Raw genomic sequence first — 275,074 nt, forward strand, 5'->3', positions numbered from 1 at the left:
TCCTGACCCGGCCTGCCTGACCACTCCACCTCTCCAGCCCTGACTGCACCTGTACCTATTCGTTTAAGGTTTGTTTTGTTTTGCACTGTGTTTGTTTATTTTGTGCAGCTCATAATAAATATTATTATTATTTAATCATTTCTGAAGCCTGCTGTTTCCCTGTGTCAGTCCACACATCTCTGGTCATACCCGGATCCCTGACAGTAACTCTCTGCAACAACTGAAAAAACAACAAAAAAAAAAGTGTCCTAGAGTGCACTCTGTATATATATACCACTGGATGTAGTTATATGTGTATTTTCATGAGTGGGGAACCCCTGGAAGGTAGTTGTAAAGTACCTGTCACATAAATCACAACTTACGTAACGTTGGGGCCTGATCTGTTTGGCGGTGCATTTGTTACCGTCTTTTTTGCAGTTGATTCCACTAACCAATCCTGGCACACAGTTAATCGTGTCTTGAATGCTTGGTAGTCTGCTGCCCACATGAAGTCAATCCAGTCCGCAAAGGCTCAGTTTCTCAGCTTTCTTCCCCTCTGTGGCTTGTTTCTGGTCTCTACACAGGCTCCACAATGGCACCCTGGTCTCTGCAGAGGCTCAGTCTCCTTCATGCTAGACATAGACACCACAGGCAACAGATGAGCCCTCCCTGGTTCTGCTGCACAAAAAAATTTTAATTTTCCTTCCCTGTACCTTGGAAAATTTCTCTGCTATTTTGCAGGGTTTTGCTGGCTCCTGTAGTTTGTAGTTGTATTCCCCTCCACAGTGTGGCGTTCTCCCTGACCTACTATTTTGATCCATTGTGGCCACATCACAGTTCTCCTTGCTACTCACAGGCTTTGGGTGGGGGAGGGGGAGAAGGTGGAGCCAAGGTGGAGATTTTTCACGTACGATTCTACTAGATTATCAAATATTACTATTGTTTGTATTGTTATTACAATGCTGATGTCATAAAATGAAAGTGTATCCTTTTACCATAGAACTGCTTTAATGATTGTAGCACCTACATTGTTTTTTATATAATTAGAATAATTGGTATTCAGAAAAAATACACAATTTGAGATCCTCCTTTTTCATGATGAGTGTTTTGAATGCAATGCTCAGTTTCTATGGTTTTCAGAAAGTGTGTACTACAAGTTTGTGTGTTGAGTCACAGAGGTTGGTTAGTCATTGTACAGGAAGAGCCCTGGTTTCCTTTTATCTCAATGTGTAGAGAGGTTGCCAAGAGCCATCAAAGTTTTTGTACATTAACATTTTTTTTTAAAGTGTCTACATCATAAGTAATTGTGTAATCGCATAAGAGTTTGGATTACAGTGCATCTAAAAGAAAACTTTTTTTATGTTTTTGGTAGAGTAGGGAATTGTTATAACCCATCAGGTTTTGTGTTTAGTCTCTTCTAGGATGGCTTTCCTTTCACTTCTTGTATTGGAAACACAAAACTGCAGCAAGTCAGAAAAAGCCCCCCTCTTTTCCTGGCAGGAAGACATCCAACATTGCATAACGCCTCCCAAAAACCAGCTAACCCACTGCTTGCATCTGGGCAGAGGGATCTGGAGAGAAGTACTGAGGCAGGGTGATATAATATTTTCAGGAAGCTATGCATATCAACCTGCTGGACCCTCCTACCAGCCACGACATGCCTGTACTGTGTAGAGAAAAACAGAGACCCGGTGATGATGTCACTGGGTCCAAAGTAAGGTTTTACTAAAAAATTTCATTAGCATGTTGATTGTTGAGAGGAGAGAGAGGAATCAGGGGAGGCAACATATAAGCAGAATAAACTTCACTTTTAAATAACTGGTACCAGAACAGGTATCCTGATTGGAAAATTTCTCCTCCATTCCTGTTCTGGTGATGGCTGTAAAATATTGGATCCATTCTTTTTTGTCCTTTGTTATAATGGTCACTAGTACCAACAGAGAAGGTAAATCTCTCAGTGGGGACACAGACAGTATTACAAAACCTATATACAAATTAATTGTCAACACGCCAGGTTCCAGTACAAGGATTTTAACAGAGATCCAAAAACATCACAGACTAGTGTCATTTTTGTAGACGCAAAGGTCTCCTCTCAGATGTATTTCACCTTGAGAAACATTACCTTTGTGTCCCCAAAACTTTACGTTTGTGTGTAATGGTGATGGTGAAGTTTTTATTTTTTTCCTTTACTTTCACCAGGTGACCTGTAACACATTTCCTATCTTAGGGTGTCTCCTTTATCTATGGAGGAGTCACCCTTGGACCGCAGCACTGTCTGCAGAGGGTAGTGTTAGATGGACTAGTACATTTAGATGGACTTTACATAAGTGACAAAGAAAGTTTAAGGGTTTTACATAAATTAATAAGTGCTGATTATTTAAGCACCTTCAACGGTATTAAATGGTTTGTCTATATCCTCTAACTGCCGATTTTGCTGGACAGCTTGGTCTGTTAAAGGAAGATGACAAATATCAGCAGGAGCAATAGATTACGAAGAACTAAAGTACAGGGAGGTCTCAGAAAATTAAAGGCTGCTTTGTTAAAGTGGTTGCATACCTCAGACATGTAATCTGAACAAAGTATATCCCTCTATAGTCTGTACTTGTCTCTGTCCAGAACACTAAGGGGTTTATTTACTAAAGCTGGAGAGTCCAAAATCAGACTCCCTTCTGCATAGAAACCAATCAGCTTCTAACCTCAGCTTGTTCAATGAAGCTTTGGCAATGAAACGTGGAAGCTGATTGGTTTCTATGCAGAAGGGAGTCTGATTTTGGACTCTCCAGCTTTAGTAAATAAACCCCTAAGTGTCATTTCAGTCCACTGCCTTGTTCCTCTGCTATAAGCATGAGTCTCTTCTGACAAGTTTTCCTGACAGCAATAGAAAAAAGATGACAGGGGAGGGCACAGCCTGTGATTGACAGCTTCAGCTCTGTTCATGTATTCTGTGTGAAGAGGAGGGTGTCCTCCAATCAGCTCTCAGAGCTCTCCTCACTGATGTAACTTCAGCTCGCCAGCCCCTGCTTTTCAGAACTGAGAGACCCTGTGTAAATTCTGCACTCTGAAAGGATGTAGTAGACAGACAGCTTTAGATAAACAGGTACAACTTACAGTTATGGGCAAAACTATTGGCACCCCTGCATTTCTGTCAGATAATGCACCACTTTGGCCAGAAAATTGTTGCAATTTAATATTTGGTAGCACACCCCTTGGAAACAAATAACTGAAATCAATCACTTCCTGTAACCATCAATGAGCTTCTTACATCTCTCTACTGGAATTTTGGATCACTCTTCTTTCACCAACTGCTCTGAGATTGGAATGATTCCTTTCCCCAACTGCTGTTTTGAGATCTCTCCACAGTTGCTCTATGGAATTGAGATCTGGACTCATTCCAGTTCAGTACCCTCCAGCACTTTGTCTGAACCCATTTCTGGATGCTTTTTGACGTGTGCTTTGGGTCATTGTCCTGCTGCAAGACCCATGACCTCTGACAGAGACCCAACTTTCTGACACTGAGCCCTACATTGCACCCCAGAATTCTGGGTCTCCTACTATAGCATTCCTTTTCATTCAGATGGTGTAGTGCGAGCCGACACAGTTGTACTCTGTGCCTGAAGGTCAGCTTGAATTTGTCTGGAAGTTGATCGAGGTTCTTTATCCACCATTCGAACAATCCTTCGTTGCAATCTCTGATTAAGGTTTTTCTTTCGTCCACATCCAGGGAGATTAGCTACAGTGCCATGGGCTGTAAACTTCTTTACAATGTTGCACACAGTGGACACAGGAACATTAAGATCTGTTAATTGACACAGGTGAGTTTAAATAAAAATTACAAGAGCATCACAAACTTGGAATGCAATTAATTCTTACAATTTTGTGAAGGTGCCAACCATTTTGTCTAGTCCAGTTTTGGGGTTTTGCGTGGAACGTGTCAGATTTGGCTTTTTGTTTCTCCTCTTTTTTCTGTCATTCCAATACAAACAAAAGAAATAAACATGAGAATGCCTAAACATTTGTAATTGCGACAATTTTCTGGGCATGGCGGTGCATTATCTGACAGAAATGCAGGGGTGCCCATATTTTTGATCATGACTGTATGTAGGAGGATTTGTTTTATCTCTGTGTATCACCTAAGGCTAGTCACTTCACTGGGTATATGTGAGGGTTTACAACTACTTTAAAGTGATAATAAAGCTTTTTTTATTAAATTAAAAAGAGAGTTATACTTTTCTGCTCTGTGCAACAATTTTGCACAGAGCGGTCTCTTACCTCATATTTAGTGGTCCACCACCAGCACTGTCTGCATCTTCTCCATGTGAGTGCCCCCATAATAAGCTGCGTGCTATGGGGAAAATAGTACGGCCGAGCTCCTGAGCCAGGCTTTGTGTGTGTCCATAGGAAGATACACAGCACACACAGAGGAGAGGGGCATAAGATCTGCAGCCCTGGGATTCCTCTGCTCTGTTCTGTACACTAAAAAAGACACAGAGGAAAGACGCAAATCCCAGAATACCCTGACCTACTCTGCAGGGGGTCTAGAATCTTAGCAAACCTTGGTAGCCTCTGCAAGATACCGTCAAGGGAACCTCATGTATTGGCATTCCCTAGGAACTACCCTGCCTATATGATACAGGATGTCCCAGATTCAATACGAGACGCATTTTGTCTTGTAGTTTCAGAAGGTCAACAGCTGAAGTTCCTGGTGGCCTCCATTGTTCATAAACAAGAACGTGCTGGGGCACACACTGACAGCCAGGTTGTACGGAATCATTGGTGTCCAGGACACTGGCGGCTGGACTGCTTAGCATCACTGTATGCTAGGCTGCACCATAACAACCAATGACTGTGCCCCCCCAGGGGCTAAACATACACAGGGCATTATCAATAGTCTCCAGTGAGTGCGGTGCTTTTCGGTTTGGTGGAGAGGAAGAGCATGGTTGTGGTGTCACAGATTCATCACTTTCTCTGTAGATTGTGTTTGCACTGAGCACTACGTTTGGACTCAGTTCTGCATAATATGAACAATTTATTTATGTATTTATAATTTTTCACAGATTTTTACACATTTTAAAACATAATTATTTCTGGAAAAGTTTATGAAAGTGTAGTCAAACCTTGAGGTTTTGTTGTTTCTTGAATACCCAAAGAATGCACTAAGTGAATGGAGTATGCAGTTTGGCCACACCCACCATTCAAGGTGGTGCACTACATGCACAGTAATTACCCACTTCCTTGCTCCGCCCCCTTCTCTGCTCCAACCCCCTTCCTCTTCCTGCCCCACACACACACACACACACTCACACATACATCATGTCCCAATTTGCCAAAACAAAGGTGGCAACCCTAACAGCACATATGTGTGTTCGTACAAGAGTGGCACCTTAGTCTGAAGCACAAAAAAAACCGTAGATATTATATAGAGACCAAAGGTCATAAGAGTGCAGCTTAGTACCCAAAGCAAAGTCTACAGCGTGTTCATCTGCACTTTAAAATCTTATAGAAAAGTGTCATATTGTTTTAAAAACAGGGTGCTGCCCAAATGAGCTGCCCCTACAGTACTTTCTTTTTTCCACTAGAGGTCGCCATTCCCCATTTTCTTGTTTGATGCCCAGCATCACCCAGCCCGGTAGACCGAGCTGTCATAAGCCCACCCCAAGAGACCGCATCACCACAGGGCATTGCATCCACTGTGTAATAGTGCAGTCTTTTGTATCGGGGACTGGCCAAAATTACAGCATAAAATACCACTTGGGGACCATTGGTGGAAGAGGGGGAGCACTAGGTAGGAAAACCTTGATCTCGTAGTTAGGCTTTAATGTGTGTATTTCTCTAACTAAACAAGATTCAGTTGAGTTTTGACAGTCAAGATGGAGTTGCCTTTTAAATAAAACAAATTACACCAAGCTCTGCTTCCACCACACAAGCCCTGCAGTGAAATTACAGCTGAACATTTATTCCTTGACAATCCCAGAGCACTGTGGGTTTGTAGTTGGCTGACTCCGGGATACAACAGAATCATCCAAAAAAGTAGAGTAAAGTTACTGATTTGACTCAACTGATTCAATTGTGTGTGTAAATTGCAGCTTCAGCTACTGGGCTCTGTGAACATCAGGATTTATGAAGCAGTTGGCAAAGAAGACAGAGGGAAACATGAAAAGGACATAAGGGTGTCCCCTGCTGGATAAATAGGATACTACATAATATCCATATGCAATATTTAATTTTTTTGAAAGTGTGTACATAATGGCTCTGTATTTCCTTTAATGTGTTTGTATATCCAAAACTTTCTGAAAAAGAAAAAAAACATTTTGGATTTAGCAGGAAAGGTTAGCACCCTTGTTATGTTTTTTTTTTTCTTTTTGCTGTCTGTAGGAGACTCACCCTCTCTATTTGTCATGGTGACTATTGTCACTGAGAAAGGACATGATTAAAAAGCTAAAGTATTACAGATGTCACAAGAATAGGAGGTGAAGGACATTTCTCACTTTTGTTTTTGCTTGTGTGCACTAAAATTAACTTTAGTGTATTTTTACTGAATTAAATGGGTTTGAAAAACAGTTGCACTGATATTGTGTAAAATGGCAACTACCAACATATTATTCTCCAGGGCCTCAGCTTTCAGAAAATATATAATGTTTGGGGATTTTAACTAGTCTCCAGACCTAAAAATATGCATTTAATGTGTGAAAACAAAAGCAAAAATAGCTCTGGCAGCAAAGGAGTGGGCAGCAGAACCTCCAGTACAGCTGTGGGCAAGTAAGAACTCTGTCATATAAGATCCACCATGTCATATTAGATCTTCATATTTTATTACAGGACAGCTTTGGCTATTTACAAAAGAAAAATAGTCAACATATAAAAAATACTTTTCTGTGTATGCGATAGTTGAAAAGACCCTAACCAAAAAAACCCAATGGGGCTTTAAAGGTACCATACCATAACATTAGAAACATAGTAAACACGCATAGACAATAGATAGAATTGAACAGCTATTATTAGGTTAAAAAACCACCTATAGGTGGAAAAAGTTGATAGTCATATACATGGGAAAAATTACAATCAACAAAAAAGAAAAGTCGCAGTAAGCCGTGGCTGACGTCCTAGACGCTAGGGCATCACGGGTGTCAGCCGCAACGAATAGCAGCCACTACATAGGAACAGAAAAACTATTGAAAAAAATAAATAATAATTCATTTTTTTCAGTAGTTTTTGTGTTCCTATGTAGTGGCTGCTATTCTTTGAGGCTGACACCCGTGACGCCCTAGCGTCTAGGACGTCAGCCACGGCTTACTGAGGCCTTTCTTTTTTGTTGACTGTAATTTTTCCCATGTATATGACTATCAACTTTTTCCACCTATAGGTGGTTTTTTAACCTAATAAAAGCTGTTCAATTCTATCTATTGTCTATATGTGTTTACTGTATTTCTGATGCTATCATGTGGTATCTTTAAAGCCCCATTAGCTTTTTCAGTTAGGGTTTTTTCAACTATTTTCCTAGGGGTGTGGTACCAGTAAAACCAATATACAAGGCTAGGTAGAGTTATTTTCTCTCCAACTCCCACCTTCTCCGTATTCACTGTGTATGAGATACTCTGTTTCCATTTGTTTTTATGGAACATTGATCTATACCATGTCTTAGAATAAATTATTTATGGATAAAATAAACAGTGACGCGTCTCTTGGTAGCACAGAAGTCCCTTCCGCACTGATAACATTGCAGAGATCATTCTGCACTCAGTTTCCTCTCTGGATTGCAGGTTTGGCAGAATTCAGAACAGGAATGACTCATGTAGAAAACATGAATGGAACCCAGATGTGTTTCGGTAGTCACTTCCTAATGTCTCACCCACCTTAAAGAGAATCTGTCTTCTCATTTAATAAAGACAAGCATGATTGTTTAATGGTATAGCATTTGGTCAATCTTATCTTTTATTGGAAATTCTGACATCTATAAACATGTTTTTAATTGTTTTGTCCTTATTTGTTTAAAATATTCACTTTACTAATAAATATTTAGTGCTCATTCATTGTGGTATGATGCACTTTTCACCACAGTTTACCACAATGTACTTTACAGCATGCAACTAAGTGTGGTCCATTGTTTTAACATTTATTTTGAATGGCATCCAATGCATTAAGGCTGTGCTAAGATAAATAAAATTAGTGCAGGTCATTAAAACATACACTATATAACATATACAATATATATATATATATACACACTATATTACCAAACGTATTGGGCCAGCCCTCCAAATCATTGGATTCAGGTGTTCCAATCACCTCCATGACCACAGGTATATAAAATCAAGCACTTATGCAGGCCATACATGGGTCAAATTCCGAAAGATTTTTCATCCGAAAATCGAAAACGTTGTTCATTCAGTAATGCGATGGTGCCATCAATGATTTAAAAAATCAGCCGACCAAGTCATGAAGTTCATCCTATATAACAGGTGAAATGTCTGTTCCTTCCAGGTCACGGCTCATGTGCATATTCTTTTCAGAAAAAAGGTTGTACGATTTGACCATCAATGTGTCGAAAATCATCCGTTTATCATGAATTTTCCAACCGAAAAGGGGAGGAACCACGAAAATCGGCCGGTGCATTGACCCACTAACAGAGCGAAAATCAGCCGATTATTCTTAAGTCTGATTTTCGGACGAAAAATCAGTCGCATTTCGACCCATGTATGGCCGGCACTAGTCATGCAGACTGCTTCTACAAACATTTTTGAAAGAAAGGGTCGCTCTTAGGAACTCAGTGAATTCAACTGGAGACTGTGAGCCAGGCCTTCTCGTCCGACATCAGTGCCTGACCTCACCAATGCGCTTCTGGAAGAATGGTCAAACATTCCCATAGACACACTCCTAAACCTTGTGGACGGCCTTCCCAAATGAGTTGAAGCTGTTATAGCAGCAAAGGGCGGGGCCAACTCAATATTGAACCCTACAGACTAAGACTGGGATGCCATTAAAGTTCATGTGCGTGTAAAGGCCGGCCGACCAATACTTTTGGCAATATAGTGTACACTAACCTTATCCAGCCTGAACCTGATGGCCCTTTAAGTAGGTCTTAACACCAGGAGGCAGGACAGACACCCTAATCATGTGATCATTATGATTAGCCGTAACAGTGGTCACATGATTGAGAGCTCGTTCCGATACCTACCACAGAAAGTGCCCTCTCAGCACTGAATCCTTGGACACCATGAGTGCATAGGTGCAGCGTGTTGGCATACATACTGTATGCGTCAATGAGCCACACTCCCTGCCATCACACATATTAAAGAAATTAACAGGCTGCCTTAAAGTATATCTAAACCCAAAAACAAAAATGTACTATATTGCAGATTACCAGTGTTTAGATATTGTGGCTGAATTTGTTTTAATTTGTCCGGCTTTTCTCTCTTTATTTTTATCCAGTGGTACTGCGAATACCACACTTCCTGCCCCTTGGTGTCTATACTAATTTTTGCATCGTATCTATGGGGGCAGCCAGGGTTGTCACAGAGACTGGACTTAAAGTGGTTGTAAACCCTTACCTATTCCCAATGAAGTGACTAACATCAGGTGCAGGGGCGGACTGACCATTTGAAAACTCGGGCACCACCCGAGGGACGGGGTCAGTAGGGGGCCCCATGAGATGTCCCTGGTACCTTTTTCATAGGCGTTTTTGAGTTTGGGCAAGGACACAGGGCCCCATGATCCCCTATTGCCCGGGGGCCCCATGAGTTGTCAGTCTGCCCCTGCTCAGGTGATACACAGAGATGAATAAAATCCTCCTACACAAGTTGTACCAGTTTATTTGATGCCATTTTTCCTGTATATCCTTGTAAAGCTCAGATATAAAAAGGGTTTTTCACAGAATCACAAAGCAGGGGGCGGAAAGCTGAAGTTACACACTGTATAAGAGCTCTGAGAGCTGATTGGAGGGAAGGCACACCCCCCCCCCATCCTTCACACAGCACACAGGAGCAGAGCTGATGCTGTCAAATTCAATCACAGGCTGTGTGCTGGAGCTCCCTCCCCTGTCACCTTTTTAGCTCTTGGTGTCAGGAAAACTTGTCATAAGTGTCTCATGCTGATAGCGGAGGAACTAGACAGCAGAGAGAAATTACACTTATTGCTTTGGTGAGAGGCAAATAAACACTATATATATATATATATATATATGGGCTTTGTTCAAATTTCATGTCTGGGGTTTAAAACCACTTCAACTCTAGAGAATAAGTTTTATTTGCTATGGATAAAGGAGGAAAGAGGTAAAACTGAATTTTGGGTATGGCATATTTTACACAGTTATATAGGTCCACCTTGGACCAACATAAGTATGTATGTTCCATACCTGTGGGATCCCTGTGGAAGCTGGAAATCCCTGTAGTAGGCACTGTTACCTCAGCGATTGCTACTAGTCTCCATGTCCCGTCCCAATGGATGCCCTCCTCCATTGTGCACACAGGGTTTCTCTTGCTCAGTATGGGCACCATTCAGGGAATATTTAGCATTTTCTAAGTAAATGCAAAGCCTTTTCTGATTGGCCGAGGTGGAGAGGTGGGATGGTGATATCATGATCTCCACCTCGTCCAATCAGAGAACTCTTCATATTCATTGAAAAAATGCAAAGTGTTCTCTAAATGGTGCCTATGCTGGTTGAGCGACCTCCTGTGTTCAGTGAGCAGCAGTGCAGCAAACCATGGTGTCTTCTACAGTGGCTTCTGGCTTCTAATCGACAGGGATCCCACAGGTATGGGACATACAGTCAGGTCCATAAATATTGGGACATCGACACAATTCTAACATTTTTGGCTCTATACACCACCACAATGGATTTGAAATGAAACAAACAAGATGTGCTTTAACTGCAGACTGTCAGCTTTAATTTGAGGATATTTACATCCAAATCAGGTGAACGGTGTAGGAATTACAACAGTTTGCATATGTGCCTCCCACTTGTTAAAGGACCAAAAGTAATGGGACAGAATAATAATCATAAATCAAACTTTCACTTTTTAATACTTGGTTGCAAATCCTTTGCAGTCAATTACAGCCTGAAGTCTGGAACGCATAGACATCACCAGACGCTGGGTTTCATCCCTGTTGATGCTCTGCCAGGCCTCTACTGCAACTGTCTTCAGTTCCTGCTTGTTCTTGGGGCATTTTCCCTTCAGTTTTGTCTTCAGCAAGTGAAATGCATGCTCAATCGGATTCAGGTCAGGTGATTGACTTGGCCATTGCATAACATTCCACTTCTTTCCCTTAAAAAACTCTTTGGTTGCTTTTGCAGTATGCTTTTGGTCATTGTCCATCTGCACTGTGAAGCGGCGTCCAATGAGTTCTGAAGCATTTGGCTGAATATGAGCAGATAATATTGCCCGAAACACTTCAGAATTCATCCTGCTGCTTTTGTCAGCAGTCACATCATCAATAAATACAAGAGAAGCAGTTCCATTGGCAGCCATACATGCCCACGCCATGACACTACCACCACCATGCTTCACTGATGAGGTGGTATGCTTAGGATCATGAGCAGTTCCTTTCCTTCTCCATACTCTTCTCTTCCCATCACTCTGGTACAAGTTGATCTTGGTCTCATCTGCCCATAGGATGTTGTTCCAGAACGGTGAAGGCTTTTTTAGATGTCGTTGGCAAACTCTAATCTGGCCTTCCTGTTTTTGAGGCTCACCAATGGTTTCCATCTTGTGGTGAACCCTCTGTATTCACTCTGGTGAAGTCTTCTCTTGATTGTTGACTTTGACACATATACACCTACCTCCTGGAGAGTGTTCTTGATCTGGCCAACTGTTGTGAAGGGTGTTTTCTTCACCAGGGAAAGAATTCTTTGGTCATCCACCACAGTTGTTTTCCGTGGTCTTCCGAGTCTTTTGGTGTTGCTGAGCTCACCGGTGCGTTCCGTCTTTTTAAGAATGTTCCAAACAGTTGTTTTGACCACGCCTAATATTTTTGCAATCTCTCTGATGGGTTTGTTTTGTTTTTTAGCCTAATGATGGCTTGCTTCACTGATAAAGACAGCTCTTTGGATCTCATCTTGAGGGTTGACAGCAACAGATTCCAAATGCAAATAGCACACTTGAAATGAACTCTGGACCTTTTATCTGCTCATTGTAATTGGGATAATGAGGGAATAACACACACCTGGCCATGGAACAGCTGAGAAGCCAATTGTCCCATTACTTTTGGTCCCTTACCAAGTGGGAGGCACATATGCAAACCATTGTAATTCCTACACCGTTCACCTGATTTGAATGTAAATACCCTCAAATTAAAGCTGACAGTCTGCAGTTAAAGCACATCTTGTTCTTTTCATTTCAAATCCATTGTGGTGGTGTATAGAGCCAAAAATGTTAGAATTGTGTCGATGTCCCAATATTTATGGACCTAACTGTACATACTTACATTGGTCCAAGCTGGAACCATTGCCATACCTGGATTTCAGCTTTGACATTTTCCTCAAGTTTTTATTCCTGTTTGTTACCCAATGGGGAGCTTTTCCCTGATGTTGTCCCTGTGTCACCAGCAGGAGAAATTGGGGATCAGTTGTAAAAAACCCCTTGTGGTTGCGTCTGTGTCCCAGTTGGAGAAATTCCCCATCTCTTCCTGTCCTGACAGCGAGGACATGAACACAGTCTTGTGAGTAATGATGGTAATATATGTATGGACTGAGAGCATTGTATGCTGGGAGATATCATTTACCATCCTGCCTGGATACATGACAGGGATCATATTTTCTTCCTTATCTGACATGGAACTTTAACCCCTTCACACCTAAGGGTAAAACAAATCTAAATGCCTAAGCACAATTCTGCAACGTTGACGTGTTAGTAAAACCGTACATATCATCACAACTACTTTGTACATCCAGGTGGATTATACCTGTTTGTTTCAGGACAAATTGGGCTTTCATTTGGTGGTAAATGGTAATGGATATCTCCTGATTTTGTTTTATTATCAAAGGAAAGCTGGCCCAAATTGTTAAAAAAAAAAATCATTTTTTTAAATTTAGCTGTGTGTTTCTTGTTACTACTATAATCTACCATCAAAGAACAACCCAAAATAAATTCTCCAGCTCTTGACGATTGCAGCGATACCATATATGTGTATGTTATTTGTTGTTTGTACCCGTAGTACAGCCCAGAAACAATAGTGCACATTTTGTTTTTTTGTTTTTTTTACCTAAAGCACACTGACACTGACACTAACTGACACGGATACTAATTTAGTTTAAATCCTGACCTTTGACCCTGACTTTCTGTCCTTGACCTTTGACCATGACCTTGACCCAAACACTTACCCTGGCACTGAACTAGATCAAACCTTGATCTAGGTATTTTTTCTGTCTTTTTTTTTTTAATGGTTTTTTTATCTTCTTTTTTTTTTTTACAAACATTTTTTTCCCTCTATGCCAGGAGTTATAGAGATACAATGTATCTCTCTCCTCCATTCAAAGAGAGAAAAAAAAACAAGGGGGCCGGGCTGTACAGTGACTGATCACTGTGATAGCCAATCAGAGGCAATCACAGCGATCATGTGACCCGGAATCGGCCTCTTCCCACCTGCTGAGTGCCATCATAGCAAGTTGGTTGTTATGGGGGCACTTGTACAGGCTCGCTCCCGAGCCCTGCTCTGTGTGTTCATAGACACAGAAGGCTGGGCTTGGTCCCGCCCCCCACTCCCTCCTCACTGGCTGTGATTGACAGCAGTGGGAGCCAATGACTTCCACTACTGGGGATGATTTAATAAAAGGTAAATATACTGTGCACTGCAAATGCAGTTGCCTTAGATCCCATGGGAAGTTTTAAAATTGTTTCTTTCATCCAATCATGTGGAAGCAAAAATGCTGTTTTTTTATTTTTTTTGCATGTTCCCCTCAGATCTAGAGCAACTGCACTTTCAATGCACAGCCTATTTGCCTTTAGTAACTCAACCCCACTGTGTCTGAGCCAATGAGGAGGGAGAGAGCAGATAGAGCAGCTGCTCTCATGCACATCTCTGGATCAAGTTGGGGCTCAGGCAGGGCCAGTGCTTCCGCTAGGCAAGCTGCCTACGGGCGCATTGCCACCTAGGGGCACCTGGGCGCAGCACAGGCTGGCTCTCTTTCTGTGTGGCCTATGGATCTCTTGTATGAATTCTTAATTTCTCTGCAGAGTCCCCCTATCCTCATACACAGGGAATGATGAGGGAATGATGGAATCTTTATTCTACACAATTATCTCACAGCCTGTCTACACAAATGACCATTTAGTACACATATACGCACATGACAGTATTCCATGTAGCAGTGAAGTGTCGGCTTCCCCTGAGATGGGAAGTGATGACATTAGCCCAGGTCCCCGGGTGGTCAGCAGACTCTGATCAGAGGATCGGTACATTCTTCTCCAGTACACACACTGGCACAGACGATCCTCCCGCTGTAACAGGGAGTCAGCTAGTGACCGAATGGGGCATGTCCAGTGCTGGTTCCGCCTTTTTTATACACAGCTGGAGCCCATCAATAGGCAGAGGTGTGCTCTGGTTTCAGGGTTAACCCTGTGTGAGTAGGATGACTGGGGCCCCTATGTATATGAGAGGGAAGCGGTGTAGTGCTGGGAGGCTGCCTGTCCTCTCTGAGAGCTGCAGTCTGGACTCCACACCCCAGCAGGAGCCATCAGAGGTGAGCCGAGCCTAGAAGGATGACAGGTCATGGAGGTAACAGGAGGAGGAGGGGGCAGACAATGGTCTGGACAATCGGAGGGGAGCCGATTCTGAATGATCATGTGGGACGCTGCCATGTCATGAATGATCCTTCAGCTGAGGGGAGGGATGGCAGAAGGGGAGGAAGACTAGACAGAGGAAGGTGTCTGGGGCCAATGTAGCAGCTGAGCTTCCAGTGTTCCTCTCAGACGCAGTCCCTTACTGCAAGCCAGGCTGGCAGCTGCTGATCACTGTGGAGTTTTGCTTCTCTGTCCGATTGGTTAATACAGTTAATTTATATTTGGTTAATATATATTTTGTCTTTAATATTGGTGCTGGTGGCATCTTATGACACTTATTTTTGCAAAGTAAAAGAAATTTAGCAGTTTTATATTTTGTGTATTGGGAGGGAAGGGGGCGCAAGTATTTGGTCTTGCCAAGGGTGCAAAATAGTCTAGCAATGGCCCTGGGCTCAGGTAAGTATTGGGGAAGCTGGGAGGAGCTGCACACAGAAGGTTTTTTTCCCTTCATACAGAGAATGCAAGAAAGTAAAAACCTTCAACCTTTCTAATCACTTTAAAGAGTATCTATAATCAAATGTAAAATCATGTTTATTTCTACACTGTATTTCAGTTATTTCTAGCCTACACCTAATAACCTATTAATCTTGAAGTTTGTAAACTTAGTTTGTGAAGATCCCCAAACAGTTATTATCTATTATTATAATTTCACAGAGCATGCCTTATCTACAGAGAGGTCAGGAGTCAGTACGGGAATCACTGCTTGCAGGCAGCAAGGTACCATGGGATATGTAGTCCTTAGCAATGGAAAGTAAATGGCAGAGGAGAAGCAGCAAAGCATACTGGGAACCCAGGAAGTTGTGCAAAGAGATGACAGCAGACAGGCAGAACTCACAACATGAAAGGAGATATTTCAAATAACCTTATATTGGATTGTCAAATAGAACCATTGTATATATTGGTATTGCAATGCTGATGTTATTAAATGAAAGTGTACGCTGTGACCGTAGATCTCCTTTAACTTGTTGGGCAGCACAGTGGCTGAATGATTAGCACTTCCACCTAGCAGTACTAGCGTCAGTAATTCGAATCTCAACCACGGCACCACCTGCCTGGAGCTTGCATGTTCTCCCTGTGCCTGTATAGGTTTTCTCCGGGTACTCCGGTTTCCTCCCACGCTCCAAAGACATGCTGGTAGGTTAAGTAGATCCTATCTAAATTGGCCCCAGTATGTGTGTGTATGAATGTAAGTTAGGAACCTTAGATTGTACGGCCCTTGAGGGTTAGGGACTGACATGAATGTACAATATATATGTAAAGCACTGCGTAAATTGACAGCGTTATATAAGTACCTGAAATAAATAAATAAACTTGTTCAGAGATGGTTGCAATCAGCCATGACACCTTGCCTTATGAAAACCATCTAAAAAGTTAGAAATATTTGTATAGGAATGCTGTGTGCATGGGATCACATGGGGGGGGGTTCTCACATTACCTGCAAAAGAAGGAAATACACTTTAATATATAGTACAGTCACACAGGCTGAGTGGAGAGGGCTGGGTGGTGGTTGTTCATTGATAATCAATAGCCCAGTGTAAATATTAAACTATATAAAGATAGAAATACGTTGAACTTTAACCATGGTGTAAAATTGCAAACAATGGGACATTAACACTGACAGCTGGACTGGATCAATATTCTCTAATCTTTTAAGTGTATGTCACAAGCCAAAACGTTTTTCTTGGTTTTGAATATAGTGAGGGATGATTGGAGCCCCTGTCAGATTTTTATTGATATCTAAGGCTCTAATAGAGAGATTTCAACTCACTTCCTCCTTGGTTGACAACTGTTAATCAGACAAGAAGTGAGAAAAAATCTCCAAAAGTTACACAGACTTAAATAAAATGCTTTATTAGCATACCCCATATGTCTCCAAGTCATTAAAGTTGCCACTGTAGATAGCCCCTCCCCCAATTTATCCTAAGAACAAATGACTAAGGACACAACCTGGAGAAATTCTTTTGGCCAGCTTGGCCATTTATTAACAAATAGCCAAATATAACATTCCTTAAAACGGAAACAATTCACATATTCCAGTAACCATAACATAGAGGTTGCCGGTCTTGGGAGGCACCTAAGAACCAACATCAGGTTGAGTATCTGCGTTGGTGCTTAACAATCCCCAGCTGCAAAACACCGGCTTTGGGACAAACCCAATACCTACTTGTTACCACTTCCCAGATAATACCCCATTAACTGGGATCCAACAGAGGACCCCATACCTTAGATGGGTCACTACTATGAACGTTTCTGAAAATGTTAACGCCTCTAAAGACCAAAGGCCCTAAGGCCAAACAAACTGAATAAATGCAGGGCGGGAAGATTCCTTCACGCCCATTGCTCCGAGGGATTTGCCGCTCTTTGGATCTCCTCCCCGTATATTATAGAGAATGTAACAAGAAAACATGCAAAATCCCCAACCGTGTCTGGAATTATGGCACAAAGATGCCACTTTTGTAGGTCCAAAACAAATTAAAGAGGTTATTCAGTCTTAAAAAATAAAAAAATAAAAGCAGCTACAAAAACTGTAGCTGCTGACTTTTGAAACAAGGACATTTATCTGTCCAGGGATCCAGCACTGTCCTCCTCCGGGCGACTCCTTCACCAGTCTTCGGGTCACCGGTGTCAGCATGTTTACTATCAGAAGCTGGCTGTGACTCCTTGTGGTTTCACATTCAGCTTCCCACTGCGCATGCGTGATGTGACCCAGAAGGCTGTAGGCAAAGAGTGGGGGCGTACTTCCGGTTCGATTGCCTAGGTAAGCAGGTCATAAGTGGGAGGGGGTACCTGCTAAAACTAGGTAACTGCTCCCCAAAAAACAAACCTCCAATAGAGGGAGAGGAGGGGAGAAAGAGGTGTTAAAGCAGAGCTTGCCTTTTGGTTTGGCTTTAAGAAAGTCAGGAGCTGATTTAGCACCCCTCAACTGTTCTCTGTCCATAACCAGAATATTACTTTTGGGTGAACTTGCATATTAAAATATGTTATTGAAAATATATTACCTTTCACAGAGATCACAGCACTTTCCCTGGACAATGCCTTTATCTGACTTTTTCTCCAGAAGGGCAGTGCCATATTTGCTCAGGAATTATCCAGGTCACCATTAACTTCCTTAATTCCGGCTCAGAGATGACACAATCATGTAAATCCTGATGCCTGTGCCATTCTTGGCTGTGTTCACATATATCTCACACAGATCAGCCTCTGTTGCGGCTTCTTACCTTGATACGAAGTTACCTTCTGATTACTGGGGGAGAGGAGACTGAAGAAATGCTTCCTCCTGCCTGCAGCAGACTGATGACATCTATTTAGGCTGGCCATACATTATTCAATTTTCTTGAGATTTTTGGTTTAGATTTACCAAAAACCTTATAATATGAGGTCAAACCTAACAACACTTTCAACTGTATCCAATTAGGCAGGCCCTTGCACTACATAGTTTAAGGTAAATCTAAAGGAAATTGGGCAGAAATTGGACAGAAAATTGTATAGTGTATGGCCAAGTATAGTGTCTAGGCAAAGTCTCTAGTGGAATAGGGATCAAGAACTGATTGTTAATGATAAAACGTATTTTGCATATGTCAGTCCAAAAGATAGATAGCCAAACACTTTGCACAGAGAAAATGATTGCCCCCAGTAAAATAATGTCCAGTTCAGCTGCACTGATATGTACAATATTTAGCTGCGTATAATGAATTATTATTATGATTAATAAGAATTTATATGGAATTAATAGTTTGCACAGCACTTCACTAAATAAAGGGACAGTATAGTTTAAAACAAGGAGGTTAGCAGGGCCCAGCTTATGGGAACTGTTGAGAAATTGCAGATTTCTTGCACACAGCAGCCCAGGTGCATTGCACTGTAGAAAGGAGTAGCAAGAGACTGATGGCTGCCTGTTCAGACAAGGCACACCCTGACACTGTCATCTGACAGGCTGGGCTGCCTCTTCCTGCAGCTGTAATGGGAAACCTCCTTGATGACGTTACTGAGCTGCATCTATTCCATCCAGCACCGTGTAGCCTGTACAGTCCCTTCTCCTCTGCACACACCAAGGGATGCCTGCCTCTTTCCTCCCTCTGCTTTAATATATATAACATCTGCCTGCATCTGTCTCTCCAGTGGTCTCAATACAAGGACTGCTCTGCAGTGATTTCTCTGTGCATGCCTCTGCAGCCTCCTGCCACCCGTACTTGGCCACCTCTGTGCCTTCTCACCAGCTACCTTCCTGTGATCACAGTCCAGGGACCATGATCGGTTCAGCAGCCAGGTTGGCTCATGACCGGGCTGTGGCCAATGGCTATGGTACCAATGAGAAAGCCCTGAAATACCTCCACCAGGACTATGAGACCCTCAGGAATGAATGCCTCCAGTCTGGAACTTTGTTTAAGGACACCTCTTTTCCAGCCATCCACTCCTCGCTTGGGTTCAATGAACTGGGAGCCAACTCCTCCAAAGTGCAGGGGGTGGTGTGGAAGAGACCCACGGTAAGTCACCAGCCTCAGGAGAGTGCATGCTGCATGACAGTTGTAGAGTCTGGGACTACCAGCTGAGAACTACAAATCCCAGCATGGGCTGATAAACTGCTTGATTTCTGTTAATAGGTTGTTGCTGTGAAACTGGAATTCTTAAGGTAAGTGGGTCGGTTTTAAATATGGGAGCTGCTAGTGTGTTTTTGTAGGTGCATGCCCCTGGCCTTTCATCCTCAACCTCATTTTATTACTTCATTAATCACACATGTGGAACAAGTATGCAGGTTGGGAGGTCTGACTTGACTGGATTCATAGTGCTTCCAAGTGACATGTCGCCAGGATGATAGCCTTGGAACTTGTACCTTTACAAATAAGTCAGTATTGAGAGGTCCCATCTTTCTGTACTTATCGGTTCCGTATAGGAAGGTTGGGGGGGATCCCGACATCCAACATCCCAGTGTATTTGTAGACACTGTCTGAGCCAGAATGTTTATTTCCCAGGTGACTGCTGATTCCAGCATGTCCGAACAGTACGCAACTGCCATTAAGTATTAATGTTGGTCATACATATGGCAGTTATTAGCATTTTAACCGTTCCCATCCAGGAACAATTACTATAGCTAAGTGGCAGGAATAGTGCGTGCATTGATCTGTTCAATTTGTTTTGCAAAAATGTCATGAAACTATTCATTTGTATCTTGTGTTTATAAGATAAATTTATGCAGAAAGTTTGGAGATTACGTGACCCCCTAAGGCCCCTTTCAGATGGGGCGGATTCCATTCAGCTCACAGTTCCCCAGCTGATCGGAGCAGAATGGGCGGATGACAGGTCTGTGCGTCTGCTCAGTTTCTGCAGAGAGGACATGGACAGAGCCCACTCTGCTCTATGGGCAGACAGGAGTAAACACACTCCGCTGTCTCTTTACACCCAACTACCCTCCGATCTGATACACCCAAATGGAAGAGGACCATCCCCTTGTTTATTTTGTCGGTTTTTAGCAGACCCAGAGGTAGGCAGGTGTAAAGGCAAGTCAGTTTACACCTGCCTGTCTATAGAAATGCATGAACCTTCCGATCAGGTCAGCCTGAAAAACTGACAGATGGACCAGATCGGATTGCCCATGTGAAAGGGGCCTTATTGGCTTATTGGCTAACTTGAGATAGCCAAAGACTGGCACCAGTAAGAAGTTGGGGAGAAGATGTCAGTGCCGGCAAAGGACCTCATGGGCATCAGAGCTTTGGAACAAAGGTAAGTATTCTTTACTTTATTTCCTCTTTAAGCTGGATATACACTGCTCACATTTCAGCCAATTCTTACTGGCTCGGCCAAAAGTCAAGCAGTGTATGGCCCTGTTCACACCACTCCATTCAACAAATGTCAATTGTTCAACTAACTTTTGTTGAAGGAGCCTGTCAGACAATTGTTCGCCTAACGTTGCCTGCATCCAATCAGATGCAGTCACTGTTCTGATCTGATCATTTGCAGCACTGGTTGTCAAAATATAATAGCCTAGCAGAAGGGATTTGTCTATCCACATTGTTGGCATGGATAGAGGAATCTGTTAGATTTTTTTCATTTAGCCTGCAGAAATCTATACATGTATGGTCAGTCTTAGATCCCTTCGTCGGGTTTTATAAAATTGTTATTATCTTATCGTTGTCAAAATTTCTGTAATAAAGTGGTTCAAAAGGTAGAAAGCGTTTTACCTTAATAGCCATGGTTCACACTTCTGCTGAGCAAAACATCGCATGTGATTCGCACAGGAACCACAGCGCACATGTGATTTCTGTGCATACATTTTGTATGCCTCAAATCGCAAATCACCAAAATAGTGCAGGACCCTTTTTTTTTGTCCGTACCAGAATCGGATCACATAGGTATTCACACCTATGTGATCCGATTCTGCACATCGCACCGCGTTTTGTGAACCGATTTCAGGGAGTTGTTAACTTAACATACACGCCTGCAGGTTGGCATGAATGGGGTGCGATTATGATGGGGTGCAGAAATCGCACAGAAAACGCTGCGAATTCTGGCCTGCATCAGTGTGAACCCAGGCTTAAAGGGAAAGAAATAAAACACAAGGAAAGACATAAATACTGTGTATTACAATTGCACATTTAAACAAATGCAACGCATGTACGAGCACAAGAGGAAAACACACTGAAACATGCAGATTAACACCCCAGTCACATGCCATGCGACTTGTAAATCGTATGTCAAGTCGCACCCTATAGAGCGGTCATATAGTGTGAAACAGGGCCAAAGGTAAAAAATCTGAATGCAGCTCCCCCCAGCCCCTCCCCCTTATACTTATCTGAGCCCAATCTCAATTCAGCGATGTGCATGAGAGCAGAGGCTCTCTTGTCTCTCTGCCTCCTCATTGGCTCAGACACAGAGGCGGGAGCCATTGATCCCAACTGCTATCAATCACAGCCAGTGAGGAGGAAGTAGGGGACAGGGTCGAATCCTGCTTTGTGTGTTATGGACACACAGTGACGGCTCGGGAGCTAGCCCGCAGGAGTGCCCCCATAGCATGTGGCTTGTTATGGTGGGCACTCTGCAGGAGTGGTGGCGGGGGGACCTCAGAAGAGGAGGATCAGGGCTGCACACAGCAGGTAAGTATAACATTATTATCATTATACAGGATTTATATAGCACCAACAGTTTGCGCAGCTCTTTACAAAATGAAGGCAGACAATTACAAGGCATGCAGTTACAATACAATTTGGTACAAGAGGAAACCGAGGGCCCTGCTAGTTAGAGCTTACAATCTAGGAGATAACATGTTTGTTATATTAAAAATAAATTTCTACTATGACTAAGAACAATTGATTATTTTGTTGCCAAAGATACTGCAATGCAAACAAATCTGCTCTTCCTCCTGAATGGATCATTGTACACAGCAAGACTATTTGTGTAAAATTCTCTTTTCCTTCCGTTTTACTGTCATTTTTAACTTCCTTCTGCACCATTGCTGTGCCTCTTTTTTATGGACTAAGAAAAGTTATACTTCCACTGGGAAATCCAACTACACATCTGAGAGGCTGCAATGTTTGGGCCGCCAGGCTTATAATCGACCTTTATGAATACTCAGTGAGTCAACAGAAATTTGTTTTCAAAATACATTGATGGTGTGAATTTGTAGAGGATGACTGTCACAGGCTGGCATCAGGCGGCTGGAGTACTTATGGTTTCATGCTGTATAGCAGTGGTTCTTAACCTTTTTGGAGGTACTGAACCCCACCAGTTTCATATGCGCATTCACCGAACCCTTCTTAATTGGAAAAATAAAATATGATTTTTAAAATTCAAAACATAGGTATATATTTATACATAGGTGCACAAAATGAACAAAACCATTAAGAACAAAGAACAAAACCATTAAAACATGATTTTCACACAAAAACAAAATAATGAATATTTACCGCAAATCAGTGTGACTTCTGCTGCTGTCTTTCAGAGGCCAGTTCAGAAATGCGCGGCATTACCTTGGCAAGTGCCACTCTCATGTCATTTTCGCAACAAAGTCTGTTCCTTTTCTTCGTCTTTATGTCCAGCATCCTCGAAAAGGATTGCTCGCAAAGATATGTTGTAACAAACGGTATGAAAATTCATCCCCCGTAGTAATTCATCCCCCATATAGTAATTCATCCCCCATATAGTAATTCATCCCTCATATAGTAATTCATCCCCCATAGTAATTCATCCCTCATAGTAATTCATCCCCCATATAGTAATTCATCCCCCATAGTAATTCATCCCCCCATATAGTAATTCATCCCCCATATAGTAATTCATCCCCCCTATAGTAATTCCTTCCCCATATAGTAATTCCTCCCCCATATAGTAATTCATCCCCCATAGTAATTCATCCCCCATATAGTAATTCATCCCCCATAGTAATACATCCCCCATATAGTAATTCATCCCCCATATAGTAATTCATCCCCCATATAGTAATACATCCCCCATATAGTAATACATCCCCCATATAATAATTCATCCCCCATATAGTAATTCATCCCCCATAGTAATACATCCCCCATATAGTAATTCATCCCCCATATAGTAATACATCCCCCATATAGTAATACATCCCCCATATAGTAATTCATCCCCCATATAATAATTCATCCCCCATATAGTAATTCATCCCCCCTATAGTAATTCATTCCCCATATTAATTCATCCCCCATATTAAGTCCCCAAGTCCCCCCTGTGTCAATTCACTTACCTTTGCTCCGCGTGTTCCTCTCGCTGTATTCCCGCGCCGTTCCGGTCTTCAGGGCGGACTGTGAGAGGAGCCTAGCTCCTCTCACATTTGTCACGCTGCCCCGCCTACACACATCCTGACAGCCAATCACTGGCTATCAGGATGTGAGTGGCAGCAAGACTGGCCAATCATTGCATTTGAGTCCCTGCCGCCCGAGAGGAGGGAGGGGAGCGGGCGCCCGGCACACAAGAGCCGCGGCTTGCCGACCACTGGGCATGTCATCACAAATCATATGAGTCGGGTGTGGGTCACCTCCGCCGAACCCCCGAGACTGACTCACCGAACCCCTGGGGTTCGATCAAACCCAGGTTAAGAACCACTGCTGTATAGTCATGACTACTGCACCATAGATAGGCTTGTCCACTCCTACTTCCACCATTGCCTATCCATACCACTCCAAACCCCCCCTTTAACCAAATAAACTTTACAAAAATATGACACCATTTTGGAGTAAATGGCCAACATGGCCTTTTATTAACAACTTCACATTTTACATACATCAACCATTCCTTAACGGAAACCAAAGAATTGTTGTTGGTCTTCAAAGGCACCCACAAACGATCCAAAATGCACCTGCGGACAACCCTATACACTAGGCCTCCAGCCGCAACCAACCAGCTCGGAGACAACCATACCGTCCGCAGTGCAGCACCACCACCTTCCAGTTAAACCTTGGTTAACTGGGAATATCCACCGGGCCCCCCATACCACGGATGGGGTCCCACACCATTGTTTTCCTTCCAAGATGAGAACCGCCTCCAAAGACCAACAACCGCCACAGCACGCTGGGTAAGCCCTTACCCATGTGTGCCACGCCACAAACTATGCCGTCCTGCAGCTCCAGGGACCACAAATCCGTGCCCACCGCATTCAAATGCACTCCATCACTGCGAAGGTACCGCCAAGTATCCACCTCCAACTCCACATGCCGAACCACCAATCCTCCATTACGAGTAAAAAAGCGCCCCACCTCCCGGTTGACCTTAATCCTGGCCTTGTTGAGCCGCTCCACCGACCGCGCCAAGCGCCAAGAAGTGCGGGCGACCATGTCAGACCACACCACCACCATCCCCGGAAACTCACGCCGCAACTGAAGAAAATCCAGCTTGACATCTCTAACCAGCTCCCGCATGGACCTACCCCCCAAATCGTTGCCACCCGCGTGAATCACCAACACATCCGGTGGCCTATCCAGCCGCGCAAAACGCCGCACCTCTGGCACAACACGACTCCACAACATGCCCGGCACACCTAACCAGCGGACACAAACCTCCCGTCTATCCAACCCCAGCTGCCTGCCATTGGGCCGAACATCAGCCCGCCTGGCCCCCCAAAACACATACGAGTGACCCAGGATCCACACCAGGCACACCGCTCCACCTGAAAGAAAAGAAACAATACCGCCAGAACAATACAGCACAGGGACAGAACCGCAACAACCTCCCACAACCCAAACAAACAAAACACAGGACCGCCCACTAAGCCCGCAACAAATGCGGCCGAACGTACAGGCGAAATCTCTGGGAATCCCACCTACCAATGCGCTTCACTACATCCTACGACAGCCCCCACCTGGCCGCCTCCGTAGCAGCCCCTATCCGAAACGAGTGCAAAGCATACAAAGACGCATCCAAACCAGCAGCCGTCAAACACCGGCGAAAAACCGCCGCAAATTGAAACCGCGTCAAAGGGGATCCATCAACATGCCTGAAAAAGGACCCCCGCCCCCCAGGGCGACGGGACAAAAATTCCCAAACCGCCTGAACAGGGCACACCAGTGAACCCGGAAGAGCGAAAAAACGCACCTTCGCACCCCTGCCCAATTGATCCGTCTTAGACCGACGGACCAGAACCTCCACCCAATCACCGGAGCACACAACCTCCTCCATCAACAACCCCCCAAGAACCGACTTGGACGGACTAACGAGCTCCCCAATTCGCAAAGCCCCAAAAAAAGCCACCGCAAAGGCAGCCCGAAATAAAACCACCTCAAAATCCGAAGAACACACAGGCCGCAAATGCTCAAACAAAGACCCCAACAACGCGAACGACACCGGACGACGAGAATCCCTACAACGATGAGCCCTCCGATAACCCCGCAGAGCCTGTCGAACCCAAAAATCCTTAGTAAAATCCCGACACCCTTGCAACTGAAAGAAAAACGCCAATGCCGCTAGACGGCGATCCACTGCGGACGCCGACACCCCCCGCTCCAAACTCCGCGCCAAGAAGTACAACACCACCACACGCACCTCCGGCCCCCAGGGATCAATAGCTACCAGTCGCAACAGCTCCAGCCATTCCCGCCAGACCGTAGAGTAAGCAGACCAAGTCGCCTCACTCACCGACCGCCGGATCCAACCCGTAACGACTCCAAGGCAATCTCCCACAGCCAGTCGGGACAAGGAACCCCGTGTTGCTCCGCCGCCGGCGCCAACTCCCGGAATTTGTCCCACTGAAAACGAGATAAAGCGTCAGCTAAGGTGTTGTCAACCCCAGGGAGATGTACCGCATGGAGAAAAACATTCAGCTGCAAGCAACGCAACACTAAGTGGCGAAGAAGGGCCACCACCGGTCGGGAAGAAGCCGAGACCCTATTGATGACCGGAACCACCCCCAAATTGTCGCAGTGAAAACGCACCTTTTGATTCCGAAAATTTTCCCCCCAAACCTCAACCGCCAATACCACTGGAAACAGTTCCAACAGCGCTAGGTTACTAAGAAAACCTGCCTCCCGCCAGGAAGCCGGCCACGAGGCCGCACTCCACCGACCCCGGAAATAGGCCCCGTATCCCGCAGAAGCCGCCGCGTCCGTGAACAGCTCCAAGTCAAAATTACTAACCGGGCCCGACATCCAAAGCGCCCGGCCGTTGAAAGAATCCAAAAAGGTGTGCCACAACTGCAAGTCCTCCCGATGCTCCCGAGTCAGCCGAATGAAATGAAAAGGGGAGGCAACACCCGCCGTCGCCGCCGCCAACCGGCGGCAGAACACCCGACCCATCGGCAGGATCCGACAAGCGAAATTAAGTTTTCCCAACAATGACTGCAAGGGCCGCAGCTGAATTTTACGCTTCCCCTGAACCGCACGAATTTCACCCTGAAGGGCCAACAGCTTCTCTTCCGGCAGCCGGCACTCCATTGCGCCAGAATCCAAAACGATGCCCAAGAAAGTCATCACCGAAGCCGGACCCTCCGTCTTGTCAGCCGCCAAAGGAATCCCGAAACGGTCAGCAACGTGCTGCAACGTAGCCAGCAAAACCGAGCACACCCCGGAAGCCGGCGAACCCACGTAAAGAAAATCATCCAAATAATGGATGACCGAATTCACCCCCGAAACATCCCGAACCACCCACTCCACGAACGAACTGAACTTTTCAAACAACGCACAAGAGATAGAACACCCCATGGGCAAACACCTATCAACGTAAAACGCGCCCTGCCAACGGCAACCCAAAAAACGAAAACTGTCCGGATAAACCGGCAACAGCCGGAACGCCGACTCAATGTCGGACTTCGCCATGAGGGCACCGCGCCCATACCGACGAACCCAGAACACTGCCGCATCAAAGGACGTGTAAGACACCGAACACGACTCCGGACCTATAGCGTCATTCACCGACCCCCCCTTAGGGAAGGACAGGTGGTGAATTAACCGAAACGCATGCGGCTCCTTCTTAGGCACAACCCACAAGGGAGAAACCACCAGATCCGCAAACGGAGCACAAGGAAACGGACCACCCATACGACCCAACCCCACTTCCTTCCGCAACTTAGCCGAAACCACCTCAGCATGCTGCAAGGCCGACCGTAAATTCCGAGCTAAGGGGGGGACCAAAGTCAAAGTACAGGGGATGCGAAAACCCTCCGAAAAACCTGCCGCCAGCAGCACCGCCGCAGCCCGATCAGGATATCTATTTAAGAAAGGCTCCATCCTTTCCACCCACACCGGCGTCGTCCCTCTTACCCGCAGGCTCTCCGGGAGGGCCTCTACCCCGCCTGAAACAGCGCGAGAAAGGATGGGATCCACCGCACCCAGAACACTCGTGCCTAAACCTACAGGACCCTCCAAAACGACAAGTGCCCTCCTGGAACTGCCAGCAGAAACCCCTACGCTTGGCGGCCGATTGTCCCGGGGAAAACGAACCACCGGCCCCGCCCTGAAAAAACGGACCAGGAGCCCTCGGCGGCGCCATGAGCCGCATCCAGAGGCCAATGTCCTTGTGGTCCCAACGCAAAGACGGGCGAACAGCCCTCCGCTGCCTAAACTGCTCATCGTACCGAAGCCACGCAGACCCGCCGTAAACCCTGTGAGCCTCACTAATGGCGTCCAGGTAACAGAACAACGCCGAGCAATGCTCCGGAGCTTTCTCCCCAATGACACTGGCCACGATTGTGAAAGCCTGCAACCAATTCGCAAAAGTACGGGGGATAAGCCGAAAATGCCGCCGCTCCGCATCCTCCCGTCTACCGTCATCAACCCGGGACCCATCAAACGGAAAACGCTCCAAAGGCAAGAGCGTGAATATGTCCACATACTCCCCGTTCCAAATTTGTTCCCGCACGGCCGACTGCAAATGCGCACCCAAGGGGCCCTCAAAACACACATACACTTCCCCTTCGCAGAGTCCGCCACGCCGACAGGTCCGGACACCCCCGAACCCTCCCCCAAAACCGCGGAAGGAACCGCAGAACCCATAATCCCAGACTCCGCGGAAACCACCCCAGGCCCAGAACTAAGCGGAGAAGAGACCCCCAGGCCCCGCACTACCCCGCTGTCCTGTCCCGGAACCGCGAGCCCGTCCCCACCTGCCGGCGGGAGCCACGCAGAAACAGGCCCAGGGGTCCCAACACCGCCCCGCTCCAGCCGCCGCACCAAGTCCCGCAAACCGGAAAGTACCTCCCCGAGACCCCCACCAAAACCAGACAGGGGAACGCCGCCAACGAACGCCACCGAGGCCGCACCCACCGGGGCGGCCTGACAGCCCCCCAGCAGATCCCTCAACGCAGAAGAAAAGGAGACAGACACAGGAACAGGTAACTCACCAGGCTGCCCAGGAGATGCCCCATCAGCCGCGCGCTCCCGCTCCAGCGATGAAGAGCGACGAGCCGTCGCCCCCGCATCGGGTTCCGACAGCTCGCCCTCCGACCTCTCGTCCACCACTTGACGTCCGGATGGCCTCCCGGTCCCAGGAGCCACGGGTCCCGCAGGGTTGTGCCGCTCCCGACTCCGCCTCTGGGCACCAGCCATGCCTGTCGCCGGCCCTGGGCTCCGTCCAGCAGCACTCCCAGCTGCACTCCGCCCAGCGCTGCACGTCTTCTTCCGTCTTCTGGGAGCCCCGGCTCCCGACTGTCCAGGGGGCCCACCAGCCGCATCAGGGGACAGCCCAGCAGCCGCAGCTGACCGCCTCCCGTGCCGAGCTCCCTCCCTGACAGGTACTATGTCAGCGGAGGAGCCGGTAAATGCACTCCCTCTCCTGCCTCCACGCCGCGCGGGCGGGGGGGAGGGACTACCCCGCGAAACCCCGCCCGCCAAGCTCACTTCACGTCCTCCTCTCCGTGCGGGCGGGGGGGAGGGGCCACTCAACGAAACCCCGCCCACCGAACTCACTCCATGGCCTCCTCTCCGTGCTGGCGGGGTGGAGGGGCCACTTGGCGAAACCCCGCCCGCCGAGCGCACTCCACGGCCTCCTCTCCGTGCTGGCGGGGTGGAGGGGCCACTCGGCGAAACCTCGCCCGCCGAGCACACTCCACGTCCTCCTCTCCGTGCGGGCGGGGGGGAGGGGCCACTCGACGAAACCATCGCCGGGGATTCCTCCCGGCACCGCCGCTAGCAGAGGCCAGTGAGCGCCCTGCCAGCGGGGCCGGAGGGTCCCGAGGGGGGCTCCCAATGCGGCGCTGAGCTCCAGGGGGTGGGGCCGGACTGAAGCGCTCCGGAGGCCTAGACCTCCGAGCACGTGGGCGCACCCGCCCCCCCGCTGCTGGTGACAAGCCCGGGTCTCCCAACAGATCAGAGACCCGGCCCTGCAACCAGCCCATACCTCGCTCTTCTGCTGCCTCCCGAAGCTGTGCCACAAGGGCCTCCATGCCGCTGGTCAGATAGGAGGGGGAATTTTCAGGACCAAGCTCACATGAAGCTCTGGTCCTTGCACCCATCCAGCTGCACTGACGCCCCTTCCGCAGCAACCCCCACCCTACGGTGCCACAGACACCTCCTACACTCCACATCTGCCAATCCCGTAATTCCCAATCCATTCCCCACCCCTTGGAGCTAAATGTTTAACCCTTTCCGTTCCCTACCACTCTGGGCCTAGTCATGTATGCCCTGCGCTATTTCCATTCTTCCCTATTCGCTACGGGCATTTCTTATCTGTAAAGATTAAAGTTTATCTAAATCTCAAACAAAATTTTAATTTATTGCAGCTTACGAGTCCTTTGATGTGGTAGCTGCATTCGGTTTTTTTTTCAGCCTTTTTTTTTTCTTTTAATTTCATCAGGTGATCCTGCTAATAACACACTTCCTGTCCCTTTGTTTCTATGCTTTTTCTTTACAGTACAGTATGTATAAAAAGAGCCATGGTTGTCACCCACATTGGACTTCACACTTTTCTGCCTTTGTTCATCTTCATTTCAAGGTGGACTGATGGGACTAGTAGTTTCACAAGAAAGATCAGGTTCTTTGTGCTTTTTTTTAAAGGTAGTGACAAGGATACTGCATTTCTGGGATGGTCAACAGGTATTTTCTTTACTTTTTGAAAATGTTATTGTCTTCAATTAACCTCCCTGGCGGTATTCCTGAGTGTAGCTCGGGGTAAAGTTTCAGTACCACAAGCGGTAACCCCGAGCTACACTCGGGAATACCATGCAGCGTTGCACAGGGAGTCCCTGCAGCGCTTATCTTGTCCTTCGCTCTCGCGATGCGTCCCCTGCAGCGTCCCCGGCCATCTCCTCCGGCCGATGCAGGCATCCGGCTTCCGTGTTCCGGTCCCTGTGACGTCGGGACTTACGGGAGCCGGGACCGGCGGCAAATTTGAAAATTTTAAAAAATGACATTTTTTTTAAAATGATTATTACATAGTAAAACATTGCTGTTTCAAAGCATTTCACATACATTTTGTCCCGAGTGCTTTGTCCTGTGCCCTGCCTGCTTTTGTACTGTTCTTTCTGCATGGAAACTTAGAAAAGTCCATGGCGTCCAAAAAGCGTCCCTTTATGTCAAAATCGGTTTTAGACCGGCTAGAGAGCGATAGTAAATCAGGACCACTTGCAGAATTGAGTGATAATGATTTGTGGGGAAATTCATCATCAGACACTGAAAACGATTCTGCGACTTTGCTCAGCGATGTGCGAACTTGGTGCTATATTTCAAATTTCCGTGTTTTTGGTTTGATTATATTATTGAATTAAATTTATTATTATATTATAAATTTTTATGATTATTTATTCAATTATAATTTATGATTTTGTGTTTCAAGTTTTATCATATCCAGAATGTTTACTAGACTCTTGTTCGGACAGATTTCAGTGAGTTCTTCCTAAATTACAGGCCTACAATAAAAAAACTACATATTTCCATGCAAAAAAATGTACCGCTTTCAGCACCAAAAAACTGAAATAATCATACTGCTAGGGAGGTTAAGAAAACTCATGCAACCACCACATCTAAGTAAACATATAATATTTTTGGTTTGGGGTTTAGATATGCTTTAGGCCTCTTTCACATGGACGGTCTGGTCAGCCTGCCTGTCCATTTTTCAGATGGATCCAACTGGACCCTCCATTCTCCTCTATGGGTAACTGGCTGTAAACAAACTTGTGTCCGTTTATACCCAGCTACCTTCCATACAATCTGGTCTGGAAAAAAAAAACAGAAGGGGGATCCGTTCCCCACCGTCTGGCCAGATCAGATCAGATGGCAGTCGGGTGGAAATGGACAGCCAGTATGTTTACATCTGAGTGCTCATAGAGGAGAGAGTGGGCTGTGTCACTGTCCGCTCTGCATAAGGGGAGTGGACAAGGACTTATCATCCGTCTGCTCAGCCGGGGGGGGGGGTCAGCGGACAGATTCCCTGCTGAGCAAACAGATCGCAGGCAGAGTCTGCTTGTGTGAATGGAGCCTCGGAGAAAATGAAAAAGTATCGGTTGACTACGGCAAAAACTCAGAATCTTTGTATTGTCTGAAACCTAATTTGTCTTTAGGCAACTGCTCCAATTTTTAAAGGCAAATTTGTCTTTATTATATTTTGCATCAAAATTTAACAGCACAAAACATAAGAAATAATAATAATATATATAAGTAAATGAACATAAAAATAGCACAGATGTAGCGATGAGCCATGGGGATAAGTGAAAATGTTTCCATACAACAGCAAAATAGAAGGATCAATAACACAGTACAGAGTTATGAAAGAGCGTAATTTCCAGGGGGCATCCCTGGGCAAGATGTATGAAACCAAATGAGATAACTCCGAACAACCACATATATAAATCCGAGCTGAGAAGGAAGAGAAAAAAAAAAAGAAAAAGGAATTTAAGAATAAAGAGGAGAGAAAAAAGAAAAAACAGTTGTAGAAATAGTGAAAGATAAGAAGAGAGAGGGTCTGGAGACGGTAACGGCAAAAAGTAGAACCAAGGCGGCTCTCCCCCGCCACCCGCTCCCAAGCGCGGTCCGCAGGGCCAAGCCGGTGTGCATTCCAAAATGAAAATGAATTGGGGGAGCAAGGTTCAACTCCCCTAGGGCACAGCAGAGGAACACATATCTTGGAGAATCAAAGAAGAGGAGAAATGGAGCTAGACCGTCCACAGTAACTTATATTTATCATAGGTATCATTGGCAAATGCCAGCATTTCCTCCATAAACATGATATCATTAAGCACAGAAACCCACATCAGAAGAGGCAGGGAAGTGGCCGTTTTCCAAAAGAGGGGTATCAATTGGAGGGCTGTAGATAGAAAGAAACGTAACAGACTCTTCTTCTGCGCTGCCAGTGAGCCCAGTAATATAGAGAGGGGAGCAATCTCCGGCGAAGGGGCCAAGGACTGCTTCAATTTTTAACGTTTTCTTGAAAATGCTCCTGAAATGTAGCTCCAATGTAGGAAATATGCAGAACAATTTAAAGTAAACACGTAATTTGCCTATTATGACCAGCAGTGGAGAGCGTGGATCCAAACTGGATGTTACAGGATGTTTGGATTTGCATGCATTTTCATCATCATATATCACTGCATTGTTAGATTGTTTTTACAGATCAAAAATTGGAGAAAAGAATCCCCCTGGGACTTTAAAGGCAGACTAGAATATACAAAATCAAGCTATCTTTAAAGCAGTATCAATCTTTATTGGTAGATATATATTGATAAGATCAAAAGAACCACATAGGTCCATAAAACCACATACACAGTGTGGGTTAGTAGGTAGTATTGCATACAATCAAAAAGATGATACAGAGTATATACCCTATATATATTTAGTATATATATACCCTGTATCTTCTTTTTGATTGTATGGAATACTACCTACTAACCCACACTGTGTATGTGGTTTTATGGACCTATGTGGTTCTTTTGATCTTATCAATATATATCTACCAATAAAGATTGATATTGCTTGTACGATAGCTTGATTTTGTATATACTAGTCTGCCTTTAAAGTCCCAGGGGGATTCTTTTCGCCAATTTTTGGTCTGTTTTGCAGTCTTCTTGGGGATGTTGGCAGAGCTTTACATGCATACTATTTATGTTACCTGATCACTTGATTTAGTATTGTTATATTTCTTGATTGTTTTAACATGGCGTTTTCACATCTAGCCACGTTTGAAATTCACAGCCTACGCACAGCTCGGAATCCTCAATGTCAGCTCAAGTCAATTGATCAAAGTGGGCATGGTGGAAATTTCGTAAATGATACACTTTTTAGTTTCATGCTAATATGGAGCAAATAAGCCTAGAAAATAACATAACCATTTGGAACTAGCATGTGTGGTAGTTCAAAAAAATTTAAATAGCTGCAAATATTTGCTCCCCTGAAAATCTACTAAAAACATAAACTAAAAATCCATGTGTTTGGTCAACTTAAATCTGCGTTCCAGTCAGATTATAAAAATATTATATACTCTGTAAAGTAGAGCTGGCTATAGATGAATCAAAGTTCGTCCGGTTTAGCGCGGACCAGACAAATTTTGATCCATGGGTGGCCGTATGTGTTCTAACAATTGACTTCTGTTGAATGAAAATGTTGGAAAACATTTGTTGATCGGTGGCTGCATCCACTGATCAGTGTATTGTGGAGAGTCCCACCATCAGAATACAATGTCCCAATGGGGGAGAGTCCTTCATCGACCTTATTTGTGTGGATGGAGGAATCTGTTTTTTTTTCAACAGAAAAAAAAATCATCTCTGTGGCCAGTTTAAGAATATACTGCTCATTTGGTCTGTGGGATATAAAAGAGGAATTTTTACTTTAATCCTTGCTTCCCAGCAGCTGGAGCTCTACTCCACTCTTACTTCACCTCTGGAATGTGGGGTCCTCATGAGTGGTACCACAACACACCATTGTAGATAGGTGTCAGTAAGCCTAAGTGGTTCCTTCATTGCTCCCTCTCCCCCATTTAATATATTTTAAATATATATTTATTTATATAATACTGTTTAGCATACTATGTTGGGTTTCAGTACACACAGTATTTTGGGTGTATGGTAATCTTTGAAACAATGTGCATTTTTACTTTGTGTTGTTTCTAAACTTTGTTTACTGGAGACTCTGGACAGTCACCCTGGTGCACACTAGCCCACATGCTGCAGGCTGGCTGTGGGTGCCAGGGCTGTCTTTAAGGAGGGGCAGAAGGGGCAGCTGCCCTGAGCCCAGTCATTATTGTGGGACCCAAAGCAGCTGTCCCATACTCGCCAGCTGTATTGGTTTACATTCATTTGTCCCTGGAAGTCTTTGTCCCAGGCTGTGTCAGATATCTCAGTGTGAAGTGCTGTCACTTATGCTGCCCAGCTCTGCCCTATTGCCATGTACAGATGACTCAGGTGTGCAGACAGTGTCAGCATTCACATGTAAATAACGGCAACATTCATCTGTAAATGTGGCATTCATTTGTAAATAGCTGCTGCAGTGTGGCATTCATATGTAAATAGTGATGACAATGTGGCATTCATATGCATATTTTGCCCCCCCCCCCCCCCCCAAGGTTCCAGCCACCAGCACCTCTGCTGGTGGTCAGTGTAAATTCCCCCTTACACTGGTGGCTAGTGTAGAACTTTATTGGTTGTTGGTGTAAAATCCCCCATTGCATTGGATGTCAGTGTAAATTCTTCATTACATTGGTGGTCAGTGTAAATTTCCCTTTACATTGGTGGTATGTGTAGAATTGTCCTTACACTGGTGATCAGAGTAAATCTCCCTTACATTGGTCATCAGTTTTAATCCCCCCTAAAATTGATGGTCGGTGTAGAAATGTCACCTCCCATCCAGCACTGCCATTGATCCCATCCACCCCAGCACTGCCATTGATCCCATCCCCTCCAAGAACTGCCACTGATCCCATCCCCCCATCAGCACTGTCACTCATCCCATCCTCCCCACCACTGCCACTTATCCCATCCTCCCCACCACTGCCACTGACCCCATCAACCCTCCCGCCCAGAATTGCCATTGATCCCAGTCCTAGGAGTTTTCTTTCTATTGGTTGGTTCCCTAACCTTCTCAGTTCATCGTGTGCAGGCAGTGAGATGATGTGCTGTAACCTTCAGCAACCAATCAGTGAGTGGTAAGGATGTGCAGTAACCTCTAGCAACCAATGTGTGAGCTGTATTAATGTACAGTAGCCTCTAGAAACCAACCAGTGACCAGTAATGATGTGCAGTAACCTCTAGCAGCCAATCAGTCAGCGGTAAGGATGTGCAGAAACCTGTAGTAACCAATTAGTGAGTAGTAATGATGTGCTGTAACCTCCGGCAATCAATTGCATTTGCTGCCTGATCTGCTGTAATCTGATTTTGAGTTTAGCTATTTATTGCATGTCTCAGAGGAGGTAGAGAGCAAAATGTCATGGGGGGGCCCAAGATAGCCCTGGGGGTGCGGGAATTGATGCAATTCCCACACCTACAACCACATTGCGTTTCTCTTGCAAGACGTGCAAGGGGCCATTCATTCTGAATGCCCCCCCACATCTCATTCTGATGTGGGAACTGCACAGAATCCACATGGTCAAAAAGACCATGCAGTTTCTGTGTGGATGCGTTTTGGAAAAGGTGCATGCACCTTTTCCTTGCGTGAAACACAGGCACAGCAACCCATTCAAATGAATAGGCTGCCGTGCCCTCGCAATTGCCGGCCTGACGGCTCACACTAGTGTCTAGGGGCCTTACTGTTGGGTTTTGTAAGTCCATTTTTTTCAAGTTCCATGTCAATACATTGTAACAATACTATTTGGTTTTGGTTACGTGTAGATCAAAGGATTTTCACACAGTTCTGTGCCTTTCAGCCACTGATTAGGTATGCTGTATGTCAAACTGGTGTAGATGGAACATTTTCTCACGTGACCTATAAAGAGGACTTATGAGGATAACTGTTACAAGGCACAAGGCTTCCATCCAGCTCTGGTGGCCATCATTGCTTGATCATTGTGGTAGTGGTTTTAGTTCTGGGGTTGAGGTCACCAGCACTGCATCATGCCTGACCAGGACCTGGCAACTCCAGAATTCTGGCCACCATGAATGTGCAGCCACCTTTATCTTCAATAACCCTGCAAAGCTTCTAGGTTTTGGCATTACTGACATTAATAGCCATTACAGTTAGCTCTTTGTTTTGATTAAATGTGGGAAGTACAATCTGACTTCTGTCTGCCTCTCAGAAAATGAAGAGTCAGCAGCACCCATTATGGAGGATTCCATTAACTAAAGGAATAAGGTAAAGAGCAGCTTGACGCACATCCATGGACATGGCAGGAAGTCTGTGGACCACTTTTCTTTATTTGTATATATTTTTAGATTGTTTATGTTGGACTAAAGATGAGCACCCTGTCATTATCTGCATGTGGGGGATGGGGGTGGATCTAAAACAATGCAGGCAGCCGTGGACAATCCTTGGTGGATGGAAATTGTTATACTTTTCAACTTTAAAATTACCCTTTCACTAGACTATTCATTGCAACAAAAATCTTCCCATAGGATTATACGGTATGTGCATTTAACATATTTTTGACATGTTATTTACCTGTGAAAGCCTCTGTAGACGTCCAAAACTCTGAGACTGCTGGCGGCCACCGCCATCTTGTAAGTGATGTCACCAGCCCCAGTAGGCACACTGAAGTGACACTCTATAGTTTATCCCCTCTCTTCATCCCAGCAGTGACATGCATGTTATGTATAGAGGTGAAAGGAAGAAGACCTTTCATCAAAACCCGTTTAACTGCACTAATGCACTATACTTTGTTAATAGTATCTCCTGTTTGCTTTCTAGGAGTTGTGTTCCAGCCCTCAGTTCATCTCAGGAGGAGCAACCCGGACAGACATTTGTCAAGGAGCTCTAGGTAAGATGTGGACTATCTAGCTACTTATAGCAATGGAAAGTTCCTGGCCCAGCCTACTGCCACGGTCATTACCAAATGCTGGAACCTTTCCTGTGTATTATAAAGATTACCAAACCAATCAAAAAGTCTACGATTCCCGGTGCATTATATGTAATGAAAAGTTAAAGGATAGGTTCACCTTTAGAAACATGTTACATGTTAAACCCATATTTAGGGTGTAATATGTAACAAGCTCCTATTCACCTGCCCCCAACACCACCAGAGCATCCCTCCCTGTGACAACACGCAGGGGGTTCTGCTCCTCACATCTGCTATCACATTTTGAAAATGTTTCCGTCCCCACACAGCCGCATCATTCATTCACATCAATCTGTGAATGAAAGAACTACAAGCCCTGTCTGCCACCGCAGCAAATCAGCATGCTCATAGTTTTTTCACACTGCCTTCAACTCTGTAACTGAAAGCACATACAGAGACATGCTGTAGACAGTGTTTGCACTAGTCTGGCATTGCACCCGTGATCCACTGACTGCGGATGCAATGCTCTGAAAGCTCCTGTGGAAAAAGTAATAAATCCACATTTTTGTCCCTGCAAAAATATGTGCATTTATTATTTTTTCACAAAGGTGAACTTAGCCTTTAAAGCTAAAGTTTAAACCTCTTATAGTTTGCCTTCTCTGGTTCCTTCCTTCCATCATCACTATGTTTCTGTATGCAATGCAGACAGATCATGGCTGGTGGGAGGGGCTGGCAGGGTGCTGTACATAGCTTTCTGACAACAGGAAGCTGTGGTTACACCGACGTGATTCTGAGCCTTTGTGATTAAGAGAACTGAAATCCAATGAATGAAAGGGATGGGCTAGGGACAGTCAGACTGGGAAGCAAAGGCGATGGATGGTGCTGGATGTCCCCAATCGAGATGAGATCCAGATTCACCGGATGATTTGATTGTAGCAAATTTGCCCTATTGGAGTTTGCCTCAAACTAGCAAATGTTGCCTGAATCCTCCTGGACTTGTCTCTGTTCTCATCACAGTCACCAGACATAGCACAATCTGATAATGCAGTCTTTGTGCCATCAATTTCAGGCTCACCAAATCAGTAGTTATCTGATCAGGCAAGCCTTGGCACTACCTAGTTGAGCCTAAGGGAGATTTATCTTAACTTCCTTTCCTATCAAGAAAAAACAAGTATTATCTTCTATAGGGACACACAGGCTCTAAACCTTCCATTCTCCATCATAAACTAACATAAAAGTTTTCAATGGAGTTGGACTTTAATATTTTAAGCCACTTTCATTATTTCAAACCACTTTCATCTACTCAAAGCTTCAGTTTTGGTTGATGTAACCTTTAATCCATAGACTGAACGGTGCGTATTCTTCTGTTGACAGGTTAAGTATTTTAGGAGATCACAGGAAACTGATAGTGTGACAGGAAGAATATTAACAATATGTGTTTTCCTGTTACAGGTTGCCAAGCACAAACACAATTTCAATGACTTTACCTTATGATGTTTGGTTATCAGGCACGTTGTCTCTAAGCATGCATTTATAATCAGTATCATATACAGAATGCGATATGGTGGATGATAGCTGTCATGGTAGATGCGTTTGTACAGAGATCCACGGCAGACAAGAACTATAGTCATGGGCCTGTAGTCCAGTTTTATTAAAAAGAAGAAAAAAAAAGAAAGTCTTTATAACAAAGGGTTTCCCACGCACGGGCTTTCAGCTTCACACAAAACAATAATGCCAAGCCACCTGGATCTTAGGCTCACTTTCATTGCAGTACCTTGCTGCACGGGCCCATTTCTGGTCTCCAGATATGGTTCTCCAACCCCAATGTAGAGGTTCTTCTGATATTCCAGGCGTTCTTTCTCCTCCAAGACTCACAGGTTCTACTGGCCCCCTGGACTTTCTCCCAGTTGCCTCAGCTCTAGTCTCTCAGAGGTGACTGCATCAGGGACCCTGATGAAGTCACGTGACAGTGATGTAACGCATAGGTCAGAGAGTGGAATGGGGTGGCGTCATTTCCGACACGAACGGCCACAGCCATATTGGTACACCCAGCACATGTGATTGATGCCTTGTTTGATCTGTTCACATTGCTGTGAGCTGGCTGTTTTTTCTGATCCAATGAACCCCTGGCAGGAGTTCTGTACGCTGGCTGATTTCCGTATCCAAAGGTGAAAGATATATTACCACCGCTGAACAGTATGGTCCACCAGTGAGAGGGATATCAGCCCTACATCGCCGTTTGGGATTCCACTTAAAGGGCCCCTACAGTGAGTGTCCTGAAAGCCTTTTGGCCCGGGGGTCTAGGCGTGGAGGTGAGGAGGCATTTTAGCCGGTGTGGGATTCACTAATCATTTACCTATCCACGTTTTTTTTTTTTTTGGATGCATTTTTGTTGGACGTTTTTGCACATGGACTTTATGTCACATTTATGATATTTTTTTAGTCACATGCTATTTATTTATTCATTGTGTTATTGTGTTTTACGGTGCACAGTAATACATTTATTTGGTTTCACTGTGCGTTTATATCACCATTTTCTGTTTTATACTAGTTGCACTCTATATATGTTTGCCACATTTATTTATGGTATTTTTATGGTCACTTATTAGTCGTTTTATGTCACAGGGCCTTTTGATGCACATTGTGTTATGACCCTTTAGTCGCATGGTCACTTTTTTTGGCCTCACTGTGCATTGTTATTGTCATTCATCTGTGATAAGTGGTTTGTCCACTTTTAATATTTAAGCACTTCATTTTGTATTTTACACATTTTGCTCCACTTTCTCATCAGTTGTATTCACGTTATTTCATTTATGTTATGACGGACTCATAAGTCCCACTATTACTGTGATTTAGTTAATATTTTATTTTTCCCTGATCATTTTCATGCGTTTTGCCCACGGTCACGGTTTATTGTCTGTTACACCTTTTGATCCTCATTTTGGACCTTTATTATTTCACCTTTCCCTTCACAACCATATTCCTTCCATTTACTGATTATGTTATGGTGTATTATCTATTGTCTTTTCATCTCATTATTTGTTTTGGAATGTCTGTGGCATTATTGTGATTAGTGCAACATCAATTTCCTGTTTGACGTTTTTTTTCCCCGCTTTTTTAAACACAAAAGCAGAAGAAAAACGGATCAGTGTGAAAGCAGCCTAACTCCCGTGAAGCTTATATTTCCCTTGCACAACTGTGAACTTACAGGCTGCCGGCAATTGGCAAAGCCTGGACACCGGAATAAAGGTGCTATCCCACCTAATATTCTTTGGAACCTTCAAACTCCCGGCCTTGATCCAGAACTACCAAATCTGGAGAAAGCTTCGAACACAACCTTCTCTCTGTTCACAATCAACCTGTCAGAGTCTGTCAAACTGTAGCTTGGAGAATTCTGTGCCACTTTTATGCCCATTTACATAGTGGCAGAGTTTCACACTGTCACAAGAAATATAGACTAATATTAATGCAGTCCTGTAATCAATAGTGCATTAATTATTGTATTTTTACAGTGCAAGAACCTGAATTTGACCTAGTATCAGTTTCTTGCAGTCTCCTGTACAGCAGGACTGGAGTGTGAGAGGAAGAAGCCGCACAAGGAGCCAATAAGTTCATGTGCTGAGAAGTATACTGATAGAAGGAGAGATCAGAGTGACAGGAAGATGAGTTCATCACTGTACTACTTCTCCTTTCACTGTCTAGTTCCAGGCTTGGATAGGTCCATGCCAACCTGGGAACAGAGGAAGGGGGTTAAAAGACGCTGGTCATCAGACTGAGGACACCTAGAGGCGGAAAAAAGTACTTTGGGGGATGGGGGGTCTCTGGATTGAAGGCAGATATTGAATCAAAAGCTGGTTTTGCTAATTTATCTTTCAATTGGCTATTTATTTTTATATTTTTATTTTTTGACTGGAGTTCTGCAAAAAGTTTGTATTGGTGATGAACACTTCAAATAGTTTGTAAAATAGTAGCACATTGAACTGATGGTAGGCGGTCTGCAGTCTTCTAACCATAGAAGGACTACAAGTATCAACATGTCTAAGCAGCATGGCAAAATTGATTTGTAGATACAATTTTGGACATAATGGGGTTGATTTACTAAAACTGGAGAGTGCAAAATCTAGTGCAGCTCTGTATAGAGACCAATCAGCTTCCAGGTTTTATTGTCAAATTTTGAAGTATAAAGCTTAATGATTGTGGACACCTTTGTTTAATGGTGAGCCTTATGAATTTTCCTTCGGATTTACCAAAACCATATACTATGACAGGCCTAAACACTTTCAATTTTGTATGCCATCAGGCAGGCCCTTGCACTACATAATTGAAGGTAAATCTAAAGGAAATTGAACAAGAAAATTCTACAATCCATGGCCAGCTTTGCTGAACAAGCTGAACTTAGAAGCTGATTGGCTACACTGCACAGCTGCCCCAGATTTGCACCCGTTTTAGCAAATCTCCCCCATTTTAATTATACTGCATGAAGTGGGATTGCAGCTAAACAGCTTTGAAACATACAGTATATAGGTCAATTATTTTACCTACCAACTTATCTTGTGGCTCTGTTAAGCCGGTCTTGTGCTTAACACATCTCTGAATCCCAGTATAGCAAGGGTGGGTGACACCAGAATTGTAGTTCTATAGCTTTTTGTGTCACTTTCCAATATCCAGCCTATTAATTGGGCAAAGAATGAATTTTACTCCAATGCTGAGTTCACTTTTTTTACCTCCCCTCCTGTAAATTCCCTAAGTAAATCAGCTGTCACCCCTCCACCCCCTTACTTAAACACATTAGAATAAAAATGCTGTGGGGTACAATAAAGTCTATTTTCAGCATTCTTATTATTTTACTGGATTGATATAGTGCCAACAGCTTGTGCAGAGTTTTACAATTGAAAGGGAGACTTTGCAGTTACAATACAAATCAAGACAAGAGGGTTAGGAGGGCCCTGCTCATGAGAGCTTACAATCTAAAAAGGAATGGCAAGTGATACAAAAAGATAATAAGGTAATAGCTGTGTGGGGACGAGCTGATGCAGAAAGTAAAAGTTTAAATCTTGGGTAGAGGTGGGATAGGGATTCGATTTCAGGGATTGTCTATAGGCGTACAGGGTAGGAGATAGCCAGATTGGGGTAGATAGTTCCAGAGGATGGAGAAGTCCTGGAGGTAAGCATGGGAATAGGTGATGAAAGAGCTAGAGAGCAGGAGGTCTCCTAAAGGTTGATGAGGATGGTTTGGGTGATATTTTGAGACAACATTGATGATGTAGCATGGGGCAGAGTTGTTGATGGCTTTGTATGCCCTTGAAAATATTCTGAATTTTGTTAGTTGGGCAAATGGAAGCCATTGGAGTCCTTTACAGAGAAGGCTGGTGGAAACTGAGCATAAGGTAAGGCAGCATCATTTATGATAGACTAAAGTATGGATAGGCTGTGTAGAGGTTGGCCTATGAGGAAGGAGTTGCAAGAGTCGAAGATAACAATGGAGTGAATTAGCTGCTTGGTGGTGTCATTGGTTAAGTTGTATATTGTGGAAATATTATGAAAGTAAAGACCACAAGATTTGGACAGTGATTGATGTGGTCTGAAAAGGGCAAGTCGGGGTCCAGGATTACATCTAGCACCAAGGGATTAGAGGAGGGAAGGATAGTTGTGATACTAATCTCAATAGAAAAACTGGAGGAGGGGGACAGGTGGAGGAAAGATTGGGTTTAGGAAGTAGCATGAAAACCACAGTATGCCAGTTAGTAAATTAGTGATGCATGATGAGCCTGAAGGAGTAGAAAGATTTGGGTGTTGTCAGCATAAAGATGGTATTGGTAGACATGGGAGGTTATCAGCTGACTCAGGGAGGGTAAAGATTGAGAATAGAAGGGGTCAGAGGACAGAGTCTTGGGAGACCCCTGCAGAAGGAGAAGGGGACTACATAGAGTTGTAGGTGACACTGAAGGACAATTTAGGTAGGAGGAGAACCCAGAGAGAGCATTGTCTTGAAGGCCAAGGGAGAGGAGTATATTATAAACTAACAATTCCCATATGTACTGGCCAGATGGCAGCCATATCTTGTACTACTGCTTATTAAAGTTGGAGATCACTCACCCCCTGCTTTCTACCTCCTCTCACCAGTGTGTAGCCAATACGATTAAAGTAAAATTAAAAGCAACTTTTTTATTTTTTTTTTAGTTTTGGATAGAGTGGAGAGGGATTAGAATGCTTGTCAGTTTTTATTTCTGTCTTTGTCCCCTTTAACCGTTTCAATACCGTGCAATTTTACACCTTCCTGCCCAGGCCAGTTTTCAGGTTTCAGCGCTCTCACACTTTGAATGACAATTGCGCGGTCAAACAACATTGTACCCAAACTAAAATTTGATCATTTTCTTCACACAACTAGAGCTTTCTTTTGGTGGTATTTAATCACCGCTGGGGTTTTTATTTTTTGCTAAATTAACAAAAAAAGACCAAAAATTTTGAAAAAAAAAACACATTTTTCTTTGTTTCTGTTATAAAAGTTTACAAATAAATAATTGTTCTTCATAAATTTAGGCCGAGATGTATTCTGCTACATGTCTTTGGTGAAAATAACCCAAATTAGGATGTATTTTTTAGTTTGTAGGAAAGTTATAGAGTTCACAAACTATGGTATAGATCTGAATATTGATCAATCCTGAAGTACTGACAGCCAATCTAATATCTTGAGGTCCAAGAATGTCAGAACAGTACAGATATCCCCCAAATGACCCCTTTTTGCAGAGTAGACAGTCCGACGTACTTCATAAGAGGCATGGCGAGTTTTTTGAAGTTGTATTTTTTTGTCATAATTTTTCGGAAAATGAAAAAATTAAAAAAATTATTTTCACTATTTATTTTTTTTACATACTGTCACCAGTGCAGTACAGCATCATCATATAACTGGCATGGCGGTGAACAGCGACACTGACTGGTGACAGTATGAAAAAAAAATATATATTTTTTTTTAAAAAATTTTTTTTTTTTTTTATTATATTTAATTTTTTATTACATTTTTTTTTATTTTTTTTAAGATTTTTTTTCATATTTTACTATGACCAAAATAGTACAATGTTACCATAGTAACACTGTACTACTTTGGGGAAGTGATCAGTATTTTTTTTTTTTTTTTTACACAATTTGCTTATAGCAAAGAATTACTTTGCTATAAGCAAGCATTTACCTGAATGAAATCGATTCATTCAGCTTTTTTTTTTTTTTTTTGTGCTTAGCTGTGATTGGGTCACAGCTAATCACATGGCATGTGCATGTGATTAGCTGTGACCATTCACAGCTAAGCACTAGTATACAATGGATGGCATCATGAATGAAGCCATCCATTGTATACAACTGTCATGTGACCTGCTGTGATTGGTCACAGCAGGTCACATGGTACCGGCAATGGGAGCCGGTACTCGGATCTGTCATCGGCCGTGTCCGAGGTGCACGGGCGGTGACAGATCGCACTGCTGCGTCGCTCTGCAACCGCGCAAACCACGCATGTGCGGGAGCACGCCAAATGGCGTGCACCCGGAAAGCTGCAGCGCTTTTCAAGCCGCCAAACAGCCATTGGCCGGGCGGCTAATGGTTAAGGGGATTCACCCTCTCTATTTGTCCTGTTTACGGTTATCATTGAAAGAGAACGTAATGAAAATCCTGAATTTTGAGTTGTCCCCAGAAAAGTAATAAAGGGGACATCTTCCAATGGGGACACTAGTTCTGGTGACCTGGGGGTCCCCAAGAAATTCCCTTAATTTGCAGGGATTTCCTCTCACTTGCCTTTGCTATGGGACAGGAAGTGAAGGGAAAACTCTGTAATGAGACACAGATGTTGAAAAAAAATTGAAAGGGGTTATAACCCTCCCTTCCTCTATCCAAAATGAAAAAAAAAGTTTTGCCTATATGTAGCACTACCCCCTTAAGGATTGCTGATGAATTTCGGTCCCCCTATAGTCCTGCACAGCCAGTCAGTTAGCATTTTTCTACACAAACTTTCATCCGTAGACAGAAATAAGGCCTTGAGCATTGTTTTTTTTGTTATTTTTATGAGGGGATTAGAACTTGGATAGGGTAAGGGGTGTGTAGGATGTCCAAGGGAACCGAAGGTCAACTTCCAGAACTATTCACAGCTTCTCTTCTCTGACACTCTCTGTTGGCCCCCAAGAGTGTAGCCAGCCACTCCTCAGATCCACCCACTGCCTCCAAGGCCCTCCTCTGAAAGCCTCAGAGCAGGAGGAAATTCCAGAGTTTCTCAGTCCTGACCAGAATTTGACCCCTCTGGCTATATCACCTAAGCTGCTATCCAGCTCCTTACTAACCTTTAGGGTCTAGCTCCCCTTAGCTAAATTAGGCGGGCGCTACATATAGTTCTCCTTTAAAATCATATATGATAAAATGGATTGACATTAACGTTCATGTATGTCCTACAGGCTTATGTTTTGGTTCCATCTGAGTTTTACATTACCAAGGAACATTACATAAGGAAAGGCTTTTAGTCAAGAGAGCCCAAGAAAGCACTTTACATCAGTGCAATCAATAATACTGATTTGCTGCAGTACCCGGTATGCAGAAGTCATTGCAGTAGCAGCATACATTATACAGCAGTCATGTATGTCCTACAGGCTTATGTTTTGGCTCTGTCTGAGTTTTACATTGCTAAGGCACATTACATAAGGAAAGGCTTTAAGTCAAGAAAGCCCAAGAAAGAACTTTACATCACTGCAATCAATAATAGTGATTTGCTGCGGTACCCGTTATGCAGAAATCATTGCAGTAGCAGCATTCCATTATACCCCTTAGTCTAACCTACTGCAGCAAGACACACAAGGGCGTATTTACCACAAGGCATTTGCCTAGGGTGGCATTTTCAGGGGGGCAGCACTGCCCCCTGGAAGACGGGACATATGCATCATGGGGACTGGGTGGGATCTGAGAGAGGCTGCGGGCTGCATTTACCATATCCATGACATATGCAGAGCCCGATTGTCGTTCCCGGGGATGTCCAGAGCTGTAGGTGAGTGTCCTTCTGTTGCGGGGGGGGGGGGGGGGAGGTTGAGTGCTGGTCACTGTCAGGCTCTCTCCGCAGGGGGGGGGTCTGGTGTTAGTCCTGTCAGGCTCTCTGTGCCAGGGAGGAGGGGAGTTCAATTTTTGTGTTGCCTAGTGCAGCACAAAACCTAAATACGCCACTGAAGACACAGTTCAAGAAAAAAAAATGAAGGGAACCTCTTCTCTTTTCAATGTATTTTCAAAGTGATCATCTTGCTTTGAGTATTAGTGCTTGTTAATGTCTTAGAAACCATGTTTTACAACCTACACAATGGTTGAGTTTTACTGCTCCTCTCTCGTGCAGGTCTATGAGTTGGCCAACCCAGTAAAATCAATGCACTCCCTGTGTGGCTATCATTGGGCTAATTTACTAGATACGTTGAGATTATTTACTCCACAAATTGTGTGAATATTAAGATCAATTACCCAGTGCTGTAAAAAACATCAGCACATGGCTGAGTATTCAAAGTGAATAAGTATTTTGCTTTTCACATGATTGGATAATCGAGGTGAATATTCAATAATGCCAGGAGTTGATCATCTGTACTCAAAATGACTCACTGTACTGTACCTATGGAGGAACAATGTCATCTTGCTATGATAGGAAGCATATTCGGACTACAGAACACCTTTCTCTCTGCTCTTCTCTAGGGAGGGTTTCTGTAGTCCACAGAAATAACCTGGACAAGGCTAATAAGGCTGCAGAGTGCTCAGGGCACAGGACAGCATAGGACTTCTGGCAGGATCAGCAAAGTATTTTGCACATATTGGACAGATGTTACAAAATGATTTCAGTGATATATTTACTATACCAAAGGGAGAAAATAGGAGAAGTTCAATGCTACGGTTTACATGTGGTAAACTCTACAATTTTAACTCAGCTCAACCTACTTTCCCTTTATCAATACACTCCCAGCAAATATAGAGTGGTTGGCTGAAAAGTCTAAAGAAACACCATCTATTCAGACTGTTTCACATAAAGGGCCAAACCTGTTTTTCTAGTTTTTGATAAAGTGGGGAAGTTTTTTTTTACTTCTTTTTTTAATCAGTCTTATTGGGGAGATTTTCGCTCACTTCCTCTCACAGGGACAAGGTGTCTTTGAGACAGGATCTGAGGCGAAATCTATCTTACTGGAACGCAGTCCCCAAAAATGACCTGCCAGAGGTTCTAACCCTTCCACATTCTATCCAAAACTAAAAAGAAAAAAGGTTGTGCTGGAGAAGGACTTTGTCTTCCAGTGCAGCCTGGGAAAATAGAGAAGGGAATCTTACTGGATTTCTGCTGCTGGGTGTGGTGGTGGACTATCAAATCCTCACCTCTGCTAATCCAGAAAAACAGATGTGGCAATTTTTACTGTTAATACATTTTATGAGAAGTTATAATGAAATGTCATTTTGATACATTATAACAAGAAATGGCAAACAGATCTCAAAATCCTGGGTAGAAATCCAGCCACACCAGCAAGGGTTAATCATAGTAAGAGGCTCCCATGCAGTTTATTGTGATGTACCTAGGCACGGGAGAGCCAAGAAAGGAGGGAGAGTATAAAATAGCACTCTGCTGATACTGCTGTCATGTACTGCGCTGTCTTCCAGCTCCGGGGTTTACACAGCCACTTGACTGCTTAGCCTAACAAATTAGACTCTATTTTATGAGGCTGCACCATCCTGCACTAAGAAAAGGAGAGCAAAATGCTGGGAACGGCCCAAGCAAGAACACATTCCTTTAAAATACTAATGCTCCATGCACACTGGGCTTTAAAAAATGGCAGTTCCCTTGGCAGAAAAAAATGCTCATACAGAGTGTGTTTGTACACCATTTAGCCTGGGTTCACACTGATGTGGTCCGGAATTCGCAGCGTTCTCTGTGCGAATTCTGCACCGCTTCAGAATTGCACCCCATTCATGCGAACTGATGCGGGTGTGTATGATAAGTTAACACCCTGAAAGCGGTCCACAAAACGTGGTGCGATGTGCAGAATCGGAACACATAGGTGTGAATACCCATGCGATCTGATTCTAGTGCTGACCAAAAAAAGGGTCCTGCAACTTTTTGGTGCGGTGCGATTTGAGCAATACATAATGTATGGTTCCAATCGCACCGCACACAAATCACATTTGATTTGCACAGGAATGCGGTGCGGTTCCTGTGCAAATCACATGCGATGTACCGCAGCTCATTAGTGTGAACCTAGCCTTAGGCGCGCTTAGGAGTGCTTAGCGTTTTTTTTTGCCAGAAAACTCCAATCAAGAATGCAAACCAGAAGGGTTTTTTCCTGCCTCCAAATGCTTTTTTTCCTGCCTCCAAATGCTGATCTTAAAATGTGCCTCTAAACGTCCTAATGTGCATGTATACATAGGATAACACTGAGCTGCTTCTACAGGTAAAACACAATATTTTTAACCTCTTCGCGCCAGCCGCACGCAAATGTGCAGCCTCCCGTCGTCTGGGCCTTGACGCCCAGCAGCCACACATTTGTGTGCAATTAAGAAAAATCTATGTGCTGAGAGTGCACGCCCTGCGCACTCCCAGCACACATGTCCGGTACTCACAGAAAGGTCCCAATCGAAAGAGGAGATCGGGACCTTTCCCGATCAAGTGACCGCCTTGACAGTGAATCACGGCGGTCACATGACCTTAAAACCCCGCCCTGCCTCCCGGCTTCTGAAACCCTTAAAGGGCTGGGAGGCGCCGGCGCCAAGGGGTTAAGATAGTGTGCATGGAATGTTAAGGTGTATCTATAGACCACATATTTTTTTTTTAGTTTTGATTTGGGGAGGAGGTTAAAACTAAGGATGAGCACTTAGTCACTCCCGCCAAAGCAGCACTCAATCTGTTGCAGCCAGGTCATTCCCTGCCCCACAGCTACATGTAACAAAAGGGGCGGGGATGCTCATGACATCAATGGCCTACTATGGCCGCAAGGCTTTATTTAGTCAGTTATGTTGTTCATGTGGTCATATTTGGTCATTGATCTCACAAGCGTCTAATTGGTTGCTAATTTTAGCGGGAGTGACAGTTTGCCTCCGCATTTGATTTGAACCAAAATTCAGACCAAACCTACGCTCATCTCTTGTTAGAACCTGTGTCATGTTTGATTGGTGTCTGTGAATGGAATTCACTCTCTTTTATTGTCCTGGTAGAAATTATTTGCCGCTGAGAATTATAGGTCCCATCTGGAAATTGCACTGTGGAAACGAGCATTCCCACTTGCAATTCTGGAAACTCAATTTACATGCATTTCCATGTGTCATGCATAGCACAGCCCATTCACTTTAGTGAGCTGCTTTATGCACATTTGTCACCCAAAAGAAGTTCCTGCAAGCTTAGAGTGATTTTTTGCCGCTTGACAATCGCAGCAGAATTGCATCTCACCCGTGTCACACTTTTTGCCGTGATTTGGAATTGCGGACAGAATCGTGATAATTCTGTCTGTGATTCCAAATCACCTAATGTGAACGGGGCCTTAAAGATGTCACCAGAACAGAAACTGAGAGGAAACCTTCCAATGGGGACATCTGTTCCAGTGACAGCTAAAAGAGGATTATAGTATTAATGATGATATATGATTATTAATATTAATAATAAAAACTAGTCATATTGGATCTCGTGATGACAGTAGAAGTGAAGGCACACAGAATTAATAACTTGATAGGTGTTCTGATCTCTCTAATCCCTCTCTGCGCTAATATTAAAAAAAAAAAAACTTCCTTCAGTTATACTTTAAGAATATACATAGTTATATAGTTAGTCTGGCTGAAAAAAAGACAAAAGTCCATGCAGTTCAACCATTAAAAGAAAAAAAAAGTTATAATCCTATACCCACAGTTGATCCAGAGGAAGGCAAAAAAAACCCAGAAAAGCATGATCCAATTTGCTCCTGCTGGGAAAATAATTCCTTCCTGATCCCCTGAAAGGCAATCGGATATTCCCTGGTTCACCTTTACCTATAAATACATTAACCTCTTCCCGCCAATGTAACGCATGTATGCGAGGCAGGGCAGATGGGCCTTAAAGTGATTCTAAAGGCTTATTTTTCCTTAAAAAAACAATAACAAACATGTCTGTACTTACCTGCTGTGCGCGGTGGTTTTGCCCAGAGCTGCCCGGATCCTTCTCTTCTTGGATCCCCCACAGGCTCTCCTGTCCCCTCCCTCCTGTCAGGTGCCCCTACATCAAGCAGCTTGCTATGGGGGCACCTGCTACTCCATGTGTCCATTCACACAAGGAGGCACGGCTTGGCCTCTCCCCCTCTCTCTTCTGATTGGCTCACTGGCTATTATTGACAGCAGTGAGAGCCGATGGCTCCCGCTTCTGTCTCAGCCAATGAGAAGAGGGAGTCCCGTTAAAACCGAGACTCCGGTGTACATCACTGGATCGAGAGGGGGCTTAGGTGAGTATTGGGGGGGAGGCTGGGGGGGGGGATGCTGCACACAGAAGGTTTTCTACCATCACGCATAGACTGCATGAAGGTAAAAAACCTTGAGCCCTTAGAACCACTTTAACATCCAGCTGTCGACATATGGGCAGCACAGTGGCTAAATGGTTAGCACTTCCACCTGGCAGTACTAGGGTCGTTGGTTCGAATCCCAACCACGGCACCACCTGCCTGGAGTTTGCATGTTCTCCCTGTGCCTGCGTGGGTTTCCTCCGGGTACTCTGGTTTCCTCCCACACTCCAAAGACATGCTGGTTGGTGAATTGGATCCTGTCTAAAAATTGGCCCTAGTATGTGTATGTATGAGTGTAAGTTAGGGACCTTAGATTGTACACTCCTTGAGGGTTAGGGACTGATGTGAATGTACAATATATATGTGTAAAGCGCTGCATAAATTGACAGCGCTATATAAGTACCTGAAATAAATATATAAATAATATGTCAGTGGGGCTCTGAGGTTCTGTATGAGGGCACACTCACAGCACCCTGACTGAGCTGTCACCGATAGGTCCCCGTCACTGTTTGTGATCAGGAGCCAGCAGGATGGGCTCCCAATCATGTGATCTCTGAAATAGCCACTCATAGTAATTGCTTAATCAGGAATCCACCTCCACCTTAACGGCCACTGGGAGACGAAAAGGTTAAAATCTGTAAAAGACAAGTCGGTGTGTGACTGAGCACAATGTAATCTGGATGGCTTTGTATTCTGTGTCATGCACCAATATGATCTGCTATTCACTGATCATTCAAAAGAGGCCTGGAGCAGGTGGTGGATGCGATGTCTCTCCTTACTGTCGTCACTAAATACATAAATGCTTTGTGACAATCGCACCTGAAAATCGATGCCTCTGAGGCATTCACAGAGAAGCTGTAATCTTTGTAATATTTGTTTGATGCACCTATGAAATAAAGCTTTAGCCCAGGTTCACACTGATGTGGTGCGGAATTTGCAGCGTTTTCAGTGCGAATTACGCACTGCATCACAGTTGCACCCCGTTCATACAAACTGATGCGGGTGTGTATGTTAAGTTAACAACACCCCGACCTCGGTCCGCAAAACGCAGTGCGATGTGCAGAATCAGATCGCATAGGTGTGAATACCATGCGACCCGATTCTAGTGCAGACCAAAAAAAAGGGTCCTGCACGTTTTTGGTGCGGGTGCAGTGCGAATAGAGCCATACAAAATGTATGGCTCCAATCGCATCACATACAAATCGCATGTGATTTGTCCAGGAATGCGGTGCAGTTCCTGTGTGAATCACATGGGATATACCGCACCACTGTAGTGTGACCCTAGGAATAAAGTGAACCTGTATATTTCACTGGACAGCAAGTGACAGTTGGTCACAGCCTCAGAAAACTAGGTCCCATGTATCAAGCTAATGTAGTTATGTGGCTATGTAAACCCCGGAGCTGGAAGACAGTGCTGAAGTGAAACTGAAGGTAACTAATAAAAAACTACGAGCAGGCAGATCTTTATTGCAGAAGAGACATGCTATGCAAAAACACTTACCTGCCTGCTCACAGTCTTCTACTGAATGCACACTCCAGCTGTGCCGAAATCACGGACTCCTGTGCACATACATGGGGTGATGTCATTTTGCCACTGGCCAATCAAGAAGTTGAAAACTTGCCAATATCCAGGGAGAAGATGACAGCAGCTGATGAAGGATTTAACTGTCACATCGTTGAAAAGAAGAGGTGAGTATTTATTTCAATAAAAGATAAGAGGCTATGGTGAGTGAGGAGAAGTGTGACTCAGCCCCCAATACTATAGTAATAAAAAGAAGAAAAATGCCCGAGGGACTTTGCCAGGCACACTTAATTAGTTAAAAAATCACATTCTTTATTATTGTTGTTAGAAAAGAGATAAAAAATGTTCCTAAAAGTCAATAAACATCAAGACAGCACAGTGGCTAAATGGTTAGCACTTCCGCCTGGCATTACTAGGGTCGCTGGTTTGAATCCCAACCACGGCACCACCTGTCTGGAGTTTGCATGTTCTCCCTGTGACTGTGTGGGTTTCCTCCAGGTACTCCGGTTTCCTCCCACACTCCAAAGACATGCTGGTAGGTAAATTGGCCCTAGTATGTGTATGTATGAATGTAAGTTAGGGACTTTAGTTTATATACTCCTTGAGGTTTAGAGACTGATGTGAATGTACAATATATGTATGTAGTGCGCTGCGTAAATTGACAGCGCTATATAAGTACCTGAAATAAATTCCAAATTTGTATAAAGTGGAAACAGGTAAAGAAGCTAAATCTACATGATCCATGAATTACATAACACAAGCTCTCTGTGCAACATCTCAACACATTTCATAAAGCACATTCACTTCTTCAGGCGAACACTAAACATGAAGGAATGGTATCACCAGTTCAATCCTTATCCCATGCCTTTAAAAAGAATATGCAAGGGCTGATGAACCGCCCAAAACAGCAGAGAGTGACCGAGTGCACCCCATCGGCATTTGTCCATCTTGGCCAGGAACTGTGAAGGGACACTGACAGGCCCACTTAGGAGGGTGTAACAGGGGGGGCACTAGTAGGAACCATCAGTAGAATGACAATTACAATGTGACCACCTCCAATGCTCAGGGGCGTATTTACAACAAGGCAAACAAGGCATTTTCCTAGGGCGGCATTTTTTAGAGGGCAGCACTGCCCCCTGGAAGAAAGGACATATGCAGTATGGAAACCAGGTGGGATCTGAGAGAGATCCCTTCAGAAGAAGTCTAGAAGTGACGAAACGCGTCAGGGACTTGAAGTCTGACGTAAGACGCAAACTGGAAGTGGCGGAGCGGCCATCTTTACTATTGGAAAAAAGCAGTCGAACGTTCCAAGAAGCTGCTCAGGCTTTGCCATGGGAATATGCTGCTGTCAGATGAGATCCCTATATGTAAGTAATACTAATCAAATGTTATATACTTTTGATACCACACTACATGGGCTTCCTTTTCTGTTTATGAGGATGATGGAGATATAAGATAACTGAGAGTCCAGGGAGTGACTACAACACTGAAGAGAGAGTCTAGGGCAGGGGTGGGCAAACGTTTTGACTTGAGGGCCGCAATGGGCTCATATATTGGACCCGGGGACCAGACCAAGAGTAGATGAATGATGTGTATGTGTCATCCATAGTAAGTATAGTAATATTCCCCCATAGTAAGCATAGTAATTAATCCCCCATATAGTAATTCATCCCCCATATAGTAATTCATCCCCCCTATAGTAATTCATCCCCCATAGTAATTCATCCCCCATATAGTAATTCATCCCCCATAGTAATTCATCCCCCATATAGTAATTCATCCCCCATAGTAATTCATCCCCCATAGTAATTCATCCCCCATAGTAATTCATCCCCCATATAGTAATTCATCCCCCATATAGTAATTCATCCCCCATATAGTAATTCATCCCCCATAGTAATTCATCCCCCATAGTAATTCATCCCCCATATAGTAATTCATCCCCCATATAGTAATTCATCCCCCATAGTAATTCATCCCCCATATAGTAATTCATCCCCCATAGTAATTCATCCCCCATATAGTAATTCATCCCCCATATAGTAATTCATCCCCCATAGTAATTCATCCCCCATATAGTAAGTCATCCCCCATATAGTAATTCATCCCCCATAGTAATTCCTCCCCCATAGTAATTCATCCCCCATATAGTAATTCACCCCCCCTATAGTATTTCATCCCCCATATAGTAATTCATCCCCCATATAGTATTTCATCCCCCCTATAGTAATTCATCCCCCCTATAGTAATTCATTCCCCATATAGTAATTCATCCCCCATAGTAATTCATCCCCCATATAGTAATTCATCCCCCCTATAGTAATTCATCCCCCCTATAGTAATTCATTCCCCATATTAAGTCCCCAAGTCCCCCCTGTGTCAATTCACTTACCTTTGCTCTGCGCGTTCCTCTCGCCGTGTTCCCGCGCCGTTCCGGTGTAGCATGAAAATCTGTCTCCTATGAGGATCTGTCCCCCTCGACGTATCTGCGCATGTGCCAGTTTCAGGCATTAGCAGCCGATCGGCGATCTCCGGCACATGCGCAGATACGTCGAGGGGGACAGATCCTCATAGGAGACAGATTTTCATGCTACACTGGTCTTCAGGGCGGACTGTGAGAGGAGCCTAGCTCCCCTTACGTTCGTCACGCTGCCCCGCCTACACACATCCTGACAGCCATCTTGACAGTATCACGCTCCGCGGGCCGGATTAAAAGGTCCGCCGGGCCGTAGTTTGCCCATTGCTGGTCTAGGGTGTACTCTGCAAAGGCTTGTTATTACTCTAATGAGAGTAATTGTACACACCGTATCTGGATTTATGGGGAGGTTCAAGTTGGACACGGAGGATTAATTTATTTGGACTTTAATTTTGATTTTCAAACATTGACTGGCACAAAAAAGGTTTTATAATATAATTCACTTTCAAGGGTGAAAGTGTGACTTTTTTGAACTCTTTTGGATTTTACACAGAGTGTTTTTTTTTGCAATATTTATTTTTGGATACCAAATTTATTTATTTATTGGGATCTGAGAGAGGCTGCGGGCTGCTTGATGGTGTATGCAGAGTCCGAATGTCGTTCCCGGGGATGTCCAGAGCTGTAGATGAGTGTCTTTCTGTCGCTGGGGGAGTGTTGGGCACTGTCAGGCTCTCTTCGCGCGGGGGGGGGTCTGGTGTTGGTCGGTGTCAGGCTCTCTATATCGGGGAGGAGGGGCGTTTGATTTTTGTGTTGCCTACGGCTCCAAAAAACCTAAATACGCCTCTGCCAATGCTACCCAACGTGTGCCGCAGTTCAGCACAAATCGACCCAAAAAAGAGTTGGGCTAAAAAGTGATAGCTGGAGTTTAGCTTTCATTTGTTAGTCATTTATTATTATACAGTATTTATATAGCACCAAAATGTTTGCTCAGCACTGTACATTATAGTGGGGGACAGAACATGAGACAATACACGAGGGGTTCGAGGGCCCTGCTCTTAGGAGCTTACAATCTAGGAGATTTATGTAAAGTCAATCTAATTCTACTGGTCTAACACTACCCCTCCCATGAAATGCTCCTTCCAAGGGTGTCTCCATTGCTCCTCCATAGATAGAGGAGCTACCTTACAACACGAAGTATGTTATTGGCCAGATCACCGGGTGAAAATAAATGTAAAAGAAAAACAGAAAATGAATGTAGGACTGGGAAGGTGTTATACTGTACTTGTATAACACCATTTTTGGGTTTAGATGCAGTTTATTGTCCTTCGAAGACAGAGACCAGTTTGCAGTTTCTTGTTCCTACATTACATTTCATGATATGTCCTCTGTCTGCACAAAACGCACCATTAACCCTGAGACTGCAACATCTGATTATGTGGTTTAGCAGAGGTGAGGGTTTTCCACCGCACCCAAAGTGGGAAATCCGGAGTGTGACTCACCTGTACAATGTACCCTGGATAGGTTTGTATTCTGTGTCATCAACAGAACCTGCTATTCACAGCTCATTCACAAGAGGCCTGGAGCACGCGGCACTCCCCCTTCTTTCTACTGTCACTAAAAGCAGAAGGGACAGATCACACCCTTTGTGACAATCACACCTGAATCCTGAAGCCCAGCAGGCATTTTGAGCAAAGCTATATTAAAAAACATTTTTTGTAGATGCATGTGGGAAATAAAGCTTCAGGGGGAATCTGTATTTTTTGCCTAACTGCAGACATCATCATTTATTCCTCCCTCCCTTGCCGCCGCTGCTCACAGTTGGCACCCAGTGTCCCATTTATGTCTTTAATAAATCGATGAAATATACATAAGGGAGCTGTGTTACCTGCCAAATGATTTGTGTTTTCTGTTTATCCTGTTCTCAGATTTATACACGTCTACCAAACAGCACAGACCTGTCTGTCTTTTCTCTACTGCATGTAAAGTGTTACTAAACCCACAACAGTAAAATCAGTCTGTATATGTAGTAAAGCATGATTGTTATACTGCCATGGAACCTAAGGGGTTAATCCTCTGCATTGTGTAAAAATGCTGTTTGATCCTGACTTCTCTGATCCTCCCCTCCTTTCAGTACCCCCCTCTTATCTCCTGATAAGACATATCATATGGAGACACTCTGCACATGCTCAATTTAGTGTGTATTGCTAGATATATATATGTTTTCCTCTTGGGAGAGTGCATGTGATCAGCACAGGGCCAATCAGCACTGTCCAGACAGAGGGTCAGGGGTTCTGCATCTTCCGAAAGCCGAAAGAAAACTCCTCATACAAGCTTTAAGCAGTGCTCTGCTGGACACTGATAGAAGTCACTGATAGAAGTAACTGCTGATGAGAAAAGGTATTTAGCAGTTTATATTTACTAAAATAATTTAATTTCCATGTTCTGTGTACTGAGGTAGAACAGATATAGTGAATGCAGAGTCCTGGGTTTAGCGACACTTACAGGTCTTGTGCCCCCCCAGTCTGATATTGTACAGTGAAATGGGAAGCTGCAGACTCATTAGCTCCTCTCTCTGCTCTCTCCTATTATTAGCATGCTTAATGTTAGCACATAAGTACTGCAGCACAGCTGAGTGGTTGCTTTCACTGCTTCTACCTCTTCCAGTGTGAGCTCTGCTGTACAGAGACTATAAAATGCTGATAACAAGTCAAATTCAGTTACTCACACTGCTTACTGGTGCTGTGTTGTCTATGGATGCACACAGCCCATCTCAGGAGCATGCAAGTATGGATACTCCTTAGCATCTAGATTGCAAAGGAGACACCTAAAGGAAGGGGAAGTTGACAGAGCTGGCAGAGGAATGCCAGAAAAGGAGGCAAAGGATCATTCTGTGCAATATTGTTGCCAAGAGTAGGTAGGTATGAAATCAAAAAGCAATGTGAAAACAACAGGAGTATAACCACTTCAATACCGAACACCTTTACCTCCTTCCTGCCCAGGCTAATTTTCAGTTTTCAGATTTCATTTGGTGGTATTTAATCAATACTGGGGTTTTTTATTCTATGGAAAAAAGAAAAAAACGACCGAAAATTTTGAAAAAAAAATGTTTTTATTTGTTTCTGTTGTAAGAGTTTGCAAATAAATAATCTCTCTTCATAAATTTAGGCCAGAATGATTACTGCTAAATTTCTTTGGTGAAAATAGCCCAAATCAGTGTTTATTATTTAGTCTGTAGGAAAGTTATAGAGTCCAAAAACTATGGGATATATCTGAAAATTGATCATCCCTCATGAACTGATGGCCAATCTCATATCCCAAAAACTCCAAGACAGTACAAATACGTCCAAATGACCGATTTTGGAAAGTAGACGGTCTGAGGTATTTAGTAAGAGACATGGTGAATTTTTTTGAAGTTGTAATTTTAAATTTTTTTGAAAAATGAAGAAATAAAAAATATATTTTTTTCTCAATTTTTACTATCACCAGTGTAGTATAGTGTCATCATATAATTAAGGTGATCAGGAACACTGACTGGTGACTGTAGATACATTTTGTTTTCTTTTTTATTACTTTTTTTTTTACTTTTTTTCCAATTTTTTTTTAATACACAGTGTAACACTATACTACTCTGGGGAAGTGGTCAGGATTTGTTTTTCTTTTTTAGACTACGATTGCTTATAACAGTCAAAATCATTGTTACAAGCGACGAACCATTTTTTTCTGAATGAAATTGATTAATTCAGTTTGTACAATTGTAATTAGCTGTGATGGGCCCTCTCTGTACCATGTGTTCACTGTGACCAATCACAGAAAACAATACAATAGTACACAATGAATGGCATGAATGGAAGACATCCATTGTGTACAATTGTCATGACTGGTCACAGCGATCATATGGTAGAGGCAACAGGCCAGTACACTGATCTTTCATCCAGTAGAAACAGCTGTTCTGGGGAGAATATCATATGAGCTCTCACCCGGCTGTCATTTAACGATAGGCTGGGAAGCAATTTAATATCTCACTTAGGCAGACCAAGCAACTTTTATAAACATACACAGTTATACAATTATCAGAATCTTTTATTGACATAATATTAAAATGGAGAGGTAATAGAAAATACCTTGGTTGTATAAAAACATGCAGAGAATGAAGTTAACAGTGCCAACGTGTTTCGAGGGAACTGCTTCCTCAGGACAGAGGCATCAATCTTCAATATGTTGTGATACAACTCTAAAGAAACAGTATTCAAAATCTTCAGCACATACTGTACATACCCAAGACATGGGTAGAGTCAAATGCTTTTTAAAGAACAAATCCATGTATTAATGTGAGAGCTGTGAAAATGTGGAATAGACTCCCTCAAGAGTTGGTTCTGGCCAGCTCAGTGGATTGCTTTAAAAAAGACCTGGATTCTTTCTTGGATACACAGAATATAACTGGATACTAACATTTATAGGTAAAGTTGATCCAGGGAATATATGATTGCCTCTCGGGGGGTCAGGAAGGAATTTTTTCCCCTGCCGGAGCAAATTGGATCATGCTTTGCTGGGTTTTTTTTGCCTTCCTCTGGATCAACAGTGGGTATAGGATTATAACTTTTTTTTTTTTTAATGTTTGAACTGGATAGACTTTTGCCTTTTTTCAGCCAGACTAACTATGTAACTATGTAATGCATGTAGAGATGACAAAATGCAGTATTTGAAAAAGCAAAACTGTCTATATTGCTCAAAAAGGAAAAAAAAACACACACACCTGCTCAACAAGAATGTCAGTCTCTTCCCCCTGAGGGGAGGGTGTGAGGATACAGACACATAACCTCTGCAATAAATATCAAAAATCATTCTACAACACTGAAGACTAAAACTGCTTATGATGTTTCTCAAAATAAGGAATAGCAAAGAATCCTTCCACCACATATGCCCTATCAGGCCAGACCATGGGACAGCTCCTTTCGCCGCAAACATCATGGCCCAGGAGGAGGGAATGCCTCTCACCAGGAGGTGCAGCCAGATGGAACTGAATACATGAAGCAAAATGATTAATGAATTAAAAAAATTTTATTTAAGAAAATAATTTTTACATAGGACATTCTTTAACCACTTCAAGTCCGGACACTTTCACCCCCTTCCTGTCCAGGCCAATTTTCAACTTTCAGCGCTATCACACTTTGAATGCCAATTGCGCGGTCATGCAACACTGTACCCATATGAATTTTTTAGCATTTTTTTGAGACAGATAATCCTTTATTTTGGTGGTATTTATTCACCACTGGGATTTTTATTTTTTTGCTATATAGATTAAAAAGTCCCAAAAAATTTTTAAAAAGTGTTTTTCTTATAAAATTTTGCAAATAAATAATATTTCTTTATAAATATTTGCCAAAAGTTATTCAGATATCTTTTTAGTAAAAACAAAAATAACCCAAATTAGTTTATAACCAAAAATTATACTTTTTCTAATTTTTATCTCATTTTTTTTATATTATTATTTATTATTATTATTATTATTATTACTACGAGTTTATATAGCGCCAAAGGGTTTGCTCAGCGCTGTACAATAGATATTTATGTTTGTTTATGTTTATATTTATGTAATATTATGTAATATTATGTAATATTATGTAATATTTATGTTTGTTTGTTTTTTACATACTGTCATCCTAGCAGTACAGTGTCACCATAGTAACACTGTACTACTTGTGGGGGGTTATGAAGATTTTTTTTTTTACACTGATTGCTTTTACACCCATAAAGGCTGTAAAAGCAATAATTTCTCCTTCTCTCTGGCTGCATTCTTGCAGCCATTGAGAAATGCTGTGTGAGCTGTGATTGGTCATAGCTTGTCACATGGTGCAAGGCTGTTGTGAATAGCCTTGTACCATCTGACCGCTGTGATCATTCACAGATTTCACACGTAGTAAGCAATGATGTCAGAAGTGACATCTTGCTTACTACTCTTCATGTGATCACTGATTGGCCAATCAGTGATCACATGATCGGGACCTCACACAGAGGTCCCGTACAACGATCGGTGTTCCACTGTGTCCAGAGAACATAGCGGGCTCCGGATCGTGGTGCTGCGTGCTCCCAGGGAGTGCGCACATGCAGGGGGCGGGAAGGCCATTTATAAATAGCCACCCGACCCTGCACTGCTCCTGTCCGGCCGTTTATATACATGGGCTGGACGGGAAGTGGTTAAAGGATAAATTCACTTTTGGAACATGTTAAATGTTCCACCCGTTTTTAGGGTAGAACATGTAACATGTTCCCATAGCTGCAGTCACGCCCACCAATCCCCTCCGTCTGACAGATAGTATGGGGAGAAGTTTCCCTGTACTATCTGTCAAATTTGAAAACAGCACAGCCATGGGGGGCTCCGCCCACACGGCTGCGTCATTCATTCACAGACTTCCAGGAATGAATGAACTGCACGTCCCGGCAGCTTTAGTGGCATGTCGTTTTCAGTGAACTACCACAACGCTGCGGAGCACCATGATAGTTTCAAAGCTTCCTGTCAGAATATCTGCTTGACCGTACATCCCCTACAGCTACAGATACTCTGACAGATCTGCAGGAGACCTGAATGCCATCAGCGATCTACTGATCACTGGTGCAATGCTTTCCAGGATCCTTTGGACAAAAATATTAAATGCGTATTTTTTATCTGCAAAAAAATATGCATTTGTTATTTTTGTCTAAAAGGTGAACTTATCCTTTAAAACTCTATAAAAACAAGCTGGTTTACTGTGATTGTAGTTGGGGTTTCATATCTTATTCACGTTCCACAAAATTATGGTCTGGGGCCAAAATAAAGCGCATCACACATCTCAACACGTTTCGTGGATATTGATTCACTTCATCAGGAGTAGGTGCTACTGACAGGGTACACAGAACTTTAAATTGTTCTAGAGCAGGGGTCTCCAAACTTTCTGAACAAAGGGCCAGTTTTCTGGTCTTCTGACTTTAGGGGGGCCGGACTGTAAAAAGGTTGAAGTGGAAAATGCAGCAAAAAGTGTGTCCAATCATTGGTGTCAGTAGAAGGAATAGTGCCCCAACATTGGTGTCAGGGAAGGACTGGTGCCCCAACATTGGTGTCAGAGGAAGGAATGGTTCCCCAACACTGGTATCAATGAAAGAAAATTTGCCCCAGTACTGGTGTCAGTGGAAGGACCGGTGCCCCAACATTGGTGTCAGTGGAAGAACCGGTGCCCCAACATTGGTGTCAGGGAAGGGCCGTTGCCCCAACATTGGTGTCAGGGAAGGACTGGTGCTCCAGCATTGGTGTCAGGGAGAGACTGGTGCTCCAGCATTGGTGTCAGTGGCAGGAGTAGTGCACCATCGATAGTATCAGTGGGAGGAAAAGTGCCCCATCTTTAGTGTTAGCGGGAGTAATAGTGCTCTATATTTTATATCAGTTGATGGAATTATGCCCCCTTTTTGATGTCAGTCGCAGGATCAGTACCCCAATGATGGTACCAGTGGGAGGAAAAGTACATAATCTTTAGTGTTAGTGGAAGTAATAGTGTTCTGTAGTTTATATCAGTGGGAGGAATTATGTCCCAATGTTGGGGTTTGTGGAAAGAATGGTGCCTCATATCAGTGGGAGGAATAGTGCCCCAAGGGCCAGATAAAGGCAATCAAAGGGCCACAGTTTGGAGGCTACTGTTTTAGAGGCTTCTGTGTATTCTTTCTGGTATTACAGCAGCCAGTTCCACGTCCCTTTTATAATGAAATTTGGAGAATGAAAGGAAATATTTGGTATCTGTGTGCAAACCCACCTTTTCTCTACCATCAACTGTAAGGATTTGGGGATGGTTCACATCAGATGCAGTCCAGTGTGTTTTTAATCTGCACCAAAAATGCATGAACAGTGTTTTCAATGTATTCCAATGGTCCTAGTTCACACCAGTGCAGTGCGTTCCAGTGCAGTCAACAAAAGTAGAACATATTGCATTGTTTTTGTCTGGAACACATCTGGAATGCAGCAGAATGCATGGAAAACTCACCAGAACGCATGGAAATGCACCAGAAACACACCAGAATGCACATGTCCTGGATTGAGATAAAAGAAAAAAAAGTTTTAAAAACGCACCAGAACGCATCAAAAACACATTAAACACATGCAAAAACACATGATTTGTGAACTGGTCCTGAGAACATATATAAAATTCATGTTCCTGGCATCCACTCTGATGCTTGCTCCATTCTTAATTCTGTGCTAGAACAATAAAAAAAAGAATTTTATTATATGTTAAAAAACACAGATAACCGACAAGCCTCCATTCCATAGCTGGATTTTCCTCCTCTCTGTGACTGCAGACGGTTGGGGATTTTCCATCAGGCCAGCATGTATTTGAATATTCAGGAAGAGCCACAGAGCTCCCTTTCATACAATCATTTCACCACAAATCACACGACTTTGCTGCCTGAGAATACAGATATTTATAATGTTTACTGCAGACCTAAGCTTGCTGCTGGTTTGAATGTGCGGGTGATAAAAGAGTCCTTTCAGCAGTTTTCAATAAAATCAAATAAAAGCTTAACTTTATTCTGCTTGTATTTGCCTGACCTGGTTCCTCTTTAGCACTGCCCCTCCCCCCACCAAAATGTGCATCATATATTTAAACCCTTTCTATTTTCATTATACACCTTATTTATTGACCCAGTGACATCATCACTGGGTCTCTGCGCACCTCTATGCAATTCAGGCAAATCATGACTGGTGGGAGGGACAAGCTGGGCGCCATTTCTGAAAACATCACAGCATCCTGCCTAAGTATCCTTAAAGCAAAATGTAAAAATAAAGGGGAAAAAAGCCTTAACAAAAAGAAAACTGACGCAGTCACCACATCTATTGATTGGTAAGCTGCAATGTATTGCAATTTTGTTTTTGGGTTTAGGCCCTGGTTCACACTTGTGCAGGCCTTGCAGCCCATGATTGCTCAGGCATGGCAGCCCATTCATTTGAATGGGCTGCAGTGCCTGTGTTTTCCACAACCGCGTTCGCAGGGAAATCACATGGTCCTTTTGGGCTGAGATGCAAATGAATGTCAGCCACGCACATCTCGTAAGAGCAGCGCAATTTGTAAGAGCAGCAGGTGGCTGTGGGTGGTTGCGGGAATAGATGCGGTTCCTGCACCCACAACCGGCCCGTACAGTGTGAACCAGGGCGAATACCGCCTGTGCAGTAGACAGGATCTTGAGAGGAGTTATGAAAATATTGAAATGCCTCGATGGGTGGCTGTCAGTCTGGAAGAGTGGGCATTCCTAGGCAGAGGTGTCCCTGGGGTTGGTGTCACCAGGTGCGGTAACATGCGGTGTCACCTCTCCAGAGAGGAAGGAGCGGTGCCAGTATAGCGGTAAAATGAGTATCCCGACCCGTGAAGATATGTATCCCCTGAAGCAACTGCGCATGTGCCGGTTTCAGGCTGAAGAAGACGATCTCCGACTTTAGCACAGAGCTAAAGTATTCGAAAGCTGATCCCGCGGATCACTATTGGTTGCAAGATCAGATAACCCCTTATAGGTTGAACCTATACGGGGTTAACTGATCTTGCAACCCATGGTGATCCGCTGGATCAGCTTCAGCGGTTTGCAGCCTGCAAGGGATTAACTGTGGCAGCTCTGTGCTAAAGTCAGAGATGGGCTTCTTCAGCCTGAAACCAGCACATGCGCAGTTGCTTCAGGGGATACATATCTGCACGGGTCGGGATACTCATTTTACCGCTACACCGGGGGCAGCTGTCACTGTGCCGGGAATCCGGGATCACACCAATAACTGGCCAGGACCTTCACAGAGCCCAGAAACTTTGCTGGCATTCTGCTCCTGCACCCCCTGTGATGGTGTCACCTGGTGCGGCCCGCACCCCCCTAGGGATGCCACTGTTCCTAGGCATACCATGATTGAAATAACTGAAATTCAATGAATGAAAGGGGTGGGCCAGGGACAGTCTGGTGGGGAGGAAAGAACTAGATGATGTTGGACATCTTCCAGCCAGGATATGAGGCAGAGCTTTATGTGGCTTGATGCAGCATCTAATGCACATTGTGAGAAGCTCACAATGTGCAGTGAAATCAGAGTAAGCAATTACATGAGAGGAGCCTGTACAACTGTGCAAAACTGAAGGGAAGGCCGGAGTTCGTATTTCTGTAAAGTATGTCAGAGTCGCAGTTACATTGACGGTATACAGAGTTCCTTTGACCAAGCTGCATAGGAGAGGGGAAGCCGAAGTCTTTTAAATTGTTTTAAAGCTGAATTCCAGGAAAACAGATTAATACACATAAGAGAACTGTTTTACCCACGTGTGTATTTCTGTCCATCCAGTCCTGAAATTTACACAGCTCTGCCACACAGCAGAGTCCTGTCTGGTGGAGGGTAGGCCTGGTCTTTCTCTGCTGCAGTTTCACTTTCCCTTATGTGTCCCCACTTCCACCCTTTGACTGGACGTGGAAGTAGTAGCAGCAGATTGGTGTGTTCATCTCTCACTCTTCTCTCTCCTCTTGTCAGTATGCTCCTTGCACTGCAGCACACCCGGATAGGTCATTGTGCTGCTTTTCCCTCCCGCTTTGTAAGCTCTGCTGTACAGGGACTTTAACAGGCTGATACCAGGGCAAATTTAGGTACTTACACTGCTTGTATTTAGAGATGTGGTGACACCCTGTCAGGGGGCAGATGAAAGGTGCCTTGCGCTCACAGGAAGGCCTCTCCTAGGTCTTCTGGGTTGAATGATGCTTGCTGATAAAATGGGATTATTGGGGGAGACAAAGCCAGAGAGGAGGGGAATATTGCAGCCAGAACTTTTTTATTGTTTAACACCTCCTGGGGGCGCTATAAACGAAGTTGGGGCGTCGGGCTTTAGGAATTAGCGCTTACAATTCACAACTTTATTGAATAATGTTGGTGGAGTTTTCTAATTCAAGATCTCTTTTGTGTTCTTTCCAGGTGATTGCTGGCTGCTGGCTGCCATTGCCTCCCTCACTCTCAATGAGCAGGTCCTCTCCAGGGTGGTCCCAAAAGATCAGAGCTTCCAGGAGAACTATGCGGGGATCTTCCACTTCCAGGTAATCCAGGGAAGAAAATCTGGAGATGTCAGAGCCCTCGTGATTTGTACTAGTAGACTCTTATGAGACTAAGGCTCCATGTACACTGCAGCTGATAAACTCACATTAGGAGCTTTTCTGCATTTTTTCCGCAGCCCCTGAACTCACCCTAATGCTTTCCTATGTGTCCATGTACACTATGCCGTCTACAGGCAGTTGAGTTTACAGTTTTTTTTAACGCACCAACCTTGCATTTAGGAGTAGATTTTATCAGCGTTTCAAATGCCAAACACGCAAACGCATGTAAACGCAGCTAACTGCGTTTATAAGCGTTTGCGTTTATAAGCGTTGTTTAACTGTCCCATATCCAGATGCTGTCCAGAGCCTTTTTTCATCATCAGAAATGCATGCAAAGCGTTTTCCATGTGTTCAAATGGACCCGGTACACCAGCGCAGTCAGTTCCAGGTTTTGAGTGAAGGAAAAAATGGTAGAACGTGCCGCATTATGCTCATGATGGGATCCATAGTGAATACAACCAGAAAGGACAGGTCATCTCCATCTCCACAAATACTGCTCTCTCTGCTTCTGCTCTCTCTATTTCTCTCCCAATGTCTGAAATAGTTAATTTTTTACTGTTTTTCAGTGCATTCTGGGCATTTTGGAAGGTCTCCAGAAGTTATCTTTAAAAAACACTTCTAAACGCACATAAACGCGGTATGCAAACGCGGCTAAATAGACGTTTTTTAACCTACATTTTCCAGCAGTCACTTTCCATCGTTCAGAAGTGTTTTCCAAACGTCCCGTGTACATGGAGCCTAATGCATGATGTGTGCTAACATGAAAATATCTTGTCCTGGGGCAGACTGACCATTTGGCACAGCCCAAGGGCCCGGGGTCAGTAGGGGGCCCCATGAGATGCCCCGGTACCTTTTTCATAGGCTTTTTTGAGTTTCGGCAAGGACACAGGGGCCCCATGATCCCCTATTGCCCGGGGGCCCCATGAGTTGTCAGTCCGCCCCTGATCTTGTCTGTAGTGACCAATCGACTTCCAGCTATCATTTCTGCAGTGTGGAGTTGGAAATAAAGGAAAGCATTCTGATATGTTGAAATGGGCAGCAGGAAATGTTAAAATAAAAATGAAAATCTCTGCAGTCTTCAATATATCACAATTCTTCCTAACAACCCCCAAAACATGTCTCCCAATTCACTAAGCGTTGCTGCAAAGCACTAACACGTGTTCTCACAAATAATTTATAGAGAGCTGCGCTGCATTCAATCATTGATGCCACAATAATAAACAAAATTGTGTTACATGGAATGAACATAATAGAAATATCCTGTCATAATATATGTGTAAGGGAAAGGGTTCCACCACCACCGTGATACTGCAAATCAAATGCACAGTTCATGAATTCCAAACAGTGTCCTGATCAAAAATACAAGTTGTTCCATGATCACCAATGGGATCCCTCATCAGTACCACCCACCACCAGTCACTCTCCACACTTACCTTGACATTCGAACCTTATAAAGATCACCATGACATTCCCCACTACCCACCCCGAAGTTTCCAGATCCTTCCTCCAAATTTTTTTCCAGGGATCCCAATATGTATGAAATAAGCCAAGCAAACTCTTCACCATCAATGCCACTCAAAAGGAATGACATAGCATTTTACCACTTAAAAAACCATTAAACATTTATTAAAATACACTCCCAATGTTAGTGCACTAAGCCACCTTAAAAACAAATAATTACATATGTAGGTACATGTTTCTTTAAGGGAAAGATCACAGCATTACCAAACTCCAGTATCCAGATCGCTCCATCCTGGTGGCATGATGACGTCATTAAGCTCGTTTTATCACTTCCTCTGAATTCATAAACTATGCTCTTGATTTGCAGTATCATAGGGGTGGTGGAACCCTTTCACTTACATATGGGATTTTTGATTGGAAAAATTTCCTTTGCATATTGGACACATATCATTGAGTTTTATTATGATAGGAGTTTGCTATTATGTTCACTACATGTAACACAAGTTTGTTTATTATTGTGGCATCAATGATTTAATGTAATGCAGCAATAAGCCCAGGTTCACATATATGCAGTGCGGTAAATCACATGTGATTCACACAGGAACCGCACCGCATTCCTGTGCAAATTACATGCGATTTGTGTGCGGTGCGATTGGAGCCATACATTTTGTATGGCTCTAATCACACCGCACCCGCACCAAAAACATGCAGGGCCCTTTTTTTTGGTCCGCACTAGAATTGGATCGCATAGGTATTCAAACCTATGCGTTCTGATTCTGCACATCGCACCGTGTTTTGCGGACCAATTTCGGGGTGTTCTTAACTTTAACTTAACATACACACCCGCAGCGGTTCGCATGAATGTGGTGCGATTCTGATGCGGTGCGCAATTTGCACTGAAAACGCTGCAAATTCCGCACCGCATCAGTGTGAACTTAGTGTGAGCACTCTTTTCGGACCTGCAAGCTCTGTGCATGCCTTAAAATGCATGGTACTTGGAATCCTATTGTTTTTAATAGATCTGGTTCAAATATATGAGTGTTCGGGATCCGTGTGCATTCGAAGCTGCCGACCCTTTCCTGCACGGCTCTAAAATTATGACATGCGACTCTGTCTGTGCAGCTGCTGCATCTGCATTCACTTCCACAGACTGCCTGTATACAGCTTGGGGTGGATGCAGGTCCAAAAACAAATGCCTTATTCCTACAATACAGGAGCCACCATGCATGTGAATGAAGCCATAACCTGCAGAATGTTTGGCAACAGGGGCGGACTGACCATTTGGAAACTCGGGCACTGCCCCAGGGCCCGGGGTCAGTAGGGGGCCCCCTGAGATGCCCCTGGTACCTTTTTCATAGGCTTTTTTGAGTTTGAGCAAGGACACAGGGGCCCCATGATCCCTTATTGCCCAGGGGCCCCATGAGTTGTCAGTCCGCCCCTGTTTGACAACACAAACAAAGACAAAGAGATCACAATGTCATTTATAAAGCCCGAGCAGATTAAATATTCAGCATTTTCTTCAATGAACTGTTCAAAATATGCAAATGTGCTAATTTATTCACCACGTAGAATAGTGAAAAATATGCAGTTGTTTAGTATTTCAAATATTGACGCTTTGGAAAGAGAAAATTGTAAACTACAAAACTGGTTTATAAGAAAACACGTATATAGCATCTGAAACAAGAACTGTCTCTCTTTCACCAGAAAAAAAACACTTTCTTCATCCTTTCTCTGTCTACAGTACTTACACAAGAACTATTATTTGAAGCCTGCCATACACTTAGAGGTCTATTTATAAAAATGTGTCTTGCGAATTCCTCAGCATTCACACAACCATTGAGAACAATTCCCGCAATGTTTCTATTATGTGTATTTCTTTAAAACACCAGCTCCATCTATTGACCATAATGTGGTATTTTCCTGATTGTAATATTTAAGGAAAGTACCGCATTATGGCCACTAAGTGGACTTGATGGTCATAGGCAATACACACATTAGACACATTATGGGGATTACTTCTTATGGCTGTGCAAATGCTGAGGCATTCACACTGCAGATTTTTTATAAAAAGACCCTTTAGCATTTTGACAACTGACATTTGATTTGCTTGTCTCAGAAGATGAGTGTGAGGGATGTTAATTCTTTTAGTAACCTAAGGAGCTATATTTTCCAGCCTTGGTCTTAGTGTTGGCAGTTCGCATGTTTTTAGTTCTGTAACAACTCAAATTTCTAGTCTCTGATTAGAATGATTTAAAGATGACTGATTTAAATATTAAACACAATAAACATGTATTTATTTCTTCAGGCAATTCAAGCTAATTTTCAAACAGGGATTTTACTTACTTTATTTCTTTTGAGAGTATATTTGGATTATCAAGAGTAGCAGCATTCTAATGCCCTTCTATTCCGGATAAATTTGCAGATAGCCCCATGGTTTTCTATATGCAGAGTTAAGGGAATGAACACATCCCTGGCATGCATGGATCAGCAGGCACATATACATGTAACGCAGGGGTGTCAAACTGGGCGGCCCTCCAGCTGCTGAGATACTACAAGTCCAGGGGCGGACTGACCATTTGGAAACTCGGGCACTGCCCGAGGGCCCGGGGTCAGTAGGGGGCCCCATGAGATGCTCCTGGTACCTTTTTCATAGGCTTTTTTGAGTTGGGGCAAGGACACAGGGGCCCCATGATCCCCTATTGCCCGGGGGCCCCATGAGTTGTCAGTCCGCAGCTGTACAAGTCCCATCATGCCTCTACCTTTGAGAGTAATGCTTGTAACTGTCAATTTTGCAGTGCCTCATGGGACTTGTAGTTTGGCAACAGCTGGAGGGCCGCCAGTTTGACACCCGTGATCTAAAGGGATGCTAGAAAACCTTTCAATTAACACCAGAAAATATGACAGCCTCTCACCTCCTCTTCCTCTTCCCCTTCCCGTTTTCTTTCTGTCCATGCTTTCAAATTATTTATTGAAGGCATGTGCTATATAGAAACAAAATCCTGGTATTATATCAACACAATATGGAGAGCAACCTTCATAGATCATTTTAGTTTTAGCATGAAGTAGAAAAAAGTTGAATGCTGCCACCTTTAGTATATAACATTTTTTAAAATGTGTCCTATTTTTTTCTCGTCTAGTTCTGGCAGTTTGGAGAATGGGTGGATGTGGTTATTGATGACAGACTTCCAACCAAGAAAGGGGAGCTCGTCTTTGTTCACTCAGCCGAAGGGACTGAATTTTGGAGTGCCCTGCTGGAGAAAGCCTATGCAAAGTAAGTGATGGGCAACGCATACCCTATGGGCTCATTCACACAAGCCTGTTGCCCAATGTAGTCCTAATGTGTGGACAAGGCTATTTGTCTTATGTCCTACCAATGCACTGTGTTGGTGTATGCTGAATCACATGTTCCAGATTTCTGCAACACATTCCAACGCGATATACCACACTGTAAAGTTCTTCCATGCATAGAGTTAAATAGAAGTAAAAGTGTTACTAAACCCACAACAGTAAAATCAGTCTGTATATGCAGTAAAGCATGCTTGTTATACTCACTGTAGAACCTAAGGGGTTAATCCTCCACATTGTGTACAAAGAATGTTTGATCCTCTCTTCTCTGATCCTCCCCTTCTTCCAGTGTCTTCCAAATATCTCCTGATAGAACAGAGGCAAGGGACAAGCTGCGCATGCTCAGTTTTGTGTTACAGTTCTGAATGCATCTCATGTTTCTGTACCTGTGTGAATGGCTCCATTGAAAACAATGCAGATCCGTAAACGAAGAGCACATATATATATATATATATATATATATATATATATATATATATATATAGCTTTTTTTATATGTCCGTATGAAGCAAGATTTTTTTACTTTGTTGTTGCAAGTAGACATGTACCGGACATTTCAGGGGCCAATTCTAGCGGAAGATAGACAAGTCAAGTCAGATTAGAGGCCATACTATGAAATCCAGATGCATTTTAGAACTTGTTGTCCTCAAACACAGGCTGAATGGGTCCTATGAAGCTCTCTCTGGCGGGGCCACCACAGAGGGTTTTGAAGACTTCACCGGAGGTCTTGCCGAGTGGTACGATCTGAAAAAAGCTCCGAATGACCTATACAAGATCATACAGAAGGCTCTGAAGACAGGTTCTCTCCTGGGCTGCTCTATAGATGTAAGTGAGGTTCTTCAAACCACTACTAAAAAACGCTAACAAAAGCTCTAATGATGAATTTCTATTTGCTGCTTTTGTGCTGTTAAATATACTATTGAAAGCGTTTTGTTATATCTGTATAATAAGTGGAAAAATACGTTCTAATAATTCTAAAAAGATGATATCTCACCATACTGACTGTTACATTGTTCCCAGCTCGATCTGTGGACTACAGAGGAGAGTGTTTGTAGTCCAGTCCTGGGGTGACTAAGATGTACCTCCATAGATACAGTACAGTGAGCGTTGTCACCCTAGGACAAGAAGGATGTTATTATCAGAATCACCAGTTGAAAGGGAACAAAAGCTTGAAAAAAGTAATGCAGCAATCTCATCTAAAAGGCGGCAAACTATGGTTACATTTTTGCTCTCTGGTTTAAAAAGAGGATTTTCAATTCAGCCAGTTAAATAACTTCTGATGGCTGTTGTCACTGGAGTTGAAAGTGATGCCAAATCCAAATTTTGAGTTATTAGCAGAACAGGAATAGAGGATAATTTTCCAATAAGGACACTTGTTGGGTTACAACTACAGAGAAAGACAATTGCTTTTTGTGTGGAAGCAGTGGTCCCTCTACAGAAGTCCAACGCACCCCCCACTTATTCATAGGTAGATTTCTCCATTCAAGTGAAGCCCTATTTGTACACACTCTGCAGGCTATTGGTGTGTTGTGAGAGTGTTATCACATACCTGGAGAAGACTGGAAAGAAATGCTCGCAACGATAAAAGAAGAAAAGAATTAGCGCAGGGCAGGCATGACTAGGCCCAGAGTGGACTAGGCCCAGAGGCCCAGAGAAGGAAGACGTGTAAGGGGTTAATGATAGTATTAGGGTTGGTAAAGGATAGCTGGGGGATCTGGTTGGTAGAGGAGAGTGTAGGTGGGGTCTTCTGCACTTTAGGGTGGGGTGTCCTGGGGAGGGGCGTCAGTTGGGAGCTGGACGTGGGAGAAAGAGCTTCCCTCCCGCCCTCCCTGTTTGGTGAGTGTTGTGTTCCTCCTGGGGGGGGGTTATTTCAGTTCCTGGGCGGTGGTTGGTCTTTGGAGGCGGTTCTTATCTTGGAGGTACAAAATGGTGTGGGACCCATCGTTGGTATGGTGTGCCCGGGAACATTCCAGTTAACCAAGGTTTAACTGGAAGGTGGTGGTGCTGCACTGCGGACGGTATGGTTGTCTCCGAGCTGGTTGGTTGTGGCTGGAGGCCTAGTGGAATATGGTTGTCCGCAGGTGCATTTCAGATCGTTTTGGGGGTGCCTTCAAAGACCAACGACAACTCTTTATGTTTTCTGTTATAAGGAATGGTGTTGGCCATTTTACTCCAAAATTGGTGTTGTGTTTTCTGTAAGTATAGTAAGTAAAGGGGATTGGTATGGAAGGGTAGTGGTGGTGTAGTGGGGTCTGGATGAACCTATCTCGGGTGCACTAGTCATGTTAAGGAGCATCCTCTTTCACCTCCTGCCCAACACTCCCGAAGGTGGAGACAGAGAGTGTAAGGGCAAGAAGTGGCACGAGTGCCGGAGTAGCTGGCAGGTGAGGTCCCCTCTGTAAGTGGGAGGTGGTAGTCGCAGTCCTCGGAACAGGATGCAGGAGCAGCTTGGCACCAGAGCAGAAGATCAAAGGAGGACCAGGAGACAGGCAGTGGTCAGCAACAACGGGCAGAGAGGGACCAAATCGTCAGGAAGAACAGGTCCAGGAGGCAGGCCAAGGTCAGTAACAGCCAGGCAAAGCTACAAAATCAGCAGGCAAAGACAAGTACAGTAAACAGGCCGGGGTCAGAGTAATCAAGTGAATAGAGTTGTCCAAGGGCAAGCCAGGTCATACACAGATAAGCAGGTACAACAAATCAGGTCTCAGGAACATGGGAACAAGCTGAAGACCATTCAGCAAATTCTCATAGTGACAAACCAGTTTAAATAGGCCACTGGACACCAAATGTACATGCTAATTGGTATGAGCATGTGCACTTGTATGCACGCTTGTGCACAAACATGAGCATGGCGAACAGGAACAGTATGTTTAACATGACTTCTTTGCTCAGAAATATGAGCATGTGTGCATCAGAATAGGTCTGCACTGGTTTTCTGGTACTGGGAATCTGGTTTACAGTAATTATATCTAATGAGAATGGTCTCTTGCGCTGGTTGCTGCTGTCCTGATGGTCCTCTGCCCCCCTAAACCCTCCCCAGCGGTATTACAAGCTATTGCACCTATCAGAGGCATTTGTCAAGAGTGTGACTATGCCTACACTTTCCTCCCCCTCCTCTATTCATAGAAGCTGTACTATAACTTTCATCAGTGAAAAGCACTTTAGGAATCTAAGAATGGAGGAAGGACCGATGAATGAAAGGTCTGTTTCATTGATGGAAGCTATAGAATAGCTTCTATGAATAAAGGAGGGGGGGGCGGAAAGGGTGGGCATAGTTGGCAGTAAGCGATTATGACAGGCTCACCTTAAGCCCACAGCACCAGGAGATTACCGCTGTGGGGTTATGGTGGGGGGTTCAGAGGATGGAAGACCTCCACAAAGAGACCACTGCTTCCACAGAACAAGGGTCCTTCTCTACAGCTCGCTGGCCTTTCAACACGACTGTAAGACATTTCTCTTTTTTTTTTTCAATGCACCTGGAATGTATTTAGCTGATTGAAACCAAAAGTTCAGTTGGGCTTTAGGATTTTTCTGCACTCAGTCCTCGAATAAAAGAAATTGACTTTTTGTTTGAGTTTAGCAAAAAAGAAATCTTTATTAGTTTTTCTTTGCAACTTCAAAAGATGAAAGCAACTATGTTGAGTGTAGGTTCCATGACCCTACATAGGGAGATATAAAAAGTAAAGAGCAAACATTCTTATTGTTCTTTTCTTTGTTTAATATTCCATGAGAGCTTTGTCTCTGTGCAGCCATGTGGAAGAACCTTTGTTACCTTTTCTTTCACAGATCACAAGTGCCGCTGAAACCGAGGCGATCACCTTTCAGAAACTGGTGAAGGGTCATGCCTACTCCGTCACTGCCGCAGAAGAGGTGGGTACTATCAGAGAAATATGTAAAGCCCCTTTTATCAAAGGGTTCAAAATCTTTTGGTCTTATGGATTGATGTGCCTGTGAGAATTATCTGTATCATCCTTTGTTCCTGTAACTCTCATGTACTGGAAACAAGGGGATGAACAAGGGAGCAAACAGGTAGATGAGGCTCCCTCACTGCCATTTCAAAGCATCCAGTCAAAATTTCAAGTGGAAGTTGGAAACCTGTTGACCACTATCAGGCAATACAAACATTTTATATGATTTGAAATCTAGAGTTTTTACAATATTTTCTTTTCCAGGGCATTTCCAGAAATGGCATATAAAGACCCAAAATGACAAAACATTTCACCAATGTAGTTAATATGCTATAAAAATTTGTCTTTTTTTAATAAATATTTAAATTCCCCATTCCTTCCCTGCCTGGTCTGTTGACTAGTGTCTATGCCCAAGGCTCTTGGGAGAATAATGTCTGCTGGACGTTTGTTGGGTAGGTGCAGTGTGGTGTGGCTGGCACAAAGCACACAGAGTCCCGATTTGAATAGTAGTTCAACAGTACAAGCAGGCCCGGCAGGGAGGCTTACCTAACCAGGATCACGTACAACAGTGCAGTGTAGAGACAACAGTGTGTAGACTCAGAGTTGCAGACAATGTCTGCCAGGAGTGTGGCCTGACCAGTCCAGCCCAAAGGGGAAGTTTCCTGAGGTGGTAGACGTAGACCCTGCTCTCTCTCTACTCCACTGGAACTTTTCCCTAGTACTGTTCCTGACAAATCGGGAATCTGTCCCTACACTATATACTCGCATAAAGCATGCCAAAACCTGGGGTCAGTATTAAACAGACATAAATAGACGCTGCCTGACCCAAGGAGGCTGCCAGAATCACATGGGACAAGAGTGTCCAATTGGATCACTGTCCCTGCTAACCGAGGAAGTCATAGAGAAACTCAGTTTCCCTCCTCTTCCGCTCCCCTCTGTCCAGCGCCACTTTTAGTGGAGAATACAGATTGCATCTGCCTACACATTGGTCAATGGAGGTGCCAGATTTGGGATATTATAGAAGGTGATATTTCTCGTCTTTATAAAACATTTATGTCAATTGAAGAGTGTGTTAGTTTGGGCTTTTATTATTAACACTGATTCAGGTTAGCTTTTACATAACATTCTTCCTTGGTTTAGGGTAGCCATAACTGGACCAATAATTACAAGCAATGTTCCAGGTTTAAGCATCACTTGAACACTATAGTATTTGCTTCCCCCCTAAGGGAGTATACTAGCCCCAGCAACTTGCTTCAAGTCAGGCAAATACACCCCTCTGCCCATTATTCTCTTGGAGATACCCACCTTTCCGTAGGTAGGCTTCTTGCTTTATGAGTTTTTTAAGCCCTTTCAATTTAACAGGTGGATTACAGAGGACGTATGGAAAAACTCATCAGAATCCGCAATCCATGGGGAGAAGTGGAGTGGACGGGTGCTTGGAGTGACAAGTGAGCAGAAACATATGGACACTATTACTAAAGTGGGCCATTGCTAAGAGAATAACAGAGGCCACCTTAACCTAATGCACATTGAAGATACAGCACCTGACTTTACATCTAAATAATGTCACCAACCTATACCTTCTCTGCACTCATCCATATCCATTGAGCCCTGCAGACAGAAATATGCAGTACTTTTGAGTATGGGGGACATATGACGTTATCTCTTTCAAAGAGCGCTTGGTGCCTAAGCAGCCAGTCAGTGCTATCACATGCTGTCACGTGTTATCATGGATACAGTCTTATTAACCTTTACTATGATCCATTGCTAAGGGAAACATGGGTTTTATAGTTTGATGTAGTTTTCAAGTACACCTGTCACATAAATTAAAACTCAAGCCTAACCCTCAACACATGCTAGGCATGCACTTCACCAATCCTCACTGCATTCTCTGACAATACCATTAATTACTAAGTATCATTGCTAATTTCTATCTCTAAAGTACGGTACATCCTTTCCCACCATTTAAAGATAATGGAGCCTAATGGTTGCATGATCAGACGTTGAGCAGTGCGTTATGGGGAAGCAGGGGGCAAGGACCATGCTTTACGATACTTGGAAGTGGTAGGATTTTGATAGAGTGGTTGTGGGCAGAGAAACATTACAGGTACATTTAGCCTGGTCATGTATAGACAGAGAATAAAATGTCTACCCACCATAGCAGCATTGTTTGTTCAACATACCTGAAGCATACAGGGTACCCATGGTTCGTGGCCCCATTCTTGCCTGAACAACAAATTGGGATGTTAGGGGGTGGGAGCAGGGGTGGACTGACAACTCATGGGGCCCCCGGGCAATAGTGGATCACAGGACCCCTGTGTCCTTGCCCAAACTCAAAAAAGGCTATGAAAAAGGTACCAGGGGCATCTCATGGGGCCCCCTACTGACCTCGGGCCCTCGGGCAGTGCCCGTGTTTCCAAATGGTCAGTCCGCCCCTGGGTGGGAGCCATTTATGGCCATCATAGCTCTGATTCTTTGAAGGTCAGAAGCTATCTCTGCTCGGGTGACCAAGGTCTTGCGCTCAGTTGAATACTTTAATCCTATTAAAGTGACTATTACTAAATGCTGATTTTGCTTCCTTTCCTCCAGCTCCAGTGAATGGAATTCTGTGGATCCTAGTAAGAAGGACAGGCTGATTAAGCGATGTGATGATGGAGAATTCTGGTAAGTGAATGCAACTTCATCTAAAGCCCCGATCTACATTACATATGGTTAGTGTGCATGTGAGAATATATAGTATATGATTAGTGTATCTCCTTAAAGCTTAAAAAAGAATTATGGGGTTAATAAAGAAACAAACATAGATACTCACCTCCATGCTGCAGCATCTGTATGACACTGGAAGCTGTTGCACGGCAGCAAGATGACGAAAAGCTGACAGTTCACATGAGGATCAGTCCAGTCATTGAAATGCATGGTGTTCACACGATCTGCTGCAGGTGTCAATGTTAAAATAATGACACCCTGAAACAGCTTGCAAAATGTAGTGCGATTGCCAGAATTGGATCGCATGGGTGTTCACACCGATTCAGTTGTAGCAAAAAAGGGTCTTGCACCATTCTGGTGCGGATGCAGTGCAATGTGAGCCATACAAAATGAATGTCTCAAGTCACACTGTACAGACATTGCGTTTGATTTGCGGTACGATTCCTGTGCGAATCACATGCGGCGTCCCGCACCACACAAGTGTGAACCCAGGCTTAATGTTTTTGAAATGATTACATATTTGCATGCACACAGCTGCCACTACCACACACACAGTCAGCTCAGAGAAACAGAGCCTTAGGGTCGGTTCACACTATAGAAACACAGTGCAGATGCGTTCCAGGTGCATTTTTGCATGCGCAATTTTGACGCATTCCGGTGCGGTTTTGATGGGTTTTTGATGTGTTCCAGAGCGTTTTTAATGCATTCCAGTTCTTTTTTTACCCTTTCTTTTTCTTCAATTTAAATAGGGACATGTGCATTCCAGTGTGGTTTTTATGCGTTTTACCACATTCCAGTACAATTCTGTGCAGCCTGTTCTACTTTTTTTCTGCAACTGGAACGCACTGGAACTGCAAGCACTGATGTGAACTATGACATAGACAACAATATAACCTATTTTCTGTGCATTTTGGATGCAGAAAAAAGCAACTGAAGCGCATGTAGTGTGAACTGGGCCTTAGGGTCACTGAGCAGTTTCTTGGGGACCTACTGAGTCTGTTGGCAGGAGCAGTGGTTGGCAATGCTGTGCTCAGTGACACTGAACCTTGACTTTTAAAGGTTCCATGCCCCTGTGTGAAAGTTGCAGTGGCCCGGTACGGAGCACAGTAATGCCAAGTTGTGGTTTTACCAAGCCCAGTGTTACTGAGTTGCACCGCAAGTGTTAAATGCTTGAATTGTCTAAGCTGCTATACTTACCTTATTCCTCACTCCCATGGCAGCCATTATTATTATACAGGATTTATATAGTGCCAACAGTTTGCTCAGCGCTTTACAATATAACGGGAGACAATACAGCAACAATACAGTTCAATACAAGAGGGATAGGAGGGCCCTGATCCTTGGAGCTTACAATCTAGGAGATCCGTCATGTTATATATCTCTGACATATACCGAGGTGCTGTACAGAGATCACTGAGCCAGTCACGTCTGTACCAGAGGAGCTTACGCCATCACTCTCCTCCACTGTGGACAGGTCCTCAATGTCATCATGTACCATGCAGGTACCACTGCTGCTCCTGCATTGTCTGTGATTGACATCAGAATGCCTACAGGAGTGAGGAATAAGGAAAGCATATTTCACTACCCCTAGACAGAACAAGCTCTGCACCCTTGTGATGTGGAGGGGGGCCCACTGCAAGGGTCATTTTGCACTTAACAGCTTTAAGGTTCTAGGTCAGCAGCCTTCCAGACTTAATTTTTTGTTTGTTATTGGTTATCTGTGCCCCTATTGTGCCCTGGCCATATTGAGGGATTCCATTTACACCATTGCACATGTTCCCTTTGCATTAACTTATAAATCAGGCCGTCTGATGTTTTGTGCCTCTTTCTTATTTAAGTAGAAGTAAAATGATGAAATTAAAGGTTCTATTTATGATGCTAGTAATCTGGACTTGTTTGACACTGCAGTTTACCAGGTCCCAGGTGTGTAGATCAGGTTCTTGTGTACACTGTCCTGTGTGATCTGCTGATTAGTCATGAGCAGGGGTGTATTTACCACAAGGCAAACAAGGCATTTGCCTAGGGCAGCATTTTTCAGGGGGGGCAGCACTGCCCCTTGGAAGAAGGGACACACGCGGCATGGGGACCTGGTGGGTTCTGAGACACAGGGGCATCCCTAGGGTTGGTATCACCCAGTGCAGTAACACTTGGTGACACCTCCTCCGACGATCCCCGCAGGATGGATCGGATCTGCGGATTGAGCATAATGGATCGGAGTCCGATCCATTATCCTCCCCAATCCGCAGATCTGATCCATCTGACTGTGGCTGAGGCTATCTGTGATTGTTTGTACAGCCAGCGAATGAATACCTGCAGTTGGGGACAGATGATTGTGACTGGATGCAGATAGATGGTCTCCAGCCACGATTATCTGTCTGTAACTGCAGGTAATTGCTGTCTGTGCGCACAGCCTCTCGTTGCATTGTATAGGCTGAGCCCACACTTGTCATTCCAGCTGCTGGAATCTGCAGATTTCTTGCTGCTGGAATTTGCATTGTGTGCTAATCACCCGTGTGAATGCACCCTTATTCTTTATTTTCAGGTACTGTAAACCTGAAAGATGAATTTTGATTGATTAACAAGGATAGAGGAGAGTTTATTGTTAGGAATTTTTATACAATACAAAGAACTTATTTGTTATAGATAAATACAGTAAGCCCTTGCAGTCAGTATAAACATGTAGCTTGTGTACATGGGTATTTTTCCCCTTAAAAGTCAATGGCAATACAAGAACAGCTTAAGGAGGACAGAAAAAACTATGGAGCATCCAAAATGCAAGATGGATGCATCTGAGAGCATTCACTCTAAAGTAAAATCTGATTGCCATGTATTTTGTGCTTGCTATTCTATACTGAGTAAGCCTTGAGCCTTCTTTTCCATGAATATAACAGAAGAGACATCCATGAGTCACTCCACTTCCCAGGGACAGGAGGAAATAGATCCCCTATTATTTCTGGCAGGATAGTGGGTGGAAAACTGCGCTCTCTGCTGGTCAATATTGGTAACTACTTTCCAATTTTTCCAAGAAAGCCAAAAATACAACAAAAAACCACCAACTGATTACAGGGTATATGAGGCAGGGACAGATTTCAGACTCTGCACAATACTCTTATATACTTCTACAGGACAACAGAAAAATGTAACATTGCCCTCTGTTTCCTCTTGTACCAAATTTTATTGTAACTGTAATGTCTACCTTCATTTTGTAAAGAGCTGCGCAAACTGTTGACGCTATATAAATCCTGTATAATAGTAATAATAATATTGAGGATACTTTAACCCAGACATATATATATATATATATAGTGTATATACTGTAGGTATGTATATATATATATGTGTGTATGTGTGTATATATATATATATAGTTTTTTTTATACATTTCCTACGGCTTGCCATTTTTTGCTATATATCTATGGTTTTTTTGTACGTTTCCTATGGTTTGGCATTTTTTTGCTGGGATGATGACCACTTGCAGGATTAATTCCCAATAAAGTGTCTATAGCAACAGTTCAGAATTTAGAGTTTACATGTTTGTGTTGGTAGGATGTGGGGTGTTGCCCATGGTCAATCATTATAGCAGTGGAGAGTCTGGTTGCTATAGGCAACATGGGCCATTGTTTGCCCTCACTTTGATAAGTGACAGTTGTCACCTTGATGTCTTGAGTTGATTGCTAAAGAATATCACAAATGGCCTTTCCATCTGATACTTTGATACCTGGTGCTTAGTTGGACGTCCCTTGAGGGTTAGGAACTGATGTGAATGTACAATATATATGTAAAGTGCTGCGTAAATTGACGGCACTACATAAGTACCTGAAATAAATAAATAAATAGTGGGATTTGTGGAATAGTACAGGAAGGTATTGCCTGTGTAAAAAAAACAAATATGACTGTTCTTCAGGAGCTCAGGAAGGAAACTATGTCTGCATTACTCATATGACCTGATCTAATGCAGCGTCCTCTTCTAGAAAGTAGCACAGATGAGTCAGCTGGAATGTGAAGAATTCATAGAATCATTCAATATACAGTTGGGTGTAGCAGTCTCTCCATCTGAGGTCCTGCATTCATTTCTCACCGGGACTTTTTGTGCATGGAGTCTCTCCTTTAGTGTGGGTTTCCTCCTGCCATTACACTCTCAACCCAAGTGTATGTATTTTTTTTATCTGATGAGAGCTCAGTTTTAAAGGACAACTTGTTTTTAAAGGCTATATATTAAAACGTTCACTGTGCAGATAAGTCAATCAATTGCACAGACTCCATGAATCTTCACTGTAATTTTCCTAATAGGCCTATTTCCTAGGAATGTCATTGCCATCTACAGGCAATAATGTGGTATTTTCCAGATTGATGTATTTCAGGAAACAATACTTCTTAATTGCCACCAGATTGCACTGACAATTCTAGCAAATAAACCTATTAGGAAAATGACAGTGAAGATTCATGGAACCCATGCAAATGATTGACATATTGGTACAGCAAAGTGTTTTATACATAGACCCCATAATGACGTTGTCCTTTCAATAGTGCAGCCATGGCATACAACCTTTAAATAAAAAAACACCCCAGTTGGGTCCACAGCCCCATTCATTCCTGAGGATGGTCTGTACTCTGCTGGGTGGCTGGAGGTTGCCATGGATACAGACCATTTATACACCTTCACCTAAAGAATATGTCAGGGAAAAATAATAAAAAAAAAAAACATTCAGTACATCTCTGTATTACATTTCCCCATGTTTATTCCTTTAAAAACCCTGAAAGTACAGAAAAATACCTGTTGATCTGCCAGAAATCCAGTGGGTTTCTAGCACTGAGCACACAACACAATGTCTCTGCTGCAATGAAATCCCAACAGTTGTCAGTCCTGCCAGCTGGACTACAACACCCAACTTTTCCCCCTTTTCCCTTTCCAACTTTATACATTCATACATTGGTTTATTTTCCAGCATAACGTGGCTACCTTGGTTCCCAATAGTCTGCCAACATGCTGTTTGCAGGAGAAGGGCTCTTGGGGGGATGTAGTTCTGGGGACATTCCTACATCAATAGGAACTGGCCTTTCAGAAACTGCCCTTGGAAGACTTTTACACACCTGATGATGATGTCACAGGGAGTAATAAATGCTCTTTCAACCTATAGGAACTAATTAAGCAAAATAAATAATTCTGGATCATGCTCTGATAGGGGAAAGTAGAGAGATGGGAGTAAATCTGAACAATGCCTGGGCTGACTCTTAAACAAACTGACCTTAATATATAAAATATCTGGTATAATTATGACAGGAAGTTAGATTGTAAGCTCCTCTGGGGCAGGGATAATAGAATGTATCTACAGTATGTTCTCTGTAAAGATTTCTGAATATGTCAGTGCATATGATATATTTTCTGCCCTCCCCCTAGGATGTCATACAATGATTTCCTGAGACACTACTCCAGGCTGGAGATCTGTAACCTCACCCCTGACACCCTGAGCTCAGACAAATACAAGAAGTGGAGTCTGGTGAAGATGGATGGGACGTGGAGGCGAGGATCCACTGCTGGGGGGTGCCGGAATTACCCAGGTGGGTCACAGGGAGAAAAGAAGTCATAGCTTCTTCAATACTCTGGCTGCCGATTAGTGAATGTTACAGTTGCAATATTTCCTCCACACATATGAGTTGTTGGGCAGGGATTGTGCGCTCACGTATTGTACCAATTCCATATCCAGCTCTGCCAGTGCTCACTATATTCTCTTTAGTATTTACAAAGATCCAATACATCCATGAAGCAATGCCACTTTAATTAAAATGAAGCAGCTGAGTCACTGTTGGGAGGGGGAACTGACCTGCTCAGTTATTACTGTGAGCAGAATTACTGAGAGAATAACTTGCAACAGCTTCAGTGTTTCTGATGTGAACATTGATAATGAACTGTCCCACAGTGCCTGCAGCTACAGAGGTTAGTGAGGGCTGGCTTAAAGCTCATTTACTACTTGTTATGCATATATAAATATTTAATTGTTGATGGCCCGATCACAGACTCAATTTAAATATACTCTGTAGCATTATCGCAGTAGCACAGTACATAGCAAAGTGATGTTCCTTTCTACAGACACTTTCTGGATGAACCCGCAGTATTTGCTAAAGCTGAATGAGGAGGATGATGATCCAGGTGATGGAGAAGAAGGCTGCACGTTTATTGTGGGTCTGATACAGAAGAACCGCAGGAAAGCTCGGAAGATAGGGGAGGACATGCACACTATTGGCTTCGCCATCTATGAGGTGGGATGCTCTTATTTATTTTTACACCAGTACCTCTTAAAGGACAAGTTCACCTTTATACAAAAACGGCCATGGCAATTTGACGGCTAGAGAGTGGGGAGGAGATCCCCCGATTGCTGTCACAGCACGGAGCGGGGAGGAACGGTGGCCGGTCTGATCATAACATGTTACACCCTGAATATGGGTGTAACATGTTATGAAAGGTGAACTTATCCTTTAAAGGGTCAGTACATCAAAGATATTCACTTTTATTTAGACACTGGTGGGTTCAGCCAATATATGTCCAGGATTACCTTTAGAAAATGTATCCTTGTCACTTTATGTAGTTTAACTCACGAGTGAGCCTGACAAAGTGAAGGGTCAGGAAAAAAGTTCTGCAAACCTTTGAACATATCAAAATACAAAATGTTATGGAATGGGACTTTTGAGGCACAACATTGTACATTAACACACATTTTTTTAATTATAATAAATTCTATTTAAAATATTACAAAGAGCATCACCATTGCATATAAAATTTTACAACACCCAAATACAGATCTGTAGTGTATTTGATTGTTGTAATATTTTATATGTAATGGCCATGCTCTTTGTAATATTTTAAATAGAATTTAATATAATTAAAAAAATGTGTGTTAATGTAAAATGCTGTGCCTCACAAGTCCCATTCTGTAATATTTTTGTATATTAAAGTGATAGGTGATAGGTCAGCTAAGAGCTGAACGTATGTGAATTGCTCAACTGCATGACCTCATGCTGATAACTTGTGCTTTCTTGCCTTGGCTTGTTGTCTCCCAGCCCCTGAATGTTCATATCAGCGTCAAATGGCAGAAAATTGTTGTTGAAAAATGTATGCGTCCGTTGTGCTTGGTTATTTATTGTTATGCACTCTTAGGAACATTGAGGCAGCGTGTTCTAAAAGCATAAGGTCACGCATGTTCTGGAGTTGGGAGATTGCAAGTGCTACTAGCATCCCTGCTTCACATTTTACCTGTTGAGCAGTTTAATACATAAATCCTACAGCCAGATCCACGTTTGTTTTAGGCTGACACAACATTGCAGTCTGGATAAGTGAAAATAGGACAGAATCTGAAGGAACATACTAGTCTTATGGTTAACTCAGAATTCCATGCAGATTTTAAAGACACTAATTAATGCAGCCCTGTATTCATTAATATATACATACGCATAAAGAGCATGATAGTTGTACTGCAGTGCTCATGTGCTAATAAGGAGCATGCTGTTAGAAGGAGAGAGCAGAGCGACAGAGAGATGGGCTCATGAGTGTCCTGCTTCTCCTTTCACTGCCTAGTCACAGACAAGACCTGTATGGCACAGCTGTGCAAAGCTCTGGACTGGATGGACAGAAATGGCAATTTCAGTAGCTCACTCCTTTGTAATTAATTTGGCCATACACTATACAATTTTCTTACAGATTTCTGCCCAGTTTCCTTTAGATTTACCTTTCACTGTGTAGTGCAAGGGCCTGCCTAATTAGATACAATTGAAAGTGTTATTTAGGTTTGACCTCATATTATATGGTTTTTGGTAAATCCAAAGCAAAAATCTCAGGAAAATTGTATAGTGTATGGCCAACCTTAGTTGTTTGAGTTCAGCTTTTAAGTGATGTAAGATTACTCTGCCATACATTATTATATAGATTTTGTGTTTATACATTGTTCCTGAAATATATTAATTCCCACTTTATCATTTCTGATTTCAGGTCCCACCCCAGGTATGCTGATATTTTATCATTTTCTGCCTAGATCAATGTCACATTTATTATTTTAGAAGGTGAGTGTAAATGTATGACAGCTTGCAGCCATGAAGTACTGCATACATTACTTCCTCTATTTAGTCCTGGTGGTAAGTGGTAAGTTGTCAATTTCTAGTAGCCCAGAATCTGGACTGAATGAAAAAAAAAAAACTAACCGATTCCTCCATACACACAAAGGAGGTGGATGGAAGAAACCCTCCAGCCAAGACATTGTACTCTGACAGCAGCTGCAGTGGGGATGGCCACAAATTGATCGAAATTTGCCCAGTCCCTGCAAAACCAATAAGGCAGCAGAAAAACACTAAAAGCGTGTCAACGTGGTACATAGTGTTTAGCCGCGCTTAGACGCGTTTAGCTGCTTTTAGCTGGGTTTACACACGCTTTTGTCATGTTTTTTGGCCAAAACATTCCTCTCCTGAATGCGATTCTTCAACGTCCAGGAGAGGAACGTTTAACTGCCCCTAAACTCTGCTACTGCTAAACTCTGGTAAAAGTCTGAGTGTACAGTTGTGCTCAAAAGTTTGTGAAATTTTGGCATTGAAATTGATTGACATTGATATATGACTGATCATGCTAAAAAATGCTCTTTATTTAAAGGATGATGATCATATGAAGCCATTTATTATCAAATAGTTGTTTGGCTCCTTTTTAAATCATATTGATAACAGAAATCACCCAAATGGCCAGGATTAAAAGTTTACATACCCTGGAATGTTTGGCCTTGGTACAGACACACAAGGTGGCACACACGGGATATAATGTCAATTAAAGGTTAATGTCCCACATCTGTGGCTTTTTAATTTGCAATTAGTGTCAGTGTATAAACAGTCAATGAGTTTGTTAGCTCTTACATGCAAGCACTGACTAGGTTAGATACTGAACCATGGGAATCAGAAAAGAACTGTCAAATGTCCTGCGTAACAAGGTAATGGAACTTTATAAAGATGGAAAAGGACATAAAAAGATGTCCAAAGCCTTGAATATGTCAATCAGTACTGTTAAATCACCTATTAAGAAGTGGAAAGTTCGGGGATCTATTGATACCAAGCCAAGGTCAGGTAGCCCAAGAAAGATTGCAGCCACAACTGACAGAAGAATTGTCCAGGATTCAAAGAAAAACCCACAGGCAACCTCAAAAGAAATACAGGCTGCTCTGGAAAAATGTGGTGTGTTTGTTTTTAAGGAGTACAATACGTGATATTTGAACATAAATGAGCTGTTTGGTCCAGGTGCCAGACAGAAGCTTTTACTGCAATTACCTTCAATTACCAATTACAATTACCAATTGCAATTACCTTTAATAAAGGAGCATTTTTTGGTATGATCAGTCATATTTTCCATATCAATGCTAAAATTTCACAATTTCTGATTGCTTTTACAGCCTTTATGGGTGTAAAAGCAATCAGTGTAAAAAGAAAAAAAAAAAAATCTTCAACACTCCCCACAAATAGCTAGGGTGACAGTATGTTAAAAAAAAATATGAATAATAATCTAAAATAAAAAAAATAAAATAAAAATGTAAAAAACATTTTTGAAAAATTATAATTTTTGGTTATAAACTTATTTGGGTTATTTTTTTTTTACTAAAAAGATAAACCCGAATACATTTTGGCCAAGATTTATGAAGAAAGAATATTTATTTGGAAAATTTTATAAGAAAAACACTTCTTTTCAAAATGTTTTGGCTTTGTCATTTATATAGCAAAAATAATAAAAATCCCTGTGGTGAATAAATACCACCAAAATAAAGTTTTATCTGTCTCATAAAAATGCTAAAAAATTCATATGGGTACAGTGGTGCATGACCGCGCAATTGTCATTCGAAGTGTGATAGCACTGAAAGCTGAAAATTGGCCTGGACAGGAAAGGGGGAAAGTGTCCGGACTGGAAGTGGTTTAAAAAAAAAAAAAAGAAAAGTTTTGGCTTTAGATGCACTTTAAACTATAAACTGAGCTACATTTTTTGGTGGATGCTCTGCTTTTGTTGCAGATGCGAGGACAGACCAATGTTCACCTGAGTAGAGATTTCTTCCTGCGGAACAAAGCCAAAGACCGCTCTGACACCTTCATAAATCTTCGAGAGGTTCTGAACAGATTCCGGCTGCCAGCTGGGGAATATGTTATTGTACCATCGACCTTCGAGCCCAATAAAGTGGGAGACTTCTGTGTGCGGGTTTTCTCAGAGAAGAGTACAGAGTCACAGTAAGTATCCCAGGATAGTGACCTGGCTTTTGGTCAAGGTTTGACCAGGGGCAGACTGGCAACTCATGGGGCCCCCAGGCAATAGGGGATCATGGGACCCCTGTGTCCTCGCCCACACTCAAACCACAGCCAAAAAAGCCTATGAAAGGTACCAGGGGCATATCATGGGACCCCCTATTGACCCCGGCCCAATGGTCAGTCCGCCCCTGGGTTCGACTGCCTTGCAGAAGAACCAAATTCAGACATTAATCAAAAGAGCTGAGGACCTGTCACTATACAGGGCCATAGCATCTATTTTGATTGTCACATCCTATTAGATGAGAAGAGAAACCGATCACATAAAAGACGTTCTGCCTGTTTTAGATGATTTAATTGTACACTTGCTGGCATTCCGCATGTTTCTACATTTTGTAAGCACTGGTATTGAAGAGGATGGGGCTGTAGATCAGGTGTGTGTGGAGGAACGGGTGAGGGGAATACAATGATTTTCAGCTTTGGATCTGTTCAGGTTTTAAAAAGTATGTCTGCACAAATCTGGTTTGGTCAGCTGTATTGGTCAGCTCACAAAATTTCTGGCAGAATCAACCGGTATTTTTTGGCACTTATAACACATATAATATACGCATTCAATGTCATGTTTAGCAGACCAAAATTAACCGAATAAGAAAGGTTGATTATTAGAGTTTCCAGTGATCTCCCTTCCCCCCATCCCCAGTTTGCACCATGGAGCTTTTTCTTAGGCTTTATCTCCTTTTTTCCTACTAGATAATCCAAGGCCAAGAATAAGATTTCTGTATAATGGATGTAGCTGCAGCGGCAGTCCCTAGCTGGGCGCTGTAGTTCCACCTGCCAGCAGTTAAATTGCCATAGGGACCCAATAGTATCAGATTCTAAAAATGTTTTGAGCAGTGTAGCTTTTAGTAGAGTGAAGACCAGAGCCACCAGTTGTAGTAAGAAGCACTACAGGTGTGAGATGGGGAAACAGCTCTCATTGTTTGAACACTGATTGAAGTAATTTAAAAACGTTCTGACTGACATTCTACAGTTTAGCCACAAGATGTCACTGTTTTTTGTAACACAGCCTCAGACTGCATAGAGATTTCTATATTCATGAAGAGGTGGGGTTTTACACTTGGAGAGTGAACAGAAAAAGGAGAGGAGAGCAGCCATGCTTGAGAGAGAGAAGGGGGGCTGTGTGATCTGAGAATCCGATGCCATCCAGATGTGAGGACAGCTCTCCGTAATCAGAAATTCAGTTGAGTGAAGCTGATGGTGTTCAAGATGCTAACCCTGTTCAAAGAAAGGAAGATTGCTTCCAGGAAGCTGATGGGAAGCTGAGGAACTAAGCAATCTATATACTGTGATATTGCATGCTTAGTGGAGAGACAGGTGTTCTGTTCAGAGTCACCAGCGTATGCAAAGCAGACCCGGGTCGGTAAGATCGTGCACGCACCTCATTTCAGTGTTGGCACCTATAGGACTGAGACAGGCCTATAGTTAGTTAGTTAGGGTCTCTGTTTGTGTCAGGCCACAAGTGTTGTTACTGATTATTGGAAGGACTCCACAACTTAAAGTGACATTTCACATTGGAGAGCTGATAAAATTCTACAAACTCAAGCCAGACTGGCGTTTTGCTCAGAAGGAATACTCAGGCATGTGCTACAGGCCAGTTATGGGAGAGGGAATACTGCAGATTTGTGTAAGATTGTAAGCTGCACATGTGCTGCACCGCAGGCTAGCCCATACCATACACCCATACACTGATTCTTGTTCTTTTAGGGTAATAACAGGTAAGGTGTGGCAGCTTAGTTGTGCCCGCCAGTAGGTAAATTACTTCACTTTCTACCTTCATCGTCAGAAGGCGCCGTGCTGTTCAGCACAAGGGTCTCAGCCTTTAGGCTGGGTGTATGTAAATTTATTGTATATTCCAGCATTTGTGGTTTTGTTTATTTGCCACATCTAAGTAAAAGTCTGCTGTGACAAAAGCTGGTGTTGGGGTTGCTTTCCTCGTTTGTGACTTCACTGTATCCTGGGGAGCCCACCCCGGTACACGGCTTATACAGGCTTCTCTCTCTCTCTTTCTCCTCTCTCCCTAACTATCTCCTCTATCTCCCTTCCTCTTTCCCTAACTATCTCCCCTCTCTCTCCCCCCTCTCCCTCTCTCTCCCTATCTCCCCTCTCTCTCCCTATCTCCCCCCCCCCTCTCTCTCTGTGTCTCTCCCCCCCTAACTATCTCCTCTCCCTCCCTCTCCCCCTCTCTCTCTCCCTATCTCCCCTCGCTCTCCCTATTTCCCTCTCTATCTCCCTCTCTCTCTTCTCTCTCTCCCCTTCTCTCCCTAACTATCTCCTCTCCCTATCTCCCCCCCCTCTCTCTCTCTAACTATCTCCTCTCTATATCCCCCTCTCTCCCCCCTCTCTCATCTCTCTCCTCTCTCTCCCTACCTCCTCTCTCTCTCTTCTCTCCCCCCCTCTCTCCATAACTATCTCCTCTCTCTCCCCACCCCCCTATTCCCCCCCTCTCTCCTATCTCACCCCCCCTCTCTCTCTCTCTTTCCCCTCTCTCTCCCTATTTCCCCTCTCCTCCCCCAACTATCTCCTCTCTCTCCCCCTCTCTCTCGCTCTACCTATCTCCTCTCTCCCTATCTCCTCTCTCTACCCCCCCTCCTCTCTCTCCCTAACTATCTCCCCCCCCCTCTTTCTCTCTCTCCCCCTCTCTCCCATCCCCCCTCCCCCCCTCTCTCTCTGTCTCCCCCCCCCCCCCCTCTCTCTGTCTCCCCTCCCCCCTCTCTCTGTCTCCCCCCCTCTCTCTCTGTCTCCCCTCTCTCTCCCTCCACCTCTCTCTCTCCCCTCCCCCTCTCTCTCTCCTACATTAGCTTTCCTTTTTTCAGCATAGTTTTTATTTTTCACCGTCTGATCATGTAATACACTTACTGTCCTAGGGTGGCTAGGTTCGTTCAAATACTGTACTATTTCTATGGCGTCAGCCATGGTTGTCACTTAGGCTAAACTTCAAAGCATGCCTTCCTCTCCTCTTCCCTGCAACACAGAGGTGGGGGAATTACTATTTTGTAGAAGGAAAATTGCATTAATTGAGCTTTCAGTTCAGCTGACAAAGACACTTCATTCTGGCAAGGTCAGCAGGTATTTTCTGTACTTGCTGAATATATTTTTTTAGCCTGGAAAATAAAAACTAATGCAATCACCTCATATAAGGACTCATAAGCTACAATACAATACATTTGTTTTCTTATGTTCAGTTATGCTTTAAAACCTTTTACTATGTAGATAGAAAATGTATTACTTTTGGGTGATGAAATGTTTGAAAACAGAGGAAAAATTTAGAATCCCAGCATTATTTGTAAAATTTTGGATAGAAAGGGGATAGAATAGCATCTCTTGCAGATGTGTATTGCCTTCTGGGACGATTCCACTTCCTATACTGACTGCTGCCTGCCACACGTTACCACACATGGGACAGGAGAAAAGTGGATGCCTCCCTATGGACAGCACACACAGCAATACATATTTTACAGAGGTTACTTAAAAACATGTTTGTCTTGCTGTCTGTCTCATTCCCTCACTTCCTGTCTGTCTCATTCCCTCACTTCCTGTCCTGGTGATAGGGTTTTAATGGGTAATTATTTTGAATGATTGTAAGGCAAAGCATTTTCTATAGAAATTTTGAATAAAGAGTGTGAAATCTTCAGTGTGGTCACCAGCAAGCCTTTGACACCCAAGAAATCAATCTCCTTTATGCTCATAGTTTTACTCATTGTTTAATTAACCTCTCCTGACTGATCAATTTTAATGCTTTTAGGGTTGTTGATGATGAGATCGAGGCCAACATTGAAGAAGTAAGATTTACTTTTACATCTTTTAAAAATATATTATTCCCATGAAAGTAGTATTAAACTCTCCGGTCTTTTGCTTAACACATTGAACACAATAAAATAAATATTTCCCAGTAAATTATTGTTTTTAAATCCTTACTCCAACACTTATAGTTTACAAGTATCAGTGCTGCTGTTTCCTGCTCTCTCAGTGATGCTTCCCTGAACTTCAGGTCCTTCACAGGAATTAGTTAACAGTGGACAGTACAGTCTGTTAGCTTGGAGAGTGGAGGAGCGGGTTAGTGCCTTGCCATCCTACTCTTCAGGCTGTGTTTTTCTATTGGTTCAAACAGTGTAGGGAGACGCAATTCTATTACCTGCATGAAAGGGTGACTCTATAGGATGCTGCAGTAAAAAGGAGACACCCTAAACCAGAACACCTGTGCCTGCAGTCATGGCACCAGCTTAAACTGCACCATTGTTACTTTATATCCTTTTTATATTTAATATTTATACAAATAAATGTTTTATATTGGTTGCATTTGTGCCACAGAGTACTTATGAGAGCATGTCAGGAGCTGTTTACTTTCAGACTTTCTTTTTTTTTCTTCTCTGATTGAAACTCCATGCATCCCCACACAGGAATGGACGTTGTGGTTTCCCTAGTCTGACTTTTTCAGTTCATTTATCTGGTAGCCATTTAAAGGGCTGCTAACTAAAAATTATGTAGTTTTAATACACTTTTTTGTGTACGTTTTTAGTAGCAAGGGTGTAAATAGCAGGATGGGTATAGAGGGCAGTTTTTGACTCCTCTAGAGGGTAATCATTGAAACCCCAATCAGACAGAAGTGTTGCAGCTTTTTAAAAAACATTTAGGCAGTGGAGACAATTCTTCACTTTTAATGGGATAAAAATAACATTTGTACAGCAATGTTTTTGTCCTCCAATAGTATGTTTAAGAATGAGTAGTTAATCCCATGACCACAGTTCTTGGAGACACATATCCGTATATATGACAGTCTACAGTCTGTGCTTCTCTCCAGTATCTTTCATGTGACCAAATACCAGAGCACAGGTCACATGATCTCTGCAGAAGGGACCTCTGCCTTTTTTGCTCTTCAGCAGGGATCACATGGCCATTTCCTAGGCATTGGGTCATATGACCAATGCCAGAGGGAGCCCAGAGCATAAGATCTCTGCAAAAAAGGAAAGCACATCAGAGTCCATTTTAGCATGTAAAGCGGAGTTACACTCAACCTATCAAAAAATAAAAGTCAGCAGCTACAAAAACTGTAGCTGCTGACTTTTAAAAAACAGCCACTTACATGTCCCTCGGTCCCGTGGTGTGTCCCCCGTAGCTAGTTTTACCGTCCATCCTGTATTCCAGGAGGCCGGCGTCTTCAGTGTGGGCACCCGGCTGTGATAGCTTGCGGCTTCACAGCCGGGTACCCATTGCGCATGCGCGAGTAGTGCTGCACTTCGTGAATGGTCCTGTAGTGTTCTGGGACCTGTCACGTGTCCCAAAAGACTACAAGGAGGGAGGACACCTTCCGCTTCTGATCGCCTAGGCGATCAGGACCAGAAGTGGGAGCGGGTACCTGTCAAATTCGGGTACCCGCTCCCCAAAGCTGCCAATCCTTAATGGGGAGCGGGGGAGCAGTACTTAAAGCGGAACTTCTCCTTTTGGGTGGAGCTCCGCTTTAAGTATTTATAGGGGCAGTATAGTCACAATGGTGGTGTTTACATTACGATTCTATTTTAATGCTTTCCTGGGTATAATTTGGACTGTATTCTCAGCTTTGTTTTTTATTTTTAGCCGGATCTCAGTGAAGATCATATTGATCCAAACTTTAGGAGGTTGTTTAAGCAGCTGGCAGGCGCGGTGAGTTCTATACACATTTTATACATTAAATGCTCCTTATAAGAATTTTGGATGTTACGGGGGAATTGTCTGTGACTTTTTTTTTAAATGTCATATATGTGGGTAGGTTAGATTATTACTATACACAGACAGGATGGAAAAGTAGATTAGGTATTTTTAGACGCAGCTACTAATCACACCTAAAGACACAGATACAGTATATGATGTGATTATCTATACCATGTATTTCTTATAAGTACATCTATGTAACAAAGCTGATATTCTTTTTGTAAAAATGTCTCCTTGGGCATATGTGTAATGTCTCAGTTGCTGCAATAAAGTCCCATTGGGGGGTGTCCCTGCATATGATGTGATTATTATCTATTCCTTCAACAAATATACATATAAATGGGAGCAGGTTCCTTTGCCCCTGAAAGACACAGGTGGTGATTCTTGGTTTGTAGTGCTGTGCACTGACTGTTATATACTGTTCCTTAAGCCTCATACACACGATGAGAATATTGGACAAATGATGATCCTTTTTTTTTCATACTAATTTCATATCGAAAACAAATAGATTTCTAAGGTTACAAAAATTCTTGGAAAACGGAATCTAACTTCAAAACTGATGTAAAGAATTGTATTGTATTGTAAGGTATTCTTTCATTTCCAAGCATGCATGGTCTTGGTCACTCAATTTTTTTCCCCATACAAATACTATACTAATTACATTAAAATCGTTTGTTCTGTTATCTTACGAGAATCATTTTTGTGCTGGTCCCTTTCAGTATTTTCGCATGAACTGTCGTGATCAGCTCTCAAAAGCTGTGTATTAATGAATAGATTATTGGATGATCGCTCCAAATGGGGTTTTTTTGTCCAATTATCTCATTGTGTGTACCAGGCATTACTGTTGGTGCAAGTTATCTTACGTCAGCAGGGTCCCTGATCTAAAGGTAACCATTAGGATTCTATACAACAAGCAGGTAAAAATGTGGGAGTCATGTACAATATTGCCTTTGGGTAAATTTTGCAATGATGGTTTTAAAGTCAAACTCCAGGCAGATATAAGAATACACTAAAAAATAGTTATGTTTTTAAATATCATCACCTTTATTTTTAATGCAGGGAGTGTAAATAACTGAACCTCAATTGGTATCAACTTCTTGTATTCCCCATGAACAACAGCCATGAGATTGGGAGAGAGAAAGGTGGGAATGGGAGCAAATCAAGTGTGCTGTATGCATATATTCTATCTGGGAAGAAGCTGATTAGAAGGGAGAGCAGAGGGATGCCACTTTGGTAGATTTCTTCTCCTTTGCTATCCAGGTTAGGGGAGGAGAGGTGACCAAGCTGCATTGCTTAACTGCATCAGAGAAAAGTTAGGTCATCAGCCTGGCTCTGGCAGGGCTGTGTAAATCTAAGGACTGGATGATGAGAAAGTATAGATCATTTGACAGGTAAAACAAGTTCCGGATATGTATTTCAGTAGTGTGTTTAGCTGTTTGCCTGGAGTCCAGCTTTAAACATGTATAAACTAACAATACACTGTGTTTTTCTCTTATGCAGAAGAGACATTTGTGAGAGAACTGTAGGCTATTAACCTACAGTTCTCTTACCGCTTTTCAGCTATGCTATTTGTTAGGCTGACTACTGGCCTAATTATGAAGCTTTATCCATCATTTTCTAACTAACACTGTGTTCTGGTTTGATTTTTTTTCATTGGGATAGATCTCACCAGAGGTATGGTTGCTTCTAACACTGTGTGCTCTTTCTTGCTACTGTCCTGTGTACTCTGTCCTCTCCTCCAATATACTGTATCTGCTATACAGAGTGGCTCATTGTTTAGCAATCTAGAATCTGTACCCCATACATGAAAAGGAGGGGAAGCTGCTAGGACCCTGCTCCCCAGCCAAGTCACATGTTAATCAAAACTGTGACAGTAGTTAGAAGGTCCTCCATAGAAAATCTCTACTATGTGGCCAAAAGTATGTGGGCACATCTATATGAGCTAATTGGACATTCCAATCCAAAACTTTGGGTATCAATATGGAATTTGCCCCCTTTATGACCATAACAGCCTCCACTCTTCTGGAAGGCTTTCCAAAAGATTTTTGTAATGTATCTGTGAGAATTCGTGCTTCTTTAGCCGAAACAGCATATGTAAGGTCAGGTTCTGATGTTTGAAATGGTTCACAGTCAGTGTTCCAATTCATCTCACAGGGGATCAGTAAGTTTGAAATCAGGGTTTAGTTCCTCCACTCCACAGCCATAAAACCATGTTTTTATAGAGCTGGCTTTGTGCACAGGGACATACCGATGCTGGAACAAAAGGGAGTCTCCCCCAACTGTTGCCCTAAGGTTAGAAGTGCTCAATTGTCTAAAGTCCCTTTTGTATGCTGTAACATTAACAGTGCCCTTTACTAGAGTCACTTGAACTCAATACATTAGAGAGAAGTCCATGTGCTTTTAACCCTAAAGTGGTTTATTTGCTTTTACTGGTCCATATAAAACCATTATAAATATATGATGATATATAAGTATCACCAGTAGGCTACAGATGCCACATTTTCATGGCTGCTAGAGCTGTATTATAATTTCCTGACTTTACTAATGGAACACTGTAGTCATATGACTTACCCTAATGATGACCACTTTACAGTTTTCCCCATGAATGATGCCCTTATAAACAGTATGTGTAAGTTACTTGGTATTATATCACTTTCTCATGGTTTCTCTAGATTTAGTTTATTTGGAAGATATAGGATTTGTTCTAGAAGTTATTTCTCTTATTCCTTTCTGCTCGCTTGGCTTATCACAGCTGCCAACTGCTGGCTTCATCCTGCATGTGCCATGAAATTGCCATGTGTCATTCTCATCCAGACATGGCACAGGACCTCTTGTGTTGGTTAACCCAGAGCTTTGATTGAAATCTGTTATTTACCTATCCAACCCAGGATCTTCTTACTTCAGTCCTCAAACCATTCTTATCTCTTTCTTTGTTGTTTCCTCCCTTTTGTCTCTCTCTTCCTTTTTCCTTTCTGTCTTCTTTTCTCCTGGTTTTCTGTCTTTCAGCAGTTGGGTCAGTATGATCATTCTTTCCATGAAAGATCTTACATATGCACATTGGCATTGGGTGGGCCTGTATGTTTGTGCCTTTGATAGAGGGAGGACTCAGTCTTCCCTCAAGCAAGTTCCGCTGGGGAAGGACTGCTATAGTCATGTAAACATATAAGCGTTCTCCAGTCTGAGTGTACATGGCCAGACTCTGCAAATGTTTGCTAATACTTTTAAAGACCTTTATTATCTTTTTCCATTTCTACCCCCCCCCCCAATTATCTTCTTTTTTTTTTCTTTCATTCTCTCATCTTCTAACTTTTACAGTCTCCCTCTTATTTCCTCTCCCATATTCTTCTCTCTCTTTCCTTCTAGTGTGAATTCTTAGTTTGCTGTTTGTAGCTGATGGGTTAAACGTAAGGAACTTGGGAGAGTGTTCAGTACAGATTCTGACTAGTTTTGTAACCTATGAGATTAGCTAAACAGCTCAGAATCTGAGTCTTCTGTAACTAAAAGATATCCAATGTGCCTTACATAATGGAGTTGATTTACTAAAGGCAATGATACTGTTCACTTTATAAACCTAAATAAAGTGCAGTGCAATATTAGATACCACTACAATCAATATATTACCGTGTTAACTGCGTATAAAAATAACTCTAGTGCATACCATGCAAAAAACCTCCAAATAATAAACCATAAATTGAACCATAAACCATAAGTCCTTATTAAAAATCACTTATGATGTCCTTTTTTTTGTGTGGTGATCCTCTTATTCAACAATAAAAATTTGTGCAGATCTTGTATATCACTCCGTGCTCATAATCACCCGTGTGTGCAAATTCTCCACCGACTTACATATATTCTCTCACCTCCTGTATATGAACTATATACTTTGGGTCAAATAGCGATTTTTCCGTTTAACCAGGGTAGGTATAGCCTCCTGCACTTCCAGCCATCAATCCCCGATGTAACTCAATCTATATCAGTCCTCTTAATCCATAGACTATATAGCCTTTCCAGTAACCTATTTGTCAGGACGTTGCCTTCTTGCTGGAGCAAGGAGGCAGCTCCTTGACAAAAAAAGTCTCAGATTGCCGTTTTCCTCTTTACTTTATTGGTATCATGTGATGGATATTCTCTGATAAATGTGGCCCGATCAATGGCCTCGGCTGACTTGTCTGGGATCACAATCAGTATGGTCAATATTTCTCTCATGGGCTGATATGTGAGTATTTGGAACAGAAACAACACCTCATGCATTCAGGGACCCAGATCAAGGGTGGGTAGATGGATAGACCACTAAGGAAGTTTGCCCACCAATGGATCAAAGGTTGTGCAGCTCTTAACAAGGCTGGGGAAGCCCGACCAGTAGTGCAAAGTGAAAACAAAAAGAAAGCACACCAACCTTGCGCATTTCTCAATAAAAAAATGTGATTTTATTAAAATGAGATGTATATTTACAAACAAAGCAGTATAACAAGCGTATAAAATCCTGAAAGGAACATTGAAGTGCAAGACCAGTGTGAGTCACATCAAGAGGGGAGATTCTCAGAGTTCCTGTGATGCGTTTTGAAGGGGGATCCCTTCTTCCTCAGAGCTCTGTGGAAGAAGGAGCCCCCCATTCGAAATGCATCAGTGAACTCTGAGAGTCTCCCCTCTTGATGTGACTCGCACTGGTCTTGCACTTCAATGTTCCTTTCAGGAATTTATACGCTTGTTATACTGCTTTGTTCGTGAGTATATCTCATTTGAAAAAAATCACAGTTTTTTTATTGAGGTAATGAGCAAGGTTGATGCGCTTTCTTTTTGTTTTCACTTTGCATGTGAGTATTGGGTTCTGGGTCTCTTAGATCTCTTCTGCTTTTTTCTGAAAGTCTGATCTTCTCTCACCAGGATGCAGAGATCTCAGCATTCGAGTTGTATGGAATTCTACAGAAGGTAATTTCCAAACGTGAGTATCAATTCTTTGTGTCACTTGTATTGCATGCAATGGAAGATTGAACACACACCTAAAAAATGAAGCACCACAAAATAATCAGTATTGTAAATAATATTTATTTGCGGTCTTTGTATTAGAAAATCATAACTAAAAAAGAAAAATCATAACTACCTGCAGGATGGAATGGAAAGAGGATTTTAGTAACATTAAACTACAAAAATGTTTGTGTACTTATATGTGTTACAAACTTAACTGGAGCCTTATCTTTTCGAACGCAATAAGAAATGGGCATCTGTAAAACCTGAAGCTTGGTATAATTGTGCAAACGTTTTTTTATTTACTCGTATTCTCTCCCTATCAGTTTGTAAGCCTGCTGTACCTCCTACAGTTGTGTTCAAAATAATAGCAGTCAGACATCTCTAACCTGATCAATCACTGTTTTTGGTAGAAATGATATTTCTACATGGCAAATAATTTACTAGCAGGTGTAGTAGAGTAATAGAAATCCAACAGACCCGACAGTCATGACATGCATGCTGCTGATTCTGTGTAAAGGAATCACTAATTGAAAGGGGCATGTTCAAAATAATAGTGTGAAGTTCTATTAGTGAGGTCATTCATTCTTTCAAAAACAGGTGGCAATTATTGCCCTTATTTAAGGAAGGAAGGCAGCAAATGTTGTACATGCTGGTTACAGTGTATTTCTCTCTGAAATTCTGAGGAAAATGCGTTGTTCCAGACATTGTTCAGAAGAACAGTGTATCTTGATTAAAAAAGTTGATTGGAGAGGGGAAAACATATAAAGAAGTGCAGAAAATGATAGGCTGCTCAGCTAAAATGATCGCAAATGCTTTAAAATAGCAACCAAAACCTGAAAGACGTGGAAGAAAGCGAAAAACTACCATTCGAATGGATAGAAGAATAGCCAAAATGGCAAGGACTCAGCCAACAATCAGCTCCAGGAAGATCAAAGAAGGTCTAAAGTTACCTGTGAGTACTGTTACAATTAGAACACGCCTATGTGAAGCCAAGCTATCTGCAAGAAGCCCCCCGCAAAGTCCCACTGTTGGAAAAAAGATGTGCTGAAGAGGTTACAATTTGCCAAAGAGCACATTGACTGGCCTAAAGAGAAATGGCCCAACATTTTGTGGACTGATGAAAGTAAGATTGTTCTTTTTGGGTCTAGTTGCTGGAGACAGTTTGTCAGACGACCCCCAAACACTGAATTCAAGCCACAGTACACTGTGAAGACAGTGAAGCATGGTTGCGCAAGCATCATGATATGGGGATGTTTCTCATACTACGGTGTTGGGCCTATTTATCGCATACCAGGGATCATGGATCAGTTTGAATACATCAGAATACTTGAAGAGGTCATGCTGCCTTATGCTGAAGAGGAAATGCCCTTGAAATGGGTGTTCCAACAAGACAATGACCCCAAACACACCAGTAAACATGCAACATCTTGGTTCCAGACCAACAAGATTGACGTTATGGAGTGGCCAGCCCAATCCCCGGATCTTAATCCAATAGAAAACTTGTGGGGTGACATCAAAAATGCAGTTTCTGAGGCAAAACCAAGAAATAGAGAAGAACTGTGGAATGTAGTCCAATCATCCTGGGCTGGAATACCTGGTCACAGGTGCCAGAAGTTGGGTGACTCCATGCAACACAGATGTACAGCAGTTCTCAGAAACAGTGCTTATACAACGAAATATTCATTAAGTGATTCAAAGGAAAGCAAAATCTTCAAACATTTTTCAGTTTATATAGTGAATGTTTGAGTTTGTAAAGAAGAATACAAACACTGCTATTTTTTTGAACAGTCTAATATTCACTTTTCTTCAATTTTTTTAGAGAAACAACACAAATTTGATATATTTTTCTTCATGTTTTGATTTGGAATAGAATGTGTAGTGTTCCCAATGCATTTGTATGTATGGAAATAAAAGCTATTAGAAGGATTTTCAGCTTTAGTCACTTTTTTCAACACACTGCTATTATTTTGAACACAACTGTACCTGATCACAGAATTGGTGATGTCTGTATTACACTAAAGGCTTTTCAACAGTCAGATTACAGCATGTCAGTTCTGAGCTGAGGCAGGAGTGAATTCAACATCAATGGGGGCCCTATAGCATTACACACCTAAGCAAGGCCATGGATAAGGGGGTACCACCTGTCCTCCTGTACAGGGCCCAGGTCAGCAGGGGAGCCCAGGCAGCAGAATGAATTGGATGTGGGCAGGGAGGGTGAGCATTATGGCGGGGGAGGCAGTCACTGGAACCGATCACCTTTATGGCTCTCTCTGCAGCAGCTGAAAGCTGGTTGTTCTCTCCCTCCCGCAGGCTTTTAGCTGCTGTAGAGAGAGCCATAAAAGGTATCTGTTCCAGTAATCCCCTCCCCCGCTGCACCAATTACCCTCCTTGTGCACTATACATTCCCCCTGCTGCCCAGGGCCCCCTGTGTACCCCCTAACCCCGCAGTGCTGTCGACTGGCCACTGGCAGCTGCAAGCATACAATAGGATTGTTCAGGATGGAGAATGGGGGAAGGGTCGAGTAAATATGTCACATTCACCAGCCTCTTTCTTTCCTGAATGAACACAATGAGTGATCGGTAACAAATACTGTGTTCATTTATAACTGACTGACGCATAGTAAACTGTGTTTTTTGGGGGGCCCATTGAGGATGGCTGTATAGGGCCCCATGGTTTCTAACAGCAGCCCTGCACCTGAGGCTGACATGTTTGCTCTAGCATGGAGAGAATACAAAAAATAAAAGCCCATTTAGTTATCTCAGAACAGAAGGCTGCGCTCTAATAACCACCTAACTGTGGAGACTTACAGAAGATTCTTACAAATACCCATTCCTGACTGATTGTCCTTATGAATTAGGACTATTAGGAGCCAATATTCAGCCCAGAGTTACTGTGCTACTTCCCAGAGTTACTGTACCAAAATGGCTTCAATAACCCCTTCCCGCCGGTGCCTCTCGGCCCTTTAAGAGTTTCAGACACAGGGAGGATCACGACAGTCACATGATAGGGACCTCTCTGTGAGTACCGCACATGTGTGCTGGGAGCGCGCTCTCAGCACATATGTTTCTTGTTACATGAACACAAATGTGCGGCCGCTCGGCGTCTAGGCCCAGACGCCGGGAGGCCGCACATTTGTGTGCGGCCAGCGTGAAGGGGTTAAAGGAAGTTTGGAACATACAATGTATAAATGTTACATGTAATTTGAAGCAAATGGATGAGTGTTGGAGAAAATAACCCACGCAGGGGTATGGAAATAATTGGAATGTACAACATAGTGAAAAAAATTACTGGAGAATAGCAAAAATCACATATACAGTGGATATAAAAAGTCTACACACCCCTGTTAAAATGTCAGGTTTCTGTGATGTAAAAAAATGAGACAAAGATAAATCATTTCAGAACTATTTCCATCTTCAATGTGACCTATAAACTGTAGGTGGAGGGAAGTAAAAAATAAAATGTCTCGATAAGTGTGCACACCTTTAAACTAATACTTTGTTGAAGCACCTTTTTATTTGATTCCAGCGCTCAGTCTTTTTGGGTATGAGTCTATCAGCATGGCACATCTTCACTTCGAAATATTTGCCCACTCTTCCTTGAAAAAACACGCAAAATCTGTCAGATTGCCAGGGCATCTCCTGTGCACAGCCCTCTTCAGATCACCCCACAGATTTTTGATTGGATTCAGGTCTGGGCTCTGGCTGAGCTATTCCAAAAATCTTTTTCTGGTGCAGCCATTCCTTTGTTGATTTGGATGTATGCTTTGGGTCGTTGTCATGTTCAGCTTTCTAGCAGAAGTCTGAAGGTTTTGTGTCAACATTGACTGGTATTTGTAATTGTTCATAATTCCCTCTACCTTGACTAAGGCCCCAGTTCCAGCTGAAGAAAAACAGCCCAAAACATGATGCTGCCACCACCATGCTTCACTGTGGGTATGGTGTTCTTTTGGTGATGTGCAGTGTTGTTTTTGCACCAAACATATCTTGTGGAATTATGGCCAAACAGTTCAACCTTGGTTTCATCAGACCAGAACACATTTTCCCGCATGCTTTTGGGAGACTTAAGATGTGTTTTTGCAAACTTTATCCGGGCTTAAATGTTTTTCTTCAAAAGAAAAGGCTTCCGTCTTGCCACTCTACCCCATAGCCTAGACATTTGAAAAATACGGGAGATTGTTGTCGTATATAACACACAGCCAGTGCTTGCCAGATATTCCTGCAGCTCCTTTAATGTTGCTGTAGGCCTCTCGGCAGCCTCCCAGACCAGTTTCATCAATTGTGTAGAGATGTCCAGTTCTTGGTAATGTCTCTGTTGCGCCGTATTTTCTCCACTTGATGATGACTGTCGTCACTGTGTTCCATGGTATATCTAATGCCTTGGAAATTCTTTTGTAGCCTTCTCCTGACTGATACCTTTTAACAATGAGATCCCTCTGATGCTTTGGAAGCTCTCTGCGGACCATGGCTTTTGCTGTAGGATGCGACTAAGAAAATGTCAGGAAAGACCTACTAGATCAGCTGAACTTTATTTGGGGTTAATCAGAGGCACTTTAAATGATGGCAAGTGTGTACTGACTCCTATTTAACAAGACTCTGAATGTGATTGCTTAATTCTAAACACAGCTACATCTCTGGTTATAAGAGGGTGTGCACACTTATGCAACCACATTTTTTTAGTTTTTTATGTTTACTTCCCCCCAAAAGATTTCAGTTTGTTTTTCAATTGAATTTTACAGTTTATAGGTCACGTTAAAGGTGGATAAAGTTCTGAAATGATTTATCCTCGTCTAATTTTTTTACATCACAGAAACCTGACATTTTTAACAGGGGTGTGTAGACTTTTTATGTCCACTGTAAGTCTGAGATGGAAAACAGCAAATAAGTTGTGCAACCTAACCCCTAGCATTGCAACTGTGTGTATGCTCAGGTGGATGGTGGGGCGGCAGAAGACTCACACGAGTCCCACTACTGTGCTACTTCTAAGATAGCTCTTGTAATTCAGATCCATGTTTATTAAAGCCTATCTAAACTCTAGAAGAAAAATGTAAGTAATGCAGCTTACCAGTCCTTAAGTGTGATGGCTACATTAGTCTTCTTTTTGTCAGACCAAGTACATCTTTTTTCAAGCACAGAAAGCTTCTTTCCCTGCAACTTCTTGTGTACTGAAAACAAATCTCAATGTTATTAGTTATCAGCTATCTTTTGTCATCTACAGAGCACCTCCCAGCTATGTCATGAGGGCAGAATGGTTTTCAGCCCAAATCAAAAAGAGGGTGACAAGGTTGCTTCCTTATAGGTACAGTACAGTCAGTGAGTGTTGTCACCTTTGGACAGGAAGTATGTTACTGGCAGGATCACTAGTGGAGGAAAAACACCACATCTAGACACTGTAAGCTGCAGTATATTCCTTTTTTGTTTTGGGGGTTTATACTGTATATTCTTTAAAAAGTCCATATGGTTCAATTAAAAGATAAACCATTGGGTCAGCTATTTATAGAGAACAGACTCTCTGTAATACATTCTGCACAACAAAAGGATTCACAATATATAAATCAATTTGTGAATGGCAAAGTTTTGGTTCGCATGTATATGTATCCAGGGGTGTATTTACCACAAGGCAAACAAGGCACTTGCCTAGACCGGCATTTTTAAGGGGGGCAGCAGCTCCCCCCAGAAGAGGAGATGGAAGAAGGGACATAAATGCCATGGGAGCCAGGTGGGATCCAAGAGAGGCTTTAGGCTGCTTGATGGTGTATGTAGAGCCTGACTCTCGTTCCCAGGGATGTCTGGAGTTGTGAAGATGAGCGTCTTTCTTTCTATATATTGGGGGGCAGGGGTGTTGTTGGTCAATGTCAGGCTCTCTCCGCAGGAGGGGGAAGGGGGGGTGTTGGTCGGTGTTCATGGGGGCGGACAGTGTTTGTGTTGTGTGTTGCCTAGGACAGCACAAAACCTAAATACATCACTGTATGTATCTTCAGATTATCTTGTCTGTGCAGATCATTCAATACATTAATTGCCTGCCCTGTTAAGGCAACTCCATGTTAAAGATTAAAGGTCTTCTTGGTACAGCGCCCTTAAAATATGTCCAAAAAAGCAGGAAGCATATTCCATAATGGTCCCCATTTTATATACCTAAATATTTGAAAAGTCTGACAGGTCCCCTTTAAATGATATCAGTAACCAGAAGATGCTTGTCATTGCCTTTCTTAGTCAGTATACCCTCCTATGTGTGCCTCAATGCAGTTAGTTGAAGCCATGCCCATTGCCATTCTCTTGTCCAGTTAGAGTGCCTTTAGCAATCATTGGACAGGAAGATGGAAGTTGGTGGGACTTAGCCTTAGTCCTGAATTCGGGCAAGCCATACCCCTTCAGAGATACTCAAGAGGGAAGCTTTACTGGCCAACAGTGGCCATCTTGTGGTGCCTGCTATTGGGAACATCAATACTTACGACAAGTATTGTATTACAAGGCTGACAGGTGATCTTGTTTTGCAGTTGCTGCACCTTGGTGATTATCTCTTCAAAAAGTTCCCAAGATATAAATAAATAAGAATAGTGGAATGTGATGTGCAATAACAGGGCTTTGATATTGATCAGTACTACTAAATTACGGCTATTTCCTAGGACAAGACTTCAAAACTAGACTATAGGCTCGATTCACAAAGTTATAACACACGGCTAAGTATCGTTATTTTAACTAGGTGACTTGTTTTCAAATTTCATTAGATTCAGCTGAAAAGAACTGTCACTTTTTTAAAAATAACTATGCTTATCCTGGTGTGTAAATTGGAGACTCCTGTCTCCAGAATTAGGGATGGATGGCAGTTGTGGTTGGGAAATTGATACAGATTGAAAGTGCCCAGACTTGGCACAATAAAATATTTACATATTCTAAGCAAACAGTACAAGGCTCCATGTACACTGCAGCTGATAAACTCACGTTTAGGAGCTTTTCTGCATTTTTTTCAGCAGCCCCTGAACTCTCCCTAATGTTTTCCTATGTGTCCATGTACACAGTCGTTTACAGGCAGTTGAGTTTACAGTCATTTTTTTGAATGCACCAAACTTGCGTTCAGGAGTAGATTTTATCAGCGTTTCAAACGCTTGTAAATGCGGCTAACCACGTTAATTATTATTATTATACAGTATTTATATAGCAGTAAAAGGTTTGCTCAGCGCTGTACATTATAGTAGGGGACAGAACATGAGACAATACAGTAACAAAACAATACACGAGGGATTCAAGAGCCCTGCTTTTTCGAGCTTACAATCTTTTTTTAATTCTTCCATTTCCATATGCTGTCCGGAGCCTTTTTTCATCATGAAAAATGCATGCAAAGCGTTTTCTCAGTACTCAATTAGACCCGGTACACCATACTTTGAGGTTTTGATCATTTCTGCACAGAAATAAGCTAGAACATATCCAAACACCACAAAAAAAAAAAAGACAAATAATCTCAACAAATACTGCTCTCTCTGCTTCTGCTCTATTTCTCTCAAAATGTCTGAAATAGTTAATTTTTTACCATTTTCAGTGCATTCTGGGCATTTGGGAAGGTCTCCTGAGGTTATCTTTAAAAAACGCTTTTAAATGCAAATGCTCAAAAAAGAGCATAAATGCGGTATGCAAACGCAGCTAAACAGACGTTTTTTAACCTACGTTTTCCAGCAGTCAGGTTCCATCGTTCAGAAGTGTCCTGTGTACATGGAACCTTAGAGCTTTTAAACAAGTTCTCATTCACCTTTGTAGAGAAGTCAAGAAAGTAATCTTCAAATATCACAACAAAGGCACTGATTTGCAGCTCTTCTGTCGTGTATTTTCTATGGAAGCAGAGACTTCACAGCCTGCCAGCCCTCTAATGTAAGAACAAACCAGTTATTTCCAAGCTGTCTGAAACCTGACTTTGGAGTCTCTGTTTTGATCTTGGAGAATGAGTAACTTCACACTACAAGTAGCCACAGAGATTAATGAAGGCTTGTTTTAAAGCTCTTTATCAGCTTGTTAAAAGTATGTAAAACATTTATTGTACATAACCTGGGCACAGATGCACTTCAAAACTGGACAGATAAGCTGTAGAAGTCTGTGGACAGGGAGGATTGGTCCTTTATGTTCTGCCAGACCAGGTTTTGACAAGCATAGGTTATGATTAAAACATGTAAACCAAAGTAACTACAAATGTCACTTGTGACTTCAATAAAATGAGGTGATAAGTAATTGCAATAATTCTTTTCAGAGACGGATATCAAGTCTGATGGATTCAGCATAGAGACATGTAAGTCCATCGTGGATCTGCTGGACGTATCCTTTCTGCATGTTTCCTGCCGATTTCTTACAAGATAAATATATATTTATCAAGTTTTTTATTACTCAGTGCAGACTGTTGTCTATTCTAAGCCAGGATTCCTATATCTATCTTTATAAATATAAGGCACTTCTGATTTATTGGGTCAGTCTACCCAAAACTGGAAAACAGCTTTGATAGAATTAGTCATTATTCTTACCATTGGACCATTGGTGAGCTTCATTAACAGATCACCTCCATCCCTGTCTTTTGAAGATTCCAGGAGGAGCGTGACCATTCTGAACTGAAAGATGAATTACTATAGTATTGGGTTTAGGGAACAGACCTACCCTTTGAGGTGTCTAACAGTTTCAGCAAATTGGTGAATGAATAAACATGCCTATTGGCACCCAAACTGGTACACCAAATTGAATTACATTTGCCCTTAAGACTGATTCCAGAGAAGATGATCAGGAACACTGAGTTGCATGACATACAGGAGATTTCTGAATTTCACCAATTCACAAAAGCAGTTCACAAAATGGTAAAAGCTTTTTTTTTTTTTAGGGTAAATGGTATTAGCCAATTGGATTTTCTTTATGTTTCTATTGCTTTCATTAACTTATTACAATAATCCAGTCTGATGGAACAGGAAAACTGGGCTTAAAAGAATTTAACATCCTCTGGTCCAAACTACAGAACTATCAGGTAAGGCCTATACACTAATTATTTTTTTAATTTATATGAATGGACACTTTTATAGGTTTTAGACTGAAGAAAATTTATGATGCAATTAATGTCTCATTATGTCAAAATCTATAATGTATTCCTAGATAAGCGAGACCCAGCAAACCACTTAACACATATGAAGATTAGAATTAAACCCTTATTAGAAACCCAGAAGATACAAAAATCTACTGTCTAATTAATAAAACCATAATTGGCCAATTATTAAAAAACCCAACCATAGCAGCTGCAGGAAAAAGTGCTTGTATATTAAGCATTACCCCCCCCCCAATATGAAAACAACATGCATGGTATGAAATCTTAACATATATATATATACCCCAATAGGGGCCATAGTCTATATTAAATTATATAACTATGTCTCCTCCATATTACTATCCAAAGGTAGACCACTTCTTGTGGCTAGATGACCACTCATAGTCCATGGTGGATTCTTGTAATGAATGTATTGTAGAACCAACCCACTTGTGGGCAGTGTAGAACCAGAATGAACTATCAGAAATCACTGGAAGACTCCAGAGAAGGGTGCCCGTGTCGTCACATGTATTCTTGTATATAACTCATAGCATACCATGTTGGCCATTAAATTCCTCTAGGAACGTTCTTCAAACTGTAAGGAGTTAAATCTGTAATTGCCTAATGGGGGAGCAGCCAGCCTGATGGAACAATGGAAGACTCCCAGGGAGAGGTGGCCAGAAGTGGTCTACCTTTGGGTATTAATATAGAGGAGAGGTCTTTATTATGTGACATCGTTATACATGTATTATTTGGGTATATACAGTATATCTGTTAGGATTTCATCCATGCATGTTGTTTTTGTATTGGGGGGAGGTGATGCTTATTATACAAGCACTTTTTCCCACAGCTGCTATGGTTGTTTTTTGTAATAACTGGCCAATTATGGTTTTATTAATTAGACAGTAGATTTTTGTATGTTCTAGGTTCTAAACTTCATATGTATCAAGCGGTTTGTTGGGTCTCTCACTTATCTAGGGATACATTATAGATTTTGATAAACTGAGCTTAAGTCTGGATTTTATTATTCTTTTTTCTATTTGAATCTGTACCCATTGCACTGTAGTATTTAATAACAATGCGCCAGTATTACCCATTAATTTTAAGGACAGTTATACTACAAGAAATTGGCGCCTTTATGGATGCATGTCAGTGCATCCTCAGCCAAGTGTGCCCAAATACACAGAAGTTCATAAGAATCATGCTGTAGTGTAAACAGCCCCATTGTCAAATGTGAAGGGTTTTTCAGATTAGCTTTTCTGCAAGTTAAAGTGAAACTAAACCCTTCTATACTTTACAGCCAAGGAAGCTGCCATCTTAGCCTTTGTTTGATCTACAGTTGCCATGGTGCTGCGATATAACTGTGATCAGTTATTACACCAGCCAATGAATGGCGTGACAGTTTGGTTGAGAAAACAAGCAACTGTGACAAAGAAGTTTGCGGGAAGCTCACAGTGTGCTGTGAAAGCATAGTAAGCAATTTCAGTACAGGAGAGGGGCCTGTACAGCTGTGCAAGACTGAAGGGAAGGCTGGAGTTTAAAGTAGTTGTAAATTCTATGCATGAAGGTAAAAAAACCTTCTGTGTGCAGCAGCACCCCCAGCCCCCTCAATACTTACCTGAGTCTCATCTCGATCCAGTGTTGTGAATGACAGCCTCGGCTATCTCGGGTCTCTGCCTCCTCATTGCCTGAGACAGCAAGTGGGAGTCAATCACAGCCAGTCAGCCAATGAGGAGGGGGGGGGGGGGCAAGCCACGGCTCCGTGTATGGACACATGTAGCAGTGGGTGCCCCCATAGTAAGCTGCTTGCTGTGGGGGCACCCAAGAGGAAGGAGGGACCAGGAGAGCCTTTGGGGGACATGAGAATAGGAGGATCCAGGCTGCTCTATGCAAAACCACTGTACACAGCATGTAAGTATAGACATGTTTGTTATTTTCCACAAAAAAATATATGAACCTTTAGAATCGCTTTAATGTTAATACTCAAAAGTAATGTTCAGGTTGTGTGCTGCCATCTTATGTTGGGAAGGAGTATTCATGTGTCTTTCCTTGGCTGTAGAAAATTTACCGTCGCATTGATGTGGATAGGTCTGGGACGATGAACACCACTGAGATGAGGAAAGCCCTCGAAGCAGCAGGTCAGTAAATGTGCATGAGCGGACCTGGAGATTTAGGACGGGTGTGTGTTCAAAGTCCAAAAAGAACTTTGCTCACAATTTGTTTTATTGTTAGGACAGTGATCAGCTTTATAAAGAGCAAATACTATTCTTGTTCCCTGTGTGCCATTAACGGATCTCTGGTAGATGAAAGCCCAAGCTGAATGAAATTTAGTTTGCTAAAGCACTGTGTATCAAAAATAACTGCCTATTTAAAAACTAAAAACACTACTAGTACTCATAGGAGAGACCTAGAACTACCAGAAGCCCGAGTTTGGTGTTGCTGGGACCCGTGGTTTGCTAACCGTAAAGCCCCAAAATTGATCGACCGTTACATGTTAATGGAGACATAGTCCTGTTGAAGTCTATGGGAGCTCTCGGTTCTCTTTGCAGGGCCGGTGCTCAAAGCTCCTTGGGGTCAGGAACCCACAACTCGGGGTATTCATAGTGGAAATCTTGGACTACCAGAAACCCAAGTTTGGTACCTCTGGCTGCCTTCAATCGACCAGTATGATCCTCAGAATAAGGCCAACCTTCGGTGCACCTTTCCCGGCTAGCAGTCCGTGTATCTCCCAGTTCTTTGATCCCGAACCAAGCTGACCAAGAATTCTTAAGCCCTCCTGTGTCCCCTATGGGGTAGAGAAGTGGGGAAATATTTTTGTATGGTGGCCACGGTGTGGAGTGCCCCTACAGCCTAAGTGCCCACCTGGGAAAGGTGCAGGCCAAGCCCTCCCAACAAAAATATTCCCATAAGGGACACTTTAGGGTGACTTAAGAGTTCTTGGCCAGCTTGGCCTGAAGCTGGAAACCAGAGGTACCAATCGGAAGGTTCCAGGCCCAGGGGGTTTAAAGGTTGGGTAGTGATGGTATCAGACTCTCCCCTGACCAAATTTGGAGTTCCATGTACGGTCTGGGAAAGATATGGCCACTTAAATTTGGCACCTTTTACCCAGGGAAGGTGCACCAAATTCGGTATGACTTTGGAGGGTCATACCAGTCGATAGTGCTAGTCCCTCGAGGATTGGGGGTTAAGTAGTCTCCAACTCCTTGCAACCCAAATTTGGGGTCCCTAGCATGTATGTTTCTGGAGATATGAACCAGTAAAGTTGGCAACTTTTACTGGGCCAAGGGTGCACTGCGGTCGACATGACCTTGGAGGCTTGTACCAGTTGATAGGAAAGTGCTAGCCCCACGATGATTGTAGTCACGGTAGGAATAGTCCCCAACTCCTTGCACCCCAAATTTGGGGTTCCTAGGGTGCACTGCGGTCGACATGACCTTGGAGGCTTGTACCAGTTGATAGGAAAGTGCTAGCCCCACGATGATTGTAGTCACGGTAGGAATAGTCCCCAACTCCTTGCACCCCAAATTTGGGGTTCCTAGCATGTATGGTTCGGGAGTTGACTTTGCTGAAAATAACGAATATCTATCTGCCAGGTTCTGAGTGAGTGTAATAAGTCGACTGCAGAATTTTGGGGATTGCAAACCAAGAAAAAATTCATAGCTCCAAGACTGTTTGAGGTAGGACCGCACGTACCCCAGGATCCCCCCTGCAGGTGCTCCAAGTTTGGGGTCTTGGGAACCGCAGGCCCTCAAAAGCACTAGCACTCACCGCACTAAGTCCCACTATAGCCAGCAATAGCTCCCGGTCAGTTCTATTTGAGGGGCCGGTTCTCAGAGCCCCTTTGGGCTAGGAACCCACAACTTGGGGTGCTTATAGGGGAGATCTTGGAAATCTATGTCCTGACAGATATACTAACTCTTCTCTGAAACTATCCCTATCCAAAAACTAAAAATATTTTTAAAACATTTTTTTTCTTAAATCCCAATCTAAATATCTCAGTTGTGCTATTCTAATACAGTAGGTAAAGCATTTGTACAGTCAAAATTATTTTTCATTTAAAATAACGCTTACCTGCTCTGTGCAGTGGTTTTGCATGGAGCTGCCCCGACCCTTCATTTCTGGGGTCCCAATCACTCCTGGTTCCTCATTTTCTTGGTGTGCCATCATAGGAAGTGGCTTCCTATTGTGGCACACCTGTAGGAGTGATCCTGAGCTGGGCTGACTGCTAGTGGCTCCCATTGCTTTCAGCAAAGCCTGTGAGAGCAGGGAGAAGAGGAGAGAGCTGCTACAGATGGGCCAGATGGTTACAGCACTGGAACATTTTTTACCTTAAAGTGGTTGTAAACCTCAGCCATGAAATATGAACAAAGCATATCTCTTCATAGTGTGCACTTGTCTCAATCCAGAGTACCAAGGGGTTTATTTATTAAAGCTGGTTCACTCAGAATCTGGTGTAGCTGTGCATGGTAGCCAATCAGCTTCTAACGTCAGCTTGTTCAATTAAGCTGTAGCAATAAAACCTGGAAGCCGATTCTGAGTGAACCTGCTTTAGTAATTAAACCCCAGTGTGTCATTTCTGTCTGCTGCCTCTTTCCTCTGCTATCAGCATGAATCACTTCTGACACGTTTTCCTGACACCAAGAGGTAAAAAGTTGATGGGGGAGCTCCAGCACACAGCCTGTGATTGACAATCTTAGCTCTGTTCCTGTTTGCTGTGTGATAGGGGGTGCATCCCTTCCCTCCAATCAGCTCTCACTGAGCTCTGCAGAGTGTAACTTCAGCTCTCTGCCCCCTGTTTTCAGAGCTGAGAGATCCTGTGTAAATTCTGCACTCTGAATGGATGTAGAGGACAGATGTCTATAGATAAACAGGTACAACTTATGTAGGAGGGTTTTTTTTTTTTCATCTGTGTATCACCTGAGGCCAGTCCCTTCACTGGGTATATATGTAAGAGCTTACAACCACTTTAATGTAGGGAATGCATTAAGGTAAACATGTTTAGGTTTTACAACTTGTATAAGCCTTCAATCTCAGTACAGAGTTTTATTCCTTTCCAGGATTCAAGCTGAATTCTCAGATCCACCAGCTGCTTGTGGCTCGCTATGCAGATGAAAATCTTTCCATTGACTTTGATAACTTTATACGATGTCTTATCCGCCTGGAAATTATGTTCAGTAAGTAGAAGGACAATTGATGTGTATGTCGGGGAAAAGTATTAAAACATATTGAGTACATCTCTGCAATACATGCACATTTCCCCATGGTTTATCACTATGCAGCACATAGAAAAGTCAGACCAAACTTTCACACAAGAAGTTCCCTGCTCCCCAGTAGTCCAGCATGGGTCACTCCATGGGTCATGCTGGGTGCTGGGTCAACAGCACTACCTATGGAATGACCACCGGTCACTCCATGGGTAGTGCTGTTGTTTGGAGCAGTGTGAAGGGGGCTATTGTCAGGCTACTGGAGAGCTGGGCAACTCTGCTGTGCATGAGGGCAGTGGCTCGGCTCTCCTATGTGCTGCCAGCACAGCGTATTTTAAATAAATAAATAATGTAAAAAGCCCCAAATTTATTGGGGTGGAAATGTGTATAACCTTTGTAGCAGTGGTAAACTGTACAGGGTGAAAGTGGGCAGTGTGGGACCTTGTTGTACTTCCAAAACGCTCGGAGTCAATAGCACATGTGTTCCTGTGAGCTAAAAAAAAATGTGGCATTTTTGTGCATTTCCACATGTTAACATTTTTTTTGGATAGAGTTTTTTGCTGTTTGTATACTGTGGGGGAAATTTCCATTTGTTTCCTGTCCCAGAGAGAGAAAAAGTGAAAGGAAATCTCCCAAAGTGAAAGCGATTCCCCTGTCAAGCAGTTGTCCCCATTGGATGATTTCCCCTCACCTCTTGTTCCAGGGACAGCTCCAAAGTTTGGAGTTTTCTCTCATTTGCCTTCTTGGTGACAATAGTACAAATAAGAATGAGGAATCTCCCCAATGGGAACACAGAGAGTAATAAAAAACATGACAGAAGGTCTTTAACCCCTGCCTGCCCAGCCTCAAAATCCCTTGAACAAGCGCTTTAAATAATAAGTTCACCTTTGGGAACATGTTACACCCTAAAAACAGGTGGAAAATGTAACATGTTCCCATAGCCACAGCCTGCCTGCCTCTGACAGTATGAGGAGACTTATCCCCGTATTATCTGTCAAATTTGAAAACAGCGGGGCTCCGCCCACATGGCCACATCATTCATTCAGGGACTTCCGTGAATGAATGAACTGCAAGTCCCCACAGCCTTAGGCAGGCCATAGACAGGCTGTTTATCGGCCGAATTTTTGGTCGATAAACGAAAAATTGGTCAGCTCCGTTGCCGATGCTGCCACCAATGTCCATGCAAAACTTCCGTTTTTCGTGGATTTTCCAGCATGACCGATAAAAATAAATGTGAAGATCTGCAAAAAACGGCCGACGGGTTGGCCCCACTAACGGCGTGAATATCAGCCGATTTTTCTTGCAGACGAAAATTCAGCCGATATACGACCCATCTATGGCCTGCATTAGCGGCTGTCAGCTTGTAGTTTTCAATGAACTACCATGAAGCTGTGGAGCCCTGTGGTAGTTCATGGAAGCTTCCTGTCAGAATATCTGCTTGACCATACATCCCGTACAGCAAGCAGATATTCTGACAGGTCTGCAGGAGACCTGCATGGCATCAGTGATCTACTGATCGCTGGTGCAATGCTTTCCAGGCTACTGCAGATAAAAATATTAAATGCACATTTTTTACCTGCAAAAAAATGTGCATTTATTATTTTTGTCTAAAAGGTGACCTTATCCTTTAAGCCCCAGGAGGCGCAGGAAAGACTAGCTGATCATGGAACCACTAAGATTGGCTGTCACAGAGGTTACATGATCAAGAGCCAGTCTCACTGGCCCCTGATCATCAGTAGAAACTGAGAGCTGTCTTTGACAGCTCAGTCATTGTGCAGAGAGCTTGCAGTGAATGCTCTCTCAGCACAGAAAGCTCTGCTGTCCAAGGATGCATATGTGTGGCAAGATGTTAAGAGACCACGATTGAAAGAATGCTAAATCCACAAAAACACCCATGTTATGCAGTTCTGTGTGGTTTAACCACTTGCCTTCCAGAGGATTTACCCCCCTTCCTGACCAGGCCATTTTTTGCGATACGGCGCTGTGTTACTTTACCTGACAATTGCGTGGTCATGCAACACTGCACCCAAATGAAATTTACGTCCTATTTTTCCAACAAATAGAGCTTTCTTTCAGTGGTATTTGATTGCCTGTACATTTTTTATTTTTTGCACTATAAACAAAAAAAATGACAATTTTGAAAAAAAAAACATATTTTTTACTTTTTGCTATTAAACATATCCAGTAAAAAAATTTAAAAAATCTAATTTCATCATAAATTTAGGCCAAAATGTATTCTGCTACATGTCTTTGCTGAAAAAAAAATCCCAATACGTGGAAATTAATTGGTTTACGTAATGTTAATGTGTTTACAAATGGCATTATATATAATGGATTTGTTTTTTTTTTACTAGTAATGGCGGCGATCAGCAACTTATAGCAGTACTACGGCGGGTATTCTAACACTGGGGGAACTGACTTGGTGTCACTGACATCCCCAATGACAGTACAGTGTCAGTGCTTTTTATTAGCACTGATAACTGTATTGGTAACGGCACTGGGCAGGAAGGGGTTAACATGTGGGGCAATCAAAGGGTTAACTGTGTGCTGTTTGACTATGTGGGCTTTGTGTGTGTTTCACTGTAAGCACACTGCTTTCTATGGCTCTGCTATGCAGAGCCATACAAAACAATATGCAGGAGCTGACAGGGGAGAGATCTGTATTGTTTACATACAGGTCTGTCCCCTGTTGGTAATACTCAGAGATCGCCAGGTGCCGGCGGGGAATCACCAGCCAGGACCCGGTGATTGGCAGCCGAGGCCGCAAATGTCGGTGTGCGCACCCCCTACCCGGGACTGCAAAATTAAGGATATATACGTGACTTTGCGCACCTGTGCTGCTCTGTAGCAGTATTTCGGAGCGGAAGCAGATAAAGCACCTGTGTCAACAAAAATTCTCATTCTGAAGGTATCCATCATTTTACAAAAAATAAATGTAAAAACTGTACACAAATACACAAACAAGTACATGTATAAATATGTATCAAAGCAAACACTTGTAGAATTGTCAAAGGGCCCTGAAGTTGGCCATTTATGTGACAATTCGGTGCAGTGATCAATCTTTCAATTCCATTTTTTTCAAAACCCAAAGCAATCCAAAATATAAAATGGTGATTTCCATTGACTGCAGGGAGTTGGGATCGTGATTGTCCTGATCGAATGTAGTGGAAAAATCTGATCACTTCCAAAGACATTGCAGTAGCTATTTTCCCTGTAAACTATATTGAAGGTGTCGATTTATTGCCCGTTTGACTTCACAAGCAACTGAATTTTGGTGATTGATAAAATTGCTGAGAGGTAGCATGCTCAGTTTCTACAATTCCCACTGGGTCAAAAGAGGTTACATGACCACATGTATGAGCACCTGAGTGATCCAACACCGCTACAGGGGAGAAGATGCTAGAGAGCAGACAGTTTGTATGATTGTGGAGGTGAAAGATAAAATCCTGATAACATTTCTAATTTTATTAGTGGTGTTGTAAGTAAATGACTTCAAACTGATCATGTTTATCAATCTGCAGAAATTTTCAAGAAGATGGATACAGAGAACAGCGGAGTGGTGCCTCTAAATTTTCAAACTGTAAGTATAAGCTGGACTCGAGGTCAATAACCTTTTTGCACATTAATTGGGGTATTTAAAAAAAAAAAAAACCTCAGCTGTTTGTCTTTCAAAACTGCATGTTAATTAATTATGTGTAAAGACTGGGGCGTATTTACCACAAGGCAAACAAGGCATTTGCCTAGGGCGGCATTTTTCAGGGGGGCAGCAGTGCCCCCCTGGAAGAAGGGATGGAAGAAGGGACACATGTGGCATGGGGACCAGGTGAGAGAGCCCAACTCTCGTTTCAGGGGATGTCCAGAGTGTGAAGGTGAGTGTGTCTCTCTCTCTGTGGGGGGGGGGGGGCGGTATTAGTGGAAGGCTCTCTCAGGGGGTTGGGCAGAGGTGTTGTTGGTCAATGTCAGGCGCTCTACATGGGGGGTGCCCGATTTTTGTGTTGCCTAAGGCAGCACAAAACCTAAATACACCACTGTGTAAAGGGCAAAATGGGATCTTCTCCAGCTATATTTCCAGCACTTCCAATGTGTAAACACAGAAAATACCACATTGTGACCCATAGATGGCATTGAAGAGCATACTTGTTTCCTATGATAGTCCATCTAGTGGCCAGAATGTAATATTTTCTGCATTCACACATTCAAGTGACAGATATTAGAGCATGAGAACATTCAATTTTTCTCCTTTTTCACAGAATGAATTTACCTGCAGTTTTAATAGAAGAAAAGCTGAAAACTTGTTATAAATACATCCTTTGTTTCATGTTCACAAGCATTAGACAAGCGGTGTGCCAGTGAACAATGCTGCAGTGAAGTATTAAGTTTGTTTTCAATCTTTGCATTCATAGTTCTAATGCAAAGGACAAGTTAAACCTTTTCATTTTTATATAATATTGAACTAGTTCCAGTCTGGGCCAATTCTGACATTCCTCTCCTACATGTGAAAAGCATAATTTTTTGCTAGAAAGCTGCTTGGAACCTCCAAACTGTAGGTCACAGGCACTAGGGAATAAAATGGTGGGCGTTGCATATATTTATGCCATACCATATCTCTGCAGAGATTTTTCAAACGCAAATTTAAAAAAAAAATACTGTTCTGTCTCTCCAATCTAAGCATTGATAGTGTGATCTCTGTAACTTACAGTTGTGATGAGATAGCGATAACTTCAACCTCAGCTGGATACCACAGTCAGTGACTCCATCGATAAGACATCTTGTAGATCTTGTGAAGTTTATTCCATACACTGAGAGCATCTTACAACAATGAACATCTGATAGGTCAAAAGATCATAATGTGATCTGCTTCATGACATGAGGCTAGAGCTGCAATGCCTTAAAGAGAAAAAGGGGGGGCTGTCTATACAGCATTAACTAAACCAAAGGAAAGGGAGGAGCAGAGACAAATTACAGAGAAAACTTAAAGGCATATGACAGTCATGTGAAACATGACAAATACACTATACAATAAACAATAGAATACCCAATTGTTTGGTAAAATTTTAAAAATGATGTTACAACAAATAGATACCAATTGTGTCATGCTTCAAAATTGTGTACGCCCATGGAAAGGCACCAAACTACGGTACAAGAAAAATCTCCATAGGTGACGCTTTAAAAGCCTTTACAGGTTACCAGTTTAGAATTACACAGGAGGTCTGGTCCTAGAATTATTGCTTCCACTCCCAGCGATCAGGGCTGCTGTTAGAATCCACAGGGCCCTATACAGCCAACCTGACAGGGCCTCCTTCCCCCTTCCCCCCAAAAAACTGTTTACTATGCTTCATTTATAAATGAACACAGTGAGTGATTTGTACTGATCATTCATTGGGGTTGATTTACTAAAACTGGAGAGTATAAAATCTGGTACAGGTCTGCATAGAAACCAATACGCTTCCAACTTCTTTTTTGTCAAAGCTTAATTGAACAAGCTGAAGTTAGAAGCTGATTGGTTCACATGCACAGCTGCACCGGACTTTGCACTCTCCAGTTTTAGTAAATCAACCTCATTGTGTTCATTCATGAAAGGGAAGGGCTGGTAAATGTGACATATTTACAAGACCCTTCCTATACTTTTCATCCTGATGGATCCTATTGTGCACTTGCAGCTGCCAGTGGGAAGGAGAGAAGGGAAGCCGGCAGCACTGAGGGGTGGGGGCACATGGGGGGGCCTTGGCAGAAGGGGAAAACATATGGTGCACCGAGAGGGTGACAGGTACAGAGGGGGGGCAATTACTGGAAATGATTCCCTGTATACCTCTCTCTGCAGCAGCTGAAAGCCAGTTTGAGGGAGAGGAGAAGAAGCCAGCTTTCAGCTGCTGCAGAGAGAGACATACAGGGGATCGGTTCCAGTAATTGCCTCCCCGCTGTGCCAATCACCCTCACTGCCCACATCCAATTTACCCAGCTGCTTGGGCCCCGTACAGGAGGACTGGTGGTACCCCCTTATCCACGGCCCTGACAGCAATAACTCAAATGTGTGGTGTGATCGCTGTTTACATACAGTGGATATAAAAAGTCTACACACCCCTGTTAAAATGTCAGGTTTCTGTGATGTAAAAAAATGAGACAAAGATAAATCATTTCAGAACTTTCCCCACCTTTAATGTGACCTATAAAATTAACAACTAAATTAAAAACAAATGGATATATTTTAGGGGGAAAAGTAAACATAAAAAACTAAAATAATGTGTTTGCATAAGTGTGCACACCCTCTTATAACTGGGGATGTAACTGTGTTCAGAATTAAGCAATCACATTCACAATCATGTTAAATAGGAGTCAGTACACACCTGCCATCATTTAAAGTGCCTCTAATTAACCCCAAATTAAGTTTAGCTGTTCTAGTAGGTCTTTCCTGACATTTTCTTAGTCACATCCTACAGCAAAAGCCATGGTCTGCAGAGAACTTCCAAAGCATCAAAGGGTTCTCATTGTTATAAGGTATCAGTCAGGAGAAGGGTACAAAAGAATTTCCAAGGCATTAGATATATCATGGAACACAGTGAAGACAGTCATCATCAAGTGGAGTAAATATGGCGCAACAGAGACATTACCAAGAACTGGACATCTCTCCAAAATTGGTGAAAAGACGAGAAAACAGATCTGGGAGGCTGCCAAGAGGCCTACAGCAACATTAAAGGAGCTGCAGGAATATCTGGCAAGTACTGGCTGTGTGGTACATGTGACAGCAATCTCCTGTATTCTTCATATATCTGGGCTATGGGGTAGAGTGTCAAGACGGAAATCTTTTCTTATGAAGAAAAACATCCAAGCCCGGCTAAATTTTGCAAAAACACAAATGAAGTCTCCCAAACGCATGTAAGAAATTTGTTATGGTCTGATGAAACCAAGGTTGGACTTTTTGGCCATAATTCCAAAAGATATGTTTGGTGCAAAAACAACACTGCACATCACCAAAAGAACACCATACCCACAGTGAAGAACGGTGGTGACAGCATCATGCGTTGGGCTGTTTTTCTTCAGCTGGAACTGGGGCCTTAGTCAAGGTGGAGGGAATTATGAACAGTTCCAAATACCAGTCAATGTTGGCACAAAACCTTCAGACTTCTGCTAGAAAGCTGAACATGAAAAGGTACTTTATCTTTCAGCATGACAACGACCCAAAGCATACATCCAAATCAACAAAGGAATGGCCTCACCAGAAGAGTATTAGTTTTGGAATGGCCCAGCCAGAGCCCAGACCTGAATCTGATCGAAAATCTGTGGGGTGATCTGAAGAGGACTGTGCACAGGATATGCCCTCGCAATCTGACAGATTTGGAGTGTTTTTGCAAGGAACAGTGGCATATATTACTGATTCGAGATGTGCCATGCTGATAGACTCATACCCAAAAAGACTGAGTGCTGGAATCAAATCAAAAGGTGCTTCAACAAAGTATTAGTTTAAGGGTGTGCACACTTATGCAACCAAATTATTTTAGTTTTTTTTTTTACTTCCCTCCACATAAAAGATTTCAGTTTGTTGTTCAACTGAGTTGTACAGTTTATAGGTCACATTACAGGTGGAAAAAGTTCTGAAATGATTTATCTTTGTCTCATTTTTTTACAGCACGGAAACCTGACATTTTAACAGGGGTGTGTAGGCTTTTAATATCCACTGCATGTGTATGGGACCAAGGTGCGCGTTCGCATTTGCACATGAGTGTGGAGGAATAGGGGATGATTTAAATTTTTTTTTTCAACTTTTTTGTTGCACTGTCTCTTTTTTGTCACTTTTATTGCTATCCCAAGGCATGAACAACATCCCTTGCGATAACATGGGCTGTGACAGGTCCTCTTTATGGAGAGGTCTTAGGTCAATTAGACCCCATATCTCTCCCCTGGCCTCCAAGGCTGAGATCAGTTTTGATCAGATGCTTATACAAGCCGGTAATGGTTTGAAAAAGTGACAAAATCCTTGTTGCTTCTGGCCTCTGATGTCACACAGGGGGAGGAACAACATTTAACAACAACAGTCCCCCCCCCCGCTGTGTCCCAGGAACCAGATGCCGCTGGTCACATCTAACCGGGCTCCCCAATGGGATGGGAGGAGAGTACGGTGAAGGTGGTGGCAGGAGGGCACAAAGCCACAGGTTTTCATTGTGCACCATTATGACCTTCTAGCAGCCGGAGTCCTGACAACCAATGACATCAGTTGATAAGGAGATTGTCAACTGCCTGCACAGCATCTTACTTTGACCCTCCCCCGCCCCTCTCCATCAGTGTTGGGGTCACATTAGTATACTGATGGAGAAAAACTGAGGGAGAGGAGAAACACTGATATACTAATCAGTACCAGTGTGCAAAGTGTATTTGCTTTGAAAGAATAAATCCCCTCTAATGTTGGGTGCCCTACATGTGTGGATGTTGATGCGTTATATAAAACTATTTAAATTTTAGAATGGGGTGCCTCAAAACTGTACATAATTTTAAAGGGAGCCTTGACTGAAAGAAGGTTGAGAAACACTGATCTAGCGCTTTCCTCCTTAGCCTTACTGTCCCTGGCCTGCCCCTTTCATTCATTAGATATCTATTCATTCAATCATGGAGGATCAGCATCACATGTGGGCATTACCTAGGGTGACCTGCATGCAAATACAGTCTGCCTAGGAATGCCCACTCCTCCAGACTGATATTCACCCATCAAGGTAGTTTTAAATTTGCATAACTCCTCCCAAGAGCCAGCCCACTGCTTGCATCAAGCCTGGGGGTTCTTGAGTAGAGTTCCAAGGCAGTGTGCTGTGATGTTTTCAGAAAGCTATGTACAGCACCCAGCCATGATCAAACTGCACCATATAGAGAAGCACAGAGACCCAGTGATGTGTCATTAAAATGGAAAGGTTTTAGTTTGCTCAGTGATGTGCGAACTTGGCACTATATTTCAAATTGCAGTGTTTTTGGTTTGATTACATTATTGAATTAAATTTGATATTATAATATTTTTTATGATTACTTATTATTTATGATTTTGTGTTTCAACTTTTATCATACCCGGAATGTTTACTAGACTCTTGTTCGGACAGATTTCAGTGAGTTATTCTTAAGAATTACAGGCCTACAATAAAAAAAACTACATATTTCCATGCGTAAAAATGTACAGATTTGAGCACAGAAATACTGACATAATCAGACCGCTAGGGAGGTTAAAAAATGAAGAGGGAAGGTTTAATACATGAGCTGAATACACTTCAGCTCTAGGTAATGCGTACAACTGAACTGTTTGTCTTTTATTTCAGTGGATGTCATTCACGGTCATGTGATCAGCAGTCCGGAGAAATCCAACAAACTTTATTATACACCCAGAAAGAATGCCGAATGCAAGGAACCTTCCTGTTATGCATCTGACCCAGGTGCCTTTAAGAAAAATGCTGTCCAATCTAGCTGAAGATTCTCCTAGCAGCAAAAGGACATGCAAGCAATCTATAATAAGAAAATGCTAGTTGCCTGGCTCTCAGTGTAAATCTTGCTTCCAAGCCTTACATCCCTGATATCTGACTTTTTTTTTCATACTTTTCTAATCTTTATACCTATTCTGGCTCTGTAACTTAAAAAATATTGATGGCTCTGGATCAGCATGACATCCAGGCCATGAGCACTTTCCGGGGAGGTCACCTATATATTCTCTCAGTACAGGTGCCTATAACCCAATGGATCAAGCCATTCATGCTCAGGTTTGTCGCCCTCTAGTGGCGCTTTAGTGTATGATCACCCTTTTTTTTATAGGAAGAGCAATACTCCTATATGCAGTAGGCTCGGATGTCCCTTCTGTTTGCCTTCCACCTATATGCCTTTAAAGTCACTGATGAATGTTTACAACATCACAGCGTCATCTACTTTGGTTTTGCTTACAATTGCATAGTAATAGTTTAAAGTGAAGCTGCCATCATAGGGACCCTAGTAGCTTTAAAGAGACATTTGACCATTCAGGCAAAGCAAAAGTGTCCATTAAACCCCCATCTTACAAATACTCACCTTGCCACTTTTTACTCCATTGCAGCCACCACTAGTCTGGAGGTGGATGCTATAGGGGAGCAGTGCCAGCACCCTCCCCCACCATCACAGTACTTAGGTCTAGGAATTGGCTGCTGAAACCAGTCACATGTTCCTCCCTTGCCAGAAGGAGCAGTAAGGGGAATATCAAAAGTTTGAAGGAGGGGGCACACCCCACTGTTGCTTTGCCCTGAATGACAAGGGAAACATGCTGCCATTACTGAGATCTTTAAAAAAAAATGCTAATTGCCTGGCTGTCAGTGACTTCAATGCTTTGAGATATTGACAAGGATGCAGACCGGAAGAATCAGGCTGAAGTCAGATCATCTAATCTTCATCCTTGTCCCATCAGTAGTTAATGAAAATGACTGAAGCTGTTGAATCACTTTGGTGTCCCAGTAGTTAGCATTTTTCAAAATGGGAGATCAACATTGGTAATCTGGAATTCTTCACTACAGAAAAGTGCAATCTAAGGGAGAATCGGTTTGTTTTCAAACCTGCCTCCGCCATGCTGCGGAGTCACTACTGATAGGCAACTTAAAACTATTCCAAAGTGCAATTTCTTGTATAAATCAAGGGGCCACATATTAGGATATATATATATATATATATATATATATATACACACACACACACACACATATATTCAAGTAGATGAGGGGGAAAAAAAAAGTACTTAAAGCCCAACTCCAGCCAAATAAAACTCTCTCTTGCAGTGGGGCTGTGCCCGCAATACAAGGATTAATTGCTTGTTTATGCCTAGGGGGACAATAAATGATTTACTTACCCTGATCTTCCTTCACCTAGACCAGTCCCCACAGCTTCTGCACTAGTCTAGGGCCTCAGCGTCATCAGGTCCAAATCACTGCTCTGGATGTGAGGATGCCAAACGACAGTCCACCACCAGACCATGGGGAGTGCAGCCTACCAGGACAGTGCAGGATCAGCTAAGGAAAACTGTTTTTCCTCTCCTCTTATATATAATAGCTCTTGCAGTGCAGGTTCAGCCCCACTTCATGCAATCAATTTTTTTTTATCTGCCTGGAACTGGGCTTTAACAGAGCTCCAAAGTTCATTGGTGTTGACAGGTTCTCTTGGACATGACACCAGAGAGGTAGAATATGTGAGCCAAACCAATTCTCTGCCACTAGGATCCGATGAATGTGTCACAGCAAAGCCTTGCTCCCCCGATCAGCCAGTAACACTGCTTTCCCTTTCATTTCACCTCTTACAGAATGGCTGCCTTCCTCTGCGTAGTGTAATAGGCTGGGTTAGGTGGTGGGAGGACTTTTGTCATGACCTCGGTTTTGGCAGTCAGGGATATTTCATAACTAAATCACTAGAAGATGATCTATGCAAAATCGGATATAAGCGGTGTCCATGACAGATTTATTTATACAATACAAGCCTTGTTCAATATGCGGTGCAGGATTGTTTTTGAAATGCCAATTAATAAAGAAGAAACTCATTCACTGGCTGATTTCCTGGACTCGTTATTTGCTATAGACCTGCTGTGTAAGAAATGTAAACTCTAACAATGAATTGTTTGTTTTTGCCCCTTTTTTGTGTGGTAAATATACCATTGAAAAATTTTGTTACATCAGTTTGAGAAGTTAAAAAAAAAAATATCTGTTGATCCTGCCAGGAAATCTTTACAGCTGTGCTCCTTGCCTTTGCTGACATTTTTCAGTTACAGTGAAGGAAATAAGCATTTAATTCCCTACTGATTTTGAATGTTTGCCCACTCACAAAGAAATGATCAGTCTAAAAATCAAATGGTAGGTGTTATGTAACACTGAGAGACAGAATAGCAACAAAAAAATTCAAAAGAAATGCATGTCTAACAAATTATGCACTGATTTGCATGTTCATGAGGGATATAAGTATTTGATCCCCTATCATTTCTTTGTGAGTGGGCAAACATTCAAAATCAGCAGGGGATCAAATACTTGACTGTACATTGTTCCCAGGTCTGTGAGCTGCCGAACACTTCTCCATGATATGGTGATGGGGGGGCTGGTTATGTAGTTCTAACATTTCATGCTGTGTGGCTTCACCATAAATACTGTGACTGTGTTCACACAGGACAGGACATGACATATGTTACTGGCAGGATCACCAGGCTAAAATAAATGAATGCAGCATTAAAAAAAAATAATGCAAATACCACAGCTAAGGATTGGTAAGCTGTAATGTATTACAGTTTTCTTCTTGGGTATAGATACACCTAAGGGCTCTTTCACACAGATGTTCTGATTGGGTCCGCCTGCCCATTTTTCAAGTGGACCCAAATCAGAACCTCCATGTGTCCATTTACACCCACCGACATCTGATCTGCCAAAAAAGAGATAGATGAGGGATCCAATTCCCCTTCCGTCCATTGGATCGGGTCAGATGAAAACAGACAGGTGGTCTGTTTTCATCTGACCACCCATTGAGGAGAGCGAACAGCTCTGTGTCTGCTCTGTAGAAAGAGCCCCAAGCCTGGTCACTGTTATGCACAAGTAATGAGGTGAATTACTGACTGCAATTTAGCACCCCTACAAGCCTTGATGTGCATTTTTGGGGGTCATTTAGATAGAAAGAAGACCGTTAATCTGAGCCCATCAACAAACATCCATTATTGCTTGTGTGGTACAGTCAATTCTTACAGGCCCTTCTATGGCCCCAACTTCTTGCAGCAGAGACAAGCACTGGGCCAATGCATTTGGTTTTATACTATCCCTGAAATGATCTTCACAGAAAAAAGTACACATCTAAACAGACTGTTACTGTGTCATTTTCTCTGCATTTGTTGCAGAAAACAGACTTCCCTCTCTAGAAAAATGTAACGCAAGTGCAGTTGCTTTCATTTTCATTAGTAGATGTAATGTTTTAAAGCTTCACTTTGTAATGAATACATGAATGGAAAACAAAAAAAAAAGTATTTTTGCTTGCAGGTTAACAGAAATCAGCAGACCTTTACCACATTTACTAAGCTCTGGGGAAACAGAGGCTGTGCACTTTGCAAGTGCAGTTTCACTGTATGCTTTTAGTAAAAAAAAAAAAAAAAAAGTGTCAAATAAAAACCCCAATGCATAAACCCCCCCCCCAAATCAACTCAAGTGTGTTTAGCGCCCATTAACATGTCCTAAATGTTGCGCAACTGGTTTGAATCTATCCTTCCAGGCACCTTAGCAGCATTGGAACGTACAACAGACCCTCCCCTCCCTTCCTTCTAGGATACAGCGCACAGCCCTTAGCAGCCAATCACTAGGCCCAAATATGTGAGGAAGTAAATAAAATCATTAACTCCGCAGAGCTTGCACAGGGTTCACATAAGGATCAGAGCATTGGGGGAGCAAGGGGATGCTATCAGTGGGTGGGGTGGTGCTCTTTTAGGAGAACCTGTCATTTTATCCTAAATCAGGGGTGTCAACCTGCAACCCAAGACAGCTATGAATGTGGCCCAACACAAACATAAACTTACATAAATATGTTGATTTTGTTTGGAATTTTTTGTAAATACCTTTACACACTATTTTCAAGAATGAAACACACATAGGGCGAAATTAGAACCAAAAGATCTGATGAGCACCTTGAGAATTGCTACTCCATCCATCCAACCAGAAACTGATGTGTTTATCAAAAACAGTGTCAAATATTGTACTAGTTTTATGTAGTTTTTATGCCACTAGTTTTATGCTGCCTTCATTCTTTTGGTAATATTTTTAGTTCTAAAAGAATTAAGTTTTATTACTCAGATAGGTACATTATCTATATCAGTGATCATTAACATTTGATCTGCCCAACTTTTTCTGCTCATCAGCTGTCCTTATTGTTAGTGTATTTTATGTGTGGCCAAAGACAGTTCCTCTTCTTCCAATGTGGCCCAGGAAAGTCAAAAGGTTGGACACCCCTGATCTTAATGGAAAACCATGCTCTTCCAGTTTGGCCAAGATCTCCCAATACTATTAAGCAGAGAGGCGGAGCTCCCTCTAGTGGTTATCCTACAAATCTCCATATGTAAAGTGCATCTAAAATCAAAACTTTTATTTTTAGTTTTGGATAAGTGGTGAGAGGGTAGGAATACTACTCAGGTTTTTGTTATTTGTGTTCCATTTAAGGAGATTCACTCTCTGTATTAGACCTGGCAAACATTATCTCTGGACTAAAAATAATGGAAAAAAAAAGAGAGAATTGAATTGGCATGTTCTAATGGAGGCACTTGTTTCTGTGACAACTGTCTCAGGATTTTCCTCTCCTTTCCTGCTGTCTCTACAAGACAGGAAGTGAAGGGACATCTCCCCAATGGGAGACATTGATGAAGAAACAACCTAAAAGGGTTGACATATTTTCCCATGCTTAAAGGTTTGCCTTTAATTTAACCTCTTCCCATCCTGCCCATGTATATAAACTGCCAGACGGGAGCAGTGCAGGAGCAGGTAGCCATTAATAAACGTCCTCCCTGCCTGTACGAGACTTGTGTGAGGTCCCGATCATGTGATCACCGATTGCCCCATCAGTGATCACATGAATAGTAGTAAGCAAGATGTCACTTCTTGCTCCTAGTGAAATCTGTGAATGATCACAGAGGTCACATGGTACAGGGCTATTCACAACAGCCTTGTACCATGTGACAAGCTGTGACCAATCACAGCTCACACAGTATTTCTCAACAGCTGCAAGAATGCAGCCAGAGAGAAGGAGAAATTATTGCTTTTACAGCCTTTATGAGTGTAAAAGCAATCAGTGTAAAAAAAAAATCTTCATAACCCCCCACAAGTAGTACAGTGTCACTATGGTATGGTCACTGTAGAGCTAGGGTGACAATAAGCTAAAAAAATATAAATAAATAATATTAAAAAAAATAAAAAATGTCATATTTTTTAGAAAAATTATAATTTTTGGTTATAAACTAGTTTGGGTTTTTTTTTTTTTTTTTCACTAAAAAGACAGCTGAATACATTCGATTATTTATTTGCAAAATGTTTATATGAAAAACTTTTTTTTCAAAATGTTTGGACTTTTTCATTTATATAGCAAAAAAATAAAGATCCAAGTGGTGAATAAATACCACAAAAATAAAGTTTTATCTGTCTCAAAAAAATGCTGAAAAATGGGTACAGTGTTGCATGACCGCGCAATTGGCATTCCAAGTGTGATAGCACTGAAAGCTGAAAATTGGCCTGGACAGGAAGGGGGTGAAAGTGTCCGGACTTGAAGTGGTTAACACTATACATATTGAAATTCATATCAGAGAGGCTACTTTCACACTGACCCGCCGCAAAAAAACGCGTATGTGTTATTTCCACGCTTTCTGAGCATTTTTTAAAGGACACAACTTTAAAACTGCACCAGAAACAATTCTCAGAGGCATTTTTCAGGCATGTTTCATTGATTTCAAGGAGACAAGGTGTTTTTGGGGCGTTTTTTTTTTTTTTTTAAACTGAACAAATAATGCTCCAAAAGATGCTGAAAGCAGGAGTTTTTACACCACAACAGAAGCACAATGCCCCAGTGTGAAAATATACATAAACATACAGGTACTTTTTTTTTATGCAAAAACACTTCAAAAACTCCTCAGTGTGAAAGCAGCTTCAGAAGCAGAGGGCAGGGATGTAACCAAAACTTCTCTCTCTCAGTATATGTTTCCTTGAAAGGAGAATTACTTGCAGGTGGACAATGAAACCCACACAGATTTCAATCGAAACTTTCCACATCACAATGCAACTTGTTTTTTTTTTTTTTATTAAAACCTTTTTTTGTCTCTGGAGTTTACACAGCATTTCTAAACTACATTTTTCTGGCAATGAGATAAAAAATAAATATATAATAATGTTTTAGTAAAATACTGAAGTCCTCTATATCTATACGGTCCAGTTGTAAAATGTTTGTTAGTGAGATAAGAAAAAAAAAAAGAAAAAAAAAAGTTAATGAGTCCACCATTGAGGTCATAAAAAAAATGACTCCATACTGTGTGCTCTTCTTCTATGATGCTGGAACGGAGAATGATGAAGGACTGTGGACGCAGTGATGGTGACCTCAAATATTAAAACTGAGAAGGTCAAAAGAAGCTTGTGGGCCCAGCAGAGAGTAGTCTGGACTACCCTGCACTGGGGACAGTCTACAGTTGGATGCACTGGCCATTTAAGAGTCCAGTGCATTGTGGGTAAGTGTGCAGTCGCTGACACAGCGCATGTTGCAATCCTTCATTTATTCAGGAAAAATCCACATTTTTACTTCAAGTGATGCAGACATCTGGATGTTTCCTGGCAGTAAGTTTGCAGAATGATCTAAGCCAAACTTCTTTGTCTTGGTTTGATTCTTGGGTAGAGCTGAAAAAAAAAACACAAAAATTACATAATCTGTAAATATACTTAGAGGACGCCTCATCAAAACTGAACTTCAGGCAGATATAAAATACACAAATGCATTCAGTTCTGTACCTATTAAAGTGCTCCTAAAGTCTAGTTTTTTTTTTACCTTAATGCATTCATTCAGACAAAACATCCCACTAGCTGTCCTACCCCCCACTAGCTGTCCTACCCCCCTCTGTCCCTAAACACTTACCTGGCTCTAAGTCACCTCTCCAGCTCTGCTCCCCTCATTTCCGGCTTTCACAGGTGAAACTGAGGGCAGCGAACCCATAGGAGGTAGCAAGGCTATGGCTTACCAGCACTGTGTGTGTCTATAGATGCACACAGCCAGGCTCGGGACCCAACTGGAGCATGCACACATGGGTGCTTCCTTAGCACCTGTCTTACTACAAGAAACACCCAAAGTAGGGAGGAGCTAATGAGGATTGCCAGAAGAGGAGGTAAGCAACATCTCTGTGCAATGGTGTTGCACAGAGCAGGCAAGTATAACCTCTTTTTTAATGCCTTTAGTATCACTTTAGTTTTTTATGCTGTTAGTATCACTTTAAAATATGACCATGTATGTACCCAAATGTGAGCTGGTATCAGCTTCTTGCAGTCCCTGTACAGCAGGGCTGAGGTGTGAGAGGAAGAAGCAATACAATCAGAGTGCTGACAAAAACCATACTAAATGTTATAGGTAAAGTTGATCCAGGGAATATCTGATTGCCTCTCAGGGAATCAGGAAGGAATTTGGATCATGCTTTGCTGGGTTTTTTTGCCTACCTCTGGATCAACTGTGGGTATAGGATAACTTTTTTTTTTTTCTATGGTTGAACTGGATGGACTTTTGTCTTTTTTCAGCCAGACTAACTATGTAACTATGTAGAAGACAGCAAATTGACAGATGAGCTCACCACTGAGCTGCTTCTTCTTTCATTGTCCAGTCACAGGCTGGGGACAGGTCCAAGGTGACCTGGGCTGAGAGAAAGCGGATTGCATGATGCTAGCCATCAGACTGAGGGTATCTAGTGGCAGAAAGAAAACTAATGCAGGGAAAATCACTGAATTTAAAGAGTATGTGAACCCAACATTTCATATTCCTGATATGTGCCTGCTGTACCATGTACTTGTATGAAAAAGTATTCTTTTCTCTTTGTATAGCTTCCTTTGTGTGAAATCCCTGGTGTTCCCAACAGTCCCTCTGCGTTACTATTAAAAACTGACCACAGTAAGGAGAGCACAGTGTGGTCAGTTCTCTACCTGTCCTAGAAACTCAGCCTGCTCTCCAACAATGATCAGACTTGTACTGACACACTACCCCCCACAGCCAATCACTGGGAAGATCAGTGTATGACGGTTTCTTCTCTCACAGCTCTTATGAAGTTGAGATATGAGGGTATTTGATCAAAAAAAGTGGGAGGGAAGGGGGGGGGCATTTAAAATGTTTATCTGTATGCACAAATGTTTTGCCTTTCATTTTTATTTTAAACTGAATGGTTGTTTTACAAGGTGAGGGTTTACAAATATGTTAAGCTTAGTATTGTAGCAAACATGGTTCTATTTTGCTATCTTTTATGGGCTATTCATTTTATGGTCTTATATCTGGCTGGAATTCTGCTTTAAATGTCACATACATCAGAAAAGCAAGTCAGCCAACCACATTCAGCTTTAAGTATGAATGAATCGGCTCTTTTGAAGTCGACTTTAACACACGAGGCTGCATACAGAAGAATCCTACCACTGCAAAGATATTCTGATAGACTAAAGAGCTTCAATCTGACCTGGCATCGGCCTCTTACAACAGCCGGTACAGCAGAGCTCACAGAGGAGAAAAAGAAAGCAGCATAAAGGAACCAGTCACGCTGCTGCAGTGCTCCTGTGTTAACAAGAAACATGCTAATAGCAGGAAGATGAAGAGTAACAGAAGAATGAACTGATCGGTCTGCTGCTACTCCTTTCATTGTCCAGTCACAGGCCACGAAGGGACAAAACCTGCTAAGAGTTACTGAACTTCAGCAGAGAAAAATCTAGTCTCCTGCCTGTCAGATTGGGCTGTGCAGCAGAGCTGTGCAAATTCAAGGACTGGATGACCAGGATCTCAAATTCCTTTGGCATGTACTCCAGCTCCTTAAATGCAATTCATCTGTGCAATTAGCAGCTTTAATGTAGTTTAGCTTTAAAGGACTTCTCTGCTTTGACAAGTGCCCCCCCCCCCCCCCCCCAACACACTCATTGTAAAGGAGTCTTCCATTCACATGCATTTCCTTTTCAAGTAAGATGAAAGGTGGAATATATAGAAAACTATACTTATCTCTGTAGTATCACCAAAGGAAGTTATTGGTGCTGGCTTACAAAACCATTTGTATATTATTATTATACAGTATTTATAAAGCGCCAATAGTTCGCTCAGCGCTGTACATTACAAAGGGGGACAGAACACGTGACAAAACAATACCAATACAATGCAAAACATGAGGGGATTGAGGGCCCTGCTCTTTCGAGCTTACAATCTAGGAGTATATGTAGTGTATATTTTCACCCAGATGACATCCTATCATAACTCATGAACGAGACCTTTAACCGCCTCCCGCCCGCCATATAGTCCAATCACGGGCGCAAGGTGGTTCTCTTGTTCTGATATATGACGTCCTCCCAATCTCACTGCGCATGTGCGGCTAAGGGAGCGCGCAGCACGGTGATCAGCGGTGCGCTGTGTCCCTCGGACACAGCAGATCACCGATCCACGGAAAGAGCCGAAGATGTCGACTCGGTCATGTGATCAGCTGTGTCCAATCACAGCTGATTACATGTAAACAGGGAAATGCCGGTTATCGGCATTTCTCTCCTCACGAGCTGTCATGCTGACAGCTCGAGAGGAGAGGAGAGCCGGTAATCGGCATTCCGCGGAGGGGACATGTACACTGATCATCAGGGATGATCAGTGTGCCCTGAAGAGCCACCTGTCAGTGTCCATCAGTGCTAGCTGTCAGTGCTGAACAGTGCCACGTGCCAGTGCCCATCAGTGCCACATCAATGCCACATATCAGTGCCCATCTGAGCTGCCTTTCAGTGTCACCCATCAGTGCCCGTCAGTGCCGCCTAACAGTGCCCGTCAGTGCCGCCTAACAGTGCCATATATCAGTGCTGCTTTTCAGTGCCTATCAGTGATGCCTGTCAATGCCCATCAGTGCCACCTACCAGTGCCTCCTCATCAGTGCCACCTATCAGTGTCCATCAGTGCAGCCTATTAGTGCCCATCACTGTAGCCTCATTAGCGCACATCAGTGAAGGAGAAAAATCACTTCTTTACAAAATTTTATAACAAAAACGAAAAAAAAAACGTGTTTTTTTTTCAAAATTTTCAGTGGTTTTTGGTTTAAGAAAAAATAAAAAACCCAGAGGTGATTAAATACCACCAAAATAAAGCTCTGTCACAAACAAATTATAAAAATTTCATATGAGTACAGTGTTGCATGACCGCGCAACTGTCATTCAAATGTGACAGCTCTGAGAGCTGGAAATTGGCCTGGGCAGGAAGGGGGTATAAGTGCCCTGTAGGCTAGTGGTTAAAGCTGAACTGAAAAACAAATCTTGTCTAACTACAACAGATTCAGAAAGCAGGGGGCACAGAGCTGAAGTTACACTCTGAACAGCTCGGCGAGGAGAGCTCTGAGTGCTGATTGGGGGGGAAGAGACAACACCCCCCCCCCCCTTCACACAGGAACAGAGCTGAGGCTATCAATCACAGACTGTGTGCTGAAGCTCCCTTCACTGTCACCATTTTTCTCTTGGTGTCAGGAAAACTTGTCAAAAGTGACTCATGCCAATAGCAGATGAACAAAGCAGCAGACAGAAATGACACTTTCGTGCTCTTATTTGAGACACACAATAGAGGGATATGCTTTGTTGGTGTCTAAGGTTTACAACCACTTTAAGCAGGGTATACACTTTCAGTTTTTTGTTCAACCAGCAGGTTGAATGAATGAAAAAAATAAAAAAAATTGGCAGATCCACACAAGGCATCTCCCTCACCGTGCCATTGTACTCTGACAGCACGGACTCCCCCCTGCCAGAATACACAGATCAGCACTGCAGCCATTGGCTTCAAGCACTGATCGAATGTGGTTTTTTCCAGCAGGACCATTTGACACAAGCCAGTTGTTAGCCCAGCTTCTGTTGGACAGCAGTACACACAGACTGGCTTGGTTCAGAAAATTGCCTGGTTCAGCAGGGACCAGACAAATTTCTCTCTGTATATACCATGCTAAACATGAAATCTAGTGCTCCAAGATGTCCATGATGTAGACAATACATACCCCAAGAAGATTGCGTGGGACGTATCCTTCCTTATCTCCTAAACGTGCCCACCACCATTCAGTCTCATCTTCATCCTCCCGCCGTAATATGGTCATGCAATCTCCTTCCTTTAAGCTCAGCTCATCATTGCTCTCCTCCTCGCATTCCCAGAGGGCATAGAGGACGCCACGATTCATAATGCCCATCTTCTCTTGAACACCTGCAGACAAACGTGGAAGATTTGGTTAGCCAACACGCAGAATACATACGTAATTTGAAGGACGATGACTGCCAAAAGCAGATAAAATTGCAATGACTTATTTTGAACTCTGTGATGAACCAACACGTTTTGGAGGTTTTGACAGGCCTCCTTCATCAGGGTCAAAACACAAATTATGAGAGGGGAAAAGAATTTCATAAAATCTACACAAGAATATCTACTAAAAACACAATAGTAAACAATAAGGATTATTTTAAAAACAGACTTACTGGCCAGATCACCAGATGAAAATAGATGTGATGGCTGCATTAGGTTTCTTTTTTAGGCCTTATTTCTTTTAAGAATTGGTAAGCTGCAATATAATAAATGTTGCTTTTGGGTTCAATACCGCTTTACCTAGGGTTCCTTTAGGGGTTCTTCAGCAATGAGCTACTTCAAATAAGAATTTATCTTTTTAGCTATCCATACATGGAGCATTCTTCTCACTGACCACCAACGTAATGTGGCTCCTCTCTCACTGACTCTCCCAATGACCACCAAGGTGAAGGGACCTCAAAATGTATCTTACCAACAACAATATAAGGGGGCACTTTTCCACTGACCATCATAGAAAGTGGGCATTTCTTCACTGACCACCAATTATAGGGAACACTACATTATATTATTAATACTGAAAATACTTTTTCTCTATAGAACAGCCATTTTCTTGTTCTGCCACAACTGGTTGTCCATGCCAATGTAGCCATAGAAACAGTATTAGATCTGAATGGTAATTCAAGGATTTCCCTGTGTTAAAACGGTTGAGAATGGTTGGTGTGGAATGTGGACATTCCATTTTACTGAAAGTATATCTTAAAAAATTATTTAGCTTTTTCTACTCTTAAGAGAGAAAAAAAAATGAATAAAAAAGGACTTTGTGAACTTGTAGCCGTGTAGTAAACAAGGTCTAGATTGTTAAACCTATTTGGAGATTATTGCTGCAGCTTAGCGACAAAGCTGATACCAGGATATGGCCCCCTGGCAGATTACACAGTACGCTAGAAGGTAATTCTGTTTAAAGGGACGGTCGTTGCCAAACTGTCAGAGCCTCCTGTCAATGCAGAGATGGGTGTAAACAACAAGGACCATTCTCCATAGATGCACTTCCCAGCTGCTAGTCTGTCAGATGATCAAACCGGCTCGGATTTATTTCCAAATATAACAGATCCAAGCAATGCCAGTTAACACAAAACATTTACACCCATTTTAAAGCTCATGTGAGGGGGAGCAGCTCAGATCTCCCCAAATAGGGGTGGGGCAGGGGTGGAGTAGTAGAAAGGGACAATAGCATTAAGCGTAGCGTACCACGGCCAATTAGAAGGTGGACAGGAGGTGACTCTAGCGCATCCACAGCTCTAGTCAATCAGGGGATAACAGGAGGAGACCTCAATACATCCAGAGCACTGACAAAAACAATTAGGGGGAGCCTAGTGATGACCCCACTACATATTCAGAGCTCAAGCCAAGGGTCCCTCTCCCATCACTCAGGAGAGCCACACTTCCATCCCTGGCCAGAATGCTCCATTTTGCTAGTCCTGGATGCTCTCCAGCACCCCCCGGGTTATTGTGAGCTGTATTGGTGAGAGGTAAATGCAGGGCCAGCACTGTCAGTTGGCACTCCTAACTAGATTGCTTGCTCTCTCCTTGTGTCCGCAGCATGAAAAACAAAAGAGGAACTTGAGCACTAGCAAGGTAGGCAGTCAGTTGAGGGTTGGGGACTGCCAGAGAGTTAGGTGGATGTGCAGTCCCTTGGGATCCTGTGACAGCTGCAGTGGAACAGCTTTTTTTTACTGCCATTACTAAATTTTTTCCCCCCAAGTACCCCTGAAAGGTCTGGCATATATTTGTCTGCTATACAAGTGAAAATGGGATCAGAAATGGGAAATGGGCGATTCTATTTTATACACATAATGCCCTTGGCAGTCAGTAATGATTTTTTCTTTAATGTGATTGGATAATTGAAGTGGTGTCTTCACCTTATCCACCAAGCTAAGTAAACCTTACCTTTTCTGAGTGAACAGACTCTAGTTTAGTAAAGCAACCCCAATCAAGAGCATCAGTGGTTCAGATCACAATCATTTTGGACCTCTTTATTATTTTTAGGAAAGTCAAGCAATAGAACACTTTACACAACTGAAATGAACACTGTGATAGATGAGAAAAGGCTGAGCCATTACTCATTCACAGTAAGTGTCTCCTCTCAAATGACAATAATCAGACTGCTCTTGAGGTAGGTTGAAAAATTCCCGACAGCGCTGTATCTGTGGTTCAGTAGCTGCTCACCAGTCAAGGTGTGAATGGTCACAGATGAATGTGGTTCGATGCAATGTGTGTGCTGCTTGCAGTTGCTTAGCCTGTCTAGTAAAGGGTAAATCTGGCATCCAGGCAGTGAGTAATCTAATCAGCATGTTAACGATTATTTTCTCAGCCCAGGCCAAGTGAAAGCTGGAGGCCTATAATCTGCCACATTCCAGGCGTTCATTGTAAGCCATCTACTGCGGCTGCTATTACACAAACACAGGGGCGGGGGGATTGGGCAGGCTGGGAATTGCTTCCAGAAAACATTCTCCATCTGGATTATAATTTATGCTGCAAGTGATTCTTATGGAACCCAGACTACAATATTCAAATCAGCCTCATGGTGACTGCAGTAAAAGGTACTGAAAATACGGTCATGTCCTACAAAGTACATGCACAAATACTGCTGTCCTACAAAGTGCATGTACAAATACTGCTGTCCTACAAAGTGCATGCACAAATACTGCTGTCCTACAAAGTGCATATACAAATACTGCTGTCCTACAAAGTGCATGCACAAATACTGCTGTCCTACAAAGTGCATGCACAAATACTGCTGTCCTACAAAGTGCATGTACAAATACTGCTGTCCTACAAAGTGCATGCACAAATACTGCTGTCCTACAAAGTGCATGTACAAATACTGCTGTCCTACAAAGTGCATGTACAAATACCGATGTCCTACAAAGTGCATGTACAAATACCGATGTCCTACAAAGTGCATGTACAAATACTGCTGTCCTACAAAGTGCATGCACAAATACTGCTGTCCTACAAAGTGCATGTACAAATACTGCTGTCCTACAAAGTGCATGTACAAATACTGCTGTCCTACAAAGTGCATGCACAAATACTGCTGTCCTACAAAGTGCATGTACAAATACTGCTGTCCTACAAAGTGCATGTACAAATACTGCTGTCCTACAAAGTGCATGCACAAATACTGCTGTCCTACAAAGTGCATGTACAAATACTGCTGTCCTACAAAGTGCATGTACAAATATTGCTGAAGTCCAAGCATGTCAATGACAACCCGAAAAAACTGCAGTATAGAGAACCCAAGAACAAACATGTAACATATTGCATCTTACTAGTCCTTCGATGTGATGGCTGAATTCTTTTTTACCTTTAAGGCTTTTTATCCTTTTCACCTGGTGATCCTATAACGCAACACTTCATGTTTTAAAGGAGCCAAGACCCACTCACTGTATCTATGAAAGAGCAGCGTCGGAACCTGAGGCAGCTCTACCTATCATGACTACAAACACCTGCCCCCTTACATCTCCATTACAAAGAGGGCAGGTAATATGAAGCCCACAGAAGATAGTAGGAAAGCTGATATTGTGTAAGAAGTCAGTTCTTTGCACAGGAAGTTACAAGGAGATTGGAATTGCTGAAACATAACTGAAAATTTACTTTTCTTAAAAAAAACAAAAACACACATCTAAGGACTGGTAAGTTGTAATATGTTACAGATCTGTTTTTGGGTTTGGATGCAAATAATAGGTTCACCTATAAAAGAAAAAATAATAAAGGCACATACTTTTGCAAGGAAAACAACAAAACAAAAAACATCCACTTATTATTTTTCCCTCATGAGTCTGCAAAGCATTGCACCTGTGATCAGAGCAATGTCAGGCTTCTGCGCTCCCTCCAGCTTTCTGCCCGTACCTGCATGCTGGCTTTCAGTTAAAAAGCTGGAGGAAGCGTCAATGGACGAGTGTGCACTTGTAGTCCACATCCACTGCACCAGATGACTTTTAGTTCTCATATGGGACTTGTTTATTCATTTACCAATTTTAAACATGGCAGAGGCTACAGGAAAGAGGAACGCACTAACATGTAACATGTTCTAAGGGTCAACTCATCTTTTAAAAGAAGTATGGGTTTGTTGTTATCCCAAAAATAAACTTACCTAGGTGGATGCAGCATCTGTCCCCCGCCAGCTCAAAGTGTGAGAATTCAGCGATCACATGACCGCTGATCCTTGAGTTCTCACAGCTGCTCTGAGCAGAGAGCAGCGACTGACAGTGGACCGGCTGAGTGATGCCAGCCGACAGTAGGCTTCAGCCTGCTGTCGGCTGAAAATGGGTTATGGTAGTGCAGAATGAACTGCACTCCTGTGCTCCACAGGTGAAGTACAGACAAAAGAGCTCTGTCTGTACTTTTCCTTTAAGCTACTTTGTAGGATGTGATTGAAAGAATGACTAAGCGTTATTAACATATAACATGGCAATATGACCCACCAAGCCACACGTGGGGTCTCACAAAGGACTGTTACCTGAGAAAAGGGAATTGATTATCCAAATCAGAGCAGAAGCTGAAGTCTATGTAAAATATGTGCTACGGATCCAGATTCTCACTGTATGCACACAAAAATAAGTACTAACAAAAAGTACCTAAAAGCATCACAAAATGCCTACAATTTGAGAACATTGCTCATTTTTGAAAAATAGTTTTCTTTTAACTTGTGTCCATAAAGTAAAAACAAAGGACCCGATGACCTCACAGGAATACGTCCATAGGTTTATGATCTCTACTGCAGCATCTATATTGTACTCGGGTCACTGTCCACTTTAGGGCACCGAGGGTCTACAGTCCACGCCATATGCAAACAGTGCCCTATTCCTAACTTATAAACCTCTGAATGCAACATGTGAAAGAAGGATTATTATAGAATGTTGCCGTGTGACTTTACTACTTGGTAAAAGATATCAGAAGATAGCAGATTAGGTGGGTATCTCAATAAAAACACCCAGCCGACACTTCAGCCGGCTATTTACACAACTCAAACAGATCACTCGGTGCACACTCACCATAGAGGAACTGGGAGCACTGGCTGTAGCCTTCCTCCATCTCTTCGCATTTATCTGCTGCGGTCTGTCTGTCACTGTACGTTGTGGCGAATACCGCGGCTCCAGACTCTACCAGAAATTTACAAACTTGTACGTTGTTACATGATGCAGCGCAGTGCAGCGGGGTCCTGAAGTGGCCAAGACATAGGTACATTACAATCATGTTCAGGTCAAGCAATGACCTGTAGTCATTATAAAGTAATTACAAAGCTCAGGAAGTAATTAAAAAGGACAATAGCGAAACATACTGTATTTTAGTAACCATATGGATGTTATTAACTTTAATGAGAATATATAATATATGAAAACCCTTTATTTTACATGCCTTTATCTATAGTTTTCTGCACATTAGGCTATCCAGCAAGAGTGGAAGTTAGGGTTGGGTTTGAGACTAATGAATAAAAGCTGATCATTGTAAGCATCCCTTATTGTTATATGCTTTAAAACTTTTTTCCCCAAAAATAAAAAAGCTTCTGTTGCACAATTTTTGTAATATTTACAAACAATTGAACTGTGCTTCTTATTATGCCCCGTACACACGATGAGAATATCAGACGAACGATCGGCCGTTTTTTTTCGCCTGCTAGTCTCACATCAAAAGGGAAAAGGTTACTAAAGATACGAAAATTCTCCTATGAATGAAAAGAAATTCGAAAGTGATGTCATGTATTGCGTTTTCTTTGTATTGTATTTTTAGACGACTACTGTACTGATTAAATAAAAATCGTGCAATCTGGTGTCGTATGAGAAAAATTTTTGCGCTTGTCCCTTCGGATATTGTCGTACGAATTGTCGTGATCGGCTCTCGAAAGCTGTGTACTAACGATCCGATTATCGGATGATCGGTCCACGTACGAAAATTTTTGTATGCTTTTCTTATAGTGTGTACAAGGCATTATTTTGTATGTTTAAAAAACAAAACCACCTGGGTGCCTAATGTTGCACACCTTTTTTTTTTTTTTAAAGATTTTATATATGAAGGATGAAGATTGCAGCCCTGAAACTATCACCTTCAGAAAAAAAAAAAAAAAAAAAAGGGCAGAAATTACATTATCGACATTCCTATCCCGGCAGGATACGTCATAAGACAACAAAAAAATAATAATAAATAACTGTAGGTGATAAAACGTGGCCTACCAGCCATCGCTGTCTGCAGCATTAACATTCACACCAAACTGTACAAGGAATTTAACGATCTCTGTGTGACCGGCGCATACTGCATTGTGAAGTGCTGTGATTCCCTCATCATTGGGCTCGCTGGGATCTTCAACCTGAAAATATAAAATGGCATACTGCCTGTAAGTCATAAGGAATAAAATCCGACACACAACTAGTCTGAAATAGGACCTGTGTTGTCCAGAGCAACCATACACACACTATAATATACACTGGGTATAGAAAAGAATCACCCCTCTTTAAAATAATCACATTTTGTTTCTTTGCAGCCTAAAATGAAGACAAACAGTTTTTGTTTTATCCAAATGTATTCACTCAGTGCGACGTATAACATTCAAGTGAAAGATATAACAGCCAACATGTCAGAAAAAAATTCAAATATTCAAAAAACAGAAATCACCGAGTTTGAAAGACTCACTCCACTTGTGTCAGTATTTTTTTGAATCACCATTTGCTTTAATTACAGCCTTTAGTATGTTGGGATATGTCTCTACTAGCTTTGCACATCAATATTTGCTCGTTCTTTGCAGAACGGCTCGAGTTTAGTTAAATTTGATGGTGACCGTTTGTGGACTGCAATCTTCAAGTCTTTCTACAGATTTTCAGTGGGGTTTAAGTCTGGGCTCTGACTAGACCATGGAAGGGCATTCACCTTATTCTCCTTCCACCACTGTGTGGTCATTTTTGCTGTGGGCTTTGGGACATTGTCATGTTGGAAAGTAAACCTTCCCATTGACAACTTTCTGGCAGAGGGCAGTAGATTTTCCTCAAGAATTTGACGGCATTTTGCCCCGTCCATTTTTCCTTCTATTCTGACAAATGCTCCAGTTCCCACTGCAGAGAACCCCCCATAACAGGATATTACCACCTCCATGCTTTACTGTAGGAATGGCATTATTAGGATGATGAGCTGTATTGGATTTCCGCCAAACATATAATTTAGTACTGAGGCCAAATAATAACATTTTATTCTCATCGGACCATAACACCCTTTTCCATGTGGCCCCAATCTTCAAGGTGTGTTTTGGCAAAACTCAGTCATTCTGCCTGGCAGTACTAGGGTCGTTGGTTCGAATCCCAGCCACGGCACCACCTGCCTGGAGTTTGCATGTTCTCCCTGTGCCTGCGTGGGTTTCCTCCGGGTACTCCGGTTTCTTCCCACATTCCAAAGACATGCTGGTAGGTGAATTGGCTCCTGTCTAAATTGTCCCTAGTATGTGTATGTATGAATGTAAGTTAGGGACCTTAGATTGTACCCCCCTTGAGGGTTAGGGACTGATGTGAATGTACAATATATGTGTAAAGCACTGCGTAAATTGACAGCGCTATATAAGTACCTGAAATAAATGACTGCATGTGACCTTTCTTGAGTGGCGACTTTTTTTCTTTCAGATTCTTTAATTTATAGAACAGCAAATTCCATCCATAAAGAATGCAGCAAGACCAACAAAAAATGTCCAGACATGAAATAAACCATGTAGCCTCTTAGCAGCTGCAGTATAGATATGATACATAATATCTGACTCTAGTAACAAAGAGTCCCCTCTTACATCAGGTTTTCAGAAACAGTAATAAGATAACTGCCCAAGGAAGCCCGCCTATAGGAAGCATAGAATGTGGGGCGTTGCTGAGTTTTTATTTCTCCCCTAGTCTAACGTGAGTTGGGAGTAGCCCAGGAAAAGAAAAAAAAAAAAAAAACCATGTAGCCACAGAGAAGAGGAGTGTCATTTTTCTTGCAACCCTCCCATACAAGCCACATTTGTGATAATGTTGTCACATGCCCACAATTACCACTCTTCATTAGAAATTCCTGCAACTGCTTCAGAGTTCCTGTAGGTCTCTTGGTAGCCTCTCTGACCAATTCCCTCCAGGCTCTTTCATCCAGTTTGGAGCAACGTCCTGATCCACAGAGGGACTGTGCTTTGAGGCATTGATAAAGCCTTTGAATTTTTTTTTTATCTATCTCCTGACTTGTGCCTGTCCACAACTTTATCCCAGAGATCCTTTGACAGTGCCTTGCCACCCATAATTGATTGTTTGCTTCAGTTGCACTATCAGGGACTGAAATGCTCCAGAAAAGCTCTTTTCATGCTGAGCTAAACAAAACTACTGCAGCTGATCCCAGTTGAAAGTCAAATGGCTCTGTGTGCCATTGAGAAGGTGATTACTGACACAAGGGGGTGATCTTTTTTTCAACTCAGTGATTCTGTTTTTAGATTTTTTTTTTTTCTGACATGTTGGCGTTTTGTTCAGCTGCATTTACTGGACTTATAACATCCAAGTGAAAGATGTAACAAAAACTTAATTACAGGCTGCAAAGCAACAAAATGTGATTTTAAGGGGGATGATTCTTTTCTATACCCACTGTATACACACACAAATACATTCTTGTAGCCCTAAGGGACTTTGAAGTCTTTTGGTGACCCAAACAAAATGGTAATTTTATTGTGAACCATGAAAGTAATTTGGACACTTATACATTTTTTTTACATTAGGAGCCTCTAAAGCATTGCACCAGCGATCAGCATACCGCGGGGGAAATCTCGGGCTCCTGTAGGCTGTCAGTGTAGATGTTTGTTCGTAACTCGTACAGGCAGGCAGCTATTGAATGACAGGAAGGATTAATTACCTAGAGAGTTGCTCAGTGCCCTGGTAGTAAATTGAGAACTACAAACCATCAGCTGCAAAGGCTGATGTTAGTTGTAGTTCTCCCATTCACAGAACTCTGAATGAATGACGTGGGCAATGGGTGGAGCCACTGCAAATGCGGGGGCAAGGCTGCATTTGTTTCTTTCCCCGGGCCACTGTCACAACGGGGACTTGGGGGGCTGGCCAATTAGTATGTGTGTAACATCTTATAGAAGGTGAACTTATCCTTTAGGGCTGGTTTACACCATAGAAATGCAGTGAAGATGCGTTCTAGATGCGTTTCCACATGCAAGTTTTTGACACGTTCTTGATGCTTTCTGGTTCAGTTTTCCCCCTCTCTTTTTCTTCAATTTAAATTAGGGACATGTGCATTCCAGAGCATTCTACTGCATTCCAGTGCAGGTCTGTACAGGAAAAATGCAGCCTGTTCTACTTCTTTTTTCTGCAACAGGAACACACAAACTGCAAGCACTGATGTGATGTGAACTATGACATTGACAACCATATAACCTACTTTCTGTGCATTTTGAATGCAGAAAAAAAAGCACACTGTAAAGCATGTAGTGTGAACTGGCCCTGAAGCTTCTAGTGGTAAGTCTGTAAATGGAAAATAATCAGCTGCAGGGAGCCAGAGGCAATGCTGCTGACTAGTCCTTTGCCCTCTGCATCTATTAGATTGTAAGTTCCCAGGATCAGGCCCTCCTATCCCTCTCCTGAACTGTATTGTTGCTGTATTGTCTCCCTTTATATTGTAAAGCGCTGAGCAAACTGTTGGCGCTATAGAAATCCTGTATAATAATAATTTTTTGCGCACAGATTTCACAGTGTAGGTCTTCTTTAAAGTTGCAATAGTTCTCAGTACACATTCACTGCAGGGAAGTAACGTAATAGCAGCAGACTATTCTAGAATGTTATGGTTATAGCTCTTCACTGCTCCCACACAGCGAGAGCTGCCGCACTGCACACTATTAACATAAACACAATAAAACTCATCGGTCAAAGTCTGAGCTAAAGACAAGCCTCATTTATTACCACAGACAAAAATGGGAACAAGGATGTTTTCCAGCTGCTATAAAAAATATATAAAAAAAGAAAAGGAAAAAAAGGTACAAAAGAGAAGATAATGAACTGCCAAGTCACCAGAGAGGGATAATTTCATAGCGAAAAGAAAAAAAAAAACAAAACAAAACATTTTTTTAGTCCCTTATCACCATCAAGGAAAGGTGTCCAATTCATTTTCAAATCACCACAGGACACCATTTGCATGGAGTTTGTATGTTCTCTCTCTGCTTGTATGTGTGTGTAGGAGAGAGATGGGACTTTAGATTGGAAGCGCCATGAGGGTAGAGACTGCATAAATTGGTGGTGCTATGAAAATACATGTAATAAATAATAACGGTTTGGTAGTTCTTGTTGTAAATTTCACTGACGAAGTGGAAGCACGATTATTAAAATAAATAAATAAATACGATGTCAGATGGGCTGTACAAGCATATTTATTGTTACTCCATGAACCTTGAAGTTAGGATCCTTCATACCTAAAGTATGAGTACATTTCTACAATGCATGTACATTTTCACGTCTTGTCTCTTTAAAAAAACAAAAAAAAAAAAACTGCATACCTGATTTGTCAGAAAACTGGTATGCTCCTAATTTCCTGTTTAGTGCAAAAAAGGTAGTGTGTTGTCAACCTAAAATCCCAACTAGCATTATCAGCCATGCCTGCCGGATTACAGAACTCCGCCTGACCCCCGCCCATCTCTGTCCAACTTTATACACATACAAGGATATTTCCCAGCAAAACAATGGTAGGGAAACAGCTCTAATGTTCTGATGATGCGCAACCAGCAAAAAGGAAATGACCCCTTGGAGCCGCTGCTACAAGAATGTTACAAGCCAGCGATGTCACAGAGAGTAATAAAAGACATTTCTTGCTACAGAAACAGGGTAAAAAGGAAAAAAATGAGAATGATGGGACCTAGGAGGGGGACAGGGAGGATTAGCATTATTGTTGAACTATATATACAGTGGGGCAAAAAAGTATTTAGTCAGCCACCAATTGTGCAAGTTCTCCCACTTAAAAAGATGAGAGAGGCCTGTAATTGGCATCATAGGTAGACCTCAACTATGAGAGACAAAATGAGAAAAAAATCCAGACAATCACATTGGCTGATTTGGAAAGAATTTATTTGCAAATTATGGTGGAAAATAAGTATTTGGTCACCTACAAACAAGCAAGATTTCTGGCTCTCACAGACCTGTACCTTCTTCTTTAAGAGGCTCCTCAGTCCTGCACTCATTACCTGTATCAATGGCACCTGTTTGAACTTGTTATCAGTATAAAAGACACCTGTCCACAACCTCAAACAGTCACACTCCAAACTCCACTATGGTGAAGACCAAAGAGCTGTCGAAGGACACCAGAAACAAAATTGTAGACCTGCACCAGGCTGGGAAGACTGAATCTGCAATAGGCAAGCAGCTTGGTGTGAACAAATCAACTGTGGGAGCAATAATTAGAAAATGGAAGACATACAAGACCACTGTTAATCTCCCTCGATCTGGGGCTCCACGCAAAATCTCACCCCGTGGGGTCAAAATGATCACAAGAACGGTGAGCAAAAAATCCCAGGACCACACGGGGGGACCAAGTGAATGACCTGCAGAGAGCTGGGACCAACGTAACAAAAGCTACCATCAGTAACACACTACGCCGCCAGGGACTCAGATCCTGCAGTGCCAGACATGCCCCCCTGCTTAAGCCAGTACATGTCCGGGCCCGTCTGAAGTTTACTAGAGAGCATTTGGATGATCCAGAAGAGGATTGGGAGAATGTCATATGGTCAGATGAAACCAAAATAGAACGGTTTGGTAGAAACACAACTCGTCGTGTTTGGAGGAGAGAGAATGCTGTGTTGCATCCAAAGAACACCATACCTACTGTGAAGCATGGGGGTGGCAACATCATGCTTTGGGGCTGTATCTCCGCAAAGGGACCAGGAAGACTGATCCATGTACAGGACAGAATGAATCGGGCCATGTATCGTGAGATTTTGAGTGTGAACCTCCTTCCATCAGCAAGGGCATTGAAGATGAAACGTGGCTGGGTCTTCCAACATGACCTTTGGAGGGAGTTGAAAGTCCGTGTTGCCCAGCGACAGCCCCAAAACATCCCTGCTCTAGAGGAGATCTGCATGGAGGAATGGGCCAACATACCAGCAACATTGTGTGCCAACCTTGTGAAGACTTACAGGAAACGTTTTGCCTCTGTCATTGCCAACAAAGGATATATAACAAAGTATTGAGATGAACTTTTGATATTGACCAAATACTTAATTTTCCACCATAATTTGCAAATACATTCTTGTGATTGTCTGGATTTTTTTTCTCATTTTGTCTCTCATAGTTGAGTTCTACCTATGATGCCAATTACTGGCCTCTCTCATCTTTTTAAGTGGGAGAACTTGCACAATTGGTGGCTCACTAAATACTTTTTTGCCCCACTGTATTTCAATGAACCAGCAAACACAAATGCTCCTGCGCTTGGGGATGGACTCGATGCAGGCTACAACCACATTAAGAATGTCCTGGAACATGCACACCTTGCTGCCCTCAACAGACCGGGGAAATCCAAATTTACTGAATGAGGAAAGAACAAAGAGAGGGCGCACAGGCCTAATGCATTACCATAAAAAATGTTTAATAAGAAATAAAGTAGGTGTTGTACTCACAAAGGACAATAAAGTCAAGGCACATCATAAAAGAACAGCTTAGTCTACACCGCGCTGAGTAACAGTCTGCAATAGGGAGTGTAGACATCCAATAGGCTGACGCGCTTTGAGGACTTGCCTCTTCCTCAGAGCCAACTCAACTTGGGCAAGTCCTCGAAACGCGTCAGCCTAATGGATGTCTGCACTCCCTATTGCGGACTGTTACTCAGCGCGGTGTTGACCCAGCTGTTCTTTTATGATGTGCCTTGACTTTATTGTCATTTGTGAGTACAACACCTACTTTATTTCTTAATAAACATTTTGTATGGTAATGCACTAGGCCTGTGTGCCCTTTGTATATATGTTCCAATCCCTCAAGAGCCACAATCCACTGTGAGTGTACCAAATGCTTTTTTGCAAACACAGACATTACTGAATAAAAGTAGCATTGCAGAACTAGGGGATGGACCCAGCAAACCCACCCATTACAGACTGCCTGTAGAACAGTACAGGGGGAGGCGGAGACAAGACCAGTCACCCAGCACAAGGAGAGAGAACAGCAGTTACTGGTCTTTATTACAGGAACCTCCTGCACAGAGAGCAAGTTTCACTCTGGATTACTGCACAGATCAGGAAGAAAGACACAAAGACCACCAAGATTCAAGTAAGAATGCACAGGACTCTTGTATTTGACAATACCTGTGTATGAACTTTAAATTTCAGTCATGCCTGTACACAGACTTTAACATAGAGAACGATGTATCCCTTTAACGCTTCCCCATGGGTGAGCAGAGTAAAAGACATACAAACAACTTACTTCATAGATTATTCTCTGCACGAGATCAAATTCTCCCTCCAGCGAGGAATCAAGCAGCAAAGCCAGCGGATTAAACCTCACTCTCATTCCATGTCCAATTCTCTCAGAGCCATTCTTTCGCAAGTTTGTCCTCTTTCCCTGGGGAGAGAAAAGGAGATATTGTACCCTAGGGTAAACGCTACACATCTCAGATAATTTATCATAGGAGCAGGACACAGAAGGTTTCTTTACCTTCATGCATAGAATGCATGAAGGTAAAAAAAAAAAAAAAAAAACCTTCAGCCTTTACAACCACTTCAATAACTCAGCCGTGGGTGGATGCCAGTTGGTTATGGAACATATTGGCTAAAAGCCCAAATTGAAGTGACAGCAATAGATATGTAGTACCAACAACATTCATTTTTTATAGTCTGAACTCTGTTTCTGCTACAGCAGCTGTGCAGAGTTTCTAAAATGGATTGTGGCACCCAAAATAAACCAGAGTTGGACCTGGTACACTCTGTAATCAGCACTCAGTAACAGAAATGGTCTAATATGCCCCTTTCCTTCACAACGAGTCTGTGATGAAGGCTGTGATGGAAGTGTGGTCACTTCTCTGATACAACAGCACGTCAGTGTGAAGGATAGATGCAGAAAAGAGTATTTTAAAAGGCATAAAATCATACCAAGCAGGGCTACAGGACTGTAAGAGGATTAAAAAAAAAAAATCTTCATTTGGGAGCTTAAGTAAAATAATCTGTGCATTAATGTGATTTTGCCTGCTGCTTCCAATAAAGCACTCCTTCTGGACTTAAACAGCTAGAATAAAAGTTTGCAGTTGCAGTGGGAAGGTGGGCGGAGCTGGGAACTTAAAATCCAGGGAATGCAAAGGGATCACAGAAAATACAATTACACCAGCAGAGCTTACTGCCAGCAAAATAACTCACAACATATTGATTAGTAGATCTAGATAAAGGCAGATGAAGTTAAATGCCAAAATGCAAACTTTTTCTGTTAATGCCCAACTCTTGGTTTAAATAAGCTAAGAACACTCCAGGTGCATCAAAACACAAGAAATTCAACATCTTATAGTTTGTTTTTTTTTCTTAAGTAGCCACACTTTGATTAGAAAAGTCTGGTCCCTGCCAGTATGATGGGCCCTTCTCTGTGGGAAAGCAGCAATCTCTCTGCAGAGGTTCGATATACCACCTGCTGATACAGAGCAAAAACACCCCAATGAGCAGGAAGGGCATGTGTTTTGCCAATTGCAGAGCTATAGGACCAAACACCAAGGTTAGGAACAGGGGATAAAGCTAAAATTAACCTAATTACAAGAAAAAACAAGGTGACTACATTCAATGACCACCTCCTAAAAATACCAGTTGCCTGGCTGTCTTTGGCCTAATTACATTTTGAGTAACTGAACTGGAAAAAGGCATGCAGATCGAAAGGGTCAGAGACAAGCACACATATGAAGCCAAAAGGGGGAGATTTACTAAAACTGGTTTACTCAGAATCTGGTATAGCTGTGCATGGTAGCCAATCAGCTTCTAACCTCAGCTTGTTCTATTAAGCTTTGGCAATAAAACCTGGAAGCCGATTGGCTTCTATGCAGAAGTGCACCTAATTTTGCACTTCTCCGGTTTTAGTAAATAAACCCCAAAGTGTCAGCCTTACAGCCCAGCAACCAGCAGTTTTATAGAGAGACATTAGTAATGGCATTCATATTTCTCCAATAACAGACTTCCGTCAAGTTTTACAAAAAAAAAGTCAAATTTACATAAAATTTCAGATGTCCATAATTCTGGATCTGCTGATCATCTCTTTCACTAACTACATTTTTCACCATATGCTCAAACTAAATTCCCTAGGTTTGTTGCAGGTCTACTTTGACAGACGATTTCAGTTTCATTGCCTGAATGATGCAATGAGCTGATGTCCATTCTGGACAAAGTGACTGTGCCTCCTGATATGCACACTGTCCAGTAAAGTGTACTCATCAATCCATGCTAGGTTACCTCTAAGAGCCCGAACTTCTTTATGCTAACTGAACAAGGCTTTGTAATCCGGCCTTAAGAGCCAATTGCCGGCACAAACCCAGTCAACACAGGTGGGGTGGTGGCATGTACCCAGCAGCGGCGGACTGACCATTTGAGCACTCGGGCACTGCCCGAGGGCCCTGGGTCAGTAGGGGGACCCATGAGATGCCCCAGGTACCTTTCATTGGCTTTTTCATAGGCTTTTTTGGGTGTGGGCGAGGACACAGGGGCCCCATGATCCCCTATTGCCTGGGGGTCCCATGACTTGTCAGTCCACCCCTGGTACCCAGGTAATGCTGTAGCTTACTCAGGGTGGATTCTTCCATCTGTGAATGAGGATCATGGAGTATACCTTGCTGTAAAGGTGAGCTATCAGGGAACATACTGTATCATGGAATGGGCAGGTGACAGTCTCAGTTTAAACTTTTGGCAGCTAAATAAAACATAAAAAGGAAACATCAATTTTGGATGTGCTGACCCTTAGCCCTGGATCAAACTGATGCGGTGCGGAATTTGCAGCGTTTTCTGTGCGAATTCCGCACCGCATCAGAATCACACCCCGTTCAAGCAAACCGATGCGGGTGTGTATGTTAATGGCACCCTGAAAGCGGTCCACAAAACGCAGTGCGATCTGCAGAATCGGATTGCATTGGTGTGAATACCCATGCGATTGGATTCTAGTGCGGACCCAAAAAAGGGTCCTGCACTTTTTTGATGCGGGTGTGGTGCAATTAGAGGCATACAAAATATATGGCTTCAATCACACCGCACACAAATTGCATGTGATTTGCACAGGAATGCGGTGCGAATCCTGTATGAATCACATGCGATATATGTGAACCCAGGCTTAAAGCAAACATTGTCACTTTGCCCATTTCTCATATAAACGAGACTAAGAAACCATCCAATAATAAAAAATATTTGTGCAAAAGCATGGGCACATCATCTGACTAATCAAGATTAAACAGTCCTCATAGTAGAAAAAGCAAAAGCACATTGCTTCTTCTAGGAAAATAATTTAGCAGTTTCCCACTCTGAGTCCTCATGCACACAGGACGTTTTTACAGCGGCTGTTTTTGGCTTTTGAGGTTTTTTTTCTAGAGCCAGTAAACTCCCCAGCATGTTATCCTATGTGTCCATGCACACAGGCTGTAGTCAGCGTTTTTTGGCAGGGGCAATTTTTGGCTGGGAAAAAAACCCCCAAAATTAGTGAGTTTTTTAGCTGTAAAAATGCTCTAACATTGAAAATCGCAACAAAACGTAAATTGCGACAAATCGCTGCAAACTGGCGTTTTTGGACTTTTAGCCAAAAAAAAAAGAAAAGCTTAAAAAAACGCAAATGCGAAAAAATGTGGCAAAATGCTGGTGAACACTAATGCAAAAACGCTAAAACCGCTGAATAACTCATGTTTCTACCATGACTTTACACAACTAACGTTACCAGCATTAGTAAAAACGCCCCGTGTGCATGGAGCCTGAGGGTTAGCATTCGTAACTTTGTTTCTGTGAATGTTTTCATTTATCCAGGTCATGGGGCTAATAGTAGTAACATTCAACTGGACAACGCTGAAGACTCATTGTAGCTTATCTCAGTTCTAAAGAGTGTCAGGAAGATACCACAGCATTTATAACACCATGAATAGCACAAACATCTTAAAGTGAAAGGCTTTTTTTTTTTTTTTTTTTTTTTTTTTTTAACATGTCATACATACCTGTTCTGTGCAGTAGTTTTGCACAGAACAGCCCTGATCCTCCTCTTCTTAGGTCACGCTCAGCCTCACCCCTCTCTTTCATTGGCTCACTGGCTGTGATGAACAGCGGCAGGCACCAATGGCTTCCACTGCTGTCTCAGTCAATGAGGAGGGAGAGTCCCCAGAGAACCGAGACTCTTGTTCATACCGCTGGATCAAGATGGGGCTCAGGTAAGTATTAGGGGGGCTGCTGCACATGGTTGTTTTACCTTAAAGCTTAGAATATCTGAAGCTAAAAACCTTGAGCCTTTACAACCACTTTAATCCAGTCACCATGGCTGTGATGGCAAATTCTACAGGTTTGCAGTCTTCCTACACCTTAAAAAAATATGTAAAATCCAATAATTTCATATTAATGATAGGTGCCTGCTGTACCATGCACTTGTATTCAAAAGTATCCTGTTCTCTTTGTATTGCTTCCTTTGTGTTAAATCCCTGGGGATCTTGCAAGTCCCTCTGCTTACTTATTAAAAACTGACCACACTAGGCAGAAAAAACAGCAGGGTCAGTTTTCTAGCTATACTGGGAAATCAGCCTGCTCTCCTCCAATGATCAGGCTTGTCTTGACACATCCCCCGCACAGCCATTCACTGGGAAGATCAGTGTCCAGTTTCTCTTCCCCAAGCTCTTATGCAGCTGAGAACAGAGGGTATATATTCACTTAACAAAAAAGGGGGGGTATATATAATGTTTTTATATCTATACGCAAATGTTTTGTCTTTAATTTCTATTTTAAACTGAATAGCTTGTTTTACAAGGTGAGGGTTTACATATTTAAGGTAAGAATGAAGGGACATTCTTTCAAGGACAGTGAGGTGCACAATTTGGACAGAGGACGATCAACATCTACACACTGATTGGATTGAGAGGTCTGTGCTACCTGTGTGCATATCATATGTTCCTGGTATTCATCAGAACTGAAGAAGTGGCATTGAGAATCCACAACACGTCTTCAATATTACAAACGAATTGTAACAAAACAAGTCCAGTTGAATATAACTACTACTAGCTTCTTAGCTGTGGATCAACACTTAGAACAGATGAACACAAAACCAAAGTTATGTACTGATGTTGCCAACATCAACAAATGCAATTTTAAACCTCAACTGTGCTATTCTATTCAAGAAAGACAGAAGGGCGCAAACAACAATAACACGGTCAGATGCTCCATGCTCCAACGATTCCCCCCCCACTCCCGTTGGAGAGATTTCCTATCACTTCCTGTCCTGACCTGTGCCAAGTTTTAGCTGGAGTTCAGCTTTATACATCCGCACTATTCAAGGAGTAAGATACTTACAAGAGGGAGAGAGAATTGCTCAGTGATTTCTGGAGGGTGCATGTTAATGTCCTCTACCAAGTTTTCTGGGTCTCCTCCAGTGGGGTATGGGGGTGGAGGGTAGGGAGGGTACTCTTCAACATATGTATCAGGAGGCTGAACTGTATCCTGATTCACCTCCACCTCTGCTGGGGATGACAGACCTGGGAAGGGGATTCCTTCAGGAATACTGTCTGGACCTAGCTCCGGCGAAGGGATCTCTATGTCCTCGGTGAACATGCCAACATTGTCTTCGGGTGGGGGAATGTCCAGGACATGCAGAGAAGAGGGATCTTCTGTGGGGACTTCATCCTGTACATCTGTGGAGACCTGCAAACTTTGAGTCTCTGTGGAGCTCTCAGAGATCGACGTCACAGGGGTCTGCTTGGGGGCAGAGATGGTCTCCATAGCAGCCAGGGTAGTCCTCTGATACAGAAGCTTTTGAATGTTTGGTCCATTGGGTCCTTCTGGCTCTGTTATGGAGCTACGTTTCTTTAGCGGCCTGGGGGCATTGTACAGTTTCCTTCTCAGAGCCTCCAGGTCAGCGTCACTCTGGTTGCGGTATGGGTTGGATAAAAATGGCAGCAGTTTGGTAGGGCTGAGTGGACGGGGAATCCTTTCGGTCTCCTGGTTTTCACTGCTGGTTGCCGGAGTCTCAGAGTCTGGCTCTGGACTGCTGGATTTAGTCTGTCCATCTACTAAGATGAGGTCTGTATGTAGACTGCCGTTTTGCTGGTTCTGAGCTCCTGCACCACCAATGACTGGTTTACCATAAACTAAAAAGAAACAAAAAAATATATATATATTACACATACTCTTTGAGACTCCAATCCTTTACCATATCAGTAGTTGAACCCTAAGAGGGGCACACCTCCCAACCCCTTTAAGGAAAGCTGATCTACAAACTTTCCATTTTCTTTCTGAAAGTGGAAACTGCTTAGTTCTTGTACCTTGGGGATTCACTGTGTAAAAGAAACAAAAATACACAGCAAACACACAGAGCATTTACCAAAGCTGCTTGAAGAGTGCTGGAAGCTTTGCAAAGCTTAAATGCAGCTTAAAAAAAACAGCACAAGGGTCATAACTTAGTCATTAAGGATGTGTATCTTGTGCTGATGATTCCATGAGGTGAAATCTTCCTCCATCCAGAATAAAGGAGGCAGCATCAATAAAACCTTCAAGGGCTTGTTTACACTTGCGGTTGGAGGCAGTAAAAACAGGCAGGCAATTAGAGCCGTTTTTACTGCTCCCCCTTAATCTTCAAAGGCTAATGTTTCTTACACATTTTTTTTTGTTTTGTAATATATTCCCTAAAACACTGCTTCTAAAGAGAAAGAACGTGGCAAACCCCATGGTTTAAAGGAATGCCAGCGTTGCCTGCAAGTGCTTGGTTATACAGATCAAAAGTACTCAACACATCTGTCAGGCATTGATTTGATTTGGGAACCCAACACCCAACAAATCATTACACAAATACATACAGAACTCTAGATAATGAATAAAGTGAACATCCTAAAAAAAAAAAAAAAAAAGGAAGGATTGTGGTCCTGGGTTTCTTCCCAATATCTGTATTTTTTTTAATCCAAGCTACTGACTGAATTTAGCAAAGAAAAATCTGGCAAAAACCAGAGAATGGATGACCTGTATCTCCAAAAGGCATGTTGGATCAAACTCAAAAACACCTACAGTGCAGCAGAGCAACCCAATTCTGCTGAACAAGACTGAGCCCCAGCAATAGACGATCGTAGATGAATGCTATTCTTACCGCTGGAAAACTGAGCCCGTGTCTGAGCTCTGCTGAGGGCACCCTGTACACTGTAGTTTTTCCCAGGAGTCTGCTGCTTTGTATACATGGAATAGATAGAACTAGCAGCCACCATCTGAGGTTTGTTGAACGGTGGCACTGGCGGGTCTTTGGCCGACTGAGGAGTGAACGGACGAACCGCCACTGCAGGAGGATTATCCAACTTGGCGGGTGGTGGAAGTTCCTGGCTGGAAGGCACAGACAGCCTCTGCTGAACGGATACTTTCTGCTTGTTTGCAGCATAGGTCGAAGTAGGCTTTGGTGGGGTTACCTCCGTCTTTGTATCAGCTGCAGCCGACTGGGGAGCCTGACTGTAGTAAGGCAGGTTGATCTGTTTTGGTTTGGAGGGAACAGGTGGTGGAACTTTTGCCGTGTTTTTATTTGCAGTCTGTAATAGGAGACAAAAAAATATTAACCTTTACTGATAGAAAAAAATTTAAGAAATTCTAGAATTCCAAATCTTAAGTGACCACCTGCAGCAGAACATATATAAGCACCTACATGGGAACCTTTTAAGCCGCTTACAATCAGTGATGCAATTCACTTCTGTCACCCTCCCACAGCTGCTGTTGTGCACGACGCCTGGGTGCTCAATTGGTGGCCCGCCAGTTGTTGCGGAACTACAAGTTCTATCATGCCTCTGGCTTTGGAAATCATACTTGTAACGGTCGGCCTTGCAATGCCTCATGGGACTTGTAGTTCCACAACAGCTGGAGGGCCACAGGTTGAGCACCCATGTAGACTCTACATTTAAAAACAAATTTCAGGCAGGCAGGCTCTTAACTGCAGAATAGACATGCAATAAGCTTATCTGCCTGTTTGTAATCTTCATTAATATATGCGCAGTACAGCTCAGTTTACATTTCCAGCATGGTGCCTGTATACCGAGATAACCGACGTCCTGCATATGCATGGGCGTTACGTCGTACTGCACCAGCCAATCACTCTGAAGAAGCCAGGGAGAAAATGCTGCGCTGGCGAGGGCCCTCGTGGGTGTCAGATCATTGGAGCAGAGGTAAGTATTTCAAACTTTAAATTTTGGTTTATCTTTCAGTTAGTGTATAGAAACTCAGTATGAGGATATATTTCAAGAAAGTACACTTTAGCAGAACTGAAAAAATAATTCAAGTCTACATTGTAGAACCAAAAAACAGAAAAATCAGCACAATGGACATATCTTACAGTCAATAACATTTGTCCCTTGTGCAGATTCCTCTTCTGGTTAGTAAAAATCTTCCTCTATCCTGGCAAGCAATGCTGTGCCTCGGGTTTACTTTCACTATTCCTTGCAGTGCCCTCCAGTATGCAGGCAGGACTACAAGATAATGTGGAGGGGGACCCATTATTCTATTTAGGCAAGGCAAGCAGGTTTCTTAAAAGGAGCAAAGACATATATATGTGCCCTGTTACATGTCAACGTGTGTGAAGTACCTGAACATCTCTGAGCAGATCTTCACTACTCTGATTTTTTCGTAATGTGCCAAGATTGGGGGGAGCGGGAGGAGGCTGAACAGAATCAAACATGGAATTAGGTCTGGTCTTCTTATCTTTGTCCCGTGCTGAGGGATCAGTATCTACAGCTGTAAAGTGAGAAAATATTAGTTGTAACCAAGCTGAGAGAGAAACCATTAGGTGACTAATATTTATCATCGTATCACACCATCCAAGGCAGTACTGCACTAAACTGAGCACAATACATTTCTGTAGCAGAATGAAGATGGAATGAATAACAAATGTTCACAGTAACGGAGAAGAGATTCAGTACAGAGATAAAGTATCAGGATATACATGGAGATGAGACATGTAAACATTTTGTGAAGGTCTCCTGCATTTCTAAAATATTCCCATTCTTCTAGGTCTCACTCACCCTGTCCGCTGGTAGTCACAGAGCCTTTTGCTGTGCTTTGACTCTCGCCATTAACAGTGCTCCAATCAGTACCAGCCTGCAGAAGTTTGATGCTGTGGATGCCGGTGCCTGGAGAATAGATTCAAACTTCACACACAATGCATAGTGTTCCATGGCTGCACAAGATGCTCATTATTCCCAGCTCATCCACACACGTGACATCTCTGAGCCCTGGAAACTCCATTGCTTTAGTGGAGTCAATTTGACCAAAGCAAATGTAAAATGCTCAAGAATGAGACAGGGCACATGCAGAAGACAATATTATAATAAAATATTTTATAAATAGCCAGGGTTTAATATTGGAGCTGAACTACCTATACCTAATCGCACTAGGGAAGCAATAACAAGTACCTGTCTGTTAGAAGCAAATTACTGCATAATCAGAAAAATTTTAAAATTAAAACCCAAAACATTAAAGCTGAAGTTTAATCTGCTTCTATTATTTGACTTCCTTGGTCCCTACTTTCCCCCATAGTCAACATGATCATGACATATCTTTATTAGGACCTGTATTCATTTCATACTTTATTTTAGATTCATGATGTCATCACTGGGTGGGGGGCAGACCGGATCCTGTACACAGCTACCTGAAACCATCACAGCACTCTGCTTGCACCAGGGCTGAGTAGTACTGGGACAGTGGGCTGGCTCTTGGGAGGAGTTATAAAAATATCAAAATGCCTTGATCATTGGGTGTCAGTCTGGAGGAGTGGGCAATGTTAGGGAGCTTGCATTTGCATGCAAACTGCCCACCCATGACGCTGAGCCTCCATGACTAAAAGAACTGAAATCTAAATAATGAAAAAGGCAGGCCTGGGACAGTAAGGTTAGGGTGGAAAGTGCTAGATGATGCTGGACATCCTCCAGTAAGGAAATGAGGTGGGCTCCATCTGGCTCGCTCCAGCTTCTAATGCACACTGTTAGAAGCACATCGCTGCAGTGAAATCAGAGTAAGCAATTTAAGTACAGGAGCGGGCAAGGCTGGAGTTCAGTTTTATTTATTGGATAGGGTTGGGAAGAGAAAATTTCAATCAAATCCCAGAATTTTCCTTCACTTCTTGCCCCTTTGATGCACATACAAGAAACTGGGAGCACAAACAGCAATAGTATTAATGTCTTCAATCTATCAGTGTGTGTTTTTGTCTGTGTCCCCACTGGAAATACCGTTACTTCCTGCCCTGAGAGGAAGTGACAGGAAACCCTAATATTTCTACAGACAGCAATAAAAACCCTACAGAGGTTCTAACCTTTTAATGTGCTTTCAAATATGGAAAAGTTGGGAGTTGTGCTTTAAATCCACAAAAAGCTGTGCATTCAGAGGTAACAGAAATCCCTTCTAAAACCAAAACAAACATCCTGTACAACATGCTGCTATGCATTTTCAGAAATACAGGTAAAACTCATTTTATATAAATATATATACATATATATATATATACACATATATATATACACATACACACACACACATACATATAATATATATATATATATATATATATATATATATACATACACACACACATACATACACACACACACACACACACATTTTATTTATTTCTATAATTTTTATTATTTTTTTAGAGGTAGCTCCTGAAGAGGACAATGACACAATTTCTCAGCACTTACAGTAAAGAACCCTTCCTGGACCTATAACTGCATACAGCTGCGACATTTGTCACCAATGTACACAACAAAACAGTTGAGGAGGAGTAACATTTAACAGTAGGATAAATTACCAGATTGCGCCTTGCCCTGAGCAGTCTTCATGTTGGGAAGAGTCTGGGACTTCAGTGGCACATCCGGTACTTGTGTGGGAGTGGTTCCCTCCAAGTAGGCAGGTTTAACCAGCAGCTCAGGTCTGGATGGCATACGTGGCATGGTGGCAGACTGAATGTAAGGGCCGACAGCTGCCACTCTGCTGGAGATAGGCACAACTTGTGGAGGCAGATTCCCATCAGATGAAATCTAAAGCAAAGAGAGGCGGCAAAGCTTTTCAACACAAACCAAGCACACGGCAAAAGACAATGATTGCAGGAAGAAGCAGCAAAAGAGAGGTACAAGTTTTCTAGGAAGAAAACACGGAAATGGGATTATAGTATGGACACTGAATTGTTACTGTACACCTCAAAGAGCAGTAGTATACATGTTAATTGTAAAATTAAAAAATGTGTTACATTGTACCATTATAAACCCATTGCAATCTCTACTGTCACCAAGAGCTGTAAAACTCAGCAAATACCTGGTGATCCTGACAGTCTTTGAAAGAACTCTTCTTATTGCTAAACTGACTATGCTAGGCATGGAAGCAAATCCGTCCTAGCATGGTTTGTTTGTGTCCCTTCTTTGCCCTTCACAGCTACAGGACACCATGTTCCAGTAGCCCCAAAGTCAGATTATTGTTGCCACACTCCCAGTCAAAATGTTGCAGGAAGGAAGTGACAAAACATGTCAATCCACCCTGTATTCCCCACCTACAGCCTGAGGACACTTTACAGGTCTCTATGGGGCAAAATAGCTTGTACCTATAATGGTGGTGGTGGTGGATGGAAAGTGTATTTTCATGTCTCTGCCCACCACCCTTAGAAGCTGGGAAAAAAAAGAATTTGAAAACACAAATACAAAGATGGCAGGGATAAGCACATTTTACTGCAATAAACACCACTTTGGAAGGGAATTATACAATACTGCAGTAATGGGCTTCAGCTGCTCAATGTTCTGATGTGAAATGATCCATTTGAAAGTAATGACAGCTCAGCAGATTGTAGACCTTTCATCATTAATATGCAAATGGTAGGAGTCAGCAGGCTGGTGTGTCATGTACTAGATATTCCGGTTTGATCCTCTTAGCGAAACAAAAAAAAAAAGCAGAGTGCAATCCCTTCTATAATAAACTGTATTATAAATGTTCCATGGACTGGGATGTAATAACCTATTCTCAGGAACAGCTGTGATCTTTGTAATCTGGGCAAGGAGTCACCATAACCAATGTCGCCCTGCAGTGACAATGTGTAGAAATATTCTTAGTGGCGCCAACATTACTCTGCACTACAAACACTGTATGATCTATGCAACCTATGGGATCATAGTGCAGTCACTTGGTAGCCTGTAATGCCAAAGATCTATAGCCTCATTTCCAAGCCTTCCACTAAGACAGCCCTGGGTTTACATCTATCCCTTGGCAAGCCCTGGGTTTACATCTACCCCTTTGTTCTGGGTTTACATCTACCCCTTGGCAAGTTGGTCTGGCAGACATGGAGCATTCCAAAGACACAGAAACCAAAACATTGACAAAAAAAAATCCCTTGCAATCTATGGTGTTTATATGCCCTATGCAACTGTCCTGCATTGTGCATATGGAAATGGGATTATAGTATGGACAGGGGTGAGTGCTGGTACTGTGTGGCCTGTCCTAAATGGAAACACTCAAATCTATTACTACAGCTGCCAGGGTTCCATAGGATTATTTGCCTCAGGTTTGTGTATCTGGGGATAAAATAGCATTATCCATAGTTGTATACAATACAAAAAATTAACAGGAATTAAGCGATTGACTTATTTGTTATAATAATAACAAAAACAGAAAAAATTTGCAGTTATAAAAGCACAATACCTAGAGGTACCTGCAGATACATAAATAACCGGCTTTTAATGCTGGCCATTCTGAAAAGACAGAATATGCCAAAGCTTGTCTGCTCCTTTCTATCTCACACAAATTCCAAGGGACCACAGAGGCAGTACATCATAGCGATGGGCCTGGAGGAATGTATATGGGTTAAAGGTGACGGAAGGCTACCTAGAAGTATTGCAGCTTTGTGAAATGGTCTTCCATTTGGTGTAATAGGGGGGTTTGGGAGGCTCGCTGCAGACATGTACAGATCTCTAGGTGATTGCTTTATACCTGCAGCAGTTTTCAGGAGCTCTTTAATTGGTCATTTATGGTTTTGGATAGAAGTGAATTTGAGTAGCATAAAGTATACAAATTCTACCAATGGGATTTAACATTTTAAATTGTCTTGTTACTAAATAGCGTCTGTAATTATGCATGTGTATGGGGGCATCCATTTTTCCTTGAGGCATGCACATCCTGTTCTTCCTGCTTAGCAGTGCATTTGGCTTTAGTCCCAAGTACTAGTGTGCTTGGCAGAGTAAGGGTCAGCTAATTTCTACCCATGGAACTTGATTGTTCTGTGTTCATGAGGTAACTTACTGGTACGTTCTCCTTTTGCTGCAGGGCCACTTTCTTCTTCCAGAGACGATCTCGGAGCTCGTTGACGCGTTTGTCCATTGCGGCCACCTCCGAGTTGCGCTTGTTCAGGCTCTCTCTCTGCTGTTGCAGCTTGGCATTCTGCTCCTGGTTCAGCTTGTTCCTCAACTGAATGAAGGCACACAACAAGAGACCCTTAAGACAGAGGACTCTAAAAGACAGGGCAGGCAAAGCTCTGCATGCTAATACACAGCCATTGACAAAACGGAAGGAAAGCCTTGTACAGCTACAGGAAAAGCTACCTCAAAATACAGCACACCTAGATCTATGCCAATGGGAAAAGGTTGTGAGGAAAGAAAGGTTTTAAAGGAAACCTGTGATGACAAAATATACAAGTTGGCAATGGTGAACTTCTCCCATGAAAATGCTAGTTGCCTGGCTGTCAAGCTGAACCAAAGGCTTTAATGATTTTGAATGTCATGATCTGGGATGGGTATGTAGATCAGGAGTGCTTTCCTCTGACTTCACAAGCATACTTGTTCCAGTCTGAAAACAGTGTGGCCAGACACAACCAGGGAACTAGCATTTTCAATAAGAGGTTTCAATTTGGTCTGCTAGACCATAATCAATCAATAAAACTGATGCAAGCAATTTTATTTTTCTAATACATGCCATCTGTCACAAACCGCTATTTTCATAGCTCGCTCTTTCCATAAAAATTATAAAAAATAAATAAAAAATACCACAACCAACCAACCTGACCTTCATGCCGACAGTCTGGTCTGTGATGTAAAGTGTATTGCAGGGATGCAAAGCACATGCCTTCAACACACCTGTTTTCTCTCGAAGTCCTCCTTCTAATCTCCTACCTGTTACAAACCTTAAAACAAAGCTGAGCTTTGCTCATCCAAGATAAAATACCAGGTTTTCTGTAATCCCTCCCCCATCCCTAGAATATATATATACACAATGGGTATAGAAAAGAATCACCCCCCCCCCCCCCCCCCCTTTAAAATAATCACATTTTGTTTCTTTGCAGCCTGAAATGAAGACAGACACAGTTTTTGTTTAATCCAGCTGTATTTACTCAATACAACTTATAATGTCCAAGTGAAAGATAGAACACCAACAAGTCAGAAAAAAAAAATAAAACAATTCAAAAAACAGAATTGCCGAGTTAGAAAAAGGATCACCCCCTTGTATTTTGTTGAACCACCTTTTACTTCAATAGCAGCCTTTACTTGGTTGAGATATGTCTGTACTAACTTTGCACATCTAGACTTTGCAATATTTGCACACTCTTCTCCGCAGAACTGCTCAAGTTCAGTTAAATTTGATAGTGACAGTTTGTGGACTGCAGTCTTTCCACAGATTTTCAATGGGGTTTAAGTCTGGGCTCTGACTAGGCCATGCAAGGACATTCACCTTCTACTCCTTCCACCACTGTGTGGTAATTTTTGCTGTGGGTTTTGGGTCATTGTCATGTTGGAAGGCAAACCTTCTTCTCATTGACAACTTTCTGGCAGAGGGCAGCAGATTTTCCTCAAGAATGTGACGGTATTTTGCCCCATCCATTTTTCCTTCTATTCTGACAAGTGTTCCAGTCCCTGCTGCACAGAAACCCCCCATAACAGGATATTACCACCTCCATGCTTTACTGCAGGAATTGCGTTATTTGGATGGTGAGCTGTATTGGATTTCTGCCAGATATAGAATTTATTGTTGTTGAGGCCAAAGTATTAAATTTCAGTCTCATCTAACCAGAACACCTTTTTCAATGTGGCCTCAGAATTGTCAAGGTGCATTTTGGCAAAGCTCAGTTGTGACTGCATGTGGCATTTCTTGAGGAATGGATTTTTTCTTGCAACCCTCCCATATAAGCCACATTTGTGGAGAATTTGTGACATTGTCACATGCACACAATGACCACTCTTCATGATAAATTCCTGTAACTGCTTTAGAGTTGCTGTAGGCCTCTTAGTAGCCTCTCTGACCAGTTTCCTCCTGGCTCTTTCATCCAGTTTGGAGAGATGTCATGATTCACGGAGGGTCTGTGTTCTACCAAATACCTTCCACTTTTTAATAATAGATTTCACTGTGATTTTAGGCATTGATAAAGCGTTTGGAATTTTTTTGTATCCATCTCCTGTCTTGTGCCTATCCACAACTTAATCCCGGAGACCTTTTGACAGTGCCTTGCAACCCATAGTTGATTGTTTGCTTCAGTTACACTACCAGGACTGAAATGCTCCAGAAAAGCCCTTTTCATGCTGAGCTAATCAAAATGACCCCAGCTGAAAGCCAAATGTCTTTGTGTGCCATTGAGAAGGTGATTAGATACACCTGATTTGAGTTTTCAAGCCATTTTTTCCAACTCAGTGATTCTGTTTTTGAACTTTTTTTTTTAGTTTTTCCTGACATGTTGGTGTTACATCTTCCACTTGGATGTTATCCAAGTGGATCACAACAAAATGTGATTATTTTAAAGGGGGTAATTATTTTCTATACCCACTGTACCTCTCCTCTGGCTCCAGAACCAAAATGCCAGATTCTTTCAGATATGGACGAACATACAGCTATTTGACAGCACTGGGCCTATCAATCACACAGGAAATCCATTGCCCTGTGTAAGCTACATTTCAGATGCATAGTAACCTACTTAGGACTTATGACTCCAGGCAGCTGAAAGGTGCAACATGGGAGCAAAATGAAGGCAAGTATAAGCAGCTAGGGTAAGGCCAAGTTAAAGTGACCCTACCATTTTGCCCTAGATCATGGGTGTCAAACTGGCGGCCCTCCAGCTGTTGCGAAACTACAAGTCCCATCATACCTCTACCTTTGGGAGTCATGCTTGTAACTGTCAATCTTGCAATGCCTCATGGGACTTATAGTTTGGAAACAGCTGGAGGGCCGCCAGTTTGACACCTGTAACCTAGGTGGCCAAAGCACAGGTTCAATTTCAGCTGTCACTCAGCCTCTTGACTTCATAGATACTGTTCAATGGCAGGAATGTAAAATATACTCATCAGATCATGTCAAACTAAGCCAGCAACAAAATTCATCATGAACGATGCCACTTGGACATTTATTAATAATCCTTATTTTAGTATATTTATCCAAATTAACTAACCATGACAACATTTCAGCTTACTGCATTTCTATATAAAGTATCAATCTTATGTTTATGTTATAGGGTCTCTAAGCCCACACTGTAAATTTCATGCTTTTTATTTAATACTATGCTGGTAAAAGAACTATGTCAAAAAAGTCAGACTGGACCAACAGTACTCCTAAGAAATAAATAACTTGCTCCAAAAAAAGTATCATTGTACTCAATTGATGGACCTTCCAGTGAAAAGGAATGGAATACATGGTGCACATATCTGGCTGCTGGGGAATACACTAGATGCTGGGAAGATTCTGAATAAAAGGATTGTGTGACACTGGGCAGGCCGAATAGTGAGGATCACCATGGTCTACATCAGGCCTTGAAATTTCCACTAGTCTGCTCGCCAATGGCGAGTGGAAATTATGGTGGGGACAAGTGTGTCCCCCAGGGCCGTCTTGCTGAGCAGACTCGGAGCTCAGGCCGGATCTGTCATTTGCACTGGGAGCCGTCAGACTGCTCACTAGCTGATTGCAGTGAAAGCAAAGGAAGGAGTGTGTGCTGTGCTCTCTGCCTCCCCCTAGAGTACAGTACCCGGATTTGTGAGTGAACAACGAAGTACTGCAACTTTTTATAGGGGTGTGTGTGTGTGTACACGTGTATGCATGTACATCTGTCTGTGTGTATGTACGTGTGTAACTGTACATGTGTCTGCGTGTATGTACATGTATGTGTACATGTGTGTTTGTGTGTACGTACGTACGTGTCTGTGTGTGCATGTATGTACAGGTGTCTGTATACGTATGTACATGTGTCTGTGTATTTCTGTGTATGTACATGTATCTGTGTGTATGCGTGTCTGTACGTGCCTGTGTGTGTATACATACGTGTGTGTGTGTGTGTGTGTGTGTGTGTGTGTGTGTGTGTGTACACAGGTGTCTCTGTTTGTTGGTGGCAATTAACTATTAAGGCCTGGCTAGTAGCTCAGGACTTGAAATTTTAAGCCCTGGTCTACATAATCACATGCTATGAGCAAAATACTCAGCCTGCCAGGAGGGACTGAAGATAAATATACCAAAAAGGTGCCGATCCTTTAGGGGCAAAATCGCTCACTCCATTAACTTACCTGCAGCTCTTTGTATAGCCGGTCAAGTTCAGCAACTGCTGACTGGTTGTCATGGTAACCCTCAATACGCCCGTTCTTTAGCATCTCCAGCTGTCTATTCAGCTCCTCCACTTTAGCCACGGCTACCATCAGCTCCTTCTGCTTCTGCTGGAACAGGTTATTCATTTGCTCGATCTCCTCCACTGATGAGTAAGATGAGAAAATCAAAACATTACCTCTCCATGTAATATTTTTTCTGAATAAAAAAAAAAAAAAAAAAGAAAAATCAACACAGAAGGAGAGCCTTACTTAATCTGCCATTGCTGAGCCTCTTCTGCTCCACATGACCCTTCAGGGCTCGCACTTTTTTCAGCTTGGCTTCCTGATTCTCAGCAATCTCCTTCAAGCGTTTCAGCTTCTCTTGCTCGCTGGCCTGCTGCTGACGCTGGTCTTGCTGTTTCAGATATTTCAGCCTCTGTTCCTAAAGGAAACCAGAGAGGTCATGTCAAATAATGGCAAAGAGGACCCTAAACATTGGCAGCCCCCTCATGGAATCTAAGGATAGTTTACAGTAGATTTCACATTTCATTATTCTTTTTGAGTCAGCAGAGTGAATAATGCGGGAGTTAAAAATTAAGTTGCTTGCCCAGCATATAAAAAAGAAAAAAAGCATTCAAGTAAATGATTTCCTTTAAATATAGCTACTGTATAACAAGATTTGTCTTTCAAATATTTGTAGGCTTACTCAATAAAGCAGCACAAAGGAAAGCAGATAACTGATCTGACTGCCATAAGCTTAAATCTCAATGGCAAATAATATGTACTACCTGTAACACTTCAACCTACTCTACTCTGTTTAGTAGGGTATTAGATCCTTGTCTAATTAATAACCAATTACTTCAATGAAATTGCCCCAATGGATTTACCTTTGTAGCCAGCATTAGCTGTTGGGATTCTATTTGCTGCTGCTGTCGGGCCGCCATTTCCTGAAGTTCCGCTAGGGTCATGTCCATTCTGGGACCATTCACCTGTTAACAGATATGAGTATTGCATAAATCACACAAGTAAATGAATACATTAAATAAAAAAAAGGCATGATTACACAGCAGCGTGTGTGCGCGCGTGCGTGTGCGTGTGTGTCCCCAAAAATGAATGTACATGCTTTTTTTTTTTTCATTCTTTTGCACCAAAAGAAGCACCTGCACAGTTTCAAAATCATGCTGCACTATGTTACACTCAACGTTCACTGAAGTTTACAATCACTTTAGAGAGAGCAATCATGTTACATTTAATAAGGACCTTAAATGTGGGAAATGCAGCCATTTTTGTTCTTAAGGTACAATGAAATGTCTGCTAGACACTTAAAATGAGAACAAGTCACAGAACATTGTGTATTGTGCTTGCGAGATCAATATTTCCTCCTTGTGTCTTCCTCTACTCAGAAAAAAGAATGTAAAGTCAGTTCTTCAAAAATGGGGCAGACGTTTGTCTGAATTGCCTATTCTCTAAGGTACTGCGCATGTCACCTCAAAGACAGAGGGGCATGGATACAGGTTTTCTTTAAAGAGACCCTGTAACCAGACCTGACATTTTATTTTTAAGGCTTTATACAAAAAGGCTCTGTCCTTGAAAGTGGAACCTCACGCTCTCAATTAACCTTGACTATTTGTAATCCTTATGCTGCTAGAATTAGTAAATAGATAAGCAAATATGATAGGACTTGCCTGTTTTAATTTTTTTGTAACATTTCTTCAGTTACTTCCTGGTTTCCAGGCCTAGGCAAATGGTGCCATACATTCCAGGATTCTTCAACAGAGGGGGGATTTTCAAAGTTAAGCACACCCTCCTGCCTGCCTAAGCGAAGGGCAGATGGATTGCAGGAAGTGCTACATGAATAATGTGCCCTTATTCAAGATGGCCATGGCCAGGAATGCTAGAGGTTATTTTTCAAAAGTAATATTTCAGTAAACAAAGCATGGAGACATAGGTGGGGGAGTTTGTTTTACATATTAAAAAAATCAATGAAATAGCATTTTGATTTGTTGTGCTCAGATAGTGTAGTTGCGCTTTAAGTTACCAACACTATGTTTTACAGGAATTCAACACTTCCAGATTTTGTTGGATTCCTGTGTTTGCGCTCAGCGGTTAAATCCACCAGCATTGCAGGACAAAGTGGCGATGAAGGGTGTTGGCAGGGGATACCATAGAGTGCAGCGGGTAAATCTGAGACTCCTTAAAAGGGTTAGATTCTAAAATGTCCTTAGGGCAACAGTTTCTCTTTGTTACAGCAGAAATGAGAGGCAGAAACTTATTAATTTCTTTGCAGGGGATACTTCATTTTTATTTTAACAACCAAGTCACTTTCAGGGTTCAAAAAAAACAAATTAAGACACGCACAACATCACTGCTGCCAACTAGACAAACTAGGAGCTTATAATAAATAGAACTCTTACATATGTATCAGCTTTAATTTATTATTCTACAACAGTTAAGGTTGCATCAATACCATTTCTTTACCAGGAAGTACGACTACCGATACTTTCATTCAAGTACTGGTCGATATCCAGTACAGATACCTTTGCAGTGTGATTTGATTTCATATAAAATGAATGGGCTCAATTCGCACTGCAAAGAATTGCATGCGATTTGAACAGAAATGAGGTGTGATTCCTACCCGAATCGCATGGGGTTTCTTGCACAACTCCTGTGTGAACCCAGGCTTGTCATAGTGACTTGAGCCTGGGTTCACACAGAAGCAGTGTGGGAAACCTCCCTGCATGGCAGGTTCCATAAAGGAAGCTCCCGATCCAACTGCAGACATCAGTGGCTGTGGTTTGGGCTCCCCCTGTCTCTCTCACGGCTTTGTTCCCTGCATCTCCAGCGGCTCTCTCTCCCCAGCTGCCAGCTGTTCGAGCCATCCACTGGACCCTCTTCCCATCCCCCCGGTCCTGCTGTACCAGATTGCCATGATCCCTCGCTGTCAAACACAGAAAAGCTGCTTCCCCAATCCGGTGAAATTCCCGTGGTTTTCTCTCCTTTCCTCACAGTGCTGACAGTACTATGCTGAGCTAGACTGATTCTGATTGGTCAGTGCCATCCATGTGATGGTGCTGATCAATTAGAATCTCTGTAAACCATACTGGCTAAGCAACACAGACAGGAAATTAAAGCACAGCTCCACCCAAAAGGGGAAGTTCCGTTTTAAGCCTTTATCCCACGCTCCCATTAAGGATTGGCACCTTTGGGGAGAGGAGGGGGAGCTGGTACCCGAATTTGACAGGTACCAGCTCCCACTTCCGCTGCGATTGCCTAGGCGATCGGAAGCGGAAGTTGCCCTCCCTCCCCAAAGTCTTGTGCTACACGTGACAGGTCCCAGAAGACTACTGGGCCATTCACAAAGCGCAGCACTTCTCGCACATGAGCAGTGGGCACCTGGCTGTGAAGCCGCAAGCTGTCACAGCCGGATGCCCACACTAAAGATACCGGCGCCAGGGAGAGAAGACAGCCGGTGAAACCAGCCGTGGTGAGGACACCGCTGGCCCAAGGGACAGGTAAGTGTCTATTTTAAAAGTCAGCAGCTACAGTTTTTGTAGCTGCTAACTTTTTTTTTTTTCAGGTGGAACTCAGCTTTAAGCTGATGTCCGCAGTTGGATTGGGAGCCAGAGCTTTGCTGGTGGAACCCTTCATGCAGGTAGGTTTCCTGCACTGCTCCTGTGCGAACTCAAGGTCAATGTCACTATGAAAAGCCTGGGTTCACACCAGAGCTGTGCTGGAAAATGCATGCGATTCAGACAGGAATCACACCATATTCCTGTTCAAATCGCATGCAATTCTTTGCAGTGCGATTTGAGCCCATTCTTTTTCTCTGGGCTCGAATCGCACCACAAAAAAAGTATTAGTTTCAGGTATCAGAAGTATTTGCACTAGTGTGAATCCTCGTGCAAGTACTTGGTATTGGTGCAACCCGAACAACAGTTTATTATAATTAAACATCTGTTTCCATGTCTATCTACAGCTAAAGCTTTTATTCTCCCCCATATTGAATAAAGTAGGGGAGAAATAAAACCATTGTCCGTTTTTACTTCCATCTGAGTCTCATTGGGGAGATTTCCCTGTGGAGCACCTATGGAGAGATCTCAAAACAGCAGTTGGGAAAAGGAACCCTTCCAATCTGAGAGACCTGGAGCAGTTGACGAAAGAAGAGTGGTCCTAAATTCCAGTAGAGAGGTGTAAGAAAATCATTGATGGTTACAGGAAGCAATTGATTTCCGTTATTTTTCCAAGAGGTGTGCTTCCAAATATTAAATTGAAGTTGCCAACAATTTTGTCCAGTCCATTGATGGGGTTTTGCATGTAATGTGTCAAATTTGGCTTTTTATTTCTCTGCTTTTTTGTGTCATACCAAACAAAACAAACAGACAGGAGAATGCCTAAACATTTGTAATTGCAACAATTTTCTGAGCGAAAGGGAGCATTATCTGACAGAAATGCAGGGGTGCCAGTATTTTTGGCCGTGACTATATATTCTTTTTCAGCTTGGAGTTTTGTGTTTGTCTACAGCGAAGTGATGCATCACACTTACCCCATTTTCCATTATCATTCTGTCTGCAGGGCCTTTTACGCCATTCCGTCTTATGTTGGGGTCGTTTGCTCTCTGTACATTAACTGCATTTACACAAAAAAAATAAAAAAAAATATCAAAGTATGTTTAACTTTCCAAAAAAAAAAAAATCATGGATCAACACATCCATAAAAATGTCAGCAAGAACCAGTGGTATCAGCTTGGCATGAGGCCTGAAGGAAGTTCTTGCTTTCTGTTGAACTGATAAGCCACTTCTCATGATGTCTGGTTCATAGATACAAACTGCAGGAACTAATTCCTTACCAATAGACACCCAAAGTATTGAAATCAGAGGATCAGCAAAACAGCATTTTCAGATGGCTCACTTTTTCACCCATAGCAGATTTCCTATATAGAGTAGCTCCAGGCAAGTAGGATCAAAGAACTGCTAATGCAATGCAGGAAATACAAGTCAAAATCCGCTCAGTGAACCTTTACCTTGGTGTACAGCTGTTCCACCTCATTTTCAGCTCTCTGGCCTCACTGTTGGTGGCACTGTAGCAAAAGCAATTTAGACAGTGCTCCTGCACAAGTGTGCCAGCAGAGAAATCCAAGCAGCCAAGCAAGGCAGCCATTGCAGGGAAAGATAGGTATTAGAATGGTGGCAGCGCAGAGTATAGGGCCCAAAGTGACAAAGTCTAAGCAGAGTGTGCAGTGCATTGATGTAATCACACTGGTGAGGCTGGGAGTTCCCAGAGTTTGGTGTTCCTAGCCAGGGGCGGAATGACAACTCATGGGGCCCCCAGGCAATAGGGGATCATGGGGCCCCTGTGTCCTTGCCCAAACTCAAAAAAGCCTATGAAAAAAGGTACCAGGGGCATCTCATGGGGCCCCCTACTGACCCCGGGCCCTCGGGCAGTGCCCGAGTTTCCAAATGGTCAGTCCGCCCCTGTTCTTAGCACACTACACCCTAGATGAAATATGAAAGACCTGGACAAGTAGGCCTATCCTGATGTGTGTATTTCAAGGGTTCATTTGTCAGGAGTAGTAACATTCATTGGGATCTACAAACATATCCTCCGCTGTATTTTTTCACAGTCATTTGTTATAAAAACACAATCTCCAGCTTCAGTTCACGTGTACAGTTGAATAAACCTGTCTGCCCGGCTCATTGAGAGTCAGATGTTTGTTTATGTATAAACTGCAAAAAAATAGTAAACACATGAAATCAAAAGGAGGTGAAAAAGAGGCGCCAAGCATATTCCATAACCCAACAAATCATCACTTCATCGTGACAATACAGGACATACAATTCAGTCCAAAAATAATTGTATTTCCAATTACCAGAAGAAACACAGGAAGGCGAGGGATAAGACTGATGATGGGTATGTGGGTGTAACAACATGATCAAGACGACGCTGTACAAATAATAATGCTGTGCATGACTCAAAGTCACTTGGCCTCAGCATCCTTCATGGTACACTATGTGTCCAAAAAAATGGGGACACCCCTCCAAAAGACCAAATAAAAGTTCAGGTGTTTCCAGGGAGGTGTAAGTTCATGCCACAGGGTACAAAGACATTTTAGACAATTGTGTGCATCCAGCCCTGTGATAACAGTTTGAGAAAGGACCTTTTCTGTTCCAGAATGAGTGTGGACAAAGTCAGCTCCACATAGACATGGTTTTATGAGTTTGGTGTGGAGGCCTGCACAGGGCCCTGACCCCAATCCTACGAAACACCTTTGGGATGAATTAAAATGCCAATTACACACCAGGTCTTCCAATCCAAGATCAGTATATGACCTCACAAATGCTCCTTAGAGGAATGGGCAAACATTCCCACAAATATAATGTGAAAAGCCTTCCTAGAAGAGTGAAGGCTGTTAAAGCCGCAAATGGAGTAAAGCAGGGGAAGAACTTCATTATAATGGTCTTTGTTTGGATTGGGATGTCCAACAAGATCATAGGAGTGTGAGCCACAATCTTTTAGCTATATAGGAGATATTTACTAAAACTGGAGAGTGCAAAATCTAGTGCAACTCTGCATGGAAGCCAATCATCTTCCAGGTTTTAGGCTAGGTTCACATATGTGCGAGTGGTGCCGCTACAGATCCGTACGAAAATCCGTGCAGCCACACCACCCGCACAGTGGAATGCGGACCCTCGGGCGGGTGCCATTAGTTCTAATGCAATGCCGCCCGCACTGGAAAACGCAACCGTACTGGGAAGTGAGGTTCCCGTGCGGGCTGCGTTTTCAGAAGAAGTGCAGGGACTTCTTCCTTGCGTGTCACGGGGCACGGGAGTCCATTCAAATGAATGGGCTCTCGTGCCCGCGCAAAACACGGCTCACACATATGTGAACCAGGAGTTATTGCCAAAGCTTAACTGAACAAGCTGAAATTAGAATCTGGTGCAGCTGTGCGTGATAGCCAATCAGCTTCTGAGTGCACCAGTTTTAGTAAATCTCCCCCCATAGTGTATCATCACTGCAGTGAATATATGCTTAGCCCTTTAAAATGAGCCTTTTAGTGCATTGCCAAGAGTCAAGCTAATTTAAAAAAAAAAAAAAATACTGTAAAGTTCAACTTTATTTAAAAAAATAACAAACATGTTATACTTACCCGTTCTGTGCAATGAATTTAAACAGAGCAGCGCTAATCCTCCTCTTCTGGGGTCCCCTGCTGGCGCACCAGGCTCCTTCTCTTCTCGGTGTGCCACCATAGGAAGCCCCTTCCTATGGTGGCACATCTGCACACTCGACCCCGAGCCGCACAGCCTAAATCCACAGGCACAGACAGCACGGCTCAGCCCCATTCCTCGCTTCTTCGTCACACTATTTGACTGACCGCAGCTCCTCAGCAAAGCCGGTGAAAGCGGGGAGAGCCGCAACAGACAGGCACAGTGTTGGATTGAGTGACAACTATGGCAATTATAAGGGGAGGTAAGGGAGCGACATTACTTCCTAAACATTTTTTACCTTAATGGAGGAAATGCATTACAGTAAAAAACGTTTAGGCTTTAGAACCACTTTAAAGAGCAAATTTTGGGCAAAAAGTCTCAGCCAGAGATCAATGTTTTCCGGCAAACACATAATTTGTACTAAATTTCAAAGCTTTAATCAAGTTGCCTTCAAGACACCTTGTAAAAATTACAAGCATACCCAGCACTCTAATGATTGTGGAATATAATAAAAATGCTGAACATATAAAAAGGATCCACATACAATAACAATTAGGTGACAAATGTCACCAGAAACAATGTAACAAACTAGCAAACATGCAGGAATCAGCATATATCAATATATAAACAGTCCTTCCAGGTGGTAGTTGATAGGAAACGTGTGGACAACGGAGGGGCTGAAGCACACACAATCACCAGCAACTCCTCGCCAAGGATGTGGGGAATCCCTAAGAAGACATGCAAAAGGAACACAGCAGGGCACCAAAGTAACAACAGTGGAACTTTATTCAAAGAGCACTTACATGTAAAACCTCCACGGTCAGCGTCCTGAGTCAGTACAATGTGCAGAGACAGCTCTCTCCAGGGTGGTGGAGCTGACGGTAGCTGCAGGGCACAACGACAGACCCGCTGGAGTTAGAAGTCCCCTGCGCCTCTCCGTGAGCTCCCGCCAGATGGCGTCACTCAAGACGCTGACCGTGGAGGTTTTAAATGTAAGTGCTTTTTGAATAAAGTTCCACTGTTACTCACGCTGACCTGGCGCCCTGCTGGGTTCCTTTTGCAAATCAAGTTGCCTTCATCTGCGTTCTCTGCAGTCCAGAATACAGCTCACAGGGTTGCTAGCACTGCGTTTCCTTAACATTCTGCTCTTCCGCTCTCCCTGCATCCTGTATCATTACATACAAACGTCCAGGAAAGGTTTCACTCTGATTGAATGGCTGAAGAAACGTCTTAGTTCTGCAGTTTTAAATTCAGCCACTGCTGTCTGTCTGTACTAATGGGGTAAGGGCCCATGTACACTGCAGCTCCTAAACTGACTTTCAGGAGTTGTTCAACATTTTATTTCAGCAGCCCCTGAACTCTCCCTAATGTTTTCCTATGTGTCCATGTACACAGCCATTTACGGCAATTGAGTTTACAGTCGTTTTTTTAAAACGCACCAAACTTGCGTTCAGGAGTAGATTTTACTGGCCTTCCAAATGCCAAACACATGTAAACGCGGTTAACCGCGTTTATAAGCGTTTCATTTAGAATTTTTTTTTAACTGTTCCATGTCCAGATGCTGTCCAGAGCCTTCTTTCATCATCAGAAATGCAAGCAAACGGTTTTTCATGTATTCAAATGAGCCCGGTACACCAGCGCAGTCAGTTCCAGGTTTCGCGTGAAGGCAAAAATGGTAGAACGTGCCACATTATACTCATGATGGGATCCATAGTGAATACAACCAGAAAAGACAGGTCATCTCAACACATTCTGCTCTCTCTGCTTCTGCTCTATTTCTCTCAAAATTTCTGAAATTGTTAATTTACTATTTTTCAGTGCATTCTGGGCATTTGGGAAGGTCTCCGGAGGTTCTCTTTAAAAACGCAAATGCATATAAACGTGGTATGCAAACGAGGCTAAACTGCCGTTTTTTAACCTTCGTTTTCTAGCAGTCAGTTTCCATCGTTCAGAAGAGTTTTCCAAACGCCCCGTGTACATGAGCCCTAAGGCTTCCGTATCTCAACATCACCCCTTAATTTTAACTACAGTGCCCTGTTAAAAACACAACAAAAATCAGTGCACATATATGGGGAAAAGGAGCTCATAGTCTCGTGAAGTGCTATACAAGAATTACAGATAGCTGCAAATACTCCCTTCTCATTCCAAGAATACCTCTCTTTAGCAATGGCAATATTATTTCCCTTGCAACAACACAATTCAGTACTAACCATGATTTTTTTTTTTTTTTTTGCATTAACAGCTATATTTTCAGGACAAGCTTTTGGGGGTCCACCCCATTCCTCAAAGTCCAAGCAGTACTGCTTGGGCCGAGAAGGAGAGGCCTGAAAAATGTAACTATTAGGACAAATTAAAAAGAGGATAAATGGACAGTCCCGAATTCACCTGTATTTTTTGCAAGATAAAACCTAAAGCTAGCCTAAAAGGGATTTAGACACTGCATTTTTCTTCATTAAAGCACTGAGATTTACTCAGGTGGCTATTATGAGGGTTAACCCTTCCATTCAGGAATCAGTCTATGCACATGGTGAAACAAACAGCAATTTCTTTAACCACTTAAGCTCCATAAGATTTACCCCCCCCCCCCCACCACCACCACCACCACCTTCATGACCAGGCCATTTTTTGTTATACGGCGCAGCGTTACTTTAACTGATAATTGTGCGATCATGCAAATGCTGTACATAAATGAAATTTATATAAATTTTTTCTCAACAATATAGCTTCTGGTGGTATTTGATTATCACTGGGTTTCTTTATTTTTTGCGCTACAAAAAGAAAAAAAAAACAAAAAAAACACAACACTATTTTTTTACTTTTAGTTATAAAACATATCCAATTAAAAATTCTAAATCTTTTTATAAATTTGGGTGAAAATGTATTCTGCTACATTTTTGTGGTAAAAAAAAAAATCCCAATAAGCATATTGGCAAAAGTTATAGTATCTTCAAACTATGGCATATATACTGGAATTTGTTTTTTTTACTAGTAATGGCGGCAGTCAACGACTTATGGAGGGACTGCGATATTGCGGCGGACAGTCTGACAGTAACTGACACTTTGTGTGAACCAGTGACACCAATACAGTGCTAAAGATATACACTGTCACTGTATTAATAAACATTTAGGGCAGGAATCTCCAAACTATGGCCCTTCAGCTGTTGAAGTACTACAAGTCCCATAATGCCTCAGTCTTGCAAGGCCTCATGAGATTTGCAATTCCTCAACACCTGGAGGGCCATAGTTTGGAGATCCCCGATCTAGGGCAAAGGGTTAACTGTGTGCCTACCTGTGTGTTTTGTGTACTGTGTGTGCTGTTTTTACTAGGCAATCTGCTAATTTTCTTTCCCTGCTTTGCAGGAAAATAAAATCTAGCACATCGTCATTAACAGGACATAGTTCAGCCTTATTTACATAGGCAAAGCTATGTGCTGTTACTCTTCTCGCTGATCAACAGGTGCCGGTGCTCATCTATTGGCTGGCACCTGTTGATTGACTTCTGCTGTGTCCAATCAATGCATGCTCCCCTACAGTGGAAGTGCAAAATCACATTTATATACGTGATTTTGCACAGCATGCCCACCCTGTAGCAGTAAATCTGCTATAGGGTGAAAAGAAAGTGGTTAAAGCAGCCCATAGATTATCCAATTTTTTTTTTTTGCAAACAGATTCCCCCATCCACACAAGCAAGATGGATGGAGAAATCCGATCTGCCTTGGCACTGTATTCTGACAGTAGGACTCTGCTGTCAGAATATTCTGATCAGTGGCTGCAGCTGCTGATTGACAAGGGTTCTCATACATTCCCATTCAACAGAAGTCAGTCATTAGATCGATGTCATTAAAATTGATTAGATCAATCTTTGTCAAGCAGGTACAGCCATACATGGATTGAAATTTGTCTTATCCATGCTGAACCAGCCGAACTGCGATCCATCTATGGCCACCTTAAAACAATAAAAGAGGTACGGATCCAAAAAAGGTCCCCAAAATCCTTGCAATGTATATAGATCATATAAAAGGATTATGATTTTCTCAACAAAAACTATTTACCCTTTAAGTAGTAAGGCTTTGTCAGGTAACCGCCAACCAATGAGTACAGTTAAACCAGCTTGAACCTACCTGACCCTCTAGATGGTGGACGCTCATGGCGTAGAAAGAACCGGGCTTCATTCCACTGCATCCCATATTTCTGCAGAACATCGTACATCCGTTCATTGTCTGCTATAGGACGCTCTAAAATGCAAAATTAGGATTGTGGTTAGATAAATCTAAAAAACACATTGCTGAGAGAAACAGAATAGCTCAGAAAAAATATATAATTGAATCTGGTGTGCTGCAGTTCTGTATAAAGCTACTTTCACACTGATCCACAGCAAAAATGTATATGCATTTTTGCCGCGTTTGTTTTATAGGACATGTGACTCAAAAAAAGCGTTTTCCATTGATTTCAATGGGGAGGGGCATTTTTGGTGCCTTTTTACTGCACCAAACCTGTAGCAAAAATGCAGCAAGCAGGATTTAAAAAAAAAAAAAAAAAACAACAAAAACGCACCGGACCCACAAGGAATCAGTGTGAAGAGATCCATAGAAATACATGGTAACATGTTTTTCTTCCGCTTTAACGAAAAAGTAGAAGATAAACAAATCAGCGTGAAGGCAGCCTAAGAAGGAGAGAGCAGAAAGAGAGATGAGCTGATCAGTCAGCTGCCTCTCCTTTACTGTCCAGTCCAGCCTGAGGATGGAACATGACCTGCAAATGTTACTGAACTACAGCAGAGAAAAAAAATCAAGTCCCCTACCCTCCCAGACTTAGCTGTACTGTGTGACCAAGCTGTGAAAATATAATAATGACTGGACAGAAATACAAATCCTTTGGCAATTAAAAGAGCTCCAATATATGCATTTCATCCCTGTGTCTTACCGTTTACCTAGAGCTAGCTTTAATTCACATCTAGATGAAAATAGTTTCAAAGATACTCATTATTATTATTATACAGTATTTATAAAGCACCGATAATTCGCTCAGCGCTGTAAAAGAATTCCTCTCATAAAAGAATTCCTGACCTGTTTGATAGAAAAGTGTCCACTGTGTCATAGTTCGTAAGTAAAATGTTTATGTCAAAGTAGGAGTTCTGCTTTAAAAATGGCTACAGAAAAAATATGGCCCATGAAAACAATGGAAGATATAAATAAGCTATAGAATATGAATACAAAGAGGCAGGAGACCTGGTAACCGACACGTCATTCCTAAACTCAATCTACTTTTGGCACAAGGACATGAATGCTGAAAGGGAAGCGGCTCTGCCAGGCAGTTCTCACGTTCTCCCAATGAATAATGGGAAATATGCCCGCTGAGCACTGGTCCTTGTCTTGCCAGTGGCTCATGCAGGCGGACAAAGAGCCATTCTTCTGAGCTCCACACACAGACAAACAGTGCTGCACATCTATCATCCGTACACGCTACACACCACTGCACTTCCCAATCATCCCAAACATAGTCCGTGTATATGTCACAGAGGATCTAACTGATGGCCCTAGGCATGACCAAAGCTGGATCTCTTTCCATCCTTCATTCAACTACACGGTATAAACTATACAAGTTATGGTGAGAAGGGACTAAAGGAATCTAAACAGCACTTCAATCCAATTAGTGCATAGCACAGTAAAGCCTTCCTAAAACAGAAGGTATTCACATGTCTCATTCCACCACATATCCCAAAAATAATAGGATTATTTCCCATCTTAGAACAATGGCTGGGGCCATGCAATTCATTCAGTTACACACACATCCCAACGAAAGTTCTAGCCTTTCCGTATTGTACCCAGTACTAGAAAATGTTTAACGCCAAACTCTAGGCAGATATTAAAAAAAACACAAATATTACAGCTCAGTACTCAAATACATCATGACATGCATTTTTTTTTTAATTCAAACAGTGCAAGTGCATGCATTTGACTTATGGTACCCATACAGTAGACCAAAAATCATTCCAAAAGCTGTCATATGGACAGTTCGTTCATTTTTCAACCGGTTAATGGGCACAAATAGAAAAATCGGTTTTGACGTGTTTTATATATATATATATACATAAAAATGTAAAAGGAAAAGTCTGGAACACATCTGCTGATGGGACGATAATGTGAAAGGTCAATCTGTCACCTGCCTGTTAAAAATTTACCTGTTCGTACAATGCATATGCGACATAATGAATAAAAAACAGGTTTATTCTTCAAAATCCGGTCATTAGATGATGGCAGTATTGTTTTCTCTCACAACCAAGTGTTTGAAAAACTGTTCAAGCTCATTTTCGAATAACAAATAGTGTATGACTAGCACTAGTATCAGCCTCTTGTGATTTCTGTACAGCAGGGCTCAGACTGCAGAAGGGGGGGGGGGAGCAGCACAACGGGGCAATCAGTTTTCCTGCAGTGCAAGCAGAATGTTGACAGGATTAGAGAGCAGAGTGACAGAGCAATGAGCTCATCAGTCTGCTGCTTCCCCTTTCATTGTCCAATCACAGGGTGGTAAGGATACTATTAAATGAAAGTGCAAATCCTATGCCAGATCGAGTTGTGCTGTGTGTACAAATGTCAGAACTGGATGGGCATAATCCAAAAACTATCATGTAAAACAGTTCCCATATATGCATTTCAACAGAGTTATCTGGCATTTTCCCTGAAAATAAGCTTTAAAAGGGATTTTATAGTCCTACAATAAAAATGTAGATCTGCTTTATGCACATGATGCATTGCATCTTAGCTTTAAAATACTATGTATTTATTTGTAATTATGTACATGGAGCAGCCATATTTGCTCAATTTCATATGAAGGCGCAGCTTCCTGCTTTGCACCGGTACACAACAGCTGAGCTTTACTGTACCTTCTCATAATGCAAGTCTGAGTCAGGAAACAGATTGAAAGCAATGCACTCCCTGTGTGGCAGACAGCCTAACCATTTAAATGCATCTAAACCAAAAGATCAAATATGTAATATGTTAGATTATCAGTCCTTCCATGTGGTGGATACACTAGTTCTCTTTCTGGATTTTTATCCTTTACTTGCTGTAATTGTCGAAAATGTTCTTCGCCTGAAAACTGATGACTAATGCAGCTGTCACATCTAACATCTAAGCTGCAATGAATGTCATCTTTGTTCTTGGTTTCAAAGGATGATTGATCTTATTTTAAGGCCAATCTTCAAATTTGTATATTTTACGGAAGCTCCTCTCCTGTACTAAAAGTGCTTCCTCTGATTTCACTGCATTAGAAGCTGCAGAAATTTAGAAAAAGAGTATTCAGTATCATCCAGCCCTTTGCTACCCAGCCTGACAGTCCCTAAGTTGCCCCTTTTATTCAATGGATTTTAGTCCTTTTGATTATGGAGGCTCAAGCATCACATGTGAGCATTACCTTGGGTGGTCTGCATGTAAATACAGCGTGCCTAGGAACGCCCACTCCTCCAGACTGAAATCCACCCATAAAGGCATTCTGATATTTGCATAAATCCTCCAAAGAGCCTGCCCACTCTGTGTATTAGGCAGCATTCACATCTAGGCGATGCGTGAATGCTCTGTTTTTGTGCATTTGAATGAGCTGCTCTATGTGCGCCAAAGAAGCTCCTGCACTTTAAGGGGGTAGAGTTGAGTGTTTTGCCATGCATCTACTGGCCACATCTGGCGTGCCAAAAAAAAGGAAAAAAAAGGCTTTGTAATGACAAGTTTTAGCTAAAACGTATTGAGCATGTTGAGGAAGAGGGGGAAAGGAGCAACCAAAATCTAGGCAGATTAAACTCCAGCTTTAAAGGCAAAAAAAAAAAAAAAAAAAAAACCAAACACTTTCTATTCACTGAATATATACCATTATTTCTGACATTTTTAACAGCTCAGCTCAGCTGAAACAAAAGCAATCCTAAATTTAGCATGAAGGAGGTTTAAAACAAAACACACCACCATAATTAAACTATATAAATCGCTTTTAAACAGAAACAATTCACATCCTTCCTGCTATAAAAAAAATAGATCCACCTCGCTTAACCCACAAGAGGCGCACACATCTTCCCGTATAGGACCCACCTGCTAATTACATATCCAGAACCACTGAAACCAGACACAACAGTATTAACAAAATATGACATTCTGAAGTTGAAGTTATTTAGTTTATTAATAAAGTAGGAAAGGTTAATATCTGTAAGGTTTTTATAGATGTGTGTCCCTACTGGGGAGATATCCTCTCATTTTCTATGGACAATACCCAGACACAGAGCTTCAAATGGACAGAAGGTTTGGGGAGACAACATAAAAATAAAATGATCTCCCCCTATTTCTCCACTGAAGAGATTTCCCATCCCTTCCTGTCCTAGTGGGGGACAGAGAGTAAAAACCCAGTAGATTTCCCCAAGTCCCACTTAAGTGTACTTTGCCCTGACTGAAGGCTACGTTCACATTTGTGTGGTGGGGGAATGCAAAAAAAAAAAAAAAAAAAAATCACAGGCTTCCCCACCACACACAAACATGCACACTTTTAGCATAAACTCAGCAGTGCCATTAATTTTTAATGGCACCCCATGGGCGGGGCTTGAGTGGTGTGACGTCAGCACACTCCTAGCATCGCAAGAGCGCATATGTTTTGGTGGTTGGATCTATTCCTTGGCCTCTGTCTGTGCTCATCATGCTGGTGTCGGTTGGACACCATTTTTTGTGAGTTTTTGTCATTATTAAAGCAGTGTTTTTAAGACGTACTGCACCATGAGCTTCTTTTTTTATTCTGAGTGGCCATTCCAATACCTCTTAAACAAGATGGGATGTGAATAAAGTGGATCTTCAGAGTCTCCTGCAGAGTATTGCTCCAGGAAATCGTTTCTTCCAAGCCAAAGCTGTGCTTCAATTGTCTGCAGATCGTTGCTCCCACAGCAAAAAAGCGCTTATGCTGGTTTAGAATTTAATCAGCACATTACTCTGGTGAGTTCATTCAGTTCATTTGGTGGTGGATTCACTTGGTGGATTTTATTTCAAAAAGGAATGTTTTCATTTTCATCTTTTTTCACTATCACATATTTTTTGGGACTTTTTATAAGCAACTTATATTTTGGGACTTTAAGAATATTTCTTTGGGATTGACATGTTTTAGATTTTCTATATTTTTTCTGTCTATGTCACAGTGTATATTTTGTGTTTTATATTTAGTACTAGCGCAGTGTTATTTTTCTACATTTACCCCATGCATTTACTCGTGTGTGTACCCAAATGTATGGTAACAAAGTGTCATGCGTAATGTACAGCGCTGAGCGAACCATTGGCGCTTTATAAATACTGTATAATAATAATAATGCGTTTTGGTGCAGTATGAATTTTAAAATGGTCAGGGATGTGTGCGCTCTGTGGCACCTGCATGGTGTGAATGGAGCGAAACCTATATTAACCCCCCCCTACACAGCACCAGAGTTACTTAGATCTGATGGTTGCGGTTCCACTGTTTGTTTACATCCAGATTTCTATGCAGCTGTCCTGAAGCAGGAGATGATCACAGACAAGCTCATAAAAACATCTATTGGGATGTAATGCACAGGTGATGGCAAAATAGTGAAGATTTGCAGCACTGGATGTAAATGAACAGCAAAACTGCATCCATCAGATCTAGGTAAGTACACATTCTGGAAAGGGGGAGTGTAGGTTAGGTTAGGTAAAGGGTATGAGGCAAAACGATAAGTGAATAATTGTTCTCCTATCCCTTAAAGATAAATTATTTGTCTGAACCTCCATGAAGCATTCAAATTCTGCTGAGGTACAGTACAAATTCTGCTTTTAAAGCCAATAATCTATGAGATGAAATGGTAAGCTCCAAGGAGCAGGGCCCTCCTAACCCTCTTGTATTGAACTGTATTGTCTCCTGTTATATTGTAAAGCGCTGAGCAAACTGTTGGCGCTATATAAATCCTGTATTATAATAATAATAATAATAATGGAAATGTTTCCTTTTTCTCCATTGCTTTAACACACAATATGTGCAAGCTTTACAGTCAACAGTTACAGGTTTTGGCAGCTGGACACTTCCCATGATGACGATTATAGATGGAACACATGTCCATATTAAAAAGTGTTTTTTCCCCCAAGGAACTCGTACCTGAACCACGCCAAACTTCCGACAAATGGCACTCCAACTCTCCGGGCTCCTTACAAAGCTCTATGACATCTCTGCAGGTGGTCTCTGGAGTAACGGGAACCTCGGTAAAATGTTGCTCATTATTACTGAGATAGACCGTGAGAAACATCTGTGAAAGAAAAAGTAAGTAGACAATTAGGACCATTGAATAAAGGGAAAATATATCATGCAGTTGTAAAGAAAGCCATCTTGGCAAGAACCATTTGTCCCCTCACAATAACACAACAGAGAGCTTGTCAAAGCCCAGGAAAACTGGACTGTCTATGGGGTATCAAAGACCTCAGATGTGTTCAGGAGGCCTTTCCCTGGGAGTGTTGCTCTAGTTGAATTTGCTGGCCAATTATTAGCTGCTTATAGATAAAGATGTATACCGTGGTTTTCCACTCTGAAAAATAGGACCAAATCAAAGCATTTAAGCATTCATTCCTCTGTTACTTGTGGGTAAAGAAAATAATAAGTATGGGTATTTACAAGTTTCCAATCACTATTTGAAATGTGGTCACTTAGAGCAGTGGTCCCCAAATTGTGGCCTGCGGCCAGATGTAGCAATTTGTTTGTCTTTATGTGTCCCTTGTGGCACTATGCCTCTCACATGACATGAGGCACTTTCATTTCACTACACCAACAATGAGGCACCATTCCTGCCACTGACACCAATAGTTTGACACAAGATCTTCTACGAACACCAACAATGGGGAACAATTCTATCCACGAATAAGAACAATGGGGTACTATTCCTCCCACTAAGGAAAAATGGCACCAGCACACCGAGGATCAACAATATGGGTCCAAAGGTTTTGATTTTTTTTTTTTTTTTCCTCCATTTCTAGCCTCTTTTCCATTTTTATCACTGCCTTTTCTTCCACTTCTCCCCAGCTCCATTCACGGACCGACTATCATCATTCTCAGGGCTGGTTCGCACTATGAAGACGTAGTCGAGATGCGTTCCGGATGCGTTTTGACATGGTTTTTGGCATATCTGGTGCGTTTTTGATGCATGTTTTATGCATGCCAAAGCGTTTTTTTATGCATTCTAGTCCGTTTTTTTTTCAATTTAGATGGGGACATGTGTGTGACGGTGCATTTTTGGTGCGCTCTGGTACGTTTTGATGCGTTTTGCCGCGTTCCAGTGCAGCTCTGTATGAGTGAGATGTGGTCTGTTCTGCTTTTTATCTGCAGCTGAAACGCACTGGAACTACGAGCACTGATGTGAACTATGACATTGACAACCATGTATAGTATACTACTTTATCTCTGGATGCAGATGAAAAGTAACTGAAACGCATGTGGTGTGAACTAGCCCTCAATCTGTTTCCTTTCTGTTCTTTTTTCTTCACAGCTCATCTCTGCAACCCGCCTACCCACCCATTGGTTTGTGTGGCGTCGGCGCCATGTGTTTCTATGAAGCCGGCGACTTGTCTCCACCTTGTCCTTCCCGGCGCCGACGTCATGGGTTTCCATGATAATGGCGACCGGTGCAGGAATGTCTTTGAGCGCATGTGTGGGTAGTAAACTCTCATGATGCATGCAGGTGACATGCGTCGCTGCACTAACAGGACCACTGTAGGGGTGTTCCCATTGCAGCTCACTTGACAATCGGAGGCCCCCCCCCCCCCCATCTCTAGGCAACAGTCCTTATCTTCTGTCAGGGACATATATGCTGCTGGTCGTTGTTTCCAGAATCCAGCACTGCTTTCAGCTGACACTTTATTACAATCCGGGGAGTACCATGATACACATGTGACCACAATGTTTATATCTCCTGATTTTGTTCGGTTCCAGCCAAAAGTCGCTGCAGCACCCACTTATACACACAGCCATTTTTAACGCAGGAACGTGTGCGTTTGGATTGTACACTTCTATTCCTCCCACTGACACTCAATGATAAGCCACCATTCCACCCACCAATACTAATTATGGAACACTATTTCTCCTCCTATTTACCACAGGCGCTATGTAATGTTTTACTCCCACTGACCACAAAGCCTCAGGCATTATTTACATGGACTCTAGGGCATTTTCTACTCCCTATGGCCACAGTCCAGCCTCCCTAATGTCTGAAGGACAGTAAACTGGCCTTTTGTTTAGAAAATATTGAGACCCCTGACTTAGAAAAACAACGGTATAATGTTTGTACCACACCTCAGCTTCTCCCTCTCTCCCTGGTTGCTTACTATAGAACATTTTTCATTTGGTGACTAAACATTTCGTGTTCTGGTATATCTGCCTTTATATGGAATTCAGGACTGAGAACTTCGCTCTCCCACCTATACTCCCGGCACCAGCAAAAAAAAAATAATAATTATATATATACACATATATACACACATACAAATAAAAATGTCCAGAACTACCCAGGGGTTATGCAAGTAGGGGCACAGGAATGTCAAAAACCGAAGATCTGGAGACAAGCTATTTCATTTGTGTCTTTTCATTTGCTCAATGAACCATAAAAGTCAGTAAATAGTTTCGGTCGTCTTATGGCATCCCCTTCTTAAGAAAAAAAAAAAAAATTATATATATATATATATATATATATATATATATATATATATATATATATATATATATATATATATAAAACATTCCGTATACAAAAGCCTTCATTTTTCTAAACAGATCTTTAAAAATGTTCAGTATCAAACTATACAGTTCCATACAAAAAAAACAAAAACCCTTTCCTTTTTTTTTGGGGGGGGGCAGGGTATAAGCTGAAAACTTTTCAAAGCAAGTAACAAATTATTGAAGAATTCAAGAGCCAGCGATTCCCCTTTTAAGGAGAAGGGGAATGTATTTTCACCAGCAATAGAAGAGGTGACATCATGCAAAAAGGAAATTGTTGCTGTTCATTTCTAGCTTTTATGTAAAAGTAACTCAGGCCAGTGTACTAGTAGCTGCTCTGTACAGCATGAGCCAATACTATAGGGACAAAACAGCTTCACCCAGCTCTGTCTAAACAGTGAGCTGCATATACAAACAATTCGTAATATGGGAAGTATTTGCTCTCGGTGAGATGCATGGCTTAAACAAATATATTTGAGCTGTGCACACACAAGATTCAAATGACTTACCAAGGTAAAGGAAAAAAAGAAAAATACATAAGCAATGTAATTGGATGACTCAGAAATCCTGTGTGACTGACACATGTATGTTAACGTGGCCCTATCATGTGAAAAATTAAATGAAAAGGTAGACAGTCACCTGGGTTGGATTTTACCAAAGACACATCACAGTGGCCCAAAAGCAGCATTCCCAAAGTCTACAGAATGACAACCGCATTAAGGGCCCATTCACACCATTTGCAGCATTGCCCAGTAAAGTGCCAGTGCAAAGACAAGGCAATTTGCCTTGTTTGTTATGGTGTCAGTTCACACCATTGTCTTGTGGTGAAGAAAAAAGAAAAAAAAAAAAAAAAAAAAAAAACACAAAACACCACTGCATACAGTACTTTTCAGCGCAGTGGAGTTGTGTGGAAACACACTGTCTACTCCTTTTTCTGAGTGCCCCCTCAGCAAGCATGTTGCTAAGTGGGTACCTGTGTGCATGCTCCTAAACAAGGCTGTATGTGTGTCCGTAGACACACACAGCGCAGCTCAGCCATGCCCCTTTGGCTCCCGCTGCTCTCAGTGCATCCTATGAGACCAAGAGAGCAGAGGCACTACAGCCAGGACAGTGCCAGATCGGTGAGAGGAAACAGGTAAGTATTTAGGTATGGGTAATTATTTTGTACCTTAACGCAGAGAATGAATTATGGTAAAAAAATGTTTTGACTTTAGAAGCACTTCCATGAAATGTCATTGGTGACATTTCAATAAAGATCTACAATGTAACAGAAAAAAAAAAAAAGTAAAAAAACAGTTCAGTGTGCCAGGATCAGTACTGCAACATTGATTCATCCTAGAGCTGAAACCTTCTAAAACTCAAATTCTGCTTAAAGCAGCAATATGGTTTTCAGGCCAAAGATGACCAGTACTGGAGGCAGCCTGGAGCAGCTTATCACTAGTAAAAGGTATTTTAGTCATATCAATCCATTTTCTTCCCCCAGTAAAGGATATAGGTTCTCTTTCAGAAGTACTATGGCCATGCCAGGGAGGAGGTATATTACCACCATGGGTCAGTGAGCAGGGTCCTTCTAACCTTCTTGTATTGAATTGTTTGGCAGCTGTACATTCTTGCCTTTTTTTGTTGGTGCTATAAAAATTCTGTATAATAATAATAATAATAATTATTATACAGGATTTACCGGTATATAGCGCCAACGGTTTGCTTAGCGCTTTACATTATAGTGGAAGACAATACAGTAACAATACAGTTCAATACAAGAGGGGATTGAGGGCCCTGCTCCTTGGAGCTTACAATCTAGGAGGGAGGAGTGAGTGGTACAATAGGTAAAAGCTGTGGGGGATGGAGTGGCTGGAAGAGTAGAGGATTCCAGTATTAGCAGAGGGTGGGATAGGCCTCCCTGAAGAGATAGGTTTTCAGTGATCACCTAAAAGGTAAGTAGAGTAGGTGATAGTCTGATAGATTGGGGTAGGGCGTTCCAGAGGATGGGTGACGCCCTGGAGAAGTCTTGGAGATGAGCGTGGGAGGAGGAGATAAGGGAGCAAGAGAGTAGGAAGTCTTGCGAGGAGCGGAGTGTACGGGTTGGGTGATATAATAATAATAAAAGCTGGAGTATCAGGGAGTCAGAGATCATCTGAAACCTGATGGTGCTGTCAACTGACCTCAATCCAAAGTTTTTGACACCCTGGACTCACAAAAAGTGGGTTGACACTGGGTAATGATCAGCGCTGAACCAGTGAATGTGTGAGTCTGTAGGGAACAGCACCAGAGAAGCACAACAGCTGAAGCTACATTTTTTAAACTTTTAGGCGTTAATGGGGGGGGAGGGGAATCTACTTTTTTTTTTTTTTTCCTCATTGCCCAAACTAGAATTGGGCTTTAAGAGAAGCACAGACATCAAGAACTATTTGACACGGTTAGCACTGGGGGGTAGGGAGACGTGACCGCAACTTTCTGGTGACCTTTCACACTCCAGATAAAGGTAATGCCACATAAGGGGAAAATATCAATTCTTTATCATTGTGCAGTATTCAGTCTTCATTTTCTTATTCAAAAAAAAAAAATGGAAGATTCAGGTTTCTGCATCCATTCAGCCATTTCCTGGTTAAAGTTGTAGTTTCCCTAAAAATGATAACATGGATATGTCCATCACACAAACAAATAAGGCTAGGTGTCTTCTTTAAAGTGCTATTTTCCATAAAAGGTTTTCACTTAAGGTGACCTCCCCCCATTTAAAAAGGACGAGTGACCCTCAGGAGTTAAACTAAGAGCTGCAGATGTAGTTACTGGATGCGTTCGGCCAGCTATGAATTGTTGGCAAGATCACGGCAATTAATGCGGATATTTCATAAACAGATCTGCTGCGAGGACAAACTTTCACCTACAAAAGACTTTATATAAAAATAACCTTGCTATTCAGCACATATTATTATGTGAAGTCAGGAGCTCTGTGATTGCAAGGACAAGTCCCAACACTGGAGCAGCAGGTCTGAAGATTCTGCGGAATGCCTAAAAGGTACAATTCAGTCACTAAATTATGGAAACGGATGAGTAGACAGCAACCACCTGCTGCATGGCGTCCCTCATCTACTAAAATCGTCTGCAAAATGCAATCCAGGGTGTACTCCAATTCTGGCTCTCTTTACGAGTCCAACTGAAATCCCCAAAACATTGGAGAAAACTAATCTTAATGCTAAATTTATAAAACTTGTAAGACACAATGGTGTAATGCATTCTCTCTCTCGAAATAAAAAAAAAAAAAAAAAAAGATTTTTTTTTTTTTTAAATCGTTTTTTATCCACACTGCTTTTCAGCAATTATATAGGCTATAATTATTTTTTACTTGCTATTATTTCCACCAAAAAAAAAAAACGAAAAAAAAAAAACCACCACTTTTTAAGTTTTTTTTGGCTTCAAGAATCCTCCGAGATGAAAACAGTATACTGTACCGGTACAGCAAGTAAAGATCTAAGCTGTAATTGAATGACATTGAACCTACTCAAGTCCTGTTTGTTGACAACTGCCACCAGGGCCATATATAACAGGGTGACAACACAAGAGAACAATTGGGAGTCAGGAACAGATCACCCGTCACCCTATTTATAGCCAAAGAAAGTACCCACACAAGGACTTCCCTGGTAGAGTCTCAAGATATTGCTATACAGGCAGTCCCCAAGTTACAAACATCCAACTTACATATGACTTCAGAATGGAGGCAGCGTGACGTCACACTGGTCCTGCCGGGCGGCCATCTTGCTATTCACCGCATGTTGCCACCTACTGTTCAGTGGACATGTCACTGCATGGCCAGTCAACCCTTCCCTATGCTATCCAAAATGTAAAAACAAGTTTTTGGCTTGAGTTACACTTTAAAAAAAAAAAAAAAAAGTACCTGTTCCAACTTCCATACAAATTCAAATTAAAATGGGAGTTCCAGCTGGGAAATAAATAAAAGTCAGCAGCTACAAAAACTGTAGCTGCTGACTTAACAATACGGCCACTTACCTGTCCCTCGGTCCAGCAGTGTCCTCACTGGCTCTCTTCTCTCCCTGGCAGCGGCATCTTTAGTGTGGGCAGCCAGCTGTGACGGCTTGGGGCTTCACAGCCGGGTGCCCACTGCGCGAGAAGCGCTGCGCTTTGTGAATGGCCCCGTAGTTTTCTGGGACCTGTCATGTGTTCCACAAGACTATGGGGAGGGAGTGGGGGTGGACAACTTCCGATCACCTAGGCGATCGCAGCAGATGTGGGAGCGGGTACCTGTCAAATTCGGGTACTCACCTCCCAAAAGGTGCCAATCCTTAATGGGGAGCGGGGGACAAAGCATTAAAGAGGAACTTCCCCTTTTGGGTGGAACACCACTTTAAGAACAAACCTACAAAGCCTACCTTGTTCGTAACCCAGGGACTGCCTGTATATTTAAAAATAACTTTTGAAATTACTTTTCATTGTTAAAAATGATGTAAATCTGGTTTATATATACTTTATTGGTAAAGTCAAAATCCAGCAAACATGGCTGTATGTGCATTCCCACGTCACCAACTATTTCCTACTTTTACTTGCCAGAAACAAAAAACACAAAAAGGCATCAATGTTACAAAAGACAAAAAAAAAAAAAAAAAAAAAGTTACAAATGTAAAAGTTTCAAAAAAAAAAAAAAAATGTTACAGAAGCCTTGTGCTTTTTGCATAAAAAGTAAATGCATTACTATAAAAAAAACTTTTCATCTAAAACTCTAATAATAGCACAAGAGGACGGCCATTGATCACAATTCATTTCTGTCACTAATGTGATCTGGCACCCGGCCTCATGCTATTGCCCTGTGTTGGAGGAGATGATCCCTCTGTGTTGATAAAGGCCGACACTTCCCAACATAACATATGTTTTATGCAGACAGCAGTGACATAACCCGCAGACTATTCCATGTGGCCAGATAAAAAGCACGCTGTATTGTAAGCATGCACAGTAAGGTTGTGGGAGAGATTAGGGTGACCTCCAGTGTGGTGACCTCCAGTGTGACTCATATACAAAGTAGCACATTAAGCACACAGTGTTTATTCCCAGCCAGGGATGAGGTAAGCGATAACTTTGTTTCCAGCCAGATCGGCATTACTCACAGCGCTGATAACTGGTTCCCCCGCTTTCCTGGGCACAAAGGATACAGATCAGCAACACAAATGCCTCTTCTACAGGAAGACTAATTAACTTCTTTTTTTCTTTTTTCTTTTTTTTTTAAAGTAGAACTTCAAGCGTTTTTTTTTTCTTTTTAGGAACAGCACAAGTGTAATAAGTTGCCTCCCAGATCTCTTACCAAAGCTTCATTTACAGCCAGATACTACCATTCACAGCTTTTCTTTCAGCTTTGGCACAGTAAAGGATCCTGTTGTTTACTCTGCCCCTGTCCATTCACAGAATGGAAGTTGCTCAATTAATGGACAAGAAGAGATCCTGACATTTACCTGCCCTTCCTCTCTCCTTGCCCGTTCACAGAACATCTGTGAAGAGAGTACAAGGTCCTTAGGCAATGGACAAGGGGAAAGGAAAAAAGGAGAGTAAATGACTAAATCTTTTAGTGTGGGTGTAAATTGACGATCCATTTTCACAGCTAAACAAAGTAGTGGAGTGTTTCAGGTTAGGTTTAGATTAGGATCAGGTCAGGATTTACTCCTGTTCACAACTGAATGACATGTGGGATTCAGAAGCATTTCCATAGAAGTCAATGAGCCTGAATTCGCACCTGAGCTGGACCCCACCGCTCAGAAAACGGACAGGACTTTTTCAATTCATACTGAACCCGCACTCTGGCTGCACGGTACATATGTGAACAGGCACAACAGAAAGCAGAAACAGAAAAAATAGAACGTTCTTTCACATGTTAAGCGAACTGGATGCGGTTCAAAAACGAATCCAATTTGCATATGTGCGTGAATCGGCTCGTACTGTATGAGAGTTGAATTTTTCAGCTGCAGTGCCAGACAAAAACTGGTGTCTGTAGTATCCAATGTCAACCAAGCTATGGATTTCCACAGTAAACTGCAGCAATCGAGACATGGGGTACTCTTCATTACAGGCAACTTATTACATTTGTGACTTGAGACAAAGCATGTCTATTCAGCATTAAAATTCCTGCCCGTTTGCCCTTTTTTATGTTTGGACCTAAAGTTCCTAATTAAGCAATGTAGTAACTGTTATTATGCAAGCCATGCTTTGAATGTAACTATTCTGGGAAAATGTTAAATCCGCTTTAAGGTTCTAGGTACACGAGCCTACCCTGACCACCGGCCGCGGGAAAAGGCAAAATCACGGCAACCGTGGTACCGTGATTTTGGCACAGTTTTGTGTTTTCCCACGGTCGGCGGTCAAACCGTTCCTATCCTGAATGTGATTCTTCCGCATTCAGAAGAGGGAGGCTAAACCTCACGTAGATGCAGAAGCTCCTAAACTCGGCTAAAAGCCTATGTGTACATGAAGACATAGGCTTTTATAGAGATGGGAATAGGAGCTTTAGCAAAAAAAAATAAAAAAATACCAAAAGCTCCTTAACTCGAGTTTATGAGCTGCTCATGTACATGAGGTCTAAAAGGATGTTCATCTTATAAGCCTTTCTAGTCATCTTCTATGAAATATGCAAACCTTACTCTCTATATAAAAGTGAAGGGCTGGACGCTACTCAACCGACCCCAGGAATCCAATCTTGAAGAATGGCCTCAGCTGCCATACTGGCCACACCCTCTGACATGTTTCACCCTGCCCACCGGGGCTTGGTCATAGAGGATACTGGAATTGCTCGGGCTCATGCTCCCCTCTTCTCACTTGCCGGTGGGGTGATCTTTTTCCTTCCATCCATAGCTTGTATACCATAAGGTATACTTTTCACCTTCCTCTATATATTGGAAATACAGTGAGGGGAAGTTGCTTGTAGTCCAAGTCAGGTGAGCAGCCTAGAGTGACAACACTGCTCCTCAGATACAATACAGCGACTGTGCATTGTCTAGGATAGAAAGGGCCCTACTGGCAGGATCACCAGCATCAAAAAAGAAAACTAATGCACAACTTTTTCATACCAATGTGCTAGGAGAAGTATCACTAAATATTCTGCATGCTACAATTTCAAAGAGATACAACTTACTATAACCATCTATTGCAGCTCTTGGAAAATGCTTTTAAATATTTGCAAAAAAAAAAAAAGAAAAAGAAATTTACATAAAATGGCTTAAAAATACACCTGCAAGCATATAAAATGCTCACGGAATACAGAAGGATGCTTGGAGCTTGTCTGCTGGTGATTGCAAGGCATTTCCACCTTCACTTCATTAGTAAGATTTTGTGCAAACTTCTACCAGCTATTTGCATTGGCAGTTGGGGTTAGGAGGCAAAAACTTGGAAACAGAATCCCTAACCTTCTCATCTGCACTCTTGGTAAAGAGGACTGCAGCTGTATTAGTGCACTTGCAACAATTAGTCCTGAAAATGTCACGGTTAGTGGAAATGAATAAGTATCAGAGACCGTACTCACTCTGGGTGTAAACTCTTCTTTCTTTAAAAACATCCACTCATGTGCATGGGAATTGGAGAAAAAAAAAAAAAAAAAACGCTTGAAAAACAACTTCTGCCAATTACAAATAGACAGCAGAGGCGCAACGAAAAGCAGCTTGGGAGGCCGGCATGGGCAAAGGCCAGGTTCTCCTAAAGGAGCAGTGCTGAGTGTAGACTGTACATAATACAGGTGTTCTTTGTCAGCTCCCAGCCGTACATTCAGTCCTGGTTTGATGAGAGGTGTGCGATAAGAACAGCAGCAACACTGTGTGCAAACCAATCACTGACGGTAACCGACATGCCTGGCATTCCAGGAATAGATCACCTCTGGCCCAGCCACGGATGAAGAGAAGCAGAGACTGTGCTATTAGGGGATTAAAATGGCTCATGTGGGACTTTTTTTTGTGCATAGCCACACAATCACAGAAACATAACATGTCATTTACACTCCCACACTAGGAAGTTCAGTGTAAGCTGCAGCAAGTTACCCACCCATCTGACACCAAGTTCTTCCAGTAAATCCTGGATTATGGCGATCAGAGGGATGATGATTCTATTCTAACAAGTACAGAAAAGAGGAGAGGCAGCACCCCAATAAAGAAACAAAATGTAGGGGAAGTTTTTGGTACACTACAAACAAACTAATAAAAAGAAAACCAAAAATTTTCCTTTTCTTTTTTAAAAGAAAACAATCCTTAAAAAACAAAAAAAAAAAAAAACAAAAAACCACACACCACACACAAAACACACAACAAAAACAAAACAAAAAAAACAATTCACAAGTCTGACACAAAGTATGAGGCTTTGACCAGGTAATCCAGGTATTTCAGGTTCAAAAAACGATTCAATAAAAACAAAAATGCATCATGCTGTTCTTGAACATTTGAACTTTTTAAAATGTAGAGGAATACTACAGTCAAAAATTCAAATCATAAAGGAGAAAAAGTACACCACAAAAGTCTAGTATTTGTATTACTAAAAAATTATACTGCAATCTGAAGATTGGACATGTGAAATATCTCCAATATACCCAGATTTCCAAGGAGGTTAATCCTAAAATCGGTATTAAATCCAAACAACAAAAATGTATTACATCATAAGATGTGGTAGGTGCAACAGTATTGTTTTTTTTGGCTTTATTCCCCCTCGGTTTTCACCTGGTGATCTAGCCAATAACACACCTCCTGTATTAATGATACACAACTCTGGAGGAATGAGCTCAGGAGGCACAGCAGACAGTAGCATTGTCAGTCTAGGGCAGTGGTCGGCAAGCCGCGGCTCGCGAGCCACATGCGGCTCTTTACCCACTCTAATGCGGCTCTTCTGTGTGCCGGACGCCTGCTCCCCTCCCTCCTCTCGGTCGGCCGCTCCCCTGCCTCCTCTCGGTTGGCCGCCCCAAAAGTCCGCGCGGACCTTTTAATCCGGCCCGCGGATGTGGCTGTCAGGATGTGTGTAGGCGAACTTGAGGGGAGGGGAGCTAGGCTCCTCTCACAGTCCGCCCTGAAGACCGGAACGGCGCGGGAAGACAGCGAGAGGAACGCGCGGAGCAAAGGTAAGTGAATTGACACAGGGGGGACTTGGCTTACTAGAAGGGGGGGGGAATAGTACTGTGGGGGATGAAATACTATATGAGGGATGAAATACTATATGAGGGATGAAATACTATAGGGGGGATGAAATACTATATGGGGGATGAAATACTATATGGGGGATGAAATACTATATGGGGGGATGAAATACTATATGGGGGGATGAAATACTATATGGGGGGATGAAATACTATAGGGGGGATGAAATACTATACGAGGGATGAAATACTATACGGGGGATGAAATACTATACGGGGGATGAAATACTATACGGGGGATGAATTACTATACGGGGGATGAATTACTATACGGGGGATGAATTACTATACGGGGGATGAATTACTATACGGGGGATGAATTACTATACGGGGGATGAATTACTATATGGGGGATGAATTACTATATGGGGGATGAATTACTATATGGGGGATGAATTACTATATGGGGGATGAATTACTATATGGGGGATGAATTACTATGGGGGATGAATTACACTATGGGGGATGAATTACTATATGGGAGATGTATTTTCAGTTTTAAAAATGTGGCTCTCAAAATAAATTTCAATCATGGTTTTGGCGAGATTTGGCTCAGTTGAAAAAAAAGGTTGCCCACCACTGGTCTAGGGGGAGGGGAGTGTTAAATGTATTAGCACAGGGCTTGAAAAAGCTGCTCGCCCGCTCGCCAAATTCAAGGAGAAATTCCTCTGTGGCGAGCTGCTGCGAGCGGTGAGCACAGATGAAGCATGGAGCGACTGCACCTGCACTCCAAGCCTCATTGTGAAGCTGAGTTCCGGTTTACAACTTCCGGTTTCCGGCTTCTGCAACACCGCCGCTGCAGGGACAGGTGCAGGAGAGGTCCAATCTCCTCCACCGAGAGGAGACACCCTCTCCACCGCTGTGGGGGACTCGGGGGGGACAGTAAGTACTGTATACAACATGTCCTATCACTATAATGGAGTACAGGGGAGCTGGGATATACATTACTGTATACAGTTTTATATTTTGGACTATTTATTCTAAAGAAAAATGTAATTTCATAAGCTTTAAGGGGGCGTGGTTTGGAGCGGACCTGGGCAAGGTTGGGTGGGGCAACTGGTGGAGAGTAAGTTTTGTGACCAGCTAGTAGGTCTGGACTCGAAATTGTAACCCCTGTATTAGCAGATTTAAAAGCTGAATTACACTGAGCACCACAAACTAAAAATGCTACAATAAATACACCATGGGGGCACCATCCAAAACCTTAAAGTGGTTATAAAGGCTGGAGGTTTTTTACCTTCATGCATGCAGCAGCTCCCCCAGCCCCCTCTATACTTACCCGAGCCTCATCGCGATCCAGCGAAGTAAATAAAAGCCTTGGCTGTCCCAGGTCACTGCCTCCTCATTGGCTGAGACAGCAAGGAGGGAGCTACTGGCTCCCACTGCTGTCAATCACAGCCAGTCAGCCAATGAGGAGAGAGATGGTGCGGGGCCGTGTGAATGGACACGGTGCAACGGGTGCCCACATAGCAAGCTGCATGCTGTGGGGGCACCCGGCAGACAGGAGGAGCCAGGAGAGTGTGCAGGGGATTCAAGAGGAGAAGGATCCAGGCTACTCTGTGCAAAAAAGAAAATTAACCTTTAGAATTGCTTTAAAAAATAGTGCAGAGAAGTAGCTCTTTACAGTGTGCTAAAACGGTGTACAAAAAATTATCTATACCAAAAAAGGCACCATTCCCATAAAATGACAATCAAGAATTTGAGAATATTACAAAATATATAAATATGGCGATCACTAATTACAACCATAAACCATATAAAATATAGTCTCTGCAAGAAATAATCATAATGTCCACAAATTAATTGGCCTTCTGTGAATTATCACTCAAAATCTATACCCAGCAATTGTGCAAAATTCCACTTGGTGTCTGTTCACCACCACGTGCAGCAAGATAAAGGGCTTACCAAATCTACTTCAATTTGTGCATATCAGATAATCAGGACTGGTTCAGAGGAACCAGATGTCGTCAGGGTCTTTTTTTGAACAATATCGTGATCACACACACACACAATTTCTCCCATAGCGTCCCGTACATCAGAACCCCCCCCCCATCAAAATCCCTCTTCTACTGGAGTTGTCCCTATATCATAGCCCCATTAGACCTCTTGCACATAGTACTGATGTTTGAGTATCAGCATTTCTTGGATGTAATTTCACGTTTGTTTTGCACGTCTTCACGCGTGTTTGTGCATAAGTGCATTTACGGGCACAACACACTCCTATGCAAAATCCATTCATATTTATGCCTGTATATGCGTATTTGTGAACAATTGCATGCACTGGCGCAAAATACTGACCAGGAACGCAGGTTTTTCCATTCTGTTTTTTTACTCAAGCATCAGCAGCACTTGTTTACGTGCGTCTGTGTACAGGCACATTGTAAACAATAGGCTGCATTTTAGATCAAGGGAAAAAAAAAAAAAGGCTGTACTGAGCTTTTTCAAGCTGCAGTGTGAAAGAGGCCTTAGATTGCCCCCTTACATCACAGTCCCCTCTTTCATTAAAGGGCCGCATAAAATCACATTTGGAGACCCCTGGCTTAAATGATCAGTGATCATCTCTGGATCTACTTTAAAGGTGAATCAGCCACAAAGCAAGATGCAAGAACTGCCAGGGATTTCCAAGCTGCACATTAGCTCCAGGGCAGTAGCGATGCTGCGGTCACTTCTCCTTTAAGAGTGTGCGTCAAAGGAGTGCAATCATTGCTTCTTACAGCGCAAGCCTTTCACACGAGTATTCTGCTTCATAACAGATTCCATATTAAACAGCACACAATAAATCTGACAGTTAATAAACTTGTTTTTGACAAACTGTAATGGGACTGTTTGTGAGCAGCCTGGAGCTATGCGCCTCTTCATTTAAACTTTTCCTTTCTACAGAACTGTCAGAAGAAACTGTAAAAGTGAAAAGAATGCCAAGAGCAGATGGAAAAGGTAAGCTGAGCGGGTCGGAAAACAATAGAAGGGAGGTTACAGGGGGAAATGCTCCAAGTCGTTGACAGCCCACAGCTCAAAAATAGAGAAAGGAAGAGTGAAGGATCCTTGCGCTACAGAGTCTCCTTTCACACGGTGAGAAAGATCCTGCACTAGCTGTGGATCTCCGATTACGGATTCTGCTGGGTACACAGCATCACCTGCTCAGAGGAGGAATGTGCAGGTATCAGGTTAGGTCTGCACACACAATCCTGATCACCCCCCATGAGAGGCTGCTAGTATAAAAAGGGAACTCTTGTCGTTTTCTTTAGGTATATGTTAACCAATGAACAAAAAGAAAATATAATATAATAATAACATATAAAATCACGTGTATGCAAAAGTTTAAAGTTTAAGGAGGGAGAAAACCTCACATCTACATAGACTGAGAAGATAGTCCGTAGGTTTCCATCTGCATCAATATAAGCAACTTGAAAAGGAGAGTATATCACCAATATCTTCTTCCTGCTGAATCCTAAAAACATTTTTGCACATTTTTCTTTTTTTGCACATTTTTGCTGCTGAACTTTATGAATTGATATATTTTTTAATTATCTTTATTATTTTTATTCATTTATATCTCACTAATATATATACAATTTATTGTTTGCTTTGCATCATTTGCACATTGGATTATATGAATTTACACAAATTTTTCTCATTATTTTTATTTATTTATATTTAGTTTATTTTTACACTAGCACAGTGAATTTTATTAATTTATTTATTTTTAATGAAATAATCATTGTATTAAATATCATAATTTGATTTAATTACATATTTTTTATTTTTAAGCTTTATTAAGCACTAGGATAATATAATAAGATTAATTTAGGTAACCCAGGTAAAAAGCTGATAAGATGATAGCATCACAGCATATATGAATTAATGGTATTGCTATGGTAATATACAATATATAGCACTGGTATGGTAATGTTAGAGCGTGGATAATTATTTATTGCAAAAGTTTAAATGTTTCTCTCCATAGCCTGGAACCTTCTAGTCATATTTGCTCATGACATATTCCACGTCGGCAGTGTTTCCCTTTAATGAGCCCTACCACACCAGAGTCAGGGCGGCTAGGCGGAGTGGAGCAGGAAGTACTTGAAAATGGTGTGAATTGTTTATACAGCTCTGAATACCATGTCAGCTTTTCCTCTTCACTGTACTGCTCAGAGAGCTCATTGTATTCATCGTGATCATGTTTATAAGGGAAGACAATGGATCCCATCAAAACTGGATGGAGGTGCTGCCAACAGCAATCAATCAGATGCTGGTTTTAATTTGCCAACTTTTAGATGGGAAATGACAGCGAGATTCAAGGACAATTGCGGATCCATAGATGTTGAAATGTAAAGACGCTTATTTGTTGGATTACAATAACACAGCACAGCAGGAGTGGATGGATCACATGTACATGTATTCCATTACAACCCTTCAATCTGGTAAATCCAATTCTGTCTGCAGTTGTCCTTTAAAATTTGGTTACAATCTCTGACCACATGTAGAAAAACTATCAGAGCAAAGTTCTAATTCCCGACTTTCATCTAGTGTTCCCGGTTACTCTACCAGAAACACGTCATGGTAATTATAGCACTGCCCATCTGCGGTAATTACATGGCTGCTCCCTGTTTATATAAGGGAACAATGCTATATTAAGAACAGAAGAAGGGGAATATTGTCTCTTCTGTGTCTGCCTAAAGTAACAAATGGGGTGACCCTCATAATGGTAATTAAAGCGGAAATCTGGGCTAAACAAATACTGTCTACATACAGTAATGCAGTGTATCCTTACTTGAATCTTGGTGGGTTTTGTGTATTTCTTGCAGATCTGTGTAGTAAACCAGCATGAAATAATTATCTTTGCATCTGTGCAGGAGCTTCCTGTAATAAAGACCAGTTACAGCTGCGCACTCAAATTGTGCAAGGTGGCTGGTCTTGTCTCCACCCCCTATTGTATTTTTTTGCAGGCAGCCTGTAGAGAGTGGAGCTGCTGGGTCTCTCCCACAGGCAGTGTGCAGCACGTTGATGATGTCACTGCTGCTTTATATAGTAATATCTGGGTTTGCAAAGTCAAATGGTGAACACAAAATGAATGTACATATGGTGGCAGTTCAGCTTTAAAGGGTTATACGATGGCATAAAGTAGGTCTAGGAGGCAGTGTATTGCTACCTTTGCTACACAAAAAGTGGTCATTTTGAATATACTTACATTTATATTACCTTAGCCTTCTATATTTTTAAAGGATATGCTTTTACAGTTAAATTTGGTTCTGCTTTGCTGTTCAGATTGCTATGAGTGTGCTGATGTACACATGCCCTTGATCACAGTAAACACCCTGGCTGGGTATTAAATCTTGCCCTCAAAGCCCCTATATTGAAAATACTACACAGTGTAGAAAACCTAAGTGGTAAAAGACTTGAGAACTCTAACTAAAAACGCTATGTATAAGCAAAATGTAAAATAAATTTTATCTATATATCTCTCTCTCTATCACGTGCGCATTTCACTATGTTTTATGCCTGTAAAACAGGGCTTGACAAATTTGCCTTGAATCTAGGAGCCAGCTAAAAAAGCAGACGGTTTTTTTTTGTTTTCTTTTTATTAACAAAGCTTTATTTTCAAAAAAAAACAACAAAACAAACAAAAACCCCTTCCCTGTAGCAGTGATGTGTATCTTTACAGATAGATGCATGACACAGGGTACTCACCTCCACCATTAGAACAGCGCAGTCTCTCAGATTCATTTAACATGAATACGTTCTCTCAGGTTTCTACGGTGCCCAGCTCAATGTCATGACAGCAGGGTAGATCGCACACTGCACACCTGACCCCCTGTATACCACAGCCCCCCCCCCATCCTCTGACTTCCTACACATCACAGCCCCCCATCCTGCATAGATATATGACACCCTATATACCACAGCCCCCCATCCTGCATAGATGTATGACACCCTATATACCACAGCCCCCCATCCTGCATAGATGTATGACACCCTATATACCACAGCCCCCCATCCTGCATAGATGTATGACACCCTATATACCACAGCCCCCCATCCTGCATAGATGTATGACACCCTATATACCACAGCCCCCCATCCTGCATAGATGTATGACACCCTATATACCACAGCCCCCCATCCTGCATAGATGTATGACACCCTATATACCACAGCCCCCCATCCTGCATAGATGTATGACACCCTATATACGACAGCCCCCCATCCTGCATAGATGTATGACACCCTATATACCACAGCCCCCCATCCTGCATAGATGTATGACACCCTATATACCACAGCCCCCCATCCTGCATAGATGTATGACACCCTATATACCACAGCCCCCCATCCTGCATAGATGTATGACACTCTATATACCACATCCCCCCCATCCTGTATACACGGATGACCCCCATATACCACAGCACCCCCATTCTGTATACACTTATGCTAACCCTCCTACATACCATAGTCCCTCATCCTGTATACACATATGACAACCTATATACACAACAGCACCCCAATCCTGTACAAACAATCTACCCCTCTACAGCTCCCCATCCTGCACAGACTTATGACCCCCTAAAATATCTTGTATGGAAGTATGATCCTCTACATACCAATGCCCCCATCCTCAATAGACATATTATGCCCTCCTATACAGTACAGCCCCCATCCTGCAGACATAAGTAGGTCCACATATGTTCTATGTATGCCATGAATGAAGGGGAGGTGAAGCCCCATCGATGAGGGCGATCCCCAGAACTGGCCATGCTGGTGTGACATGTCACATGCACTAACAGAAAGACAATCTGGGGGTGTTGGGTATTTTCAATGATTGGCAAGATTTCCTGCCATAATGATGAGGATGAAGGCTCCGAAGTGACACGGAAGATGGCCGGGTCTCGTTTGTACTCCCCAGCTGTCAAAGCAGTATGGTTGTGACATCACTGGCCAGAGGTAAACCGGGGGGGGGGGGAATTGCTTACCTGGAGGGTCTGGGCCGGATCTCCTTGTTGTCCACTGTGGCTGGTGCACTGTTGGTCGGCTCTGTCCAGCTGGTAGGGAGCCCTAGAGAGGGGCTGGGTCTCCTTGTTGCTGGGCCGGTGCACTTCTGGCTGGCCTTGTGCAGTTGCTCTGGGCGGGTTTTGCGGGCCAGCGTTGGTGCCCCCGGTCTACCGGATGTGCAGGGGGCAAATAGGTCGTTCCCGTTGATGTTGGATTCTGCTTTCCTCAGCAGCTTCTTGGTGCTGAAATTGAGTTTGGAACTGGGTTTGGCCAGGCTTTCGCCCTCCACCCAGTACAGGTGCACAGGCACACCTGCTGCGGGACGATCGGCATGAGCATAACCACCAGGGTTGGTGGCAAATTATTGGACTTGTCATCCATGTTCACATGCATGTCGGGGGACAGCACAGATGCGAACATCCCGCTGTCTGGTGTGAGCGGCTCGGTGTCTGAATGTTTGGGCTGCCTGTGGCCAGTTCAGGCCTGCCTTGCAGGATCTAGGATTGTGCTGTGGCGGTGCTCCATGTGGAGTCAACAGTGAATGGGCTGACAAAAGCACAGGCAACAAGGCACAATTTCTAGACACCATGCTGTCCTGGCACCTGGGATTTGTTGAGCCCTGCTTAAAAAGATGCTTTAAGTACAGAAAAAGACATGTAAAGCCTCTTGCACATGGCACTAATGTTTAAGCATCAGCATTTCTGGACATAATTTCAGACGTTTGTTTTGTGCTTTAAAAGACAAAAACCGGTATATTTCTGTGCTTCCAGAGTTCCTAAAGATCTAAAACCCAAGGTGAAATGCACTTGCATTGCAGAGATGTACTAAATAGGCTTTTTTTTTGCACTCCTACACTTTCACAGCACACGTGATAGAAAACTTTATCCAATCTTTTAAGATGAACTGAACTGAATCACCCCCCCCCCCCCCCTTCATTCACCAAAATGCATAAACATATGCAAAAAGGCAACTGGACTGTACCAGAATATCCAACTACCCTTCCATTATAAAGCCAGATTTAGAAATAACCTCCTATAAATATGGAAAATGACACTGTAAATGGACATTAGGATATCATACATATTATTTGCAGACAGAAGGACTTTACTGGTGCTACTCCAGGATTATAGCAAACAGTGCTGGTACATATAATCCTAGTGAACAAATAAGATATAACACGTGGGAGCAGAAACAATAAAGTCTTTGATCTGTATATATCTTCTGTATTCTCTGTATAAATATTTATAAGGGCAAGATAAAGATCTGGCTAATTATCTTTTTCTTCTAAAGACACGAGGATGTCAGTTACAAAGGAAAGACGATTTTGCCAATAGAATAGACTGTGGAATACCCATATGTTAAGGCAGCAAAACCAAAAGATCCAGAAAAGGAATGAGAAAAAGAAAGAAAAAAAAAAAAAAAGGTTGGACGCTTTCCTTACAAGCAGTAACATCCACGGCTACTTATAATTTCTACAGATGTATGGAAAGGTTATGTCTGCTGGTGGACCGCAGTGGTCAGAGAGGTTAACCTTGGCGGACATGTTTCTTTATTCAGCTGAGTTTATCAGGTAACCCAAATCTTGATCTTTAAAACAGATTGTGACCTGTAGCAACTAAAAGACATTAATATTATGGATTGTAAACTACAAAAGGCAAGTGTCAGGTAAAATCTGACCCTGTCATTATGGGAATACCCTGTTTGACTCATAACGGTCTTTTTTTTTTTCTTTTAAGAGGGGCAAAGAATAAAGAAAGCCTTTTATGAAACCAATTACAGGTCAAAGGGCAGAAGAGATGACTGCAGGACACTGGGTGTGCTGGAGCTAAAATCAGGAATCCTATAAAAGCACCGTGAACGCCACTTATCCAATTATCCCATAACTTTTATTGTCACAACATATTTTCATTGTGCCTTGAAGAACTGTCTTGATCTACTTGAAAAGCAGAGCATCTTGCAGACTAAAGCGCCAATCCATAGCAGTCAAATCTGTTTGCTTTCCACTGCTCTCTAAAAGCCTAGTACACACTATGGGGGGGGGGGGGGGGAGGTCTCCCACAGTAGTTTTAGTAAATATAAACGGCTAAACACCTTTTCTCATCAGCACTATATAGACGTCTTGTGACTTCTATCACTGTCCAGATGAACACTGGTTAATCTTGTAGGAGGAGTTTACATTTTCCTGAAGGAAGATGCAGAACCCCTGACCCACTGTCTGGACAGTGCTGACTGGCCCTGTGCTGATCATATGCACCCTCCCAAAGAAATAAAAAACACACCATCTAGCACTACACACCAAACTGAGCATGTGCAGAGTGACTCCTAGATCTCTGTGCCTGCAGCAGATATATTGGTCACAGTGAAAAAAGGGGGAGGATCAGAGAAGACAAGATCAAACATCTTTTACACAATGCAGAGGATTAACCTCTTAGGTTCTACAGTGAGCATAACAAGCATGCTTTTCTGCATATACAGACTGATTTTACTTTTAGTGCTCAAGACAATTTCAGTTTATAACAAATCTGCTACTTTTTAAAGCACAAACTACCTGAAAGAAAAGATTTTTAAAAAATAAATAAATGTGCAAGGGCAAAAAAGGACAAGGAAGTCTCCATCCAAACCATCACTGAAAAGACAAAGAGCATGGCTAGAACTAACAAAGGACACAAAAAGTACTACTAAACTAATTCCAAATGAAAGTAAGAAACCAACTTCTAATACATTGGATTTAGGAAACCAGAACAATGTTGACATCATTGCTGGAATCACGAGGCCAAATAAAGTTTCTGAAGACACAAAGCACTGATGGACAATCTCCGTCTAAACAAAAAAAAAAAATAAAAAAATTGCTACCAATGCAAGTGTGGCCCATTCTCAGGTATGACGCAGAAACAGTTTCTCCCACAATGTCTCTATAACAGACATTTTGAATTGTGGTGCTACAGGCGGATCTTTAAAATCAGTTGGATGGTCATGGTCACTAATGAAGAGGTGCTGCAAAGAGTCAATGAAACAAAACCCGGTCTACACTGTAATGTAACTTACCTTGTCCCAGCGATCCCCCGATGTCCTCCCACTGTGTCCTCCGGCCGATGCCGGCATTCGTCTTCTGGGTTCACTTCCCTGCGAGCGCCGAGACGCAGGGGGGGGAAGACCCGGCGGGAGATTCAAAAAAGTAAACAAAAAACATGACATACACACAATACATTGTAATTTGTTAGGATTACATTACTGTATCAAACCATTTCACCTGCCTGCACATTTACCTTTCCATTGTCCTAATTGTGACGCCAGACTTTGTGCAGTCCCACGTTTCAAAATATTTCATACACGGGATATTTACTAAACCAATATGCAGGGTCTAGTAATATTGCACCCTTGTTTGGACAAATTTTCGTGTTTTTGGTTTGATTACATCAAATTAATTATTGAATTAAAAATTGTCTACACCACTATTTTTTATAGAATGCCCCCGGTTCGTTATCAGCATTGACAGTCAGAACTCGGGGGAAGTCTGGACCAGCAAGACTGGCATATCATGACCCAGGCATTGTCTAAATGTTCAAGGAATGTTATTTTAGAAAATGCCTATAAAAAGGTCCTCTATAGATGGTATTACATGCCTGCCCTTCTGGCCCATTTTATCCCTGCATACTCCCCGACTTGCATTCAGGGTTGTCAACAAATAGGGACCATGGCCCATATTTGATGGACTTGCCCCAAGGTTTGCAGACTGTGGATCAGGGTTTATGCCCTTCTTCGCACTGTTTCATACAGACATTAGGTGCAACCCATACAAGGTGCTTTTATTTAAACCATTAGTGGGCCTACTTCGTCCTCAGCGGCAGCTGCCATCGCATCTATTCATGGCCACCAAACTAACGATCGCGAAGGCCTGGAAGACCCGCCTCCTCAGCTTCAAAGCAGTCAAAAAAATCAGATGAATTTTATAATGGTTAATGAGAAACTGGCGGCAATGCTGTTAGACACTCACACAAAGTTTCTACAGATCTGGAGTCCCTGGCTTGATATAGCCCAACTGTCCAGATTTGACCAGACCCTTTTGTCAATATAAGATTTTTTTCCGTCGCGATCCCCTGGAGCCCTTTCTTTGTATTTTCTTTCTTCGTTCCTCCCTTTCTCTTCTCTGTTCCGTTTGTTCTCATGATACTTGCGCTGATTGTAACTTTTTTTTTTTTTTAGAAGAGCCACCGCACCAGCTATATTATATCTACCTGTTAGACTTCCATGGGAGTCCTTGGTGTGGTGTGCCAATGTGCATCTAGTGAGGCTCTGTGTTCCATTTTTCTTGCCTTCTGTATGCGGATTTTGTGATGACCTTTGATCTTTGTTTACCAATTACTTGGTCTCTAAATTGTCTGCCATTTTTTGCAAATTATTATGCAGTATTATATCTCTTCACATACTGTGCTTGTGTACTCAGTTTATTTCCTTGTCTGTATTTCAGTGCATTTATTGTACTATTCATCAGAAAACCTGTGTTTTATTTTTGTTGTTCAGTGCTCGTTTATGACCGTTTCTCTGATACTGTTTTTTCTATAATAAAATCCATTGTAAAAGAATTACATTTATTATTATATTATTTATTATATTATAATTTCATGGTTCAAACTTTATCATACCCGGGATGTTTACTAGACTCTTGTTTGGACAGATTTAAGTAAGTTATTCCTAAGAATTTCAGACCTACAATATAAAACAACAAATTTCATGCAAAACAATGTACCGCTTTGACATTCAAAAATATTGACATAATCAGACCGCCATGGAGGTTAATAAAAACATCCAATAGCCAGGCATCATACCAAAATTATTCGCAAAGTTCTTTTTTTTTTTCCCCAGCATCTACTATGAAACTGAAATAAGTTTTGCGGGGACTAACCCATTAACAGTCCAAAGAAAATTTAGGCAAATATTAGTTTGCTGTCATTATCAATTTCCCTTTGACTCTAGTGTTTGAGCATTTCTTATGTCCACACAAACTAATGTTGTATGCACAACAAACACCAGCAGCACCTAACTGGTCCTTATCAATGAGGGGTTAAGTGGGAGATGGCCAAGTGTCATTATGTCTTCTTTGGGTAATGATGTGTACACAACAGCTAATGAGATAGTCAGAGCTTCTTGACTACCTATATCCTCTCCTTCCTATGTTTGTGTAGGGTGGGGAACCAGGTAGCAGCTAGTTGTCTCAGGTAAAGCCAGGTATACAGGGATTGCTTACACAGCTAGATCCATCTCCTTTTCTTATCTCAGTGCTGGGGGAGGGCTGCACAATGCTCCATAAAGTAGGCCATGTCAAAACAAACTGATTCTTCTCACATTGCAGAAAATACCTGCTAAGGATCACTTAAAGTAAACCTTCCATGTGAGAAATACGAGGGAAGCCATTGCTGACTGAATACGCTAGTTGTCTCGGTTATGCTGACCAAATTGGATTCAATCCATTATAGAGAAAACCTCTGCAGAACATTACTTGGATTCAAACTGATCAAATATCATAACCCCAAGGTGGGTATCAGGCATCAGTTATGGCGAAAAGGAATTACTACATCAGCTCACGTCAATTAAGTCATACATGTGGAAGGAGTAACATACCTTACTCTGTTTCGGTACTGTTTGGAGCTCTTCTGAGCCATCAATGCATTCATATCATATAAAAAGGGAGTACAACCACTCAATGTGACAGCTGACCAGGAATGCTAGCAAGCAACTAAGGCAGTGGCCATTGCATCACGGGATGGTGGCTGGCCTAATCTCCAATATGCAGAAGTAGGTAAAAGATTTGTGACCACTTTCTAAGACTTTAAAGTTACCCAGTTCACTACCGCTATACATTACAAAATGGCAGAGCGGTGGATGTGTATTTCTGATGTGCGCTTTATGGCTGTGATCTGAGCAGTCAATGTGCAGAGCGGATCTGAGGAGCTCTGTAGTTTGTGATCACTGTGATGACCAATTGCTGCAATTACAAATGTAAACAATCTACTCAGAGACCTCCCCTTCCTGTCACAAGAAGAACTAGGATTTATTAATGAATGGGGAATCAATGACAGGATCAGCAGCAGAAGATTGGTTTATTTTTTTTTTTTACTCCAAGGTGTGGGAAACGGATCTAGGAAATACAACAGGAAAGTCTTACAGCTGAAGTGACCATAAAATATTACAGCTCACTCAGGCCATTCAACACAACGTATAACGAAGATAGGACGTATGTATGTACAATATTTTTAAAAGGATAAGCTCCCTTAAAAAAATATATAAATAAATGCATATTTTTAGCAGGGAAAAATAGAAAAAGTGCATTTACCACTTTTTTTTTTTTTTTGAGCCTGGAAAGCATTGCACCAGCCATCAGAAGATCACTGTTGCCATACAGGACTCCTGCAGACCTGTCAGTGTATCTGTGTGCCGGTACATCCCATATGGACAAGCAGATACAGTCTGACGAGAAAACTCCATGAACAACCACAGCGCTCCACAGTGCTGTGGTAGCTCATAGAGAACTGCAAGCCGACAGCTGCAAAGGCTGTTGGAACTTGTAGTTTATTCATTTACAGAACTCTAAATGAATGGTGCGACTGCGTGGGCAGAGCCCCACATGGAAGAGCTGATTTCAAAAACTGACATCTAGTACGGGGAACTTCTCCCTGTACTGTGGTCACATGCAGATCAGGGAGCAGCTACAGGATTGGGAACACGATACATGTTCCACCCTAAAAACAGGTGTAGCATGTAACATGTCCCCATGGCCTCATGCACACCAGGCATTTGAGATTCCAGCACTTTCGTGTGTGTGGAAGGCACAGGTGCACTGTCCAAACCCGTTGGCAGCAGATAAACTCTGAATGGCCAATAACTGCAGCGTTTGGACGATACATTCAGGGCCGATGCTTCCACTAGGCAAACTAGGTGGCTGCCTATGGTGCACTACCACCTAGGAGTGCCTGGGAGCAGCACAGGCCATCACTCTTTGTGTGGGACGCCACCACATTATGAATGATCCTTCAGCTGAGGGGTGGGATGGCAGAGGGGAGGAAGAAAGGACAGGAGTAAGATGCCGGGTGTCTGGGGCCAGTGTAGCAGCTAAGCCGACTGTAAGCCAGCTGGCAGCAGCTGATCACTGTGGAGTTCCAGCTCTTCTCTTCCCATTCGTCAGCAGAGGCGGAGCTGTGCCTGCAGAGAAAGAGAATGTCAAACTCTGATGTCTCCTGTCTGTGTGAGTGTGACCCGGCCAGCAGGACATCCATCACATGTGCAATGTGTTGGTGAGTGATGAGATCACGATCCCACAGCCTGCTGTTCTAGTGCCTGCTGATCTGTGTCAGCGTTGATGGTTGATCTGTCTGTGGGATCGCTCAGTTTAGCTGCCTGCTGTCAGTACATTTCATCTCCCCCCACTGCCTGGGGACTTCCAGCCTGGGATTTGTCAGTGTGGATCCACCATCCTTCACTCACTACAACTGTCACCCTGCCACTGCCAGCCAGGGATAAAGTCCGTCCGAGACAATGATTTTGTCTTTAATATTGGTGCTGGTGGCATCTGGCATCTTATGGCACTTATTTTTGCAAATTAAAAAATGTTTATGTTTTGTTGATTTAATATTTCCTACCATTTTTAAATGTATTTTTTTGGGGGGGGGGGGGGTGCAAGTAACTAGTCTTGCCTAGGGTGCAAAATAGTCTAGCACTGGCCCTGGGTGCACTGAGTGGTAGTAACATTTAAAGCAGCATGTGCCCACAGTGGAATACCCTGAACGTAGACTTCTTGCATCGCAGACATTCGTACCTGGGCACACACTGCCATTAATGTTAGTAAAACTCTCCAGCCGCTGCAGCTTTCAGCTGCTCAGTTTTTTGGCTGCTGACATCAGAACCCCAAAGTTGCAGCAAGAAACACCAGCTGCAATAGATTTTATGAATGTCAATGCAATAGTGTGTTACAAAGCCAAATACCCAAGCATGTGTGTACTGTGCTCAATACTCAGATTTGTGAGCCAAAGCAGCAAGAACAGGACCGACACCTACACATACAGGGGACTGTGGTACACAAATTGTGCATTGCAGCACTAAGAGCACAAGAGTAAGGCAACAATAAACACTGCAGAACACTGCTAACCTTAGTTATCACAGAGGTCTACCAGGAAGCTGGAAATGTCTGTTTGGTGAGATCCGGATTCTACCCTTTCCTGTGAAGGAAAGCAATCCAACTTTCATGCACAGTTAGAGAAAATTATGGCCGGCCCTTGAGAACTAAATGCAATGAAGGACTGACAAATTTCCAGATCCAAGAACTAGAGCCTCGTACACATGATGAGAATATCAAATGATTGATCGTCTTTTTTTGCATGCTTGTCTCATTTCAAAAATGAAGAGGTTACTAAAGTTATAAAAAAAAAAAAAAATTCTCATACAAAAGAATACAACTTCAGAAGTGATGTAATGCCTGCTTTCAGAAGAATACTGTACCGATTAAACGAAAATAGTTTGTTCTGGGATCGCACAAGAAAAATTTGTGCTTGTCCTTTCGGAACATTTTGCATGAACTGTCGCGATCGGCTCTCGAGAGCTGTGTACTAACGATCAGATTATTTGAACGATTGCTCAGAAAGTGGTGATTTTCTCATCGTGTGTACTAGGCTTTAACAGAAGTCTCACACGCCACTATCCAAGCCCAATTATAACATCCATCCTCAGCATAAGAGCATTTTCTCCTCCCTATAACTAGCACTTCACCCATAGCCAACAGACACATGGGAAAAGCTAAGTTTCGGGTAGTTATCGCTGAGCAATTGTTCTCTGCATTGTGCAAACATAGATAGTAATGCATCTTACAACAATGATTGCATGGTCCACTGAATACAATGGGTGTTCTGCTAAAGGATCAAAAGGGTTTTAAATGCTTTCCTGTTTACTATCAGTAAGCTTTGTTAGACCATTTACACAAAGGAGAAGCACCATTTTATTCAAAGATCTGAAAATGCAAATGCAATTCACTTTGGATTAATAGGTGGTAACCTTCATCTAAAATCACTGCAATTGATTCAGGTTAAAAAAAATCAAAAAAACCTGGTCATCTGATGAGGAAATAAAAGGAAATTCCCAATTAAACAAAATACGTGAATATAATAAAATATACAGAGATAAAGCTCAGAAGGGAATACAGGTGACCAAAAAGATTCACTTTGTGGTCGGTTGAGTCAATATAAAAACAGGATAACTAGGATTTGCCAGTTCCACCACATCTCCAAAATTTGCTTCCAATCAACCTCCTCAAATATATTTTATACAGCTGAATGACAGGGAATGGTATTTAGTTGGCAATGCAAGATTTGCCAGATGGTCAGCATGTCATGGAACTGTCAATGATCTCAAGTCATGTCTACAATTGTTGACCTGAAAAAAAAACAAAAAAAAATAAAAACACAGCACAAATGAAAAAATGTTCCCGTGATAAACAGCATGAGTGAACCAGTTGACAGAACAGGGACTACAAAAAGACATAAGGAGGTTAGAGAGTCTGCAATCACTATGGCCTTCTGAAACTGCCATGGGAACCCCACAGCACTGAAGTATGCTCTCTTGATACTAAAATGCACAATTTTAAACTGTCTATTGAGGCACCTGTTCAAATCTGTGGAAGGCAGGAGGTGCAACGGGGCTCCCAGGTACCCACTATTATGAAGCTTATGTTAGCTCCGGTTACCTCCAGCCACCCCATAGTCTGTAACCATTAGGTCAGGTTTACAGGGGCTGCAATCTGCAGAACAGCAAGCTTTTGGGAAGGTTTGAGCAGCTTTCTCTAAGCTTTTAAAAGAGCTGTCAGCTCCTGTTTGGAAATGTGTCGCAAAGATCCTAATGGGAGTGCTAACTGTCACTTTAACCACAAGCCTACAGGGCACTTATACCCCCTTCCTGCCTACAAGGCACTTATATCCCCTTCCTGCCCAGGCCAATTTCCTGCTTTCAGCGCTGTTGCACTTTGAGTGACAATTGCGCGATCATGCAACACTGTACCCATATGAAATTTTTATCATTTTTTTTGTGACAGATAGAGTTTTATTTTGGTGGTATTTAATCTCTGGGGTTTTTATTTTTTTATTTTTTCTTAAACCAAAAACCACTGAAAATTTTGAAAAAAAAAAAAAAGTTTTTTCTTAGTTTCTGTTATAAAATGTTGTAAATAAGTGATTTTTCTCCTTCACTGATGTGTGCTATGGAGGCTGCAGTGATGGTCATGGATAGGCTGCACTGATGGACACTGATAGGTGGCACTGATGAGGAGGCACTGATGGGCATTGACAGGCATCACTGATAGGCAGTGAAAGGCAGCACTGATATATGGCACTGACTGGCACTGTTAGGCAGCTCAGATGGGCACTGATATGTGGCACTAATAGGCACTGGCACGAGGCACTGATGAGCACTGACACAAGGCACTGATGGACACTGACAGGTGGCACTGCTGGGGCTACACTGATCATCAGGGCACACTGATCATCAGTGCACTGATGATCAGTGTACATGTCCCCTCTGAGTAAAGCCAATTACCAGCTCTCCTCTCCTCTGTCAGCGTGACAGCTCGAGAGGAGAGAAATGCCAATAACCGGCATTTCCCTATTTACATGCGATCAGCTGTGACCGGACACAGCTGATCACATGACCGAGCCAACATCTTGGGCTCTTTCCGTGATCGGTGATCCGCTGTGTCTGAGGGACACAGTGCACCGGCGATCGCCGCACGTATATGACGTCCTCCCAGAACGAGAGAACCACCTTGCGTCCGTCATATTACTATATGGCAGGCGGGAGGTGGTTAAATAGGCTGCTAGCAGGCTTTCAACAACCTTCAAATACTGCTGAAGCCTGCTAGCAGCTTGTTTAAAGTGGCAATCAGCACCCCCATTAGGATTCAAATTCAACATTTACAAATTGGAGCTGAATGGTACTTTAAAAGCTTCAACAAAGCTTGCTGAAAGCACTGCCAATGCTTTGTAAATGCTTGCTGTTCATACTGCTCTTATGAAATCTGAAGCCTGTGTAAATCAGGCCATACACATTATCTATCCAGGTGACAGGTAAAGAACGCTTCAAAAGCTACAGGAAATCATCTGGAAGCTCAGTACACACATTTCTACTCTTAACGTTTACAAGCTGAAGACGATGAGAACTCGACATTATAACTCTGCTGAATAAGCTACTAGTGAAATCCACACATATGACAAGTCCTCAGAGAGAGCCGGGAAATAACTGTCAGCTCATTTATTGCTACCAGAGTGAACTTTGCTCTCTCCAAATGCATAAAAAAAAAACAAACACACGCACCAACCAAAACAGTTCTCTTTTTAAAAACAGGCCAAGACTGACAATTTGAAACCTGTCATACACAACAAACACAGAAATTCGCTTCCTCAGCAATATCTCATAATGACGCTATCTTACACAACCTGCACATACAAAACTCTCAGGACAAAGCTACAGTGTTGATCCAAGACATTTATAACATAATCATGATCTTTTAAAGTGGCACTACATCCAATTTTGGGGGGGCTTTTTTGTATCCTTGTTGGGGAATGGGCTGGAGTTAAAGGAGTACAGTCAAAGCTCTATTGGATGTACGTCTGTGGATCACAGGACTGCAGTTTGTTCTGCACTCCTGTGCCCCGTTTTCAGCTGACAGTGGGCTGACATCACTCAGCAGGTCCAGGCTGGGGAAAGATCCACCCCAGAGTCTGGAGTTGCACCTGGCTCAGCCTTTCAGCGAGCCACTGAGAGCCTCAACCAGCAACTCCCTCCCCCTCCACAGCCCAGCGAAAGAAGGGGGGCAGAGCAGACAGTGATGACTGACAGTCACAGCTCTCTGCTTACAGCGGCTGTGAGAACTCAGCGATCATGTGACCAATGAGTTGTCACACTTGACTGGACTGATGCTGCATCCACCTAGGTAGAAGAAAAAAAAAAAAAAAGAGAAAAGCCATATTTGACTTTTAATCTTGGCTTGTAAGAGCAATGGTTCCAGCGATCAAAGCAATTTGGAGTCCATTTAGAAGGAGTTCTGGCCCTCTATGGACGGCTCTGTGTCCCATCTGTGGCTCCCCAGGGTTTTTACTCCACCGGGATTCTTACACGGGAGCCTGCTGGAGCCTCCATGTGAATGAGGTCTTACTATTTTTTACTTTCTCCCAGCAAATTTGTAAAAGACAAAAATTTCCTGAACATGAACGCTTGAATCCTTCAGTTAAAACTGTATTCTTCCGTTATTGAGGTTTCAGAAAAGCAGGGCTGGATAAACTTTACATGTAAATTAGAAATCGCTTGAAGGAACAATCACATAAAACCAGATCAAAGTACACAAGTTGTAGCTGCCAAATCTAAATCATTCTCTAGCAGTTTTCTCAAATCGTTAACCAAAGTTCAAGAGAGGGTTAGAGCAACTGGCAGTGCATACAAATAATGACCCATGGCTCCCAATGTTAATGTAGAGTGTTCTCTTACAAGGAGGAGCAGGAATTGGATGGAAATACGGAAATACCGGATGCCTGGGGCCAGCAGGTGACGCAGTCTCAGTCTATGTAAATATATACTGTACAGACCAAGGGCAACTTATACATTGAAGTCACCTGGAGGGCTCATGTGATTAGAAGGCCAAAGAATTTGGTTTGACATGCAGGAACAAATTTAAAGAAAATATAGAACCCTAACTGAATAGCCTTTAGTTTGCTAAAACAATGTGCATCAAACAATCGCTCATTTTCCAATAAAGTCGTGTTTTCATCTGGATGTCAAATATTTCATGGTTAAGTCATGTCATCTTCTGTTCCCTTCTCCAAAGAGACATGCTGGAGATTATTTACTAAAGCTGGTGCACTCAGAATCTGGTGTAGCGGTGCATGGTAGCCAATCAGATTCTAACTTAGCTTGTTCAGCTAAGCTTTAGCAATAAAACCTGGAAGCTGATTGGTTTCTATGCAGAAGCGAGTCCAATTTTGTATTCTCCAGTTTTAGTAAATAAACCCCACTGAAGTGGGTAGCACTGTGGCAAAGTGGTTAGCAATTCATGTTCCCCGTCTGCTTGTGTGGGCTTCTTCCAGTTTCCTCCCACACTCCAAAGACATGCTGGTGGGTTAATTGGCTGCCCTCTAAAAAGAGGAGAAAAGCACTATAAAAATACAATTTAATATAATGGAGTGGCCAATAAGGACACTAATTGTACCCAGGGATTGTAGCTGGCTGGGCTTTATTCTAAACTCAGAGACATGAAACCTTAATTAAAGTGAAACGAGTTTCAGAGGGGCACAAAGTAGAGGGTTAAAGTGTCATTAAAACTCAGTGCATGTAAAATGAGGGAAAAAAAAAAAAAAAAAAAAAACACAGCATAGTCACATTTGCATTATATAGCATCATGCTTTCTATGGCATGTTGCCGTCAGTCACTTCTGTCTCTCACAGGAACATTTTATATTTCTTACCTACACTTCCTTTGCTACATTGGCTGCTATCACTAGTGGTGTCCCTGCAATGTGTGCACTACCTATCCAACGACTCCACAGTGCTGTCAGAGGCTGGAGACTAAACCTAGCCACAAAAGTGTCGGGTTTTAACCTTCAACCAGTGGGATGAACACACACGGTGGATAGGAGAATCCTCCTCACTGTGTCATTGTTTTTGACAGGGGGAGACTTCCCCTTCATTAGCAAACACAGATCAGCACTGCAGGTTATAGTCTGCAGTGCTGATCGAAAGTAAATTCTCCAGCAGTGTGGTTGTACAGAAGTCAGTTGGTAGACTGACAGGGCCCATACATGGATCAAAATTCGTCCAGTTCCTGCTGAACCAACTGAATTTTGATCCATTTATGGGGAGCTTAAACTGACATTAAAAGGTTTACCATTTAAAAAAAAAAAACACAAAAAGCATGTTATAAATTATCTGCTACATGGAATGGATTTTGCACAGGAGCAGCCCCGACCCTCCTATCGGGTCCCCCACCAGCACTCCAGGCACCACTCTCCTGCCTAGTTCCCCTCATAGCATGTAGCCTGCTATAGGGGCAGCCAAGCAAGCTCGATCTTGAGCCACTGCTCTTTGTCCTTTAACACACACAAACAGCATGACTGGGCCCCTCTCTTGCTCTCTCCTTACTGGCTCACTGGTTGTGATTGACAGTAGGGGGAGCCAATGGCTACCACTGCGGTCTCAGCCAATGAGGAGGGAGAGATCGGGGAGAGGTGAGGCTCTCGTGCACATCGCTGCATCGAGATGGGACTCAGGTAAGTAGTGGGGGGGGGGGGGGAGATAGAGGATGCTGCACACAGAAGGTTTTTTACCTAGATAGAATACTTGAAGGTAAAAAACCTTGAGCCTTTACAACCACTTTACGAGTACATTTTATCCACCCACTTCTCGGCCCATCTGCTATTGAGTGACAGAGCAGCCATCATTGATTTTTTACAAGAGAAGCACTTCTAACCACAAGAAAATCAATGAAACACCGTACACTTGTAAGAAGACAAAAGTACTCATGGGACATGTAGCCCCGCCATCAGTGCATTATAGAGAGTCTGTGTGTGTATTCTCCGAGCAGACGTGATGAGAACACTGCACTTGAACAGAGGGGGGATATTTAAAGGGTTAGTTCTTGCTATAGGTGAAGGCCATTTCTTTACCTCCTGAAGCCTGGCTGAAAATTCCCAGGACATTGCTAAGTAGGGCCCAGCTATTACCGTTCACCCCCACTATCACAGAAATGAGCTCTCAGACTCTGTGCTCAGAGCTATTGCATTAGGGGGGAGAAGAAAAAAAAAAAACATTTTTCTTATATATACAGTTTAAAAACAAGTTATGATTACAGGAACACAATTCTTTTCAGAAAACAGAACGCAGCAGGAACGCAACATTGCAATCCCCAAGAAACAAAAGAAACCATGGATGACCATGGATGACATGGATCTTTTCCTTTGCTGCTATTCACTCAAAAAGAGTAATTTATGCATTCAGATCCACGGATTTATCTATACACAGATCCACCAGTAATACAGCGAATACAAAGGCATAAGCAGTGCACTGCATCAGACAAATTGCTAGACCCAGCAGAATCCACAGAAGAATGCCAGAAGGATAACCTGCTGATAACCTCTGCCTCTCCCACTATGTGACAGATATACAGCAAGGATTTACACCGCTGAAGATTGGCCAGTTTTATAAAATCATTTAAAAAAAGACAAATATCCAGATGCAACAAATCAGCAGTGCTTGAAAACAACAGGCATATATTAAGAACTTTGGAGTATTTTCATCTGTTTTGTATTGTTCCCCCTTTTTAGTATTGTACTGACTTTGTATCTAAAAACATTTTTAAAAAGGATAAATTCACCTTTTGTAACATGTTACATCCATATTCAGGGTCTAACATGTTATGAACGGACTGGACTGGAAACCGCTCCACCCACCCCCTCCCCCCCCAATCCCTGTTGTGACAGGTAGTTGGGGAGGGAAATCTCCCCGCTGTCACAACTTTTACAAACAGTTTAATTGGATCCTGTCTAAATTGGCCGTAGTATGTGTATGTATGAATGTGAGAGTTAGGGACCTTAGATTGTACACCCCTCGAGGGTTAGGGACCGATGTATGTATGTATGTATGTATGTACGTACGTATGTATGTATATACATATATATATATATATAAAGTGCTGCGTAAATTGACGGCGCTATATAAGTATCTGTAATACATAAAAATAAATAAATAAAACACTGCCAAAATTTCAAAAAATGCGGCCCAGCCATGTCATTCATTCATGATCTTCTGTGAATGAAGGAACTGCAAGTCCCGACATCCTTCTCGGCTGTCGGCTTGTAGTTCTCAATGAAGCGCCGTAGTAGTTCCCCGATTCTTCCTGTCAGTATATCTGCTTGTCTGTATTGGTAAGCAAATATACTGACAGGTCTGCAGGAGAGCTGCTGAGCGTTGGTGCAATGCTTTAGAGCAGTGATGGCGAACCTTTTTGAGCCCGAGTGCCCAAACTGCAACCTAAAACCAACTTATTTCTTTCAAAGTGCCAACACTGCAATGAAACCTGAATATCGAGCTTTTGGTTTAGAAAAAACAACTCGTACAGTAGTGCAAACTAATTAACAGTACAGGGATGACCAGAGACTGCAGACACAGTACAGGGATGACTGCAGACACAGTACAGGGATGACCAGAGACTGCAGACACAGTACAGGGATGACCAGAGACTGCGGACACAGTACAGGGATGACCAGAGACTGCAGACACAGTACAGGGATGACCAGAGACTGCAGACACAGTACAGGGATGACCAGAGACTGCAGACACAGTACAGGGATGACCAGAGACTGCGGACACAGTACAGGGATGACCAGAGACTGCGGACACAGTACAGGGATGACCAGAGACTGCGGACACAGTACAGGGATGACCAGAGACTGCGGACACAGTACAGGGATGACCAGAGACTGCGGACACAGTACAGGGATGACCAGAGACTGCGGACACAGTACAGGGATGACCAGAGACTGCGGACACAGTACAGGGATGACCAGAGACTGCGGACACAGTACAGGGATGACCAGAGACTGCGGACACAGTACAGGGATGACCAGAGACTGCGGACACAGTACAGGGATGACCAGAGACTGCGGACACAGTACAGGGATGACCAGAGACTGCGGACACAGTACAGGGATGACCAGAGACTGCGGACACAGTACAGGGATGACCAGAGACTGCGGACACAGTACAGGGATGACCAGAGACTGCGGACACAGTACAGGGATGACCAGAGACTGCGGACACAGTACAGGGATGACCAGAGACTGCGGACACAGTACAGGGATGACCAGAGACTGCGGACACAGTACAGGGATGACCAGAGACTGCGGACACAGTACAGGGATGACCAGAGACTGCGGACACAGTACAGGGATGACCAGAGACTGCGGACACAGTACAGGGATGACCAGAGACTGCGGACACAGTACAGGGATGACCAGAGACTGCGGACACAGTACAGGGATGACCAGAGACTGCGGACACAGTACAGGGATGACCAGAGACTGCGGACACAGTACAGGGATGACCAGAGACTGCGGACACAGTACAGGGATGACCAGAGACTGCGGACACAGTACAGGGATGACCAGAGACTGCGGACACAGTACAGGGATGACCAGAGACTGCGGACACAGTACAGGGATGACCAGAGACTGCGGACACAGTACAGGGATGACCAGAGACTGCGGACACAGTACAGGGATGACCAGAGACTGCGGACACAGTACAGGGATGACCAGAGACTGCAGACACAGTACAGGGATGACCAGAGACTGCAGACACAGTACAGGGATGACCAGAGACTGCAGACACAGTACAGGGATGACCAGAGACTGCAGACACAGTACAGGGATGACCAGAGACTGCGGACAGTACAGGGATGACCAGAGACTGCGGACAGTACAGGAGATGACCAGAGACTGCGGAAAGCACAGGGATGACTAGAGACTGCGGACAGTACAGATGACTGCTGACCTTTGGGGAGGGAGGGGGAGCGGGTACCTGAATTTGACAGGTACCCGCTCTTACTTCCGCAGAGTTTTTTTTTTATCTTACCTGTTCCTTTATCCAGCCGCGCGCTGTCTTCCCGGCTTCTGTAGTGTGGGCGCTCGTCGGACAGCCGGATGCCCAGTGCGCATGCGCGAGAAGCGCTGCGCTTTGTGATTGGTCCGGCGGCTTCTGGGATCTGTCATGTGTCCCAGGTACCGCCTTACCATTCACAAAGAGCACTGCTTCTTGCGCATGCGCACTTGGGACCCGGCTGTCATGCACACTACAGAAGCCGGGAAGACAGCGGGCCGCTGGATAGAGGGACAGGTACGGTCCCACTGCAGAGCTGAGCGGCCGGCCCGGTATTCTGACACGGCGGCGGTGGAAATACCGGACCGGCCGCTCTATATTCGCTCCATAAGACGCACTGACATTTTCCCCCCTTTTTTGGGGGAAAAAAAGTGCATTTTATGGAGCGAAAAATACGGTATTCTCCTGGCGTGCCCACAGATAAGGCTCGGCGTGCCACGGGTTCGCCATCACTGCTTTAGAGGCTCCAGAAGCAGAATAAATGCACTTTTTTTTTTAACCTGCAAAAAAATGTGCATTTATTTTTTTGTAAAAAGGTGAACTTATCCTTTAAATGTTTGAAGTGGGAGTTGAAAACACTCCTATGAGCTAGGAGAATAGTGTGTAGATATTATAATAATATGTAAACCCAACATTTCATATTACTAATATGTGCCTGCTATACCTTGTACTTGACTTGGCAGCCGATCAACCTGTACAAAATAATGACAGGCCGAGAGAAGCTGTCACTGTTCACATGTATTTGTGCATGCAGCAGTCACATGCTGTTAAAGAATACGTAAACCCATTTCATATTCCTGAGATGTGCCTGCTGTACCATGTATTTGTATGAAAAAGTATCCAGTCCTCTTTAGGGCAGCACAGTGGCTAAATGGTTAGCACTTCGGCCTGGCAGTAATAGGGTTGCTGGTTCGAATCCCAACTCCAGCACCACCTGCCTGGAGTTTGCATGTTCTCCCTGTGACTGTGTGGGTTTCCTCCGGGTACTCCGGTTTCCTCCCACACTCCAAAGACATGCTGGTAGGTTAATTGGCTCCTGTCTAAATTGGCCCTAGTATGTATATATGTATGAATGGGAGTTAGGGACTTTATATTGTACGCCCCTTGAGGGTTAGGGACTGATCTGAATGTACAATATATGTATGTAAAGAGCTGCGTAAATTGACAGCGCTATATAAGTAGCTGAAATAAATAAATATTGCTTCCTTTGTGTGAAATCCCTGATGTTCATGCCAGTCCCTGATTTCCTATCAAAAACTGACCACACTACACATGAGAGCACAGAGCATGGTCAGTTCTCTAGTTGTGCTGGAAACTCAGCCTACTCTCCTCCAAATGATCAGACTTGTCCTCCTGCACAGCCATTCACTGGGAAGACCCCTAGCTCACTGAGCTCCTTATGCAGCTGAGAACAGAGGAAATGTGATCACCTGTTAAAATTAAAAAAACATGTTTTGCCTTTCATTTCTGTTTTAAACTGAGTGAGTTGTTTTACAAGGCGAGGGTTTCCATATACTTTAAAGACAGATGTCTGACCCTGGGTGCATCTTTCTGCATCCAGCATTGATTGTCCCTAATGGCAGGTAACCACTGCATGTAACCCACAAGCAACCACGGCAGTCGTCAGCTTCTCATTTATTCACAAGAGCAGAGCAAACACAGCTAAATGGCAACACCAGCGAATTTGCAGACCATCCCTAAATCGCTGTGTGAATGAGGCCCCAGTTGTAAATAACAGGCAGTGATCCAGGAGGTGACATACACGGAGATTTAACTAGATATAAACCAACAGACTTTAAGCTATTTCTAGGAGTTTATACTGAAGACAACCTCTGCTTACATATTGTTCCCCCTTATCATATGATCAGTTTAAAATAAACAGGTTTGCCATGTTAAATATGTGCAATACAGTTTAATTAAATGCAACAAAAATAAAAAAAAGTGTGTGTGTGTCAGTAGCAATTAATATTTAAGCAATCAGATAGGGATCAAGGCTAAGCAGATGTCCAAGCCAGGCGATCTGCACAGTGCAGGTACTTGAAAAACAAAAGCCACTCCATTTACATCACAAAGCCGGTAACCAGATACCACTGTATTTACTTTCTGTGTAGCAACCAAGCAAAAGAAAAGAATAGGGGCAAGAACAAGATACCATCATCACAAACACACCCCTGCTTCAAGGCAAAAAAGGAAAAAAAAAAAAAAAGAATAGAAAATCAATTTGAGTCCATGGTTTCTCTTGCTGAAACTACTGAACTTTAGCAGACTTTGAAAGTTATTCTTCAAAAATGTGTATCATAACAGAAAACAATCCTGTTTCAGAAGTCACCAACGAGCAATGCAAAAAAAAGCAATACAATAATTTCTTATGCAGAAAAGTAGAAGTGTACTGAACGTCTGGACAACATATGCATCATATAGGCACCTGAACAAAGTACGCAGGGCACTCACCGGCATCATTTTGGGTCCGTACCGCATTTACGCTGAGGATGGAGGCAGAGCCCGGGAGGGAAAGCGATGGCGTGCTAAAGATCAGGATCACGGTGCTGAGTCTGAACACAATCAAAGGATTCCAGATGGGGGCAGGGACCTGCGAATATATTAACAAGAATTCCTGGTACTTAGATTGTGCTAGGAAAGTTGCTCTCTTTCTAGAAGCCTGCACAATGTGCTCATTGTCTCCATACCTTCTGATTACAACACTATGTGACTGCACGGTTAGAAAGAAATGATCTACAGCAAAACCTTCTCTGATAGGCTTGTAACAAACTGCTGCCCCAAACCTTTTACACCCCCCAACACACACCCTACTGCAGCCTGGTCCCCCTTCAGTTAACATGAACCCCACAATTCTGCATTCACAGACATTTGTCACCTCTTGGCTCTACCCCTATGGTGATTAGTACTGGTCAGGACCCCCAACACCCAAAATCAGATTCAGAAAACCTGTCTTTTCTTGCACAGCTCTGCTATCATCTGTACCGCCGTACTCTGGCAACCCTCCTGCCTGCCGCAATGTGCGTCCAGCAAACCCGCAACCTAGGAGGTGGACGATTAATTGCAGAATTAAGGAGACAGCGATTCCAGCCAGCATTTTCTAGAAGCCATGTTACACAAATTCTTATCCATAACAATGTCTAAAAGGCTGAAGATGAGATGCTGGATGGAATGTAAGCACCCTTGTTACCTTGGCTCCTGTCCTATGCAGGCTTACTGTATATCCAGCCACATGCCTCCTCCCTGAGATCAGTTTTAGAAGACACACCTCACATTGTGATGACCACCTCCTGATAACACCATGCACCAGCCTCCTCCTGACACACATCCCCCACTGAGTGACTACCATCCATTATGTCACCTCTGCCACCCTTCTGATGACTACCACACCCCTCCCCCCACCTTTAAATCCCACATTACTACCCACTTCCCATCTGACCCTGGTATGCACACATTTATAAAATGTCAGTACCCCCTTCTTGTTTGTATGCCCACTCATCTGCATGTTCCAACACCCACCTCCTCAAAAGACCTACTTCCGGTTCTTCTTGCAACAACTTTCAACCATCACAACAAAGTCCTGACTTGCAAGTCCTAACACTTCTCCACTTTCATTATGCTGCCTTCCCATATACACACATCCTCAATGTGGCCGTAAACACAACATTTTCAGACATCATCATACAGCTAAGGGAATCCATCTCATCCTCAGTTGTTACATTGTTTTCATAGAAACTGATATTGGAAGGTTATCCTAGTATCACCCCTCCCCCATATATTTGCAAGTTGTGACACCCCTCTGTCACATGGTCCCACTTCTTCCCTGAGGAACTATCTCCCCATATCTAAGTCAGTTCAGGACCACCTTGTAAATATTTACCCCTTGTCCCGACACCCTTCTCCCTTGCAGGGACTAATCCCCCCAAATATAAGAAAGTCAGTCCCATCTAGTAATTATCTTCAACTCAACTGTAAGCAGCCCCTAGAGTTCCTGACACCTTCCTCTCTTAATAACTACCACTGCCTCCCCCACATACACACACCTGTCAGACCTGACACCCCTCTCTCGTCTATTAACCCCCCAAACACACACCTATCAGACCTGCACCCCCTCTCTTCTATCTACCCCTCCCACACACCTATCAGACCTGACACCCGCTCTCTTCTATCTACCCCTCCCACACACCTATCAGACCTGACATCCGTCTCTTTTCTATTAGCCACACGCCTATCAGACCTGACACCCCCTCTCTTCTATCTACCCCTCCCACACGCCTATCAGACCTGACACCCCCTCTTTTCTATCTACTCCTTCTCTTCTATCTACTCTTCCCACACAGCTATCAGACCTGACACCCCCTCTCTTCTATCTACCCCTCCCACACGCCTATCAAACCTGACACCCCTCTCTTCTATCTATCCCTCCCACACACCTATCAGACCTGATATCCCTCTCTCTTCTAATAAACCCCACACACACACACACGACCAAGTATCCGTCACTTTTATATTATCCCCCTACACACACCTATCAGACTGGACATCCCTCTCTCTTCTATTAACCCCCACCCCACCATACACACCCACTTGACCTTACGTCCGCCTATCTTCTATTAACCCCCTACACACACCTATTACACCCAACTCCTCCCACCACTCCAAACATCAGGCCTGACATCAACCACACACACACCTATATGACCTGACACCAGCTCCCTGCACACACCTATCAGTGCTGGTACCGCCCTTTATTATATCCACCCTCATCCACACCTATCAGACCTGACACCCCCTCTTTTTTATTAAACATACACCTATAGTAATGACACCTTTTGGTCAACTAGTAACTAGAACACTTTCCTCACCTGTAAAGCTGCCCATTCATGGATCAAATATTGATCTATGTATGGCTGTTCCCTTTTGTGAGAAGTTGGTCTATTGATTGGCTTGTTGGGAAATGTTCCCCCATCAGCTTATGCAGTCATATGATCAGTGTATTCTGATAGCAGAGACGTCTCGCTATCAGCATACAATGACCAAGGAGGGAGGGTTCCTGCACCTACCGCCAATGTATGGATGGGGGAAGACGGTTTATGTTTAGCCACTGGCTGAATGAAAAAAAACTGAACTATGTATAGCCAGCTTTAGGCTGGCCATACATTATACAATTTTCCTTTAGATTTACCAAGCCATATAAGACGATGTCAAACCTAAACACTTACAATTTGTATGAAATCAGGCCCCTGCACAACTTAGTTGAAGGCAAATTTAAAGGGAACTGATTAAGAAAATTGTATAATGTATGGCCAGCTTTACTATCACTCCAACACCCCCCTATTATTACTTCATGTCCCGTTCTTACAACTGTTCAGGTCATGCCAGACGGGTGATTTGGTAGCAGAAATGATCTGTCAAAAACTAAGTGGCGCGTTTCAGCATTGGGTGGGCACGCTCTGCTACACATTGCTAAGCCACAGAGGTGATGCAGAGGGTGGTCACTGGCGGGGTGACTGCTGACGGGAAACGATGCCGAGACCCAATCCTGAGCTACAGATCAACAAAAAAATGGCAGAGATCGATTTCATAGAGAATCACCATTAGTGAGAAAAAAAAATTGCTGCATATAAATGGCCTGTCTGACATGACCCTAATAACATCACACAACTATATATCCTGACACCGCCACAAGTAATGACACCCCTCTGCCCCATGTATGTAATGACGCCCCTCACCCCTGTATTCAATGACACCCCTCTGCCCCCTGTATGTAATGACACCCCTCTGCCCCATCACCCCTGTATGTAATGACACCCCTCTGCCCCATCACCCCTGTATGTAATGACACCCCTCTGCCCCATCACCCCTGTATGTAATGACACCCCTCTATGTAATGACACCCCTCTGACCCATCACCCCTCTATGTAATGACACCCCTCTGCCCAATCACCCCTCTATGTAATGACACCCCTCTATGTAATGACACCACTCTGCCCCATCACACATGTAATGACACCCCTCTGCCCCGACACCCCTCTATGTAATGACACCCCTCTGCCCCATCACCCCTCTATGTAATGACACCCCTCTGGCCCATCACCCATGTATGCAATGACCCCCTCTGCCCCATCACCCCTGTATATAATGACACCCCATCACCCCTGTATGTAATGACACCCCTCTGCCCCATCACCCCACTATGTAATGACACCCATCTGCCCCCTCACCCCTGTATGTAATGATACCCCTCTGCCCCATCACCCCTCTACATAATGACACCCCTCTGCCCCATCACCCCTCTACATAATGACACCCCTCTATGTAATGCCACCCTTTGCCCCATCACCCCTCTATGTAATGCCACCCTTTGCCCCATCACCCCTCTATGTAATGCCACCCTTTGCCCCATCACCCCTCTATGTAATGCTACCCTCTGCCCCATCACCCCTCTATGTAATGACACCCCTATCACCTGTAGACTAAGGCCCCCCCACTCCCTCCTGATAACTCTGACACCCCAGTCTCTGGCAGTGCTCTCCAGCGCCCCACCCTGTACAGGACAGAGATGACACCCAGCTCGTGCCCTCAGCTCCCTATCAGAAGAGTGGGGGAGGGGTTCCAGTTCCTATGGACGGTAACCCACCCTCCGCGGTGTCCGACTTCTCCCGGTACAGCTCCGTCTCCCGGGACCTCCGGCTTTGTCTGACGGAGGTGGGCGGTGCCTGCACAGAGTAAAGAGGAGCTACCGACCCGCCTCCTTCGGCCACTCCTCCTCCTCCCTCTCAGAAGCGGCCGCCACAACCCCGCCCCTTCTTGTTATTATTTCTCCTAGAGACTTGAGTCACGTGGCTCCCTAGCGTCAGTCGACTCCCCTTTGAATCACGTGACCCTGTGGTAGTGTTGGCTATTTTGGTCCGTAGTTGTCCGGTCTATGTGTGACTTGAGGTGACACCGGGTGTGACAGTCACGATGTGTGCAGTGTGGGGCCTAATATCGTCCTACACCCGGGAAGAGTTCGGGAAAGAGTAAAATGGCCGCCGCCCATTCCTTGGAAACAACACAAGTTTCCATAGCAACAACAGGTGTCAATCACCCCGCAGGGCTCTGCAGACGGCTGGCTTCAGATTTGCAATCCAGAGTGTAACGTCCCCTGTGTGAGTGTGACAGGAACGGGTCACCTCACATCCTTCTCCCTGATCACCATGACACCTGTTACTGTGTCTACTACATACACTATATTGCCAAAAGTATTGGTCGGCCTGCCTTTCCACACACATGAACTTCCAACTCTTCTGGGAAGGCTGTCCACAAGGTTTAGGAGGGTGTCTATGGGAAGGTTTGACCATTCTTCCAGAAGTGCATTTGTGAGGACAGGTACTGATGTCGGATGAGAAGGCCTGGCTCACAGTCTCCGCTCTAATTCATCCCAAAGGTGTTCTATGGGGTTGAGGTCAGGACTCTGTGCAGGCCAGGCAAGTTCCTTTGTGGTGTGCAGTCATGTTGGAACAGGAAGGGGCCATCCCCAAACTGTTCCCACAAAGTTGGGAGCATTAAATTGTCCAAAATGTCTTGTAATGCTGACACCTTAAGAGTTCCCTTCACTGGAACTAGGGGGCCAAGCCCAACCCCTGAAAAACAACCCGACACCATAATCTCCCCTCCACCAAACTTTATACTTGGCACAATGCAGTCAGGCAAGTACCGTTCTCCTGGCAACCGCCAAACCCAGACACGTCCAGATTGCCAGACAGAGAAGCGTGATTGGTCACTCCAGAGAACATGTCTCCACTGCTCTGGAGTCCAGTGGCGGCGTGCTTTACACCACCGCATCGGACGCTTTGCATTGCACTTGGTGATGTAAGGCTTGGATGCAGCTGCTCGGCCATGAAAACCAATTCCATGAAGCTCTCTACGCACTGTTGTTGTGCTAATCTGAAGGCCACACAAAGTTTGAAGGACATTAGATATTGACTCTGCAGACAGTTGGAGACTCTGCACACTGTGTGATTCAGCATGTGCTGACCCCGCTCTGTCATTTTACGTGGCCTACCACTTCATGGCTGAGTTTCTGTTGTTCCCAGTTGCTTCCACTTTGTTATAACACCACTAACAGTTGACTGTGGAATATTTAGTAGCCAGGAAATGTCACGGATGGACTTATTGCACAGGTGGCAACCTACACGGTACCACGTTTGAATTCACTGAGCTCCTGACAGTGACCCATTCTTTCACAAATGTTTGTAGAAGCAGTCTGCATGCCTAGGTGTTTGATTTTATAACCTGTGGCCATGGAGGTGATTGGAACACCTGAGTCCAATGATTTGGATGGCTGGCCCAGTATGTTTAGCAATATAGTGTATATATAGTGCAGTCAGTGTACTGTATATAGAAAGTATGTTCACGTTTATTTCATCCTTTTAACTAGTTTAGGTCACTGGACGTGCTACACGTGCCCAAAAACCTTCTTCAGAGTACACAGAGCTTGTAGATTATATCCAGACCTTCTGCCCTGTTGTCTGTCAAAATACAGAACTGTTTGACATACCATAGTGTTTATCATCACCATAACATTGTTACTTTTCTATCTATCAGGGGCATGCAATTAAAACCTGTACTACATGCAGTAGTAAGGGGCAAGTGAGTCCTATTACTGATAGACGGTGCACATGTCAAGGGCCAGTCCACGGACAGGTTGCAGACAACAGTGTTAGTGTGTGCGTAGAGCAGTGTATGATGATGAAGTTTCTTGTGAACAAAGACATAACATCCACGTGTATCTGCAGAAGACTCCAAGCACGGTGTGGTAATGAGATGCTCAGCTGCAGTAAGACATTTAAATGGTGTAAACTTTTCAAAGATGGCCGTACATCCATCAGTGACAATCCCAGCCTTGGTGGTTCCCAGGATTTTCTACTCTGTGGTGCTACTATCAACAGTGAATATTACTGCCGTGTACTCAGTGATGTGCATATGCATCTGCAGAAATAACGGCCATGTTTGATCACTAAGGGCATTCTGATTTATCAGGACAATGAACAAGCTCATACTGCTCACCACACTGCGTGCACATTACAGCGACTCAGCTAGGAGGTATTGCCACATTCCTCTTACAGCCTTGACCTCGCTACCAGTGATTTCCACTTGTTTGGACCTCTAAAAGAGTTCCTCGGAGGTCAGCATTTCAGCACTGTTGATGAAGTGAATCAGGATGTCCTAGGATGGTCCAAGCTTACTGACAAATCTTTCTATCCAGTCATTAGGTAAACGCTAGGATAAGTGTGTACATGTTGCAGGGGAGTATGTTGAATAATAAATGCAGTTTCCACTCCTTGAAATTTGTTCTTTTATTATATAAACTGAAAAGTCCTGGTTTGATTTGAAATCCTGTTATACTTTGTTTCATTCATTCGCAGATCCAAGGGATGCAATTTGATCTGCAAATGTCATCAGTTAGGGTCTATTCAGACCAGGTATGGTGGGGCTAAATTGGGTGGCTATTCTAGCACAGTCCCACCACAGGACAAGGCAAAATGCCTTGTCTCCTACCTGGCCAGTTCACACTGCCATCATATGGCGTTGTTTACTGAAAATCCCACTGCATTGCACTGCACCCCAGCCACTGTGTTGTAATGCCATGGCTGGGGTGAATAGACCCTCGAAGAAAACTGACAGATAAAAAAATGTATTTGTGTTTTTTTTAATGTGTCTTAATTTAACCTTTACTAATCCTTGGTTTGCCGAAATTAACTTATTCTTGCCCTTTTCCCTTCAACTATTATGTTCCTGCTGATTTTTTTGTTTATTTCTATTTTATCATCTATTGATAAACTTTTTTTTTATTTATTTGTTTAAAAAGTTTTAAAATAGAGCAAAATTGAAAAAAAAAAACTTTGTTTCATTCATCAAATAACTACAATGTTTTGTAACAGAATCATAACTTCAGTGTCATTTTAAATAGGACAAATTATAGAATAAAATGTTACTTTTTATCTACTATGACACTTTTTTTTAACAAACACTGGACAAAAAAGGAAAAAAGTGTTTTTTATTTTGTTGTCTAAGGATTGCATAAAATTAAATCATTTCTGCAAGAATAATCAAAAAAATAAAGCCTTTTTTGTCCTTATGAAAATATACAGTATGTATTACTTTGTTATCTTAGTAGAAGTGGTATTAAATTCACCTTTTAACCGCTAGCCTACAGGGCACTTATACCCCCTTCCTGCCCAGGCCAATTTCCAGCTTTCAGCGCTGTCGCACTTTGAATGAAAATTGCGCGGTCATGCAACACTGTACCCATATGAAATGTTTATCATTTTTTTGTGACAGATAGAGCTTTATTTTGGTGACATTTAATCACCTCTGGGTTTTTTATTTTTTCTTAAACCAAAAACCACTGAACATTTTGAAAAAAAAAAACTTTTTTCTTAGTTTTTGTTATAAAATTTTGTAAATAAGTGATTTTTCTCCGTCACTGATATGCCTTAATGAGGCTGCACTGATGGACACTGATAGGTGGCACTGGTAGGTGGCACTGATGGGCATTGACAGGCATCACTGATGGGCACTGAAAGCCAGCACTGATACATGGCACTGATAGGTGGCACTGATAGGCGGCACTGACTGGCACTGTTAGGTGACACTGACAGGCACTGATAGGTGGCACTGATGGGCATTGATAGATGGCACTGATTGGCAGCACTGATAGGGGGCACTGACTGGCACTGATGGGTGACACTGAAAGGCAGCTCAGATGGGCACTGATATGTGGCATTGATGTGCACTGGTAGACACTGATATGTGGCATTGATGTGGCACTGATGAGCACTGACAGATGGTGCTGCTGGGGCTACACTGATCATCAGGGCACACTGATCATCAGTGCCCTGATCATCAGTGTACATGTCCCCTCCGCGGAAACCTGATTACCGGCTCTCCTCTCCTCTCTAACTGTCAGCTTGACAGCTCGAGAGGAGAGACATGCCGATAACCAGCATTTCCCTGTTTACATGTGATCAGCTGTGATTGAACACAGCTGATCACATGACCGAGCCGTCATCTTCAGCTCTTTCCGTGATCGGTGATCCGCTGTGTCCAAGGGACACAGCGCACTGCTGATCACCGCGCTGCGCGCCCCCTGAGCCACGCATGCATGGTAAGAATGGGAGGACGTCATATGATGTCCTCCCAGAATGAGAGAACCACCTTGCGTCCGTCAAATTACTATATGGCGGGCGGGAGGTGGTTAATAGTTTGCTGACAATTAGAGTATTTATGACAGAAGAGGCCCTACTGGTCATTAAAGCTTTCTCCTGCCTGCCAGCTGTCATGTACACTGAGCCATGCATGTGCAGCTCAGTATACAGTACATTTACTACCAGTGATGCAACTCCCATGCACAGGAGTGATGTCATCTTCAGCCCAGCCATTCAAGTGGTCAAACTGATGGAATCCAGAGGAAAGATCAGATCAGTGACACCACAATGCTGGAGGGATTCTTTGGAGGTAAATCTGCTGCAATGTGCTAATATGCAGTAAATACTAGTAAATTATGGCATAACCCACCTGAGGGCCCCTAAAAAAAAAATAGCAGAGCTTACGTCCGCTTTAATTAATGCCGTAGTTATTGCCTAATGAACAGGCCCACAGCAGAAATGTCAAAATTGCTCTGGACCATATGGGGTGTACAGGCATGAGAGGGGAAGTGGTTAAACCAGGCTTAGGCTGATGCTGAAATCACCAGCTTCAGGATTGCTTGGAGGCTGTCTGTTTGTCCCTAGGGCACGGGTGTCTGACTGGCAGCCCTCCAGCTGTTGCCAAACTACAAGTCCCGTGAGGCATTGGAAGATTGACAGTTACAAGCATGGCTCCCAAAGGCAGAGGCATGATGGGACTTGTAGTTTCGTAACAGCTGGAGGGCCGCCAGTTTGACACCCCTGCCCTCTGTAGTTGTAAGCAGTGAGACTCCCATTGCTAGAGTTGGAGATTAAGGATGCTTTCACACGGGCGTTCCATTTTTTTTTCTTCAGTCATGTTTTTTCAAAGAAAAAAACGGATGAGTTTACATCCGTTTTTTTAATCTGTTTACATCCTTTTTTTTTATTTTTTTAATCTATTTTTCATCCCTTTACATCAGTTTTTCATCCATTTAGATCTGTTTACATCCATTTTTCATCCATTTACATTCATTTTTGTTCCATTTACATCCGTTGACATCCATTTTTTATCCATTCTGGGGTTTTTTTGCAGAAGAAAAATAGGGGTTTCTTACGTTAAAAAAAAATGGATGTTAACATATGCAGACATTAATGGATGTGAAAACATGTTCATCAACTTACATCTGCAAGTCCATAGAAATCCATGGGGGTCCATTTTTCATCCGTAAATGGACAGATGAAAAACGAACATACGGAACGCCCGTGTGAAAGGGGCCTTAGTAGTTTTTGACCTGCAACAGAGCAACATTTCACTGCAACTGACTGCAAAGGGAATGATTCTATAGGGACATACAGGCAGTCTCCTTAGTGATCCTACCACTAGTGGTTTGTAGTAGCAGAATCACCGTTGTGTCGTCAGCCTTACTGCTGGGTGTTTTGGTAGAAAGCATACTTTTCTCCAAGGTACTCCATGCAGGTCTGACGTTTTATCATTTTAGGGCTCTTTCTGCCTACTCACTGCCTGACAAACACCTCTGAAAAGCAATCCTTGCACAGCCAGCAATTATCTGCGGTGATCGCTGCTGGATGCAGTTCGTGTGTGTCCCAACATTTGATCGCTGCAGGTAATTGCTGGCTGTGCAGAGAGCTGTGAATGGCTGTGGCTGCCATTGACCTGTCATAGTGAACGGGGCCAGTGGCTGCACCTAGCTGCTCAGAGCCACAACAGAAATCAGAAGATTCCTGCCATTACAATTCACACCGGCCTAAATCACCAGAGTGAATGTTGCCTCAGGGTTGCCACCTGTCTGCTTCAATGTACACAAAATCATGTGTAACAAAAAAGTTATAATGTAAAAAAAAATTATGAATGTGCTGAGGTTTATACATGTCTGTGAGAGTCCTACTTGTTGACAGCAATCTACCTATATTTAATAGGTACAAGAATGCTTTTGTATTACCATGCCATTTTAAGTCTGTCCCACTGTCAAAGCAATTAGCTCCCACACGCTGTTTGCCATGGCATGCGTAGCTAAAGTGTTCAGTAGGGGATCATGGGGCCCCAGAGTCCTTGCCCAAACTCAAAAAAGCCTATAAAAAAGGTACCAGGGTCATCTAATGGGGCCCCTACTGACCCCAGGCCCTCGGGCAGTGCCCAAGTTTCCAAATGGTCAGTCCGCCCCTGGTGTTCAGGTTTGATTTCAAGAAAAGGTGACAACCCTAGTGCCAAGACCAGATCGGTGGGTGCTGGGGTGGGCTGCGCACCGTGACCCTGTGCTCTTGGCCCAAGACTATTAAAAGGGGGGGGGTGACACCATGATTTACAGCACCAGGTGACACCAACCCTATTGACGCCACTGGGTATTAGAGAAGTCTATTTCCCTGCTGCGCTATAGCAGAAATACTGCTACAGGGTGGCAGGGCTGCACAAAATCATATATATATATATATATATATATACACATACAGTGGGGATCGAAAGTTTGGGCACCCCAGCTAAAAATGTGTATTAATGTGCATAAAGAAGCCAAGGAAAGATAGAAAAATCTCCAAAAGGCATCAAATTACAGATTAGACATTCTTATAATATGTCAACAAAAGTTAGATTTTATTTCCATCATTTACACTTTCAAAATAACAGAAAACAAAAAATGGTGTCTGCAAAAGTTTGGGCACCCTGCAGAATTTATAGCATGCACTGCCCCCTTTGCAAAGCTGAGACCTGCCAGTGTCATGGATTGTTCTCAATCATCGTCTGGGAAGACCAGGTGATGTCAATCTCAAAGGTTTTAAATGCCCAGACTCATCTGACCTTGCCCCAACAATCAGCACTATGGGTTCTTCTAAGCAGTTGTCTAGAAAACTGAAACTGAAAATAGTTGACGCTCACAAAGCTGGAGAAGGCTATAAGAAGATAGCAAAGCATTTTCAGATGTCAATATCCGCTGTTCGGAATGTAATTAAGAAATGGCAGTCATCAGGAACAGTGGAAGTTAAAGCAAGATCTGGAAGACCAAGAAAAATATCAGACAGAACAGCTCGCAGGATTTTCAGAAAAACAATTCAACCCCCCCCCCATTCAACAACTCTCTCCTTCATTGGATCCCACTGCTGTCAATCACAGTCAGTGAGGACGAAGGGGAGCGGTGGGGCCGAAACGCGCCCTGTGTTAGGAGCGATAAAGCATGAGGGACCCCACAGCAAGTAGTTTGCCTTGGTAGTACTCTGTAGGGGGTTCAGCCAAGACCCGAGGAGAGGGCTGCACTGTGCGAAACCATTGCACAGAGTGGGTAAGTATAAAATGTTTGTTACTTTAAAATAAATTACTTTAGAAACACTAAGTTTGAGCATTTGCATCCACTGTGCTTATTCATGCTCCCTGACAGATATTAATGTTTAAAACACACATTCAGCTGCAGAAGGTCATCTGGCAGTTTCAGAGATAAGCCCTGTACATAATAATGACATCCTGGGAGTGAGGAGTATCTATTGCTAGGTGAGAGATGTGTTCATTCTACTGTTACAACACTGTACATTCTTTGATTACGTAATGAAAATTAAAACACGGGAGTGAATGGACACTATGGAATGTTGTGCTACTCTTGCGGTGAAAAGACCGTGTCAAGTCTCTCTTCCCCGGGGCAAGTCTTGCACTTCCAGATGTAGCTACAATTACTGGAGGCACACTCTGATATTCATGTGTAGCCCAGATCATTTGGTGATAATATTTTGCACAATACTGCATAGTTGGGAAGCTTCCATGTCACTTGGCTCTACAATTCTTTACAAGGTCACATCGCCCTTGGAGGATAGGCTCTGGGGTATTTGGGTAATTAAATCTCTTGCTAAAGAAATATATGATGCAGTCTGTCCCAAGCATTAAGGTGATTCTAAAGGATAGGTTTTTTTTTCAAATAAAAAACATGTTATACTTACCTGCTCTGTGTGTCCATTCACATACGGAGAGTAGTTAGCTCCCCACCCCGATGTGATTGACAGCAGCAGGAGGCAATGGATCCTGCTGCTATGTGAGCCAATGAGAAGAGAGACCCTGGAGAGCCACTGCTCTCATGTGTTTTGCTGGACTGAGATGGGACTCAGGTAAGCACGGTAGAGGGGGGTTTCACTCTATTTCATAGAATGCATTAAAGTGATACTAAAGGCATAACTTTTTTTTTCTAAAAATTACAAACACGTCTATACTTACCTGCTGTGTGCAGTGATTTTGCACAGAGCAGCCTGGATCCTCCCCTTCTCGGGTCCCCAGCAGGCTCTGCTGGCCCCTCCCTCCTATTGGTGCCCCCACAGCAAACAGCTCGCTATGGGGGCACCCGCAGCTCCGTGTGTCCATTCACACATGAAGCAGCAGCTCGGCCCACCCCCTCTCTCTTCTCATTAGCTCACTGGCTGTGAGCTAATAGCTCCCACTGCTGTCTCAGCCAATGAGGAGAGGGAGTCCTGGGATAGCCGAGATTTCAGTGCGCACTGCTAGACCGAGAGAGGCTTAGGTGAGTGTTTGGGGGGCTGGGGGGGATGCTGCACAGAGAAGGTTTTTTACCTTCATGCATGGAATTAATTTTTTTTTCCCTACATGTACTGTAAAAATGCTAAATAAATGCTAATGCTCATAAACCATTCTAAAACACTACAAAAAAACACTATTACCAGCGATTTTTATCCAGCATTCTTATAGCTTAAAAGAATGCTAGTGAACATGGAGCCTGAAAGTGGTTCTAATGGCAAAACCATTTTTACCTTCTACCTACATTTTGGTAGATGTTAGTGTTTGACCTACATCTTTCTGTCCTCCCCTACCTCCCAAAATACATACCTCAGTCCTCAATCACTCCAGCGCCGTGCACGGCTGGACCTCTTCTCTCCTCTCTTACTCTTCACGCAGGGACTCGAGCTGCCAATCAAAAGCTGTGAGGAGAAAGTGGTGGGCAGGGCCAGGCCATGCTGTGTGTATCTATGCAGTGTGGCTTCATAGACACACACAGCTCAGGAGCGAGCACACACTGTGTGCCCCCATAGCAAGAGGCTTGCCGGGTACCCCAGAAGAGGAGGTTCGGTGCTGCTCTGTACAATATCATTGCACAGAGCTGGCAAGTATAAAATATTTAGTATTTTAATTACAAAAAGTGTGCCTTTAGTAAAACTTTAGCACAACATAAGGTAGGTACCTCACTACATCCACAACTCTACTGTATCCTGTAACAAAGTGGAGATCGGCAGGTGGAACCAGTTCAGCTGCAGGCCACCCAGGAGATCGACACTTCTTTAATACATCAAAACCCTGAGACACGGGGTGAAACCCTGACTGTTCCAAGCAGTGATTAACTGTGTTGTTTTAGATGTGATCAGCCTATGAATTACACCACCTAGACGATAAAATGACATTTGCTTTGTTTCCTGGTTATACAGATACTGTGTCACCCAATCTCTAGGAGCTCAAAACTCAAGCTTTAGTCATACTTTAGTGATTTAATGTGGTGATGCAGTAATAGAGATTGTGTGAAAAAAAAAGGGGCCAAAGTAGTAGAAAATGAACAAAAAAAGGTTTAAAGATGTTTTCAGGATATCTTTGTGAACACATTTGGTGTGGGAATGAATCACACAGATTTACAGCGCCGTAAAGAGAACATGAATGATAAATGTTTGCCATCTAAAATGTATTTAGCTGTGGATACATGGAAAAGCATCAGAACTTCTCTCCATACTTTCTGCTGTCTGTGGCCCATTTAGGGAGATTGGTCAGTTTACCTTGTACTAGAAATATCTGATTTGTTGTTACAAGAAATATCTCCACTTCAAGCTGTTAATCTCCTGGGGTGAAATTTCAGTTGTTTAGCTGCAGGTGTACCTCAACAGCACCAAATAAGGACTTGTGTGTATGTGTGTGTGTATATATATATATATATATATATATATGTCCCCCTCTACAGAGCGATCCACAGTGGATCACTTTTCATAAGGCATTTGGTGGTGAAGAGGTGTTATATCACCTCCTCGCAGCCTATATTAACCCCTAAAAACATACACCACTGCACTGCAACAGCTGAATGTGTTGAATGGGTGGTACTGTCTACAGAACATGACCAGGGGATCATTTTTGCAGCACTGTGACGCAAAGTAATGTGACAGTGGTCACATGATTGCTGATCCTTCCTGCCCCCCTGAGTGTTCCAAACAAGGGATGTCGGGGTGGGCAGGAAGGGGATTAAATAAAGATTAAGCTTTTCTTATCATATTTATCATTTTTTGTATTTCTACTCTCAAATATGAGACTACACATGTGTACCTTTTTGATCCTGCCAGTGCTGCTGCTGTGGCCTCATTTCCTGCTTGAAGCTGGCAACTCTGTCTTGCCGCTACTGAATATGAATTGTTGGCCTGCTGATCCTTTTCTCCCCATTCAGCTATGAAATGAGGTCACTACATCCATTTTCACTGATAAATTGTCAGCCAGCAGACACTGCTCTGGATGTAGGCAGGTGGTCCGGCTGTCAGCCGTTGCTATACCCAACGAAAGGAGCTTCCGCTATGCGGGAGGTGATGCAGCAATCTAATGATCACTGCACCCAGAACACTGCTTACTACAGGTGCTAGAGAGGTCCTGGCAGAGGACTGCTATGTTCTCTGCCATGGACTCCGGGAAACTATCATACTGTTGCTAAATATATGTGCTCAATTCCCATGAATTATGGGTGGTCATCTTGGGTGCCTAGTCCTACAAATAGGGACAGGTTTCTGTCTGGGAGGGAAAGTGCATACTTCAATCAGGACAGCATTGGAGAAGACAGGATGAAAATTGTAGACCCTTTAGCCAGTGTGCTGGAAATCCTGGAAATACTCTGCAATGTGGCAGGGGTTAGGAGAGTGTCCTCTGCTAGAATGACTTTCCCCTAAGGAATTTCCTGTTAGAACACCACCTAAGCATGCTATGTTAAAGTAATGAACAGAGAAGAACAAAGCCTCTTACATAAGTTGCACCTGTTTATCTGTAGCACTCTCTACAACCTTCTAAAACACACAGATCAAAGGCTGTTTCTGAGCTTTAAAAAGTAGGGGGGTGAGGATCTGATGTCAAAAACTGCACAGCATACAGCAGGGAGCTGAGTGTAATCTGAGACACACCCTCCTCTACACAGTCTCATAAGGAAACATACACAGATAAGGCTGTCAATCACCTTCTGTGTGCTGGGGGGGTCCATCTCCTGACATTCTGTGGTTTGGGGATACACTGTCCGAAGTAACTAATGCAGATAGCAGAGAGGAGAGACAGGGGACAGAAATCACATTCGGTGCTTTGGATTGAGGTTTGTACACACTATAGACAGGTATGCTCTGTTCATTTTTAATCTCAGAGGTTTACAACCAGTTTAAGGCCTGCATTCTTACGTTGTACTGTGGACTGTTATTATAAGTGCCTCATCACTGGAAGGCAACATTGGAAAGGAATACGTTACAATGTAACTGCTGATTATTCTGAAATGAAGTGAAGAAACTGATTCACCTGTTCCATTCCTAACCTCTGACACGTGGTAAGCACCCCTTACACTTTCCAGCTTTATATTGTCAATAGACTCCACCCACTGTCCTGACAGGAAGAAGAGAGAAACAGGTATCCACAGTTAAGTGACCATGATCAATCAATTTTCATAAAATTATTCAGAAGATTTTTATATAAAAGAGTCATTGGGTCTCTGAATATTAGTAACAATGCCATACTTAAAGTACAACTAAAGGCCAAACTTTTTTTTTAAGTTTTGGACATAGTGGAGATGGATTAGAACCCCTGTAAATTGTTATTTCTATCTGTGCCCCTGGGAGATTCACCGTCTCTATTTGTTCTGTTTACCATTATCATCGAATGGTAAAATAAAAGAAAATTCACAATTTTTGGTTGTCTCCAGATAAGTAATAGTAGGGAAAACTTCCAATGGGAAAACTAGTTCCCGGTGACCTGGGGGTCCTCTAGGAGGTCCCTTAATTTGCGATGATTTCCTCTCACTTCCTGTTTGGCTATGGGACAGGAAGTGAATGGAATTCTCCCCAATGAGACATTGATGGCAAAAAATAAACTGAAGGTAGTTATAACCTTCCCCTATTCTGTCCAAAATAAAAAAAAAAAGTTCTACTTTGATTATTTATCAGTTGACTATGTGGACACTTGCTTTCTACTTGTAAAATGTCCTCAAAGGAAATACACTTGGGGTTATTTACTGAAACTGGAGAGTGAAAAATCTGGTGTAACTCTTCATAGAAACAATCAGCTTTCAGATGTTTTTTTTTCAAAGCTTTATTGAAAATGCTGAGGTTAGAAGCTGATTGGCAACCATGCACAGCTGCACCATATTTCGCACTCTCAAGTTTTAGTAAATCTACCCCACTGTATTTTCCAGTCCAGTTTACTTTGTGTCAGCTGCCCTCCATGTATTTTTATCTTTTGTGAAGCAGGTAGAGACTTACAATTAGCCAGGGGCAGGCAAAGTCTAGACAATACAAATTCTGTCTACAAGTACAGACAATTTGTTTTTTGTGAACAAGCTGAGAAGAGTTTTTAGGTGATCAGTATGTATATGCAAAGATAGTGAGACTCCCACCAAACTGGCTGAAGATTCTGCCCATTGAAATTCCTATTTTGTGCCACACCTGCAGCCTGTTCCACCAGAAACCAATTCTACCTGTAAGACAAAGACTGTCAGTTGGAGAACACCAGAGTACTCTGTATTACAGTATCATGATCACGTTATGTAAGTTTCCTGATTTAATTCTAGGAAACCAGAGAGAGATAGGACAACCGCTCAGAGTAAAACAAATCACCTGTCACCGGAGTGGGTTGTCATCCAAGTAAAGATCAAAGAACCAAAATAAACTATTACAACAGAACTATTTGTACAGTACATTGCAATTCAGTCCCAAACAAGTCCCCATAATTTCCTAATATGCTAATATACTAAATAGAAACATTTGTATTGTGGTCAGGGGCGGACTAACAACTCATGGGGCCCCCGGGCAATAGGGGATCATGGGGCCCCTGTGTCCTTGCCCAAACTCAAAAAAGCCTATGAAAAAGGTACCAGGGGCATCTCATGGGGCCCCCTACTGACCCCGGGCCCTCGGGCAGTGCCCGATTTTCTAAATGGTCAGTCCGCCCCTGATTGTGGTTGTACAAAGCTCAGAAAAAGCCTCCGTTAGCTGAATCCAAGGCAGATGATCTTATTAAGTGTGCCAAGGCATCTAGCAGAGCCTCCAAATCCTTGAGAGAGTATGCTTTCTTGATGAGCAAAGCAAAGATGCATTTGAGAAGCAGCCAACTGTCCCTGCTTTGCTCCTGATGAAAGGACAAACAAACTGTCTGAAGTCCTGAAATTTTCTGTGTTATTAGGGTAACTTTGGATGACATACTCCACATCTAAAGCAAGATTCTGATCTGTGGATGTGCTTGATTGGAAAAACAATTTCTAGGCTTAAACTGTAAGGCCAATGAAACATTGGGTCAGAAGTAAGGCAAAGGTCCAAAAGTCTGAAGCCGGAGGTGATTGCTGTGAGAAAAATGCTTTGAGGGGTACAACTCCATATTATTATTATTATACAGTATTTATATAGCGCCAAAAAGTTTGCTCAGCGCTGTACATTATAGTGGGGGACAGTACATGAGGCAATACAGTAACAATACAATACACGAGGGGGTCAAGGGCCCTGCTCCTTGGAGCTTACAATCTAGGAGGGAAGGGATAGTGGTACAGGAGGAAATGGCTGTGGGGGATGGAGTGGTAGGAGGAGTGGAGGAGGTCGGCTGTTAGGTGAGGGTGGGGTAGGCTTCCCTAAAGAGATGGGTTTTCAGGGTGTGCCTACAGGTGAGGAGGGTAGGTGACAGTCCGATGGATTGGGGTAGTGAGTTCCAGAAGATGGGGGAAGACCTGGAGAAGTCCTGGAGTCGGGCATGGGAGGAGGAGACCAGGGAACTGGAGAGTAGGAGGTCTTGTGAGGAGCGAAGGGTACGTGTTGGGTGGTATTTGGATATCAGGTCGGTGAGGTAGTTTGGGGCAGTATTATGAATAGCTTTGTACGTCAGTGTTAGTAGTTTGAATTTTATGCGTTGGGCAATCGGAAGCCAGTGGAGGGAATGACAGAGGGGGGTGGTGGATACGGAGCGGTTGGTAAGGTGGATGAGTCTGGCCGCTGAGTTCAGGATAGAATGAAGCGGGGAGAGTCTGTGATGAGGTAAACCGGTGAGGAGGGAGTTGCAGTAGTCGAGTCGTGAGATAATAAGGGAGTGAATGAGTTGTTTAGTAGTGTCTGGGATTATGAACGAACGTATTTTGGAGATGTTGCGGAGGGGGAGCCTGCATGAATTTGGCAGCAATTGGACATGGGGCTGGAAGGATAGATTGGAGTCTAGAGTGACACCTAGAACTTTGGCTTGCGGGGTGGGACTGATGGTGGCGTTATTGGTCGTGATGAAGAGGTTGGGGGGGGGGCGCAGGCTGGGGGGAAAACTAGGAGCTCGGTTTTGGAAAGGTTTAATTTAAGGAAGTGGAGTGACATCCAGTCTGATATGTCGTTCAGTAAGCAGGTGATTCCGGCGGAGACTGAAGGGGTGAGGCGAGGGGTAGAGAGGTAGATTTGCGTGTCATCAGCATAGAGGTGGTAGTTGAAGCCGTGGGAGTGTATCAGTTGGCCAAGGGAGAAGGTGTAGATGGAGAAAAGAAGGGGCCCGAGGACAGAGCCTTGGGGGACCCCAACAGAGAGGGGGAGAGAGGGGGTGCTGGCACCGTTATAGGTAACACTGAAGGAGCGCTGGGATAGGTAGGAGGAGAGCCAGGAGAGAGCGGAGTCTCTGATGCCAAGGGAGTATAGTTTTTTAAGGAGGAGGGGTTGGTCAACTGTGTCGAAGGCCGCGGAGAGGTCGAGGATTAGGAGGACTGAGTAGTGGCCATTAGCTTTGGTGGTTAGCAGGTCGTTGGTGAGTTTGAGTAGCGCGGTTTCGGTGGAGTGTAGGGGACGGAAGCCAGACTGTAGGGGGTCAAGGAGGTTGTTGTCGTTGAGGTGGGAGCTTAGGTGATTATAGACTAAGCGCTCGAGGAGTTTGGATGTAAATGGCAGCAGGGAGATGGGTCTAAGGTTGTTCAGATCGGTGGGGTCCAGGGAGGGTTTTTTTGAGTATAGGGGTGATGTGCGCGTGCTTTAGGGGGGAGGAGAATGCGCCAGTAGAGAGGGAGAGATTGAAGATGTGGGTGAGGGAGCATAGGATGGAGGAGGAGGGTGACTGTAGGAGTTGTGTGGGGACCTGGTCAAGGGGGCAGGTGGTGAGGTGGGCTTCAGAGAACACCTTAGTGACCTCTTCAGTGGTAGCAAGGTCGAAGGAGTGGAGTGTTGGGGGGGTTTTAGTCTGCGGGACATTAGGTGGGGTGGGGGTCTGGGCAGTTGCGAGGTCAGAGGAGGGGAGTGATGAGGGGGTTATCATGGAAGGGAGGCTAGGTGGGGTAAAAGTCTGAGCATTGGCGATATCCCTACGGATTGCGTCGATCTTGTTTTGGAAATGGTTAGCAATCTCGTGGGCGGTGAGTGAGGCACTGGGTGGAGATGGGGATATGATAGAAGACTCTACTGGATGAAAAGAGGGAGAAGTGGGGGAAGACAAAGCATCAAGAACACTATTAACATCTTAAGCCATTAAGAATTTTTTTCTTGGTGGTCTAATGTTTATACAACTTTAATAAATTGTGTCACTTATGGGTGCAGCTCGTAGTGAGTAGTGAAATATGGACTTTAAAAGTACTGACCCCAAGGTTTCCAGGCCCAGTTGAAGAAAACCTTGGACATATTTAACCTTTGGTTCAAGATGATTGAGATCCAATGCGAGTGCAAATGCTGGGATTTTTTTCCAGATTCTGGAAGAAACTGAATTGGTGACAGATATGCGTGTTTACTACAGAGTATTGACCACTTGGGAAAAGAACCCCAGACTCTTCAATCCTTCATGCCAAAAGATGGAGTCTTTCTGAACAAGTATGCAGCATCTGGTTTAGGGCATCCACTACTATCGCCAAAAGGGAATTTGACCCTAGAGATCAATCTGCAATATTTCATATTGAACAAAGTTGCCATTAGATCCAGATTCTGCACATACTTAATCATTTTCTGGTTGAGGCACCCCTAAAGAGAGCAAAAGGTCTTCTGACTCAAGCTGCTTTCAAGTACAGAAGATTGTTCTTAGCCGAGTGAGTAGTTTTTTGACTTCCCTTAGTAGAGAATTGCTCATCGTTCACCTTGCCTTTGGACATTGGACACAGACGTCTTGTCTATTTAAATTAGTAAAAATACAATTCTAAAACCTCAAGGTTCTCAAAACAAGGAGATGTCAACATAGAAAGTGAAAGAGTCACCAGTAAAAACTCACTAAGCTAAACAAAAAAGATAAAAGCGGATATGACTCAAACAACCACCAAAAATACTAATAGGTCCTCAAATGTATATAGAACAGGCCAACTGCTTGTGATACAAGTACAAATAGACGTTTTTATTAACACATATAAATTGCATAATTGTCACAGGATTAAAAATCTTGGTCAAGAAATAAAAGGAAGCCACACCCTTCTCTTGATAACCCCTATCCTGCTGTCTTGGGGTCCATATATATGGGAGAAATTGAACATAAAGATAGAGGAGTAGGAGAAAGTCACCTTAGTATGCCAAAAGTTAAATCACAAAATATATTCTCTAGTTCAATCAAATCCCTCGATTTTCAAGGTTGGTCAATCATACAACTCTATGTATTGTAAAATGGACTGAAGATATAGGACCGGGCAATCGCCTTGTGTGTATATCCTGTCAGTGTTTCACAATGCAGTAGACAGTCCATATGTAGGTTCAATAATATCAACCTCATATATTCTATCAGGGATTGTCCACACACTAATTACTGAGAGACAAAATACAGATGTATCATGAATGTGGAATCCAAGGAAGGCCACCATCAGCAGAAACCAATAAAGCATTCATGTGAAGATTTGAGTATCCACCAATAATATCCTGTGCGTAATCAATGACCATAAATGACAGGTACATGTATAGCAGAAAAACAGTGCTTCCAACACAGTTCCTTTCTTAGGATGCAGACAGGGATCAAACAAGATACCATCCGAAATGTAACCATGCCATGTTCATACACCAAATGAAAGGTTTACACCACAAACGGCTTGCCACAGTCCAAAGCCAAGGTAAATGCCTTCCTTTTATTTAATTTAAATTTATTGGCAGAGCTTTTTAACCAAGTGATAACAATGTGATTCAAATATATTAATAAATATTTGTACTTGTACTTCTATCAAAACCACTTGGCCTGTTTGATATGCATTTGGTGACCTATTTGTATTTTTGGTGGTTGTTTGAGTCATAACTTGGCTATTATCCTTTTTCTTGAGCCTGTTTAAATTAGTTCCAGTTTTTCTGTTAGAAAAGTTAGATTATTACCTGTCAAGCCATTCTGAGATCCAGGGTTTTGGAGGTTGTCCCTACTTCTAATACAGACTATTCCACTGAACTAAAATATAGTGAAATGCATTTTTTTTTTCATTTTGAAAAGAGTAAGGGAGGGTTAAAACCCCTGTCAGTTTTTTTTGCCATCTGTATCCCATTGGGGAGATTTACCTTCACTTCCTGTCCCATAGCCAAAACAGGAAGTGAGGGGAAATCCCTTCAACGTGAAGAAATCCTGGTATGTCACCAGAACTAGTGTCCCCATTGGAAGATTTCCCTATTATTAGGGTTCTGACGTCAACCTGTAATTTGGGATTTTCTTTTACTTTCACTTTTGATGATAATGGTTAATAGGACAAATAAAAGAAGTTATTCTCCCTAACAGGAGCACAGACAACAGTAAAAACTGACAGGTGTTCTAATCCATCTCCACTCTATCTGAAACTAAAGATAAAAGTTTTGCCTTTAGCTGCACTTAATATGTCTTGAAAATGTGCCCCCCCCCCCCCCCCAGCCCGATGTGCTAACATCCGAGGTGATCACAGTCCTCATATCTTTTGGCCAAGAAGAGGTACTGGGTGGCACATCTCTGGTAGAAAAAGGGAGTACTGCAGCCAGTGCTGCTTTCACTTTTCAGCACCTTTGGGGACATTTAAAAAATAAAAGTTAAGCTCGGAGTTGGACTTTAAACTTCAGATTTGACTGGGCTAAACTTTTAATTGATTTAGTCACTGACTTTCCCCTATTTGCTGATTGAACAAAGAAGGAACACCACCAAACAGATGAGATAATTGCTGTGCTCTATCCTCCTATCGACATCGGGGGGGGGGGGGTTACTAAAACTGGAGCACAGAGTCAGGTGCAACTGTGCATAGTAACCAAGAAGTTGAAGTTAGAAGCTGATTGGTCACTATACACGGCTATACCAGATTCTGTGCGCTTCAGTTTAATCCTCCCAATGTTTCATAGTAGACCTGTTATCTCACACTACTGCCCCTCTCTCTCCCAGTCTGACTTTGGCTGTGCAAGTAAATATAAGACACACTGATGTACCTCACCACCAGTGTTCATTTTGTTGGTGAAAATATTTTCGTCATAATTTTTGTCAGTGGCATGTTTTCAGTGAGAAAAACTAAACAAAAATGACCCCCAAGTTTTGTCAACTGATGAAAATCAATTCCAATTTTTGCCAATGAACAAAAACGGAATGAAAATGTGAGGGAGGTATGTTTATCCGCTTGTACTTCCAGTTACCTTGGAGCTCCACCTATAAAGCATGTAAGTGTTTCCCCTCCCAGCAAGCAAGGTAGCTACCGTAGCATGCTTAGTTGTGTGGTATGCTTAGCACTGCGCATCATTACAGGCCTCCTCACATGACCGTCCAGAGCACTGTGTGCATTACAGGCCTCCTCACATGACCGTCCAGAGCACTGCGCATCATTACAGGCCTCCTCACATGACCGTCCAGAGCACTGTGTGCATTACAGGCCTCCTCACATAACCGTCCAGAGCACTGCGCATCATTACAGGCCTCCTCACATAACCGTCCAGAGCACTGCGCATCATTACAGGCCTCCTCACATGACCGTCCAGAGCACTGCGCATCATTACAGGCCTCCTCACATGACCGTCCAGAGCACTGCGCATCATTACAGGCCTCCTCACATGACCGTCCAGAGCACTGCGCATCATTACAGGCCTCCTCACATGACCGTCCAGAGCACTGCGCATCATTACAGGCCTCCTCACATGACCGTCCAGAGCACTGTGCAGCATTTACAGGCCTCCTCACATGACCGTCCAGAGCACTGTGCAGCATTTACAGGCCTCCTCACATGACCGTCCAGAGCACTGTGCAGCATTTACAAGCCTCCTAACATAACCGTCCAGAGCACTGCGCATCATTACAGGCCTCCTCACATAACCGTCCAGAGCACTGCGCATCATTACAGGCCTCCTCACATGACCGTCCAGAGCACTGCGCATCATTACAGGCCTCCTCACATGACCGTCCAGAGCACTGCGCATCATTACAGGCCTCCTCACATGACCGTCCAGAGCACTGCGCATCATTACAGGCCTCCTCACATGACCGTCCAGAGCACTGCGCATCATTACAGGCCTCCTCACATGACCGTCCAGAGCACTGTGCAGCATTTACAGGCCTCCTCACATGACCGTCCAGAGCACTGTGCAGCATTTACAGGCCTCCTCACATGACCGTCCAGAGCACTGTGCAGCATTTACAAGCCTCCTAACATGACCGTCCAGAGCACTGCGCATTATTACAGGCCTCCTCACATGACCGTCCAGAGCACTGTGCATCATTACAGGCCTCCTCACATGACCGCCCAGAGCACTGCGCATCATTACAGGCCTCCTCACATGACCGTCCAGAGCACTGCGCATCATTACAGGCCTCCTCACATGACCGTCCAGAGCACTGCGCATCATTACAGGCCTCCTCACATGACCGTCCAGAGCACTGCGCAGCATTTACAGGCCTCCTGACCATCCAGAGCACTGTGTGCATTACAGGCCTCCTCAGACCACCGTCCAGAGCAATGTGTGCATTACAGGCCTCCTCAGACCACCATGCTCAAGGTTTTTTACCTTCATGCATTCTAATCTCCCTAATGAGTTACAGATGGTAAAAAAAACTGACAGTGGTTTTAACCCTCTCCTAGTCTATCCAAATTTTTTTTTTAAATGTTGGCTTTAAAGCTGGTCATACATACTATAGTTCAGTTCACTGGCTGAACGGAAAAAAATGAACTGATTCCCCCGTCCACACATTTAAGGTGGATGGGGGAATCCTCCCCTACACACACATACACACGCAAACACACATATACACACACACACACACATCGCTATTGTATTCCAACAGCAGGGAGACTACCCAGCTGTTAGCCGCTGATTGAGTGACTTTTATATGACAGGGCGGTTTAACATATTCAATCCGTAGAATGACTTCTGTTCAACTGCAGAGGCCCCACATGCATCAAAATTCAGCCAGTCTCTGCTGAACCACCTGCATATCGATCCATTTATGGCCACCTTAAATGTACTTTGTTATGCAATAAATTCATTTTAAAATGCACATAAAAGCATTTTTTCGTTGGTTTTGGATGGAATAGGGAAGGGTTAGGGTTAGATATATAAGGTTGGAGAAAAGGAGGGTTAATATGAAATAGCAGAGACTCTTTACAATCCGAGCAGTGAAAATGTAGAACTCTGTTCCCCAGGTACTGGTTGCAGCTCAGAGTAAATTCAATAAACTTCTTGTTGTCTTATTCAAATAGAACAATATTCAGGTAAATGTATATTCTTAGGAGAGAAGACTTGAGCTGACACCCACACATTAGATTGGATGGACTTGTGTGTTTGTCCAACCTTATCTCTTACCACTGTCTAACTATGGCTGAATGTAAAGAAAAATTGAAAGTTAGAGAGTAAATCTTTCAACTGAGACACTTCTAGTGTCATCTGTCAAAGAAGGGGTTTCCTCTCACTTTGAGAGATTCCTTCTCATTTTCTATTATGGCTGTAGGACATTTTTAGTGAAGGGAAATCTCCTCTGTGGCGCATAATTAGCAAAAAAAACAAAACTGATAAGGACACTACAATGGTTCAAAGTATTTGCCAAACAGGCAGAAAGTTATTCCATCACTTGACTTTGTACTGGGTATCGCACATTTCTAGAACTGAGAATTTAAAGCCTGTGTTTAGGAAATGTTTTTTTCAACAAATCAGTAGAACAGACATTGCTTACAGTTACAACAAAAGTACAGACTATGCCTGCCTTTTCTGCCCCCCCCCCCCCCCACACACACACACACCACCACCATTTATAAAGGCGTACTATACAGTAACTTCCAAGAATGAAAAGTGATCTATGAATGGAGAATGGGTAGATGAATGAAAGTCTGCCTCTTCCATTCATAGAGTGCTTTTATGTACAGCTTCTATGAATGGGGGGGGGTGTAAATGGTGGGGGCATAGTCAACAATCTTGAGGAGTGCCTGTCACAGGTCCACTGCTGGTATTATTCTAGCAGCAATGGACGTTTATGACTACATGCTATATGAAGGGGAGAAGACTTTGGATTACCACAAAGACAGCTGGCATTAGTATAAGGGACAATTGGCATGAAATGTAAGTGCTGTCCCTTGTGCTGATTTTTTTTACCTAAACTTGGGCTTTAAAACATTAGAATCTTTGACTGATATGAAAGGCAGCATGTGATACAAATTGCAATCACACAAAAGTAAATTGTTAATTTTGGATAGAACATGGCAACATTGTGATCTATAATAAGGTGCAGCATTGAAATAATTATTATAACCGCGACATAATGCCGGTATTGAGAAATATTGTTGTGCAATATAAATGATGCATAACTGTAATAAACAGGGCTAAATGTACAGTCTTTCACACCTTGTAACAGAAAAGCAATCAATGCAAATCAAATATGAATGAGAACAGAATCATCTGAGGAACAAAATATTCCCACTTATCTGCAGCAGCCTGTGAAATGCATGTAAATAAGCTTCTATGAATAGTATATGTTCATTTGAGGGCAGCTCCAGTGTGCAGCATGAAATTCAGTGTGGGTGTATGCTTTATCCAGGTGCCTTTTAAAAGGAATATATTATGTTTCAGATATAAATATTGTATCAAAACCCAAGAACAACATTTTTATATATTGCAGCTTACCAGTCCTCAGATGTGGCGGCTGCATTCATTTTTTTTTTTCAGTTTTCTTCTCCATTAATTTAACCTGATGATCCTTCAAGTAACACACTTCCTGCCCTATGGTGACAATTCTCACTCACCAAAAGGTATCTATGGAGGAGCAGCACTGTCACCCTAGGACAGGGCCAGATTTACATTCCAGTGCGTTTTTGATTGGTTTTACTGCGTTCTAGTACAGTTCAGTGCAGAAAAAAAAGGAAGCATGTTCTACTTTTTTTTCTGGAACTGGAATGCACTGAAACTGACCGCACTGGTGTGAACTATGCCATAGGAAACCATGTAACCTACTATCAATGCGTTTTTTATGCAGAAAAAAACTGCACTGGACTGCATGTAGTGTGAACTGGCCCTAAGACTGACTGTAGGGTTCCCCCTTACATCAGAGTTCTGCTTTACATCATACTCCACAAAGTTCCCATCTTACATCAGACGGCAGAGTTTCCCTCTACATTGGAGTCTGCAGAGTTCCCCCTTACAGTGCAAGGGGGGAATCTGCAGACCTTGATGTAAAGAGGAAAGCTGAGGATTGTGATGTAAAAGAGAACTCTGATGCAAGGAGGAATGCTGTGGACTTTGGTGTTAAGGGGAGCTTTGCAGACTGTGATGTAAAGGGGAACAAAGCGGACCATGATGTAAAGGGGAACTCTGATGTAAGGGGTCTCTGGTCACCAGAGCACCCCCTTACAGAGTCCCCAGAGTTCACCTTACATCAGAATCTACAGAGTTCCCATTACATCAGAGTCCTCAGAGTTCTTCTTTACATCAGAATCTGCAGGGTTCCCCCTTACAGTGCAAGGGGGACCTCTCTAGATGTAAGGGGGGCACTGCGGACCGTGATGTAAAGAGGACTGTAGTACAGCAGTTTATGCAATGCTGGGAGATGTAGTACAGCAGACTATGTAATGTGTTAAAATAGAGGAATGCTGTGAGATACAGTATAGAACGTTATGTAGTGTTGGGAGTTGTAGTGGGGCAGGCTGTGTAGTGCTGGGAGTTGTAGTGTCAGTCATTCTCTCTCCTTGGACTCTTCCCACCTCATTAGGAAACACATGCACATATCCACACACTGGTATCCAGTTTCTCCCCTCCCCCTACACGCACCTCACTTCCAGGCCCCCTGCAGCCGCCATCTCCATCTCCTTCTCGCCCACCACAGAATACGTGACCCCACGTCACCTGCACCACACTACACTGGGGAAGATAAATTGGCCACTGCTGGAAGTCGTGCAGTTCCTCATTGTATCATTTCCAGCTTGGTGTCCGGAACCCAAGATGACGCTGTTCTTGGTGAAGCTGGCGGTGGGGTGTGCGGTATGAGGAAGGGGAGACTCCCATGATTGGACAGTGTGGGTGATAGAAGGAGGTCAAGGCAGTGTACTGGGTAACGGTTAAAAAAACAACTCATACAGACAGGCTCACCTCTAGGAAGGGCACCTGTAGGCACATGCCTACAGTGCCTATTGGGAAATCTGGTAATGCCCTAGGACAGACTACAGAGCACCTCCCCCTGTTGGCCAAAAGAGGGATAAGTGTCGTCTACAGAGAGCTGTAGAAAAATGTATCTGATAACAGTCAGCACAGTCATTAAGCACAGGGGATTATCAGATCAAATGATTTCTGACAGTATAAACTGGTAAGGCCTCATGCACGTGGACACTTAGCAGCTCTTGTGTGATGTGGCAAAAAATTCCCAGAGCTTTCTTGTGCCAGGGAGCCACATGTGCCACGTAAAGCTGCCAATACAAGTGTTTTTACCCAAGAAAGAGAGCTATCTGCTTCTCCCTAAACACAATACTTTCATGTGCGTGATTTAACACCAATGCAGATTATGAGATCAAGAATCACTATAAAGCTGGCCATAAATGGATTGCATTTTGATCCATCCATCTATGGCCATTCCCAAAGGAGTCAAACTAATAACAGGCTTGTTTGAAAATTTGTCTTCAATCAACGCTGCAGCCAGCATTCCAAGGTATGCGCATGTTGAGTTCATGGAAGATTTTATTTTTTGCCACAAATTTGTTACTTTAATGTATTATTTCTCACATATGCCATCAGTATATGTGGAATGCCAAGATAGTAAAAGCACCCCCACCAAGTGACCCCATTTCAGAAAGTAGAGACCCCAAGATATTTGCTGAGAGCCTTGTTGAGTTTATGGAAGATTTTATTTTTTGCTACTAGTTTTTGTAAAATGACAATTTGAAAATTTTTCAAAACTGTCACTTTAAAGAGATATTTTTCACACATGCCATGGGTATATGTGGAAAACACATTCTGCTACTTATCTCAAATATGGGGATACCACATGTGAGAGACTTTTTGGCAGCTTAGCCACATACATGCCCCCAAAATCCAATGACCACCTTCAGGTTTTCAAAGGGTGGATTCCTCATGTCGCTTCTTCACTACTTATCACAGTTTCGGAGGCCTAAAGCTGAAGTTTAGGTATGGCAATTGTTATATAACTTAGACCAATGTAAATATGTACAGTATGTGCCATACCTGTGGGATCCCTGTGGAAGCTGGAAATCACTGTGGTAGGTACAGCTACTACAGTGACTGATGCCAGCTTAGGGGTCCTGTGACAAGCATTTTCCCTCCTGTTTGCTGAACACCAGAGTTTGATTGCTTTGCATGAGGTCAATTCAAAGAACATTTCGCATTTTCTCAGTAAATGCATAGGGGGTCGTTTACTAAATCCGGCTATACATGGTTTGAATTCCAAAAGAATTTTCTTTCGAAAAGCTTTTCTAAGAATTTTCGTTCGAATTTCGCACCATTAGTTGACCACAGCAATGGCTGATTTTCCTGTGACCATCAAATTTGAGTGATCGGGCATGTTGGAAATGTTTTGAAAAATGAATAAATTTCTAATCTGATGGGAGAATCGTGTGAGCAATGTAATAAAAAAAAAATGAGCAAGTGATGTGACCTGGAAAGAAAAAGGAAATTCTTGGCCACGAAAATTCTTTTTTATAGCAGCCTGAGGTGAAATTGAAGGCTTGGTTGGTCAAATTTCAAAATCAATGGTGGCACCAACGGATTACAAATTGCACAAAATTTCTGATTTTCTAAAGAAAATTCCTATGGGATTCGACTGATGTAAGGCCTGCATTAAACTGGAAAATCTAGGGCAGCTCTGCATAGAAATCAGCTTCCAGGTTTTATTGTCATAGCTTAATTGAACAAGCTGCACCAGATTCCGAATGTTCCAGTTGTAGTAAATCTCCCTCAAAGTTTTTTTTGTTTGGATGAGGTGGAGATTTCGATGTCACCACCACACTAACTCATCCAGAAAATGCTTAGGTGTTCCCTGAATGGTGTCTGTGTCGTGTGAGCAGCCTCCTGTGTTCATAATGTAGCAGAGCACAAACCTAGCAGTGTTCTCATCCCAGCCCAGTTGTCATTTGCTGGACTACAGACTCTTACCTCTTATGGTATGGAGATAAGGAAATGAAGAGGTTGTTTGTAGTTCAACAAGGGTGAAATAAACAGGGCTGACAACATTGCTTGGGATTTCAGCGCAGCAGAGGTGTTGTCAGCTCTGTATGAAAAATTAGGCGCTCACTGGTTTTCTGGCGCTCACTGGATCTTCTTTACGTCTAGTGCCTTTTTACTTTTTTGCTCAACGTAAATGTGTCCATGTACATTATGTCACTGTAAGAAATGCCCAGTACATGCACATTCATGTACGTAATTCCAAACAAAGGCTCACTGCTAAATGTGAATTAGCACAAAGTGAACTACAGTGCATTGCAACATGTGCTGAGCTGCAGTGCATGTCTATATGCAAGGTAAGTTGGGGTGCCATTCGGCATGCGTGATACAACACCGCAACAATGTTAATCTGATCTTAGTGTTTTTAATGAGACAAAACATGAAAATATGCCTGAATTGCAGAGATGTACTGTTTATATATTTTGGGGTTTTTCCCAGTCATACACTTTAAAGAATAAGTGCTCATGTACACGTGGCGTTTGCAAAACTCTTCTGACCGCTGGAAACTGACTGCTAGAAAACGTAGGTTAAAAAACGTCAGTTTAGCTGCGTTTGCATACCATGTTTATGCGCGCGTTTGCGTTTAGAAGCGTTTCTAAAAGATAAGGGAACTAACTGCGCTGGTGTACCGGGTCCATTTGACTACATGGAAAATGCTTTGCATGCATTTTTGATGAAGAAAAAAGGCTCTAGACAGCAGCTGGATATGGACCTGTAGAAAACCACGTCTAAATGCAGACGCTTGTATACGCGGTTAACTACATCTACAAGCATTTGATGTCTGAAACGCTGGTAAAATTTACTCCTGAAAGCAATTTTGGTGTGTTCAAAAAAACAACTGTAAACTCAACTGCCTGTAAATGACTATGTGTACATGGACACATAGGAAAACATAAAGGAGAGTTCAGGGGCTGCTGAAAAAAACGCTCAACAACTCCTGAACGTCAGTTTAGTAGCTGCAGTGTACATTATTATTATACAGGATTTATATAGCGCCAACAGTTTGCTCAGCACTTTACAATATAACGGGAGACAATACAGCAACAATACAGTTCAATACAAGAGGGATAGGAGGGCCCTACTCCTTGGAGCTTACAATCTAGGAGGGAGGGGCTAGTGGTACAAAAGGTAGTAACTGTGGGGGATGGACTGGTTGGAAGAGTAGAAGAATCCATTATTAGCTGAGCCCTTAACCCCTTTATTTTAACTTCCCCTCCTGTTTCCTTTCCATATTTAAAAAAAACATTACTTACCCTCTCCACACTCCATCTCTTCCCTCAGCTTCCTCCTTTCTCCAGCAGTCCTCGTCTGACAGAATGACAGACTCTAGCAGGCACGTCATCACGTAGGCTGTGCTCACAGTACTCCAGAAAGGGGTACTTCAGAGGGTGGAGGAGGCAGATGAAATAGTGGAGTTCCAATTTAAAGCCAAACTAAACGCTCTCAATAAACATTAACTATTTGTACTCCTTATGCTGCTAGCATTAGTAAATAGATAACAAGGTATATTATATTAAAGTAGAACCATAGGCTTTGACAAAATATGGACCCCATGGCTCACTTACCTACAGGTCCCGGAAGGATGGGACTGACTCCTGGGCTGATGTATGCTGGACTCCCAAATGGACTGGTTCTCTTCTTTCTCTTTTGATTGAATTCTCTCCTCCTTTCCCCTCCTTCTTTTCCCCCTCTTATGTTTGCTTTTACCTTTATCTCCCCCCTCCCCTTTCATTCTGTTCCCCTTTTTTCCCTTCTAAATTTTTTATCTCTTCTTGTGATTTTTGTCAATAGGTGACTTGGCTGATTCGGGGGACTCACTTCTTTGAGCATTAATGTTCCCTGGCTCTGTATCTGGACATCTATTGTTCATTATAAGCCATGACATTGTATTACGGTGTTATTTTATTCTGTTTATCCTATGTTTGATACTGATGAGGCCTCGACCTCCATGCGCCGGCGGCGGGAAATTTGAATTTTTTTTAAAAATGTCATTTTTTTCAAAACGATTTTACATAGTTGCTGTTTCAACCCATTTCACATACATTTTGTCCCTAGTGCTTTGTCCTGTCCCCTGTCTGCATTTTGATTGTTCTTTCTGCCTGGAAACTTAGAAAAGTCCATGGCGTCCAAAAAGTGTCCCTTTAGGTCAAAAGCGGGTTTAGATCAGCTAGAGAACAGCGATAGTAAATCAGAACCACTTGCAGAATTGAGTGATAATGATTCGTGGGGAAATTCGTCATCAGACACTGAACACAATTTTGCGACTTTGCTCAGCGATGTGCGAACTTGGCCCTATATTTCATATTTCAGTGTTTTTGGTTTGAATATATTATTGAATTAAATGTATGATTTAGACTCTTGTTCAGACAGATTTCAGTGAGTTATTCCTAAAAATTACAGGCCTACAATAAAAAAACTACATATTTCCATGCAAAATAATGGTACCGCTTTCAGCACCAAAAATATGTAATAATCATACCGCTAGGGAGGTTAAAGCCCACATGTTCAAAAACAAAATGTGTCCTAATAATGATCGCATTAAATTTTCCTTTTAATTAAAAAAAGCCCAATAAAACACACACTAATCTGCCTCTTTATTAAGTACCCACCTGTTCAATTGCTTGGTAACACAAATTTCTAATCAGCCAATCACATGGCAGCAACTCAGTGCATTTAGGCATGTAGACGTGGTGAAGACAACTTTCTAAAGTTCAAATCGAGCATCAGAATGGGAAAGAAATGGGATTTAAGTGACTTTGAATGTGGCATGGTTGTTGGTGCCAGACAAGCTGGTCTGAGTATTTCAAAAAGTGCTGATCTACTGGGATTTTCATGCACAACCATCTCTAGGGTTTACAAAGAATGGTCCAAAAAACAGAAAATATCCAGTGAGCTGCAGTTCTGTGGACATAAATGCCTTGATGATATCAGAGGTCAGAGTAGAATAGGCAGACTGGTTTGAGATGATAGATGATAGAAAGGCAACATTAACTCAAATAACCATTCATTACAATCAAGGAATGCAGAATACCATCTCTGAATGCACAACACATTGAACCTTGAAGCAGATGGGCTACAGCAGCAGAAGACCACTCCGGGTGCCACTCCTGTCAGCTAAGAGCAGGAAATGGAGGCTACAATTCACACAGGCTCACCAAAATTGCACAATAGAAGACTGGAAAAACATTGACTGGTCTGATGAGTCTCGATTTCAGCTGCTGGATTCATATGGTAGGGTCAGAATTTGGCGTAAACAACATGAAAGCATGGATCTATCCTGCCTTGTATCAATGGCTAAGGCTGGTGGTGTAATGATGTGGGGGATATGTTCTTGGCACACTTTGGGCCCCTTAGTACCACTTGAGCATTGTTTAAACATCCCTCTATGACCACAATGTCTCCATCTTCTGATGGCTGCTTCCAGCAGGATAATACATGTCACAAAGCTCAAATCATCTCAAACTGGTTTCATGGACATGACAATGAGTTCACTGTACTCCAATGGCCTCCACAGTTACCAGATCTCAATCCAATAGAGCACCTTTGGGATGTGGTGGAACGGGAGATTTGCATCATGGATGTGCAGCCAACAAATCTGCAACAACTGCGTGATTCTATCATGTCAATATGGACCAAAATCTCTGAGGAATGTTTCCAACACTGTTGAATCTATGCCATGGAGAATTAAGGCAGTTCTGAAGGCAAAAGGGGGTCCAACCCGGTACTAGCAAGATGTACCTAATAAAATGGCCGGTGAGTGTATATCTGCATCGTTTTTAATGATTACTCCCTTCTGTGTCTATTACTTGTCTTTCATCTGCAATCAATGTGTTCGCATGTGTCAGTCCCATGTGTCATTACACAGGCACCTGACAAATGTACGTTCTGAAATGTTTCGACAAAAATGAGCACTTATATTTAGAAATCATTTGCATGTAAACATCTACCCACCCACTCATAGGAATGTGTACTCGGGCTTAACCTCCTCGAGGGCTCCTTCTGCTTCTAATTAGTTTGATGTGTCAGATAGGAAATGCTATTTTCATGCAGCTGATGTAATGAATCTCTAATACATCCCATGAGACCATGTGTCCAAACATTAGATTTTAATTAATTTATCACACTTGCACGGTCTCACCTCACCATTACATAGGTTTCAGGTTCAGTGCGCTTTGCGTGATTGGAATGTTTATGGGCAACTAGAATAGTGTGGAGGTTTTTTTTAAATATAAAAACTAAATGAATGTAAGTAAAATATGTTGTAAAATATTTGAAACATCCTACAGGCAATAAACAAACTCAATCAGCGAACAGCATACTGTATAATATATATGAAGAACTGCAGATCTGTATAAAGTAGAACTCCAGCCAAAAATAACAAGATGAAAATAAATGAGGGTTAAGAACCAATGTGAATGTACAATATATGTATGTAAAGCGCTGCATAAATTGACGGTGCTATAGAAGTATCTAAAATAAATAAATAATAAATAGCCCATTAAAAGATAAACAGGTCTATATATTAAAAAATTTGCTGAACGAATTTAGCACACATTCACACAGCTCCAATGAAATTTGACGTATTCTGTGTTATAGAGTTGAATCATAAGATCATAAGCGCCAACTAGTGGGCAAATGCCTTATTTTCCTGATTGAGGTACAGTATGTAAAAACAAATACTGCATTATGGCCACTAGATGGCAATAATGTGTTATAGAACTATAGAGTTGGATCACAGGCGCCATCTAGTGGGCATATGATTTATTTTCCTGATTGAGGTATAGTATTTATTTATCTATTTTTTTATGATATGTACTTATATAGCGGCATCATTTTACGCAGCGCTTTACACATATATTGTACATTCACATCAGTTCCTACCCTTCAAGGGGCGTACAATCTAAGGTCCCTAACTTACATTCATACATACACATACTGGGGCCAATTTAGACAGGAGCCAATTAACCTACCAGCATGTCTTTGGAGTGTGAGAGGACACCGGAGTACCCGGAGGAAACCCACGCAGGCAGAGGGAGAACATGCAAACTGCAGGCAGGTGGTGCCGTGGTTGGGATTCGAACCCACTACTCCAGTACTGCCAGGCAGAAATGCTAACCATTTAGCCACTGTGCTAAAAATAAACACTGCATTGTAGCCACCAGATGGCAATAATGGCCATACAAGATAATTCTACAGTTGCAAGAAAAAGTATGTGAACCCCTTGGGATTACGTGGAGTTTTGCATGAATTGGGCATAAAATGTGCTCTGAACGTCATCTAAATCACAACAATAGAAGAACACAGTCTGCTGAACATAATACTACACAAACATTAGATGTTGCCATGGGTTAATTGCACATAAAATGTAAACATTCACAGTGCAGGGAGGAAAAAGTATGTGAGGCCCTAGCTTAATAACTTCTCCCAGAGCTAATTGGAGCCAGGAGTGAGCCAACCTTGACTCCAATCAGTGTGATGATATTGGATGTGTTGCTGACAGCTGTCCTGCCCTTAAAAAACACACACCTGTTTTGGGTTTACTGGTTTCAAGAAGCACTGTCTGATGTGAGCCATGCCTTGCAGAAAAGAGCTCTCAGAAGACCTACGATCAAGAATTGTTGACTTGCATGAAGCTGGAAAGGGTTACAAAAGTATCTCCAAAAGCCTTGATGTTCATGTGTCCACGGTAAGACAGACTGTCTACAAATGGAGAAAGTTTAGCACTGTTGCTACTCTCCCTAGGCATGGTCGTCCTGTAAAAATGACTGCAAGAGCACAGTGCAGAATGCTGCATGAGGTAAAGAAGAATCCCAGAGTGTCAGCTAAAGACCTACAGAAATCTCTGGCACATGCTAACATTTTTGTTGACACATCTACAATAAGGAAAACATTAAACAAGAATGGAGTACATGGGAGGACACCACGGAGGAAGCCATTGCTGTCCAAAAAGAATATTGCAGCACGTTTGAAGTTTGCAAAAGAGAACCTGGATGTTCCACAGCACTACTGGCAAAATATACTGTGGACAGATGAAACCAAGATTGAGTTGTTTGGGAAGAACACACAACACTATGTGTGGAGAAAAAAAGGCACCGCACACCAACATCAAAACCTCATCCCCACTGTAAAACATGGCGGAGGGAGCATCATGGTTTGGGGCTGCTTTGCTGCCTCAGGGCCTGGACGGATTGTTGTCATTGATGGGAAAATAAATTCCAGAGTTTATCAAGACATTTTGCAGGAAAACGTACGACCATCTGTCCGCCAACTGAAGCTCCGCAGAGGATGGGTGATGCAACAGGACAATGACCCAAAGCATACAAGTAATTCAACAAAACAATGGCTGCAACAGCACAGAATACGCCTTCTGGAGTGGCCCAGTCAGGGTCCTGACCTCAACCCGATTGAAATGCTGTGGCATGACCTTAAGAGAGCGAATCACACCAGACATCACAAGAATATTGCTACACTGAAACAGTTTTGTGAAAAGGAGTGGTCCAAAATTACTCCAGATCGTTGTGCAGGTCTGATCTGCAACTACAGGAAACGTTTGGTTGAGGTTATTGCTGCCAAAGGAGGGTCAACCAGTTATTAAGTCCAAAGGTTCACATACTTTTTCCTCCCTGCACTGTGAATGTTTACATGTTATGTGCAATTAAACCATGGCAACATCTAATGTTTGTGTAGTATTATGTTCAGCAGACTGTGTTCTTCTATTGTTGTGACTTAGATGACATTCAGAGCACATTTTATGCCCAATTCATGCAAAACTCCACGTAATCCCAAGGGGTTCACATACTTTTTCTTGCAACTGTATAACACAGAATATGGTAAATTTCATTGGAGTTGTGTGAATGGGTGTCACATCCATTCAGCAAACTTTGTATACATAATGTCTTAAGTCACAAAAGCAACTTTTGCTGTCATATTCACTTTTGTTTTAAAGGATTTGTAGTGCAAAAAAAAAAAAAGTTGTCCAAAGCACCAAAACTCCCCATGGGTATGTGTAGCCTAGCAGGTTGAAAACAAAGGCAGGAAAAAACACATGTATCTAGATTTCCCATGTACTGTTGGAACAAAATAAAGTTGGACTAAAAGGCTTTAATGCATACAAGGCTGCCTCTGATTGGCCTCTGATGTCATCTGTCCGCACATCAGCCAATCAGAGGAACATTTGTATTCGTTTATAAGACCACAAGACTTCCTGTAAATGGCTGAGCAGCACTCAGTCAAACTCAATTTATTTCCAGCAGCAAACGTACCTGTACCACTGCCGAACCACAGTGCTGTATACTGTATGTAGCTGATGCTTCTTAGAAATGAAAATAGTTCATTTGGATCTGCTCCCAATCAAATTACTAAAAGTGGCACAAAACCTCAATGTAGGCTTTAAAGTGGTACTAAACCCAAAACCAAAAATGTAATATATTGCAGCTTACCAATCATTATATGTGGTGGCTGCATTAGTTTTCTTTTTTTTTTCTGTCTGTGTTTTCACCTGGTGATCTGACCAATGACAAACCTCCTGTATTAGAGTGTCCCCACTCTGGTTGAAGGAGCACAGGGGCACAGCAGACAGTCTGGGGGAGGGGAGTGTTAAATGTACTAGCAGATTTAAATACACTAACTAATTAAAGAAAAGCAACTCAATTAATAACCTCCTATTCTGTGAACCCACCAAAAAGTCACACTTTCTCCCTAGAAAGTTTACTATATTTAAACCTTTTTGTGATATACTATCTATAAAATAAATAAATATACATATAGAGAAATAAAGTACATAAATCCTAAAGTGTCCAATTCAACAAAAGTCCCACATGTGTCCAATAAAATCCAAAGATCCAAATTTCCATCCAGTAAGAAGGATTGACTCCTATTAATCCAATGATACCTCAAAGAAATAAGAAATATACACCATAGTGCATTACCTTTTACATTTTCAAAATAAACCAATATTGTGCAAACACAAGATCATGCAGAAATGTGAAAAAAAAAACCAACTTATATATGTATATATATATATATATATATATATATATATATATACACTCAACCCCAAGTTGTGAGCACTCTGTGATCGTACGCTAACCGGAAGTGTCGCCGCGGCCATTTTGCTGGTTACCTGCACATGGTGTGTGCCAGTGTTTGGTAAACCTCTACAGAAAACCTTTTGTCAGAGCTGGAAGCTGGTTACTATAATGTAAGTCACTATTAAATTTTATCTATGCTTGGAGATCTATCTTAAGACTCTTCTTGTCTTTGTGAGGACCTTGGAAGGAGTAGCCATAAAGGAAGAATGGAAGATTATGGTCCCATATTATCGATATGTGTATAATTACTCACAGAGGGTAATAGTACCTAGCACTATTGGGTGTTGTCCCACGGAGTGTTCACAGTGTTGCAGTTGATCACAGAGTGCTCACAACTTGGGGTTGAGTGTATATATATATATATATATATATATACATACATATATAAGTTTTGTTTTGTTTTTTTCACATTTTTGCGTGATCTTGTGTTTGCACAATATTGGTTTATTTTGAAAATGTAAAAGGTAATGCACTATGGTGTATATTTCTTATTTCTTTGCGGTATCATTGGATTATTAGGAGTCAATCCTTCTTACTGGATGGCAATTTGGATCTTTGGATTTTATTGGACACATGTGGGACTTTTGTTGAATTGGACACTTTAGGATTTATGTACTTTATTTATCTATATGTATATTTATTTATTTTATAGATAGTATATCACAAAAAGGTTTAAATATAATTAAAGAAAAACATCAGCTCACACGTTATTATCTGTTACAACAAACAGTTTTTTTTTCCTTTTGGCATAAAGGTTTTACATGAATAAATAAAGGCTGGTCTTTGTTAGTATCCCTGCCAGTGTTAAATTGTTTAATTAAATTGTCTCATCCATGTAAACCGATACATTCTGCAGGATAGCTTGAGCGTTTGAAAAACAACAGATTTGTGGGCTGGATCGCCAGATGAAAATAGAATAAAGAAAGCCTAAAAAAGAAAATGAATGCAGCCATCACATGTAAGAATTGGTAAGTTACAATACAACAAATGTTTGCTTTTGGATTTATTACTGATTTGACTGCTTCTCTCCCCATACAAGTCAATGGACATGCAAAAGCAGCTTGAGGCAAGTTGATGCAGCTTAGAAGGAAACAAATGCAGGTCAAATAAAACTGTGAATAAATTGTGAATGATTTAGGAAGCATCTCAAAATTATGGCGAACACAAGGGAAATGCAGCTGAAAGTACACTGAATATGCCCATCAAAGCAAGCCCATGGACACAGGCCCTACATGATATTAGTCTTTATTGACAAACATATCATAATGAGTAGAGATGAGCGAATCGAACCTGGCGAAGTGGAATTCGTTTTGAATATCAGGAAAAATTCGATTCGCATCGAATCCGAATTTTAGCAAACTTCGGGTGCACGAATCGAATTTTTCCCGATCAGCCGACAAAAGTGTCACTGCAGAGAGCTCCACTATTTCTGACAGTTCATTTACAGCGGTTGAAACATTGTATCTATTTGTTTCCATTTAGGATACAGATGTTTTTATTCGGAAATAAATAGTTACAATGTTTCAACTGCTGTAAATGTGAAGGAACTGTCAGAGAACTGTCAGAAATAGCGGAGCTCTCTGCAGATACACTTTTTGCTGTACTGGAATACTTCTTCTTTTCATTCTTCTTCTTCTTTTCATTCTTCTTCTTTTCATTCTTCTTTTCATTCTTCTTCTTCTTTTCATTCTTCTTTTCATTCTTCTTCTTCTTCTTTTCATTCTTCTTCTTTTCATTCTTCTTCTCTTCTTTTCATTCTTCTTTTCATTCTTCTTCTTCTTCTTTTCATTCTTCTTCTTTTCATTCTTATTTCATTCTTCTTCTTCTTTTCATTCTTCTTCTTCTTCTTTTCATTCTTCTTCTTCTTCTTTTCATTCTTCTTCTTCTTCTTCTTCTTCTTTTCATTCTTCTTTTCATTCTTCTTCTTCTTCTTCTTTTCATTCTTCTTCTTCTTCTTTTCATTCTTCTTTTCATTCTTCTTCTTCTTCTTTTCATTCTTCTTTTCATTCTTCTCATTCTTCTTTTCATTCTTCTTCTCATTCTTCTTTTCATTCTTCTTTTCATTCTTCTCATTTTTCTTTTCATTCTTCTTTTCATTCTTCTTCTCATTCTTCTTTTCATTCTTCTTCTTCTTTTCATTCTTCTTCTTTTCATTCTTCTTCTTCTTCTTTTCATTCTTCTTTTCATTCTTCTTCTTCTTTTCATTCTTCTTCTTCTTCTTTTCATTCTTCTTTTCATTCTTCTTCTTCTTCTTTTCATTCTTCTTCTTCTTCTTTTCATTCTTCTTTTCATTCTTCTTCTTCTTCTTCTTCTTCGTCGTGCCCCGTGACTGCCCAAATGAGTGAAGTGTGCGGTGATTCTAAGATCGACGGCACTCATCTGCATGTCATACTGACTGACAGTATTATTTCTCTTCCCCAGCAGACTCCAAGGGCATTTAAATTAAAGGTACAGTGTTCTGCACTAATATAAAGGCTCTCTGAAGCCTAGAAACCCTTTTAATAAGTTAAATTCGCGGCGAATAAATTCGCATCGAATCGAATTTCTCCCGCAAATTCGGCGAATCAGCCGAATCGAATTTTTGAATAATTCGCTCATCTCTAATAATGAGGATTAATAATGTTTTAAAAAATGTGAACGGGCCCTACTGTCTGCTATCTCTTTATGTAAAAAAAAAAGTTTTATAGTGAGGATGATAAGGAGTTATTTGGGGTACAAGTACAGGTCCAGGATGCTGGAAAGAAGCGTCTGCAACCTTCAGGAACAATGGGACTTCATTCTCTTAAGCAACATTGAATATTTTGGACCCTCAAGCTGCTAGAATTAGTAAATAGATAGGAATGTGTATCCTATTCACTTGTTTTAAACTGTTTTTTAATTTTCTTTAGTTACTTCCTGGTTTCCATGCCTAGGCAAATGATGTCATACATCCCAGGAGTCTTTAGGATGGGAGGAGGGTTTTCTCAGCTAACCACACCCTCCTGTCTGCATGCCTGAGCTAAGAGCAGATGGATTCCAGGATGTAAATACTACATGAATCATCTGCCCTTACTCAAGATAGCCACAGCCAGAAATGCTAGGGGGTGATTTCTCAGCAAAATAAAGCATGGAGACATAGATGGATGGGGAGTTTGCTTTGAAAATTAAAAATGAATTATATAGCATTTTTGGTGTATGGCGCTCAGATTCAGTATACTTCTGCGTTAAATAAAAGTGGGCCAAAAAGCCCTGAAACCCATTTCCTGGCTTAGACTAAACATCTTGAAAAGCACTACACTTTGAGCAATGCCCCAACATATCACAGTGGCTTTCTTAGCACTGCAAACTGAAACGCTATTTCATGAATTTTTAAAATTCAGAGCAAACTCCCCCATCCATCCATGCCTCTATGCTTTATTTTATTGCGAAATCACAAAGTAAAACACCCTTCTTGCATTTCTAGCTGTGGCCATCTTGATTAAGGGCAAATGGTTCCTGTGCTTCCTGGAATCCATTTGCCCGTAGCTCAGGCATGCGGTCAGAAGGGTGTTCTTAGCTGAGAAAAACCTCCCCCCTACTCCAGATGAAAGAACAACAAAATGCCAAGAAAACGCCTGGGATATATGAAATCATTTTGGTCTAGGACAGAAACCAGTGTAGCGCTCAGTCCCATAAGGGCCACGGGATTTGATGGGTCCCCCTAGGCTCTGCATGGCCAGGCAACTAGCATTTTCAACATTTTCACACACGGAGCCGGTAAAACTGTCCTTGAGCTTGGTTTTGATGTTTTATTAGGAGTTACCAACTTGGATGGGATCTGGGTGTATATGGGATGCCAAAGGAACTGTAAAACTTGAGGACAACCTCTTAGCAGAACACTGTACACTGTAAAAAAAATGTGGACCATAAAGTAGCAACTGTCTCTTTAAGGAGCACTGATGTCCCCTTTGGTGTACGTCCTCAGACCCTAGACGAATCCTTCTTCTTTCACCTGGCTGTCCTGAGGGTATCTCTGGGCAAGATATTCTGCAGTTAAGAAATCCCGGATGAAAACTAGTTGGGTCTTGCACCTGACTTTCCTCTATCTTCTCTGGCCCAGGGGGTGTAGAAGTACTCACACTGTCTTGTCCTGTTAGCTTGATGGGTTGCAGCTGTTTTCAGGCCTTACACTGGTCTGGCTCCTTCTCTGCTGACAGGATGTCCTCCCTAGGAGATGGTGGTACAGTGGAGATCCTTCCATCCAGCACCAACCTGTAGGTTGGCTCCCCTCCCAGGCTCCACACTCCACCACCTTCTCTCAGTCCATCTTTCACCCAACTCTCTTGCTGCTCAGGCACTAACACATTTAAGGGTTGCCCTTAGCCACCATGCCCGGCCTTCTGTCTGGGGATTGGCCAAGTTCTTCTCTACAAATCTGGGCCTCCTCCCCTCCTCGTCTAAAAGGTTCCTCAAGTTCCTAGAAGGATGAGAGGGCTCCAGAAGCCCTGACTTGTACACCCTCCCAACCTGTCCTGAGGTAACCGCTCTACCTCACTCCTTTGCTGACTCATCCCAGGCTTCTAACAAGCCTCTGACTAACAAAAATAACAAGTCCTATCTAGCCAAACTAGAGGACGCTACACCAGCAACCATGCACACCTAGGCATTTACAGGCGTTTAGAGGCAGAGAAAAAAACATGACTTGCAATTTCAGAAGAGGAGCATTTGGGCAGAAAAAACACACATACACAAGCATTAATGCTAGATGCATTTAGGGAAGTTGTGCATTCATGCAGTCTAATGGCCAGAATTAAATAATACTTGGGCCAAAAAAATGCATTAACACCAAATGCGGAAATGTGTATAAAGATACATAAAAAAGTCAGCTTTATGTGCTTTTTTAAGCTGTGTTTTCTTCCCCTGGATACCTTTTGGTTTGAAAAACAGTCCTGTATGCATGAGGCTTTAGGGCCTGTTCACACCTGTTCACACAGTAATGCGCTGCAGGTTCCTGTGCGATTCTCATGTAGTGCATGTTACAGAAGTACTATTTGGTGCAGGCAAACACACTACATTTGCAACCTCCATTTGGTGTGTTGTTCACTTACATTGACACCCGATGCAGATCACAACTGCAGTGCATTTTGAACACGGTGCTGGAACTGCACATGGAACGCAGGATTCCTGTACTGTGCTCTGATAAGGCACTTAAAGAGTCATATTCATAAAAATTAAAAGTCAGCAGCTACAAAAACTGTACACAGACACTCAGCTGTCCCAGGATCCAGAGCTGTGCTCACCAGAGCCATTTTCTCCACCCATCTTTGGTCCTAGGTGCCGGCATCTTAACTGTGGGAAGCCGCAAGATGTCACAGCCGGGTGCCCACTGTGCATGCTCTGTGACGAATGTGGTGCCCGAGCCCTGCCCTTCTCACCAACACGTGACAAAAAAACGGCCAATCTCACACCACACTGTCACTTACGTAACAATGCCACTCTCAGCTGCACCCTGCACAAAGCTTTTCCAGCTTGTGGGATCACAATCTAGGTGCCAGGAGCCTGAGAGTCACTGTCACTAGGTTAAGTTAATTAAGCAATTAACCCTTGAAACTCACAATCTTAGCAATAACAACTATGATTTTAGAATAAACATCTGCAACAGGCACTGTCACCACAGACAGGTATGTTCAGAGATTTGTAATACAGTAGCACTCTTCAAGAGACAGTGATTTTTTTCAGTTTGCATTAAAAACCTTAGGGACAGTTTTAACACTTTTCAAAATAGGGTTTAATTATGAAAAGGTAAAAATGGTGCAACTAAATGTAGTGCTACCCTTGTGAGGGTCGCTGTGTTGTGGGTACCCCCTAAGTCCTGCACAGCCAGGCAACACGCACTTTTCACACTTCCATCCGCAATCAGTGAACAGTCTGTGATTTTGATTTTGTTATCTTATTAGGGGAAATAACTTGGATGGGGTAATATGGCATGCTGATGTACTCACTCTGTACTCTCTCTGCTCTCAGCTCCACATCCTACAGACATTACCAGCCCTCCTGGCTGCTCTGAAGATCTCCTGGGACATGGATAAATGATTGAGCCCAGCGCTGTCCTTTGAAAGCTTGCTACATGTGGCAGTTGTTCCCCTTGTTGATCCCAGGGTGTGCTGACGTCCTCTCTCTGCTCCCAGTGCTCTCAGGTCTTGATCCCATTCACGCTGCACTGCTGAATGTATCCTCCTGAGCCAGCCCAACTCCCCTTCAGACCTACGGGACCCCTCCCAGACACAGACAGTCTCCTCAGCACTCAATCTTCCACCTGACTCCCTTGTCAGCCTTACTCTCCCATATTTATTGGCCATTCCACCACTCTACCAGGGCCTCCAAACTTGGGATTGGCCAGACTCCCATAAACATGCAGATTAGTTTTCCAACCCTTCCTGCTTACCGACTTCTGGAAGGTTCTATGGTCCTCCAGGGTCAGGAGGAGGTGATAGAGCCACAACCTGTGAAGTCAATCCAGCTGACCTGCAGTAACCCGACCTCAATCACAGATTTACACAATTACCATGAGTCACACAGAATGATTTTACCAGCAATGCACTACACTATCCTAATAGCATACTAGAGGGTGCTACATAAAGTATTTACAGACAAAAGATGTTACAAAAAACAAAGAGACAATAAAGCCACAGAGAAATAAAAAGGAGTTGAAAATGAAGAATCTTTGCAAATCCTTGGTTTTAGTGGAGTTTAGTCAAGGGTGAGCAAGGTGTTCTAGGCTCTCATAACTTGACAGATGTTCCTTGGTTGATGGTACATGAGAGCTGTCAAAAGGTCCTGACATACCCTTTTTCTGTGGTATCAAAGGGTGTTGACAGAGACCATCTGACCAATCATCCGGTTTAAGGGGTGGTGGCTGGGAGGTCACAACATTTATAACCAATTACCAAATATAGTTTCTTATACCTGTACATATTCATATTTCTGAATACCTACCGTTTACAGCCTGCTAACATGCAGATTATTGTCCAGCAGGAAATTAGCATCAAAATGGATATAGATATGACAGGTCTTGGAAATATATTTCTCATAGGAGGGGTGTGGAGGTCTAATCCACTCTGGTACCCCCTAGCATAGAGGTGTTTGGGTTCAAAATGCTAACCAATAACCGAGGGAGGTAAATATGTCTATATTCTGATTGTGCTGTCATTATTTCATGAATGATGTAATATGCTGAAGTTTCAGAGTCTTGGTTGATAACCAGTCCACCAGGGATGTGAATTCTCCTGACTTCCAACCAGGACATTTATGACCCTTTGTGGTCAATTCACTAAGAGATAATACCGCATGAATTTTTGAGTTAAAATAACTCATGTGTATTTATTTCACAAGTAGTCAATTCACTAAAAAACATGCGTTATTTACTGAATGCGTTAAATATTTATGTTTTGCGATATTTAGCACTTACATTTTATGTTATTTTTGGTGTTTTTTCACAATTTTCTTTTTTGCAGGCTAACATTGACCACAATGCATACAGCAATACTGTGAAACTATGAAAACATTGTAGTGTGCTTTCATTCACAAAATGATCTCCCTCTGATGAAATGTTACAATTTATTTTCATTCCTGAGCTCAGAGAACATTTTTTCAGATACATTGTATATTTTTCGCTTTGTGGCCAGTGCAGAGTTCCTCTAATTGTTATTTTAGAACAGTGGTCTCCAAACTGCTGCCCGTGGGCCGAATGCAGCCCTTTGCTTGCCTCTATCTGGCCCTCGGGCTACTATTCCTGCCACTGACACCAACAAGGAGGCACCATTTCTTCCACTAGCACCAACTTTGGGGCATTTTTCCTTCCACTGACACCAATGATGGGGCACAATTCCTCCCACTTATATAAACAATTAGGTACTATCCCTCTAATAAATATCAAGGATGGGATATTATTCCTTCCTCTCATACCAATGATGGTGCACTATTCATCCCACTGACACCAATGATGGGGCAATGTTCCTCCCCCTGACACCAATGATGGGGCACTGTTCCTCCCACTGACACTAATGATGGGGCACTATTCCTCCCACTAACACAAATGATGGGGCACTCTTCCTCCCCCTGCCACCAATGGTGAGGTACTATTCTTCCCACTGTCACCAATGATGCAGTACTATTCCTCCCACTGTCACCAATGATGGGGCACTATTCCTCCCACTGTCAAAAATGATGGGGCACTATTCCTCCCACTTACACCAATGATGGGACACCATTCCTCCCATTGTCACCAATGATGGGGTACTATTCCTCCCACTAATACCAAAGATGGGGCACTATTCCTTCAACTGATACCAATGATGGGGCACTATTCCTCCCACTAATACCAAAGATGAGGCACTATTCCTTCAACTGATACCGGTGATGGGGCACTATTCCTCCCGCTAATACCAAAGATGGGGCACTATTCCTTCAACTGATACCAGTGATGGGGCACTATTCCTCCCACTGACGCCAAAGATGGGGCACTATTCCTTCCACTGATACCAATGATGGTGCACTGTTCCTCCAATTAATACCAATTATGGGGCACTATTCATCCCACTGACACCAATGATTGGGCAGTATTCCTCCCACTAATACCAATGATGGGGCACTGTTCCTCCAACTAATACCAATGATGGGGCACTGTTCCTCCAACTAATACCAATGACTTGACACTATTCCTCCTTCCACTGACTACAAGCACTATGTAATTTTGTTTAATCCTACTGCTCTGGGACATTTTCTTCTCCCACTGGGCACTCCAGCCCTTCTAAAGTCTGAAGGACAGTAAACCGGCCCTTTGTTTAGTAAGTTTGGAGACCCGTTTTAGAAAATATAAAACTCCAATGGGACTTTAAAGGAACTACATAACAGGTATTTTATAAAAAAAAAAAAAAATTTGTGATCTTTATTAGTACAATGTTTGCATAAAAACAAAAGACGGCTTACACCCCGATCTCAATAACAACACATATGATATGTTCTTGATGATATGCATAGACTAGAAGCTTAACTCCATTCACCTGACGTGTTTCAGAGATACAACACTCTTTCCTCTTGCCTTTTTTTTTGACCAAGTGAATCCGTAAGTTAAAAAGCAAATGGTTGTTGCCAAACCGCACCATCACCCATATGGTAGGGGGTCCTCCAATGTGGAAAAGACTCCCAAGGGGGAGCAACTGTGGAGTGCCACAATAGCCACTGAGGCCCAAAAGGTGTCGTCCTGGGTAAGTATTTCAACAATGATGGAGTCATATAATCATACCCTTACGTATGGGTGGCTTTCTGGTGCCCAGTTCGCAGAAATAAAGTGGCCATGCTCGGGAGGTAACAGCGGTGCAACCTGGCAGATCAACACATCAGAAAGATAATTAGGGATTATCTTTGGTCCCAATGGCCCCACAGTCTTCTGCAACCTGTGATGTGTCCCAGAAGACTGTGGGGAGGGGGGGAGAACTTCCACTCAAATCGCCTAGGTGGTAGGAGCAGATGTGGGAGCGGGTATCTGTCAAAACCAAGTATCCCCCCCAAAAAAGTGGCAGTTCTTAAGGAGGAGCGGGAGAGGAGGCCTTACAATGGAACTTCCCCTTTTGAGTGAAGCTCCGCTTTAAGGCAGAAACTCTATAGACTGGACTTTCAAAGACTGATTTTGCTGTATAGACTGCACAAAAAACAGGCAGGAAACTATGATGACATAAGATATTCTGCTGTATTTTTTATTTTTTTTATTTTTCATGGACGGTTAATTAACACTTTAATTTCTGTTTTTTCTATCTGCACAAGGCTCAGCTTTAACCACTTGACCTCCAAAAGGTTTTATTCTCTTCATGACCAGGGCATTTTTTTTTTTGCTGTTCAGCACTGCACTACTTTAACTGGTAATTGCTCGGTCATGCAAAACTGTACTCAAATTAAATTAATATAATTATTTTCACACAAATAGAGTTTTCTTTTGGTTATATTTAATCACCACATTTAAGAAAAAATGTTTCTTATATAAATGAAAAAACTGGAAATTTTGAAAAAAAAAACAATATTTTCTACTTTCTGTTATAAAACAAATCCAATAAAATTACATTCCTTCATAAATTTAGGCCAAAATGTATTCTTCTACATGTCTTTGGTAAAAAAAATCATCCCACATTTAACACTGCGGTTTTCAGACACTATACTATTGAGGACACTATTATAGTTCTGACCGTGACCAAGATACTGATCCGGACTGACACTATACTAGTAATGGCAGTGATAAGCAACCTATAGTGCGATAGTGTGGCAGGCAATTAGGGACTGGTGCTAGTGAATTGTAATAAATAAATAGTAATGAAAGTAAAGTCCCAGTATAGTTCAATATACAGTCGGTGCTATGAATAGTGCCAGTAAGCGTATCCTTCTTATTGGTGCTCCAAGCAAATGATAAAATTATGCGCTTACCAGAAGCGCATAGATTATGCGCATTGATATATCCAAAAACAGGAGCATCAGAGTAGTGAGGTATGTATCTGGGACATCCGTCTCCTATTGGGCAGCTTTGCAGTAAATGGGTGATGTCTGCTCCAGAGGTCTCCTTAAGGATCAGCAGGGTCAGCCACCTGATTACAGGAATTCCCTTTTTCTGGATATTGAAGAACTTCCCAGGTTCTGCATATTTAAAGGCTTCGTAAAGGAGTCATAAGAAAAGTGCTCATAGCAACAACTTCTGTATAAAGATGCTAAATTCCCTCACATTCAGGGACATTCATCAGGTGTGTTTGCGACACCCGTGGGAAGGGGCTCTGACATCACGACGTTGTCTCGGACAGAACGGCGAGTATAGCATACACAGCAGGCTATGCTTCCACTCTTTTAAGCACATTGAAATTTGCACATATGTGAGTGTAATATCGTTCATTAATAAATCTTTAATCCAAAAAGGATAAGGCACTATGGTTTCTTTTTTTCTTTATGCTATCCATCTGTGACATACTGGAGAGAGGTTACTAAAGGAAGGAGGAGACCCCTGGAGGGGAAAAGGGAGATATCCATCCATCCATTCCTTAACACAGGGATCAATTGATTGGAGAGGTGGGTTTTTACCTAACTACAGCCATCCATAAAGTATTTGGAGAATATTGCATGCAGGAGAATTATGGTTACATCTGTCCTCTGAGGACAAAAAGCGAGTTTTGCCTAATAATTATTAGGCAAAACATAAGGTGAGCGCATAATAATATCACACTGCATCTGGATTTTGGAGTGGGATTTTTCTGAACTGAAAGAGGACCCTGTTTCTACAAATATATTGACTTTGGTTATGCGGTTTATTGATATTAGCTATTTTGATTCCACATTGGGCAATAGCACTGTTATATAATTTGATTATTATAGGTTTAAATCATTTATATTCATATATATATATATATATATATATATATGTATATCTTAAGTTTTGGAGATATTACCACAAGTTGTTATTAGGTGCATTTTCTATACAGTTTTAACACGGGAGCGCGGCACTATTGGTTTTATTTATTTTGAGCCTAAGCCCTGGTTCACACTGATGCGGTGCGGAATTTGCATTTTCAGTGCGAATTCCGCACCATATGGGAATCGCACCCCGTTCATGAGAACCGCTGCGGCTGTGTATGTTGAGTTAACATCACCCCAAAAGCGGTCCACAAAACGCAGTGCGAAATGCAGAATCAAATTGCATAGGTGTGAATATCCATACAATCTGATTCTAGTGCGGACCCAAAAAAGGTTCCTGCACGTTTTTGGCGCTCGTGCGGTGCGAATAGAGCCATACAAAAAAGTATAGCTCCAATCACACCGCACACAAATTGCATGTGATTTGCACAGAAATGCGGTGCGGTTCCTGTGCGAATCACATGCTATATAGCGCCCCGCACAAGTGTGAACCCAGGCTTAAAGTTCAACTAATGGTCAGCAAGTGGTTAAAGCCCACCTCTGGAATGACATCACTTGAAGACCCATCTGAGCGGCTGATATTGCCCACCCTCCCCCTCGCCTAACCCGCCGCAGGCACCTGCCGGTGCCTCTCCAACATCTCCATCCCACTGGAGATCCCGTAACTGAGATTGCTGCTTTCCCTGGATTAACATAATGTCTCTGATGACCTCTATGACACAGGAAACTAGAAGCAATGAGTACTATTGTTATTTTCGGTTTTCCAGATGCAAACAGCGCCATTTTTAAAATGCTAAAGTATCTCATCACACCGATCTTGGTGTGATCAGTTGCTTTTAGGACAGAGAAGAGGTCTAGGGTCTCATAGACCCCTGATCTCTCCATACAGAGAACCTGTCGCATGTTTACATTCCTTGTGAGCAGGGGCGGACTGACCATTTGGAAACTCGGGCACTGCCCGAGGGCCCGGGGTCAGTAGGGGGCCCCATAAGATGCCCCTGGTACCTTTTTCATAGGCTTTTTTGAGTTTGGGCAAGGACACAGGGCCCCCATGATCCCCTATTGCCCGGGGGCCCCATGAGTTGTCAGTCCGCCCCTGCTTGTGACAGCAATAAAAGTGATTAAGAAAAAAATTCAGTGGAAAAAAAGAAAGAAAAATAATAAAATAAAAAAGTTAAAGTGCCCCTGTGACCACGTGCAAATGCACACGTCGGTCCCACCCGCATACGTAAACGGCGATTGCACCACACATGTGAGGTATTGCTGCGAGTATCAGAGGGAAAGCAATAATTCTAGCATCAGACTTCTTCTGTAACTTTAAATTGGTAACCTGTAAAGGGTCACCTGTGGAGATATTTATATACCATAGTTTGGCACCATTCCACATGCGTGTGCAATTTTAAAGGGTGACAAGTATGGTATCTATTTAACATCATATTTTACCAAAGAATTGGGCGTTATATTGTATTTGTGTGCATTGAAATTCATAAAAGTGGCTTTTTTATCGAAAAATTGTGTTAAAAAAACTACTGTGCAAATACCGTGTGACATAAAAAAAATGCAAAACATACCATTTTATTCTCTAGGACCTCTGCAAAAAATATATAATGTTTGGGGGTTCTAAGTCATTTTCTAAAAAATACTAATTCCTAAATGTAAACAAAAACTGACAGAAAAGACTGGGTCTTCAAGTGGTTAATCCTCCCTATTGCTGTTTATATCTGGCTGGGTCCTTCTTTAGCTGTCCACATCACTGCCTGAGTGATGAAGGCACTTCCTATAGGATGTCCAGTGGTGGTATTCTCTCAAGGTCCAGAAGAGGATTGACATCAGGGCGAGAGGACTGTCCAGCGTGGGTTCATGGTTTGTTCTTTCTCTTATTCAAACTGCCTCACATGCACTTTGTCTCCTCTGATGCAATAGCTCTGACCTCAGTGTTTGATAGCTTGCTCCTGTGATGGTGAAGGTGAACAGTAACAGCTAGGCCTTTCTTAGCAATGCTCTTAGCAACGTCCTTGGAGTTTTCCAGGCAGGCCTCATATGGTAGGTAAATGGCCTACACCTATAGAAAGGGCATTATTCAACCTTGGTCAAAGCTGCAAAGTTTGTTTTTATCTACAGACGCCCCTTATCTGCATCGGTAGTTTTTGTGTAAAAGTGAACTTACCCTTTAACCACTTGAGCACCTGAGGATTTACCCCCCTTATTGACCAGGCCTTTTTTTGCTGTTTGGTGCTGCACTAATTCAAATGATAATTGCGCGGTCATGCAATGCTGTACCCAAACGAAATTTACGTCCTTTTTTTCACACAAATAGAGCTTTCTTTTGGTGGTATTTGATCACCTGTGCGCTTTTTATTTTTTGCGCTATAAACAAAAAAACCATGAAAATTTTGAAAAAAAACAATATTTTCTACTTTCAGCTATAAAAAATATATCGTAAACTCAAAGTTAGTCATAAATTTAAGCCAAAATGTATTCTGCTACAAGTTTTTGGTAAAAAAATCCCAATAAGTGTATATTGATTGCTTTGTGTGAAAGTTATAGCGTCTACAAACTATGGTATAGATACTGTAATTTATGCCTTTTTTTGCTATACAGCGCTGCACTAATTCAAATGATAATTGCGCAGTCATGCAATGCTGCACCCAAACGAAATTTACGTCCTTTTTTCCACACAAATAGAGCTTTCTTTTGGTGGTATTTGATCACCTGTGCGCTTTTTATTTTTTGCGCTATAATAAAAAAAAACACGAACATTTTGAAAAAAAACAATATTTTCTACTTTCAGCTATAAAAAATATATCGTAAACTCAAAGTTAGTCATAAATTTAAGCCAAAATGTATTCTGCTACATGTTTTTGGTAAAAAAAATTTCGTGCATTAGCGGGCAAACTGGCGCTATCTAGGAGGGGCGCTAACACTATTGGAAGTCACCAGTGACACTAATACAGTGATCAGTAAAAATCTGTTCACTGTAATCAATGACACTGGTGACAGGGCAGTGAAGGAGTTAACTGGGGGGGGGGCGATCAAGGGGTTAAATGGGATTTCTGGTGCACTAGCGGGCAAACTGGCGCTATCTGGGAGGGGCGCTAACACTATTGGAAGTCGCCAGCGACACTGATACAGTGATCAGTAAAAATCTGTTCACTGATCAATGACACTGGTGACAGGGCAGTGAAGGGGTTAACTGGGGGGGGGGGCGATCAAGGGGTTAAACGGGATTACTGGTGTACTGGCGGGCAATCTGGCTCTATCTGGGAGGGGCGCTAACACTATCGGAAGTCGCCAGCGACACTGATACAGTGATCAGTAAAAATCGGTTCACTGTTCAGTGACACTGGCGACAGGGCAGTGAAGGGGTTAACTGGGGGGGGGGGCGATCAAGGGGTTAAACGGGATTACTGGTGTACTGGCGGGCAGACTGGCGCTATCTGGGAGGTGCGCTAACACTATCGGAAGTCGCCAGCGACACTGATACAGTGATCAGTAAAAATTGGTTCACTGATCAGTGACACTGGTGACAGGGCAGTGAAGGGGTTAACTGGGGGGGGGGGGCAATCAAGGGGTTAAACGGGATTACTGGTGTACTGGCGGGCAATCTCTGGCGCTATCTGGGAGGGGCGCTAACACTATCGGAAGTCGCCAGCGACACTGATACAGTGATCAGTAAAAATTGGTTCACTGATCAGTGACACTGGTGACAGGGCAGTGAAGGGGTTAACTGGGGGGGGGGGGGCGATCAAGGGGTTAAACGGGATTACTGGTGTACTGGCGGGCAAACTTGCGCTATCTGGGAGGGGCGCTAACTCTATCGGAAGTCGCCAGCGACACTGATACAGTGATCAGTAAAAATCGGTTCACTGATCAGTGACACTGGTGACAGGGCAGTTAAGGGGTTAACTGGGGGGGGAGATTAAGGGGTTAAATGGGATTACTGGTGTACTAGTGGGCAATCTGGCGCTATCTGGGAGGGGCGCTAACTCTATCGGAAGTCGCCAGCGACACTGATACAGTGATCAGTAAAAATCGCTTCACTGATCAGTGACACTGGTGACAGGGCAGTGAAGGGGTTAACTGGGGGGGGCAATCAAGGGGTTAAACGGGATTACTGGTGTACTGGCGGGCAATCTCTGGCGCTATCTGGGAGGGGCGCTAACACTATCGGAAGTCGCCAGCGACACTGATACAGTGATCAGTAAAAATCGGTTCACTGATCAGTGACACTGGTGACAGGGCAGTGAAGGGGTTAACGGGGGGGGCGATCAAGGGGTTAAACGGGATTACTGGTGTACTAGTGGGCAATCTGGCGCTATCTGGGAGGGGCGCTAACACTATCGGAAGTCGCCAGCGACACTGATACAGTGATCAGTAAAAATTGGTTCACTGATCAGTGACACTGGTGACAGGGCAGTGAAGGGGTTAACTGGGGGGGGGGGGCGATCAAGGGGTTAAACGGGATTACTGGTGTACGGGCGGGCAAACTTGCGCTATCTGGGAGGGGCGCTAACTCTATCGGAAGTCGCCAGCGACACTGATACAGTGATCAGTAAAAATCGGTTCACTGATCAGTGACACTGGTGACAGGGCAGTTAAGGGGTTAACTGGGGGGGGAGATTAAGGGGTTAAATGGGATTACTGGTGTACTAGTGGGCAATCTGGCGCTATCTGGGAGGGGCGCTAACTCTATCGGAAGTCGCCAGCGACACTGATACAGTGATCAGTAAAAATTGGTTCACTGATCAGTGACACTGGTGACAGGGCAGTGAAGGGGTTAACTGGGGGGGGGCAATCAAGGGGTTAAACGGGATTACTGGTGTACTGGCGGGCAATCTCTGGCGCTATCTGGGAGGGGCGCTAACACTATCGGAAGTCGCCAGCGACACTGATACAGTGATCAGTAAAAATCGGTTCACTGATCAGTGACACTGGTGACAGGGCAGTGAAGGGGTTAACGGGGGGGGGGCGATCAAGGGGTTAAACGGGATTACTGGTGTACTAGT

General features: G+C 42.7%; 3 protein-coding genes across 5 annotated transcripts; 1 reads left to right on the forward strand and 2 right to left on the reverse strand.

Moving 5' to 3' along the window:
- Nucleotides 1-18,735: 18,735 nt before the first annotated feature.
- LOC149456388 (calpain-2 catalytic subunit-like) lies at nucleotides 18,736-123,751 on the forward strand. The gene is made up of 21 exons (XM_089685062.1): nucleotides 18,736-19,234; nucleotides 36,959-37,028; nucleotides 65,426-65,544; nucleotides 70,200-70,333; nucleotides 71,064-71,232; nucleotides 74,194-74,277; nucleotides 75,678-75,763; nucleotides 76,905-76,979; nucleotides 82,420-82,580; nucleotides 83,110-83,279; nucleotides 85,003-85,014; nucleotides 87,046-87,257; nucleotides 91,075-91,111; nucleotides 92,904-92,969; nucleotides 97,902-97,959; nucleotides 106,219-106,283; nucleotides 106,906-106,974; nucleotides 109,088-109,166; nucleotides 112,086-112,202; nucleotides 115,754-115,812; nucleotides 121,523-123,751. Exons 1-21 carry the CDS (start codon nucleotides 18,998-19,000, stop codon nucleotides 121,544-121,546), a joined length of 2,103 nt encoding a protein of 700 aa, XP_089541188.1. The 5' UTR covers nucleotides 18,736-18,997; the 3' UTR covers nucleotides 121,547-123,751.
- LOC149456389 (uncharacterized) lies at nucleotides 19,625-27,016 on the reverse strand. Its single transcript, XM_089684993.1, has 2 exons — nucleotides 25,953-27,016; nucleotides 19,625-19,757 (listed from the first exon to the last, which is right to left on the reverse strand). The coding sequence occupies exons 1-2, from the start codon at nucleotides 27,014-27,016 to the stop codon at nucleotides 19,625-19,627; spliced, it is 1,197 nt and encodes a 398-aa protein (XP_089541119.1).
- A 4,238-nt stretch (nucleotides 123,752-127,989) lies between the features above and the next one.
- Nucleotides 127,990-224,413, reverse strand: TP53BP2 (tumor protein p53 binding protein 2). 3 transcript variants are annotated; one of them, XM_089685065.1, is made up of 19 exons: nucleotides 224,316-224,413; nucleotides 220,130-220,268; nucleotides 181,256-181,403; nucleotides 175,255-175,368; nucleotides 168,475-168,557; nucleotides 164,819-164,920; nucleotides 164,202-164,373; nucleotides 163,914-164,095; nucleotides 159,685-159,849; nucleotides 157,214-157,442; nucleotides 155,433-155,540; nucleotides 154,997-155,145; nucleotides 153,527-153,953; nucleotides 151,744-152,537; nucleotides 146,678-146,815; nucleotides 139,463-139,596; nucleotides 138,287-138,453; nucleotides 132,934-133,133; nucleotides 127,990-128,593 (listed from the first exon to the last, which is right to left on the reverse strand). In XM_089685065.1, the coding sequence occupies exons 2-19, from the start codon at nucleotides 220,154-220,156 to the stop codon at nucleotides 128,552-128,554; spliced, it is 3,381 nt and encodes a 1,126-aa protein (XP_089541191.1). In that variant the 5' UTR covers nucleotides 220,157-220,268; nucleotides 224,316-224,413; the 3' UTR covers nucleotides 127,990-128,551. The 3 variants fall into 3 exon arrangements, with proteins under 3 accessions (XP_089541191.1, XP_089541190.1, XP_089541192.1); XM_089685064.1 differs by lacking the exons at nucleotides 220,130-220,268; nucleotides 224,316-224,413 and adding an exon at nucleotides 191,370-191,389; XM_089685066.1 differs by lacking the exons at nucleotides 127,990-128,593; nucleotides 132,934-133,133; nucleotides 138,287-138,453; ... (1 more) ...; nucleotides 220,130-220,268; nucleotides 224,316-224,413 and adding exons at nucleotides 142,017-142,554; nucleotides 191,370-191,526.
- Between the last annotated feature and the right edge of the window lie 50,661 nt (nucleotides 224,414-275,074).

Source organism: Staurois parvus, unplaced genomic scaffold (assembly GCF_062004578.1).
Source record: "Staurois parvus isolate SC_StPar_1 unplaced genomic scaffold, SC_StPar_1.0 ptg000362l, whole genome shotgun sequence".
NCBI classification, from domain to species: domain Eukaryota; kingdom Metazoa; phylum Chordata; class Amphibia; order Anura; family Ranidae; genus Staurois; species Staurois parvus.

Bases quoted from the DNA above. Each gene is read 5' to 3' on its own strand.
- LOC149456388 (XM_089685062.1), top strand. From the start codon at position 18,998: ATGATCGGTTCAGCAGCCAGGTTGGCTCATGACCGGGCTGTGGCCAAT. The intron at 65,545-70,199 runs GTAATCCAGGGA...TTTCTCGTCTAG, and splicing joins CGGGGATCTTCCACTTCCAG to TTCTGGCAGTTTGGAGAATG. The intron at 87,258-91,074 runs GTAAGTATCCCA...TAATGCTTTTAG, and splicing joins GAGAAGAGTACAGAGTCACA to GGTTGTTGATGATGAGATCG.
- LOC149456389 (XM_089684993.1), bottom strand. From the start codon at position 27,016: ATGGCGAAGTCCGACATTGAGTCGGCGTTCCGGCTGTTGCCGGTTTAT. The intron at 19,758-25,952 runs GTGGGACAAATT...ACTTAATGGCAG, and splicing joins GACGCTTTATCTCGTTTTCA to TTGCGTACTGTTCGGACATG.
- TP53BP2 (XM_089685065.1), bottom strand. From the start codon at position 220,156: ATGCGGTACGGACCCAAAATGATGCCG. The intron at 164,921-168,474 runs GTAAGTGTGATG...ATCTGTTAACAG, and splicing joins GAATGATAATGGAAAATGGG to GTGAATGGTCCCAGAATGGA. The intron at 153,954-154,996 runs GTACTTCACACA...CTCCTATTACAG, and splicing joins ATCTGCTCAGAGATGTTCAG to ACTGCAAATAAAAACACGGC.